A 288,358-nucleotide genomic window follows, 5' to 3' on the forward strand; every position below is an offset into this window, starting at 1 on the left:
GTAGTTAGCAGATTAAAAGAACAAACATGATCTCACATAATTTCTAAAGGCGAGAAATTCAGGAATGGCATAGTTTGGTAGTTCTGGCTCAGGAGGTTACAGTCAAGCTGTTGACCAGGGCACCAGGCATCTGGTGCTGGAGGATCTGCTTCCAAGCTCACTCTTGTGGGTGCTGGCAGGCCTGGGTTCCTCCCAGGCTATTGGAAAGAGGACCACACGGTCCTCTCCATAAGGCTCCCTCAATGTTCAAGACACATGGCTTGGAGCAAGAGATCCAAGAGGGAGAGAGGACCCAAAACAAAGTCTCCTTGTCTTTTACAACCTAATTTTAAAGATGGCATGCCACTGCTACGGCTGCATGCTGTTAATCACGCAGACCAAGCCTGGCTCAGGGTGGGAGGAGGCTGCACGAGAGCGTGGATATCACTAGGCGTGGGGATCACTGGAGGGGACTGAGTCTGGAAAGCACTAGGTAGGAGTCATTGCAGGCCGTATTGGAAGCTGGCTTCCACGCCTTCTTGGCCCTCCTACCTAGCTTTTGCAAAGAGTAAGTATCAGAACAAGGCCCTAGTCTAGCTGGCAATCAGGGAATAATTGCTTTTCAGTTCCGCTCCTGTTCCTTGTGCTTCTCTAAGGAACATTGTGAACTGGAGGAATGACTGACATTCTAGAGTCCCATGGAAATACCATCTAGTGCTATTAAACTCCTCCTCCTCTGCTTATAACACTAGCATAATCATGGCAGACCAGTGGGTACATTCACAGAATCTGGGAACCAGTCACTATGTTAGAAGGTTGTGGCCTGGTTTATGGCTGCTTCAGGATCTTAAATGAGCTTGGATCGTGTCATGGCCTGTGTTATCAATGTCTTTCCTAGGGTCAAGGGACACTCACTCTGGGACATTAAATTGTGGAAGTGGCTGCACATGTAATAAGCCTCTGCCGGCTAACCTCACTCCACATGCAGTGGGCAGGGCTGTCAGCTGGGCCAGAGCAGATGCAATTCAAAACAAGCCCTTTAATCTTTGTGGGTAGAATGGCTTCTGCTATCACAACTTCTCCTCCCTCATCTCAAAAAACTCATCCTCAGATGCGTCTCAGGACGTTTTTTGCTTCTCCAGTGGGGAACTTATGCTGCAGGAAAATCGGTAGAAGAGAAAGATTTTGGTGCTGCCTTTGGAGTAATAAAATCATCCATGACCCAGGAGATCCAAAGGCTAAAGAAAGATATTAGAGAGCATGGTCCAGGGGGCCTGATGCATTGCACTAGATTTTTGGAGCATAAGCAGGGTGGGGGGTGGTAGGGGGAGGTTTTGTTGCTCTTCAAGTGGGGCTTCTTCAAGGCTTGGAAAAAAGCAAGTGGTAGAGGTCATTGAGTTCACTAGAATTCTATGTTAAAAAATAATTTGACTCAGGATAAGCTAGATTGTACTGTAGTAACGCACAGTCCCTCCATTCTGGTGGCTCAAGGATGTATTTTTCTCTCCTACTTCATGTTCATGATGGATTTTCTCATCATAGTCACTCAGGGACCCAGGCTGGTGAAGCACCCAAAACTTTGAACTTGGTGGGTCATCACGACAGAAGAAAAGATCTCTCTGAAGTGTCTCACACCAGATAGTAAATGCTCAGCCACAGACAGACACACGTCACTTCCAGTCATTTCTACCCAAAATTCATTGGCTAAACAAGTCATGACACCCCAGCCAACCACAAGGAACCAGGAAATTAGTCCTCTTCTGTGCCTGGAATGGGGAAGATGGGTGAATATTTGGTGGACGGCATTATTGACGACTGCTCTGGCATCCAGTGAAGCTGAAACTCAGATTTTCTCTTCTCTTTTTGCTTTCTTGTCTACCTTAACTCCCCCAGATAGCACTTTGTCTGTGTTAGTGTCGACAACTGGCAGCAGCAATGGGGGCCTAGAGACCTCAATAAGCACTGTGTTCTGGAAACATCACTCTTGTTTAGGGAATGCTATTGTAACCAAATGGTAGGGGTCTAGGATTGGTGCTATGGCATCTGTATGTCCTGTTACCCTTTGGAACTTTGGAAAAGTGGGACAGATGAGACTTCAAGTTGGAATTTATTCAACAATGCAGGTGCTGCAATGATTCCATCCACTTTGGTGGAAGACATCCCGGAATCCTGCTGTTGGAGAAGGCTGGTGCCAGGTATTTAAGTATGAAGTCAAGGTCACAGCAGGAAACAGGATGCAACACCAGTGGATCAAAGGATGAGAACGTAATTGAAGGACTGTCAGAGGTATGGACAGAATTAAGGGAATCAACAGGGTGGTTGAGTCACCCAGGGCTGGCAACAGCAAAAACCTGGTAATACCCTTAAATAAGAAAGGAAAGGAAAAAAGTGTTATCTTAGTCCACTGAGAGCTGGAACTGGGGAGAAGGGGCTTCTAGACAGAATCTGTAGTTGTTCAAATACACAGCCACTGCCAGAAATGTGTCCCAAAGCAGGGAGGAGGCTGGAAGAAATATTTGAACTGCTCTTTCCACCCTCCAATCGCCTATCAATGGCTCTCATTGGCTGAACCTGATGAGAGGCCAGCACACAAGGGAGCTCCAGTGATGCAATTTCCAGGCAGCAGCCTCCCAGGGCAGAGAGAAGGGCAGAAAAGGACATGAAAAAAGTGATGGGTGGCAGGAGGGGGGTGTGCAGGGCAATAAACAGAATCAACACAGCAAGACTGTCTCTGGCTGATTGTGATTTATTAAAAAATTACAATGAGACTCTGGCCTCTAATTTCTCTGGGATTTTAATTTCCCCCAGGGAAGAGAGATTCTGTTTTCTCCATGGCAACAAAGAAAGGGAGAGTTTGTTGCTAGAACTTAAATATCTCCAAGGGAATTTAATAAAGGGTGGGGATTCAAATGGTTTCAATTTGGGACAGTTTTTATATTGCGGCCATTGTACGTGTGCTACTTAAGTGTTTACTGCTCTAGTGAACCAGATTTTTCTATAAGGCGTGTAATTACTTGGTTGAGAAATACAATAGGGGGTCAGCATTTGGTACGTCTATGATTTTGGGCTAAATGTCTTATTCTGTTCATCTGAGAAGTTTCTAGAATCAGCAGCAAACTGCTCATTTCTCTGGTCCCAGGAGTTTATAAAAATTAGTGTTCAATATTAGGGGGTAGCCTCAGAGGTTTCCCTTGATGACAGCTGGTCCCTCCCACTGAAGGGGTCGTCTCATTCCTGGTTGACCATAGATGGGAGTGAGAACCATAACCTTGAACTCACTGGGCCAACAGAACACAAAGTGGGTAAATGCAGAGGAGACAGTTCCACCCATCAGTCTACTCCTTCCTAATCCCACTCCCCATGCAGGAGGATTTGTTATCTACTCAGATCGCTGGGATGTTGATTGGGTCTCATTTACTAGTTGGGGCAGAGCTCTGATTCCTAGGGGGTTCCTAGAAGGTGCGCTGATTCTGTCAGTTGGAAGGAGAGAGCCCTTTAGGAAGCTTTGTGATCTTTATTGTGTAGGTAACTTCGCCAAATTCCTTCCTCCTTGCAGTTTGAAGCTCTGCTCTCTTTTCCTAAGCACGTTGATTACTGATCTGTGACTTTTGAGTTGACAGGGTAGGGAGCAAGTTCTACTCAAACCCAAGCCTTGTGCATAATTCAGGGCTCTGAGGGTTTCGTGTCCTTGACCTAGAAGCACTGTTAGTTTAAATCCACTTTTTGTAAATATGTCCTTTGGGTACCTGGGGAGCTGAGGAATAGAGATCCATTACTGCTTGCTCAGCATCCTTCCTCCCTCCCAAATACCACTTTTGTTTAGTAAGAACACTTTCCTTTTGAAGAATTCTCCCCCTCTACTCCAATTATGTGGTTTGAGCGGGAAGTTGTCAATCACGGGCTATGAGTGGGCACATGACACAAGACAGACCAAACAGGGCACCTGGTTCCTTGGCAACAGGAATGATTGGCCCTGCTTTGATCATATGCCCCTCTTCTGCAAGTGTCATTCCTTCTTGTTTTTTAACTAAGTCTCAGTTGAGGAGAGCCTTTTCCTTTCTGGTAGTGAAGTTGGCAAGAGATGAGTGGAGAAAGTCAGTCTTCCATAGGAGAGAATGAATTTGACACTTAAAGCAACAGAGAAGAGCAGTGAGAATGTTCTAGGGAGATCATGGAATTCCTGCTTCCAATCTTCTCCAACTGTACCTGCACCTTTCCTGAAGTCAAGAATATTTCCTTTTCATCTAGGGTAGACTTAATTGGATTTCTGTCACAACCAAGAGAGTCCTTATGCATCTAGTAGGGGATTGTTAGAAATGCTTACACATCCTCCCCTGGGTCCCTGGCCATTGTACCACCTCCAAACTACATCCTTAACAGTATAGAGTAGATACAGTAACGGCACAAAGTCAGCAGTCATCACATCTCCTCAATGGAGCAGGGGATGCTTCCCAAAGAAGCAGTTCAGGGACTGTTAATGCATAGGTTTCCGAACACAATGCTCCTTAAACTCTGCACGGTGCTGTGCAAGTAACATAAAGATGTAATAAAAGGAAGGAAATCCTGCAACGTAGGGAATATCTTACAAGCCGAACTTTATCCCATAGGCCATAGGGAGCCCCGGTGTAGCTGCCTTCTGAGACCCATGATCTCTCTATGCAAATCAAAGCAATTGATCTGCTCAGATTGGCACTTCTCGTTTGGGGAGATTAGATGTTAAAATTAACTTCTACATTTCTAGAAGCAGAACCTGGAGTCATTGCTTTGCCCCTGGAAGTCTGAGGCGAGGAGAATAGGACAGGGCTAGTCACTGGTGTTCTTGGACCAAGACACCCTGCCTCCCCATCCTCCATCTTCTCATCTGTGAAATGACATTTTCCATTGAGCCCATGCTGTTCTCCAAGAAACCTTTGCAGACTCATGTGCTGACCGACACCGCCATCTAGTGGCAACCTTTGGAAATCATCTTGCAGGCTCACCAGCCCCCCACCCCTCCGCCCCCACTCCCACCCTGGCTGCCTCTGTACCTCATCAACCTAGGAGGCAAGGACACCCCATTCTCTCTGCCTGGTCCCTCAGTGATTGTCTGTTTTTAAATTCAGGCTCTTTTCCCCTAGTCTTCCCAGTTCCGTGCACAATTCCCTACCTGAAAACAGGGGTCTACAACTTGCAAGCTATGCTCCCTTATCAGCCTCTATGGCCTTCCTCATTAATACAAACAAAGGATGGCAATACTACCAGAACATAGCATTTCTCTGGGTCCCTCACTGGCTATTTTGAATGACCTCCAGTCCCCTCATATTCCTTCTCGATGATTTTGGGGATTCTCAGTGCCAGTTGATAACTCCAGCCATCTTGGTAACAGTAATGTCTGCCATGTTTGCTTTAAAAAACAAAACAAAAAACTCTACTTTAGCTCACTGGGCTGATGTGTCCTTTTGCAGTTTGTTCATGAATATCACGCCCCTCCCCACGCTTGATGAGCTATTAAAGCCCATGTGAGATAATAGGGGCCCTGGTATCTATGTTGCAAGGGCCACCATCACCAGATATCCCATAATGCCTGATTTACAGATGCCATTGTCAAGGACACTGGCTGTGCCAAAGTTGCTGTTACCAGGACATCACCCCTCCCCAGCAGTTGTCCCCAATATCTCACACACATCCTGTGAAGACATCAAAAAACAAGGTGTCTGCTCTACAGTCCAAATTTTGGCACAATAGTTCTAATGGGAGAAACTACCCCTACTCCCAATTCTACTTGCTTATTTCTGTACCCCAGCTTTTGTTTACTTCCCTTTTCAACCTGGGGCCAGAACTGCTAGTAATACCTCTCTTCGCAGTCCTGGGCACAATTCCAGCAATGCATGTTGTGATTCTTCCATTCCCCAAAAGTTAAATCTGGAGCCTGGCCAGGCCTGAGGCTGGATGGAGAGCCCTGCCCAGTGAATCGTCTGTTCCTCACCTTGGGAAAAGTGCAGAGGATGCAGGATCTGGTGGTCTGGACTCCTGGCACTACTCTTGATGGGTTTCCAGAACCAGGAAATTCCTTGAACATTGTCCACTTCAGCCTGGACCCCAATTGGAGGGGGAAGGAAGAGAAGAGCCAGCAGCAGGGAGAAAGAGATAAGGACCAGTAGGAAGTAGTCAAAATTCCACTTAAAAAAAAGTATCCATAATTTCAGGTCATTTGTTAGTCTCTTAACATGACTCCCTGCCTTCTTTCCTGTAATGTGAAATTGAAATCATTGAAATTGACTGACTTAGAGTCTGTTCAATCTTGCCAGCAGTGAAACAGACACGCACACACACAGAACAACAAGAACACTCTTCCCTCTATTTTTGGTAATGCATTTTGCAAGGTCACTGTTGTCAGCATAAATCCCAAGGATTATGTTTATTCTCTCTTGTCAGCACAGGACTTCACCCTGCTTTCCTGAGAAGCTGGGCCTGTTTTCTCCACCCATCACTTGGGAAAGAACATGGAGGGCGGGGAGGAGAGGGGAGAGTTGAAGGGCTTTCCAGAGGTAGAACTGGGACTGGCCTGAGAGGAGGCAAATGGTCAGGTACACGGAGCAGGCTTTTAGCTCTTCTGTTGCATCACTGCCCCTGTGTCGAACACTGTTCAGTTCTATTCAGCAAGCTCTCACTGCATGCCTACTGTGTGCCAGGGTCTGTGTTGGGTGCAAGAAGTCTACAACTCAGCAGAGAGTGTCATGGTTATGAGGAAATACCTAGAAGATTGATCTGATGCAATATGCAAAACTGTAGGGTCAATGAAGGAGGAAGCTATTCAGTAGTGAGGGGAGAAGTAGCCTGGAACAGTAGAAATTGGAAGGGCAAATTCAAAAAGAAGTCCTGCAGAGGCATTTAGAACTAGTATGTGTCTGAAATCCTGCAGTGTCAGATATTGAGGAGAATTTGGGGAACACTTGTGGAATCTACTCGTTGTGTCAATAAGGTGTCTGAGTCTTGATTCATCCACCAGTTTCTGGCAAGATCAGGCAAGCTTTTCTACCTCCAACTCAGAGGACCCAATTTGCATTGCCCCAAATGCCTGTAAGAAGAAGGGAGGACTGGCAATGAGTAGAAGGAATCATTGACTCTAAGACATGAACACGGCATGAGAACAGGATGTTCTTGTTGTAGCGTTTGGAAGACACAAGGAACCAGGATAAAAATGTGCACCTGCAGAGCCTGGAAACTGGGTCTCCTCATTCACCAATGGATTGAGTGTCTTGTATGTGCTAAACTCTTTACAGAAGGTTAAAAAAAGTAGATCCTGTTGTGAAAAATTCATAATTACTCTATACGTTCACATTTTCTTTTCTCCAGATTATCTAACTTCAGCATTCCTTTTTTGACGAAGCTCCTTTCTTCCACTCTTCCCTCTGCACACACTTACTGGTCCCTGACCACCCCTACCAGTCATCACTAAGTTTATCCAGGCTCCTGACCTCTCCCCTTCATATCTGCCTTGGAATCCATGGCCAACCGTGCCAGCTATATTCTCACCAACTCCCCAATGCCCTTGACCTTTGATGTCTCTACCCTGCCACTTTCCAGTTTGGGCCCAACCATACTTCCTTCTATTATTTGAATAAATGCTCCGTAAGTACCTACCGTGGGCCAATACTTCTCTAGGTGCTGAGGCTACATCAGTGAGCAACAAATTCCTCCTGGGCTTATGTTCTGCTGGTGGTAGACAATTTTCACTGAAGCAATAAATATATAGTAAAAAGTAAACATGTAATATAATGTCATAGAGTGATTAGGGCTACGAAAAAATAATAAAATGGGGTAACAAGAGTGGTAAGGGAAAGACTCTTTGACCTGAATGAAGTAAAAGAGGCAGGAGAATATCTTGGATAAGAACAATCCAGGAAGAGACCCTGAGGTAAGAAATATGGTTGGTGTGTTTAAGGAACAGCAGAATGGGGGTCGCTGGGTGAGCTGATGGAGAGGAGGAGGAGTAGAGAATGGAACCAGGGGCAGCTCAGATGGGGCCTTGGGGGCCATATTGAGTTTCTACTCTAAATGTGATGGAAAGCCATCCCCAGAGGGAGTATTTGAGTAGGAGAGTGACATGATCACTGGAGAACAGAGTCGGGTGCTACTGCAGGAATTCTGAGGAGAAGCATTGTATTGGCTTATGCTAGGAGGTGGCCGTCATTGGGAGTGATAAGATGTGCTCAGGGGCAGAGCAGAGATTCACAGGTAAAACTGACAGGATCTGCTGATGAAGTGAATATGACTCAGAAGAGAAAGATGACAAGACAGGCTGGGAATGACTCCAAGATGAAGAGAATTGTCATTTTATGAGATGGGGAATTACAGGGGAGGAGTAGGTTAGCAGAGGATGTAGGGGGAATCAAAAGTTGTTCCTTTTATGTTTGAGCTGCCTATTGGATATCCAAGTAGAGATATTAAGTAGGCAGTTTGAGAGACACTATAAATAGGAGGTCCTCACATTACCAATGACATTTAAAGCCAAGATGCTGGAGGAGATCATCTAAGGAGTAGAAGTAAACAGAGAGGAGATCCAGGGCCTGGGCCTCGGGGGTTCCCTGACATTTAGAGGTCTAGAAGACTGGAACCACCTAACCATCTAAAGAGACTAGGTCAAAGTAGCCAGAGGGTAGAAGGAAAACCAGATGAACACGATGTCCTGGAAGGAAAGGAGAAGATGTCAGAAAGGAAACTGATTTTCTCCGCACCCGCTGGGCAGCTGCTAAGATCATCTTTCAACCCACAGAGCGAGGGAACTTGCTTCTCCCACACGTTCATCTTTTCCTGCCCCAAATGGGTTCTCCCCATAGTCCTCCCTGAGTAGTTTTCTTGGCCAAGTCCTACGGTATTTCTTCCACTTTCCCCATCTTCTGCACCTTTGTGTCTCACAAGTGGGCCTCTTCTCTCTCTCTCTCTCTCTCTCTCTCTCTCTCTCTCTGTCAGAGGAGCAGAGCGGTACTCTCCTAGTTTTCTTCTCTGGGCCATCCTGCCCCTACCACCTTGATTCTCAGGATCCCAGCCTCTCAGCTACCAAAATCCTGGACAGATCACTAACTGCTCACCCTGCCCTCACTGGCTGCCCAGGCGCTGCCTTGGAAACAGAAATAATGGTTTTCCCTCATGTGGACAGTCTCCTATCTCCCTCTCTAAATTTACCTTCCACTGGAAGCATCCTAATAAAACCCAAATATGGCAGTCATAGTGTTTCCCTGTTCAAAAACCTTCAGAGAGTTCCTTCAGGAGAAAGTCCACTTTGATTGCAGGGCATTCAGGTAAGTCCCTCGTCCCCACTGCAATCTGACTCCCCAGTCCTCCATCCCAGCCTCATCTCCTGCTATACGTGAATCCCCCTTAACATAGGGGAACATAACCCTCTCCAAAACTACTGGGTGTGGGACTTCCCTGGTGGCACTGTACTTAAGAATCTGCCTGCCAATGCAGGGGATATGAGTTCGAGCCCTGATCCGAGAAGATCCCATATGCCACGGAGCAACTAAGCCTGTGCTCCACAACTACTGAGCCCACGTGCCACAACAACTGAAGCCCATGCACCTAGAGCCTGTGCTCTGCAACAAGAGAACCCACTGCAGCAAGAAGCCCGCACACTGCTCAGAGTAGCCCTGCTCGCCACAACTAGAGAAAGCCTACGCACAGCAATGAAAACCCAATACAGCCAACAAAAAATAAATTAAAAAAAAATAAATTCATAAAAAAACTACTGGGTGCTTTCTTGAGCATGGCCAAGTTAATCCCTATGCCTGGATTCTGCAATGGAGGCTTCAAATGCCAGCTCAAACATCATCACATTTGATGTTTTCCAGACCATCTCCTCCTACAAAGAGCTCAGGCTCACTGAGTTCTGAAAAGGGGTGGGCATGAAGGCTTTCAAACACAGTGAATTTCCCCTATCACTCAATTATGTATTCTCATCTCCATAAATTTAGAAAATACAATTTGTACTGAAACAAATTCCCCCATAACCAAAAAGGGTGTGTTTCCAAGCTCACAGCCTTACCTCGTGAGAATCCAAAGCTACACACACCTGGCCTGGTATCTGCTTTCCTGTGGTTCTCTCACGGTTTCTCTCCCAGCAAATTCTGTTCTGGTTCTACAACCTGCCCTGGGCTTCTCATATTCCAAAACCAACTACCACAGTAAACAAACAAAACCCAGCTCTTTTGCCAAAACACTGAGTTCTCAGGAGTGTAAAACCAAGATGGTCTCATAGAAGTCTCAGATGAACAGAACAGAAACTGAGGGTGTGACAAGAGGAAAGGAAATTATTAAGAAAATAACAGCTAAGAACCTGTCTTTAAGTTGAAAGAGCCCGTCAAGTATTAAGCAGAAAAAAAATTATAAAATACACTAAGGTATATACTAGTGACATTTCTGTATCTGAAAAATGAGAAAATTTCAAAATATTTTTTTGCAAAGACACAAGAACAAAGACCTCATCAGCAATTCTGGATACTAACAGACAATGGAACAATGCCCTCAAAAATCAGAGAGAAAACAGCTGGGTATAGAATTCTAGGTGCCAAAACATAGATCAAATGTGAGGAGAAATAAAGATGTTATGCAAGTTCTGGTCCTGTAAAAAACATGCCAAGACAGAATTGTATGTGTAAGAGTGTATGTGGGCAAACACCTGAAGAAACAAAGAAGGCCAAGAGGTGGGTGAGGCCTCAGACCGCAATGCTAACCTGACTCCAGAGAGAGGGACTGTCTTAGACTGCAGTGCAATTTTAGAAGAGTTCAAAAAGGCTTCCAGAAAGTCCTCAAGCCCGAGTGGAGTCTGGGAAGCCTCAGCATGAACTCCCTGACGCATCTCAGAGACAGCAGTGGGGACCATGGGTCCTTTACATTCTCTGCAGCCAGAGATCCGCACACTTGTGGGCAGCCCACAGGTGATGTACAAGGACCCAGAAAGTTTGCCATCCATTAACCCTATGTGTTAAAAGTGATGGATATACAAAAGGAATCCAAAAAGGTGGAGTGAAATAAGAGACATGGCAGGAGCTGAGTACATCCCAGAACCAGCAAAGGAAGCTAACTAATTAGGAAAAGAAAGTGTCTGTAAGCTCAGTGCCTGGCCCCATCCCCTTCAAGGGGCACTGATTAAGTATTGCAGTTCCTTCTACGAAGGGTTCAATTGTTCAATCATGCTACTTGGGATTCTGTTACAAATAAAAGCTAAATAATCATAATCTTATAAATAACTTGATTGGGTTTCAACTTTCAGAATCTGTAGAAAGAATACAGAAGAAGTAATTTTCTTTAAAAGAAACAAAAATGTAAACCCTGACAAAGTGACAAGGATAATAAAGTCACACAGGGGAAGGTGAGAAGGGACGTGGAAAGAAGTATAAATTCACTCATTTTCTCACTTTTATAACACAGGTCTCTAAATGTGAGCAGTCTAGAATATTTTATTACTTAAAATGATATATTGATAAATACCAGAAATAAAGTCAGAAATTTAAGTAGTGGTTCTTGGGAAATAGGCAGGGGAAGGAGATTCTAATTTGTTTTGTCTACAGATTTTCCTCAACTTACAATGGTCTTACGTCCAGAGAAGCGCATCGTAAACTGAAAATACATGTAATACACCTAACCTACTGACCATCAGAGCTTAGCCTAACTTAACTTAAATGTGCTCAGCACGCTTCAGTTAGCCCACGTTGGGCAAAATCATCTAACATGAAGCCTATTTTATAACAAAGTGTTGAATATCTCATTCAACTTATTGAATAATGTACTGAAAGTGAAAAACAGTGGTTGTTTGTTACGGAATGGTTGTTGATAGCATGCTGACTGGGAGCAGTGGCATCACAAGAGTATCATACCACATAAGTCAAGCCCAAGAAAAGATCAAAATTCAAAATCTGAAGTTCAGTTTCTGTAGAATGCACATTACTTTCACGCCATTGTAAATTGTAAGTCAAACCATGGTTAAGTCGGAGACTGTCTGTACTCTACATGGCTTGGGCTTGTACATGGCTTAATTTTTGTCATTTTAAGATGTTAACTATATAAAAGGCCTTCTAGGAATAAAAGTATATCTATCTATCTATCTATCTATCTATCTATCTATCTATCTATCTATCCGTTTAGAAAAAGTGTAGGGTATTCCCTGGCTCTCCAGTGGTTAGGACTTGGCACTTTCACTGCCGGTGCCCAAGTTTGATCCCTGGTCAGGGAACTAAGATCCCACGTGCCACGCAGTGCAGCCAAATAAAAAAGAAAGAAAAAAATATAAAAACAGAATCTTTAATTACTCAAACATGAAACAACCCATTTATCATTCTTAGAAAAAAAATGAAGTCCCCCTTAACCTAAGTGCAGACCTTTTAGACTGAGTAAGATAAAGATGGTAAGTGGTCTGATTAGTATTGCTAAGTATGGTATTGTTGGAACTTTTTTTTGTCTGCACCTGTTAGCTTTTTGGTTTCTGGAATATTCAGCTTCAAATCTGGTATTTATGAGGCAAAAAGAAAACCCAGGAAACTACTTTGTGGTCCCTAGGTGGTCTGCCTTTTCTCAACCTTTCAGAGTTGTCTTATGTTTGTTTTATAGTTAATGTTTAGGGTTCCTAGTTGTCCTTTGAGTATAGAATAGGGAAAAGTATATTTATTCCATCATCTACTCCATCAGAAGTCTGAATTACCAGTTAATTTTAAAAGTAATTATACACTTATTCAGATCTTCCAGGTTTCCTTTCAGTTGATTTCAATAAATTGTTTTTCTAGGACATTGCCTACTTTAAGTCTCCAAATTTATTGGCGTAAAATTATTCACTGCATTCTTCATTTTAAAGCTCACGGATACATCTATAGTTGGGTCTCCTCTTTTATTTATCATTTAGTCATTTGTTTCTCTCTCTCTCCCCTCCTTCTCCTCCTCTCTGTCCCTCCGTCCCACTCCTCTCCGCCCCCCAATCCTCCATTTATATCTGACAAAGGTTTTTAATAGATGTCTTTTCAGAAGATTGAATTTTATGCTTGGTAATGCTCTACTATATATTTTCTGTTTCATGAATGAATTAGCTATTGCTGCAATACTGCCTATCAAACCACAACTCAGCATTTAAACAACAAGCATTTATTTCTTGTGAAAGGATATGTGAGTCAGCTGCATGAGCTGGGCTAGGCTGCAGTGCAGGCTCTAGACCCCAAGTTGAAGGTTGTGTTCATGCCTTATCCTTCTCAGACCAGCAGCTGTCTGAGGCTTGGTCTTCTCATTGGGAATGCTAGGCATGCAAGAAACCAAACTAAATTGCACAAACATATTTAAGTTCCCTCCTCCTATTAAATGATGAGGCCCCTTTTCAATGAGGCGAGGAAGTACATTCTGCCTGATAACCTCGCAATATCCTCCCATTGTGGGTAAAGGGTGTGGATGTGTAATCCTATTACAAAAGAATAAAGAACTGAGACCAATTATCCAATCTACCACAATTAATTGCTGATCCTATCTTTATTATCCTCTATTTAATTACTTTGAAATCCCTTCTTTCTAATTTCTTGAGTTGGATAATTAACTCATAAGTTTTCAGACGTCTTTGAGCATATGAGGATATAAATTTCTCTAAAGGTACTGCTTTAGCTGTACCCTGTGAGTTTTGATATGTAGATTTTCATTATTGTTCAGTTGAAATATTTTTTAATGTCCCTTACAATATTGTCTTTGACCCCCAAATTACTTAACAGTGTGATTTTCAAATTTCCAAATATATTTTTATATGATCTTTGTTATTGCTTTCTAGCTTAATTGTACTGTAGTCAGATAATATAATTTGTATCATATTGATTCTTTTAGTATGTGTAGGGATTTGATGTGTGGACTAATATGCAGCTAATTTTCATAAATGTTCCATTTATATTTGAGTAAAATTTATATTTCTTTGAGAGATAGGGTTCAATATATGCTCATTATATCACGACTCATGTCATTAATAGCTTCAAAACACTAATTTTTCTCTTTCTTGCTCCATCAAAACTAAGATATGTGAAAAATCCCCTTCTATTGATTTGACATTTTTCCTTGTAGCCTCTCAGTGTTTTGTATTATATGTTTTGAGGCTATGTTTGAGTGTATAATATTTAGAAATATCATATCGTCCTTTTGAATTGAAAATTTATCATTATGGAGTAACCCTCCTTAAAGCAAGAAGCATTTCTAAAGTCTGTCCCATTTCATGTTAGTTATACCAGCTTTCTTCAGTATTTGCCTGGTGTTATCTTTTTCAGTTCTTTCACATGTGACCTTTTATTTTATGCTTGAAGTATGTCTCTTATGAACACCTTACAGCTAATTTTTTTAATATAAACTAGACAATCTGATCTTCTAAATGATTTTAGCCCCTTCATATTGTGGTTGTTGAATGTTTACATTTATTTCTAAAATCTTACTTTGCACTACCAAATTTCATCAAGACACACATTTTCCCTCACATTTAAACATCTTTGAAATTACAATACCCATATACTTAAAGTCGTAATTAGCAGCCTTCTTCTTCCTTAGTGTGCAAAATTTAGGTGTATTTTACAAGTGATATCATCTTACATTCTATGAAACATGACATTGTCTCTTGTTTCTCTCCCCCTCCATTCCTTTCCTATCTTTATTGACTTAAGATTCTTTTTTTTTTTTAATTTCTCCTTTTCACCTATATTTGGAAGTTACACATTCTGTCTGTACCATTTTAGTGATTACTCTTAAAATTGTAACAAGGGTACATGAATTAAATTCTAAAACTAATCAGTGTCTTAGGCTGGATTCTCCCAAAAGCTGCCCTTAGGACCAGACCTTGAGTACAGGCATTTGAAAGTGACATCAGGAAGCACAAACAGGGGAAGGGGAGAGTGAGGCAGGGAAAAGAGAAAAGCTGGTCTGGAAAATGTCCCTAAGCAGGTTATTGTCATGGGTAACGGGGCTCAAATCCTCTGAACAACCCAGTGGAACTTGTTTCAGAGTTGTTCTATGAAGAGATAAGGAAGTTGGGGCATTTATCCGCTGACTCCCCCGTTGGTTGAAAGTTATCCCTGGAGGTGTTAACTCCTCTGCACTTCCAGATTACACCTGCTTAAGTCAGAGAAAGTTCTGTGGTGCAGGAGAAAGACATTAGGCGTAGAAGAGAGTCATATGTGCTTGAGCAGCACGTGGCCACCTGTTAAACTGTCTACCCCATCTGTAAGTGAACTTAGGTGGACAGAGAGAATATGGGTCGGGTGTCAACAGTGTCCACCACAATCAACATTCCTAAACTCCGCCTGCTCTTTGCCAAACCTTGAACTTGCTTATTCGCATCACCTATTCCACTTTACATGTTCATCAGTATATACTTTATTTACATAGTTTTTGTATTCCTCCAAAAATACTTTTTATTATTTTAAACAATCAATGATCACTTAGATTTATCTGTATGTTTATCTGTTTCCTTGCTCATCTTTCCTTCTTGAGCCTCACTTCTTTCTTTATGAATTAATTTCCTTCTTCCTTTAGTGTAAGTTTTTTTACACTATCTGAACTTTTTGGTTCCTAGATTTGGATAATGAGTTTGGATACTGAGATCAAAAAGTACACCATGTTATGCAAATCCATTTCATTCCTGAGTTTCAGATAGCAAATAGCACACAGAAGGATCTATGTAGTTTAGCAGTTTTTTCCAGTAAGTGTTTGTTAATAAATTTAGTCTTTGCCTTTCTGAAAATGACTTTTGTTTCCCCATTCCTGAATGATAGCTTGACTGGTATAGAATTGTAGATTCATTCCTATTTTCTCTCAGTGCTTCAAAGATGTTATTCAAATGTTGTTGATTAGAAGTCTGCTATCTGTCTTTATCACTCTACTTTGGTGGTATGACAATTTTTCTGTTGTTTTTTTTTTTTTAACTTAACCTCAAGATTTTATTATCATCATAACAGCAAAAGATGAAGCTTAGAACAGGATTACTTGGCCCTTCCTCTTCTTAAATCCTCCCGGTTCAAAATGTTTGCATCTCTTAATAGGCAGAATTCTTAGATCTGCAGCCTCAACAATATCTTGTTTGTAGCTTTAGCTTTTTCCCAGAAAATCAGCTTAGCCTGCCCAGCATTGCCACTCTGCTTCCTGTCATAAGGCCACTTTCCCTGGACACACGGATAATCCTTGCCCTTCTTGTACTGTGCCACTTTGTGGGGTTGGAGCTTGCCACACCTCTTACCGAAAGTCCTGCAGGTTTTACAAATGTTCACGGTGTTTGTAGGGGTGCTATTGGCACAAAAAGCTCTGGTTATTTCAAGATGTTCTCTCTGTCTTTGTTCTTCTATACTTCAGTGCATCTCAGTGTGCATCTATTTTTATTTATGCCATTCATGATTGTTGTAATCATAAAGCCAGTCAAAGATTGGCTTGATTCTGCCAAAATCTTGTGGCCCAAAGACATAGGAAAAAAATAGAGTTCAGCCAGACAGTAACGAGATGAGTGAACAAAGTCAGCTGCAACCTGGCTGGAGGCTGAAGAATTCAAATGATCAAATCAAGTCATCAAAACGGAAAGAGGTTACAAAGAGTATTGTGTGGTTGTGTAATTGAAACAGGAGGTATCAACCCCACCCAAAGGGTATGGACTTGGGGTCTCCTATAATTTCGAGATTGCTAAAACTGGACTCAGTATGTCAATCCATGATGCAGGAAGGACCACACTGGACATAGGCAGCTGCGGGTCTGGCATCCTTGTACCAAATGTGTGTGTTCAGTAAGCAACTCTAGCTTGCCTCAGGTGACAATCATATTGTCATCATGATTATTGGCTCAGGAATTTAAAGTCACAGTAAACCTTAGTGCGTTGTATCTGTTAACCCCAGAAATATGAAATTACAAAGTATGTCGAAGCCATGGCATTAATCATTTTGTGTTACAATCAAGATAATCACTGTGTTTGGCATTTAAAATACTTGTAAAATATAATTGAATTTGGCATATTAAAATGTATGACAAATTGGCCCATGACTCAAATTTAATGCTTGATTCAAAGTTGAATGGTGTAAGTGACTTAGTTTATAAACAGTGGTAGTGTGGTTAAAAGAACTTGCATTAGAGAGTTGTTTAATAATGTGGGAAGGATTAGCTTATTGGGCCATAAGTTTGTTGTTTAGACATTCCAGCGTCTTAAAGAAAATTGAATACATTAATGTACAAATATTATTGGAAGCATTTAAAGGTAATTAGTCTGTCCTATTCAAGTTTACTTAACATTACTCAAAATCAAATTCCCTTAAGTAATCAGTCCAATTTATATTAAAGTTTCCCTGAAAATTGTTTCTATTTTATATAAAATTTACTGAATTTAAAATAATAAAACTTATAAGATGAATTTAGGAATTTAAGAAAAACTAGGCTTTTTAATTTATAATTTCAATAAGTAAAGTTTTAAAAATCAAATCCAAATAAATGAAAATAACCTTCTCTGTGTACAAAAGCTGCCCCTGGACATCAAAAATATCACATGGAAACTATCCCTAAGGATTCATGCTTTTTATCAATGTAACCTCTTATTCTCTAACCTCACCTTCTGAAATTCCTATTGGGTATAGATTGGACCTTTTTACTCTTTCCTGCCTCTTTTTTGTCTCTTTATCCAGAATACAGCACAGAGGTATAACTTATCTCTTCCAATCTGCAAATTCGTCTTTATCTGATGCAATATTCTGTCTATCCATTGCAGAGATTTTCTTAATTTCAGTGACTATCTAATTTCACATCAGAAACTAACCTTGTTCCCCCTCAGAGTCAAACTGCCTCTCTATTCTCAGAGGTCTTCCAACTGCCAGTAGCTCACACTAGTATGCAGGTACTCTGCTGCCTCTGCTGAGCTCACCAGGCTGGCTGGAGGCCTGCGATTGCATTGCTTCACATTCCACATGCCAGCGCGTCTGCACCAAGTTGCTCCTCTTCTTCTGGACAGAGGATCTGGTTTCCTGAGTGGCATCAAAGGATGGACAATGCCACACTTATGGGTTAGCTCTCCATGGAGTGGAATTTGAACAACAAGAAATGAGAAACAGGAGGGAGCTGAACAGATAAATTATCCTTCCAATCAGAAGCAGTGTTCTTTTTAAAAACTTTCCAGAGAAGTCCTGGGTGCTAGGCAAAATGCCTGCTAAGTGGCCAACTGTCTCTTCATGGTTTATCAAACAGTGGCCAGCACTGTAATGCATCATACCCCTTGCTTCACATCTTTCCTTGCCCTACTTCCCCTCTTCTTCCTTGCCTTCATCTTGACAGGCTTCATCTTCTGAATAAAATCAGCATCCTAATCCTTGCCTCAGGCACTGCTTTCTAGAGAACCCCAGATAAGAGAGTCTTTAAAATTTTTGTTTGATTCTTTTTGAATCTCAATCTTCCATCATGTTTTTTAAAATTCTATTATTTAATGTGATGCCGGTATCAGCCAGAAATTATAAAATATTTAAAGTAACTATCTTAAATTGTTGGGAATCTAATCCTGCTTCTCATATTGCTAACGCTCACTCATGACGGATTATTTCCTTGTTTGTTCTATAGTTTTGGATTGTGAGTTCATCTTCAGCAGGGCTATATTGAAGAGAATCCTGGGAATCCTTAGCTGAGGGTTTGTCCTTTCAGAGAGGACTTGTATTCACTTTGTCAGAGATATTATCAACTTGGGAGTTCTCAGCTACAGAGTAGTATAAATGCCAAACTCTGCCTTCAGTGAGGGCAGGTGTCTTGAGGGATCTTTTCCCTTTATCCAGATACAAGTGAAGATGGACATGCTTCCTGATATCTCTCTCTGCTGATGGTTTGGCTTTTACTCCCCACCTTTTTTCTAAAGCTCTTTGAAAATTCTCAGCTTTATGTTCAAAGGCTTCATTAAATTCCCTGGGGACTGCTGCAGTGTGAACTCAAGACTACTGCTCTGGTTTTTAGGTCCCTCTCAATTTTTCCCCTAGGATTTATATTTTTTATAAACACAGCTATGCAGGTAGAAGACTATTTTTATATTTCATTATACTTTTATGGTATTTAATAATGGAAGGTTTTGGGGGTTATCTAATCTGCTATCTATAATATTAGAAATGTAAGATCTGGTCTGTCTTTAATAACTGAAATGGATTGAATTATTACTATCTGTCAAGCACTATTGTAAGCACAGTAAATGAATTAACTCATTTATCTTCTCAACAACTCAGTGAGAGGTAGGAACTAGTATTATCCCCACTGTGTTAGTCCAGGTCCTCCAAGAAGCAGATGCCAAGACCAGAATAAATGTGCCAAGATTTTATTAAGGAAAATGCCTGTGGAAAAGGAAATGAAGGGGATCTGGTAATGGCTGGGAGAGTCACTAGACCACAGCCCAGGTCTAACCCTGAGTGGAGAAGAAAGAGAAGGAAGGTTGGTAGAACTGTCTTAGACTGCAGAGCAGTCTTAGTGAAGCTCATCAGAGCTCAGGGAGGGGGTTGTCTTCAAGCCAAAGTTAGCTGATGGAGTCTAGTGTATTCCAGAAATGGGTCTGCCTTGGTATCCCTGCCGTATTCCATCACTGGCAGGGAGAAGCCCATAGGAGAAATTGCTCTGTCACAAATGTCACAGTGGGTTCCAAAGTGCAGAAGCCGGGGCCCTCAGCCAATATGCTCCTTGAACTAGAAGGTCTGCCAAGTGCATCCTCATGGCCACCTCACCCACTTTATGGACGAGGAAACAAACACAGAGGCTAGGTAACTCACTCAAGGACACAGTGCTGGTACATGTAGAAGCAGACTTCAGACTTAGGTAGTTTAGCTCCAGGACACAACTTCTTAACAACCATGCTATGATTTAAAAAAAGATAATATGATTTTATTTGCATTAGCTCTTTGTGTAGAAAGAATATTGTTAAACAATTGCACATATGGTTTACATGTTTTTTTTCAGAGTTAAAAAAGTCTATTTTTAATCAGATTCTACAAGAAGCTCTATAAGATGGGTAAGAGAAAGACCTTCAAAGTTTGGGACCTTCAAGGGCAGTCACCTGTGAATTTGACAGTGACCTTTAAAATGTGACTGTTACTGGAAATTCAATGATTGATGCATTGTCCCTCCATCCTCAGTCTGGTTAATTGCAAATTGATATTGTTTCTCACAGAGCATCTTTATTTTTCCCTCTAGTCCCTCCTATGATAGAACCATCTAGCTGCCTACTCAGTATCCAGCCTTCCTTCTTCATTACAAATGACCAGTCCCAAAAAAACCACCACCAACAATAAGCCTCCTGTATATCCCTACCTCCCTTCAACAGGATGGCTGTCTAACTTCTAACTACAAGTAAAAATTGTTGGGTGAAACTTTTAGGAAATTTTCTTAAAAGAAGCTGACTCAGCTAGCCTGTGATATCATTCAGAATCCCACAATGGAACAGCTGGCAGAAATTAGGATAACTTGAGGAGGTTTTATATATAATGGGACTATTGATAAAGGTGTGGGAAGAATGTATAGAAATCACGAGAAATAGAATAGTAGTACAAGATTAGCATCAGCCAAGATGTTATCTCTATTTCTGAACTGGTAAGGAGAGGGTCAGGTAGAGCAGACTGCCTTGAGAAGAGTGGCCTTCAGGTAGAAAGATACAGTCAGCCAGATGTGACTTTGTAGAAAGGGAATCGGTGGCGGTGGGGGTGAGGGGATCCTGAGCTCATTCTCTTCTCATTCCGGTGTCCTGCCATGGATCTCATTGGCTGAACCCATCAGAATGCCCAGGGCAAGAAAGCCACTGATGTAGCCCATACAGGCCAGCCTGCTAAAACAGAGAGCAGATAGAAAATCAGAAGGACAGAGAGTTGATATGATTTAGGATAAATAGGAGATAGCAAGCACATGCACTACTCTCCTTCCTTCTGTCTTTTTCCTTCTCCTTTGGTATATGGATGTGCTGGCTGGAGCACCATTGGCTGCTTTGCTACCTTGAGGCAACCTTCTAAAGATGGTAGAGCAGAAATCTAAAAGAGGCCTGAGCATTAATAACATAATCGAATGGCCACATCAGCCCTTAAATGCTCACCCGGACTTCTTTTATATGATAAAAATATAAATCTTAGCCTTAAGTCACTATTTCTCGGGTTGCTTGTGTTCATAACTAAGTGCAATTCTCAATGATATATATCCCCACTATTTGAATTTGTCTTCATTTCCTGCACCTCCACCACCAGACTATTATCACTTCTTCTTAGCTGACAAGTGGCCTTTTGTTCCTCCCACTTCTTCAGTCTCTGCCTTGTTGCCAGAGTGCTCCTTCTCAAACAGTTCAGACATCGGGGTCCCCCAACCGTGGTTCCCTCTCAAGGAGAGAACTTGGTGTCTGGGAATAAGGGATTGGAGAGAAACTTGTTTTTCACTGTATTCTCTGTTTTACAGTTTGGATTCTGTATTGTGTATACATGTTACCAAAAATAATTGAAAACATAGTTCTCTGAAAAAAAAAAAGACAAATTAAAAATATTCCACCACGTCCCTGTCTTCGACAGGATTTTGAAAGGGCCTTTGGAGTCCAGCTTCTCCATGTAGACTTCTCCCAGTGATAATATCTTGTCCGTTTGAAGATGAGCATTTTTCACATTTTAATGCCTCTGAATTGACATGCTTAGAATTGCTGTTATCCACGCGGCAGCCGCAGTGATAGCTGTCATTGCCTGCCTGTGCACAAACTTTAGACGTTAGTCCACATTCAAATTGTTTTAAAACGGTCTATTGACTAAAATGTAGAGGATTTGCAGTTGACCAATATGCCACCGGAAATACAAGTCCTGGTTGTTGTCTGCAAACCTTTTATTTGACCTCTTTTTGTAAGATCAATAAAGACCAGCATCAAAATGCACAGGATGAGCCGGATGAGCATTGGCAGCTTGAAAGAAAATCCCAGAGACAATATTGGAGCCCTCTTAATATTACCAAAGCCGCTGATTCCCCAGAAGATGATAGAGCGTGGAAAAACTCAGACATCAACTCTCATTGAAAATAATTCAGAGGACTTGGATTCCATGGGGAAAATAAATTGCAGATTCCTTAACCAGTTTTTACAAAATTAAGTCAGATTTATTGAGGTATAATTTACATATCGTAAAATACACCCTTTGTAGGTATACGGTTCTGTGAATTGATAAAAATGTATAATGGACTGGAGAACTCGAGGTATGGGAGGGGGCGGGGGGTGAAGGGGAAACTGAGACGAAGCGAGAGAGTAGTACAGACATATATATACTACCAACTGTAAAATAGTCAGTGGGAAGTTGTTGTAGAACAAAGGGAGTCCAACTCGAGGATGGAAGATGCCTTAGAGGACTGGGGCAGGGAGGGTGGGGGGGACTCGAGGCGGGGGGGAGTCAAGGAAGGGAGGGAATACGGGGATATGTGTATAAAAACAGATGATTGAACCTGGTGTACCCCCAAAAAAATAATAAAAAAAATGTATAATGTCATGTATCTGCCACTGAAATCAAGAGATAGAATATTTTAAAAATTTCTTCATGCCCCTTTGTATCCAATCCCCTCCCCACACTCCCAGCCCTTGGTAATCACTGTTTTCTATCTCTATCATTTTCTCTTTTCTATGACATCATGCAGCATTCTGTCCTGGCTTCTTTCACTTGGCATCATGTTTTTGCATTTATCAGCAGTTCATTTCTTTTTATTGTTGAGTAGTATACCGTTGTATGATTACACCAGGGTTTGTTTATCCATTCACAATAGAAGAACATTTGGATTGTTTCTCATTTTTGGCAATTATGAACAAAGCTATAAATGGTTAGGTATAGGTTTTTGTATGGATATACAGTTTTATTTCTCATGGGTAAATACTTAGGAGTAGGATTGCTGGGTTTTATGGTGAGTCTGCATTTAATTTTGGAAAACTGGCCATTTGTTATAAAATGTCTGCACCATTTTACATTCCCACCAGCAATGAATGAAAGTTCTAGGTACTCTGTTCCTCACCAGGACTTCGTATGATCAACTTTTAAAAGTATAATCATTCTCCTAGTTTGTAGTGGTATCTCACTGTGGTTTTAACTTGCATTTTTCTAATGATGTTGGGCATTTTTTTGTGGACTTATTTGTTATCTGTGTATCTCCTTAGAAGAAATATCTGCTCAAATCATTTTTAGTTGGATTATATTCTTACTGAGTTATGAGAGTTCTTTATATTCTGGGTATCCTTTATCAGATGTTACACAAATATTATCTTACTCTGTGGCCTGTCTTTTCATTTTCTTGACAGTGTTTTTCCAAAAGCAGAATATTGAATTTTCATGAAGTCCAATTTGTCAGGTTTTTTTTTTTTTTTTTTTTATGACTCATGGCTCTTTGCATCTTATCTAAGAAATCTTTGCCAAACTTAAGGTAACAAAGATTTTATCCTCTTTTTCTGTAGAAGTTTTATGGGTTTTAGGTTTTTACAATTAGGCCTATACTCCATTTCAAGTTAACTTTTGTATATGGTACAAGGTATAGGTTAATGTCCAATTGTTTCATTACTATTTTTTGAAAACCTTTTTCTCCATTTAAATGCCTTTCAAACTTTATTGAAAATCAATTGAACATGTAAGTAAGTCTATTTTCTGTTCCACTGATTTTTTTGTCTATCCTTTGGCCAGTTCCATACTATCTTGGTGACATTGCTTTATACTAAATCTCAAAATAGTTGTAAGTCCTCTAAACTCATTCTTGTTTTTCAAAATTATTTTGGCTATTCTTGTCAGTTTGCTCTTCCTTATGAATTTTAGAATCAACTTTTCCTTTTCTACAAGAAAAAACAAAACCTTCTAGAACTTTGGAATTTGGGGATTGTGTTGAACTTATAGATCAGTTTGAAGAGAATTGATATCTTGACAATACTGAGTCTTCCAATCCATGAACACAGTATTTCCATTTATTTAGGTTTTTTATTTCTCTCAGCAGTGTTTATAGTTTTAAGCATAAACCTTTCATATATTTGATTTATCTCAAGTATTTCATGGGCTTTTTTGGATGCTATTACAAATGGCATTAATCTGTAATTTATAATTGTTCATTGGTAGTATATGAAAATAAAATTGACTTTTCTATATTCACCTTGTATCGTCCAACCAAGATAAACACACTAGTAACTTTTATTTTAGATTCTTTGGAATTTTCTACATAAACAGTCATGTTGTCAGCAAACAGAGAGTTTTATTTCTTCCTTTCAAATTTTTATGCCTTTTCTTTTTTCTTACCTTATTGTACTGGCTAGACTCTCTAGTGTAATGTTGAATATGAATAGTTATTTTTCTTCCTATATATATATGTATATATATATATATATATATACAAGGTTGAGAGATGATAACTCTGTCTAAATAAGTATCAAAGAGCTCTTTCAATAAATATGCAGTAAAAAAAAGACCAAAATAAAGAGAGCATTTTTGTCATGGTTTAATTGGCAGCTTTTTTTTTTCCCCCGCAGTGGCACCTAAAATAACAATGCATTTTCCCATAGACAGTGTTAGAAACAACAAAATACTGCAATAGTTGGAGCAGCCATGTTACATATTTCTAGACTATGATGTGAATGGTGCCCTGGGGTGGCACAATGTGGAGACCTTGGTATTAGGTTACACGTGCCTATAGGGGCTTCATAGTTGATACTGTTACCACTGATGTCATTTCATTTAACTGAGCACAGGGTGTTCAACTTAAGCCTGAGTCAGGTTTGCTACTTGGGATCCCATAAGTCTAGAGAAGGTTGATGAGCTAGATTTTGACCACTATACATTTGATCAGGTAACTCTCAAAAACCGAAGGGTCTGAGATTTAACCTTACTTGCAAGCTGACAAGTTAGCCTGGCACAGTTTGATGGTTGCTTCCAGAAGACACAGAATGCCTGGCTGGAAACAAGGGACTTTATTCTTCATAGCACAGCAGGCAGCATGAGCTTCATGTTCACACTTGTGCTCCTTGCCCACCAAGTGCCATGGGTCAGTGCAGAGCTGAACCCAGGTAGATGCTGAGCACATAACAGATTCAGATTTGCATCACACCTGAGAAGCCCCAAACTTAGGAAACCTCACTCTTGAAAGGGACTGCAAGCAAATGTATCTAACCTTTGCCCCAGAAGGAGACAGTATGTTTTTAATCCTGGACATCAAATAAATGTGCCCTCTGCTCTAGACTGTTTCCATCTTCCAAGGATCTATAAGACCTCCATGAAAAGATAGCCCAGAGTGCTGCCAGTTTCTCTGCTCAGAAGATGAGACCCATAGAGAATTGTGTCCCAACAGGAACACAGACTCAATTGTCAACTGGGAAAGAAATTCTGAGTAGAGAGCAACGTCTGTCACTCAGTTTGTCCCCAGCTATCATAGTCTTCCTATATGTTTAACAGACCTCTTTCTTCTTTGTCTGGACCACAGTTTGACTACATTTCCCTACCTCCTTTGCAGCTAAGTTTGGCCATATGAATTGGCTGGCCAAGGAAACATAAATGGAAGTGATACCGCTATCTTTAGGCTTGACCCATAAGGTCTCTGTAAAAAATTCTCTATGCCCCCTTCTCCCATCCTTTTCCAGCTTTGATTGAATGCAGAGAAAGGGAAATTCCTAAAAGATGGTGGAGTCCTATGATGTAAGAAGACTGGGTCCTTGAATGACTGTGTGGAGTCATTCAAGATTTGCATCACACCTGAGAAGACCCAGTATGCATCAAACTGTGATGTCGATGAAAAATCAATGAATGACTTTTTAGTGGCTTGACAGTAAAAGTTAATTCTAGTAGCTAGCAATAAGTACTCTAATACATCAGCCTTACCCACATGCCACCCCCACATTTAATCTCTCTCCCCATTACATCACGCCTAAATGGTCACCAGTTTATGTTTTCTTTCTAATAGCCCTCTATTAGATGTTAACAACATGAGAAGCTTTCAACCCTATTTGCTATGAACATAGTGGAGTTTGTGTAGTTTTTGACAGCACTCGATGCCACCATCCGGTAGTACAGGGTTGTACTGGGCATGGGTGGGGGCTTGGCATCTAAAGGCTTAGGGTCTTTCACCTGGCAGAGCAGGCCTTAGTTACTAACAAAGTAAAGGTAGTGGTAGTGGTAGGTGGAGGGGAGATGAGCAGAGAAAAGAAGTAGTGTCAGTTGTATAAATTAGCATCTTTGGGACGGCCACTGGGCCTCCCAGAAACATCTTAGGTAAGAGGTTGGTTTAGACTACAGGGGTGATGAGTCCCCATTAGTGGCCAAAGCTAGGTCAAAGGGACCCAAGAAACAGGTTAAATGCTCCCCCATAGCCCTTTTTATACTTCAAGGAGTCAGATTCTGCCTGCTGCCTGTTTTTTTTTTTTTTAATTTTATTAAGACTTTAATTTTTTAGAGCATTTTTAGGTTCACAGCAAAATTCAGGGGAAGGTACAGCGATTTCCCCTGTGCCCACACATGCACAGCCTCCCCATCATCACTATCTCCCATCAGAGTGCTGCCTTGACCCATCATAATTACCCAGAGTCCATAGTTTACCTTAGGGTTTGTTATTGGTGTTATACGTTCCATGGGTTTGGACAAATGCACAATGACACATATCCATCATTATGGTATCAGAGTCTTTTCATTGCCCTAAAGATATCTGCGCTCCACCTGTTCATCCTTCCTCAAACCCCTGGCAACTAATTTTTTACAGTCTCCATGATTTTGCCTCTTCCAGAATGTCCTATACTTAGAATCATACAACATGTAGCCTTTGCAGGTTGGCTTCTTTCACTTTGTGACATGTACTTAGGGTTCTTCCATATCTTTCATGGCTTGATAGCTCATTTCTTTTTAGCACTGAATAATATTCCATTGTATGGATAGACCACAGTTTATTCATTCACCTACTGAAGGACATCTTGGTTGCTTCCAAGTTTTGTTGGCAATTATGAGTAAAGCTGCTAGAAATATCTGTGTGCAGGCTTTTGTGTGCACATAAGTTTTTGACTCCTTTGGTAAATGCCAAGGAGCACAATTGCTGGATCGTATAATAAGAATGTTTTTAGTTTTGTAAGGAACCAACAAACTGTCTTCCAAAGTGGCTGTACCATTTTGCATTCCTGCCATCAGTGAATGAGAATACCTGTTGCTGCACATCCTCATCAGCATTTGATGCTGTCATTGTTTTGAACTTTGGCCATTCTAATAGGTGTGGAGAGAAATCTCATTATTGTTTTCATTTTCATTTCCCTGATGACATATGATGTGGAACATCTTTTCATATGCTTATTGCCATCTGTATATCTTCTTTGATGAGGTGTCCGTTAAACTCTTTGGCCCATTTTTTAAGTTGGGTTGTGTGTGTTCTTACTGTTGAGTTTTAAAAGTTCTTTGTATATTTTGGATAACAGTCCTTTATCAGATGTGTCTTTTGCAAATATTTTCTCCCAGTCTGTGGCTGATCTTCTCATTCTCTTGACGTTGTTTTCCACAAGGCAGAAATTTTTAATTTTAACAAAGTCTGTGTTTTCATGGGTCATGTCTTTGATGTTGTATCTAAGAAGTCATCACCATACCCAAGGCCATCTAGGTTTTCTCCTATATTATCTTCTAGAGTTTTATAGTTTTGCATTTTATAATTAGTCTGCGGCTGCCTGTTTTGTAAATGGAGTCCTATTGGGACACAACCACACTTGTTGGTTGACATATTGTCTGAGGCGGCTTTCCTGCTACTGCAGCAGAGTGGGTGCAACAGAGACTGAGTGACCCACCAAACCTAAACTGTTTACTCTCTGGTCCTTTACAGAGAAAGTTTGCTGACCGCTGGTATAAAGCCATAATTAAGCTCATTGTGTATATGTAGAAACCAAGGGTCTGTATATTTAAATAATTGGATTTAATTCACAGAGAACGTCAGTGGTCAAGCCAGTCAACTAGAACTTTAGATCCTATCTAAGTCTCCTTCTTCCTGCTCATCCTATAGAAATTCTGTGCACATCTCCTTAGCCCAGAGTATGTGTTTGATTAAAAAAATAAAAAAGAACATACAATGTGTCCTATTCCTAGCATCCTTCCTTTCCATTCATTTCTATCTCAAGAGCCAAGGTGACCTGACCCATCCTGGAAGAAAAGGGCAAAATAACAATAACAACAAAACAAAACAAACTCTTCTAGAGCTCGTGGCTGAAGGAAAACCGTGAGGTGGTCTCAGAGGTATATAGACAATTTTGGAGACAGGGGATGGCTAGTAGCCCCCCAGTGGCCCTTCTGCCCAAAGACCCCAGCTGGACTGACCTTTGGGAGACAGGATACCCAGGCAGATGAAACCTTGGTGACATGTCTCAGATTCCTGAGGCTGGTGTGGGTTTTTACATGTGTACAGTGGTTCTATCAAGCCCACTATGACCTATCATATGTGTGTCATGGTGTCTTCATTGAGAAAACAGAACCCGGGAAACCGCTTCCCATCACTGTCTCCCTCTGAATTTTAAATGCCAATATTTCACACTCATCCGTTCTTGCTAGCTTTCTCTCTCTTGCTCACTGCATCTCTCTGGCTGTCTCCCAGTGGCACTTTCTCTTCCTCCCAACCCAGCCTTCTCTGAGTTCATCTGAACGTTCAGTCCCTGAACCGCTCCATTTTATCTTAATCTAGCAGCTCCCTTCCCAATTCACTGCCCCCTGCATCCATCACTTCAAGCCCACTATTACCCTCAGCTCACATCTTGCCCAGTTGTCCTTACAGGTACCTGGCAGGCCTCCAACTTTGGATCAATCTTGCTGTTCACTTTCTCCCCTCCTACCACCAGGCTGCTGCAGACAAGCATAAAACCAAGGGGCATGAAGCCACTGCAGATTTCTCTTTTCCACACACATCAGAACCCCACCTGAGCACAGCACACCTTTGAAACTGCACTCCTTCTCAGGTGGGACTCGAACCTATGGGCTGGGACTTGAACCCACCACCTCAGATTGAGACTGGAACGCACAATTCCTGACAAGGAGGGGACTAGAACACACTGTTTTTTTTTTTTTTAATTAATTTTTATTGGAGCATGGTTGCTTTACAATGTTGTGTAAGCCCCCATTGCACAACAAAATGAATCAGCCACACACATGCAGATATCCCCTCCTTTTTGGACTTCCCTCCCATTTAGGTCACCACAGTGCATTAGTTACAGTTCCCTGTGCTGTACAGTATGTGCCCATCAGTTGTCTATTTTATATATAGTATCAATAATGTATATGTGTCAATCCCAGTCTCCCAATTCCTTCCACCCCATCCCCTTCCCCCTTGGTATCCATTCATTTGTTACGTCTGTGTCTCTATTTCTGTTTTGCAAATAGGATCATCTATACCATTTTTCTAGATTCCACATATATGCATTATTATATGATATTTGTTTTTCTCTCTCTTACTTCACTCTGTATGACATTCTCTAGGTCCATCCATGTCTCTACAAATGACCCAATTTCATTCCTTTTTATGGCTGATTAATATTCCATTGTATATATGTACCACATCTTCTTTATCCATTCCTCTGTTGATGGACATTTAGGTTGCGTCCACGTCCTGGCTGTTGTGAATAGTGCCGCTATGAACACTGGGTGCATATGTTTTTTTGAATTATGGTGTTCTCTGGGTATATGCCCAGGAGTGGGATTGCTGGGTCATATGGTAGCTCTGTTTTTAGTTTTTAAGGAACCTCCATACTGTTCTCCATAGTGGCTGTACCAATTCACATGCCCACCAACAGTGCAGGAGGGTCACACCCACTGTCTGTTGATTACAGTCGCTCACCTGGTGTCAGGACTTACTGAAGCTCAGGTTCTTTTGTCCAGTCACAGAAGCGCGAGGCAAAGCAGCAGGCAAAGACTGAGTTTATTAGCATAGATGCTTGTGAGAGCTAGAAGTGAGCAGGCAAGGGAGCGCAGCCCCAAGAACAAAGAGGACTACACCTTCATAATCAAAGAAAAAGGAGGGAGGGGAGAAGACTGCCTTCTTCCTCATTCTTGGTTAGACATCAAGGCTTACATCATTTGTTCCTCCTCTGGCCCGATATGTTTTAACTGGGACTGTCAGGGTGCTATTTATTTATTTATTTCTAGAACTTTTATTGAGATACAGTTAATATACAATAAACTGCATATATTTAGAGTGTACAATTTGGTATCCCAATCTCCCAATTCATTCCCCGCCAACCCTCCCCGCTTTCCCCACTTGGTGTCCATACGTTTGTTCTCTACATCAGTGTCTCTAGGTGCTATCTATCTATTTATTTACTTATTTATTTTAGGGTGCTATTTAAATCATGTATATTAGCAAGAGGCTGGTAACATATACTAAATTATGGTAGTTCATCTCAGGTTTCAGTATAATGTCCCCTTTCACCTATAGTTCTGCTTTGGCTACATGTAGAAATGCTACTCTTCAAGGACTATTAACTCTCTGACTTCATGTAACAAGATTCGGACCCCATGTCTATTGTCCTGTATTTTAACTATCCGGGTTTGTGGCTTGAGAGTGTCTGGCGCTTGGATGCACCTGGTCTTCCTTCAAGGTAGTGCAGATTGTTGCTAGGTTACTGGATTCTTTTCTTGAGTGGTCATTAGGTTACAACAGTCTCCCAAGCTCCTTTAAAATTCCCTTTCTGTCCTTAACCCCCTAGTGGGATTTCTAAACTGACTATTTAATTATCTTACTCTATCCCTATCACCTTGACAAACGTTTCACCAGTTGCTTCTCACGTTTTTCTCAGAAACAAGCTATGTTGGACATGCTTCTTCCCTTCCCCTTCAACAATTTCCTCCCAAAAGCACCCAAATTTTCCCTTGAGGCAGTGCCCCTCCCCATCCTTAATAATCTTGTTTGGGTGGGTTTGACTTCCTTTGCATTTCCAGGGGTGGACCCGGATGGGCTTCAGCCAATCAGCTCTCCCGTTTCTCTGGCCACAGTGATTGGTTCCTCATGGATGAGCCCACCACTCAACTTGGGCCAATGAGACACCAGGAGACAATTGTAGGGGCTTCTGGGAAATAAGTTTCCCATGTCTTCTGTAGGAGCCCCAGAGGAGACCACCTCCCTCTGGGTGTTGCAGTGAAAGTGTGTCTATTACTGCTGAAACATGAGGGGCAGCAGGGACAAAAGAATCACAGGAGTCAGATGGAATCCTGAACCTCTGGGCCAAAGGATGCCTGCATCCAAGTCTGCCTTTAGACTGTCAGGTTGTATCAGTCAGTAATCTCCTCCTTGTTTTCTTAAAGCCAGTGTGTGTTGTGCTTTCCATTGTTTCACCCTAACTCATGCCCCATTCCAAAATTTACCTCTACTTTCAAATCCTCCATTTCACTCCACCTCCCCACAAATGATCTTGCCTCCTGGTTCAAGGAGGAAACAGGCCAACTAGCAAGGATGCCATCAGCGTTTTTCCCTGGCACCTGCAAGTATTTCTGACCCTGAACCTTTCTTCCTTCTTCCTTCTAGTCTTCCCTCTCTGCCTTCTCAGAAACTCAGCTTCTCCTGTATCTTTGCCACCTTTCTTTTGTTTTTTTCCATTCACCTTTCATTTTGCTTAGAGTGTTTCCCAAGGTAGAGACGATCATAACCTTGTCCACCCCACCTCTTCACACTCCTGCCCCTCTTCTACCTTCTCTGCCAAATTTCTTAGGGGGAAAATGTAGCACCACAAAGACTTCAGTCGGGGGCCTGCCTGCCTGAGGATCCATGGAACATTGAAGAGGTTCCATCCAGTAGGCAGGTTTGCATAGGAGGGGGCTCAACACAGAGGCCTGGGTGGGATGCGTGGGTGGGGGCATCGCTGGCGTTTGTTGGACTGGAAGCTGGTGACGTTGGTGGCCTCCCAGCCAGTGCAAGGAGTGAGAATAGGAGAGGCTAAGGAGGGACTTTGGGGAATGTGGATGCCTAAGTGGGAAGTAGGGGGGGGAAATGGCATCTTTGAATGAGACCATGACAGAAAGCTCAGTGGTAAAAGGAAAATAGGAGAGAAGGCTGTCCCAGAAGCCAGGAGAGGAGCTTGCTCCAAGGAGGAAATGGTCGGTTGACTGCTACCAAGAGGTCAAGTGTGATAGGACAGAATCACTGGATTTGGCAAGATCTGGAGTTTCACAGTGGCAGGGACAGAGCCCGCTCTCAGTGGGGTGGGAGAGTAAATGAGAGGTAAGTAAGAGGAGGAGAGAGCAACTGTAAATTTTTTTTTTCCTTCCCAGCTGTCTTAGCTTAGATTTCTCCAAAAACAGACCCTGGACAGCTACTTGGGTACAGGTAGTTTATTTGGGAGGTGAACCCTGGAAGCACAGTTACGTAGGGTAAGGCAGGCAGGGAAGGGAGAAAAGGCAGGACCGGGGGCACTAATGGGTAAGACCGCCATGCACAACTGCGGTGCAGTCCTTCTGGGGCCTGCCTGGGGAGCTGTGTGAACCAGGCCTCAGGATGGTTCCCCTGGTCATGGATCTACTGCCTCCTCTGCCCCACTAGGTGAAGGTTGCCTCTGGGGGTGTCCCCCTCACCCTTGCCAAGTAAGCTCCTCTGGCATCTGAGAAAAACCTCAGGATCCAGGTGGGAAGCATTTCTACACTGGGCCTGAAAATACAGCTACTGGGAACACTGGAGGCTCTTGAGAGTGTGGGCTGGGGCATCAGCCTGGTGTCTGCCACACCAAGCCGCCCACGACCCCTTCACCAAGTCACATGGCTAAGGTATTGGGGGGGGGGGGGCCTTTTGAAGTGTAATTAAAGGCAGGCGTGAGGTGGTGATTTTAGCGTAATCCAGAGGAGAAGTGCAGTGTGCCAGCAGGAGATTAGTTCTTGCAGAGTTGGGAGAGGTCTGATCTGGGTTGTAGATAAAACTTTTCCTAGCCTCACATTCTCTTCTTGGAATTGAGACAGGAGGAGGGAGAGGTGCAGATGCGATGGCAATGCTCTGCCCTTTGACCCTTTGCTGCAGAAGCACCGGAAGGGACATGGTCATTCCCACACTTCTTAGGTCATCTTCCCTCATTTTTCCTCCCTATGACTGAGCTCTGTATACTCTATGCTACAGTAGAAAACCCGATGACTTGACCTTTCTTTTCTTGCCTGTGCTGCACCATAATTGATCACGCACTGTATGCTAGGAGCTGGGGAAAAGTTTGCCCTAAAGGTGAGCAGTGAATCGAGAAATGGCTGGCTGTGCGACTGTGACAGCACAGCCTCGAAGCAAGCATGGAAGTCAGATGAACCAGCAGGCATCGGCTACTCCTCTTTCTCTCTCTACTCTCATCCCTTTCCCCAAAGGTCAAGGGTAGACGAAAAACAAGCTATGGTTGGGGAAAGAGTAAAACAGGGAGGGCTGGAAGATGCTGGCAGTGCCAAAAGCTGGTAGAGTGGTGAGTCCCGTGAACAATCTCCAGTTGCCCAGAATAAGGTCTCCCTTCCAGTATACTGCAGAGGCAGAACTGTGAGAGCACATCCATGGCTTCTGAATACACACACTCTCAGGGAGGGAAAGACAGCCAAAGGATGAAAAGCCAGACAACAAAAGGGTCATCTCTTAGGAAGAGTGATTCCTGTGGGGGTCATAGGACGTGAACTGAACGATCAGACACCTGTCATATTGGGTCTGCCCTGGATGACCTTGCCCTTGATATCTTTGCCTGATCACCAGCCCCCTCACACATTTCTGGGGGCCCTTCTTGTGTCTCAAAAAATGGACCCATGGATAACAACACACAGGGAAGAAGCATGCATATTTATGAAGTTTCAATGCTGAGAAATGGGGAAAGGAAATCATAAACATAAAGGTATAGGGAAATCCCATGGGAAAGTGCAGTATCCTGGAGCTGGTGACTCTGTGTGTGTGTGTGTGTGTGTGTTGGAAGGGGCGGTAACCTAGGCCTGAAGGAGCAAGGAGAGGGGAACAGATAATGGACCCCAGGAAGGAGAGAGCCATGTGGGAAGGACACCTTGACAGAGGCTGTGACTGCAGTTGAAGGACATGGGCATCCCAGGGCAGCCACTTAGGAGATGAGGGACTAGTACCCAACCACCACCCTTCCCCTGTCTGATCTCCTGCCAGGACTCCCTGCTGGACAAGCTTGGTCAGAAGCCAGAGAGCACAGGTTGCCTCTACAGGTCAGCCTTCTGAGGCCCAGAGCAAGGTGGAGAAGATGGAGATGGGATCTGGAGGTGCAAATAGAAGCTATCCCCACCCCCAAAAGCAAAAACTCTGATTTCTTTCTTAGGGTCAGCATTTCACAGCATAAGGACCGCCCCAGTCTACCAAACCTCAAGGGAAAAAATAAAAAATTTCTTTCATCTTGACATGGGGAGGGAACAGAGCTGAAATCTCCATCTTTCTCCCTGAGGAAGTAACTAAAACTAGAAGGGGGATGTGTATACTTCTCTCTTTGATGAAAGTTTATTAGGTTTATTACCCTTGGCCTGATTCTGTATTACCTCATGTCCACAGTCCTTTATCTCTAATTCCAAAAACCAAACTGCTTCTGAAAAATAAAGTTTTTCCATGCTTCATTTGTCAACAAAGCATGACCTACTGACATGAACTACTTATAACCATTATCTATAACACTTCGTATGAATGTCTGTTTTCTTGAAGAAAAATTGTTTGATTCCTGAAGTCTTCCCTAGACCCTGTGTTATGTAGTACATTCATACACTTTTCCATATACATACAGTGTGTATAATATACTAAATAAAATTTTTCAAAACTCTGAAAGATTCCTAAATTTCAAATTCTATCTGGCCCCTAGACTTTCAGATGAGAGATTTTGGACTTCTATTTTCATTCACATTAGCTTCATAATATTTAGAAAAGAGCTAGGGACTGATATGTTTTTCGTTTATAATTAATAGACTTTCTTTACTTGGAATTTGGCTTTGATATAACATATAAAGTTCTTTTAACTCAAAATTAGCTTCACCATTTCCCTTTTGGATCTTTTGTAAGATTGTGAAAGACAATAGACTATAGTACAGAATTATAGCAGGAAAGAGGTGAGAGCTTTATAGAGATACTCAGGGAATTAACTGAAGGGACTATTTGAGGGGTGTGGTCAGGATCAAGGCCATCAACACATAGTACTTAAGAGTGTGGATTCTAGAGCCAGACTTCCTCGGTTCAAATCCCAGCTTCACTATTTACTAGCCATGTGTTCTTTGGCTAGTTCCTTAACCTCTTTGTGCCTCATCTTATATTTAATAATCCAGCAAAATCCTATTTAATTGATTTTTCACAACTACCATCCTGCGAAGTAGATAAGATAAGCAAGTTTCCTTTTGACACGTGAGAAAACCCTAGGAGTTATTTGCCCATGGTTTGGCAGCGAACTTGCAGCAAGTGCGGACTGGCAGCCAGATCACCCTGCTGCCAAGCCAGGGCTCTTCCCAGTCAAGCACCTGCCTTGTTCACAGAGGCTTGCCCCTCCCTAACTGCTCTAGGAGGAAGTATGTCACATGCAGTGTTCTTAGCCCAGGCAATCTTGGCTGTGTCCCAAACGAGTAGGAAGACCTTCTGAGGTGTTTCCAGAAATGTCAGCCTTTGGTACTCCTTGTTTCACTTCTCCACCCTGATAATTACCCCAACTTAATTTAATAAACAGCAATCACATAATCCAGACAGTGGGACTTGATTTTGCTTGCAGAGGAATCAGGCTTGAGTAAGGGAATTTGATTGTCTTTGGGGAATTACAGGCTGTTTTCCAGTTCAAAGGAAGAACCAAGGGGTAGTTGATTTTCTTTGAAATGCATGGACCTTAACACAGTGAAATTCAACTCTGCAGGTCTGGGTAAAATAAAGTCATGCGTAATATCATCTCTTGCCTCCCTAGACTGGTGGGAAGGAAATTAGAGTAAGAAGAGTAGACGTCCAGACCTCTCTCTTGTCATGCCTTCCGCTCCCCTACCAGTGTTTTCCATGGATGGAAAACAAACAGAAGCCTGAGGGCAAGGGAGTCCGTGGAAACAACCTCTTAGAGCAGAGAGCAGGGCAAAGAGAGGTGGAAAATGATCCCAGGTAAGGGTGGGGCAAAAGGAGAACAAACAACCCAGAAGTCCATTAATACAGATATCAGAGAGCATCCCTTTCCTGTAATGGGGCCAGGCAATATCTTTAAAGAAATAGTAACATACAGGAGGAATGCACATACTGTATTAATTATCCATCGCTGTGTAACAAGTTATCCCAAATGTAGTGGCTTAAAACAAACATTTTCTCACATAGTTTCTGATGATCAGGACTCTGGCAGTGGCCAGTGGTGTGGTTCTGGCTTGGGTATACCATGAGATTGCAGTCAAGATACCCACAAGAGCTGCAGTCAGGCTTTGGCTGGGGGTGGAGGGTCCGAGCCCAAGATGGCTCACTCACATGGCTATTGGCTGGAGGCCTCCGTTTCCCACTGGCTGTCAGCAGGAGGTCTCTGTTCCTGGTCTTGTGGGCCTTTCCAAAGAGCTACTCACAACATGGTAACTGGATTCTCCCAGAGTGAGTGATTCAAGAGAGAGCGAGGAGGAAGCCACTTGTCTGTCACAAACTACCCCCCAGAAGCCTAATACCATCTCATTAGCCACATTCCATTTGCTAATTCTCCTAAATTCAGCCCACATTTAAGGGGAGGGGAACTAGGCTCCACCTTTTGAAGTGAGGAATAGTTAAGAATTTGTGGACCGATTTTAAACCACCATACACTCAGAAAGAGATTAGGAGGAGAAACAATTCAAAGTGATTTCACAATAGGGATGAAGGGCCGGTCTACGAAAGGTGTGGGAAGTCTCCGAAGAAGGTTCTCAGGGCCCTCCCATGCCCTCCTCTTCTCCCACGTGCTGAAAGTCTCAGGGCTCCCTGGTAGTCGGGGTGCTATCAGAACCCATCCTTCTTTGCAATCCCTTCTCAATCTTCCCAACTCATTATTATACTTACCTCATTTCCCGCTATTACTCTCAGTTACCTACTCTTGGAAAGTAGTTAAGCTAATTTGATTTGAGGTATTCATGGTTTATAATGGACCCACATATCCCTCATGGGGGTTACTTAATTCTAATAAAAGCTCTGCTAGAGGCTTAATGACCCCAAAGGAATCAATCTAATCTCTTTCATGTGGGGCAAGGATGGTTTTGGTGACACTCGTAAGGCATTCCTTGCTCCCAGACAGTATCATAAACACAATAGAGCACTTGCTTATGCACTATATGATTTAATCACAACAAAACTGAAGACCCGTTTATGATTTCTCACTGATGAGGAACCGGAACTAAACTAGTAGAAAGTGACTACCTGGCAGAGGTTAGACCTGAAATGTGGGGTTGGTTCCCAGTGTGGGGCTCCGGCATTGAACCTGGGCTGCTAGGGAGGACTTCCTGAAATCATCATTCCACCACAAACCCCTTAACAAAACAAGCAGGCCACCAGGAGCCCAGGGAAATAAGAGAATTGACATGAGTTTATGTTTTGTTTTATTTTATGGTTTAGGGAAGATAAAGTGATCAGAGAGCAATTATAAAGCACTATTAGGATGCCTCTGGGTCTGCAAAAGATGAGGCAGTATATATGAAGACAGCAATTCTTAAACTTTTTATTAAGAACCTTTTCTACTCTTTAAAAGTACCAACGACCCCACAGAAGTTTTGCTTGTGTGTGTCTATCTAATATATATTTACTATTTGTTAAATTTATATTTATTATATTAGAAATTGAGAAATTTTTAAATGTTTAACTCATTTAAAATTAACAAAGTCAATACCTATTAAAAACACTTTTAATAAAATAATTATATTTTCCAAAAATTAGGGAGAAAGGTGGCATTGTGTTGCATTTTCACAAATCTCTTTGATGCTGAGCTTCATAGAAGGCAGCTGGGTCCTCATATCTGCTTTTGTATTCAGTCTGTTTTGAAATCACATTCCGATAGCCTATGTAAAATTCCTCTGTACAGTCATAGGAGCATGAGAGTGGAAAAGGCAGATAGTATCTTAGTGTTATTATGAAAACATTTGACCTCGGAAACCCACACTGAGAACCACTGAATTAAAGACGTTACAAACTCTCTTCCTTCTAATTTTGCTGATGACAGACAACTGGATGCTGGAGTCAGCACTTCATGGCTCTGGGACTATGGTGACATGTGCAAACACATAAAACCACCATGGCTGGTTTCAGTATGCAGTGCATACTGAATAAAGGGATGAATAAAGGGAAGAGCCTGGATGATACATTAAAGCACAAGAGGAAGTTTGTTCCCTTGGTAAGATTTTTACTGTTCACCAATATCTGCTTCCCTTCTCTGCCAGGGGGCTAAGTTTCTCTTCCCTTTGAAATTAGATGTGGTCATGTGACTTGCTTGGAGCAGAGTGATGTGTGGCATTTCCAGAAAGAAGCTCTAAGTGCCAGTTTGCTCTTTTGCACACTCCTTTCCTCTTGGTAATCACTAACATTCTATGTGAATATTAGCTGCCCCATCATCCTGGGGCTCAGAGGAGGACAACACTGATGGGAAACAATTCCCAGCTAACCCTTCCTGGACATGTAACACACATGAGAAATATTTGTGGTTTTCAGCCATTGAGATGTTGGGGTTGTTTGTTATAACAGCACAATCTAGCCCATCCTGACTATACAGCCACCTCACTGGAAAGGCAAGTCAAGGATATAGAATGTACTATTTAATGCACATTTATTGGGAAGTTACTGTGCCTTAAACACCATGCTAGATGCTGTGATGAAAGATGACTTAAATTTGGCACCAGTCCTCAAAGGGCTTATATTGCAGAAGGCATATAGGTAAATAAACTATATCACTCTGTTGTAATTTCCACTATCGACAAGGGTGAATCTAAGGTACTACCAGAGGGAGAATCCTTAGATCCTTTATCAGTCATGGAACCAGCAAGAAACAGACAGCACACTTGGGACTTTTGAAGGGACCATTTTTGAGGCGTGGGCAGAGTTAGAGTGCCCACGGATGTTGAGGCATCCGTGAGCATCAACAGAGGAAAGCCAACCCCACCCCAGCCTGTATGGACAATGGCTAGAAATGGTGGTGTTGGACCTGGTGAGAGCCGGACTCATGGTAGAAGGGCCACGTAACAGCAAGTATAGTTGTAGAAAAGCACAGTCAGTGCCAAACAATGGCAAAACAGGCAGGAGGAATAAATACTCTGACTTCTCTCTCCTCCTGCTCTCTGATCTCCTGCCTGTGCCTCCTACTAGCCAGATCCACCTGGAAACCAGAAACAAGGGTGCCTGGGTGATGCCATCCAAGCATTTGGTAGATGTCAACGTCCCGGTCTATTCCCTGCCTCCACACATGCATATCCTTCTCCACTATCAATATCCCCCACCAGGGTGGTACATTTGTTACAACTGATGAAGCTACACACAACACAAGTACCCAAAGTTCATCGTTTACAATTGGCTTAATTCCTGGTGGTGTACATTCTATGTGTTTGGACAAATGAATACTGATCAGTACCATCATTGTGGTATTATAGAGAATAGCTTCACTGTCCTAAAAATCCTCTGTGCTCCACTTGGTCATCTGTCCTCTGGCAACCACTGATCTTTTTCTTGCCTCCATAGTTTTGCCTTTTCCAGAATGTCATATAATTGGAATCATATAGTACGTAGCCTTTTCAGTCTGTCTTCTTTCACTTAGTAGTATGCATTTAAGTTTTCTCTATGTCTTTTCATGGCTTGATAGCTCATTTCTTTTTAGCACTGAAATCACATTGCACTGTCTAGATGTGCCACAGTTTATTAACCCATTTACCTACTGAAGGACATCTTGGTTGCTTCCAAGTTTTGTCCCGGGTCCTTTGTTTGGGGGGCTGGGGTGGAAGAGGGAAGACAGGCATCAAACTTAGCTGTGGACAGAGCTTGAACAGTCCTCCATGGGTCCTCAGGCCCTTTGCAAATAGACTTCCGTCAGGCCTGTCCCACTGTTTCAAATGTATCCAGACACACCCTCACCCCCTGCACCTATTGTCTGAACTTTAACTGAAGCATACTAGCTGCCAAGTGTATACTAGGAAATAAGGATATAGTTCCTGGTCTTGAAGAATTGATAGACTAGTGGAAAGGAGAAAACAACTGACTACAACTGATTTGTACAAATGCAATGAGACTTTCAGAACAGCTGGGTGATTTTAGCTTCAAAATAAAGATGAGTTTCCCACAATGTTATTGTGCTTGGTTCTTGCAATTCCACGGTGATAGTTTTGACTACAATACATAGACCTATTTGAGCGTAAAGATTCTTAGTACATAAATTCATTACTGAGTTTGCATTTCGTGAAAAATCTTAAAGACTCTGGTTCTTTGTTTTTGAGAGAGAGAAAGGGACCCCCCCCCCCACCTCTGGCACAATTCCCGATACATACTGAATCTTGACTTTAGGAATCATATTGTCCTGGGTTTAAACCACTGTTGATAGGTGACTTTGGAAAAATTGCCTAACCTCTCTAAGCTTCTGTTTCCTAAGTTGCAACGTTGACATTCTAGTAACTGTAGGATTGCTGTAAGTATTAAGTGATGCTTAGCATGGTGTTTGGTATGTAGCAAGCATTCCAAAGGTGATGTCCACTCATTTTATGACTTATTGCTACATAGTTTTTAAAATAGAGAGGCCAAAATTGTCAGTGTCCTTTGGGGGCATGGTTGGAGAAATGTATCTTTTTTTTTTTTTTTTTGGCACACGGGTTTAGTTGCTCCGTGGCATGTGGGATCTTCCTGGAGCAGGGATCGAACCTGTGTCCCCTGCATTGGCAGGCGGATTCTTAACCACTGCGCCACCTAGGAAGCCCAGAAATGTATCTTTTTTAAAAATTAAAAAATCTTTTTGGGGGGCCACACCCCACAGCATATGGGATCTTAGTTCCCCAACCAGGGATCAAACCAGTGTCCCCTGAGGTGTAAGGGCAGAGTCTTAACCACTGGACTGCCAGGGAAGTCCCTGGAGAAGTGTATCTTGACGGAGGGAGATACAAGGAGAGAATCTATGCCCATCCTACAACCATGGCCTAGACTACAGTGAAGGGAGTTAGATAAGTCATAAACATACAGGATCAGATATTGTTTTTACATAAGATGTTGATATTTTGTTCATTATGGATTTTTTTTTTGCACTGATTCTGACTTTTTAAAATATTGCATTAAAATATTACTTCTCTTGATAACCTACTATTTTGGCACCTCCTTAATTTCATTTAGCTGTCCCTAAAGCTCTTAGGTGCTGGTGTGACTGGCGCAAAGTCCAGAGCTGCCTGTAGGAAAAGACTCAAAATCTTTGGCTGAGTCTGAACTTGTACTTTCTGAGCCCTAGAACGCTTACCCTCTAGGGAAAGGAGCAGAGGGAGAGGACTACAACTCCCAGGAGGCAGCGCGGCGCGGCAAGGCGCCCTCACCGATTGGCTGCGCGGGCCCCGCCCCCGCCCCCGCCCCGCCTCGCCCCCGCCGCGAGGACTAGGCGGTGAGTCCCGGGCTATCGTGCTGCTGAAGGTGGCTACCCAGTGGAATCTCGCCCGGGCCGACAGGCTTCATGGCGGCTCAGCCAGTGTCCCGGATGCTGCGGCTGGTCCTGAGGTCCAGCGTCCGGAGCTGCAGCTCGGGGGCTCCGGTGACGCAGCCACGTCCCGGGGAGCCCTCGCAACCTGCAGTGGAGGTGAGCAGCTCGCATTCACGCTTAACTGGGGAGGGGGTGGCCTGGCAACTGCACCTTGTGCCCAGAAGCACCCCGGCCAGTTCGCGGCTGCTGCTTCTGGGAGGGGTGTCCGCTTCTGGGATGGACTCCTCAGCGCTTAATTAGGGGTGGCGAGAGGAGTGGGATGATGTTCTCTAGATAGACTGCCCAGTCTCATCCTGTTTCCCAACGTGGGGTGGCGGGGTGGGGGCGCTCCTTGGTGTCTGGCTTAAAAACCTCCCTGCCCACCCATCCATGCAACCCCTTTCCAGGTCTGAGTGACTCCCAGAGATGGGGGAGCAGGGGGGCAGGACTCTGGGACCAGTGGGATGTTATTAGTACCCCTCTCAGCCCTGCCTCACAACCAGCCTCTTAAACATTTTTCTCCCTGTCCCCCAGGAAAGGTTGCCTGTGTGTGATCAGGTGTTTTTGTGACACCCCACTTCATAGGCTGGCACTGACTAAAAATATTGGTGCTGCCAATAGTCAGTTGTCAGTTTGTAGTCACAGGGCTGTGACCCGTCCTTCAGTGACTCTTTCTGTTTCATCTTCATTTCCCTTAGGAGGGTTCCGCCTCATTCTAGAGCAGAGTGGAGCCGAGACGTGGGCTCTTGCAGGTTAGGGACTCTGCTGTCTCTTTCGGGTTGGGATAGCTCCCCTCAGTCCTTAACAGCATCTCTTAGAGGGGTTTTCGGCATAACAAGTTTTAAATTTGTTTTGCCCATGTTGTCAGGGAATCATTTTGGGAGAAGCATCTCTTTTCATTTGGTGAAGCCTTTTCTAGGCCCATCCGGTCATTGTTTTCCCACCTCTTGGCAAGGGCTTTAAGTTCTGGCATTTATCAGATCATGTACCTGCTGTTGCTCAACCAGGGGGAGGGCCTCAGCCTAACTTGCTTCCCCCCCACCCCCCACTCCCATCCTCAGATAAGCAGATCACACTTCTGGGAGGTGAAGTTTGTCAGTATCCTTGAACTCTGAACTTCGTGGAGGGAAAAATGGGAAAGCAGAGATGGCTGAGAGATCTTTAAAGAATTTAGGAAAAGGAAAGTTTCTTCTCCCCCTTGCCCCTAATTTACTTTGTGCCTTTCATCCTGTGCTAAGTGGCTTCATTTGTGGTCTCTCTCAGTGCTCACAATAAACCATGTAGGTGAGTAGAGTTTGTATTTTCAGGTGAGGGTGCTCATGGAAGTTAACTTTCCTGGAGTCCCTGAGCTGTAAAGTAAGGGAGCAGGAGCTCAAACTCTAGCACCTGTGCCCCTGCTTCTTTTCTGTGGGGAGGATGGGAGGAGGCTGCTCCTTTCCTTTCCTTTACAGTGTGAGGGGAGGTATAATTAGCAGGACTCCAGCAGAATGCCTTGAATTGAATCCCAGCCCTACCACTTATTAGGTGTGTGAACTTCAAGTCCTTTCTCCTGTCATGCCTCAGTCTTCTCCTCTGTAAAATGGGAATAACAGTGTCTACCTCATGGGGTGGTTACAGGGCTTAAAGTAGTTAATAGTTAATATATATAATTAATATGCATATATATTTAGAACAGAGCCTGGCACATGTATGTGCTGTGTGTATTACATGTTTGTTGTAATTATTATTCTTGCCACCGTGCTGTGTCCCATAAGTCCCCTCCCACCTGGACACTCAGGATAGTCATTCTGTCAACTATTTGATCAAAGACCTCCCACCTGGACATTCCCCAGCAAGGTTTTCCTCAGCAGACAGATTGCTCCTTGGGTGCTGGGTGCTCCTCTGCTTTCCTAGGTACAGTGCTCACCTGGTGCTCTGCAGACAGTGGAGTCAGCAGATATTTTTGGCTGTTTGAAACAGATCTGGTGAGGGTGCACGTCACAGAGCAGTGGACAGGGAGCCCCAAGCTTTCACCCTAGCTCTGCCCCCAGCTTGACCTGGCTCCTGGGCCTGTCTCTTCCCCTTCTTCATGTCTTTAAAACCAGTGGGGTGGACCAACCCGTCTATACGCAGTGGGGGAGGGCACAGAATGTCCTTAGGAGAATCTCAGAGGTATGTTCAGCCCATCCACAGAGCTTGCCAGTTGGCAGGAACGGGGGTGGGGGCTTCTGGAACCCCTGTCCTCCCTTCTCTTCCTGCAGCGTGCCTTTTCCCACACCCCACACAGGGCCCTGAGGTCTGGTTTGGGTTGGGAGGTGCTTGGAGAGATGGGATGGGAGGAAAGCCACTGGGTGTTGTCTGTGTGTCAGGGTGCGATTGTGAGAGATGTGAGGTGGGGGGAGGGAGCTGGCTGTGAGGATGGTGGAAGGGGGCCTCGGGCTTGGTCCAGGGGCAGACTGAGGAGCTTCTCCAGGTGGACAGGGAAGGTGGCGGTGTGTGGGTACTCGGGGAGGTGGGAGGGGAGACACAGCTCCCTGCCAGCCCGACTGGGGCAGCCAGGACAGAGGGCTTCCACCTGTCAGGAGCACTACACCCATCTTTCTCCCTCTCAGGCTCCTTGCGGGCTTTGTTGGGGCAACAAGGGACTGGCCTCAGGGGCAGGGAAGAGGGTGACTCTGTGCCAGGCAGAGGCACCCAGCTGTTCAGGGGGCCGGAAAGAACGCATGTGGGAGAGGTTTGTGCAGGAAGGGACTGGGTACATGAGGAGGAGGGCTGGGCCTGGCCTGGGACAGTCACATGTGGAAGGAAAGGAGACCTTTCAGGGGGCTGAGTGGACTTCCAACCTGCCCAGCTCCTCAAAAGCTTTATATCAGTGAAGTGTGGCTTCTCCTTGCCCGGATCCACAGGTGTGAATACCTCACACTTGGGGTGGGGCTGGAGGGGGAGCAGAGTTCAAGGCCTAGGGCTGGACACTTCTCCAGGTCTCCTCATTTAATAGAGATTACTTTTGAGCCACTCTGGGTATACATCCACCCAAAGAGCAGGTAAATCTGGGCCACTGATACTTGGGTTTGGTCTATCTTCTTTTCCTCCTGCTCCTCTAGTGTCTACACTCCAGAGCTATTTGGGGGTTGGCCTTTATCATTCAAATCAAACTCCCAAGGTTATTGAATTAGGGAAGACTCCTTGAGGGCAGGGTCCCTCCCTTAACTAACCCCTTCTTACCACTCTTCCCCACCCCACCCCACCCCAGTCTGCATTGGGTAGGAGACAAGATATAACTAGTAGCATATGGTAGGCTGCCTAGTGCCTGGTTACTAGCACTAGTATCTGTGGTTCTTGGGAAGCTCAGACCCCACTTGTCCTGCTTTGAGTGGTGTGACAGCGAGTCTGAAACCCCAGCCTTAGACCCTCTGCCATTAAGTAGGGCCTTGCAAGACTAGGCAAGCTGACAAGAGTGGGAAAACTAGTCACAGTACACACACCTAGTGCCCCTCCATGGATACGTGATGGATATTTGTAAGTAGGAGTTAGATTAAGAGAATGGGAGCAGTCACTTCCTGAACACCTACTGTATGCCAGGAACTCCTCTGGTTGAATTAGGTAGGCTTATTGTCCACACTTTAAGGATGAGGAAGCTAAGGCTTAAAGGATGGTGGTGACTAGCTCTATAGCTAGTTGGTAACAGAGCCAGGCTTGTAATTCTGGTTTACCTACCCCCAAAGTCTATGCTCAGAACTGCAATCACCCAGATTAAAGTGGCACCGGGTCCTGGTGTGGCTGGGCCAGTGGTTCTCAGCCTGGGCTGCAGATAGAACAGGGGCGCTTCAGACAAACAAACAAAGCCAGGGCCCCATCCCAGAGCAGTTGAGTCAGAATCTTTGGGATGGGGCTCTGGCATCTGTACGTCTTAGGTCTTCAGGTGATTTTGATGTGTAACAAGAGTTGAGAACCACTGTACGAGGCTAAACTGTTTTGACAGTAGAGACCAGCCTAGAAATAAATGGCTACCCCAGTGTAACTGGGTTTTACACACACCACCTTTCCCTCTGGATTAGGGACCCGCCTGTCTGTTCATTGATACAACAGTTCGACACCTGCCACGACACCAGGACACAAGATAGGCAGGAAGGCTTCCCATCCAGGGGAAACAGCCCAGTCCAGGCTGGGTCCCAGGAAATGTAAGCAGCTAAGGGTGTTCTACTTCTGACATGTCCCAGCCCCCCGTGGGCAAGAGGCATTGCTGTCTAATCGGCCCAGTAATTCCCCCTGGACTCCGGCTCCTTTGACTAGTGCTGATGTTTTTTGCTCCAGGGGGTTTAAAGGAAAGAAAAAAATGAAGAATGAAAGTAGGACATGCACTGTTGGAGGAGAGAGGAGGCAGGCATGAGGCGTGTTAATATCCACGTGAGGAGTTTGCAATCCTGGCAGGAAGAGAGAGAGAGAGGAAGAGTATGTGCCTATGGGTTTAGGAGGCTGTGTTACGTACTGGCTGTACAGCACCTGAATCAATTTGGAGAAGGTCACTCTAGGTCTCAGAAGTGAAATCTGGCCTGCCCCTCCCATGGCCAGCACAGAGGGCCTAATTCCATTCTGGGTTGCCTGGCTCCAAACCTCCCTCTCCAGTTTCTGCTGAGTCATACTCCTTGGTCCTCTCACTTGCTGCCCATTCCTGAGTTTATTTTGGCTCCTCCCTCACCCAGCCACCTCCCCCAGGCTGTTAAGATTAGGGTGAGGAGGGCATCTTGGCAAGTGAGGAGGTGGGGCCTGGGGTGACGAGCAAATTCCTGAATTGTGAATAGCTGTTGATTCCCAGGTGTCGGAGCTCCTGGACTCTGGTGGCCGATGGGGATGGGACTCTCGATTCTGAAGTGTCCCTGCCCCTCTCCCAAGGGTACTGGTGGAAAGGCCGTGGGGTGAGTAGGGAGGGAGGAACACTGCTGTGATTATTTCAGACTGCAGTTCAGAGAAATGACAGCTACTTTCTCGTCACAGGACTGTGAGCAGGGTTTCTTAGAGGATATGGGAAACTGGTGTTGGGGTGGGCAGAGTGAGGTCAGTTTTACGGACCCAGGAAAATCATGAAGCACCCCCTGCTCTCTCTCTCATATTCCTTCTACCTCTGGAGCCAATCAGTGGCCCTTGACCCTGGCTGTCCATTAGAGTCACCTGGAGATCCGCATTCAGCTGGTCTCCAGTAGAATTTTTTTTCTTCAACTCTCCAGATGGTTCTAACATGCAGCCAGGGCTGAGGAGGTCTCTGAAGTAAGTGTTTCTTCTTCCTGGACAGGAGGCCCAGAGGCCTCCTTTCTTAGGTTACAAGATCATGATAATCCCGGGTGTTTCCCTACCAGTGTCCTGACGAGCCCCTCCTTTACAGCAAGACAACCTTAGCCCATGACCGTGTTCTTATTTTACTGCTGGGAAAGCTAGCCTGGAGGCATTAGGGAACTTTCCCAATGTGTCACCTGGCCCAGAAACCAGGGGTTCTTGTCCCCAGTCCAGACCCCTATCCATAGACCTCACAGATGGCGACCATGGTCATGATTTCCTTGTTCTAAAGATTCTAGAGAAATGAATTCTCCCCACCCTGTGTACCATCTCCTGTACCTTCTTGGACACACCCTATGTGCAACTGAGGGAAAGAATTTAGAACCTGGAAGCAGAAGACCTGGATTTGAATCCTGGTTCTGCCAGAGGTGTTCCTGGACCCCATCCAAGCGTTGGTTATAATAATCCCTTCAGGTGTAGGGATGGAATAGAGAACTTTCTTTGGAAACCTTAAGATGCCTTGCAAATGTTACTTCTGTGAAGCAGTTATCTCATCAGCATGTCGTGACCCGGGTTGTGTTCTAAAGCTGGGGCGGGGTGCAGGCTAGCTCAGACCTGGGAAAGAGTGAGGTTGGCTACCTCCTTTCACTCCCCAGGATGAGTCTGGGCCTTGCGGGCAGCCTCTGGCAATCTCCCCCGCTTCCCTGATACGCCAAACAACCGGTTCTTAATCCTTTCTTCTGGCAGTGGGTGGGTGAAGGACAAGGACCAAAGGAATCTGGCCGTGGGGCTAGTGTGGTGGCCACCCTGGCCCCTCCATTCTCCCTTCCTGGTGGCCAGTGGCCTCGCTTCCTCTGTGGGTCTCCCTGCTGTGCTGTCCTCGCCCCAAGGCCTCACCATGGGTTTACTGTCCCCAGCCAGGCGCGGCCCCCAGCTGCTCCTGGGGTGTGGCCTGTTGGGTCCTCCTGGGCAGTGGGGAGGCCCCAGAGAGCCCCCCACCCCCGGGAGGGAACAGCTTGTGTGACACCCCCTCTCCCACAGTGAGTGACTTTGTTTTGAGCTCAAGGTAAGGAATGGGAGGCTTGGGTTGCAGAAGTGGCTTCCGTGTCCCAGGCCACCATCCCTCTCAGCCAGCTCCTGCTTCCCTCCTCCTCTCCGGTGTGCTTGTCAGGTGGCATGCTGCCAGGTGCCAAGCAGCCCGTGCTCTCCCAGTGACCTGGCCAAGAGAGGCTAGAGATGACTGTGTCCGGGTGGGCTTCCTTTGAGGGAGGGGCGACAGAGGAGGAGGTGGGGGCTGGGTGGGGCTTCGTGCCCTTCCCTCTGTTTTACTGCCCCGCTGGCAGGCAGCTGCATCCCTGCAGAGTGTGGGCCCTGGGAGGGGCAGGTCCTTCCCTCCAGGCCTATTTCCCAACCTGTGAATGAGAGGAGAGTTGCAGACCCGCAGGACTGAGGAGCCCACACGGGTGGAAAGGCTAGCAGTGTGTGCGGGTGTCAGAGATGAGGGAGGGGATGGTTGATGGGGTCATGTCCCCAGCTGGGCTCTCCTCGCACCTCTCCTCCAGCCCCTGTCATCACAGGTGCCGTCCAGACGGAGGCAGTTCCTGAGGGAGCACACGGTCCCCTTCTCCGCCTTCCTCACCGACGGCTTCGGCCGACGCCACAGCTACCTGCGGATCTCCCTCACCGAGAAGTGCAACCTCCGATGTGAGTCACCCTGCTGGGCTCCTGTCCCTCTGCTGAAGTGGCCCGTGAAATCACTCTCTGTCCAGGTGCCTTCTCAATCCTCCCCGTTCCTCTTTCTAGAAAACTCCACCTGCCCTTCTTCCTTGCTTGTCAGATGGGGTTCAGGGGCAAGGTAGGGGTCAAGGGTGAGTTTTATGGTCCTGGAAGCTGGGTTCGACTTGGGATGATATTGGAGAACAGAATTGCTGTTGAGTTCAGGATTGCGGCTGGCCTGAGATCTCCCACTCTCCGGGGCGCTTTCTCCCTCCCTCCCGTTTCCCTGCAATCCCCACGGTTCAGGCCATGGGATGGGACTGCTGGGAGCTATAGACAGGTGAGACAGGCAGCAGTGCCCACGGCCAGCACTGCCAGCTAGAAGACACCCCAGCCCCATGAGACGACTTGTCTGGGGCCAGGCTGGTACACAGAGTCCTGTTTCATAACCCCCTGCAGAGTGCTCCGCGGCGAATCCACTGCTGGAGGGGCTTCCACAGTGTGTTTGTCCATCTGTCCTGCCTTCTTTCTATCCTCCCTCCCTTCCTCCCTCCCTCCTTCCTTCCTTCCTTCCTTCCTTCCTTCCTTCCTTCCTTCCTTCCTTCCTTCCTATCAGTGTAGCTCACAATAAGAAATACATTTACTTCACGGCCCAATAAATACTTGCGTATGTAGTAAATGTTTAACCAAACAACATTTATTATGTGCAGTACTGATGTTCTGATATCCTTACCTAACCTATTCTATCTTAAAGACCAATTCTGGACCCTTCACTAATTTGACTGAATGACCCCCTAGCAGATCCTGACCACTGGTACTGATAAACCTGTCCCACGGGGACTGAAGGGAGGCGGCCTCATTTATCCCCTTCTGCTACCTCACCCTGAGCAGGTGGTACCTCCGTTTTCCAACCTGTGAAATGGGACTGATGATCGCTGAGGGAGATAGACTAGGTGTGAGAACACGTGTAGCCACAGAGGAGAGTGGCTTGCCCAGGCCGGGGAGCACCTCCCAGCCTCCTGCACCTCAGGATGCACGGAGAGGGGTCACTGTTTGTCAAAACCAGATGACGCGAAGGAGATGAACGATGGCAAAAGGAGTGGGCCCAGGGCCCTGGCCTTCCAGGCAGACCCTGCCCAGCGGCCCCTGACTGAGGGGGCCCGTGTCTCCTCCTGCCCCTACCTCCAGCCAGGCTGCGCTGTCAGCCTCATTTACCATCTTTAACCTGCTGAGGGAGAGCAAGGCCAGATGGGAAAGGGGTGTTAAACTTCGTAGATGAGAATGGTGGGCCCCAAAGAGAATCTGGCCTAGGGTTTGTGGCCCCTCAGACTTGGCCGGGTCTCTCCTCATGGCTGGGACGGGGTTCAGGAGAAGCTTGTGGCCTGGCGGGGGAGCTGGGGACTGGCGACATTGCGGCCTGACCGCTGCAGTCACTTCCTTCCTGCACATCCCCTCCCTTCCCTCAGGTCAATACTGCATGCCCGAGGAGGGTGTCCCTCTGACCCCCAAGGCTGACCTGCTGACCACGGGGGAGATCCTGACCCTGGCCCGGCTCTTTGTGAAAGAAGGTGTAGACAAGATCCGGCTCACGGGTGGAGAGCCGCTCATCCGGCCGGACGTGGTGGACGTTGTGGGTGAGTTGATGAAAGTTGTCACCACCTCTCTCAGCTCGTGCCTCATCCAGCTTGACTCCAATATTAATATCAGAAGCTAACACTCCTTTCGGGCATCACGCTCGCAAAGTCCCACTGACTTCTGAGACAGGTACCCTTATTATTCCCATTTGGTTAAGAAATGAGGCACAAAGAAGTTCAATAACTTGCCCAAGGTCACACAGCTAGTAAGTGCCAGAGCCCAGTGGTTTGACGTCAGATTTGGACTAAAGTCCTCACCAGGGCTTGGAGGCCCGTGTGATCTGGTTCCCATCAACTGCAGAGACCTCCCTCCTGCCTCTCTGCCTTCATCCTCACCTCCGTGCTGCCAGGCCTTTGCACGTGCTGTTCCCTTTGCTGGGAGCATTGGGCTCCCTGCCTGTCTCATTCAGAGCTCTGCTCCAGTGTCATCTCCTTGGGGAGACCTTCTCCTTGGGGAGACCTCCTTGACTGCTGTCTAAAGTCCCTTCCCCCACACACCCCTCAGCCACTCTGTCTCCCAGGAGTTGGCACAATACAGCCCACAGGCCAAAACTGGGCCAGCACCTGTTGGTATGTGGCCTGCAAGCTAAGAATAGTTTCTGTATTTCTGAATGGTTGAAAAAAACCACAAAATACTTGTGGCACATGAAAAGTGTATGAAATTTTTTTTTCAAATTTGTTGTTTATTTTTTATTGGCTGTGTTGGGTCTTCGTTGCTGCACACAAGTTTTCTCTAGCTGCGGTGAGTGGGGGCTACTCTTCATTGAGGTGCACAGGCTCCTCATTGTGGTGGCTTCTCTTGTTGCGGAGCATGGGCTCTAGGCATGTGGGCTTCAGTAGTTGTGGCACATGGGCTCAATAGTTGTTGCTCACGGCCTCTAGAGCGCAGGCTCAATAGTTGTGGCACATGGGCTTAGTTGCTCTGTGGCATGTGGAATCTTCCCAGAGCAGGGCTCAAACCGTGTCCTCTGCATTGGCAGGTGGATTCTTAACCACTGCACCACCTAGGAAGTCCTGAAATTTTAAATCCACTGTCCATTAATAAAGTTTTATTGGCACATAGCCACACCCACTAATTTACATATCTCCCATGTTGCAGAGCTGAGGAGTTGCCACAAAGACCATATGGCTGGCAAAGCCGAAAATATTTACTCTCTGGCCTTTTAACAGAAAAAGTGTGGCAACCCTACTGTACCACATTATGTTATTTGGTTGGTTTTTGTTTTCTCGTTAACTAGCATGAAAGCTCTCAGGGAGCTGGGCAGGATCTGTTCACAGCTGTGTTTCGAGCACCTAGAAAAGCACCTGGCACACAATCAGCTCCCTGGTGTTTGCTGGGTGAATGCAGGTGGTTCAGAATACCGTCTCTGAAGTATGATGTGCCCACGTGTGAATCCCAGCTGCGCCTCATACTAGTGGAATATCTTGGGCAACTTTTAAAGTCCATCCTAAGCTTTCAGACAGAGAGGGTAGCCTATCTTATAGGGTGGACCTGGGGAGGAAATGAGAAGCAAATGCCCAGCAAGTGGCGAGTGCTATGTGCAGGGCGGCCCTCGCCATATGCTGGTTCTAAGCCCCGAGGTCAGGCAGAGACCATGAGCGTGTAATTATAGAAGATGAAATCAGAGGAAAACAAGGGTCCATGTTCTTGATTCCCAAGGCCCCTGCCCTCCGCCCCCACCCCAGCTGCTCGGGGTGGAATCTCCCAGCCCCCAGCTCTCTGACTCATTTGCTGGTTCCGCAAGCGTTCTCTGGAGCACCTTCTTATGTACCCGGCACTGTGCTGGGGTCAGAGGGGAGTGAGCGGCAGGCCCTGCCTTAGAGCACCCCCAGCCCTTTGGTGGAAGCAGCCCCTGGAGCCCACCATCTGATGAGGAGCCCAGGTGCTGTGGGAGCCCTGAGGAGGGGCCCAGGGACCCCTACCAGCTCTTTCCTCCCTCCTTCCCTGTGGCCAGCTCCCTCCAACCCCCACTGGTCACTTGATCTGGAATCCTGCCATCCTTCCAGGACTGCACATGCTGGCCCAGGGAAGCTGACCGGACGCCCTGTTCCAGGCAGCTCCTCAGAGCCTGAAAGGCAGACTGGGTTCCAGGAAAGGGCTGAACTCTGCTGGCTGCTGAGCCCAGCCCCCTCGGTCAGGCTACTGCATCTGCCCTCTGTCCAGGGCCTCGGGCAAGCTGGGGGGTGGGGAGTTACTGCTGGGCAGAGAAGGGTGACCTAGCGCGTGTGGATGAGATGACACAGAGCTCTCCAGGGGAGCCACCGCCTGGCACAGTAAGAGATCAGGGAGCCGGGAGAGGTGGCAGCCCTGTTCCTGCTCTGGGCTCTTCCACCCCTCGGCTATGTGAGCTCGTCCAGGTTCCTGCCCCACCCTGGGCCTCAGCGTCCTAATCTATGCACTGGTCACCTCAGGGGCTTTGGTCCTGCCTGATAACGTGGGGCAGGCAAGGGTTAATCCCCACATAGATGCTGGTTAGGGCAAGGAACAGGCTGCAGTGACCTGCTTTGGAGGATTTATCTCTTGCTTTAAGGGTGAGCACTGACGGGCTGGGGAGTTGGGTGGAGCTGTACTCCTTCAGCCCTCCCCCAGTGCCCCAGTGCTCCAAAACAAATGGCAACTGCTGTGCTTGCTAAGGCTCTGACATCTCAGCTTCTCTGATCTTCCCCAGAGGGACTTCTTCAGAGCAAAACTGCCCTGAGGTAGGGAAGAAGGGCTGGGGTGAGGGGAGGGCAGCAGTCAGAGCTGGGATGTTCACAGGCACTTGCCCTCCCCTCCCCAGCTGAGAGTTTCAAGGGACCCCCCCTCCCCCCGCCATGAGTGAAGGGGTTGTGGGTTTCACTGAGCGAGCTGTCCTGGTCACTCCAGGTCCCTGCCTGGGGCTCTCAGCTCCGGGACTGGTGCCGTAGATCTCCCCCGAGAAGACAGCTCAGCTCTCTATCTGCAGTCGTCTGTGATCCCCTACACCAACCCTGAGATGCTCCAGGACTCCTCCTTCCAGGCTTGTGTTGGAACAAGCTCCTCCTTCCTTTTCAAGGGGTTTAAGGCAGCGCTGTCCAATACAACTTTCTGGGGTGATGCAAATGTTCTCTCTCTGTGTTGTCTGATAAGGTAACCAGCCTTGGGCCTCACACACAGCTGTTGTGACAGAGGAACTGAATTTGTAACTTTATTGCATTTTCATTGATTTAAATGGCCCTGTGTGGTTAGCCGCTGCCATGTTGAATGGTGAAGGTTTGAGATTTTCCCAAAGAAATTTAAAAAGGGACACTATAGGCACACCTTACTTTATGGTGCTTTACTGCTCTTCACAGATACTATGGTCTTTTGTTTTGTTTTTTTTACAAATTGAAGGTTTGTGGCAACTCTGCATCTAGCAAGCCTATCGCTGCCAACAGCATTTGCTCACTTTGTCCCTGTGTCACATTTTGGTAATTCACACAATATTTCCAATTCTTTCATTATTATTATTTTTGTTATGGTGACCTGTGATCAGTTCTTTGATGTTACTACTGCAACTCCCTGAAGGCTTAGTAGTAGTAATTTTTAGCAATAATTTATTTTTTAATTAAAGTATGTACATTCTTTAGACGAATGCTATTACACACTTAATATAATGTAAACATAACTTTTCCATGCACTGGGGAACCAGAACAATCCGTGCGACTCACTTTATTGTGACGCCTGCTTGTATTACAGTGGTCTGGAACCAAGCCTACAGTATCCCCAAGGTACGCCTGTTAACACACAAGTACTCTGATCGTGTTGGCCGTGTTTGCAGAGGACTTGTATTGGCTTCTAACTTTAAGACTGACTTTCGCTGTCAGATGACAGCTTAGTTGGAGAATCATTTGGTCCTGCAGGCTTTCCCTTTCTTGTTGTTTTGTCCTTCCTTCCTCCCCTCCTTCCTTCCATTATGTTGAAGGAATGAAATATGGAGCATCCGGTTCTTACAGCTTAGAGCCCATAAGAGGCCTAATGCAATGGAGAGGCATTAAAGGTTTTCGAAATGGGGTGAAGTTTTTTGTTTTTTTGTTTTTGTTTTTTCTTTTATTGGCTGCGTTGGGTCTTCATTGCTCCACGCTGGCTTTCTCTAGTTGTGGCCAGCAGGGACTACTCTTCATTGTGGTTTGTGGGCTTCTCATTGCGGTGGCTTCTCTTGTGGAACACGGTCTCTAAGGCGCATGGGCTTCAGTAGTTGTGGCACTCGGGCTCTAGAGCGCAGGCTCAGTAGTTGTGGCGCAAGGGTTTAATTGCTCCATGGCACATGGGATCTTCCCGGACCAGGGATTGAACCCGTGTCACCTGCATTGGCAGGCGGATTCTTAATCACTGCACCACCAGGGAAGTCCCGGGGTGAAGTTTTTTTGTTTTATTTTTGTTGGGACTCTAGTTATATAGAATTAAATCATAATCCTGGGTTCATGAAATAACTCATTATTGATCTGTGCATGGCCTTTTTTTACTTCATTCATACAAATTATTTACATGTTTTAATAATGTTATGAATTCCTAAGGAAACCCACTACCTCATCAGTTGTTTTTGGAAGAATCAGAACCCTGGCAAGAACCTTTAAACACCTATGCAGACTTTCTTACCCTGTACTTCCTCCCTCCCAAGGAAACACTCCTAAATGATGTGCTTGTCATTCCCTTGCTTTTTAAAAATGAGATAGTGTTTTTTTTTGGGTTTTTTGGGGGAACTTTTTTTTTTTTTTTTTTTTAGAGATAGTGTTTTTGAACTTTATAAGTATTGTGCAGTGTGCGGTCTTTCAGGAATTACTCTTTGGACACAACTGAAATTTGTCATCCTGAGTTGCAGTTCATTCCTTTTCTCTGCGATCGCCTGTTCCATTATGTGAATACACCACACTTCCTGTTAGTGAACATTTGGGTTGTTTCCAGTTTCTTGATATTATAAACAGTGCTGCTTTAAACACTTGTATTCTCATTCAAGTGTCTTGGTGTACAGTTTCCCTAGGAGTGCAGTTGCCGGGCTATGGACTAGGTGACTGTTTAATCTTGGCAGACAGTTCAGCATTGTCTTACAGGGGTTGTGCTGCTTTACACTCTGCCCAGCAGGACGCAAGGATCCTTTGGATCCTCCCCAATATTCAGTGTTATCATTCTGGACTTTTGCCAGTGAACTGGGTATAAAATGCTATTTTATTGTGGTCTTGATTTGTACTTCCCTGTTTAGAATGAGGTCAGGCATCTTGTCACATATTTATTAGGCATATAGGTTTATTTGTCTCTTTAATACCAAATCATATCATGTGCCCATTTTTCCATTTGGTTATTTATCCTTTCATACTGGTTTGGTCCAAGTTCTTGATGTATGTTGCAAATGTTTTCTTCCCATTAGAAAAAACAAGCCATATGTTGTGTAACAATGCTTTTGATCAAACAGTAGTTCTTAAATTTATCAGTTCTGTCTTTTATGGTTATTGCTTTTTATACTTATTAATGAAACACCTTACCCAAGGTCAGAACAACTACCTATGTTTCTACTAAAATGTTTAAAGTTTTGCTTTTTGCATTTAAGTCCTTAGTTAATCTGTGGATAATTTCAGGGAATCCAATTTCATTTTTTCTAGTTCCTTTTATTGAATAGTTCCCAATTCCTCCATAAACCTACCATGTATGCATTGGTCTCTTTTGGGTTCTGTTCTATTCAGTTTGTCTATCTCTATGCCATTATCATACAGTCTTTATCTCTATAGCTTCATAATAAGTCCATTATCTGATAAGTCTTTTTTATTCTTCAACAGTGCTTTAGCTATGCTAAGTTTTGTCCATGGAAATTTTAGAATCAGCCTACCAAGTTCCCTGGAAAATTCTGTTGGGATGTTTTTTCCTTTTTCTGTTGTGTTAAAATACACATAAAACTGACCATCTTAACCATTTTTAAATGTACAGCTCAGTGTCATTAAGTGCAGTCACATTGTTGAGCAGCCATCACCACCGTCTATCCCCACTCTCCTATACATCTGAAGCTCCACACCTATTAGCAATGACTCCCCATTCTCCTCTTCCCTAGTCCCTGGAAACCACTTTGTAGCTTTATGATATTGGCTACTCTAAGAACCTTATATAAGTGGAATCATGCAGTATGTCTTTTTCTGTTTGGCTTCTTTCATTTAGCATAATGTCCTCAAGGTTCATTCATGTTGTAACATATTGAAGAATTTCTTTTTAAGGCTGAATAATATTCCAGTGTATGAATACACTGTATTTTGGTAATTCATTCATTGCTCAACTTGGATTGCTTCCATGTTTTAGCTATTGTGAATACAGTAAGTTCCCTATGTATGATCCTTCAGGTTGCAAACTTGCAAAGATGCGACCGTGCATTTGCATGTCCAATCCCGTAAGTTAGTTCACGTGTCTGGTGTACATTGTCGCATGTGTGCTTCCTCTATAAGTGGTTGTGCTTTTGTGTACTTTACAGTACTGTAGAGAGTACAGTAGTATGGTATCTTTATTTCAAGCCCAGGATGTCCGGAAGCAAGCGTAAAAGCAGCGGTGATGTAGCTGGTACTGCCAAGAAGTGCCAAGCATTAACAACAGAAACAGAAGTGAAAATAATTGAGAGAGTAGGTTGAGGCAAAAAGATGGTAGACGTCGCTCATTCTTATAACATTGGACTCCTTGCTGTGCAACACGAGGAGCTTACTAGTGAAGACCTAGTGGAACTGGAGGCCCAGAGAAAGGATGAAGAGAGACAAAAGGAAGATGAAGTAACTGCAGAACACAGGAAATAGCAAGGGGATTTTCCTTATTTGAGGAGGCACTATTAGTTTTTGAGGCACAGGACCTGAACGTAGAACGGTACATGAAGGTTGCAGCAGCTGTTCAGAATGCAATCTAGTGCTACCATGTCATCTATGACGTGAAAAAATAAAGCTACTCCCCAGACATCACTGAATCATTTTTTCACGAGGGTAGGTAGAATTGAATCCAGCAAGGAACTAGAACCTGTGCCATCAATGTCAGGTGTGAGTGAAATGGCAGCTTACCCTCCATCTCCTATTGCTGAGGATCCTTCAACTCTACCATCTGCCACCTCCTCTCCCTCCTCCAGTCACTATTTCTTCTTGCCTGTTCACTCAATGCCAGCCCCTGTATGCCAGCTGTTATTACTTTACTACTGTACTGTTCAAGGTACTGTACTGTAAAATTAAAAATGTTTTCTTTATTTGTTGTGTTTGTTTTTTTTAATGTATTATTTGTGTAAAAAAGTATTATAAACATATTATAGTACAGTACTATACAGCTGATTGTGTTAGTTGGGTACCTAGGCTAACTTTGTTGGGCTTAATGAATGTGCTCTCGGAATGGAACTTGTTCATATGTAGGGGACTTACTGTAATGCTGCTGTGAGCATGTGTGTACAAATATCTCTCTGAGACCATGCTTTCAGTTCTTTTGCGTATATACCCAGAAGTGGAATTGCTGGGTCATATGGTAATTCTGTTTTTAATTTTTTGAGGAACTTCAATACTGTTTTCCACAGTGGTGGTACCATTTTACGTTCCTACCAACAGTGCACAAGGGTTCCAGTTTCTCCACATCCTCACCAACACTTGTTGTTTTCTGGATTTTTTTTGATTGTAGCCATCCTAAGAAGTGTGAGGTAGTATTGCATTGTAGTTTTGATTTGCATTTCCTTAGTGACTAGTGATGTTGAGCATCTTCTCATATGTTTATTGGCCATTCATATATCTTCTTCAGAAAAATGTCTACTTGAGTCCTTTGCCCATTTTTGAATTGGATTGTTTCTGTTGTTGAATTTTAGGAGTTCTCTGTTGCTCTGGATATTAATCCCTTAACAGGTATATGGTTTGCAAATATTTTCCCCCATTCTGAGGGTTGCCTGTTTGCTCTTTGGATAGTGTCTCGATGTACAATTTTTTTAAAATTTCATGAAGTTCAGTTTGTTTTCTTGTTGCCTGTGTCTTTAGTGTCATTGGATTTGGCAGTGATTTCTTAGATATGTTATGAAGCTTTTGTCCTATGATTTTGTCTAAGAATTTTATTGTTTTAGGACTTACATTTAGGTCCTTGACCCATTTTTAGTTAATTTTTGTATATGGTGTTAGGAAAGGATCCAAATCCAACTTCATTCTTTTGCATATGGATATCCAGTTTTCCCAGCACCATTTGTTGAAAAGACTGTCCTTTCCCCATTGAATGATCTTTGCACCCTTGTCAAAAATCATTTGACCATATATGCGAGGATTTATTTCTGGGCTCTTTGTTCTGTTCCATTGGTCTTTATGCCTATCTTTATGACAATACCATACGTTTTAATTACTGTAGCTTTGTAGTAAGTTTTGAAATTGGAAGTGTGAGTCCTCCAGTTTTTTGTTCTTTTTTCAAGATCATTTTGGCTATTTGGGGTCCCTTGAGATTCCATATGAATTTTAGGATGGGTTTTTCTATTTATATGAAAGATATCATTGGAATTTTGTTAAGGATTGCATTGACTCTGTAGAATGCTTTGGGTAATAACTGACATTTTAACAATAGTTAGTCTTCCAGTTCATGAACATGGGATATGTTTCCATTTATTTATGTTATTTATGTCTTCTTTAATTTCTTTCAGCAGTGTTTTGTAGTTTTCATTGTACATGTTTTCACCTCTTTGGTTAACTCCTAAGTATTTTATTCTTTTTGATTCTATTGTAAATGGAATTGTTTTTATAATTCCCTTTACAGATTGTTCATTGTTCATGTATCTTTTGGGATTTTAATTGCATTAAATCTATGTATCAAATTGGGGAAAATTGACATCTTTTTTGTTCACATCCCCACCTTCCCACAGCCATCTCCCTCCTTTGCCCTCTTCTTTCCTCTAGGTAGCTGACCCCTAGGGACTACATCACCCAGGGTCCCTTACCTGTTGGGTTTCTGATGGGTTTGGCCAATGAGATCAGGTTATTTGCTTATTTATTTTACTGCTCCCTGCTCTATTTCTACACTGTTTTTGACAGTAGCTGAATTCCCTTCAGAGCTAAAATTCCCACAGGGCAGCCACTCCTCCATGGTGACCTTACTGGACTCCTAACTTAATATCCTCCCCATGTCCCTTTGGCCCTAGGCTTGATTATGGATCCCTAGTGTTGCTGGTCTGAGTGCTGTACTATCATTGTTGAGACCATTAATTCTGCCCACACCTTTGTGAGTAGTCCTATCATTAAAGTCTTTATTTTATGAATTCTCTTTTTTGCTAGGATCCTGACAGATACCGTGTCATTTTAAAAATTACATTTTCTATTATTGTTATTTTTTATATTATATTGTTATCACTCTCCTATCAATGTTATAATACATCTGTTTAGAGTCTTTCGTGTTTTCTCCACTAGCCAGCACATCATCTGCAACTAAAGACAATTTTTTCCCTATCTTTATACCTTTAATTTCCTTTATCTTCTCCTATTGCAATATCTAGGATCTCAAGTACAATGTTGACTAGTACTAGTAATAGCAGAATACTCCTAATGTTTGCCCATTTAGAATGGTGTTTCTTTTATAAGTTTCTTCACAGATAACTTTTATCAGGTAATGAAGTTCCCTTCCTAATTTACTAAGTTTTTTAAAAAAATTAAACACATTCTTAATGTATGTTAGGGTGATCTAGTGATTTTTTTTCTTTACCCTGTTACTCTGAGTGACATTTATAGCTCTTCTGATATCCTACCTGGTATACACCCAACCTAGTCATGGTCTACTATGCTTTTATTTACTATTAAGTTCAGTTTGTTAATATTTTGTTTGTTTTGCATTTATATCCATGATTAAAATGAGTGTGTAATTTTTCATTTTCATGCCCGCCTTCACTGATTTGTGGTATTAAATTTCAAAGAATGAGTTAAGTAGTATAGCAGTCCGATCAGGCTGCTATAACAAAACACTACACATTGGGTAGCTTATGAACAGCAAATGGTTTCTCACAGTTATGGAGGCTGAAAGTCTGAGATCAAGGTGAGAGCATGGTAAGGTGAGGGCTGTCTTCTGGGTCACAGACTTCTCATTTTATCTTCACAAGGTGGAAGGCGCTGGGGAGCTCTGTGGGACCTTTTTCTTTTTCTTTTTTTTTAAAATTTTTAATTTTTTTAATTTTTTTTTATAATAAACTGCATATATTTAGGGTGTACAATTTGGTATCCCAATATCCCAATTCATTTGCCCGCCCCCCCCCGCCAAACCTCCCCGCTTTCCCCACTTGCTGTCCATATGTTTGTTCTCTACATCTGTGTCTCCATTTCTGCCTTGCAAACTGGTTGATTTTTATCATTTTTCTATAGTCCACATATATGTGTTAATATACGATATTTGTTTTTCTCTTTCTGACTCACTTCACTCTGGATGACAGTCTCTAGGTCCATCCATATCTCTAAAAATGTCCCAGTTTCATTGCTTTTTACATCTAAGTAATATTCCATTGTATGTATGTACCACATCTTCTTTATCCATTCATCTGTTGATGGACATTTAGGTTGCTTCCATGTCCTGGCTATTGTAAATAGTGCTGAAATGAACATTGGAGTGCATGTGTCTTTTTGAATTATGATATTCTCTAGGTATGTGCCCAGTAGTGGGATTGCTGGGTTATATGGTAGTTCTATTTTTAGTTTTGTAAGGAACCTCCATACTGTTCTCCATGGTGGCTGTATCAATTTACATTCCCACCAGCAGTGCTAGAGCTTTCCCTTTTCTCCACACCCTCTCCAGCATTTACTGTTTGTCGATTTTCTGATGATGCCCATTCTAACCGGTGTGAGGTGATACCTCATTATCGTTTTGATTTGCATTTCACTAATAATTAGTGATGTTGAGCAGCTTTTCATGTGCCTCTTGGCCATCCGTATGTCTTCTTTGGAGAAAGGCCTATTTAGGTCTCCTCCCCATTTTTTGGTTGGGTTGTTTGTTTTTTTGATATTGAGCTGGATAAACTGTTTATATATTTTGGAGATTAATCATTTGTTGATTCATTTGCAAATATTTTCTCCCATTCTGAGAGCTGTCTTTTCATCTTGCTTATAGTTTCCTTTGCTGTGCAGAAGCTTTGATGTTTCATTAGGTCCCACTTATTTATTTTTGTTTTTATTTCCATTATTCTAGGGGGTGGATCAAAAAAGATCTTGCTGTTATTTACATCGAAGAGTGTTCTTCCTATGTTTTCCTCTAGCAGTTTTATACTGTCTGGCCTTACATTTAGGTCTTTAATTCATTTTGAGTTTATTTTTGTGTATGGTTTTAGGAAGTGTTCTAATTTCATTCTTTTCCATGTAGCTGTCCAGTTTTCCCAGCACCACTTTTTGAAGAGGCTGCCTTTTCTCCATTGTATATCCTTGCCTCCTTTGTCATAGATTAGTTGACTGAGTTTATCTCTGGGCTTTCTATCCTGTTCCATTGATCTATATTTCTGTGTTTGTGCCAGTACCATACTGTCTTGATCACTGTAGCCTTGTAGTATAGCCTGAAGTCAGGAAGCCTGATTCCACCCACTCCATCTTCTCTTCTCAAGATTGCTTTGGCTATTCAGGGTCTTTTGCATGTCCATACAAATCATAAAATTTCTTGTTCTAGTTCTGTGAAAAATGCCATTGGTAATTTGATGGGGATTGCATTGAATCTGTAAATTGCTTTCAGTAATATAGTCATTTTCACAATGTTGATTCTTCCAATCCAAGAACGTGGTATGTCCCTCCATCTGTTTGTGTCGTCTTTGATTTCTTTCATCAGTGTCTTATAGTTTTCTGAGTACAGGTCTTTTACCTCCTTAGTTAGGTTTATTCCTGGGTATTTTATTCTTTTTGTTGCAATGGTGAATGGGATTGTTTCCTTAATTTCTCTTTCTGATCTTTCATTGTTGGTGTATAGAAATGCAAGAGATTTCTGTGTGTTAATTTTGTATCCTGCAACTTTACCAAATTCATTGATTAGCTCAAGTAGTTTTCTGGTGGCATCTTTAGGATTTTCTATGTATAGTATCATGTCATCTGCAAACAGTGACAGTTTTACTTCTTTTCCAATTTGGATTCCTTTTATTTCTTTTTCTTCTCTGATTGCTGTGGCAAGGACTTCCAAAACTATGTTGAATAGTAGTGGTGAGAGTGGACATCCTTGTCTTGTTCCTGATCTTAGAGGGAATGCTTTCAGTTTTTCACCATTGAGAATGATGTTTGCTGTGGGTTTGTCATATATGGCCTTTATTGTGTTGAGGTAGGTTCCCTCTATGCCCACTTTCTGGAGAGTTTCTTATCATAAATGGGTGTTGAATTTTGTCAAAAGCTTTTTCTGCATCTATTGAGATGATCATGTGGTTTTTATCCTTCAATTTGTTAATATGGTGTATCACATTGATTGATTTGCATATATTGAAGAATCCTTGCATTCCAGGGATAAACCCCACTTGATCATGGTGTATGATCCTTTTAATGTGTTGTTGGATTCTGTTGGCTAGTATTTTGTTGAGGAGTTTTGCATCTAAATTCATCAGTGATATTGGTCTGTAGTTTTCTTTTTTTGTAGTATCTTTGTCTGGTTTTGGTATCAGGGTGATGGTAGCTTCATAAAATGAGTTTGGGAGTGTTCCTTCCTCTGCAATGTTTTGGAAGAGTTTGAGAAGGATGGGTGTTAGCTCTTCTCTAAATGTTTGATAAAATTCACCTGTGAATCCATCTGGTCCTGGACTTTTGCTTGTTGGGAGATTTTTCATCACAGTTTCAATTTCATTACTTGTGATTGGTGTGTTCATGTTTTCTATTTCTTCTTGATTCAGTCTTGGAAGGTTATATCTTTCTAAGAACCTGTCCATGTCATCCAGGTTGTCCATTTTATTGGCATAGAGTTGCTTGTAGTAATCTCTTATGATGCTTTTTTTCCTGCGGTGTCCATCATAACTTCTCCTGTTTTATTTCTAATTTTATTAATTTGAGTCCTCTCCCTCTTTTTCTTGATGAGTCTTGCTAGAGGTTTATCGATTTTATCTTCTCAAAGAACCAGCTTTTAGTTTTATTGATTTTTGCTATTGTTTTCTTTGTTTCTATTTCATTTATTTCTGCTCTGATCTTTATGATTTCTCTCCATCTACTAACTTTGGGTTTTGTTTGCTCTTCTTTCTCTAGTTTCTTTAGATGTAAGGTTAGATTGTTTACTTGGGATTTTTCTTGTTTCTTGAGGTAGGATTGTATTGCTATAAACTTTCCTCTTAGAACTGCCTTTGCTGCATCCCAAAGGTTTTGGATCGTTGCGTTTTCATTGTCATTTGTCTCTAGATATTTTTTGATTTCCTCTTTGATTTCTTCAGTGATCTCTTGGTTATTTAGTAGCATATTGTTTAGCCTTCATGTGTTTGTTTTTTTTTCCTGTAATTGATTTCTAATCTCATAGTGTTGTGGTCAGAAAAGATGCTTGATACGATTTCAATTTTCTTTTACCAAGGCTTGATTTATGACCCAAAATGTGATCTATCCTGGAGAATGTTCCATGTGCACTTGAGAAGAATGTGTAATCTGCTTTTTTTGGATGTAATGTCTTATAGATATCTATTAAATCCAGCTGATTTATTGTGTCATTTAAAGCTTGTGTTTCCTTATTAATTTTCTGTGTGGATGATCTGTCCATTGGTGTCAGTGGGGTGTTAAAGTCCCCCACTATGATTGTGTTACTGTTGATTTCCTCTTTCACAGTTGTTAGCATTTGCCTTATGTATTGAGGTGCTCCTATATTGGGTGCATATATATTTATAATTGTTATCTCCTCTTCTTGGATTGATGCCTCAATCTTTATGTAGTGTCCTTTCTTGTCTCTTGCAACATGTTTTATTTTAAAGTCTATTTTATCTGATATGAGTATCACTGCTCCAACTTTCTTTTGATTTCCATTTGCATGGAATATCTTTTTCCATCCCCTCACTTTCAGTCTGTAGGTGTCCCTAGGTCTGAAGTGGGTCTCTTGGAGACAGCATATCTTGTTTTTGTATCCATTCAGCCAGTCTGTGTCTTTTGGTTGGTGCATTTAGTCCATTTACATTCAAGGTAATTATCAATATGTATGTTCCTATTACCATTTTCTTAATTGTCTTGTTTTTGTTTCTGTAGGTCCTTTTCTTCTCTTATGTTTCCTGCTTAGAGAAGTTCCTTTAGCATTTGCTGTAGGGCTGGTTTGGTGGTGTTGAATTCTCTTAGCTGTTGCTTGTCTGTAAAGCTTTTGATTTCTCCATCGAATCTGAATAAGATCCTTGTTGGGTAGAGTATTCTTGATTGTAGCTTCTTCCCTTTCATCACTTTAAACATATCATGCCACTCCCTTCTGGCTTGCAGAGTTTCTGCTGAGAAATCAGCTGCTAACCTTATGGGATTTCCCTTGTATGTTATTTGTCATTTTTCCCTTGTTGCTTTTAATAACTTTTCTCTGTCTTTAATTTTTGTCAATTTGACTACTATATGTCTTGGCATGTTTCTCCTTGGGTTTATCCTGCCTGGGACTCTGCGCTTCCTGGACTTGGGTAGCTATTTTCTTTCCCATGTTAGGGAAGTTTTCAACTATAATCTCTTCCAGTATTTTCTCAGGTCCTTTCTCTCTCTCTTCTCCTTCTGGGACCCCTATAATGTGAATGATGGTGCGTTTAACATTGTCCCAGAGGTATCTTAGGCTGTCTTCAGTTCTTTTCATTCTTTTTTCTTTATTCTTTTCCACATCAGTGATTATCACCATTCTGTCTTCCAGCTCACTTATTCGCCCTTCTGCCTCAGTTAATCTGCTATTGGTTCCTTCTAGTGTATTTTTCATTTCAGTTATTGTGTTGCATATCTCTATTTGTTTGTTCTTTAATTCTTCTAGGTCTTTGGTAAACTTTTCTTGCAACTTTTTGATCTTTGCATCCAGTCCTTTTTCAAAGTCCTGGATCATCCTCACCATCATTATTCTGAATTCTTTTTCCGGAAGAGTGCCTATCTCCTCTTCATTTAGTTGTTTTTCTGGTGTTTTATCTTGTCACTTCATCTGGTACAAAGTCTTTTGCTTTTCATTTTCTCTGTCTTTCTGTGGCTGTGATTTTCAGTTCCACAAGATGAAGTACTGCTGATACTGCTTGATTCTGCTGTCTGCCCTCTTGTGGAGGAAGCTGTCTAGGCGGCTCGTGGGTGCTTCCTGATGGGAGGGACTGATGGTGGGTTGGGCTGGGTGAGCGGAGCTCATAAAACTTTAATCCGATTTGGTGGGTGGGGCTCAGTGACACTTTAATCTGCTTGTCTGCCAATGGGTGGGGCTGTGTTCCCACCCTGGTGGTCATTTGGCCTGAGGCGGCCCAGCACTGGAGGTTACAGGCTCTTTGGTGGGGCTAATGGTGGACTTGGGGAGGGCTCCTGCCAATGAGTACCTCCCAGAACCCCCGCCACCAGCGCCCCCGTCTCCTTGGCAAGCCACAGCCACCCCCACCTCTGCAGGCAACCCTCCAACACCAGCAGGTGGGTCTGGTTCAGTCTCCTATGGGGTCACTGCTCCTTCCCCCTGGGTCCTGGTGAGCACACTTTTTTGTGTGCCCTCCAAGAGTGGAGTCTCTGTTTCCCCCAGTCCTGTAGAGGTCCTGCAATCAAATCCCACTGGCTTTCAGAGTCTGATTCTCTGGGGATTCCTCCTCCCGTTGCTGGACCCCCAGGTTAGGAAGCCTGATGTGGGTCTCAAAACCCTCAGGACTTCTGCAGCATAACTGTTCTCCAGCTTGTGAGTCACCCACCCAGCATTTATGGGATTTGATTTTAACGCGATTGTACCCCTCCTACCGTCTCATTGCAGCTTCTCCTTTGTCTCTGGATGTGGGGTGTTTTTTTTGGTGAGTTTCAGTGTCTTTCTGTTGATGATTGTTCAGCAGTTAGTTGTAATTCCGGTGCTCTTGCAAGAGGGAGTGAGCACATGTCCTCCAACTCCACCATGTGGGACCTTTTTCTATAAGAGCACTAATCCCTCCTTCCTTATAACCTAACCACCTCCTAAAAGCTCCACCTTCTATCACCATCACAGTGGGCATTAAGATTCAACAAATGAATGGGGTCAGGGGCACAAACATTCAGATCATAGCTGATGCTATTCCTCTTATTCTTTTATCTGCAAGAGTTTGTATTAGTCTGGGGTAATCACTTCTTTAAAAGTTTTGTAGAGCTCACTTGTAAAATTGTCTGTGCCTGGTATTTTATTTGCAGGAAGGTTTTTAATAGTAGCTTCATTTCCTTTAATAGCTACTGCATTATTCGAGTTCTCTACTTCTTTTGGCGTCAGTTTTTGTAGGGTTTTTTTTTTTTTTTAGAATTTTGTCATTATTATTTCAAATATATGGTATGAAATTGTTAATATTTTCTTACTATGTTTTTATCTCAGTTTTACTTGCAATTTTGTCTTTTTATTCTTAATGTAGTTTATTTGTGCCTTTATCTCTTTTTATTGTTGTTAAGTCTTACAAGAGGTTTGTCCATTGTGCTCATCTTCAACAAACCAACTTTTGAACTTGTTGAACCTCTTACTGTGTATTTGTGTTCTATTTCATTATTTCTATTTCTTTCCTAGAGTAGCCTATTGTTTTCATAACGTTTACTTCTAAGTATTTCTTAATTTTTATTCTGATTTTTTCTTTGATATGTGAGATATTTAGAGGTAGTGTTTTTAATGTCCAGATAAGAGGATTTTAATTCATATTTTTATTAAAGTGTAATTATATGGTGGTAGAGAATCTTATCTGTATGAAACTTATCCTTTCAAATTTATTGAGGATTGCTTTATGACCTAGTATATTGTCAGTTTTTATAAATGTTTTTTGTGTACTTGAGCATGCTTATTCTTTAATTATTACATGAATAAGTCTATATTTGTTCATTGGATCCAGCGTGTTAATTTTATTGCCAAAACCTTTGGTTATGTCCGTCTTTGCTGGCTTTCTTTCTGCTTGGCCTGCCAATAATAAAAAAGTGGGTAGATTTGTTAGTTTCTCCCAGAGGTCCTATTGCTTTTTATTTTATCTACAGTTGAGGTGATTTTATTAGGTTCATATGTGGTTAGAATTGTTATGTCTTCTTCATAAATTGAATCTTTTATCACTATGTAGTAGGTCTCTCGCCATAATGATAGTTTTGGTCTTAAGGTCTATGTATTTTGCCTTAGTAAGACTGTTCTGTTTTCATCTATTCATTTTAAACCTTTCTGTGTTCTTATACTTTAGATATGTCTCTTATAATAGCACAGAGCTGTTACTTTGATCAAATTGGACAAGCTTTGACTTTTAACTGACAAGTTTATTCTAATTGCCTTTGTTGTTATTGAAATAGTTGGACTCAGTTCTACATTTTTTTTTAATCTGTTATACTTTTTTTGTGCTTCTTTTTCCTCCTTTTTGATAAATAAATGACCCTCCCCCTTTTTTCTCCCTAACAAGGCAAAAACGTTAGCACACCCTTAGGCCCTTGATTTTTTTCAACCTTCCCTCACCCTTATTTTTGGTATTTTCTAGAATTTTTCTTTCAGGTTGTTATGAATAATCTGCCCCTCTGTATCTCTTGCAAGCACACACTCTGCCTTTTAAGATAACAACAAACTTTGCCAAGGTATTTGATCATGCATAATTCCTGTAATTCTTGCAGCATCTCCTGAATTTGTTTCTCTTATTTGAATATTTCCTCTAAAAGTTTTTTGATGTGGGTCTAATGGTGACTAATTTGGATGCTGAATCTAATTAAATCTGACATACCAGGTAATTTTTTAAATGTTTTGAAGTAGTAGTTTTATAATATTTTGAATGCATATAAAATTTTCAAGGTTCATTCCTTCATTATGTTAAGAATGTCACTGCTTTGTCTCCTTACAGTCAGTCTGGCTGTTGAGAAAAGTCTGATGTAAGTCTGGTTTTTGCTCTTGGTGATATACTCTTCTTCTTTGGAAGTTATTAGAGTGTTGCCTTTGTTATCTGTTTTTCTTAAATTTTACTATAAAAATTACTTATATTTTACTTTCGTGGGCTCACAGCCAGCTTTTATAACCCCAAGACAAGGAAAGTTCCTGCTAGGAAAATGGCATTAATCAATTGGTCAGGGTGCCCTAAGATGAAAGGGGTCTTTAGGTGATAGTCTAGGGTCCTATAGGGTAAGTATCTTCCCTAATGTGGTGTCGTGTTATCAGCTAGCCCAAGTCATGAATCAAAGTTTGCTATGGGGGTCAAGTTAACTCCAGCATTAGATTGCTGTGGGGAGGTTGCTGTGGGGGCTCGGGTTAACTCCGGAACAGGTTGCTGTGACTTTGGTGTAGAGCTCCTCACTGGGAGAGCACTTTAACCTTACCTCCCAACTCATCAATTTCTCCTTCTGTGTTGATATTATCATTTTATCTTATTTCTTGTGTTCTTTATTTCACAGTACTGTTTTTAACTACCACTTTCCCTTTTTCCCTTTTTACAATGAAAAATTTTGTTTCATATTGTTAATATCCTCTGTTATTTCTTTTATTATATTTACGTTTATCTTACATTCTTGGTCTGTTTGATCATTTTTTGTCTACTGGTATATATAGAGGGTTGGGGGTTTGGGGATTTGTTTTGTTTTTGGTGTGGGAAGCACTAGTTATACTTCTCAAGGGTCTCCTTAGTTTAGCCAGTAAGTTTGTTCCCCTGAGGATGTTAGCTATTCTGTATGGCACTACCTAATGGGAAAAGGTTTAAGGCCAGATCTTAGTCTTTGATAGGCCCAGTGAGCTCAAGTTCCCAGAAGAACGCAGTTATTCACTCATGTTTGTAATCTCCCCACCAGCGACCAGCCTTGCCACATAGGACTGTGCAGGTTGTGTACCGCACAACTCCAGGAGATGCTGTTGACTTAGAATATGATGAGAATGGCACCTCCTGGAGTGACATAATATGGCAGTCCTGCAGGCCTTCTGCCCTCAGGGAGAAGCAGATTCAGAAGGAAGCAATTACCCTCTATTTTAATCCACCAGTCCAGAGGCTTTGGAGGGGGAGGGTGGAGGAATGGATACCAGAGGCGAGAGGTGAGACAGTTCCCATCTGTTGTCTTCAGCTCCCAACAGGGCTTTGACAGCTTCCTCAAGCTGACTTCCAGTGGATTCCCGAGCTAGTTCTCTGGAGCTCTTACCACCAGATTCTTCAGGAAGAGGACAAACAATAATTGTTCTGAGGTATCAGTGGATGAGGGTAAGGAGAGAGCTTGAACTGCGTTGGCTTTCCTTTAACTGCTGCCATTCTCTGCTGGTCCCTTTAACCCCAGGCTACACACCCCCCTCCCCCATACCAGCTCAGAAGGACCATCCATCTTCCTGTGAGTTTCTCGAAATTGTCTTTTTTTTAAGTTCTCAGATTCTGTGTTTCTTCAGGACTGATTTTGGTGGAGAGAGCCAACAATTACTACTAATTTTCCACATTGGCAGACCCCCAGAGTAAAGTTCTTTTCTTTGTTTTTAAAACAACTTTTATTTTTCAATGTTCATTTTCTTATTACAGAAGTAATACATGTTTATTTCAGATAAGCAAAAATAATATCACTACTGCCCAACTGTAACCACTGTCAACGTTTTGGTTTGGAGACCTGCCTGTCTTTTCTCTTCGCACCTAATTTTTAACTACTGTTTTTAACCTGCCCTCTGGCCTTAATGTAACATGTATTTCCCAACATCCTAACATTCTTTTACAGAGTCATTTTTAGTTGCATAATATTCCATCATCCAGACAAAGCATAATTTAGCCAGTTTTCTGTTGTTGGCATCTGGATGTTTTCCTGCTTCCCTTCATCATGTATTGCTCACTGATTACTGTCCTTGTAGATAAATATTGTTCACATCCATGATTATTATTTGGTTTGGTTTGCTGTTTTGGGTTTTGTGGGAGTTTTTTTGTTTGTTTGTTTGTTTTAAGCTCTTTATTGGAATATAATTGCTTTACACTGTTGTGCCAGTTTTTGCTGTACAACCAAGTGAATCAGCTGTATTTATACATATATCCCCATATCCCCTCCCTCCCTCAACTCCCTCCTACCCTTGCTATCCCACCCCGCTAAGTCATCACCCATCATCGAGTTGATCTCCCTGTTTTATGCAGAGCTTCCCACTATCTATCTGTTTTACATTTGGTAGTGTATATGTGTTGATGCTTCTCTCTCACTTTGTCCCAGCTTCCCCTTCACCCCCCACCCTGTGTTCTCAAGTCTGTTCTCTATATCTGCATTTTTATTCTTACCCTGTCACTGGGTTCATCAGTACCATTTTTTTAGATTCCATATATATGATTTAGCATACAGTATTTGTTTTTCTCTTACTGGCTTACTTCACTCTGTATGGCAGACTCTGGGTCCATCCACCTCATTACAAATAACTCAATTTCATTCCTTTTTACGGCTGAGTAATAGTCCGTTGTATATATGTGCCACATCTTTATCCATTCATCTGTTGATGGGCATTTAGGTTGCTTCCATGACCTGGCTATTGTAAATAGTGCTGCAGTGAACATTGTGATACATGTTTCTTTTTGGATTATGGTTTTCTCAGGGTATATGCCCAGAAGTGGGATTGCTGGGTCATATGGTAGTTCTGGATTTCACCTGTAAGTAAGATTATACTGTATTTGTCTCCTCTGACTTATTTCATTTAGCATAATGCCCTCAAGGGCTGTCCATGTTGTTGCAAATGGCAAGATTTCCTTCTTTTTATGGCTGAATAATATTTCATTGTGTATATATACATATACCACATTTTCTTTATCCATTCATCCTTTGACGGACAAATCTTGGTTATTATAAACAATGCTACAGTGAACATAGGGGTGCCTATATCTTTTCGAGTAAATGTTTTCACTTTTTTTGGACAAATACCCAGAAGTGGAATTGCTGATCATATGGTAGTTCTGTTTTTCATTTTTTAAGGAATCTCTGTGCTGTTTTCCATAGTGGCTGCACCAATTTACATTCCCACCAGCAGTGCACAAGGGTTCCCTCTTCTCCACATTCTTGCCAACACTTGTTATTTCTTGCCTTTTTGATCATAGCCATTCTAACAAATGTGAAGTGATATCTCGTGATTTTGATTTGCATTTCTCTGAAGATTAATGTTGAATACCTTTACATATACCTGTTGGTCATCTGTATATCTTCTTTGGAAAAATGTCTATTCAGGTCCTCTGCCTATTTTTTAATCCGGTTGTTTGTTTTTTTGATGGTGAGTTGTATGAGTTCTTTGTATATTTTGGATATTAACCCCTTATCAGATGTATCATTTGCAAATATCTTCTGCCATTCAGTAGGTGGACTTTTCATTTCCTTTGTTGTGTGGAAGCATTTTAGTTTAATATTGGTCTTGGTGATGATTTTTGGGGTTGGACACCAAAAGCAAAGGCAACAAAAACAAAAATAAATGTGGGGCTACGTCAGAGGGGCTTACTGCCTGTTTCCTCAAGATATAATAATCCATTTTGAGTTAATTTGTGTATGTAGTATAATATAGGGGTCTAGTTTCATTCCTTTGCAGTTGCCTATGCAGTTTTCCCAGCACCATTGATTGAAGAGACTGTCCTTTCCTCATTGTATATTCATGGATCCTTTGTTGTAAATTAATTGACCATATATGCATAGGTTTATTTCTGGGCTCTCTATTCTGTTCCATTGATCCATGTGTCTTTTTTTATGCCAATACCACACTGTTTTGATTGCTATAGCTTTGTAATGTAGTTTGAAATCAGGGAGTGTGATGCTTCCAGCTTTGTTCTCCTTTCTCAAGATTGCTTTGACTGTTGAGTCTTCTGTGCTTCCATACATATTTTAAGGTTGGCTATTTCTGTGAAAAATGCCATTGGAATTTTGATAGGGATTGCATTGAATCTAGAGATTGCTTTGGGTAGTATGGGACATTTTAACAGTATCAGTTTTTCTAATCCACAAGCAGAGACTATCTTCCCATTTATTTCTGTCATCTTGAATTTCTTGTGTGTTATAGTTTTCAGTGTACAAGTCATTCATCTCCTTGGTTAAATTGATCCCTAGGTATTTTATTCTTTTTGATGCAATTGTAAATTGTAAATTGTTTTCTTAATTTCTCTTTCTGATAATTTATTATTAGTGTATGAAAATGCAATAAATTTTTGCATATTAATTTTGTATCCTGAAACTTTACTGAATTTGGTGATTAGTTCTAATGACTTTTTTGGCAGAGTCTTTGCAGTTTTTGGTATATAATATCATCTGCAAATAGTGACAGTTTTACCTCCTTTCTGATTTGGGGGCCTTTTATTTTTCTTTTCCAATTGCTGTGGCTTGGACTTCCAATACTTTGTTGAATAAAAGTGGGAAGAGTGGCCATGCTTCTCTTGTTCCTGATCTTAGAGGGAAAGCTTTTAACTTTTCACTGTTGTGTAAGATGTTAGCTGTGGGCTTGTCATATACGGCCTTTATTATGCTGAGGAACATTCCTTCTGTACCCACTGTGTTGAGAGGTTTTAATCATGAATTGATGTTGAATTTTATAAAATGCTTTCTCTGGGTCTATTGAGATGATCATATGATTTTTATTCTTTAATTTGTTAATGTGGTATATCACATTGATTTGTGGATGTTGAGCCGTCCTTGCATCCCTGGAATAGGTCCCATTTGATCATGGTGTATGATCCTTTTAATGTGTTGTTGAATTTGGTTTCCTAATAATATTTTGTTGAGAACTTTTGCATTTATGTTTATCTAACTCTGATTTTTGAAAGAATCATCTTCTGTTATGTCTGTCCCTTCTTCTTCCTCTTTCACTCTTCTATTTGTGGAGTTTATCACAACATTCTTTTAAAATGTTTGCTGATTCTTAGCTGTGTACTCATTTCAGTGTCCAAGGCTTCTCTTGGCCTGGCTGTCAGTGCTATTTCTGTTTATGCTGGTTGCCCCTGAGTTTGTACAGAGGGAAGTGAAGTTCTTTTGGACTCCAGGGATCCTGTCTCCTGAGTATTTGTAGCTACTCAGGGCCGGCCTCCCCACTCCCCCGCCCCCCCCCCCCCCCCCCCTTCAACTAGCTTAAGTATTGTATGTAGCCTTGGGGTAAAAGCTGCTGCTCACAGGGATGGGAGGGAGACCAACATACCCAACTCATTCGTATATAGTTCCCCAGACAGACAACCTCCTTGACACTCCCAGGGCCCCCCTCTTGCTTCTTGTCTAGGTGACTGCTAAGCTGGATGCAGGCTAGTTACCCTCCTGCTTTGTACAGAACCTTCTCCTGTGTGCACTTTGGGCTCTGGTCTCCTTGATCGGTCTGATCACATCTGCACTCTAGCAGAGTGAGCACTTGGTATTTGAGCTTTTGGTTATTTTCTGTCATTGTTTTTATTCTTATGTTTCTTATTAAACTAAGCCTTGTTAAATCCAGAGAGCCCCTTTTCCATCCACCTTATTTAGCTCAGAATTTCTCCTTCTAGCCCTTCTTTTGGCCTCCCCAAGAGCAAGCAGGCTGATACCCCTTCCTGTTCTCTCTCCAGCCCAGCTTCACCGGCTGGAAGGGCTGAGGACCATTGGCATCACCACCAACGGCATCAACCTAGCCCGGCTGCTGCCTCAGCTTCAGAAGGCTGGTCTCAGTGCCATCAACATCAGCCTGGACACGCTGGTACCAGCCAAGTTTGAGTTCATCGTCCGCAGGAAAGGTGATCAGATGGGGTTCATGGTGGACGATGACCCTCCCAGGCCCTCGTAGCTGGGGGGCTGTGGTTGATGCAAGGGGCCTTGTCTCTTCCTCTTGGTGTCTGGGCTGTAGCTAAGCCCAGGCATTTATTCCTCACCCCTCACTTTTGCTAAATGTCCCTGTCTCTGTAGCCACACCCTTGTGGACATTTCGGGATCGGGTGCTAATGAGCTGTGGTGACCAGCCTCCCCCTACCCTGCCCCCAGTTTGCCTAGGACTGAGGTTTCCAGAACACAGGACATTCCGTTTTAAAACCAAGACAGTCCCTGGCAAACTGAGACAAGTTGGTTACACTGTAGTGAGCTCTGAGGAAGTGTGGGGTGGCCTAGGGTGGAAGCACTGCCAGGTGGGTGCCAGGGACAGGGCCAGCACTGCAGGTGTGGGTCCCCCAGCACCCAAGGGTGCTCCCTGGACCCATCCTGATGTAAGCCTCTTCCTTCACCCCCTGCAGCAAGCACACCCATGACCTCCTCCTGCCAAGCTCCATCAGAGAGGGTGGGAGTGGAGAGTGGAGGGACCTGAGCCCCAGGCCTCACTAGGCCAGGGCCCGTAGTCCATGAGCCCCAGGTTGGGGCAGGAGATTCTGCACAGGGTTGGGTGTCATTTGATTTGGGGAGGGTGGTGCAATACTGAGACCTCTGCAGAGGATCAGAGAGATGCCAGGGAGATACAGCTCTCCTTCCCTTTCTCTGGAAACAGCCTCCAGCTCTCAGCCTCACCTCCTCTTCCCCACTCCCCCAGCACGTGACTTCCTGTTTATACCAAGCGGTGTGCTGAGGAAGCCCTGGGGGAGTCTTTGCCCTCTGTAAAGGGCTGCTTCAGGCACTGTGTGTTGCTGTAATAGCGGCTCCTCTGTACACCGAGGCCTAATAGAAATACAGAGACAGAGATTTTGGAGGAGGAGAGAGATGGCTTTATTTTTCTTTGCCAGGCAAAGGGAAGACACAGCAGGCTAGCGCCTCAAGAACTGTGCCCTCCCCCCATCCCTGGGAGTCAGGGAAGATTTTATACATGGGGCTCCTGCAGTCTGGGGTATATGATAAGGATCAAGTTGGTGGGGGTCTTGCATTCTTTTTCCTTTGCATTATTTCAAAACAGTCATAGTCAGGCCACCCGGTGACTGGGGTCTGGCAGTTTGTTGATTATGATTGTCTCTGGTTTGTCGGCTGGGGACCTCCTTTCTGAAATGCAAGACAAACTAAAGGAATGATTTTGTTACAATGGTCATATGGAGCTCAGCTTCCAAGTTGTAAATAAGGTTAGCCAGTGAGAGGCAGGATGTAACTCACACAGAGTTAAGTATCAGGGAGTTAGCTTTGTGAAGTAAAAATCTAATAACTACAGATTAGTGACAGCTGAAGTAAAACAAGGAACGATTAACCCTTTCAGGCCAGGTTATCTTTCTCCTCTAGCCTTTCGACATTCTCTTTGTTTTCCTTGCTCTCAAGAGGAAAAAGAAAAGCCACTTCTGTTTGCATTGCAACATGCTGAGGGGACAGACGTGTAGGACACTGCCCTGCCTTACACGCTACTGCTTTCAGCCAGGAGGGCCGAAAGTGTGTTGCTTGGTTGTCTTGTAGTGGCAATTCGAGCACTTCAGAGAGGAAGAGCAAACTCTCTCTCTAGGGCTCACTCTAGTAGCAGGGGGAGACCAGGAGGGCTTCAAGGAGGAGGCATTCATGCAGGGCCTTGAGGAACGCGGCATTTGGATCAAGGGAGCTTACTGTAAGGCGGAATGTCCGTTGAGAGCCTGCAGGGGCTCTGAGGTGGCAAAGTAGTGGAAGGTATAATTATGCTTTACCCACAGTACCCCCCGTGCCCCCCACACACATCTCTGTATCCACTGCCTCCTTGACTCCTTTCCTGGAGTGAGGATTGGAGACAGCAGATCATAAGGTCAGATCTGCCTTCTCCCTTCTCGTTCACATCCCTGTGTCCCCTGCCTGCTTTTGGGGGAAGAGTGCTTTACAGAAGAGAGAAATTCCAGATTATCCTAACAGCATGTCGTATGAAAGCTGAACAGTGCTTCCTTTGCCTTCTCTCCCTGGACCGTCTAGAAATGCTCCAGGGAAACCTTGGGGGCCATCACAGGGCCACCTGTTCTCAACATGATGTCCCAGCTGCAAATCACATATGATCACCAGGCTGGGCCTGCTGGGGTGGGGGAGGGGCCGACACACAGATGCTTAGATTCAGGAGTGAGCTGGGGTGGGGAGGAAAAGCCAGCCTGGGATCCCATTTACTGCACTAACCACAGAGATAGGTGAGAACCACACACACGGGAATTGCTCACCAGCCCTGGCCCAGCACCTGCACACGTTAGGTGCTCCGTGAGAACATGAAGAGTGGGTGAGCAGATTGACTGGTGAGGAGGAAGCGCTGTGAGGGAGTCGGGGAAGCTGTGTTCTGAAGGATGAGCGTGAGGCCCCCAGCTGGGCACGGCCTCTCCCTGGACCTGGGCTTCCTCCTCTAGACTGTAAGAGGATTTGCCTAGATCAGGGTTCTCACACTACAGCCCACCAGCCAAGTCCAGCCCCCTGCCTGTTTTTTACAGCCTGTGAGCCAAGAATGGATTTTGAAGATAACATTTGCCGTGATATTAATGATAGGGAACATTAACCATGAGCCCCAATTAAGCAAAATATTATCCCTGCAAAAAGAATCCCATTCTTCCATTCTATATGCAGAGCTGTGTTACAAAAATGCTACTCAATTATCATGTTCTGAATTTCGTCAATAATATCTTTATGATGTATATCTACATAATATCCTCAGTTTTGCCTCTTGGCTTGCAGAGCCTAAAATATTTACTATCTGGTCCGAGGACTCGGTGGTCTCTGAGGCTTCTTATGGCTCTGGTGCTTTCCTGTGGGTGTGAGGAGGTGAGGGAGAAGGAGGCACTGGACCCTTGTTCCTTTCCCTCCCTGCAGGCTTCCACAAGGTCATGGAGGGCATCCACAAGGCCATCGAGCTGGGCTACCATCCTGTGAAGGTGAGGACGTCCTGGCCCCAAGACAGCCCCCAGCCCTGGCCAGTGCAGCTGCAGTGTACCCCCTCCCCCCAAACGCTTCCTGCCCTGCTCCATCCAGCCCTGCCCTCTGTTTCCCACAAGGGAGGGGATAAAAGCAGTGACCCCATGGAATATTCCAACCCCGGGAGAGACACAAGTAATGGGACCCTGGGTGGAGCGCCTGGGCAGGTGTCAGGTCTCCCACAAGGGTCATCCCTGGAAAAGAATGCAGTGGGCATAGCCCTCGTGGGTCCCCTTGTCCCCTGACCAGGTGAACTGTGTGGTGATGCGAGGCCTGAACGAGGACGAACTCCTGGACTTCGTGGCCTTGACCGAGGGCCTCCCCCTGGACGTGCGCTTCATAGAGTACATGCCCTTTGACGGTCAGTGCTGCAGGGTGGGGTGGGTGGGGGAAGAGGAGGCCGGGCCTGTTGGCAGAGCTAGGCCAGGGCTGCGCTGAGAGCATGCTGGGGGCACTGCTGAGAACCCCGGGGAAGGCTGAGAAGGGCAGACAAGGTTGGGCTGCCCCGAGGGTGCTGCTGACCTTGGACCCCGCCGTGTGTGTAGGAACTTCTCCAGGGATGGTGGGGAGGGGCTTGGGCAGTCCTCAGGGCTGTGCTGGGAGTCAGAGGCTTCTCAGAGTGGGCGTGGGTGTGATTCCATCCACCCACTTCGGGCAGGGCCTCGGGCCCTCCTGGCCCAGAGGCGGAGAACGACTTCTTGGGCTGTGGGAAGGTGAACTGGAAGCTCCTGGGCCCCCCGCAGTGTGCAACTCAGTAGCTCCCACCCCCGATACAGGCAACAAGTGGAACTTCAAGAAGATGGTCAGCTACAAGGAGATGCTGGACACCCTCCAGCAGCAGTGGCCGGAGCTGGAGAAGCTGCCCGAGGAGGAATCCAGCACAGCCAAGGTTGGGGGGCAGGAGGGCAGGGACGGGGCCAGGAGGAAGGGCGTGCCTCCACGCTAGGACCCCAGGACGGGAGAGCTGGCCAGGGCTGCCCTGGGGGTGGAGTCAGTGAGGCAGGACAGTGCCTTTTAGGCAGGAAGTGTTCCAGGGCCATCACAGCAGCCTCCCTGCTTCACTGACACAGCAGCCGGCCCGGTGTGGGGCAGGCTTGTCATAGGATGCACTCGAGTGGGTGGTGGAGGGGGCGCTCGTCTGGCTCTTGCACGTGGCCGTCCCTGGCCGTGCTGCCCTCAGGCTCCTGCATCTTTAGTAGCCTTCGTCTTGGGCAGGCCAGGTGCAGGCAGAGAGCTCACGGGCTTTGTAGTGGAGTCTTCTGCTGTCTGAGGGCCTTGAAGGCTGCTTTCTGGAGGGCTCTTGGCGAGAGGGCTCGGGGTGAGGGCTCCGACATCAGGGAGTGAGAGCTGGCGCTCAGCTGCCCAGCCCCGCCCCTCCACTGCTCACCCACAGGCCTTTAAAATCCCTGGCTTCCGAGGCCAGGTCAGCTTCATCACGTCCATGTCTGAGCACTTCTGTGGGACCTGCAATCGGCTGCGAATCACAGCTGACGGGAACCTCAAGGTCAGTGTCCCCTTCTCCACGGGCCCCCCCCCCCCGCCCCCTCTGTGCTCTGTATATGTCTTCCCAGTCGCAGCTCGTGATTGGAGGTGAGGTGAGCAGGGCACACGGGGTGATGGTGAAATAGGGTCAGATTTGGGAGGATCATGGTGAAGGTGAACCCATGGCTCCCATGGAAACGTCACCCTGGTTTCCTTCCTTCCTTGGGTCCCTGAAGTAGCTTCTGGTTGATCAGGAGCCACTCTTTAGGACTCAGTGCTTGGGGGGGTGGGGGGACAAATGTACCCTTTGCCCCCAGTCCCCACCCTGGTTGGCCTCTCCCACACCAGGCCAGGGGTTCATCTCTGAAACCAGCGTCCGTTACTCATATCTAATATCTCATCAGCACAAGCTGTGCGTTCAGCCCTGGGGATGGGGGGTGGAAGGGAGGTGCAGACGTGCCCATTTTCTGTGAGACCAAACCAAGAGCTAATGGATGGCAGCTCGTGATTCTTAGTCAAGTGAGTGGCCCGACAGGCCTCGGGTGGTAGACCTGGAGGGAGCCCGTAATGGACCTCGTTGAGCCGTGGAGACTGGGTGGAGGAGGGGAGGTGGGGGTGCGTGAGGGTGGATGCCTATCTGGGGTTCATCCTAACTTGGCCAGCGCAGATGAACGTCAGCTGTGGGGAGGCCACCTCGTGGAGGGCTTGAGTGACCCCGTGAAAGGTGCAGAGTGTGTCCTGTTGACAGGAGGACCCTGTGCAAGGTGTTTGTACAAGAGGGAGGCAGGATCCCCCATTCATGTTTCAAGAAGAGTAACTCCCAGGTTGAATTTAGAAAGACAGTTAGATGGCCATTTCCAGATGTGTAAGAGTTCAGGGGAAGGTGGGAAGGAAGCGTGAAAGAACTTGAAGATAGATGCAGGTGGGGGCGGAGGGAGAGGCACCCGGGTGTCCGGTCGGCTGTGGGACCTGCTTGGGATTGTGGGCGGGGGTGCTGGTGGGCAGTGTAGACCATCGCGTCGGACATCCCGTAGGAACTGTGCAGCGGGTGGTTATAAAGCGAGGGGGATTTCTGGGCTGGAGGCACAGGACTGACGGGGACTGTAGGTGGTAACTGTGAGTCCGCGCTCTGCCCCATTCACCCCCGGGTGACGGGGCAGGAAGAAGCAGTGCAGGTAAGGGGCGGGGGAGGCCAGGCTGCGTGGCCAGCGGGCCATCGTCAGCAGGGGGGAGGTCCGTAATTTTGGGCTGAGAGGATGAAGCAAAGCCTGGCAGAAGGGAAGGGAGGATCCTGAGGAGAACGTGAGGAAGTGCGGGGTTAAGGGGGCCTGTAAAGGCGTGGGCTGATTGGCCGCAAACTGCTGTCCCTGCCCCCCGCCCCAGGAGGAAGGGGCAGGGGAGGAGGTGGTGCCCCTGGGGCCCCAGGAGAGCTGGCGTGGCCGCCTGGCTGGGGCAGCGATTGTGGACGGAAGCACCCCTGCCGAGCCGTGCCTGGCCTTTCTCTCCTCTCACCCTCTGACCTCCTGCCACCCAAACCCAGGCGGCAGCCAGCAGGCGGTGGGGGTGGGCTGGTTGCAGAGACGAGCAGAGAGCAGAACCTGGGGGCGGATGGGGAGCAGGGAAGGGGGACTGACCAGCGCGGGGAAGTGGGTGTATCTTCTGCTTGGATCTCTTTTGTATCTTCTCTGATGGTCTCTGCTTGTCAAACATGCTTCTGTGCCTGTGTCCACAGTGCCTTGCACAGAGCTGGCACTCTGTACGGCTGGTGCTTTGTACGGCTTCGTGGGAGGACGTAGGTATCCCGCCTTCTGGGGCTGCCCCATCCACCCCCAGGCCCCCCAGCTCCCAGCCTCTCCCAGAAGCAGGGGAGCGCTGAGTCAAGTTCGAATGACCTCGGGATGCCCTCTCCACCACCCCTCTGCTGTTCAGCCCCCGGTCAGGGACCACAGACTGGCGTAGGGGCAGGCCGGCAGGGTCCAGGAGCAGAGGGGCTGGAGGGGAAATGGATGTGTGTGCCAGGTCCAGAGCGGACGGCCAGGACTCAGCTCCCACTGCCTGGGGTCCGTTCTCGTGGCAAGGAAGAGGCCGTTCCACGCAATGTCTCAGGAGAAGGTGTGGATCTAGATTTTGATGCGCTGTCTCTGTTGGCAGTTATTTGATTTTTTAAAGTACGCTCTACACGCTGAAGGAAACATGTCCGGAAGTCAGACGCAGGGCTTAGGACGTCTGAGTTTGCCTCCAGCCCTTCCAGCCCCTCTGACTCCTCCCTCTAGCACCTTCGGCCCCTCGTTGCAGGAAGTCCTGCTTTGAATATGACCAGCCGTGGGAGGCCCTCATGCCCAGCCCAAGGGGGACTCCAAGGATGGGGGCCAAGGCTCAGGATGAGGGGGGCGTGTTGGCCTCACCTGCAGTGTGACCCCCTCCAGGTCTGCCTCTTTGGGAACTCAGAGGTATCTCTCCGGGATCACCTGCGGGCGGGGGCCTCCGAGGAGGAGCTGCTGTGCATCATCGGGGCCGCGGTGGGCAGGAAGAAGCGGCAGCACGCAGGTAAGGGGGCGGGGAGGCCAGGCTGGGTGGCCAGTGGGCCACCGTCAGTGGGAGGGAGGTCCCTCGTTTTGGGGTGAGAGGATGAAGGAACGCCTGGCAGGCGCCAGTGGGGCTCAGTGTGGTCCATGCTCTCCATCACTCCTGTTGGACCTCTAGACGTGGGGTGTGGTGAGGCTTCTTCTCGGGAGCAGTTGGCACAGCAGAGCCTGCACAGGACAGGGGACCCCAGATTCTCTCGGGCTGTTTCATTGGTTGGTGGAGAAAAAGGGGTGTCATTGCCTCTCTCTCATCCCTGCCAGGGGAGGGCAGGGTCCTGGCATCCAAAAACCATTCTGGGCTCTGTCATGGGCGACCTTGCGATGTACGGTGGGGTGTTTTGCCGGGGTGCGTGTAGGTGAGTGCGTGTCCACGGGCTGTCATACCACTGTGTCCATTGTTTGTTTCAGTGAACTCTTTTCCCCACCCTCCTTCTCTCCCGCCTTCCCTGCTCTCCTCTCCCTCCCCATCCTTCCCTCACCCCAGGCATGTTCAGTATTTCCCAGATGAAGAACCGGCCCATGATCCTCATCGGTGGGTGACCCATCAGTACGTAACCACTCACCCTCGTCACTGGGCAGTCCTGCGGGGCGGGGCCCCTGCCATAAGGTGTTCCCCGCCCCGATCCCGCACTTCATCCTGGGGTTCTCATCCTTCATCTTTTCTTGCCCCTTCAAGCCTTTACTGCTTCTTTTCTTCCCTTCCACGGTTCCCCCTCGCTACACATGCCACAGAAGTCATCATTCCGTCTCACCAGAAATCAGGCCGGGGGGTCCTCCAGGTTTATGATTGCTCTATTAGTTGTCTCCTGAAAATGGAGCTCCTGTTAAGGCAGATACCTTGTCCTCGACTCCAGAATCTCCCAGCTTGGATACAGTCACAGGTGTCCCTTCCCTTCTGTCCTGTGGGCCAGTCCACGCGTGTGTCTGGACCATTGGTCAGCGTGTTGTTACGCTTCTCTGCCGGGCAGCACTTAGGCAGCAAGTGAAGTGCTCCTCAGCTTTCCAGGGAGGATGCAGCCAGGATCTCAACTGTCTAATTCCTTAACCTCTGGGAACTTATGTGCTCAGGGCATCTCTCATATGCAAAAGATGCTTCAGACAGAAACACCTTTTTATTGAGCCATGAATGGTCTCTAACCCTGGAGAACTAGCTGGTCTGTGAGGGGCTTTGAGGATGCTGGTACCCCCTGGCACATGCCCAGGCTAGAGCAGCAGAGGCCTCGCCCCCTTGGCCACAGCCAGATCCGGGCCCCTGAATTGTGCCCTAAGCAAGAGAAAGCCGTGAGAACAGCTAAGGAAAGGGATTCTTTTCTCCAGCGCTTGGAGCTGAGTGAGCCCAGTGGCCTGAGGCAAGCAGGCTGGAGTGGGCCAGAGACAGTCCAGGGACCACACCAGCCACCCAGAGGAAGGAAGGGCAGCTCACCACAGCGTGCCATCGGGCAGAAAACTGTATCACCTCTCTTCTGCCCTCACCTCCACCATCCTCATCCTCTTGTGTGGGGCCTTGACCCATGCTGACACACCTTGGCAAGGAATGGGGGATGTCTTGATAACCCCCCCCCCCAAGGGAGGTTGCACCTCTGACACTGACAAGGTAGGGGGGCCAGAGCGTGATGGAAAGTTGGAAGTCGGGAGACTTAATTGCTTCATTAGGAATACTATTACTCTCAAGGATGTAGAGTAACGAAAGTGGTCTGATCTCTGTAAAACCAAGAGTTGCCTAGAACAGGGCCTCTTAGACATTCATGTGCCTATGAATCCCTTAGGGATCTTGTTATTTCAGATTCGGATTTGGGAGGTCTGGGCTGCATCTCTCACAGTCCTCAGAAGGTGCTGGTGCTGCTGGTCCCTGGACCACCCTTTGCGTAACAAGAGCCTGCTAGGTTTCAAGGTCCCTGGGACCGTTTGAATCAGCCTGTTTGCTTTGTGTGCACTTCTGATGTGCTTGAGATGTTGTTTAAATAGATTAAGTATTTACCTTAGTATCTTGTCTATAAACTATATGATTACTGTTAGCCTCTTCTGGAGAATGGGAAGGTGAGAGTAACTAATTGGTAATTCAGGCTGAGCCCTCGCTGTCCTTTTAAGAAAAAGAAGGGACCGGACGGTCATCCGATCGAGGCTTCCGTCTTCAGACCTTCACTGTTTAAGAGACCTGGGGCAACAGGAAAGCTGTGAGGAGGGGAGCCCGGGTGGGAGCACCCCCACACCCCGTTGCAGGGCCGGCAGAGACCGTGGGACCCTTGCCTGTGTACCTCCTGCTGAGGAGGGCTGCACACTTGCATTGCAGGCACCTCCTCTCTGTGTACCTTCTGTGCTCTCTCTCCTTGCTGTGCTCTTTGCCTTCATTTTGCTGTCCCCAGTGTGAAAGGGAGAACTCGGGGCTTGGTGGGGAGACGGTTGGGGGAGGAGGTGGGAAAAAGACGTACCTTTTGGACTGCGTCTTTTCTCTCTTTCCTTCTTCCTTCCAGAGTGTTTTCTGATGCGCCAAGATTCCCCACCAGCCATTCCGAGCATCTCCTTCAGGGACTCCCTCCGTATTCAGGGTCTGAGACACAGAGTGAGTTTCTCCAACCAGATGGTGACTTTGTGGAAGCGGGGCCGGCTCCCCCAGACCCGTCTCCTCACCCAGCAGTGGCTGGGGTCTGGCCTCCCTCAGAGACACTACAGTTCCCACCTCGACTCAGATGCCAACCCAAAGTGCCTTAGCCCAGAGCCCCAGGCTCCTGCCACCCCCTCAGGACCTCTGCCAACCTCAGACCAACTGACCCACGTGGACACGGAGGGACGGGCAGCTATGGTAGATGTGGGCCGGAAGCCAGATACAGAGCGGGTGGCCGTGGCCTCAGCCATGGTCCTCCTGGGGCCTGTGGCCTTCAAGCTCGTCCAGGAGAACCAGCTAAAGAAGGGCGACGCCCTGGTGGTGGCCCAGCTGGCAGGCATCCAGGCGGCCAAGGTGACCAGCCAGCTGATCCCTCTGTGCCACCACGTGTCCCTGAGCCACGTGCAGGTGCAGCTGGAGCTGGATAGCACACGCCACGCCGTGGTGATCCGGGCGTCTTGCCGGGCTCGGGGCCCCACTGGGGTGGAGATGGAGGCCCTGACCTCTGCTGCCGTGGCCGCCCTCGCCCTGTACGACATGTGCAAGGCCGTCAGCAGGGATATCGTGTTGTCGGAGATCAAGCTTATTAGCAAGACCGGGGGTCAGCGGGGGGACTTCCATCGGACGTAGAGCTCCTGCTCCCTATCACCCCTGGCCCAGTGAGGTCAAGAGATGGGATGCGGTTTCAGCCGAGGGAAAGATGTCAAGTTCCTCTCACCCTGTCACCAGTTACCTTCAACCGGTAGGAACCCGAGGCACACCCCCCTCTTTACTGCTAGATGACCTGGCACTGACCTGCAAGGTTTCCTTTCTTCCGAGAGGAAACCAGCAGGCCCATCGGCCTTCCTGGACCCTAACTAAGGTCATGGCAGGGGGCTGCAGCGAGCAAGGCTAGATAACCCCCAGATCACATCACGTGACGTGTGGACGTTGAGACAGTCGGTTTCCGACCGTCGAACCCATCAGCTCCACTTCTCGCTCGGGTTTTCTCTTCTCCTCCATACCCGGGAGGGAACAAGGGCTCGTAAGCAGAGGAACCCGGTCTGAGGAGGGAGAGCAGTGCGCGCACTGAGAAGCATCAGGACTCCCCTTCAGCCGCAGCCCCAGCCCCGCCACCGTCCTTCTTCAAAAGAGCCTCCCTCCCGCTGCCTGAGTCTGTGTCCCATCAGACACGCAGGCTTTCGGCTGGACGGCTGCACCGTCCTGCAGCTACCTTTCCTCGGCCCCTCCTCCTAAGCAGGATCCACGTGGCGCAGTCCTGAGGCCTCCTGACCAAGCACACCTCCCACACCTGCCCCAGGCACGGCCGCTCCCCCCGCACCCCTTCATCCTGGGACATGCCAGGGAAGGAGGAGCGATGGAGATTGCCTTTGCCCTCACAGCGCACAAAATAAAGCCACAATGCCAGCCCTGGAGATGCAAGAATGAGGACTGTCTGTGCCGAGGGCACTGAGCTGCTATGATGTGAGGCCCACCCCTCAACCCAAAGCCCAGCCCCTGGGGGAAGAGGAACAGGAGAGATGTCGGGAAAGCAAAGGGGCATGGTCTCCATGCACCCCCGCCTTCCCTGGGGGAGGAGGTAGGAGTGGAAGGCACGGAGACGCAGCATCTCCAGTAGAACTGTCAGGTGGGGGTAGCCGAAGCTCATCCTGTCTCCGGCTGGTGGAGATCAGGGGGTGCAATTAGAGGCTCCTGGTTTTTACAGCCCCAAACACTGGACACACTGGCTGGGTTCCCTCAACGTGGGTACGTGTCTTTGGGTCTTGGTTCCACCCCACCCCTCCCCTTCCCTTTGCCCTACACCCAGGTTTAACAACCAGCTCTTGGAAAAGAAAGGGCCAGTTTCTGTGGTCCAAGTCCTCCCACCTTGACCGATTTCAAGCTACCGTACGACATGAATTGGCTTGCAGAATTCCTGAGGATGTAACAGCCGGTGCTCCCAGAGCTGGCAGGATCTGGTTCCAACACACCACGGGCTGTGCCAGCTCCCCAGCATGCCTGACCTCCCCTCGTGGGAAGAAGGCACAAGTTTCAAGGCAGGTTAGGTGGGGGTGGTACGGATTTAATATTTTTTAGTATTACAATATATTCTTATAAAAAAGGTGCAGGCAAAAAGGACGCTGCAGATTTTGTACATTAGCCTCATTTGTCATCTGAAACAGCTGGTGAGAACAGCCTTGGCGTGGATGGGGTGGAGGTGGTCATGGCTCCCCAGTGGGTGGACGGGGGTGGGGGTGGGGAAGAGCCTGGACCAGACCCTTCCCCATCCACCTGGAGAATTTCCTCCTCCCACCGCCCTAAACACACCTCCCTTCCACCACAGGGGAGGGGGAGCGGGTGCTGCTGCTGAGAAGGGGACAGGTTGCATCAGGTTAACTGAATTTTACACTGGACACAAAATGAGACGGCTGGAGAAATTAACCCAAAGGTGGCAGGAAGGGGGGTGGGAAGGGCACTGGGGAATGACCAGGGAACAAATATAATAGGCGTAAACATTTAGCGTATCAAGGACCAACTCGGCTGTCTCCAAGGCACCAGCGCTTCTTGCTGAGGCGGCCATGATGGTCTGTGGTCCAAGGCACTGTTGGTGATCTGGCTGCAGCGGCATCTGGTGTCAGAGCCACTGGCCAGATCTGGAAAATAATAAATAGAGAAGGCAAGATCTTTAGAGGTGAGAAGCCTGAGCCCTGGAACAATATACGTGTCCTCTGTAAACAGTTAAACCAAACTGTGCTTTTCTGCGGATCCAACGTGTCTTGAACAGCGTCCATAGTCCTTCTTTCCTGGTGCGTATCCAGTCTCCCATGGTGGGTGGGAATGCTGGGATTTGGACAGGCCTGTTGGAACGAAGTGGAGCCCTCCCCTGCCCCCGTGGGTGCGGCGGACCTCAGCCCGGCCGGGCTGGGGGAGGACCTTACGAGACCCCACCACGGCCTTCCCATCATCCCAACTCCAGCGTCTTCCAGTGGGGGCTCTTCCTGGAAGCCTTCACCTTGTCCTCATCTGTCCTGGCCAGGCTTACACTTGCTCAGTTCCCTCCCCGCCTCGAACCACCACACATGCTGGGCTCACCAACCCTGTGTTCCTTCCCCCGCAGCTACTGTGGTCCCACCCCAGAAAAGACAGGCAGCTGAAGCGTGGGCCCAGCCCACCCGTCTGTCCACTGGCAATAACCCTGAGCTGGAGGAGGAGGTCAGAAGGTGAGAAACGTGAAGGGAAGGGCAGGAGGAGCGAAGGGCAGGGAGCCTGCTGATGGGGGTCGGGGGGAGGGTCAGGCAGGTCTCACAGACATAGAGGATGAGAGGTTAACTCTAAACGTGTTAAAAATACGAGCCTTGATGGCGTTGAGCTCACCTCCCTCCTTTTATAAGAGAAATCTGGGTAGATACCAGCCATCATCCTGCCCCCCAAGGACAGCTCCAGGTGGACAGAATGAAGGTGCGAGTGGACAGGAGGACCAGCATGGGCCCCTCGGAAGTCAGGTGAACCAGGCTGGGTACCAGAGATGGGGGTGGGTGGGACCCCCCTCAGCTTTCCACCCTTGGCTCCTTTGGGCAGCGTACTCCCCAGCTTCCCCTGGGCCCACCCCACCTTCTGAATGCCTCTGAGTAGACCCTCCCCCTTTAGAGGTGGCATATGTGACGGCAGAGGGCAGCTCTCACCCTCGGGACCCTCTTAGGAACCAATGCCCCAGACCAGCCTCAGCCAGATATACAGTTTAAAGTGGTCTCCTGGGGGTTGGACAGAGCAGGAGGTCACTGTGCCCCCTGCTTGGAGGCACATCTTCGAGGAGTGTGGGGTCCGAGGAACGTTAAGTGGTAACCCAGGGGCTCTTTGGTGGAGCTGGCCATTCAGGTGCTGCCTTCTGGAACCCCCAGCCCGCATGTGAGGTCACCGTCTCCCTTCAAGACAACGGTCAGCTTGTGCGGGGTGGGAAAGCACAGCTTTGTTCCAGGGTCCCTGTGCCCAGCATACAGGGCGGCGTGACGATGAATGGCGTCTTTCTTGAACCCGTTCCCTTACCAGATCCGTCGCGCACCTGAGAGTGAGCGGTCGCTGTGGGAACCCAAAGGCGAGTTCTGGGATTCTGGGTTAGCAGATAGGATGGAGATGGCAGGAGGGCAGGGAGAGAGACTTAAGACATGCAAGAGAGGGGCCAGGGGACTTGTGATGTAGGAAACAGTCACGGCCACCCTGTCCTGATAACGTGGTCCCTGCATCACCCTCCTCGCATCTTTTCTTTTTTTCTGAAACACATCTAGCTAGGCTGTATAATGCTTTTCCCATTCAATAGGAAACTTCACCCCAGATCAACGTTCCGTTAAGCCTACTGTTGAGAGATGGGCACTGGATGCCCCCGCCCCGGCCCACCCTGCCGTTACGTCCCACGGCACGTGAAATCTGGACAAGGTCCGTGGACCTCTCTCCAGTCTAGATCTGGAACGCCTCTGTGCCAACATGTGGGTGCCCGTGCTGGGGGCTGGGGAGCAGGGCCCCTGCAGCCAGGGCTGGTCAGGGATGTCCAAGTCGGCCTCAGAGAGTGACCCCTGGGGCCGGGGTGCAGAAAGAATGATGGGAAGAGGAGATCAGGGGAGCCCCTTCAGGTGGGGAGACACCAGGTCCTGCCACACACAGCCCTGCCCCCCAGGACCCAGCCCAGGGCTCTAAACCCAGCACCAAATTGTGTAAGTACCGTTAGCACAGCCTCCTCCACTCCGCCCCCCAAAGCCCATCCCTGTCTCCTGGCCTCCCACTGCGGCCAGTCCCCAGGTCAATAATTTAGCCTGTTTATGGCCCGCTCCCGGGTGGCTTCCAGGGCCTGGCTCCCTGATCGCTTGCGGCTGCGTTTGAGTTTGCACAAGTCCTTGTCGAAAACTTCGCCCGAGCGCAGGGCCGACACCAAGTCATCAAACTCGCCGCCCTCCTCCAGCGCGTTGCTCGCGTGCACCTTCCGCTGGCGCTGCCACCGCTCCCGCTCCCGCTGCTCCTTCAGCTGGAGGGGCGAGGAGGGAGGGTGAGAGGCCAAGGGCCAGTGCAGCCACCACAGTCCAGTTCACAAACACCTGCTCTCTGGCCTGGGCGGGGCTTGGCTTGCCATCTGGCCCCACTCTCCTCCTTCCCAGGGCACCCTGCACCTCCCCGGTCCCACTGCACTCTCCCTCAGCCTTGCTCAGGCCCGGCCCCTGGCAGCACCCTCACCATGGCCTCCATGCGCGCCCGCCGCTCCTCCTCCTCCTTCCTCCTCCGCATGGCCTCCAGGTCCTGCCGGGCCTCCGAGAAGGCCTGCAGGAAGGTGTCAAAGATGCCAAAGAATTCATCCGGCTGCATCTTGCTGTCATGCTCCCCAAAGTGCATCAGGGCCTTGGAGAACTGTTGGAGAGAAGGGTTGATTGAGAGTCACCCCTAAGCCCAGTGGGCAGTTGGGTTCCAGCCACAGCAGAGCTCATCCAGGTGGGGGACCTTGGGCTTGGGGGGCAGGCTAGAGAGGGAAGACCCCCATTGTCATCGGGGTAAGGACAAGGCTGAAGGAAAGGCTTGAGGCTGACACCTGGGAAGGTGGGAGGGATCCAGGCTGGCTGACAGGGCCACCTCTGGGTCTGTTAGGGTGTAGGTACAGGACCAGGAGCTGTAGACCTTGGGAAGCACCACCTAAGGTCAGGACCCGCCTGGTCAGAACTCAGAAGGATGTTAGGTCATCTACTTATCGGGCTAGTTATTTAACCCCTCTGTGCCTCAGTTTCCTCATCTGTAAAATGGGGATAATAATAGGACCTACTTCATAGTGTTGTGGGGGGTTACATGAGTTAGTGCCTGGCATGTAGCTAGCACTCTACGTCACTGTTACTGAGAGCTGCCATCTAATTCAACCCACTGAAAACCCCCTAAGAAAGCTCTCGCTACTCTAAGTGTGCCCTGTGGACCAGCATCATGGGTGTTTCCCGGGAGCTGGTTAGAAAGGCTGAATCTCAGGCCCCAACCCAGACCTGAATGAGGGCCCACATCTCAATAAGACTCCTACAGTGGGGTCCAGGGGCGTGCCAGTGTGAGAAGCAGGAAGAGGCAGAATAAGTGAGACCAAAGCTGGGATCCGGAGTCAGGCTTCTAACCCAGCTCTGTCTATCACAGCTGGGCAACCTTGGGCAAGTTACTTAGCTTCTCTGGATCTCAGAGCACATTCCTGTCGAATGAGATAACAACCTTTCAGCAAACCCGTAAGGTAGGTAGTGAGACAGATGATGGAAAACACTTAATGGGGTGCCTGACATCTGATCAATGGACTGTGAAGTTTGCAACAGAGTTGCTGCTGCTTTTCTTGTAGGAGTGAGGGAACAGTTTCTCCTCAAAGCTCTGTGCCTCTGGGTGTGTCCCTTCTGGGCCATCTGTGGTAGGACCAGTGAAGGGAGAGAGGAGTGGGGGCGGAGTCAGCCTGGGGACGTGGGGCATCCTTACCTTGGCCCTGGCTTCACTGAGCTGGTCCTCCAGCTCTGAGAAGCTGAAGCTGGAGACGGTGATGAAGTCACTCATGACCGGGACGAATTTGTCATTTGGATCCCGCACCTGGCGTTTCTGATGTTCCAGCTCCTGAAGTGGTAGAGCCAAGTGCTGGTCAGACGCGTGCCAAGACCAGACTCAGGAGTTCCAGGGCTTCCCACACCCCCACCTGCCTTGCCAGGCACAGGACCCTGAGCCTTCCTTTGGAAGAGGGAATGCCCCAAGTCTCAAATTCTAGGGTGGGGAAGATGGTGAGATTTATCAACCAGGCCACCCTGCCTCTGTCCTCCCTCACCCCCACTGCCCTCTTTCTTTCTCTAGATCCTGCTACCCAATGTGTGGTCTGGGACCAGCAGCGTGAAGTTTTTTGTTTTTTATTTATTTTGGGCTGTGTCAGGTCTTCGTTGCTGCGCACGGACTTTCTCCTGTTGTGGCAAGCAGGGACTTCTCATTGAAGTGGCTGGTCTTGTTGCGGAGCATGGGCTCTAGGCATGCTGGCTTCAGTAGCTGTGGAGCATGGGCTTAGTTGCTCCGCAGCACGTGGGATCTTCCTGGACCAGGCATTGACCCTGTGTCCCCTGCATTGGCAGGCGGATTCTTAACCACTGCACCACCAGGAAAGTCCCAGCATGAAGTTATAAGAAATAGGCTCTCAGGCCCCACTGGGAATTAGAATCTGCATTTTAACAAGACACTCAGGTGATTCACGTGCAGATTAAAGTGTGAGACGCATTCCTAAATATCCCAGTTGATGTGATGTTGCTGGTCCATGGACCACATCCTGGGTAGCACTTTAAAGGGCCATAAAGTAGGAGGCAGCCCGCTCCCTGCCGCCATAGTGGCAACAAAAGGTTCTTATACTTCCTTCTCTAAGCCCATTATCCCCTTAGCCATCTCCCCACCCCTACACATGCACAGTGAAGATAAGAAGGCTCTCTAGTTCCTAGATGTGGGGAACAAAGGATTGGGGCCACCCCCATACTGGGCCAGAGACAGCATCATCTGAGAAGCCCTCAGAGCAGGAAGAGTAGAGACCAGAGATCTGGGTCTCCAGCAAAATATAGCCCCTGGGTCCTCCACTGGCCCAGCGAGGAGGCAAAGAGGCATAAGGAAAGAACTTCTGGGGACAGTGGTCCCCAATGTCACTCTAGGTACTACCTGCCCTGAGCCAGCTGCCAAGACATGCAGATCCTCTTTCCCATCGATCTGAATCAATCTTAACCATGTGGCAGATTTATCATTCACGCCACTCCACTGTACAGTGATAGGCTACAGTCTCAGATGGATGTCCCCTCTTCAAGAATCTAAATCTAAGCCTTGGATAATTCAGTTATCCTTTCCCGAGGGCTCACTCTGTGCTAGAGGCTGCACCCAGCTGTGCCAGCTGTTCTGTCACCCCAGCCGGGAGCTTTGGGTCACAGAGATGCATCAGACAGGGTCTGCATCTGGGGGTCCACCCTCTGGCCCAGTGACAGGCAGCAAACCCAGGCAGCATGGGCAGCACCCCCTCAAACCCAGGCAGGCATAGATGATGCACTCACCACCTCAACCGCTCTGAGGCCCCTCCTGAGGTTGCCCACCTCCTTCTCCAGCTCTGCCAGGCTGTGGGGGGGGACATGGGTGGGTGGAGAGGAGCTGGGGTTAGTTCAGAGCAGTACAAACCCAGTGGTCTTGGGAGTCAGCAGACCCGGGTTCCAGCCCTGCTGCGGCTGCTAACACGTGGCTCTGGCACATCCCCTCCCCTCCGGGCTGTCTGTGCGTCTCTAAAGTAACGGGTGAAACTTAGGTCCTATAGATCCTTCCAGAATAGAAATGTCATGCGGCATATTGGAAGGTTCCCAACACGTGGCCCCTGGCTTGGATTTATTTTTATGACCACCAGGTAATGCTTATAAGCGCGTAACGTGGTATCTTACGTGCAGTAAGCCTTTGATGTGTGTTAGCTATTTACCTCTGCATCTCTGCTTCTACCGGAGATGCTTCTTTTAGCCTATATATGTTTAGGTCTGACTTCTTGCCGGGAGCGGATGCCTCTGCAGCGCCGGCCCCCACCCCCAGTCTCCTTGGACCATCCATTTCAGAGCACAGCTCTGACTTCCAACCACTGAGGTTGCCCACGGAGCACTTTTTCTGGGGGCTAAAGCCCCCTCTGCCTGTACCCCTGGACAGAGTTACTGCCCGTCCCCCAGAGCTCCTCAGCCTGTGACTGACAGCAGATGGTAGAGGATGTTCATCTCCTCCACCCCTTGGGGGGATGAGTGGAGGGAGTGTCCTACACTGTCTCCCACACTCTGCAAGCGGGATGAAGCTCTGATTGCCTGCCGTGGTAACTGGCTTAATAACACTCCGGCTGTTGGCATTCTTCCCAATCCCGGGCTCACTTCCCCACTCCCCACTGCGTTTCCTGGGAGAATCTCTGAAATGAGGATTTGAGAGCAAATGGTGTCTTTTGCTGGGTTCTCCCATAGCAAGCCCTGAGACGGTGTTCATTCCAGGGCAGCCCAGCGTAGCCCAGAAGAAGGAAATTTAGATGAGGGAGTGTGTGGTCACAGGGAGACGCAGCCTCAGGGGGACCCCTCACTTGACTTTGGCGGCTTCTGGAAGATGCTGCAGCTCAGAGGGCATGTTCAGGATGTCAGGGAAATGCTTCTCCAGGATCATGATCAGGTAATGGAGCAGAGAGATGTTTCTGTGGGTGAAAGTCAGGTCAGGGGTACGGGGCCAAGGGAATTGGCAGTGAGGGTCAGGCGGAAACTAGGGTGAGGTGTTAGGGGAAAGCTGTGACATATCTTGGGAGGGTAAGGAGGAGAAGGGGGGAGACGGAAGCCGGCAGGTCCCACCTGTCGATGCTGGACTTGGTGTCGGCGATCTTGTTGAGGCTGGCCACCCGGAACCCGTAGGCGCCCCCTCGCTGCCCTTTGTTCATGAAGTTGCCGACGGCCAGGACGACCTCCAGCATCTGCGCTAGACGCTTGCTGCGGATCAGCTCCCGGGAGGCCAGCAGGATGGCTGGGGGAGGAGGGACAGGTGAGAGCCCTGCGTGCACCAGGCCCTTGAACCCTAGGCTGGTGCCACCACAAAGTCCAGAAAAGGGGCCGTCAGCTTCAGAGGGGCAGAGGCCATACCCACATCCCAGCAGACGATCTTCTCCACACCTGCCCGCCTCCAGGGGAAGCAGACAAACTCACCAAAAGCCAACTCACCAAATAACCTTTTCTCAAAATGTGCCAACTCTTCCTAAGACTGTATTAGAGAACGCATCTTTCTTTGCATATATTTAAAGACTATTAATGTATTCTTTCTGTGGATACATGCAAAAATATACTTTAACTTTTCTAAACCTAGTGATTAAAATTTTTAATTTCAGCGTTTTACATACTATAAAACTGTTTTTGACTCTTTTGAAGTGCTAAATTTTGCTTATATTTTGGGGAAGAAAAAAATCCCTGTCAATTAAATCATAACATCATCAATTGCAATATTTTCATATTTTTGTTTTGTAAGATACTGATGTACTTTGCAGTTGATGGCGTCTTAGAGTTAAGTAGGTTACTTGACAGCCTATTAAATATCATTTAAAATTTTTTTCCAACCTTTAGGCATTTAAAAATTTCCCTCTGATGCCCTAAATGATACCTTTGTTGGAAATACAAACTAAGGCTAATAGTAACCAAAACTTCAGTATTTCATTCCTGTGTGGGTGCTCTGGCCCTTCCTCAGCTATTCTGCATCTATGGTGGATATGCAGAATTGAGATACAAATCCTACAATGAAAATTTGGCTACCAGTTATAGAATGTGATTTTGGATTATTAAATGTGGTAATGAGAAGACCAAACCATCGTATTATGATCTTTGGCATCTGCTAAATTGAACATTTCCTTAAGATGCTGCTATGAAGATAAAATGAGAACCATTTGACTAAAAGTTTGCAGAACTCTTCAAAAGCAGTTAAAATAGGTAACTGTAAAAAAGCTGTAAAAAAAATGAGTAAAAAGAAAGTTTGGTCAGTGACTTCTAAACTCAAACATATGCTATGCCTACTATGTGACCTAACAGTGGCAATATTCTTGATGGATAATTGAATGGTTTCTCATTTGCTTTTTTAAAATATTACATCTAGATTGGTTAAGTAAATTATGGTATATTCATACAATGGAATAAAATGCAGCACTGAAAATAAATAACCCACCGCTCCCTGTAATGACAGGGATAACTTACAACCATCATGCCGAACAAAAGACCAGCATAAAATTATTTGTACTATATTATCCCATTTATAGAAAGCTCAAGACAGACAAAACTTCAGAGGATTTGGAGGGGGTGATGCTTGAGAGGGGGATGTGAAGAAGGGCTCTGGGGGACTGGAAACATTCCATTTCTTGACCCGCGTGCTGAGCACACAGGTGCGTTCACTTTTGGATAATTCACCACTTAGGGCTCTTAGGATCTGTGTACTTTTCTGTGTGCATAGTTCAAGAACAAGTTTTTTTTTTTTTAAGTAAACTTCTTAAGAATTTCCAGTGATGTCTATCAGTTGGGATAGTTTTTCTAAGGTTGATACGCTATTTGAAAAATCTGCAGAGGAATCCTAAAAATGCTAAAATGTTGGCAAAACAGAAAATGACAAGAGTTCAAAGGGAATTGGTGTAAATGGGAAAACTCCCATACTCAAGGCAGACATTTCAGATATATTCATGAGAATAATATATTCATGAATGTATCCATAAGAATATAATTTACACATGAAGCCAGATTCATCTTGACTGTACTCAGTGAATGCATTCATAATGAGAATCGGTAAATTTGGTATATTCAGTAACGAACACATTCATAAGAAGAATATATTCAAGAAGACTATGTTCATGAATATATTCATAGGAAAACTGGTAAATTTGTCAGATTTGATGAATTGGCTCTTGGCAGATTGACCCAGAGGCCCGGCCTGGGGATGGAAGGATGGTGGAGACGGGGGTGAGCAGCTCATCGAGCAGCCGGGATAGGCCAAACCTCAGCTCTTCCAGGAATACTTCCTGGGAGAACTGGAGGGACCCTGGAGCATGGCCCCCAACTCCTGCACAATCCTCACCTCGCCACCCGCAGTCAAGCCCACTGACCTGACTCTGTCAAATACCACTTCAGCCACCTCTTCCCGAATCTTGGACAGAAGAGACCTCCAGACCATTCTAGGACAGTAGCCACGGCCATAGCAGAGCAGCTGTTACTTTCCTCAGTAGGCTTTGCCATCCCAAATGCGTCTCACCCTGCTTAGCTCCATATTAAAGGGAAGCTTTCCTGAGCATCCACTGACTACTTCTTAGGGAGAGTTTAGGACTGAGCTCCTGGGAGCAGGAGGTTATCTGAGATTAAATCTACCCGGTGGCTAAACGCCTCTGGTTCTGCAGCTCCACATGACAGAAGACTGCTCACATTTGCTCCACTGACCCAAGACATACCGGTAGTTGAGCACATGTCTTGGGTTGAACCCCTTTATCTGTGCCTCACGCCCCAAAGGCAGTCAGCAGCAGGACCAGGAAGGTTGTGTGAGAGTCAGGACTCACCCATCACCAGGGCAGGAGGTGCCTCTGGACCTCAGACCTGCAGAGTCACTGCTGAACCCCTTTCTTCCCCCTCAGGCTCGTTATCTATGATCGCACAGCCCGCAGACCCCTTGCTGCGTGCGTGCACGTGTGTGTGTCCAGATGATAGAAAATGACTGCCTCTAGCCCTGTTGCACTCCACCTCACCCCCAAGAATCCTCCTGAAGCAGCTCGTCACATTCCAGGAAGCACCATTCTCGGGACTGGCCTCCCAGGGGGTGCAGGTGGCCTGGTGTCCAGCAGAGGGGGCCCATGCTCTGCTCTGCCCCCAGCCTGCCCCCTAGCATCCTGGACACAGGCTCGCTCACTCCCACCTGCTGATCCTGTTCTCACCACAGATGAGCCTCACAGCCTCTCCTGCTTCTCCCCTCCGGGGTCCTCAGAGCCGCCCACCCTCCTGACCACCTGCCTTTCCTCCCAGCTCCCTGCCACTCCACCTCTGCCATTCCCAGGCAGTTCCAGGGACGTGCCCTCTGGAAAGTACCACAGGACAAGAGGGAAGGGATGGATGCTGAGGGACGGCATCCGCGTTCCCATCCTGGCTCCACCACCTACCAGTAACATGGCCTCAGGCCACTAACACAGCCCCATCTTAGAGATGAGAGAACGGCCCCACAGGGTCGTGAGGACCAGATGAGACCATCCACGTGGAGCGTTTCACACAGTACTTGGCATATGGTTCTCGTTTAATTAAAAAATTCTCACCTGAAAAAGGCGGGAGGGGTTCCCCAACCAGAAAGTCAGATGCCTCTGGGGATCACGTCGCCCAATTTCCTACTTTCTGAGTCGCTCACACTTAATGTGTCCAGAGGTCTTCTCTGCGCTTAGGACCTCTCAAGCAGAACAGTCGGTGCCAAGAAGTGTTCTAGGTGCTTACTGTTATTTTTTTTAAGCATTTCTGTTCCAGGCTGGGGCAGATGTTGATAGGTCCCCCGCCTTGGAGAGCCTGCATGCTTGAGGCATAGGGAATGGGGTACATGGCCGGCACGTGTGCACATATACCCAAGTGCATACATCTACAAAAATCACAGATTGGCATCTTGTCCTTGACTTTGGGTTTTTGGGGGGAATCGAGAATAAGGAAGGAGTTTTCCTCTGTGCCTGCCCGTTGACTCCCACCCCCAGGCCTCCTGCCCAGCCCTCAGCCCTACCTTCCACTTTGGGCTTGGCCTCAGCCAGCCGCTCCTGGAACTTCTTCTTAAAGAAGAGAGCCTGCAGCCGCTGCTGGTAGTGGTCGATCCTGTGGACACGGAGAGCTGCACCGTGAGGCAGCGCCCCTCCCCCCACCCGCCCCGGCCCCAGGAGCAGCTCCAGCCCCCTCCTTGGCCTGCCCACCCCCGCCCCCTCCTGGCCACGCCTGCTGCCCCGACCTGCTCATCTCATAGAGGAAGCGGTCTGCGCGGGCCATCCGATCGATCTCATGCTTGTGCTCCTCCAGGAGGTCAATGTCACTCTTCTCCGGGATGAACTTGAGGAGCTGCCAAGAGCAGGTGAAAGTCAGACAGGAAACTGCTGAGACGCTGACACGGGGGTGGGGGGGGCAGCCCATGGAAGCCCACACACTGACCAGGCTCAAGATGGGGAGGGCCCCCCATGAAGAGAGGCGCATCTTCATAGGGGTGGTTTCTGTTTCATCTGCCCCGAGGGGATACAAGGCATCCAGATCTAGACGTCCTTTTTTTTTTTTTTTAATTTTTAAAATTGAGATATAACTTACATACAGTAAGTTCTGTATGTACTGTTCTTAAGTGTACAGCTCAATGACTTTGTTTCTTTTTAAATCAACTTTATTAAGGTATAACTTACATAAAATAAAATGCATCTGTTTTAAATGTGCAATTCAATGAATTTTGACAAAACTATCTACCCATTGAACCACCATCCAGATTAAAATACAGATTTCCATCCCCCCCAAAAGTTCTCTTGTGCTACTTCAATAAGTCAAGCCGCCCCTCCCCCAATATAGCCTTGCAACTGAATTCTATCACCTTAGATCAAATCTGGCTACTTTTGAACTTCATAGGAATGGACTCCTGCTGTGTGTTCTCTTTGGGGTCTGGCTTCTTTCAGGCAGCATAATGCCCGAGGCTCATCCACAGAGGTATTAAGTAATCCATTTCTCATTCGGTGCTGAGCACTATTCTATGGTAGGAATAGACCACAGTCTATTCACTTTCCTATGGATGGACAGTGGGGTTGTTCACAGTTTGGGGGTTTTATAAATAAATTATAAATATTCCTATAGTCAGTAATTGTACCCAGTGGAACTGCTGGACAATAAGATAGGTATGTGTACCGCCAAATCGTTTTCCAAAACGGTTCTGCCAAATGAGAGTTCCAGTTGCTTCACATCTTTGCCAATATCTAGCATTGTTGGCCTTTTCAATTTTAGCTATTTTGGTGAGTGGATGGTGCTGCTGCACTATGATTTACCATATTTCTCTGATGACTAACAGTACTGAACATCTTTTACAGTAGTTCTCCAATGACTGATAATATTGAACCCTTTGGAAATTCTCTTTCGTGAAGTACCTATTCAAGTCTTTTGCTCATTTTTAAGTTGTCTGTCATTTTCTCACTGATTTGTAAAGTTCTTTGTTCTGAATGTGAGATCTGTGTGATCTATACATAAAGCAAAGATCTCCTAAAGCTTGGCTTGGCTTTTCACTCCAGTAATAGTGCCTTTTGAGCAACAGTTCTTAATTTTAATGTCCAACTGATGGTGGGTTTGTTTGGTGTTTTCTGGGTTTCTCTCAAAAGACACAACAGACTGATGTGGAAGAGGTTTGGGGAAGATATAGCTGTGGGTCACTGCCTTTGCCCTGAGACTCATGGGGGTCACTCTTCATATCTCCTTTCTGGGGGGGCCTCAACCCACGGAAAAGATGCAGCATTTCTGGTCTCCCCTCAGAAAGGCTGACCCAGGGAAGTCTCTATAAACCTCTCCCTCACTCCTCCAGCCTCCTCTCCTTGACCTAAGAGTCTCCCTGGGGGGCTGTGAGGAAGGGGTCCAGCTGCCCCCTGGTTTCAGGGGCCTCACCTGCTCCAGCATGTCCTTAGCGAGGTCCTCCTGCTCGTCCATCTTCAAGATGGCCTGCCGGATCTCCTCGTTAGACAGCTTCAACCTAAGGCACGACCCCGCCTTGAGCAGCCCGGCCTGGCCCCTCTGCTCAGGACAGACCCCAGACCTTCTCCTTCAGAAGCCAGAGCCCAGCCTGCTCTCTCTCGCTTACATGTGATAGCACTCCCTCCTCCGCAAAGCCTTCTCAGACTAAACTCACATGGTTCACTCTACACCCCGATCCTGAGATAGTTTAGTCCCTAAATAGAGACGTGAGTCTTTGGTCTCTTGCTTGAGTCTCCATCCTAACGGTTAGGGACATTCGGGAGGAAAAGGGCCATCTTCCGTGTAGACTGAGACAGGGAGAAGAGTTTCTGATCCTTCTCGTGCCGAAAATACCCGCAGCATATCGACGGGAGGATGGGAACATGGGCCGGCCGCTAAGGGGGCAGCTTCCTGCTTCCTTCAAGACAGAACAGCTCTCAGTTTTCCACCAGCGCCTCGCTCCCACACAGCTGTTCCAGTACGTCTTGCTGTCTGGGAGAGGGAGAAGCAACCCCCACACACACACAGACATGCACACACACACACTCACGCACACAGCCGCTCCAGATGCACACCCACTGGGAGCCCTGGGGAAGCAGAAGCCTCCCTCCACCATCAAAGGGGAGAAACTGAGGCCTGGAACCTTGCCGGGAGGAAAGCGGGGATGGACGTCCGGGGGCGGCTGGGGCAGCGCTAAGAATAGTACGGGAGGCGGTGCCCTCTGACCTCGGCTTGGGCAGGGGGCCCCGCACAGAAGCTATGCTGTTAGTGCAGATACTGCACTGTTTGTTCTGCAGCCGCGGGAAATGCTTGGGGGCTGAGATCATGCCTCTCTGTGGCCTGAGCCGAGCGGGGCTTCAAGCAGCTCCGCTGCCAGACGCTGACCAGGCTGGGCAGGGGCCTCGTGATGGGGCAGTTTCCTGTCTGCACAGCCCTGCACTGGTGCTCAGTACGGGCTCCCAGGAGAGGGTTCTAGATCAGGGGCCCCCTGCCGTTCCCAGGGGACAGCCAGGAGATGGGGGGAGGCCAGAGACTGCCACCGCCCCATTCCTCTGCCAGGCACCCCTCTCCCCCAGGCATGTAGCTCCATCATATTTCTCTCTAGCCCCAACTCAGGCCCCTGCTTCCCTCCCAGCTGCAACCTGCTGTGGAGCAGGGGCCCGGAGACGCAGGGCTGGCACCTACTTGGAGAGAAGGATGATGCAGTTCTGCGCCCTCCGGCCATCAATGACAGACAGCTCCTTGACCTTGCGGGAGGCCAGGTAGATGTCCTCTGTGGAGCCCGACTCTTTCTGCAACCGACAAGCCAAGCAGAAAGGGTGAGGTGTGTGTCTTCCCCAGTCCTCTTCCTGCCCGCCCCCCACCCCAGGAGCCACCCCCGTGCCAACCAGGGAATGCTCCTGGTGTGAGCAGAAGAAAGAAAGGGAAAGAAAAAGACAGAAGAGAGAGAGGAGGGTGGTTAATACCTGACTCTGATAGGAGGCTCCCGGACTTTACCCTGGTATAGAATGGGTCGGGGGCAGTGAGAAGCCCCTTTTCCAGAGACTGCCCTCTCTGGGCAAACTAGACGGGGAGTGACTGATCCCTATGGCTGTGGGCAATGAGATTTGATCTACACCTCGTCCCAGACAATCAACCCCCACTCCCCCACCCCGCCTAGAGAGCCTCCCCAATCTTATGATGAGACGCTGGTCCCAAGTCCCCATGAGGTCACATTTCCTGGATCCCTGGGGACATCAGGCGCAGCCCAGGGTGCCCAGGGTGGAGGGCATCCACAAGTTCAGAGGTGAGGACACTGAGGCACAATTCCCTGCAAAGCTCTCTGGGATTCCAGCAGGCAGTTCCCAAGAAATCAAAGATCCCCCTGTCTTCTCCTGGCCCCTGGCGAGGTAGACAGGAGGCTGATTCTTCCTCTGGGAGGTCCTTCCAAGCACATGCTCCATGTTGGACGACTCCAGGGGCCGCCACTCGCATCACTGTCTTTGTGAGCTGTGCCCCTGGAACTGTGCGGTGCCCAGCCTGTGCAGTCTTATAGGGCAGCCTTGCCTGGGGCCTGATGGGCAAGACCACAGACCTAGAAGCTTTCTCCTCACTCCAGCAGACATTCACCTCCACTGTGGGTAGGGGTCTACTTGTATTAGCTCCCTTCCCTACATTTCTGCTTTTTCTTTGGGGACACTCCCTGACGCCACCCCGTTAAGATGGGTAATAAGGCAGAAGGTAGAATTGACAAGCCCTCTCTTTTGGCCCAGTACAGGGCAGCAGCCCAGGACCATGGTTACAAGTTGGAGTGTCCAGAGCCCCAGGAGTAACTCACCTGCTGGCAAGGATTAGTTATCAGCTCCTAGGCAGGCAGCAGCCACAGCCAATAGAGAATTAAACATGCACAACGTTAGCCAAGAGGTTTGGGGACCCAAGAACAGTAGGAAAGACATGGGGACCCCTCAGCATCTACTCTGTCTGCCCCATTCCGGTGAGACCCCATGGCTGGAGATGGAGACCTGCAAGGAGCACCAAACAGGAGCTGCTTCTAAGCAGACATGCACTCACAGAGAAGCCAGACCAAGCAGAGGACAGGCAGCCTCTCCTGCGTGCCCTGCGTGCCCGGGGGACCACCACTCCCCAGTCGGACCAGGCCCCGGGGTTCCCCACCCCGGGCCTCGGCTGCAGTTCTTCCCTCTCCTCTGCTGGGAATCTGCCCAGAGGGCAGAGGGCACTCCTGCACCCCTGCATGACTTCATCTTTCAAAACAGGGGAGGAGACACAACCACAACTGAACTTGAGCTGAAAGCACATGAAAGTTGCATTCATTGAGCAGAGGAAAGCAGGCATCCCTGAACTTTGCTCCTTGCCCTTTGCCCCTTGTCTGTCTTTTGATCAACCAAGGGAGCTGAGGGGGCAGAGCCCAACCTGGTTCTCCCTTCCTGACCCGGGTAAGGTAAAGTCACTAACTGAGGACCCACAGAGGGAAGACCACACTTATGGGACCGTCCCTCTCCCACACTCCGAAGACCCCAAGACAGAAAGAGGAGGCGACCAGGGCAACACAGCCTCTGGGTCCCCAGCTCTGCTGTTGTGAGTTCAGAGTCCAAGCGACCTGCAGAGTGACAGAGGTCTGGGTGAGCCCAGCTCTGAAACAGGGTGCTGGGCTGAGCTGGCTCAGAGAGACAAGGGGAGACATAGCAGGGTGCTGTTCATCTCTGCTGTCCTCACCTCCCCAAACAGCGAGGCCTCAGGTCCAGCTTTTCCTAAACCCCAGAGTCCCTCTTTCCCCACCGGCCCCAACCCTGGCCCTACCTCAGGGCCCTGGAGACTGGGTGGGCCAGGCTGGAACCCTGGCCCGGAGGAAGACTCTCAAAATAGGGGGAGGCGTGTGCACGCCCAGGCCTGATACCCCCAGCACACACTCCTCCCCACCCCTGGGAGGGAGGGAGCACTGATCACAGGAGCAAACGCTCCGAAGAACTCCTTCCCACTGCAGCCGGGCCACAGCTGCTGCCTGTGTCATGCCAGCCGGACGTGGGCACGAGGCTGAAAGTGCTTCCTGGAGTTAGGGGTAAAGAATGCGATGCCTAGAGCACCTGCATTTAAGTTAGACAACCATCCAGTTTTTCGAGAACCCTAAGGCAGGGCCAGGGCCCCGCCCCCACTGCACCCCTTTGGCACGTCCCCCGGAGCAGTCACAGGGGCCCTAGGTCCTGTCTGCCCTCAGGAAGGGTCATCCACAGCTCCAGGCTTGGCAGAAAGCAGTGGGGAGCCCAGCCACGACATGCAGCCACTACCCAGGGCCCAGGAGGGCACAGACCCCTCACAGGTACCTTCTCCGCTGCAGCCCTGAGATCAGCAGAGAAAACGTGGAAGAAAATAGCACAACCCCGAGAGGAAATAACCCCTGGGAGGTGGGCCAGAGAGAAAGTAAACGCTCCGAGGCCTCCAGGATGGTGATGCTCAGTGCAAACCCCCATCTCTGCAGTGCAGATTCCTGGGCCTTCACATTCACGGGAGGATGAGATCAGAGAATCGGCATTTTTGGCCATCCTGGCAGATACTGCCTCGGGAACGCCGTGCATCCTGCTGGCAGCCCCACTCCTGTCCTGCCTCGGGAGGAGCAGGCTTGCTGGTCAGCCTCTGTACAGTGTCTGCAGAGCAAAGCCCAGGGCCTCTCCTGGCCTGCTCAGCCCAGCCCAGCCCAGCCCCAGGCTCAACCCGCCCCGGCCACCCCCACCTTCCTTGAACATTAGCATCCTCTGTTCAACTCATGGGAGTGTGGGGAGTTGAGAGTATAGCGGAAAAAGTGGTTGAAAAGGTATAATGCCTGTAAGTATAGTTCCTAGGTCCCAGGGCCAGAAAAAGAGCAAGGTCAACAGTGGTCTGGCCCTGCTACGCCACCTCCAGGGCTCCAAGACCAAAGAGAGAAATGGACAACATATTATTTCATCACCTGATGTGCAAATGCAAACTCATACAATGGGATGTTTTCCCGTTTCCCCCCTGCAACCCCCTAATTCATGTCTACGTCCCCAACAGGAACATGGTACCTGGTAAAGAACAAAGTCAGGCAGTGTGTGTGGAAGGGAGGGAGGAAGAGAGGGAGGGAGGGAGGAAGAGAAGGAGGGAGGGAGGAAGAGAGGGAGGGAGGGAAGAAGAGAGGGAGGGAGGGAGGGAGGGAGCGCACAGGGTTGTGCTGAAGGGGTGCGTGTGAAGTTAAGACCGGAAGTCAAGACTCAAGATGCTAGAGGCGTCAGGGTCTTACCTGATGCCTCTGATAAGCTGAAAACATTTTTTCAAAGTCCTCAAGGTCCAGAATCCGAAACACCTGCATGTCATCAATCTCATTCCATATGGTGCCAGGGACACGTTCCTAAGATTCAGGGAAGGGAGGAGACCTCGTGGCTGACTCAGCTCCTTCATGATGGAGATGCCCGATGCCTCCCTAACCCCACCTGTCCTCCAGGTGCACATACGCCTGCAGTCAGGCTCTCAGACCTTCAGAAGGGGGTCGATTCCACCCCCCCACCTCCCCGCGCCACCACCAATACTCTGCTCCAGGGGAGAGACAAGAAGAGACAACCTCCTTCTCCTCCTTTTCTCCAGGGGCCACGTGTAAGCACGTGCCGGAAATCAACAGGAGCACTGGAGTGACGGGTGGGCAAGTATGAAAGGGTACATATGAAACTCCTTCCAAAAAAACCAAACCAAACCAGCGCTCTCAGAGCACTTTCCCCCAAGGTTAGGGTTGGCTGGAATCATGGCAGGAAGAGTGCCCACACATACTTGGGATCCTCAAATCTTCAGGGCTGACTGTATTTCCTGTATCTGAGATGGTCATTTTCTCTCCCAGGGGTCTTCCTCCCACTTTCCCAGATTCCCAGAAAGTGGACAAATGCCAAAGGCTGGGACATCCTGGCCCCTCTAGTGACTGTTCAGGCCAGCAAGGCTCTGCCACACGTTCCCATTGGTCAGAGGATGTCCCATCCCTCATGACTGGAATGGGCCCAGGGGTTACATTCCAAGGTCTCTCCACTTAGGCACTGCCCATCTCTGTGCAGGATGCTTGCACTGAACCCCACCCTGGGGGTCCAGGGAAGAGCTGTTAACCACTCCAGGAACGTGCCAGTGGTCTTGTAACACCCCAGTAATGGCTTAGAGGGCCGAGAGGAGAGTCCCCCTTCCAGGACCCCTCACCTCATCCACAGCTTTGCTGTCTTTAAATTAGAACCTCCCCACCTCCCTCTGCCTGGGGGGCAGCTAGGAATCTTCCTAATGCGGCGGACGCCTCCTCCCTCCATCACCCCTCAGGAAGGCTTGGAGAGAGAAACATACCTTTCACTCACTTGTATTTTCTTAAACTCTGGAAAGGGGAGGCAAGGCCAGAGCAGGGGGGTGGGGACATTCCTGTGGCCTTCCTAAGGCCAGGGACCCTCTCGTGGAATGCCGGGCTGGGAAGCTCGGAGCAGCAAGGGATGCGGGCAACCGGCCAAACCCAACACAGACACATTCTTTTCATGGCAGAAACAACCACTGTGTGTGGGTGTGTGTGTGCATGCGTGCGTGCACATGCGTGTACAGGAACACACGTGGGGTAGGGGACCAGGGCCAGGAGAGGGGCAGGCTCCTGGACAGGGGTATGTGGGAGGCAGAAAGAAGATGGGAAGGGGAATTGGATTGGAGAAGGCAGGGAGGGCGGGCTTCTAACTCGTCCTTCATCTAAATCTAGATCGAGGGTCGAGCGGGGTGGAGAGGGAAGGACTGCAGACATAGAGTTTCCCACTGCTCTTATTCTCGGTGAGGCCAGGATGAGAAGGAAAGGGCTGGAATGACAGAGCTGAATGGTCAACATCAGGAAGAGTTTCCCATGAGACAACAGACTGAGGACCCAGGCTCCCCATCACTCCCCCTTCTAAACACTCCCCCTTCTCCAAGGTCACCAGAAGCACCTGGGACTCTTCAAAAAGGTAGAGCTGAGGTCTGAGGACAGAGAGACATACATGTATTCCTAACATCCTCCACATCCTAAAGATACACCCACCTCCTACAATCACTCGAATTTAATTTTTACACCCCTCTGGCCAAGACCTCACCACGCCCAGTCTAGATTCCTGGGGCTTCTGTCCCTCTAGAGACATCCTTTACAGGCCAGGGGAATCTTTCTCAAAAACACATTTATGTTTCCCTCCTTGAGCGTTTGGGGTCAGATAGCTCCTAAGGGGGCTGTTGGCAAACGGAGGGGTTCTCTTCTCTTCCCGCATCCCATGAAAGGAAACTGAGTTTTAATCACATTCACCTGAGTGAGTTGGAGTAAGGATTAAGCGAGAGAACACTCTTAGAGCACACGTGGTAGTCCCACAAATAATAACGTATCTAATATTCTTATTTTAAAGGTTTTCTATGTGTCAGTCACGGTTCCAGGTACTTTGTATGTATTAATTCTCACAGCAACCCTTTGATCTGGTTATCGTAATTACCCCCATTTTACAGATTGGGAAACTGAGGCCCAAATGATGAAATAACCTGAATTTAGTCATGCAACTAAAAGACTGGGAATGGGATGAGAAGTTCACAAATATGACTCGAAGTCCCCCATCCCCCATGCCTGCTGCTACAACTCCTACAAGGGCTCCTCATCGCGTGTTCTATCAACCTGGACTTTCCAGTCTAGGAATGAGACTCTGGCCTGCTCTGGGCCCCTGAGGAATTGACATAGACTTTATTATTACTGGACCCCAGAGAAAATCCTAAGCACAAAGCTCTTTAAGATGAAAATATGACAAAAATATTAGATGCCTTGTTTGCCTGCCTTCATTGTTGAGATGCCTAATCAACCCTTCATTACATGTTTAAAACCTTAAATTATAAGTTGTAAGCACAGGAAGCAAAAACAAAATTCTTTTTTTTAAACCGCAATTCAAAAAATATCATTTCTGATCATGAGCAATGACTGTTTCCACACAGCCTACGGCCTTTGGTTCTGCAGAGCCATTTGCCTGCTCCTGTGCAGCTGGCCTTTCTGGCTGGCCTCATGACCATGGAGAATCACCCACAGGGCACAACTGGGTGATGCAGTTGTCACAAACTTTAATGATGTCAGTTCAAAATGCTGCTAACAGGTGGCTCTACAGTTTGAGTAACGCAGACTGGACACGTTATCAGAAGCCCAGGAGGCAATGAATGCGCTATAGTCAAGCTTTGTCTTTCCACTTAGATTACAAAACCAGGGGCAGAAGGAATCAGAGATCATCTCACAGGTGAGCAAACAGGTATGAAATGAGTGGTTTCTGCACATCACACAGTTAGTCAGTTAGAGCCAACCCTAATTTGGTGAGCAGTTGGACCCTCTCCTTCAACCCATCCCCCAGGATCTCAGGGCACATCCTTGGACACACTTCCTAATTGGCCAGATCCAAAGCTCTTTCAGGGCCACATTATGTCTCACCTTTTATTATTGTCCATCACAGCCCCCACCCCCAGCAGAACGCTTGACACAAAGCAGACCTCAGACTGACAGGCTGGCTGGTCTACCACCAGGAGAAGGCACCTAGCAAACAGCTGACCACCTACGTAGCAATCCAGCCTCCCCACACTTTAAGTCTCCATTTGAGCTAATTTAAGCTGACGGAGTGGTATGGTGATGAATTCCCCAGGAGTTAGCACACTGGCTCACACTACAAGGTCAGAGGGCATCTACCCGTCCTAGCCCCAAACTGTTTTTGGAGTGTGAACGTGAGTCAGGCTAACTGAGGCCAGTTCCTTTGTATCTATTTACCTCAAGGATGAAGCCACTGGTCCTTGTAAGGGGACACAATACAGAACCAGAGCAGGGCTTGGCCCAGGCTGGAACTGGCCTTCAATCACTAGGGGTCCAACGTGACCCAGGGCATCTCTACTCTACACTCATGAGAATCCAACAGAGGAACCGACTCCCACATGTGGGTCTGGGATGGGTGGTTCTTAGTGCCTCATATTCAGGAGGGCCTCTCACCACTGAGCAGTTTAGAAAAGTAGCCCGTGTGTGCACCTTCCCCTGGGAGGAGGCCAAAAGGGCTATACCTTGTATCAAACTCTTCATTCCTCCTGCCCTGCTACCCTATCACGGCCTCATCCCTTCAGTCCTCTGTACACACTGCCCTGGTCCTTCATCTCTAGACCTCGGCCCAAGATCTTCACCTATATGTTCCACCCTTTTCCTCAAATCAACCCTATCCTTCACATTCTAGCCAAGCCCTTGCCTTGTCTAGAAAGCACCCCTGCTTGGCCCTGTACTACTCCAGCAACCCTCAACACAGACATATTCCATCTGTAGGTGGCTCTGCCAATGTGAGCATCACCACATGCCAGGCCATCTCCTCCCTGTGCTCTTCCCAATAGACAGCCTGGCATCAGCAACCCCATCTTCTGCATCTACTGTGTACCCTCACCCCAACCAAAGAAAGCACCCACGGTGGAGATCTGCAAACAGCGGGCTGTCAATCCATAGGGCTAACTGCCCCAGGCTGTAGGAGAATGGATTCACTGACCTCCTCCCCTTGCTACTCACCTCATTCAGCTTGACCCAGTTGAAGGACTTGAGTGGGTGTGAAGGCTGGGGAACACACTTCTTCCTGAGAGGGACATCACTGCTGGGGAAGGGGTCTGGGGGGAGGGGCAGGCCCATGCTGAAGCAAGGGGGGGCGCCAGGGGGAGTGGGAGGCCCACCGGGGGGGAGGGGAGGTGGTGGCGGTGGAGGGCAGCAGGCGAAGGGTAGAGGGGGCGGGGGTGGAGGCAGGTCGCTGGTTGTCATCGAGGAAGACAAGATAAGTGGGCCCCCAGGGGGAGGTGGGGCAGAGACAGGTCCTGTCTGTGGGGAGACAGAGACATCGAAAAGACAAAGCCATCAACACGGATGCCTTTCAGGTCCCCCATCACTATGCCTTCCCTTACTCTTATTCTCCACCTTGACTAGACCCCAGAGCCTGCTCTCACCTCCCATACACATTTAGCCCTGTTTTCTCCCTCTGCATCCCGAACATCCAACACAGACACACACACAAGTCAAACACCGACACAGACAGTGGACAAAGACATAGCCATCACATGCAACAGCAGGATGGATACAGACAGGCCTGCACAAGGGCATCCAGCTGCAAGGGGGAGGGGAGCCAAAGCCCCACCTGCACTCTGCTTTCCATGGTGTGCTTCCTGGGCCAGCGTCAGCTGGAGGAAGGAACACTGTTTTTGTCTAATGCAAGGTGCCAACCTTGCAGCCTCAAGGGTCTCCTCTATCCTGGTCTGAGGTTCCTCTCTCTCTTCTCCTCCATCCTGGGGTCCTTGGCTCCTCCCCACACCTGCTCTTCCCCCACCGGCCCAAAGGTCTCGGCTCAACTGTGTATAAGGAGAAGAAGGGCCACGTACCGAGATTTCACTGAGTTGGGCCACCAGCTCCGCCACTTGTCCCCGGGCCTGGCGCAGCTCCTGGGACTCTCGGGCCAGCTTGTCCTTCATCTTGTTCAGCGTCCGCATCATCTCTTCCTTCTCCAACGTCTTGGTCTCGCATTCCCGCTCCTTCCTCTCCAGCCTGCTCACCAGCTCCGCGTGTTCTGGGATGGAGGTGGGACAGGAGGGCAAATGGGAAGAAAGGATGTGAATGTGTGTGTGTCCTTCTCCAAAGGAGAAGATGGGGTCCTGGGCTGGCCAGGGCAGGGGTGTGGAGCAGGTCGTCTCACCTTTCCGGAACTTCTCTGCCTGGTCTCGCCACTGTTTCACTTCATTCTCATTGATGAGCCTGGTGGGGAGTGGAGAGAAGGGTCTCTTGACTGTAGGCTCACAGCTTCCCAGAAGACATGGCATCTTCCAACTGCCCACATCGGTACCCTGATCTCCAATCTGTCTAGCCACATCAGGGAGGCTAGGATTTTGACTCTCCAGGTCCCATCCCTGACAAGTTATCATTACCTGTCTCTTCACGGTCTGAGAAAGCTGAAAGGACCCTTAGAGTTCTACCCCCTGTGATAGAGCTGAAGCTCCTAAGACCAGAAAAGGAGATGACTGCTAACTCGTGGTAAAGCTAGGACTAAATCCTAGGTTCCCTTAGCTGTACAATGATTTGTACCCCTTTGTAAAAATAGGTTCTTGCCATCTGAGAGAGATCAAAATATTGACCTTACCATGGTCCAGACTTCCAATGACCAATGTGTGAGAGCAAGAGAAATCACCCACCCCAGCAACACAGAGCGAGTGGGTGGAGGGGAAAGAGGGGAGATGTCTAAAGCATAGGAAGTCCCCTCATTCATGTCAAACTCTCATTACGTGAGGTGAAAATGAAGCTTTTATCCAGACATCAAGGTATAAGAGAGATGAAATTCCAAGGTGAGATCTCAATAATCATTTCTTCTGTAACTCTGAAAACATGGAGGAGTTAGATCGATGACTCTTGGCCTCCTCAACCAGATCAAGGATATAAAAGGGGATGAAGTATGATAGGAGAAATAATTTGCAAAGAGATTTCTTTGGAGAGAGCCACTGCCATCCTCCCTGGTCTGGGGGAGGGGCATCTAGTGAAGTGACTTCTTTGCACCCACCCAGAGAGTTTGACCCATGTTCCTTGACACTGGGAGGGAGACATGGTGGACTGGGGCTAGGCAGGTCCAGGGGTAGGCAGGGACCTGTGACACTCCAAGAATTTATTAGTATGAGAGACTGCATGAGAGTTTCTCATGAGGCAGAGAGCATCATGGAAGAACTAGGCTGAAGCTATTTTAAGTCTCATCCAAAAAGTCCATCTGGGAGAAAACTGGGCGCTTCAACAGCGTAAGTCTACGTGTATTGTCAGTGAATCAGGACCTGATGGAAGGGATGGTCCCAGGCAGGCCTGGAGGAAAAAAAGAAAAACATACGTGGGCAGCGACCAGGGTTTTGTAGTGAGAGGCAGCCAGCAAGGAACTTCTGAAGACCTCAGAATACATGTCACATCTTCATCCATGTGCCGAGAGCAGGAAGCCTATTTACTAAGTTACCTGACCAAGTAGGGCCTTTTCCTTTTCTCCTTCCTGCCCCCATGCTGCCTTTGGTGGGGGTCAGAAAATGGTTAGCTAGAGGAAAGGGAGGGTACAAAGGGCTAGAAGAGAAAAAGAACAGAGAAAAGAAGCCAACCATCTCTCTCTCTCTCTCTCTCTCTCACACACACACACTCACACACACACACACACACACACACACACACACACACACACACACACACACACACACACACACACACACACACTTGCTACTGCAGCTTCCAGTCCCAGTCCAGGGAGGAAAGAGATTAAGGCTAAATCATATCTAGAATACTGATTCACACCTAGCCCTTCTATTTGCAGATTTGAGACCACGCTGGCAGCTGAAAGTGAGCTTAGGACCCTTATTGTCCAAGAAGCAGCAAAAACCCCATTGCACCTGAGGAGCTGTCCTCCTCTGGCAGAGGAAGAGCTTCCCCACTAAATAATGTAAAGAATTAGTAGAAGATAAAAATAAGGCTGCCTCCACTATTTACAACAGTCAAGACATGGAAGCAACCTAAATGTCCATCAACAGAGGAATGGATAAAGAAGATGTGGTACATACATACAATGGAATAGTACTCTGCCATAAAAAAGAATGAAATAATGCCATTTGCAGCAACATGCATGGACCTAGAGATTATCCTACTAAGTAAAATCAGAGAAAGACAAATATCATGTGATATCACTTATATGAGGAATCTAAAAAAAAATGATACAAAGGAACTTATTTATAAAACAGACTTGCAGACTTCCAAAACAAACTTATGGTTACCAAAAGGGAAAGGTGGGGAGAGGGGTGGAAATAAGTTAGGAGTTTGGGATTAACATACACACTACTATATATAAAACAGATAATCAACAAGGACCTACTGTATAGCACAGGGAACTCTACTCAATAGTCTGTAATCATCTATATGGGAAATGTGAATCTGGAAAAGGATGGATATATGTTCACATATAACTGAATCACTTTGCTGTACACCTGAAAATAACAACATTGTAAATCAACTATAGTCCAATATAAAATAAAACAAACTTAACATTTTTTTTAAAAATTAAAAAAAATAAATAAAGCTGCCTTTTGATTACTCTGCTAGCTGTACTTGTCCAACATACCAGTTAGGATGTTGGCTATGCCAACACCCAGCTATTTGTACAAATGAAAACAGTAGCATGAGTAGTTCAGAAATCATTTTCTCCTTGGCGTCACAATGCAGTACAATGAATCACTGAAAGCCAGTTCATCTCCTTAAGGGCAGTCTGCCTTATAATGAAAGTAAAAGTTTAAAATTAAAAATCAGTATGTTAACACGAGGCCTAATTATTAACTGATGTGACCCTACATTCATTTCTCGGTGTTTCTCTTCACCCAGGGTCCATCAAAGCTGATAAGCCAGAGACCTTAGGCTCTGACGGCCTTTGCCATCAGCCTCATAATTCAATTGACACGCTCTGTTTTCAGTAGTCAGCAGACCTTCTCTACAGGGCCCGAGTAACTATTTCAGGTTTTACATACTATGTACAGGCTCTGTCATATATTCTTGTGTGTGTGTGTTTGCTTTTAACAACTCTTTTAAAGATGTAAAACTATTCTTGGCTCATGGACCACACAAAACACGCTGGCGGAGGGGGGGTTCGCCCGTAGCTACACTTCGTTGAGTCTTCCTCCACGTTAATACGTTTAGCCCTCCTCAGTCCACTCCATGCAGTGCAGCATGGGGTGCTGCGTACACCCCTCTGAACCGCTGCTATCCAACATGGTGGTTGCCAGCCATATGGCACGTGGTTACTTGAGTTCAATGAACATGCAAGAAAATGTAAAACTCAGTTCCTCAGTCACACCAGCCACGTGTCAAGCGCTCAGTAGCCACATTTGGGCAGTGCCCATGTGGAGGTGTCTGGGTTTGAGAGAGGGAGCTGCAGTTTCGCTGGTGAGACCCCACGTGGGAGAGAGATGGGGAAGGAAGGGGAAGACAGGTGAGGGGCGGCCACTGCTCACATGTTGACGATGTTCTTGACGTTGAAGTTCTCCAAGGGAGCCAGGTCAGGATCCACGCCCCTCTCATCCTGGAGGACAATCTGCTGGAGGATGCGGTCCAGGAGCTGCCACTGCTGGAAGTAGCCGCCGTTCCGCTTGTCTGAGGGACGACAGGCAGCATACCTTTACTGAGCTCTGCGGCCCCCTGGGGACCCGCCCTAGAATCACTGCCTGGGGCCAGGCTGGGGAGGCGCACCCCTCCCCTCCCTTGACAAGTTCCCAGTCTGATGGGGGAGGCAATGCAATTGCTGATAGGACTCATAAATCCTATCATTTCTTGCTGATCTGCAAATGACCTTTTATGAATGTGTCAACCCTCTAGATATATTTCTCTACTCCCTGAAATGCTTTCTGGCTGCCTTCTCCCCTGTTGGTACCCTGAGTATCCTATGCCTGGGGAATGCAAATGGCTTTCTTACAATTATCTTTAAAAAGTACATTTAAGAAAGTAAATCTGCTCTAAACATTACAAGCTGAATAATGAAGTCTCCAGGGAAATTTTTTTTTTTTAAAAAAGAAAAGGCTTTAGGTTAACAATGCTATTGTCCTACAGAAAAAGATGAATGGGAACTAATTACAGGTGTGCCGTCAAAGGGGGTCAGAACGGGCTGGAGAAGTGGTCATGGTATCCAGGCAGACTTCTTGGTGAAGGTGACCCTGAACCGTAAAGGCAAAGGCATTACGCTTGATCTCATAGGGCCCCACAGTCATCCCCTCTAATCACAGTCTGGCTAGACACGGATTTTCTTTTCACGTGCTTGACACAAGCGCCTCTTCCTTGGTTCTTGATCCAAGTACTTTGTTTCTATTGACCACCAAGGGAGCTCAAGCAGCACCATCCTGACCTCAAAGGCAAACCAGAATGCCTAGGTCAAGTTTGCACAGCCCTATTTTGAGGCAGAATAGAGGGCCCCACTCACAATGCCCTGGGAGCACTAAACACAGGCACTCATGGGAGCAGAAGTCAGAATTCCCAAGTCTTCCATGAAGACTGAGCTTTGGAGAACTGGCAGCTTTCTGGTCCAGGTCACTGTGTCTGTCCTCCTTTCCATCCATCCACCGACACACACATTGCAAAGTGATATCATTTTTCCATTTATCTTTCAGCCAGGAACACAGGGTAAAGCCTGTGTTCACAGAAGTAGAAAGTGTTTCACCTAAAGCCCTGACCCCAAAGAAACAAAATTCCTTCACATGCAGAGACTCACGGAGCCTCAGGCTCATCCCCTGTAAACTGGAGATAATAACACACACACCTTAAGCTATTCTAAGGTTTAGAGACACTATCTTAATAGACCTCCCATCACGCCCAGCCCAGAGGAGGCAACAATAAACCATTATTATCACCACTACCTGGATTCCCGACACCAACATCACCACCACGAGAGACGGTCTGTCTAGGCTGACCATTCTGTTGGGCCATGTGAGTTTCCAAATATTCTATTTTACGAAAAGCTTAAATACCAAATGGAGCAGTTACAGCTTATTTCACATTGCATGCTATTGACTATTAGTAATTATGTGTAATATATTCGGTCACTGTACACACCTGGATCTTAAGAGCTTAGTATCTGTTTCTATAGCTACTGACATTTGGTATTTGCAAAGTGAGTCAGGAACAAGGGTGGGAGGGTGGGAGGCAGCAAGGGCTAGATGGAGGTGTTGATAAAATCTTTAAAAAAAAAAAAAAAAAAGGCATGCTCATTTCACAGCTGTGCTGCTCCCCTCAAGCACAAAACTTCTTTTTGGAACACCTCGAGAAGACAGATCACAACCCTGCCACGAGCTGGCAGTCAGAGCTGTTTGATTTTGCAGGGATCAAGCTCCCCCTTGTTGGGCCAGGATGTTGAGCATCGGTCAAGGCTGAGTCCCCAGCTCCTCCACTGAGGGACAGTGGAAGTCCTGACCTCAAGGAGGAAGGGAAGAGCAGGGGCCTGAGTCCTATGGCCTGGCCTCCTGGGAACTGGGGTACAGAGGGAGACTCCCCAAGCCCAGGAGCTTCTGACACCTTATCTCAAGCTGCCCCGGGCCAGGGGCTCAGACTGGCCGAGGGGGCTACTCACAGGGCATCTGCAGGCAGTGGTGCAGGACAGACAGCAGGCAGGGGTAGGCCTCCGTGTGCTTCAGCTTCTTGTGGATCAGCTCAAACATCTGGGAAGCACTCTTGGTGTCGACGTGGACCTGAGGGTGCGGAGGGCCCAGTGAATGGGGAGAGCGGAAGGGAAGGCAGCAGAGGAAGAGAATGGGGGCGGGGGGAGAAGACCCTGCTTCTGTCCACTGAGCCCCATCCCGCAGAGCATTCCTTCCCTGCCTCTGGTCCAGGCTTAAAAAAGAGAGGGGCAGAGAAAAGGAGGCGAGAACTGTGCCAAGTACATAAACAAGGGTTTCCCAACCTCGGCACCACAGTATCTTGGACTGGATGATTCTTTGTTGTGTGTGGGGGGCGGGGGAGGGGGAGTGGTCCTGTTCACTGTGGGCTGTTTAGCAGCATCCTGGCCCAATAGCTACCAGACATCAAAGGCATCCTCCTATACCCGCTGTGACAACTGAGAATGTCTCTAAACATTACAGGTGTCCTCAAGGGAAGTAAAACCTCCCCTGGTTGAGAACCACGGATTCGAACTAAGGCAGGGCTGTGTAACGCTCCCTAAATGTATCTGAGATTGAGTTCCTGTAGGCTCTGCTAACAGAAGCCTGCAGATAAAGCGTCAGCTCCCATTAGCTGTCAGATTGCCATCAGCATTATTCCTCTACTACCCAGACGTGCCTCAAGCCCTAGCAATGGACAGAGCCCATGTTCGCTTTATAGCACATCTCACTTGTTTACTTGCTTGATTGCCGAATAGCTCTTTTTAAAAGCTCTGACCTGTTCTCTGGTTACAAACACTTAGAGCCTCGGTTTTGCTGCTAGTGAACTGTGTGATTTAGTAAAGCTGCACGTCTCTACGTGTCCGTTTTGTAATCAAAAGAAAAAACAAACAAACAAACAAACAAACAAACTAAGGCAGGGGCCTGGATGAGTCGGCATAGGTCCCCAACCTGGGTGCAGATCCCAGACCCACCCTGTGGTTCCACAACAACAAGAAGCTGCTTGTCCTCATTAACACCAGCTTCTTTCTCTTTGAACTTGGGACTTTTTAGATACAGAGGGGTGGTGCTTGGCGAGTGGAGCGCCACCCCAGGGTAGGTCTCTCCTTGGATAGGGATTTGATAAACACGATATTTAAGCAGCACATGTGTGTATTTCAAGGTTCCCAAGGCTAAAATGGAAATGATGACGTTTGCTAAGCATGATGAGGTTAGCGATGGGGAAAGGTGACCCAGGAAATTACTGGAAGAAAGGGAGAAAGTCATCCCAGGAGAAGCATTTGAGAGTAACCATGTGCAAGAACTGTCTCTCTTTCCTTCGGGGGTTGCAGCCTCCTCCAGGGAGATGTTCTCCCCGGTTAAGGCCTGCTGGTGTGGCCCGGCAGAGCCGCCTCGCTGCCAGGGCTCCAGCAGCGGACCCGCAGAGGGGCACCCGCCAGGGAACCCAGCCCACACTGGACTTTCCACAGCACGGGATGCGGGACCCACTGCACTCGCCCCACCCTTGCAGGCTCCTCACCATGTCAAACCTCCTGGCTAGCTCCAGGTCATCCTCGTTCCGGACCATCTCGAAGAAGTCCAAATGCCTAGACAGGGTGGGGGGAGGGTAGAGGAAACAGACATCACCGCCAGGTCAGCGCCGGGTGGGGGTTACAGCTCTCCGAGTCCCCCATTGGCTGAACCTGAAGACTGCATTTCGGTGAGGCCCGGGCAGAACCAGAAAGAAGCCAGCTGCCCGCACGTCAACACGCTCCTCCTTTATAGAATCCCATGCTCGTCCTTGGGGAGGCCAAGCCAGGGTCCTGTCACCTTCAATCAGGCTTTCACAACTTCAGCACTATTGACATTTGGGGCCGGATCATCCCTGGCTGTGGGAGGTGGATCTGTGAGTTATAGGATGTGTACCAGCATCTCTGACTCTACCCACCAGATGCCACCAGCATTCCCCGCTTTGAGTTATGACAACCGAACATGTCCCTAGGCACTGCCAGACATCCCCTGGGTGGGAAGTAATGTCACCCGCCATCGAGGACCACTGCCCTACATCTACCTTCCCCAGTGTTCTTGTACTGTCCCATGTCCCTACTCAAAGCCAATCTCTCATTTTCTACACCTTCATGCCACCCCAGGAGGATCCATCCTCTCTCCCTTAAGACCTAGTGTAATAGAACAGCCTGTGTGGAATGGGGTGGAACCAGAGGGCTCACTGGTGGTGCACAGGAGCCTCACTGTGCCCTTTGGTCTACAAAGGCCTTGATGGGTTGCACCTTGAGGGGGGACATTTCTTTGCTGAGCAGGAAGGAACTTCAGGACCTTTAGCATTCCTGGCTCCCTGCGACCAGTGCCAGTAGTGCCCAACCCCTGCCACCAGCCGGTTTGAAAAGCAAAGAACACCCCCACATTTTCAAATTCCCCCCAGGGGACAGTACTGCCACAGTAGAAGGACTATTGGGTCCACCTGCCTATAACATCAGAGATGAGACAGGAGGTTGGCAAAGAGGACAGGCATAGGTGATGTGGGACAAGGAGGTGGGAGAGCTGCCCACCTCCCGCCCCCCAGAGCTGCTTCTGAATCGATGCTGGGTGTGGCAGGCCACCTCCAGGGGAATAGAAGCCTCCACAAGGGTCCTGACCGTCCCCCATCGAGGCGCTGTCCCCATAGGTTTACAGTTGGGACAGGTGACTTGGGCCTTACTTGTCCAGGATGGCATTCTCGTGCTGCCGGAGTTTGTCAATCACAGGCTGTATCCCCAGCATCAGGAACTCATACCGTAGATGTAGACGGAACTCCAGATTATCCTGGGGGTCACCAAGGGAGGACCAGACTCACTGGCTGGCCTTGATTTCCACAGAAGTCCCCAGTGGCCCCATCACTGCCACTCCAGTCCCACCACATCCTCTGTAACAAACGTATTGGAACTGCTTCAAGTCCCAGAGTTGCAAGAAAGGGTGGGAGGAGATCTCCTTTGACCTTGTTATTTACTCCCTTTAGCTCTCCTGCATCACTTCCTTCAAGTCCTTCACCAGTTTTCATTAAGTTTTTAGCCTCAAAGAGCAGTGTTGAAGAGTGATACAGAGCACACACTTTGGAATCAGACAGATCTCGGTTCCAATCCCTGCTCTGTCACTTACCAGTTTTATGACTTTGCAAAAATCTTAGTTTCCTCATCAGTTAAACGCGCATGATATTACTTACCTACAGGAATGCTATTCATAAGAACTACCTGATGACATATGGTTAGCACTAATCAGAACAGATGTCAGCAAAAATAGCTGGTACTGACCCAGGTGACATCCGCATCTTAGGGACAGGTAATTCCCCCAATCCACCCCACCTAACTCAGGTCATCAGGATGGGATGCAAAAAAAGGTATGCTGGCAGAAAAGAGGGAAAAGCAGAGATCATTAAATTGCCCCTTTTGACCTTCAACAAGCTGACCTTCATGGGGGCATCTCACTGCCCTAGAATTTGGGGAATTCACCTGCTCTTCAAGTTCGTCTTCGACTGTTGCTATTTTTACGGTCTGGGAATCCCATTCTAACCCAAAAGGAGAAAAATCAGAAGTCACACATCCTAACAAAAGATGCTAGAAGAGCATGACCAGCCAACTAAGAAACCAGTCCAGAAGCAGGTCTTTAGAAAGCTCTAGAAAGAAGGGCCAACACTTGCCCTCCTCCCATAAATGATCCCCCACCATCTTAAGCCATCACCAGCCAGACAAGCTTGGGGTTTGTCCATGACACACATAACGCATGATGCCACCTATGCGGGGAGCTCCCCAGGAACCCCTCATGACAGAGAGCTTCATGACAAGCTGTGCTTTCTTGATCCCCAGTGAAGGAGGCATGAGGTGATACAGATAATATGAGGACAACGATGGTAGTGGCAGCCACACCAACCCTCTGCCACTTCCCCAGGCAGCACTCACGCCCTCTTCCCCGGGCCTGGAAAGTCAGGGCACAGCAAGGGCATGGAGAAGAGGCCTCACCTCTCCAGCGCCAGCATTGAGGACAGCGTTGATAAAGGACATGATGGCTGTTTTCAGATTCACTTCATCCCGGTATCGGCCCAGACTTCGGTCCAGCTCATTCAGCAGTGTCTGGATGGAAAGGCAGGATGGAAAGAGAGCAGGGTTCAGGATCCTACGGGTCCAGCCTCTGCGCCTTTGCTTCTGCCACTCCAACCACCAGAACGCCCCGTCCTTTTTCTCTAACCGATCTATCCAACTCATCTTGGACCTTCCCCTAAAGCTCACATTTTCCAAGAAGCATCCTTTGCCTCTTCACATCTCAGCTCCAGCCCTACCTTATCTCCTCTCCACTCAGCCTTGGGGACTTGTTTTATCTTGCTGGGCGATGCTGAAATGCTGCTTCAGCACCTTATAGCTGTGTACAGCTCCTCAGCCCTCCAAATCCGCATGTCTCGTATGTACAGATTCAACCAACCCCAGGTTGAAAAAATATATATATTTTTTAAATTTCAGAAAGTTCCAAAAAGCAAAATTTGAATTTGCTGAATACTGGCAATTATTTACGTAACATTTACATTATATTTACAGTTATTTACAGAGCATTTTCATTATATCAGGTATTATAAGTAATCCAGATATGATTTAAAGTATACACAAGGATGTGCATAGGTTATATGCAAATACTACACCATTTTATATGAGAAATTTGAGCATCCACAGATTTTGGTATCCATGAGGGTCCTGGGACCAATGCCCCGAGGATACCCAGTATTGACTGCCCAGCTTCTTGATAGCAACACTACTTTTTACCTCCTTTGCATCTTCTGCAAAGGGTCTGGGGTCACTTTGCAAACAAAGGAGGTGCTTTAAAATGTTTGATGACAGAAGAAACATATAGTCTACACTAGTGGATAAACCATGAAGTTTGGGATGACAGTCCACATCTCTTGAGACTTACTCTGAACCAAAACACTACTCTTATCATCTCTCTCTTTACTGGAGCAGGTCAGGGAGACAAAAAGAGACTAGGATGGCCTGAGCTCCCAGGACTGGTCCCAGTGTCCCCAAAGTAGGCACTGGCCCAGGCATAGGGCCTCAGATCATTTTTTTTTTTCCTCTGGCCGCACCGTGCGGCATGTGAGGTCTTAGTTCCCCAACCAGGGATTGAACCCGTGCCCCCTGCAATGTAGTCTTAACCACTGGACCGCCAGGGAAGTCCCAGGGCCTAAAATCTTGATCCCAACAACTGCATTCAATTCAATAATTCTTGCCAGAGCCCCTATATAAGCCAGGTACTGAGCTCAAAGATGTAGAGCCACAAAAATGAAGCAGACCAATATTCTAGCCTCAAGGAACCCATGGGCTAGTGAGGAGTCCATTTTTCCAGCCACCCCCCACCCCTTAACGCCCCTCGGGTCTTTTTACATAAGCTCTCTGCCAGCCCCTCACCTGGAAGCGCGTCCGCTCAGCCGCATACACCTGGTAGTGTAGCATGGCCTGCAGCACCTTCTTGTGGCCGCCGGGCACCAGGCACACGGCACCCAGGATCTCCAGCACGGCCACTTTGGTCTTGCTGTTCTCCGTGCGCAGGCTCTGAGCGATGGTGCTGATGGCCTCGGGCTGCGCCAGCACATGCGCTCGCCCCTGAGAGTTGTTCATCAGAGCCTTGATGCAGCCGATGAGGGAGGTGTGGATGCGGCTTTCGCAGGTGGCGTGGTCCATGCTCCGGAGGAAGTTCAGCAGACAGGTCAAGCCCTCCAGCTCGATGAATCGGGTCACAAACCTGCCCAGACCAGAGCCGTTGGCAAAAGAGCATTTGCATATTATTCTGCATCCATTTTGTAAATACCCTTACATGGGTACCACTGTGTCCCACTTGGTTCATTTATAAAGTTTATCTAAAGCACTAAAATCCTTATTACCTCACAAGGGACTCACATCTTATTTGCATTTTAAATACCACGCAACTGCACATCATTGATTGTCAGTTGCACAGCTACGAAGGTGTATATGTGAAAGGGATGATCTTGATAATTATTAGGACATTTATCTCAGCTGTTAAACCTGAAGACTCATCACCAGTGAGGATGGGAATTAAGAGAAGTACAATCAGACAACACGGAGGGCTTTTATACGGGGGCACCTTCAGAGTCACTGCATTAAAGGATCAAGGCCGGGGAAGGCACTCTTCAAGGGATCCCTAAGAAAACATCTGAGTTATCTTGAATGTTAGCAAAAAACATTAAAAACCCTTTAGTTCTTAACCTGGAATCTGTGTTCCCCTAAGGGGTCTATGGCTAACATTCCCATTTGGATGGGAAAAGAAAATTCCACTTTTATTTTCTGCTAACCTCTACCTGAAACTTAGCATTTCTCCAATGATGAATGTAGGCAATAAACTACAGTGGCATTGGCAGAATCTGTGACTTTGTCACCCAAAAAATTCATAGCTATTTTCCTCTCAAATTACAGTTGTTACAGGTATCTCAAAATATCATTTCCACTCATCAGCACTTCAAAATTATGGTGGTTGCTAATTCTTGTTATTTAAGTCATACAGAAGTACATTTATTGCTATCTCACAAAAAATTAAAGTTAAAAATTGGTAACTGTATTTCAATTTAATTGGTTCGTTTTTAATCTTATTTCTATTTTCCTATTTAAAAACATCATTCTGATGTCAATAGTTTTCATCTGGGTGCCAAAGTCATCCAAGGCGCGTGCACACGTACACACACACACACAGGCAGATCAGTGTGCTGGTAACAACTGGCCCTCTGGAGGAAGACAAGAAAAAGGCCTGACTGTGGTATTTGCCAATTTCAGTGGTATAAATACTCCCAGCATAGCTTATTTCAAGCTATCAATGTGATGTCATTGAACGTGGAGCTGGGAAAAGATGCACCATGCACATACCCCCACCAGGCACACACAATGGGTGGAAACTCAGTGAGCATACATAACAGCGTATGTATAAAGAGTACACATAACGGTAACATGTAGTCGAATTTTTAGGTAATGAAGGAGTGATAAGTTTCAAGTACTTAATTATCTTTGTTTTTGATATCATTTATTTACTCATGAGTTGATGTAATTTACATTTTAATCATAGCCATGTTCAACAACCAGCTTGCAAAGATGCTGAAAATTTAACATTTGGTTCTCACAAGCTGGAACGAGTTGCCAGACACAAGAGGAGCCTGTGGCTCTTGGCCCTCGGGCCCTTTCACAAGGTGGCTGGGGACTCAGGGAGAGGCTCTTTTCATCCCTTGAGACAGCCATCCCTTCTTCCTTGCCTGCTCCCCACTCCAGATGCAGAAACCTCATCCAGAGATACCACATCGCCCCCTAGTGGCTGCAGCATTTCTCACCCACTATCACCCCCGGCGGGGCCCCTCATTTGCACAGCACTTTCTTGTGCACCTGTCCATATGCACGCCCCCCCCCCCCCCATTCTGTCCTGTTTCCTGAATAAAACAAGCACCTGCCTTTAATTTCTCTTCAGGACCTGAGGTTGATCCCATCTTCTTGTGTTCATCTCCCCTCCCCAACATGCCCATCCTCTGGCAGCATCCCAGCTCCTCAGAGAGAGGGGGAGTGGGAGCCACGATGTCAAAGGAGGTGAAATGAGCTCTAGGGCAGCGGTCCCCAATCTTTTTGGCACCAGGGACTGGTTTCGAGGAAGACTATTTTTTCATGGACCAGGGGCTGGGGGGATGGTTTGGGGATGATTCAAGCGCATTACGTTTATTGTGCACTTTATTTCTATTATTATTACATCAGTTCCACTTCCGATCATCAGGCATTAGATCCCGGGGACTGGGGACCCCTGCTCTAGGGGATGCTGGAGAGTGGAGTGGGATGGGAGCAGAGCTCTGCGTGACACTTCGGGAAGCTGAGGGGACGGCTGGGTGAGGGGACATGGAAGGAAGTGAGGGAAGGGGACATCACCTCATGGGCTGTGTCCGGAGGGCAGTCTTCAGGTCTTCCACAACTTGGTTCCTCATCTCCGTCTCCTCCTCGTCAAATGCATACAGACTCTGCATCTGAGGTCGGAGAAGGGGGTAGAGGTCATGCTGGGCTGCCTGTCTCCCAGCTCCCTGCACCCCCAGCCCGCGTGTGACCCAGGGGCCGCCCTCGCCTCAGGAAATGGCTCACTAAGGCAGAGTGTCAGACTCTGAGAAGACCCAGGTTCCATTCCCGGGTTTCACTTTCCTTATCTGTAAAATGGGGATGATTTTAGGATCCACCCAGACTATTTCCCAAGCCTGTGTGATGTACACATAATTAATAAATGTTTCAATGGTTTAGGCGACTCTAAAGTCACACAGGAGAGAAACGGGATCAGGATAGAATCTTGAGAATAACTGGAAAGCTGCTGATCCCTGGAGCACGTGGGCTGTGGGATGCAGGGGAAGATGAGGACCGCGTTCCCCGGAGCCTGCCCAGGCAGGGCCGGGGCAAGACAGGGGCGAAGCTCACCGCGGCCATGGAGTTGATGCGATCGATGTAATAGTCAGGCCAGCTGGTCGCCAGCTTGTTGGGATCCTCCTGCTCCTGGAACAAGAAGAAGGGCTGTATGGACCACCGGGCAAGACAGGCCCACGGTCTGAGATCCTGAGCTGCATTCCATGTCAGCACCCAGATTCATCTCCCAGCCCTGCCTGGACGGGGTGACTTTGAGGAAGTTACAAAATGTTCCCAGGGTTCCATTTCTTCCTTGGCAAAATGTAAATCATGAATGACATGGGTAGAAACCATGCAGGCATATACACTTTCAAACAATATGTACAATTAAAAATAAATTCTTTTTCCCTGTTATATTTGTTCTGGCTCTAATAAAATACAATTTGAAGTCCGTTGAATCTAATGAAAATGTGTACTTATCTTTTGTACACCTGCTTTTTCAAATTTTTTTTTCTGATGATATCATTCTCATATTTTATGAAATTATTGGTCTGTGACAGTTTTGACCTTTAAAAACTTGGTCTTTCTCTCAGAGACTTTGGGAAGCACTGGTTGATATAAAGCATTTGGTGCAGTGCCTGGCACATAGTAGGTGCTCAATAAATTCTAACTTTTAAAATGGAGGGGGACTTCCCTGGTGGCACAGTGGTTAAGAATCCGCCTGCCAATGCAGGAGACATGGGTTCAATCCCTGGTCCAGGAAGATCCCACATGCCACGGAGCAACTAAACCCGTGGCACCACAACTACTGAGCCTGTGCTCTAGAGCCCTCAAGCCACAACTACTGAGCCCTCACGCCTGAACTACTGAAGCCCACATGCATAGAGCCCATGCTCCACAACAAGAGAATCCACCTCACTAAGTCCATGCACCGCAATGAAGAGTAGCCCCCGCTCGCCACAATTAAAGCCCATGCACAGCAATGAAGACTCAAAGCAGCCAAAAAATAAACAAATAATAAATAAATAAATGCAAATAATAATTAAGAAAGAAAAATGGAGGGAAAGAGACTCGCAAGGCCCTGGGTTTTGGAAAGAGGAGGAGTCTGTGCAGCTGAGAGGCAGAGCTCAGATCAGAGCTGACCCTCAGGTCCCAAGAGAAAGCCACAACTCCTCCCCATGTGCGGGCAGGAATGAGGGGAGTTGGATCAACACTGATGCTGATTGAAAATCCAGCCCTCTGCTCTGGCCAGTGGATCTGCTTCTGGGCATTACACACACCCTCATCCTTTCTGTCCCTGTCCCGGTCCCATTTGGATGTTCCCCCTCATCTGCTTTCTGCCAATTTCCTGCTTTCAAATTAGCATGAACATTTACCACCTCGAGAACCTTCCTGATGAACCACCTGCCTGTCAGCCGGCCTGGACTTTACCCTGCATCCCTCAGCCCCATCCGCTCAGGCTTCATGATTTTGTTTCTTCGAATCCAAATTTCAGATCAGTGAGAAACCTGCAATGATTGGGTCTTTGTGACTTCATGTGGCTTTAATGTCTGAAGCCACATGGCTTCCATGACTGAAGCCCCCAAATTTTATCTTCCGCCTTAGAGAGGGGATCACAGAACATAAAAAAATGTATCAAGAGGCACATAATTTCCTGCCTTCACTGGCTCCCCATCTGGCCATTTCATATGCCTTCAATGAACACCTACTACACACCAATCACTGCAATGAACCCTGAAAGTACTGAACAAAGTCATCCATGTAGTAGTCTGTGAGTGCCAGAGGCAGGGTGACCAGTGCTCTATGGTAGGACTGTCCATGGTGGGCCATGGAAACCCAGGATGGGAGGCATCTAACACAGAAGGTTCATGGAGTGGGGGATAGGGGGTCTGAGAGGACTGGGCTGAGTTACTCAAGATTACTGAAGCTAAGACAGGGGGAGGTGTTACAGACAGAGAAAGTGCCACGTGGAAAGAGAGGGGGGTGTGAAAGTGTGTAGGGAGATGACACACAATTTGGTCTGGAAGGTGGCGAGAGATGTCCTTACATTTTAGTGCATTTTTTATTTTAGCTGCATAAGGCACCAATGTCAGGGACCTCCAGCATAAATCAGTTTGGAAAGTGGAGAATCACGAGATAGGATGAATTACTCCCGAAACTAAATATTTTCTCTTCACTCCCTCCCTCCTTCCCTCCCTTCCATGACTTAAGCTTTTTTAAGACCTGCCTTCCTGGACTTTCCTGGTGGCACAGTGGTTAAGAATCTGCCTGCCAATGCAGGGGACATGGGTTCAATCCCTGGGCCGGGAAGATACCACATGCTGTGGAGCAACTAAGCCTGTGCACCACAACTACTGAGCCTGTGCTCTAGAGCCCTCGAGTCACAACTACTGAGCCAGCATGCTGCAACTACTGAAGCCCCCGTGCCTAGAGCCCATGCTCCGCAACAAGAGAAGCCACTGCAATGAGAAACCCATGCACTGCAATGAAGACCCAACACAGCCAAAAATAAATTAATTAATTAAAAAAAGAAAGACCTGCCTTCCTCACATGAGATTCTTGGACACAGAGCACAGTATTCTGCAGGTGCTTAATACATGCACATTGCATATACTAGACAGTGGCTTGCAGTGCATGCAGGTTCTCAGACTCCGGCAGGCCTGCATTGCAGCATCACTGCAGCCACTTGCCATGACTGGCTGGTGACTTTGGGTGAGTCCGTTGCCTCTCTGGGCCTCCCTGGGCCTCCCTTGCCTTTTATGTAGGATAAAAGACTAGATTGGGTTGGTCCTCGGTTCCTTCCAACAGCTCAGTCTGGCCCCGTATGGCACAAATATCCTGAGTGAGAAGAATTATAAAAGAGCCAGGAATGGCCTTTAAGGACCATGAAGGAGAAACAGCCCCAAACCATTCCAGACCTTCCCGTCATCCCAGGAGGGAGACTTCTGAGCCTCAGGTGCAGGAATAACCAGGTCCTAACTCCCAACACCTATACTCTGAGGTTGAGGGAATAAGCTGCAAGCCTGGGAAATGAGAAGCTGGGGGGCAGGTAGGAAGGCATGCCAAGAAAAGAAAAATAGAGTGAAAGAAACAGGCTAAAATACAAAGGAGGCAAGAGAGACACAGAGAGAAAGAGATGAAGGAAAGAGACGCAGAGATGGAGGAAGAGAGCAAGGCACAGACACTGGGAAAGCAGAGGGGAGGAGATAAAACGCAATGAAGCCCTGACTGCAGCGCGCACACCCTTCTAGGGAGGACCACAATCAGGAGACTGACATCTTTTAATGAAGGAGAGGAGGAGAGGGAGGAGAGGGCGGGGAGCACAGAGACTAATGTGTGTCCCTGATGTGCAGTCTGCCCTGGGACAGGGACAGAGCCTGGGACAGGGCGGAGGCTAAAGGTGCAGAAGAGACCACTCACTTCCTCCAAATGGAGTCCTTCCAACAGAGCTGCCCCCAGGTATGGTCCAGGGCGGCACGCCCTCCCCACATGCACAGGCACAAGAAAGGAATCTAGACTTGTCTTTTTTTTGGCTTCGCTTTAGGATCTTAGTTTCCCTGACCAGGGATCGAAGCCGGGTCCACAGCAGTGAAAGCGCAGAGTCCCAACCAGGGAACCAGGGACCACCAGGGAAGTCCCTAGACTGGTCATCTTATAGCTCCCTTACCCAGCACCACTCCTGGAACCCAGTGGGCACCTGCTTACAGGAATTTTGAAAGACAGAATCCTATTTCCCTGAATGTAAGCTCCACAAGAGCAGGGATTATTTTTGTCCTGACTTATCACTGTCACTTCTCCAACACCTAGGACAATAAATGCTTGTTAAATGAGTGAGTGAGCACAGAGGCAAGGGCTGCTGTGCCGTGCCGTGCACCCTGAGTGGCAGCAGAAGGGGTCAGAGAGGGCACCTTCTTCTTGCTGCAGTAGATCTGCCATTTCTTCTCAGGCGGCAGTGCAAACACAGCCTCCCGGTTTTTGTCGGTGAGGTCCAATTCATCCTGCAAAGACAAGAAATACGTCTGAAACCCAGGGATGGTTGACCTTAGAATACTCAGTCCTACAGGAAATTACAATTCCCTCAAATTCCCTCAAAGCCCTTGGCCTGCTGTCTTTTCTCCAAAGAGCATCAAAAATATGATAGGACAAGTCTTTTTCTACAAGTTCAGCCCCATCCTCCCATCCCCTCGTATCAAGCCCTTGAGCTTCTATCCAAGCTTCCTTCACTTCCTGTCCCCACCCCGGGCTCCTCCTCCAGACCCGGGTTCTCCCCGCTCAGTTCCTGCACTGCTTAGCTAGCTCCTAGTCCTCTTGCCTGGAGTTTCTTGTCTTCCTCCCTTGTCCTTCTTAAGCTTGTCAACAGCATGAATCAAGGCTTAACACAGAGAGAAATCAGTCTGCCGATCCCATCTTTGTCCCCATCCTTCACGTCTCTGTGCCCTTCACATGTCTCCCCCAGAAATTCTCTGGCTCCCCCAACCTCGGCACGGTTCCCAGAATGACTGAGGAGACCTGGTAAAGATGAGGAGCTGGGCAACTCTCTGGGCAAGAAGGGCACACCATGCCCCAGGAGGTATCGGTCTGCTTCCCGTGGAGGTGCGCCTGCCTGAGACAGCCCTCCAGCCGCACCACCACCAAGACAAGGCTGTGCACCAGCAGCTCGCCCACACTTCCCCGGGAGCAGGACTGGGACGTTTCTGATGTCATCAAATTTAGGGTAACTATAGGTAGTTTGGGATGATTTTATAGGCTTGGCTGTGCTGAATGGCCCCAAAAATTCTTCTCCTGTGATTCATGAGCGATGCAGGGGCTCATCAAAAAAAAACAGTTAATGGGCCATGGGAACATAAGGTGCTTTTCAACTCAATTCTTGCAAGGTTTTTTTTTTTTTTAAATAAAAGCAAAACTTACATTAAGACAAAAAAGCATAATATTACTAATCTTTAAATTTCTAAAGCAATAGTGAAAGTAATATCTAAGAAAGTACAGGGGACTTAAATATCAATATCTATACTTTTTTCCCTTTATTTTTATTCAATGAGAACATTTTAGACTTTCCTTCACATGGATCAGAACTGTCCAATAGAAATATAATGTGAGACACATGTATTTAAAAAAACATTCTGGTCACATTAAAAAATTAAGAAGAAATAGTTGAACTCAATTTTAATAATACACTGTATTTAACCCCAAATATCTAAAATATGGTCATTTCAACATGTAATCAAGGTAAAAAAAAATGATCCATGAGGTATTTTACATTCTTTTTTCCAAACTAAGTCATCAAAATCTGGTGTGGATTCCCCAGCTCATGAGTTACAGCTCATCTTGATTCAGACCAGCCACGTTTCAAGTGCTAGCATCCCACGTGACCAGTGACTGCCATCCTGAACGGAACATACAGAGAGAACTTGAAACTATGCCCATCGGGTTACCTGCCTTTGGAACTAAAGACTCTGGCAGATCTAATGCTAAAGAAAGGTTCTTCCCTAGAACCACTAGCTCTATATCCCAGGAACGTCCCCAGACCCTGCTCAAGGTTTCTGAAGCATTTCCTTTCCAAGGTCAGAATCAGAAATAAAAGATAAGAGTTCTGTGCACCTGACATTGCCCAGCACAAACTGCATCTCTTCTACTTTTGCTTATACAGTTAATTCCTCCAGGCTTGCCCTCTGGGCCCACCCATCCTGTGGACCCTGGTCTAATTCCCAAGCTCAAAGTTAGCATCCTCCAGCAAGCCTTCCACAGCCCCTCCCAGGTAAGAGCACCTCTCCCTTCCTGAACTCCAGAGCAGTGATGTTTCACCTTGTATTCTGGCTATTTACACACCTGTCTTTTCCCACCAGTGGTCTCTATCGCTAAATCAAAGGACATTTCTTGGTGACCTGGCTCGGCCCAAATAGCCTATGACGCTGCAGACCACCCACTCTTTATTAAGTCTCTCTTCCCTGGTTTCCTGGACAACCACCCTCTCGGGCAGTCCCTCCTGCTTCGCTCTATGTTCCTCTTGTGACTCCCGACTTCTCCTCCTGTCTCCTACCGTCCAACATTGAAGTTCCAGAGGGCACCAACCTGGGCCCTCTTCTCCCCTCCCACTATGCTTCCCAGGGTGAATCCTTCACAGCCATTCCCAAGGACTCAGTGATGATCTTAAATTCTCTCAGACCTGTACCTCCAGCCCACCAGAGTCCTGAGCTCCTGATCCTGGCATCCAGCTGTCTCCTGTACTGATGCACAGTGATGACCCTCAGGTACCTGCCACACTCATGTAAGTATCACGATGTGTCAGGTACTGTTCTCAGTGCTTAAGCTTTACTCATTAAATTTGCAACAACCCATTTTGCAGATGAGGAAACTGATGCACAGAGAACATATGCAAACTGAGTTCATCATCCCAGTCCCCTAAGCCTGGATCTCCGCTGGCACATCCTGCCCCGTACAGGGTCCCACCGTCCACCCACATCCTCATGTAAGAAACCTGGTGCTCCCTGGTTCCTACTCACTCATCAATCCCAACAAATCCTATTATATCTCCTTCTCAGCAGCTCTTGAATCTGTCCACTTCTCCCCATCCTCACAGCTAATACTTTAGTCCAAGCCACCATCCTCCCCAGCTTGGATTGTACCCAGAGCCTCCCAATGGTCTACACAGAACTCTTCTCCAACAGAGTACCCAGGTGGTCTTTTAGAAAAGTAGATCAGATCACCTCAAACCCCTCCTTAACCTCTTTGGTGGTTTTCTATCACCCTTAGGATTGAATCCAAAATCCTTGGTTATTCTCATCATAATGGTGTTCCCCCCAAAGGGACCCAGCTCTTTTCTGACTTGAGACTCTCACATCTGCTGCTTCTTCTAGAGGGGCTCCATGCCCTCATTCTGTACCTCCATTCACTTATCTAACCATTACTCTGCTTTCAGATCTCAGTGGAAATGTCACTGCTTCAGGGATGCCATTGTGACTCCCAGTCTAGAATAAGGCTCCCTGCTGGACACTCCCACAGCCCCCCAGACATTCCCTTTCAAAACACTCACTACATTGTCACTACTGTTCAAGGTCAGCCTTCCTGTTAGACTTCATGTTCTTGAGGGGAGGGGCTGCGCCTATTGGTTCACTGCTAAATCCCTGGCAGCCCCACGGGGCCCAGCACACAGCAGTCTCTCAAGAAATATTTTTCATTTGTTTGATCAATACCTTACGCGAGTCTCCTTACGGACGAGACATGTCTGACTCATCCTTGCTTTTTTGCCAAAGTACCTTGTTAAAAAAAAAAAAAAAAAACCCACCGCTTAAAATGCTCAATAAATACTTGGTAACTAAAAGGGCCAAAGGAAGGAACACCCCTTGTCATGTCCTTCTTTCAAAACTTGTGCACTCTGCTCAAGAAGATGTCCCTGCCTGGGATAATGTAAGAAATATATTTTTCATCTTCAGTCCCAGCTCCTATACTAGAGCTCTTAAATCCCTTGGAATTTCATGAATGATAGAAGTGATAGGAATATCTTTTGTTCTTCACCCAGAGTTCCTAAACTCCTTGGAATTTCCTGGGTGATAGGAGCCTCTTTTCTCCTAGTGAAGTGACTTGGTGGACCCTAGACAACTTCGAGGTGGAGGCTGGTGGCCAGAAGGATGAAGCCTTGATTAGAAGCCTAGAACGTTCAGCTCTACTTCCCAAACTTTGGGGAGAGAAGGGCTACAGATAGAGTTAAAAATCTATCATGTTTGAAATCGCCATAAAAGCCCCTAAAGTGGCAAGGCTCAGAGAGCTTCCAGCTGGGTGGATGCAGCCACGCGCTGGGAGGGTGGGGAAGCCCAAACTCCACAGGGACAGACGCTCCTGTGCTCAGGACAGGAGCCCCATCCTTCGGGGTCTACCCCTACATATGCCTTGATCTGGCTGTTCACTTGTATTCTTTAGAATATCCTTTATAATAAACTGGCAACAGTAAATACAGTGCTTCCCTGAGTTCTGTGAGCAGTTCCAGCAAATTATCAAGCCTGTGGAGGGGATCGTGGGAACCCCTGATTTGTAGCCACGTTGGACGGAAGTGTGGGGAACCTGGGACCCACCACCTGTGGTTGGCGTCTGACGTGGGGGTCAGTCTCTGAGCCCTTATCCTGAGGGGTCTATGCTAACTCTGGGTAGTAAGTGTCAGAACCGAGTTGAATCGTAGGACACCCAGCTGATGTCCGTGGAAAACTGGAGAACTGCCTGATGTGGAAAACCCATGTATTTGGTGTCAGCAGTATCCTGAGTAATAGATCTTAGCAGGACGGACTAACACGGGTCAGGCTCCAAACGTTATTCTACACGAGCAGGGGCTTTGTTCTCTCCCACCCCCGGCCTCACCCAGAGGAAAGGCGTAAATCTGGACAATGAGTTTTCCTGGACCTGATGTGATGAGGAAGGTGGATCACTTTTTCTCATCACGTGCATGGTTCCATCTTTTTTTTTTTAATTTTTAATTTTTTCATCTTTATTGGTGTATGATTGCTTTACAATATTGTGTTGACTTCTGCTGTAGAACAAAGTGACTCAGTTGTATGTATACATATATCCCCATATCCCCTCCCTCCCCCCCTCCCTATTCCACCCCTTTAGGTCATCACCAATCATCAAGTTAATCTCCCCGTGTAATGCAGCAACTTCCCACTAGCCACCTGTTTTACATTTGCTAGTGTATGTATGTCAATGCTACTCTCTCACTTTGTCCCAGCTTCCCCTTCCCCGCCCCCCGGGTCGTCAAGTTCATTCTCTACATCTGCATCTTTATTCTTGCCCTGCCACTGGGTTCATCAGTACCATTTTTTTAGAGTCCATATATATGTGTGTTAGAATACAGCATTTGTTTTTCTGAAGCTGCTCTTGCTGTGCTCCGCAGCAGCTTCCCACTAGCTACCTATTTTACAATTGGTCCCATCTTATAGTTGTCCTGTGACGTGAAGAGCTGGATCGCCTTAATCAGATACATCCATGACCGAATCCAAGTATGAAACCCCGTTCCCAATCACACCGCATTGTTTCTCGACGGGCCAGCCATGAGAATGAGTGACCAAGGGTTAACGGTGGATGACCTCGTGCTTATCGCTCTCTGCCAGGGTTCCGGCCCGAGTCCTGGGCACGGGTCCTGCTCCCCAGTCTGGGACTTTCTTTGGTGTGCAGGCAGGCTTTGTCTCACCACCAGACCCCCAAAGAGAGGAATCATGCTTCTTTCCTGTCCTGTCTCTTTGTGGTCAGAATGGTGTTTCACATACAGGGTGCTGCTGTGGTCTTGAGTGGGTATCAAAAAGTCAAGAAAAGCTGCCGCTAGCGTGAATGACAGAGCTTGCATCCTCCCCAGGCTAGACAGGGGATGTCATCATCCCAGACCCGACCCGGGCTCCAGGTGTGACACAGGCATCTTTACCTCCTTGGTTCCAGTTAATTATCCCCTGTTCCGAGACTTGTGGTTGTCAAGGGGGAGGGGGTTGGGGGAGGGATGGAGTGGGAGGTTGGGATGAACAGATGTAAGCTATTAGATATAAAATGGATAAGCAACAAGGTCCTACCGCATAGCACAGAGAACCACATTCAATCTCCTATGATAAACCATAACAGAAAAGAATATAAAAACATATACACATGTATGACTGAATCACTTTGCTGTACAGCAGAAATTAACACAACACTGCGAATCAACTATACTTCAGTTAAAAAAAAGAAAATCATCCCCTTTTCTGAGGTACCTAGCGTCTGCCTACAGAATTCCACCCTGTCTCTTCTTTCTGTGTTTGAGAGAAAAGAATCCCGGGGAAATTCCAAAGAGCAGAAGAGAAAAAGGCGTCAAGTGCTCTGCTGTTCTCTGGGGCCTCTCACTGCCTGACTTCACAGGAGCCCGGACCTGCTCCTCTCCTGGGGGCCTGCTGCTACCCCACGAGGTCGCTAATCCAGTGGGGATACGACAGAGGACCATTCTTCTGGGGAAACATTTCACGGTGTCCACCCCAGTGAGGGACTCTATTGCTACCCCACAGCGGAGGTGTTTCAGTAGGTGAAGACGCCCGCACGTGGACCTCGGCCCCGTCTGGCTCTGCCTGCTCCAGCCGTGGCCCTCCCCGTTGCCGACCCCATCCTTCCCCACCCCCTCACTCACCACCAGCTCTGCAAAGCGGACATTCAGCTCCTCTGGGTTGGGGATAGGACTGGAGAACTCCATGTACTGCAGAGGGTGGTTGTCCCGGAGGTTGATCTCAGGGAGGTCGCTGCCCCCAAAGCAGCACAGGAAGCCCAGGCCATGGCGGCTCCTCTTGCGGTGGGCCATGGTCACTGCAGGCCGAGGGGACAGTCCGCAGGCAGATGCCCTAGGTCCTCATGGTGATCTGGGTAGAAGAGAGAGCACGGAGTGGTCAGGCACGGCAGCCAGCTGGGCAGAGACGTGGCCACTCTGCCACCGTAACTTCTGTGCCTGACTGTCAGGAGCCTTCGACCCAATAGCCAAGGCCCCTTCCTTCTCTCACAGCCACAAACACGTGCAGATCCTCCTGTGCCCCTAGAGAAGACCAGAGGGCTGTATCACAGAATGTGACTTCCAGGAGGTCAGAGTTGGCACTCAGCCTACCCTCTCAGCGACTGTACAGATGGGACTCCTGCTCCCCGTCCCCTGGCCGACCAGTTTCCAGCAGGGCTCGCCCACTTCCTTGATTCATTCCAGGGTCTGGGGATACCTGCTTTAAAGGTGTCATCCAATGAGGAAGGAAGGGCTGAAGTTGGCCAGCAGGGGAGACACCGAGCTAATGACATGGCACGGCTCCTGGAGTGGGGGCCTCCATGGGGGCAGAAGATGGAAGGCTTGCACGGCTTTCTGCCCAGTCTGTTGTGGCCAGGCATGTTTGGATGAATGTGAAATATCAACAGGGTGTGGGTTCACCCACCCATCTAGAAGGAGGGGTGAACTGGGGGAGCCATTAGGTTGAACCCTGGGTAAGGAAATGGGGCTGGTCGTTGGAATGGTGTTCAGCCAACAGTGAAAGGAATCTGCTTTCCACACTGACCCAAGAACAGAGGAAACCACTATGGCCAAAGACCAGAACTCATAGATCAGTCAGGCGGTCATCGGAACAGAAAGGGTTTGGTTTGCCACTGGGAGAGCCTAGTTCTGTGGTGACCAGCATGAGAGTGAACACTGGTTCTAGTCATTGATGCCACATAGCTCCTAGTAGATTAAGTCCAATTATCTGCATAAGGTCTTCCTGAAAGGGCCACACGATCCTTGACCAATGGTTCCTGAACATGGTTTCCGATCTGGGTGGGTTCAGGAGAGACACCGTTGCTTTTCCACCACCCTGCTGCCCAGCCATATTCTCCTTATACTTGCATATCTTAATTTTTTGAATATAAATCAGATTCTGCCTTTATCCATATCGAATATTATATCACAGGTTTAGGGTCAAGATTTTTTTTTTATTGCGGCAAAACACCTAGAACATAAAATGGACCATTTTACCATCTTTGTGTGTACAGCTCAGCAGCGCTAAATACATTCACGTTGTTGTGCAACCAGCACCACCATCCACCTCCTGAATTGTTTCCATCTTGTAAAACAGGAACGCTGTACTCACTACACAATAATTTCCCATTTCCTTCTCCCCCCAGGCCCTGGCAACCACCATTCTACCTTCTGTGTCTATGAATCTGACTACTCTAAGTATCTCATGTGAGTAGAATCCTACAGCGTTTACCCTTTTGTGACTGGCTTAGTTCACTTGGTATAATGTCCTCACGGCTCATACAAGTTGTAGCAGAATTTTCCTTTCTTTTTAAGGCTGACTGCTATTCCCTTGTATGCATACACCACACTTTGTTTATCCACTCATCTGTTGACACTTTGATTGCTTCATCTGTTTGGCTACTGTAAATAACACTGCTAGGAACACATACAAATATCTGTGTGTGTCCCTGCTTTCAGTGTTTTGGGGTAATATGTCCAAAGGGCTTCAGGTATTTTTGAGTCGTGATGCTTAGCGGTTTTTCCTAGATTTCAGTCGTTAACAAAATGATCAGAACGTCTCCATGGTCTTTACTTTCATCGTTGCTAAAAATGTCGACCACACCAAGGACACCGACAGGCCCAGATGACGTAGCCACCTCATCTGGGAATGCCAAAGAACTAGTCATTGACACTCTCAAGGGACAGTCTTTCAACCAGCTCTGTACCCATGAAGCCCATGTACTTATCTAGCCCTCTTTTCTTAAAGACACACAGGAGATCGTTCCCTAAGTCCTTGTGGAGCTCCAAATATGCCAAATCCAGCGCACTCCCTTGAATCAAGTTCTAGAACCTCATCCAAAAAAAGATAAATGTGGTGTAACTTGTCCCTAGTGAACCCAAGGTAACTCAAGGAGAACGTTGCTTTATTTCCTAAGCCCTAACAATCCAGCTAATAAATTAGTCATCTGAGATGGCCTCTCATAACAGGCCAGATGCACTTTAATCATCATGTAGAAGTTTTACTGGCTCCACTTAATCTTTTTTTTTAATAAACCTTGTGACACTTTTTTTAAATGTTTGCTAGCATTTATTAAATGTGCTTGAACACAGAACTTTTAAAAAAAATTTTTCTTTAGAATTATTTTCCAAAGATATTTTAAAGAAATATTGCCCTATACAATCCAAAAAATTATAAATTTTTTCTATATACAGACCAGGTTATTCATGCAAAGGGATTTGATCATTCCTTCCCTTTATCTATCTACTTTTTTTTTCTTAAATTAGGAGTTTGGGATTAACATACACACACTACTGTATATAAAATAGATAACCAACATGGACCTACTGTAGAGCACAAGGAACTATACTTAATATTTTGTAATAACCTATAGAGGAAAAGAATCTGAAAAAAAATAGATACGTATGTATGTGTAACTGAATCACTTTGCTGTACACCTGAAACTAACACAACATGGTAAATCAACTATTCTTCTACTAAAAAAAAAAAAAAAGACTTTTTAATAGACCCAGGAACACCTAAAATAACACACTGCCCGACGTTGCCTTGTATTATTGGTCATCTCTTCCGGGTTTACGTACTGCCTCTCCCCAGATGTAGCGAGGGCTCCTTGAGGGCAGGGGCCACGCCTCCTGCTTCTTTGACATCCCCACCCCCTTTATGGCTAATAAAATGCCTTAATGGGTGCTCAATAAATATTTCTTGGTCAATTGGGAAACAACCTGTACTCATGGAAAAGAAGAAGAGGGATGTTTATCAATCGGTCAAGAAATATTGACTGAAATCTCTGATTCCTGGTAGTGAAGCCATCAAGAACCCTTGAGGCAAACAAGGCGACAGTCTCGAAGCTGGAGGTAGAGGAAGCAGCTGGCAGGTTAGTGCAGAATCCTGGTTTATGTTGGCAAAGACCCGGAATCGGCTGGCAGCTGAGGAATCGAGGGGGGAAGGCAGACATTGAAGCGTTCCAGGGGACTCGACAGCCAGTGGGCAAGAGTGGGTGGGGTGAAGCCCTGGCCTCCCACTGCCAGGCTAAGTAAAGCACTGATTCTGTGGGCAGGTAGGGGTGGACTCCCCTGAACCCCCTGCCCACCGTCAGTTTGGGATGATGATGCAGAGTCCAGACCAGGTCACCTTGGTTTCATCAGCCTCCAAAATGCAGCTGCGGCTGGCAGGCAAGACTGCTTTGTTGAGGGCGCAAAGCAAGGGCGGGCATGTCCTAGAGGCTAGGTGAGGCTGGGTGGACGGCACGTCGGGGTTTTGGCGGGGATGGGCTGACGTCTGGGAGGACCTGCATACTCTCTGCCTTCACCTCCTCAACGTCTCGCTCCCCCAGTCTCCCTCCTTGTCCTTCTCTCCCTTCAGCTCCGGAGCCAGGCTTTACCAGGGGGAGTCGGGGCAGGGGCAGGGCTGGCATACCCCGTTGGTCTGACACCAGCTGTTCCCAGCTGTGACTGCTCTGATTGGTTAATGCCAGGCCATACCTGTCTTTAAATATTTTTGAGGTCTCCTCTGAGTATGAGGAGGGAGGTGTAGTGGTCTCAGGAGGAGGGAAGAGGGAAGACGTAGACACAGGCCCTCCAAACAGGAAGTGCTGTCCCCACAGAGAAGGGCCTTAACGGCCCCCACCCCTTCCCAGGAGTGCTGCATATTTGCCCTTTTAAGGGCGGCCTGCTCCACAGCTCCTGGGTGTGTTTATGTTCCTGAGGGTGCCCTCCTTCCCGGGAACCCCTCTGAAGTCTGTCCCTTCCTCCCTTTCTTGGGGCCCTTTCTGAACATCCAAGACTAAAACCGCAAGTCCCCAGCTGGAAAGCATCTAGTTCCACAGTAGAGATCCAAAAATCGAGGTCCAAGGAGGAAACGTCTTACCCGAGGTCACATAGCTATGGGGACAGAGCTGAAATGGAAACCTAGGATGCCAGCCTTCAGGCTGTGGTCTGGTTACTACCTCAGAAGATCTCCTCTTCCCACATCAATGTCCTTGTCCCCCTCCCCCCTGCAGCCTTCCCCAATTAGAGAAGACCGGACTCTACAGCTCAGTCTAGAAATAGCTCCAGGGAATTCCCTGGTGGTCCAGTGGTTAGGACTCGGCGCTTTCACTGCTGGACCCCAGGTTTGATCCCTGGTCAGGGAACTAAGATCCCACAAGACTTGCAGCGCGGCCAAAAAATAATAAATAAATAACAATAAAAAAGAAAACAGTATTTTTTTTAAAAAAAGAAAACTTAAAAAAAAGAGAGAGAGAAAAAGAAATAGCTCCAGGAAACAAGGTCCCCTGTAGACCAGGAGAGCTTAAGGAGAGGGCAAAAGCCGCCTACTTCTCCAGGAGGAACTGTGTGTCTCCCACAATCTGATTTCTCTCCCACCCCTGTTCTAAGCCCTCCTTCACTCCAGCAGAGGCTCTGAAGTCAAATGGACTGAGATCTGACTCCTGGCTCTGCCTTCCCATCTGGGTGACCCTGAGCATCAGGTCTCAACCTCTGAGAACCCCAGGTTCCTCATCTGTAACACTGAGGTCATAACAGCACCTTCCTCACTGGGTTTTGCTGAAGAATAAATGAAACAATGTAAGTAAACTGTTGGGAGCTCTCCGGGCATTCACTAAAGAAGGCCAGCACTGCTGCTGTGGCTTGAATAGCGTGACCACCGGCAAGGAGAGACCTGCCCTGCCCCGAGCCTGAACCGTGGGCCCTTCTCCGGGCATGGGTGGGGCCCCAAGGCCTGGCATTGTAGAACCTGCTCAGCCAGACTCAAAAAGCCACCCATCTTTGTCTTCGGTAACTGGGATGTCTGGACCAGAGGAGCCGGGCTTTTCCTCAGGCTCTGAGCTACCTCTAATTGGAAAGGTAAACCCTGTCACTGACCCGCGGCAGGGAGTGGAAATGTGGAGGTGGCCAGAGCAATTCATTTCTGCAAAATCCTTCTACAAAGAGGAGCAGTGGAGGAGAATTGAGAAGAAGGAAAAACAGGAAGCAAAAACAGAACAAAACCCAGTGGACTTGAACTTAGGCCTGAGAAATTGATCCTAGCCACCCCCCCCCCCCCACACACACCAACCACCTTTCTCTCCATGGAAATTTCCCCAACACCAACAGCTCTAGGCCATCCGTTTCCTGTCTGCCTGCCCCCTCCCCTTCTCCCTGTGGGGACAAGGTCTTCCCAGGACTGTCAGTCCCTAAATACAGACCAACTGGCCAATGACACCAAATCATCAGGTCAGCACCCATAAGCCCTCCTGTAACTCTCTCGGGGTCTCCTCCAGTCCTCTGGGTCCAGCCAGACTTCGCCTCCTCCCTGTCACATCCTTCCATATGGTGGAAAAAACACAGCTCCTTAATTCACGGGACCAGGCTAGTCACAAGGCAGCTGTGGGTCGGAGGTCACAATGCCATCCTCTCTGGGCCTCAGTTTCCTCTCCGTGCTATGTCAGGGTTCAACTGAAGACCTCTGAGGGCCCCTTCAGCCCTGACCATCCACGCTGCCTGACTCAATCTCCTTCCCAAAGATTCCCCCAGGGGCTGTCCTCAGCCTGCACTGAGCGCTCCGCCCACATTCCACTCCAAGCCAGGAAGCGCTTCCTATTACTTGAATCCAGAACTCCCATTTGGTCTGTAAAGATGAGAATCCTAACCCCTGACCCTAAACCCCGGCCCCCAGCTCCTTCACACACCAGTTTTTATTTACATTAATTAAAGCTTCAAAATCCCAGTATCATTAGTGCTTACTCCTAAGTCTTAAGTAAAAGCAGAACAATATTAGTACTTGAGACTTCGGTATTTGCCAGACACTGGGTCACCTCTCATTCTCTGAGATGGATGGCACCATCTTAAAGAAGTCATTTAAAGGAAAACACACACACACACAAAACCAAAACAAAAAACAAACAAACAAAAAAACAAAAAACCTGTGGGGTTCAGAGAAGTTAAGTAACTTGCCTAAAGACACACAGCTAGTGATGGCAAAGTTAGGATTCAAACACATGACTATTTGACTCTAAGGCTACAAACCACTAAGCCAGAGGGCACATGTCCAAGAAACATCTGATCTGAGACCCACTCAGAGCTTTCTCAAGTGTTCTTTAGATCCAGACTCAATAATTCATGATTATTTCTCATAGGCTGGGCCAGGTGATTTCACAGCTCCACAATCTCATTTCGGTGTCACAGTGACCCTGTGAGGTGGTTGTTACTATTATCTCCCCTCACAGATGTTGAGACTGAGGATTCAGCAGCTGTTACGTGGCTTATCAATGACACCCACTAGCTAAGGGACACAGCTGGAACTGCAACGGAATATTCTGACTCCAAGTTCAGTGCTCTCGTTGCAGAACACAAGCTGACTCATAAACTCTTTCTTTAGCTGTTGGGATTGATGCTGTGACTTTGGGACGTTCAAGTTGCCTTCTCCTGTCGCCTCCCCGGAGCCCCATACATGGGGGTAACAGGACGAGGATACGCCATTGCACCTCTCCTTGGCCACTTCCCAGGTGCCAACAAGGAGTCAGGCCTGAGCTGACAACTTTGTGCTTTACCTCACGTATTGCCCCCAACCCTCCAATCGCATAACAATCCCTTCTTACAGATGATTAAGCCTCCCAAAGGTCAGGCAATTGCCCAATGACCACATCCTGTGGGTGAGGGGCTGGGTTCTGAGCATACGTGCTTTCAACCAGCTTCCAGCCCAGGTGCTGGACACTGACTTGGGTGGTGGGGACACAGGAGTAAACAAGGCCTGGTCCCTTTCCTTGAGCAGGTCCCCTTCTAGTGGGAGAGCTGAGGGAGTCAAGGCAGTGACAATACAGAAGGGTGGGGTGAGAGAGACTGAGAAAGGGGACCTGGTCCAGTTGGGGGCGGGGGGGGGGGGGTGAAGGGGAATCAGAGAAAGCTTCCAGGGGGAGGTGACATTGAGCTAGTTTTGAGAAAAGTCTTTTTTGTTTTGTTTTGTTTTGTGCTTTTGGCCATGCTGCACATGTGGTGGGATTTTCTTAGTTCCCTGACCAAGGATTGAACCCCAGCCCTCGGCAGTAAGAACATGGAATCCTAACCACTGGACCTGCCAGAGAATTCTTTCTTCTTTTTTTTTTTTAGTAATTTTTTTTTTCTTTCTTTCTTTTTTCGTTTTGGCTGCATGGCTTGTGGAATCTTCGTTCCCTGACCAGGGATTGAACCCAGGCCCTTGGCAGTGAGAGTACAGAGTCCTAACCTCTGGACTTCCAGGGAATTCTGTTTTCTTTCTTTTTTTTTAATTTTCTTTCTTTCTTTCTTTCGTTTTTTTTTTCTTTTGGCCATAGCTTATGGAAACTTAGTTCCCTGACCAGGGATCAAACCTGTGCCCCTCGTCTTGAAAGAGATAAGAGAATTAAGGAAGAGTGCAGCAGGTGGGAAAAGGCATTCCAGGCAAGGGAACAGCATCAGCAAAGGCACAGAGGGAGAACAGCACAGACTGCAAGGGACCAGGGTCCTGACCAGAGGCCTGTTAATTTGTGGCTAAACTAATAGGCAAAGGGAACTGACCAGGTATCCAAGTACCTTGACCAGGCACCCTGGGGAACCTCCTCCTTTGCCCTCCTCTCCCCGCCAGGTCCCCGGGGCCCGGGTCTGGGAATGGGGCCCAGAGCTCCCCAGAGATGCTGCATGAAACATAAAGAATGTAAACCATGTCCTGTTCCCCAGGCAGGAGATTCCTCCCTACATACTGACCCTTCATGCGCCACTGGGTGTCACTGAGAGAAGGCCCCAGGCCCAGCTTACCCAGGACCTGGTTTCCCAAGAAAGAGTCTATTCTTTTCCATCCCAGGCTCTACTTCCCAAGCCTTCTGCCCACCCATCTCCCCACTGCCCAGCTACACCACACCTGCTCCCACTTCAAGCCTCTGAAGACCCTCCCCTCAGGCTCTGTGGACAACAAAGAGGCCCGGGACCCCTCACGAGCCTACCCCTGCTTCTACCCTGAAGCTGCCTGAGTTGCTGACATCCAACTCCACCCCCACAAACTTGGCTGGGTTCCGCCCAACAGCCATCAACTCTCTGTGACTTCAGATCAGTTACTTAGCCTCACTGAGCCTCGGTTTCCTCATCTGTAAAATGGGGAAATACTAACAGTACACACTTCACAGGGTTGTCGTGAGAATTAAATTAGTTAATATTTGAAAGTACCTAGAACAGTCCCTAGTTATAATAAATACTATTAATAGCTATACAGATAAGCTACTGTTATAATTATGAAGAAACCTGAATGTTGACAGTACGTATTACAGAAAGGTTCTCTATGTGAATGAGTCTTACGTATTATTACAGGGGTTGGTAAATACCACAGGGGTCAAATCCAGCCCACAGCCTGTTTGTAAATAGTCTGATTAAAATACAGCTACACCTGTTCATCGTCTATGGCTGCTTCATACAACAGAGACTCTGGGGCCCATAAAGCCAAAAGTACTTCCCACCTGGCCCTTTACAGAAAGTTTACTGATCCCTGTGTTATTAGGCTGGATCATTTGTAGCTGACAGTGTTCAAGACTTTTCATTCTACAAAACCATCAACTTCATATGGTTCAACTTAGCATAGCATACGAGCTCCCCACGCAGCCTGTCTTACTCATTAAACCAGGAGTGCTGTGCTTTAAATCCAGTGATTCTGATCATAATAAAGTTATAATGATCATTTTTCGAGCATCTGCCATGTTCAAGGTTTATCTCAAACTTTTACCACACTCCTGCAGGGTACACACGATCACCGCCCTGCTCCCTCCCATTTATAGATAGGGAGATTTGAGGCTCAGCAAGATGCCAAGTGTGAGCCTAGGACTGAAACCAGCTCTCCAGACCCCACAGCTACCATGCTGTCCCCACTGGGCGCTGTCTAAGAGGCTGCGTCCTGATTAGGACAAAAAATGGAGACCGTGAAGCCCTCCTATCTCCTTACTTCTCTGCGGGCCCACCTCCCAGCACCTGGGCCACGCGGTGGACAGGGCCCAGTCGTGACTCCCCTGTAGGTCTCAGGACTGAAGTCAGAACAATCTGACTTGTCTTGTGAGCCTCGGGCAGGGCTGGGGAGGGGGCAGGGAGCACTTTCAAAAATAAGCATGCTCTCTTTCCAGGACGGCAGAGCTATTTTTAGCAGCCGCCTAAATTACCGTCTCCCCTCTGCTCTGGGAAAGGCAAGAAAGTAAAAGTAAACTCTTGCAGCCCCAGGGTCCCCTCTGTGCAGGCTGTAGGGTGGGAGAAGAAGGAAAGAAAGAGGTATCTTGCTGGGAAAGTGAAACTGAAAAAGTCCCCAAAGTGACATTTCTCTGACTTGGGGGCGAATGTGGAAGTTATGGATTTTCCAATTGGTTTTCTCATTTTGAGAAACGATAGAACATAGGTTTCTTTGTCTCACCAGGACAGAAAACAAGCAGATGGTAGCTCTCCAAGGCCATGGTCAAGCATGCATGCGTTCCTTCATTCACTCGTTCATTTATCCAACCATTCATCCCCTGAGTGACTGCCATGCACAAGGCAACTTCTCTGGGTGCTTTAGATGAGCCAAACATCAAATCCCACCCTTACCGGGTTTACAGTGTTACTAGAGAGGCATGTGGATAACCCACCAGGATGCAAGGGAGGGAGGGATTTCCAGGTTCTGGGACTGCAGGGAGGGGACAGTGGCTCCTGGCTGGGGTGGTCTGGAACATTCACCAGAAGAAGTGGCATTGAAGCTGGGTCTCAGAGGAAAGAGGTTAATGTGCCAGTGGGAGAGTCCAAGAAACCCATTCACGACAAAGGTGTGCCCAAGGGAGGACCTGGCATCCAGGTGAGTGAGGGGCCAAGGGAAGTCATTTTAGCAGGCTGGGACACAGGGCTCAAAGGGGTACAGTGGGACACAAGATGGGGACCAGATAAAGGCAGGCCTTGAATGGCAGGCTGAGGGGGAGGAGGCGGCGGAGGCGGCGGAGGCGGCCACTCAAGGATGGTTGGTTTATTGGCTGATTAGTTGATTGGCTTACAGTAAAAGGAGAGTCTGTGAGGCCTGATCGGAGCTGGGATTTGGATGGACAATTCTGGTGGCAATGTTATGCGGGTGGATTACAGGAGAGACAGGAGAGGCGAAGAGTCTAGAAGTAGCTCTGTCTGAGTAAGCGTTAATGAGGCCCTGAACTGCCGAGGATGAGAGGAGGGGACGGATGCCGGGGATGTGAGGGAGGGGCGTGCATGCCCGCACGTGTGTGAGCGCGTGAGGGGCTTTGGCAAGACAGGGACCGGGCACAGAAAGCAAGGACTTGGGCTGAGAAGAGGAGGGAGCAGTGGGGAGCTCTTTAGGCAACAGCTGTGATGTAAAAGAGAAGAAGGAATTTCAACACCCAAGTCTCTGCTACCCATTAGAGCCAGAGGCCCGGGGCTCCCGGCCAAAGGGAAACCACCCAACACGTGACAACCGGTCCTCAACCCCTTCAGCTTCCGGGAAGCTGAGTCCCTCCCCCACACTGATGGGGATGCTTTATTGAAGGGTTGCAGGGAAAACTGCCCCCAGCTTCCTCCTGGGCGCTCCTGCCAGGTCTCCCACCAGAGCGCCCAGTGTGCTGGGGACTCGAACCATTCTAGGCAACCCCGGGGCCTCGGAGAAGCTCCCTACTGCCTGCTCCTCCTGGGGTCCCGGACAAAGGCATTCTGTCACGCGTGAAGGCAGGACCTCGAGGTCCTTGTCAGGGCAAGCCGGCCCTGGGACCCCCGCTGGGCCTGTGCACCTGGTCACACTCTGGACCCCGGCTGAGTCTTCCCCAGACACGGTGCCATCCTCACAGCCCTCCTAGTCCTTCACAGCGTCCTGCTCTCACACCAGAAAAGGCACTGTGTGCGCCTCGGGGCCGGGCTGGACATAAATCCTGGACCGCAGGCACATTCCATCTCTCCAGGGTGGGCAGAGTGCGGAAGGGCAGGGGCTGGGGGAGGGGGAGCTGAGCTGACTCCTGGAGGCAAGGGACTAAAAACGCAGAGTCAGGGAGACCCCTCACCTGCTCCTCACTCTTGTTCATACAATGTCATCCATCCGTTCATTCACTCTAACAAATATTTGTTGAGCACCTAAGTACCCCGCTAAAAGCTGGAAAAATACAAGGGTAAACAAGAGTTCCGTTTGGCAGGAAAGGGAGACAATTAATCAAATGAACATTAAATAAAGTGTGGCTATGGTTATGACGGGGGCAGTACAGGTGTTTGGGTATGGGAATGTTTGCAGAGCTCTCTCCCAGCAGGGGTTCTATTCTACCCTGAGCTCTCTGCTCATATGAAGGGTTTAGAGGGGGCATCGCGTAGTGGAAAGGGCACTGGGAGATCATCAGAGATGCCAGCAAGGATTCAGGACCAGACATCCATCCCAGGGTCACTAATGCTAGAAAAGACTGAAAACAGCCAAAATGTTAAGACATAAGGGGACTTCACTGGTGGCGCAGGGGACAAGGGTTTGCACCCTGGTCCGGGAAGATCCCACATGCCTCAAAGCAACTAAGCCCATCTCCCACAACTACTGAGCCTGAGCTCTAGAGCCCATGAGCCACAACTACTGAGGCCATGTGCCACAACCACGGAAGCCCACACGCCTAGAGCCTGTGTCCACAAGAGAAGCCACTGCAATGAGAAGGCTGCACACCACAAGGAGTGGCCACAACTATAGAAAGCCCGCACGCAGCAATGAAGACCCAACGCAGTCAATAAATAAATAAATAAATTTTAAAAAATACATAAGGATTGGTTAGATAGATGATAGATAGATAGACACGCATGTATAACAGCTTGAAGTAATTATCTTTGGGTTGCTGGAATTTAGGGTTATTTTTCTTATCCTTTTCTGGATTTTTTCAGATTTCCTACAGTGAGCATTTATTTTCATCAGAAAAGATAATATTATTTTTAAAAGAAGAAGGTAAACACTAGACTAAAAATGAGGAGACTGTGGATGGAGTCCCATCTCTGCCCCAGCAGGCTACCTGTGCAAGACAGGAGTGACCCTGGCTAAGAGCATCCCTTCTCTGAGGCTTGTCTGTGAGTAAGGAGTAAAACCACATGCTCTCCAGAGTTGCTTCCACCCCGGATGCTGGGCTCTGTGCCACAGAGCACACAAGGTGCTAAATGATGCTGCTTGAATGGAATCCTATCCTCCCATTAGTTCACCATTCATTCAGTTGTTCGTTCATTCCATCTCCACTGTTTTCAGCACTCACGCTACGCCTGGCACTGCTCCTGATGCTGGGGGTTTAAGGGCAAGCTACACAGATATAGCTCCTGCCCTCACAAGCTCTAGTCTCCCAAGCTCCAAGTCCCCTTCCATTGCTCCTGTCCTTCCTGCCCTAATGCCCCATCCTTTTAGTGCTTCTTGCCACCTTTTCCCCAAATGTCTCAGGTGCATTTGTTTCATTTCCAATCACCAAGCTCCAGACATGGTCCAGCTCCACAGGAGCTCAGGCTGGGACCAGTGCTGACCTCTCATTTTCCCCCTCTTCCAGCATTCTGCAAACAGCCTTTTGAATGACATTTCTAGGAGCACCTGATTCTACATTCCTAGGTTCAGCATCCCTCGGGGTTCCCAGTCCAAACTGAACACCAACTGCTTCAGTTTCTAGGATTGGCCATTTGGTGGGGCTCACGAATTTCAACCCAGCGTTGAAATCAGATCTACATCCATGTGCCAGTGAGGACTGGAACTCTCCTTACTGCTGGTGGGAGTGCTAAATGACTCAGCCATAATGGAAAACAGTTGGGCTGTTTCTTAAGAAGTTAAACTTACACCTCCATGTGATCCAGTCATTCCACGCCTAGGTATTTACCCAAAACATAGAAAGTATATGCCAATACAACACCTTATTCATGAATATTCAGAGCAGCTTTGTTTGTAATAGTTCCAAACTGGAAGCAACCCAAATGTCCATCAATAGGCAAATCAATAAACAAATTGTATAGTGTATCCATAACACAGCATACTATTCAGCAATAAAAAGGAATGAGCTATTGACACATGCCACACGTGGATGGAGCTCAAAATAATTATGCTAAGTACAAGGAACCAGAAGATAAAAACCTACACATTGTATGATTCGACTTATCTAAAATTTGAGAAAATGCAAACGCATCTGTAGTGAATAAAACTGAGTAGGTGACTGCCTATGGAGGGAGTGGAGGGCAGGCAGGGAAGAGGTGGATTATAAAACGGCACAAGGGAACTTTGAGGGATGATGGTCAAACGTAATCCTAATGGTAGTGATGGATTCAAAGGTATATACATGTGCTAAAATGTATCAAATTATATACTTTATGTCAAGTTTATGGTACGCCAATTATACCTCAATAGAGTTGTTAGAAACAAACAAAACAGGTGTACTCATAACCTCACAATCTCCAACCCCCAAGGGCTTTGGCCACTGCAGCTGGCAACCCTCTAGAAGACTGCTAGTGTCATAAGCTGCTCTACAGGCTCTAGGAAAGAGCTCACAGCCCAGAGGTGTGTGTGTGTGGGGTGGGGAGGGGAACACGGAACTCCCTCCAGGCCCAGGCCTCAGCTAATCTGGCCTGGTCTTCCAGGAGGCAGGGTGGTTTACTGTAAAGACCATATGCTTTCATATTAAGCCTGTGGCTAAGTCACTTAGGACTTGTGAGCCTCACTTTCCTCATGGGCACACGGACGACAAAGCCCACCTCCCAGGGCTACTGTGGGCATCAAACAAAGAGCACGTATCAAGCAGGCAGCACAGCATCAGGCATATCACAGGCCCTCCAACCAGGTCCCTTCCCCTGTCCCGGCCCCAGGCTCCCCTCAGTGGTGACTAGGGTTCAGGGCTCTGCCCACAGAAGCATGGGAGAAGCTGAGGGGTCCCTGGGAGCCTAGTGAAGCACTAGCCTGGTTCCACCTGGATGTCTCTGGGAGTAGAGCTGAATTGAGAGCAGCCCCAAGCTTCTGGGTGGGTAAAAATAAGGCATGTTCAGCCTGGGTTACAGTCCTGGAATTTGTCAGAGGCAGATGAGATGGCAAAGGGGACTGAGCGAAGTGGCCATGACTTGGAGTTTCTAGGACATTGGGAGGGATGTGGGTTTGGGATGGGGGAGGTACCCACCCTTGCACACAGCAGAAGAAGGTATAGAGGATTCTCAGAAATGACCAAAGAAGAAAGGGAGAGAGGGAAGATATTAATGCATGTTGACATGTGAGAGGGTTTGACCCTATGGTGCAGAGGTGGATGTACAGGGTGGTGTGTATGTGTATGTTTATAGCATGATGTGTGTAGTATGCGTTTATGTGTGTATGTGGTATGGTATGGACATGTATGTATGGTGTGTGTATACATGTGTTCATCCCCAGGAAACAAACACACAAGATTCTACTGACTTTTAAATCTCTGCAGGGAGAAAACCCAGCTAGCTTCCCAAAGTACATGAGCAGAGAAAACAGGAATATCACTGATAATCAGCCCCCATGCCTATTTCAAATCAGCCCATGTTAGTTTATAAGGAGCTGCCCAAGCATAATATTCAGGAAATGTTCCTATGGGGTAGGCCTTGTCTGGTCTTCAGTTTCCCATTAACCACACTATGGCTTGGGAGCAGAGATGCACCAAAAGATGCTTATAACTGCTGTGGACCAAAGACCACGTGTTCACATTCATCATCTCAAGACGACTCAGCAAGGTCAGTATTTTTGACTGATAAGGACATTGAGGTTCAAAACCAGGAGATGACATCCACACTAGGGCTCTCTCCTGTAAAACATCATCTCATTCCAACCTAGTTTCAATTCAGTTCCAGAGCGTGTATGCACACACGCACATGTGCGTATTCCTCTGGGTGTATGTGTGTGTCCAGCAGATGCAACTGGGCTTCCTTTGGTGTATATTATAACAGGGTGTACACTCCCTCTGCCTCTGCTATTTGAAATTTTGGTGTTATATTTTAGCCACTTCCCCAATAAGCCTGAGATAGAAAAAACCAAATAGCTGACAATAATGTATCCCCAATCTATTCCATGCTCCATATTTTAGAATACAGATATTCAGCACGTTTTTAGAAAGAAGGATACTAACATTTACTAAGAGCTAGGCTGGGCTCAAACTTTCACATTTATTATTTCACTTAATTATCCCAACATCCCACAAAGATGATACTATGCATTTTTACATATAGGGAAATTAAAGTTTAGAGAAGGTAAGCAACTTGCCCAAGTTAGCAGGGTTCATAAAACATGTGAACCTTACTCTAACTGATTCCAAAACTCAGACATAGCCTTCTCATTGCACAGAAATGGCAGCATCATGGTAAACAGGCACCCCCATCCCCCCATCCCTGGAAGTCTCCCCATCCCTTCCCCATTACCCATCCCAACTCTCAGGGAAGAAGTCAGCACTAGTACAGAGAAGCTCTGTCTCCCAGCTGCAGACAGCAACCCGGTCCCATCATCTTACCGCATACACTGAGTCACAGAAAGATCCAGGCTATCCCATCTTCTGGACCAGTCCCTTGGGTGTGTGAGCTGGGTACCCTCAGAAGGGCCCCCTGCTTGGTTTAAGGCTCTGCTGTCGCTGTCTTGAAATCTTTAATAATTTTTGAACTGGGAGCCTTGCATTTCCATTTTGCACTGGGGCCTGCGAATTGCGCAGCTGGTCCTGCCCATCTTCTAAGGCAGCCAGCTAGAGCAGCCTTTCCCAGGAAGAGCAGCCCAGCTGGCCACTCCCTGTGTGTTTCCAAAAATGTTACCCACAGTCCCTGAATGGTCAGGACGGAACAGAGACAAGTGACTTTAATCTGGGGTGGCTTCCTGCCTGAAGGGCCTTGATGGGCAGCTCAGTAACTGCTGGGCTTCTCCCCACCCTCACCGCTCCTCCTTATTCCACCTCATCCCTCCGCAGTAGGCTCCCTGGTCACTCCTCCCTAAAGGCACCACTGCTCAAGGGATTAAAATTCCTCAAGGGCAGCTTTATCTCCAACTCCCCCCACTGGGCTCTTTCCGCACACACAGCAGGAACTCTATCGGATGGATTAGATACATTGCAGCACGCATTTCCTGAATTCTTGACTCTATCAGTTATAAGACCTATCATCAATGTGATGGCTTCCCATGACTCAAACACAAAGATTGTGTGTCCTTCTGCAATTGGATAAATATGAAAAGCAAAAGAATGTGCTAGCTTTGAAATAGAGTTAAAAAAAATTGGTTCTGCTTGTTCTGTTGGGTTGGCCAAGACGTTTGTTCAGGTTCTTCTGTAAGATGTTAGCAAACTTTTTGGCTAACTCAATACATTTGGGTTGGCAATATTATCCCCCAGCTCATCCCCATCCCCATCCCCACCTCTGCCTCGTCCTCCTCCTCCTCTCCCTCCCCTATGCAGGTCTCACCTTCTCCAAGCAGCCTTCCTACCCATCCTTGTCTACCTGAATTGTCCCAAATAAACTTAGAGCCCTTGCTGTCTATCCTGTTTATAGGACACTGCATCATATACGACTCTGCGGCACTTTTGTTACTTGATGTCTTGTATTATTTTATCTTTTTTATGCCAATGAGCTTTTCCCCCATCTAGACTCTGAGCCCCCTAAGAACATGACATAGCGCCATGTACGCAGCAGGTCCTCTCCCTGAATGAAAGTCATCTCCTGAGGGCGCGGGAGTTGGGTAGAGAGAGGAGAAAGCTATTAACCTTAGAAATAAATCTTCACGGCAAACCCAATGACCTCAGGTCCTTCAACGTTTTCTCAGAGTCCACTGGAGGTCAAAGGCACCCAGACTTTGGCCAGACACTGTCAAGAGGTGTCTCAAGTGGCACTCAGCGCGAGGTAAAGTCGTGCACCTTTACAAACCAACAGTTAAATGAGCTCTTGGCATTCCCGGATGAAACGCTGGACATTTGCATTTCTGTTTGTTTCCACTCTCCCCTCCTCCCAGCCCCCGCCCCTTCCAGCAAATGAAATGTATGTTGCACGTAAAAGGCATAAGATATTTTTCCTCTCCGTGCTTCCAGGAACAGGATGCTTCCTCCAAGGGACGAGAGACCTTGGCTGTAAGAATTCAGGCTACAGAAGCTGGGGTTCCCCCCCCAGAAGCCAGCCCATCCCCTCCATAGTTCCAGTCCCAGGGACAGTCTCTGCATGGACACCCCCATCCTTAAATCACCTTTCTTTGACCCTGACACCCCTACAAGCTGTGCCCCGATTCTCTCCACCAAAGGGGCTTTATTTACCCAGCAGGGCCCCTCATGTCTCCCCTCGCCTCCCTCCTCAGTGCCCACCTCCCCTGGAAACTGCACTTCTGCACATCAGTATCACCTCTTTCCATCCTGTTCACCTTCCAGGGGCCCTCTTCCCACTTCCCTCTTCGTGGTGTTTCAGAACAATGTGAAATTCCACCTGCCTGTCCCCATGCTCCTCTCGCTCTCTCCTCCTTGATTTCAACCAGCTGGTCCCCCTGTCTGGAGCACCCCCTCCTTGGCCCTCCCCCCAACCCCTGGCCACTCACCTGGCAGCCTGCATCCATCCCCACAGGTGTGGGTGAAGCACCCCTCCTTAGCATCCTGCGTTTCTCCCATCAGACAGAGCCACTGTTGCTTCCTGAATTACCGTCACTCTCACTGGGCTCTGACGTCCTTGAGGTTGGGGACAATGTCGCAGTCTCTCAGGAACTCTGCACCCAGCATGGAGCCAGGCCAGCAGCAGAGGTGCTGGGGCTTTGCCAAGGGTTCACACCTTGGGTCTCTGTCCTTCTCCCTCACCCCTTCTCCCTCCCAGGAAACCTTCCATCTCCTTATTTCAGACGAAGTTAGCAGTGGTCACTCCCAAATCCTCCCTTCCTGCATCTCCAGCTCCTTATTTCCAACTACCCACATTTCTGTTCAGAAGCGCTGGCACCACTCCCACCAGCTTCCTCTCAAACGTCTTTCATCTCCCACCCCCTTCGGACCACCCCTGCTTTTCTCTGTGAGTGACACCACAGTCCGAAGGTCAAACCACAGAATCATACTTTAACTCTTCCTCTGTCTTGAGGACGGCTACATGTCAGGCATTTACATGTATTACCTCATTTTATTCTCACATCAAACCCTGAGAGGTGGGTATTAGCATCCTGAGTTTACAGACAAGGAAACTGAGGCTCAGAGAAGCCAAGTGACCTGCCCAAGGTCACAAGCACATAGCTGACTGAGCTGGCATGAGAGGCAGGTTTTGACAGGCTGTCCAAAAGCTCACCAAGTGTGTACGCACGTGCACACACACACACACACGCTGTTCCCTCCTTTACGTTATAAATTATCCAATCAGTCTCCACACCCAGCTGATTCTACTCAGAAATGCTTCCTGTATGGGCCCTTTGATCTCCCATGTGGACGCTGAGGACGGACTCAGACAGGGCATGGCTGTGTGGTCACAGAGTGGGGTGGGGGAATGGGGAGCCTCGAGTCCTGCACGGCTGGCCGGCAGCGCTGACCTCATCTTATGCTCACTCAGGGAGCTGGTACGTGCTCTCAGCTTGGAACCATTTCTTCAAGGCCCCATCCTTTCTTACCGGTTTGGCTGACCTCCAGCCCAGGCTGAGGCTGGCCCCTTTCTGCTGGACTCCACCTGCACCCCGCTCACGGCTCCTCTTGGCCTCAGGCCAAAAGCTATCAACAAGCTACCCACCTAGAGCACAGCCTGGGTTTCCAACTCTCTTCCCTCAATTTAGCTCTTGGTCTTCCCGCTCTCAGCAGATCTCCAAGGACAGTGCCTCCTAAGGGGCTTCTCAACGATGCAGAGCCCAGGGCCCTGCTCTCTGAGTTTCCGGCTCAGCAGATCTGGGTAAGGACCCGGGAATCTGCGTTTTAACAAGTTCCCCAAGGGATTGGGATGCCCGTGGGTTCATTCACTCGTCATCCCCTTCCCTTCTCTTTCACCAGCATTTGTACCAACCTTGTTCACAATTCACCCCTTCTTTCCAGAGCTGTGATCATATCCCCCAGGTTCTCATCCCTGGCTGCATGGTAGAATCATGGGGCATTTCGAAAAATATCTGTGCCTGGATCCTAACCAGAACCAATGAAAACAAAAGCCCTGGGTGGGTGTTGGGGAGCCACTAGGGCGAGCAGCTCATCCTGTTTTGCCCAGGACTGTCCCCGTTTTAATCTTGAAAGTCCCACATCCCAGGGACGCTCTCGGTCCCCAGAAAACAGGATCAGTCGTTTGCCCTATAGGGCTCTGGAGTTTGTAAATCTCTCCAGGTGATTGTAATCTGCAGCCAACCTTGCCAAACACTGGACCCCATCCAGTCAAGAGATGCCTCTCCCTCTGGCATTCCCTCCAGCCAGCGCTCACCTGCCTTTTGTCTTCACTTAGCTCAGGTGATCTCAAAATGTGTCTCTAGACTAGCAGCATCGGTATCACCTGGGAACTTGTTAAAAAAAAAGATACAGTCAATTCTAAATGATCTGCTCTTCTCTCAGCTACAGAGATCCTTTTTCTATCCCTACCCAGAGCCACTGACATTTACTGACTTGAGTGAAGTGAGGACTAAGGAGTTAACTGGTGGTGGAGGTTTGAGGCTCGGAGCTCAGTCCTCCCCAGGGAGGTGTAGTGGTGACCAGAGTGGGCTGGGTTTTGATTCAGATGCAACGAGCCTTTGCTGACCACTAACTAACTAGCTGGCTTGTTTATACCATCTCATTAAATTCAACACTAACTCTGGCCTGCGTATGATGTTGGGGTTTTGTGGGGTCCATACATAGAATCTTCCTCTTCTGGCTCAAGTTCAGGACCAGTTGAGAAACAGATCCATGAAGCAAACAGATGGCGGTCACGGTATCAGCCACATTCCTGATAAAGCTGTGGGAGTGTGTGGCTATATCTCTCTGGCCAAATGAACGTCCTAATATTTCACACATGAGTGAGGCCAGCTGACATGTCCAGTCCTTGGCCTAGGAGGGTGAACATGGACCTTCCCGTAGGAGCGGGCTCCTGACTCCATCCCCCAGAGCTGGCCAGATATGCCCGCCCTGCAGGTGGCAGAACCCAGGGAAGGGAGGGAGTGTTGGCAGGCCCAGCTCATAACCTCCCAGAGCCTTTGGTTAGAGATGCCTCACCTCTTCCCCTGAGGAAGTGATGGGGAGGGAGAGGCCAAGGTTCTCCACCCCCACATCCATTAAAGCCACTCATGCCCTGATCCCACCTCCAGAGATGCTGGCCTGGTCCAGGGAAGGAGCCAGGCATTGATACCTTGTAAAATTCCCCAGGTGATGCTAAGGTGCCATCAGTGTTGAGTAACCACTCTGGGGAGATCCTCTCCTGGAAATGAAAAGCCAGGGACGCTCCCCTCTAAGGGTAGGGGTTGCTTCTATTTCACAACCATGGAAACGAGGTCTCGGGAACGTTGAGCATCTTGCCTTATGCCCAGAGCTATTCAACAGAATTCTAAGGATGAGTAATAGCAATGAATCAGCTTTCTCCAAATCTTGGGTGGACTTGGAGGTTTTCAGCCAGGTCAGAGCCAAATCAGCTAAATCAGTGGTTCTAGAATCTCTTGGAGGGTTTGTTGAATGCCGCTTACTGGGCCCCGCTCCCAGAGTTTCTGATTCAGCGGGAGGGCTCTGTAGCCATGAGAAGAGAAGGGCACAGTCTTCTGAGTTGGGCAGATCTTTGCCACCAACATTAAGGATGGCCTTGCCTGGGGTTCACCCAACCTCTCTGGGGCTCAGTTTCTTCATTGGTCAAATAGCAATCACGGGAATAATGACCTCATGTGTTTCTTGTGAGTTGAACCAGGACACACGAAGCACCTAGTGTGGTGCACAGCACATAGCAGGACTGGAGAAAAATTGTAGATGTTGGTTATTATTTGTAGTTGCTGTTTTTCAGGGATGGTTTCTTTGGAAAGATTGGGAGGAGGTTTTGGATGCAGGCAAGAATACCAAGAGGCAGGACACCAAAGAGAGAAAGAGCCAAGTCTGAAAGGATGCAGGAGGGGAGCCAGAAAGAGAGCAGAAGCCAGTGCACAGAAGGGACAAGCCAATTGTGTGCAGAGGGTGGGGGTCTGCTACAGATCTGGCTGGAAGAGAGGCTGGGAGTCAAAGTCACCCAAAATAGAACTCCCTCCTCTCCAAGCTCTCAATTCACTCACCCTCCCCACTCCCTATCTCTCTGGGCCATGGTCCACATGCCTCTGTCCAGACTCATTTGTTAGAACGGCCCCCCCCTGCTACTCCACCCCCACCCCTGCCCTAGGGACTCAAGGAATCTTAGCAATGTGCTCAGTTCCAAGTGCCAGAGGAAAAGGAGCAAAATAAAAGGGGGAAAACCCTCTCTCTAGGCTTGTGTCTTTGTAGAACTTCCCCCAAGTCTTTGTAGAAGACAGCCCCCAGGTCTTCCTCTCCCCCAGGATATGACCATTCTGAGTCAGCATCTGGTTAGAAGTATCCAGACCAATGGGTACCAAAGGCCTGCCTCCCCTCACCCAACCACAAAGCTCTCTCTGCCATCTCTGCCAATCTATGCCCTTTCCTCTTTCATAACTAGACTCAAAGCTCATCTCCCTGAAGTCTTCCCTGAACGTCACTTGATTGCAAGAGTTCCTTCCTCCATGTGTGCATTCGTCCATCCATCCACTCATTCCACAAATATTTACTGAACATCTGCTCTTGCAACAGAGAAGAACAAACCTGACTCCATATTGGATCTATTCGTTTAGCTCTAACCCCTGTGCGCTGCTGCCTGTGCTTAGCCATGTTGGCTCTGCACATTTGTAACATAATGTTGCCTATAGCCAGAAATATACATGATAGCTTATTCTCAAGGTTCTGACCTTTAGAGGTATAACACTTTTCCACTCATATACAGATAAAAAGTTGCAGAACAGAAAATAACAATTGTCTTGTTGGATACTTATAGGAACATGGTGACCAGACCTATGTGGATAGCTGCAAGAACAAAGGATTGCTGTACAACTACCAGCCACTCCCCCTCCCCTTTTAGCATAAAAGAAGCCCAAATTTTAACTCAGGTAAGATGGCCCTTTGGGACTCTAGTTCATCATCTTCTCAGTCTGCTGGCTCTCTGAATAAAGCCACTATTCCTTGCCCCAACAAATCGTCTCTCTCCATTTACTGGCCTGTTGTGCAGTGAGCAGAGTGAACTTGGTCTTGGTAACACTCTGTGACTAGGCACGGTGCTGGGCAGCAGGGATTTCGACACGAAAGGCACAGTCCCTGGGGCTTCCCTGGTAGCGCAGTGGTTAAGAATCCGCCTGCCATTGCAGGGGACACGGGTTTGAGCCCCGGTCTAGGAAGATCCCACATGCCACGGAACAACTAAGCCCCTGTGCCACAACTACTGAGCCTGCACCCTAGAGCCCGCAAGCCGGAACTATTGAAGCTTGCATGCCTAGGGCCATGCTCTGCAACAAGAGAAGCCACCACAATGAGAAGCTTGCCACAACTAGAGAAAGCCTAAGCGCAGCAACAAAGAACCAATGCAGCAATAAATAAATAAATAAATAAATAAATAAATAAATAAATAAATAAATAAATAAATAAATAAATCTTTTAAAAAAGTAAAATAAAAATTATTAAAAAAAAAAAAAAAGACACAGTCCCTGCCCTCCAGCAGCCTAAGGAGCAGAACACTAGAGTGGGAGCTCAGTCATAGGGCGATAACAGGGCCCCCTTCTTATGTTCTTCAAGTTCATGCTCATGTTCTTCAATCCTCTTTTTGAGCATGAGAAGAGACCTCCCAGCCACTGGTAAGACGGCACCATTTTTGTCTTGCACACACAAACCATACCGAAGAAAACACATCCGTATCAGACACGGATAACATACTTCATGGTTTCATGTTGCTTTCCATCCTATAGGCTTTAGAAATTTGTCTGAGCCTCAGTGCATGCCATCATCAGTAACTGACTCAGCCCCTGTATCTGGCATCTTAAGGACCATCTCAACCAACATTTATTGACCTGCTGGGATGTACCAGGCTCCAGAGATAAGAGATGAATAAGATACGTTCCTGAGCACCTAATGACGACAGTCTAGTGGGAGAGCCAGGCACATAAATAGATAACCATAATGCAATTTGGGATGCACACAGGTAAGGACTGTGATGTCAGTGGAGAGAGGTGTCTGATACAGCCTCGTTGTTGACCAGGAGGACACCAGGGGAGGCTTCCTGGAGGAGGCAATGAAGAGACACAGTAAGTCTGAAACTGAGCCTGTGCAGTGGCTTGGCTCCTGCCATTTCAGGTCATCTTAATCACGTCTCACTGACTTTGCTCCCTTCCCTTCCTCGCCCTATCAACTCAGAATGCCCCGGGCATTGGGAAAATGAATCCATGTGCAGGTGGTATGATTGTGGGTGGATTTTTCCCCTCCCTTTATTTAAAGTTAACATTATAATACCAATAACTGATTATGTAATGAAAACTAAATATATAAAGCAAAAGGTTATTTCCCCTGGCTATGTTTAGATGGTGCTCGGATACCCGCCTTGGCCTTTCAACTCCAGTGCAACTGGGGGCCAGAGCTGAATTTTCAAATGTTGCACCACGGTCTCTCATAGCTGGAAAACAGTTACTGGCAGACAGAAGAGGGCAGGGCTTCGGCTGACTTGTGAGCTGAGTCAGGGCTGTACCAGGCTCTGCACAAAGCAGCTACAGCTGTGAGTCAAAGGCCTCTTTAACTAGGAAAGCCAAGTGGGGAGCAGGCTGTCCCATCATACTTTTTGTCAAGCGCAGTCATCCCAAGAGGTAGTGAGAATCATGGTTCTTGTCAAGACTGAATGAGAACAGAAAGATGAAAATCTCCCATATGTAGGAATGGGAGAGAATCTGAAGACCGACAGCCCTTGCTAGCATGGAATGAGATTTCCTACGACATGAAGGGTTTGTCCTGATGTTTACCCCTGGTTGAGTCCACTGACGCCAATTCCCCTTTCTCTGGGGATATGTTATTCAAGGGGCAACATTTTATTTTCCCTGAGTGTTAAGAACTTTGACCCCAAGACTCCTTTCTGAGAGGCAAAGACCTCAGGAACAGAATGGAGTTGAGAATCTAGAATGTTAGCTTCTAAACTTGGCTCTGCTGCTAACTAGCTCTAAGACCTTTGGGAAAGTTAACTTCCTTAAGCTTCCCCTTCTTCATCTGTCATGACAGGACATATCCCGTAGTATAGTCATGAGGAGTAACTGACAATGCAGGAATAATACTGCATGTCTGATACAGAGTACTTTACAAGGAAAATATTGCAAATATTTCCCAATATATTTTGCCTTTGGGAAATCCAGGTATTTTAATTTTTTTTTCTTTCCTTTCTCCTGTACCCTTCTAATATCAGCGCTAAGACATAGCCTTATTTTCTCTGGCCAGAGAAGACTTACAACCCCCAAAACAAAAAGGTCAGTAGAGCAGGGAAGGGTCGCTAAGAGGTAAAGTTGTTTTCTCTGGACAGGAAGAGGAAATAGAAAACTTTTTTAGGACTAGGCAGGAAAGGAAGTAAATGGCCAGGATTTCACACCCTTCCACACCTGGGGGGGGGACAGCATGAGAAAGGAGCCAATGACTTTGAGAATCCCAGAACAGGGATGCACACCTGGGGAAACACCACGCCCCTCGGAGAATCCCTGCCTTCCGCTGGGCTCAGAGCAACAGAGCTCGGCCAGGGGCAGGTTAGCAAAGACTGGGGGGCTGTCCTCGGCCCACCCATCCAGGGCCCTCATACCCAGGCAACAACTGGACACTGGGGCCCCCCAGGGGCAGGTGGGTGTCCTGGGAGAGCCAGGGGGCCTGGAGAAGTCGCAGCTTCAGCAACAGGTGCCTGGTAGCTCTTCGAACACCCCGGGACAAGACCAGACCTGGCTCCTTCAGTGGATTTCAGCACAGGGGCCCAGGACACAGAGGGAGCACAGAGCATGGCAGTGGACATCAGCAGGCACCCCGCAGCCTTGAGAAACCTGGAGCCTTCCCAGCAAGCAGATCACAGAGGAGGAGGGCCCTGGAAGATGCCTCACAGGATCTCACATCAGAAGAGACTAAGGTACCTTTATTTACTAAGCTACGATTTTAACTGCAAGTTATCAGAGCAAATAATCGCTTTTTCCTGCACACATGCGTTGTAACATATATGTTTCCCAGCCATTTAAGGATGTTCAATAAATATTAGCTGCCTCCTCCTCATCACTAAATAGGTTCCTCCCAGACGGACATGGAAGCAGGGCAGCTGAGGACAAGAGCAAGAAGCAGTCCTACTTGCCTCAGATCTGAGTCCTAGGAGAGCTGAGGGAGCCTGGGGGGACCAAGAGGTGGGGCAGGGAGAGGAGGGAGGGAGGGGAGAAAAGGGGAGGGGGAGGGGTGGGGAGGGGAGGGGTGGGGAGGAGAGGGGAGGGGCAGGGTGGGGAAGGAGGGGTGGGGAAGGAGGGGAGAAATGGGGAGAGGAGGGGAGGGGTGGGGAAGCGGAGGGGTAGGTGAGGGGAGGGGTTGGGTGGGGAGGGGAGGGGTTGGGTGGGGAGGGGAGGGATGGGAAGGGGAAGGGGGAGGGGGAAGGGGGGAGGGGAGTGGGGAGGGGAGGGGGAGGGGAGGGGGGAGGGGAAGGGGGTGGGGAGGGGAGGGGAGGGGAGAGTTGCAGCCTCTGGGACTCAGGCCCTCACCTGGAGTTTCTACCCTCTCCTATTATTCTCTGCAAAAAGAGTCAAGCCCTCCCTTCTCACTCAAGTGTAACGAATGTGCCCATTGCTCCGCCCTTTCCTCACCAAGGGGGCTGCAGAGGAGGGGGCACCAGGGCACGTGCCCCCTTAGTACCAGCCTGGCCCGTCAGGATAGGGTCCTGCGGGGCCGCTCACCTGCCCACCCACTTACTGTCTGTGCAGCCTCAGCAGGACAGCACAGTAGTTACGAGCCGGAACTCAGGAGTCAGGCTGCCTGCGTGCCGAATCCAGCACCACTGATCTGCTGTGTTACCTTTGGCAGTTACTTCTCCTCCCTGTGCCTCCACTTCCCACCTGAAAATGTAATAGTAATTTGCCTCCTGAGGTAACTGCTGGGATTGAGTTAGTGGTCTCATATACGGTGATCAGGGTCGTGCCTGGCTCCCAGCATGCACTGTCTGAGTAGCAATCATCGTCCACCTTCTCAGTGAGATTATTTAAAATGACCCCTCCTCCACATGGAGAAAAGGGAACCCTCCTACACGTTGGTGGGGATGTAAATTGGTACAGCCACTAGGGAGAACAGTATGGAGGTTCCTTAAAAAACTAAGAACAGAGATACCATATGATCCAGCAATCCCACTCCTGTGCATATATTCATAGAAAAACATAATTCGAAAAGACACATGCACCCCTATGTTCATTGCAGCACTGTTTACAATAGCCAGGACATGGAAGCAACCTAAATGTCCATCAACAGGGGAATGCATAAAGATGTGGTACATACATACAATGGAATATTACTCAGCCATAAAAAAGAATGTAATGGCATCTGCAGCAACATGAGTGGATCTAGAGGTTACTATACTAAGTGAAGTCCGAAAAAGACAAATATAACACTTAAATGTGAAATCTAAAAAAAAAGATACAAATGAACTTATTTACAAAACAGAAACAGACTTACAGCATAGTTACCGTTACCAAAGCAGAAAGGTGGCAGGGGAGGGATAAATGAGGAGTTTGGGATTGACATATACACACCACTACACATAAAACAGATAATCAACAAGGACCTACTGCGTAGCGCAGGGAACTCTACTCAATATTCTGTAGTAATCTATATAGTAAAAGAATCTGAAAAAGAATGGATATATGTATATGTAGAACTGAATCACTTTTCTGTACACCTGAAACTAATACAACATTGTAACTCAACTACTCTCCAATACAAAATAAAAATTTTTTTAAAGTAAAAATAAAAAAAAAATTTAAATGACTGGAATATAGTCAATGATAAATGTGCAATAGCAGACATAATAAAAGTTTAAAATTAAAAAAAAAAACCCTCTTCCAGCACCATCCACTCCCTTCTCCCTCATTTTCCACACAGACCTACCACCATGTGAGATGCTATATCCGTTATTTATTATCTCTCCCCGAGACCTTTTTGTCCATCATTCATTGTGTATCCACGGTGCCTAGAATTACTACCTAGCACGTAGCAGACGCGGTAACACAGAATGAACACAGGAAACTTTTCTTACTAACGTTTATCCTTAGGCAGATTATGTAACTCCACATGCCTCCGTTTACTCATTAGGAAAACGGGGTTGACATGGGGATGAAATGAGATAACATTTGTGAATATGCCCCCTCCAGCTCTTGGTACATGGCGGATGGACGCCAGCTGATCTGGGAGGACCCGTCTCAGCCTGACTCAGGCAGGGCCTGCAATGGTTAAGCCCCAAATCTCCCCGCCCATGGCAAGGCAAGGCTGGACTGCAGGGCCACTGGCAACTGTCCAGGTGGCGGATAAACGTCAGAGGTGGGCGCCTGTGGAGCTGCCCTGGTCCTGATGTGGGGTCTTGACCCGGGCAGCTGGAGTCTCTCCCCACCCCCTCCTGCTGGGAGACACTGCCTGAGCCTGGAGCGTTTCGGGTGCAGGAGTGAGCGGTGGGAACCTCCGCCTGCCTGGGTCCCACGCCACATCCTGGCCTTGGGGGAGGTGGGCCCAAGGCCTGCCCTTGCTTCCCAGCCATTCCCAGGCGGCCTGCTCTCCTGCAGGCCCAGCTGGGCTGACTGAACCAGAGGCCTGTAAGGGCAGGTCCCTCAGCGCTGCCTCATCCCCACCCACAAGGAGGAAGATACAGGCCTCGGCACAAGGAGGGTCTGCATCGGAGATCAGCTCTGTTGGCTCTGAACCCTACCCGCCTTCCCAGCCAGGGAGAGGTAGCATGTTCAAAGGCAGACGAACCTCACGCGGCCAAGTCACAGAGAGGACACCCAGAAGAGCTGACTCCAACCAGGGTCTTCTCGCATGTCTCCATTTCTCCCAATCCTCCAGCTTTCCAGCAACTTCCCCAAGAGTCCATCCCTCTCCAAGACTGACCCAGAAAGAGATGAACACAGACGCACAAGCGCAGCGTAGGTGGGGAAGATGAAGAAATGCAACCCAGCGTTCACTCCACAGCTCGCCCATTCCACAGTCACATGTAGAGGCCCCCGTCTGTGCCGGGCACTGCAGGGAGGTGGCAGCGAATTAAACATAGACCAGGTCATCAAAAATGCTCTCGGTCAGTTGGTCAGGCAAGGGAAGACCACAGATAAGCTGGCTGGGGAGGGGACAGAGCTGCACAGGGCAGGCGAGAGTCTAGGGGAGGGGTCTCTAACATGGCCTGGGGAAGGAGGGAGGGCCAGGAATCTGGAAGGGTGATACCAAGGTGCCTCTGGCAATGTCTTGGGAAGAATACAGGGGCTGGTGAATGGAGAAACGATATCCCTCATCAAGGGATCAGCTCAGAATTGCCTTGAGGGGGACGCTGGCCTCAGATCCCATCCTCTCAGTTTTCAGGGACTCTCATTAGAAAGTAAGCCCCGCCAAGGGCGGGGACATGGTCAGGCTGCACCCTCAGAGCTTAGAACAATGACGGACACACGTGGGAGGCACTTGGCAAACTCCCTGAAGGTAAGCTCACTCCTGACCCCCAGGAACCCTTGCTCTCCTCTGATCCCCCTGGCATGCATGCAAGTTGATATTGCCAGTTTCCTCTTGACAGCTTGGCACACTAGAACTCTCTAACTGGCGCCAGACAAGCTATCTCCTCAGCCTCCGGCACAAGCATCCCTCACAGGCACAAGCAGTGGAGTTGTCCCCAGGTGCTGCCATAGTCACAGGCCACGGGGACAAAGGCCAGGAAGAGCAGACAGTTGTTGCACCTCGGTCTCCACAGAAGGACAGCACGGTGCTGCCACCCACACCAGCCGTGTGCTCACTGCAGGCCCATCGGAACACGCCCCCAGCCCCCCGGCATGGAAGGGATGGGGGGGGAGGGGATACTGATGAGCTCACTTTGTTCACACAGCACCGTGAAGCTGGGCGCCGGGGAAATGGCCCAAACACCAGCCACTCCTGCTGGCTTCTTCCTCAGTGGAAAACTGCAAAGAGCACTGATTTCCTTCACTTGTCATTTGGCCGCTATTTAATGAAGACCTACTACGTGCTAGACCCTGACACTGGGACTAGGAAAGCACCATCAAGCCTGTCGGAATCCTTGCCTTCTGGAAGCTCATGGTTTAGCAAGAGCCAGGCAGAACAGTGGTTTTCAAGCATCACTCTAAGCGCCACATCAGGGGTAGGTCTGCTGGGGCAGAGAGGAAGAGAACTTCACCTCCCTGAAACTCGGGGGAAGAGACTTTACAGAAGTGGTGGCATTTGAACTGAGCCTTAAAGGAGGGCTAGGTACTTCACCAGGTACCAACTTTCAGGTAGAGGGAAGGGTAAGAGTTAAGATACAGCCGGTGAGAGGCAGGGTGTGCAGAGCTGGGTGTGGCCAGACCTGAGAAGTAGCCCAGGGCTTGATCATGAGGGGACCGCCCTCTTTGGATTCTGAAACTGGGTTTGGGATTTTCCAAACTCCCCTTTGGTCCATTAAGAGAATCCATGCTCAGACCAAAGAGGTCAAGGGGAAGCACACTGCACACAGAGAGAGAGGCCCTGAACAGCAGCCCAGGTCCAAGCCCCACATCCCACCAGCCACAGGGGCGTCTCAGTGGACCCCTACTAAGAGAGCCAAGGCACGAGGGCCACCGTTCTCTGGAGTGATTAAGTGCCATTCCACAAGCTTGGGTGCAAAAATTTGACCCTGGAAAAGACTACCCTGTTCTGCTTCTGGATGGCTCTACCTCCCCCACACCACCCCAACCCCTCCTGTGTGTAAGGAACTTGACTCCTCCTTTCTCTGACTACCCTGCAGGGGGGCTCCCTCAAGGCTGTTGGAAACAACAAATGTTGGAGAGGGTGTAGAGAAAAGGGAACTCTCCTGCACTGTTGGTGGGACTGTAGGTTGGTACAGCCACTATGGAAAACAATTTGGAGGTTCCTTAAAAAATTACAAATAGAACTACCATATGATCCAGTAATCCCACTACTGGGCATATACCCAAAGAAAACCATAATCCCAAAAGAAACGTGTACCATAATGTTTATTGCAGCACTATTTACAATAGCCAGGACATGGAAGCAACCTAAATGCCCATCAACAAATGAATGGATAAAGAAGATGTGGCATATATATACAATGGAATATTACTCAGCTATAAAAAGGGATGAGATGGAGCTATATGTAATGAGGTGGATAGACCTACAGTCTGTCATACAGAGTGAAGTAAGTCAGAAAGAGAAAGACAAATATTGTATGCTAACTCACATATACGGAATCTAAAAATGGTACTGATGAACTCAGTGACAAGAACAAGGACGCAGATGCAGAGAATGGACTGGAGAACTCGAGGTTTGGGAGGGGGCGGGGGGTGAAGGGGAAGATGAGACGAAGAGAGAGAGTAGCACAGACATATATATACTACCTACTGTAAAACAGCCAGTGGGAAGTTGTTGTATAACAAAGGGAGTTCAACTCGAGGATGGAAGATGCCTTAGAGGACTGGTACGGGGAGGGTGGGGGGGACTCGAGGGAGGGTGGGGGGGGAGTTGAGGGAGGGAGGGAATACGGGGATATGTGTATAAAAACAGATGATTGAACTTGGTGTACCCCCCCCAAAAAATAATAAATAAATAAATAAAATTTTTAAAAAAGAGAGAGACAGTCTTCCCAACAGTCAGTCTAAAAGGTTCTGCTCTGCCAAGTCGATGTTATAGAAACCTGCAACTTTGTACACAGTCATCATTATTCGTCTACCATCAGTACACTTGTGCATATTCCACACCTGATTTTATGTATAGTTTCCCTAATTTTTGCATTCAAATGGCCCTAAGGTGAAGTGAGAAAAATCAGCAGCAGAAGCTGAAAGCAAACCCATCTGGTGTCCAAAGATCTGGGAGTTCCGGGAGGATCGGGTGCCATTTTGGATACGTTTTCCAGGAAAGAAGAGCTATTGGTCATACCAGCTACACGACTTAAGGATTGTGCTGGAAAGGAAGGAAGGGAGGGAGGGAAGGAAGGAGGAAGGAAGAAAGAAAAGAAGAGAGGGAGAGAGAGGGGTAAAGAGAGAAAAAAAAAGGAAAGAAAAGGAAGGAAGGAAGGAAGAAAGAAAAGGGGGAGGGGAAGAGAGGGAAGGGAAGGAAGGGGAGGAAGGGAGAAGAAGAGAAAGAGAGAGAAAGAGAGAGAGAGAAAGAAGGAAAAGAAAAAGGTTTGAAACTCTCCCCCAAACCCCAAATGACTTTTCTCCCACTTTAGAGCATCATAGGGACATTCACCTTTTCAGAGACTTGCTTTCCCCAATGACCCCACCTGCTTGCAGAATGTGGCCTTGCCCTGTGAATGATGAAGCCATGACTTGGAGGAGGCAGGGAGCCCTGAGATTCCCCAGTGGATAAAGGGAAGGCTCTCAAAAGTCAAAAGCTATCTGCCACCAGCTTCTGGTTATTTGGACAGTTAAACCAGACACCGAGAGCTGACCCGACAACCCTTTCCTCCCCAGACCCCTCCTCCCCACGCTGAGCAGAGACTAATCAAGTCTTTGTTATTTCTCCCCAGTATCTTTTCCAGGAGCCAGATACCTGGTCAGCAGGCAGGATGGACCAAGACAGACGTCCAGCGGACAAGGAAGCCAGGTTCACCAAGCCAGGCCCAGGATGCACAGGCCTCATCCAATATGTACCAACACACTTACACCTTGCGGACACACATTCTGCGTAAGCCTCATCTCCATTTCCTATCAGAAACGAGGTTCACAACGGCCAAATGATTTGCCCTGGACTGTTTAACAGTGGTTGAGCAGGACTGGGTCTCCGCTCTCCCGCACTCTGCCCAAGGGGCCCCAGGACCGCTGCGTGCCACGTCCAGGCTGTGACCTGCAAGAGAGTCCCACTTCCACGGGGATGCGGCCGCAGGGCAGGCACACCTGAGAGAGAAGGCACAGGCCAGACTCTCAGCACCAACACCTGTTGCAGCTGTGCTCCCGCACCGCCCAGAGGCCCAGTTCCGATCCCCTCCTGCCGAATGACACCCGTGTCAGGGAACGGTGCTGGTGGAGGCCCAGCATCTTCTCCTGGGTAGCACAGAGAGACTGTGGGCGAGGGAGAGGGTGGACGGGAATTCCTCTACAGCAGTATAACTACATTCCCTTAAGGAAGGACGCCCTTTTAAATCCATACCAAGGTTGTGCTTGGGTGAGCAGCACCCTGACCAGGGCTCCCGTTGGCAGGGCAGCTCCCTGGGCCCAGCTGAAGCCATCCCCGGGCCACCTCTCACCACTGTCCCCCACTAGCCAGGCAGCTGGAATAAGCTGGTTCTGGAGAAGAAGACTGGCACATTCCAGGCTCTTGAATCTTCCTCTGCTATTCTCATCCCACTGGCCTGGCTCCACACGCCATCCATTCAGAAAACAGCCTGGCAGGGTTGGGGGGGTAGGGGGTGGGAGGAGGAGCAGAAATTCACACTCTGGGCCCTGCCTGGAGCTGGCTGCCCAGGATCCGATTTCGGCCACATCTTCTCTTGCTGAGAAGGCACCCCTCTGGCTCACCCTGCCTGCGGGAGCTGGGAGGCCTCTCCTGCGTGTTGACGCACATCTTCTGTCCTGAATCTGCAGGACCATCGTGGTCAGGGATTCGGGGCTTGTTTTCTTAATTAACTGAAAATGCTAACATGGGAGCCCGGGAGAGGGGCCTGGCCTTCAACGGCTACAAGAGAAAATTCTTGCTTTGAAATCTGGATCTCTCAGGTCCCCACTCATGCCCCTCACGGGATGTCAAAACAAACAGGGCCACCTGATCACAGGGCTCAGGGATAGGCAGGCTCGGGTTACAGGGCCAGAGGTGGATTTGGCTCTAGGATGAGTCAGGGCCTGACACGTGACGAGATCTTGATTTCCCAAAATGTCTCGGCTAGACCCCCCAAAAGCCACCAGCTGTGGCAGGGGCTCTGGGAGGAGGGGGGAGGGAGAGGTCATGAGCCTTTGTGCCAACACTACTTCCTGCCCACCGACTGCCTGGCAGGCACGGAGCCAGGGATGGGGAGGTGGTGGAGATAGCCAGGTCCTGTCCTATCAGTTCCTGCCCTTGAGGAGATACGGTTAGAAACAAATTACTAAAGTGGAGCAAATGAACAGTCACTCTTGAGGCAAGAACGAAATGACAGAGTCACAGAGGAGAGGAAGAACTCGCTGTGCTGGAGAGGGTTCAGGGGTGCAGGGTCATGGCAGGGCAAAGAGGGAACACCTGACCTGGATAAGGAGGGAAAATCTTATGAGTAGATAGGATTGGGCGGGGGTGCGGGGGAGTGGGGACCGAACAGGCAAGGACTCAGAGGCAGGAAAGAGAAGAGTAAGTTCAAGGAAGGGCGGGCCAGCTGGGGTGGATGGAAAGTGGGGCTCATGGGGGCATGAGACGAACTCAGTGCAGAAGATGCACCCAGAGATGCAGAAGGGGGTGGACTCATCACGTTAAGGAGTCCAGCCAGCCACAGGGAACTAGCAAATGTTTTCAGCACAGGCTGACTCCATCTGGGGCAGGGGTTGCTAAAGCTGGCCCAGTGCCCACCAGTTTTTGTAAATAGCCAGTTTTTATAAATATGGTTTCATTGGAACACAGCCATGCCCATTCATTTTTACATACTGTCATGGGCTGCTTTGGTGCTCGAGTCAAGTGAATGTGATGGAGACCTTGTGGCCCCCAAAGCCAGACTCTGTGTCCTCAGGACCTCATATCTTGGAGATTCCTAATGGAGAAGATGGACGAGGACAGAGAGAGATCTGGAGAAAGGAAGCCCAGGATGATCGCCCAGGATCCAGGGGAGGGACAGTAACCCCAGAGTAAAGATTCACAGGACCATTACTCAAAAGGAGGTGTGACCACACAGCAAGACCCAAAACCTCAGCAGCAGGAGGAGGAGGACAAAAAGGAGAGGGACGAAGAAGAAGAGGAGGTCTGGGTCCTGGGTCTCTTGCCTCCAGCCACCTGCACTGGGGGAGTTATCTGATCCACACAGGGTGCTGGCCACCCAGCCCATCCAAGGGCCAAGGCACCAAGCCAGCACAATGTACCTGCTCATCCTCGGGGTGGCGAGGCCTGGGTCACAACCACAGTTCCCTATGTCAGGGATCCTGCTACAGCCTTCTCACCCAATGGCTGGACCTTGGAAGAGGTCTGAAGTTCTGGGTTGGCCAGAGAACATCCCTCTTTGACAGGAAATCACACAGTGCTCCCAGGAGGCCTGGCACTTTCCCTTTCCAGCCTTGGCACAAGTTGCCCCATGCAGAAAGGCTTAGAGCAGAACATCCATTTGCTAGAGGTCAGAGATGCTGTGTTGGAAGTGGGGCTCCCTACCCTTAATTCGGGGACTTTCCTCTTTCCTGATTTGCATGTTCCTCCCTGAGTCTCTGGGCTGGGTCCCACCTGATCCTGGAGACTTGGAATCTGGAAGATCAGAAACCCACGCTGCTTCACCAGGGCTGAGTCCAGTTCACTCTGCCCCGAGGAGAGGGGACGTTGAACCTCTCCCTCCTTGTAGCAGAATCAGTGTAGCCTTTCTTAATCTTTGGTATTTGGGCCTTCCAAGCATACAATGTAGAATCCGATTTAAGAAACAAAGCATTAAAAGTTAAACACTATCATTTTAGGAAACCACTTGGTGCCAATTTGCACGGAAAATAAACTCAGGGACTAAAATCTCAGGCCAGTAGTAGGTCCTATGATGGCCATTCAGCTGCTTCAGAATGAATGCATTCAAGTTTTAGATTATTATTAAAGTGAAAACAAAAGGAAACATTTCTTAAGGCAAAGAACATTCTCAAGCAGACTTCTCAACACAACTTTCCCCAAGGGTCATCTGAAAGACTCTGTCCGGGGCTGAGGACCAGGCTGTGGAGTTAGGCTGGCCAGGCCTTCCCCAGTCTAATGCCCAGCCGTGTCTTCAGTGCCCGTCAGAATGGCTGGCACATAGTAGGCCATTAGGCTCAGCTTTATTAAACTAACACGTGAATGAATGACTGAATGAATGATGAAGTTCACGTCCTGCTTCCACAGTTGACCAGCTCTGTGTCCTCAGGCAAGGTCCTTCACCTCTCTGAGCCTGTTTCTTCATCTATAAAATCTCCAAAATTATTCATGACTCAAAGAACTATTGCGAGAATTAAATGGGATGGTACCCATAAAGCCCTTGGCACCGTGATTGGCACATTCAGAGTATAGAGTAAATGGTAATTATTACCGTTACTTATCAAAGACAGCTTTAATCTCATATCCAAAACATCTTTCCAGATCTTCTCACCCTCCCAATTTCATTGTGGCATTCTTTTTTAAATCTTGGTTAAACCCCCAACCAGAGCCTGGCACCAGATGGAGCACAGGAAAGAGCTCTTGGAGCAGAATTTGGCAGACAGCATCTCTGATCTGGAGCTCAGGGCTTGGCTAAGTGGAGGGGCTGAGGCTGCTTCTGTCTCCTGCCTCCTCTGTGAAGGCTACCTCCCAGCCCTACAAACTGCACCCGGGCATTCAAAGCCAGGGAGTTCACCTGTGCCCAGGCCACAGGGCTGGGGGACCGCTTGCTCTGCAGAGGGTGGAGGTGCCAGCTCAGCCCCATTCTGCTGCTGCAGGGACCCCTCCCCCATCCCTTCTCACGCTGAGCTGGGGCAGCGTGGGCCTCCCCCCGGGGCGGTGTTCCCAGGCTTCAGAACAACAGGCCTTCCATTCTTCCCCTGCCCCGGGCAGACCTGCCTCCTCCTGCTACAGCCCTGCCTGCTGCTGCTCACAGGCAGCTGCCCTGGTCCAAGGGGCCTGGAGAAAAAGCCCAGGACATGGTCTGTCCCCTCAACCCCGAGTCCCCAGCTGAGACAGAATCGCACTGTCACTCACTGCATTTGGCCTTGGGCATCTTTGCAAACAGCCCTCACTGACCACACTTTGTTCTCCCCGAATGAGAGAAATCTCACATCTGCCTCTCCCTGATCTTCACCCCTTGGGCCAGGCTCCAGACATTTCCAGATGTCAACCCTCAGCTCCCTGCCTCAGGGGTGACAACCACGGGGAGGAGGGTTGGGGGCTATCCCCAAGTCCAAGGCTAGGGGATTTCCACCCACTGGAAATCCCAGCAGTGCCCCCACCCCCACCCCATCTCCTCCTTCCCACATTTGCCCATCAGATTCCATCCGGCAAGAATCACCAGACTTAACCCCAAAACTGCAATCCATAATCCAAGGAGGAGGAGATGATGGTTTCTTTCACTTCCCAAGTTTATCCAGCTATTTTCCAACTTTCTTTTTAGGGATCCTGAGCTCAGTCCTCAAGAATGATCCTTGTATGTCCCAGAGCCAGGGCGGAGGGGTGGGAGCCCAGGGCTGCAGTGGGGGGCTGTGGCCGGGAAGTCCTTCCTTGGGCGTGGATTCTTGATTCAAAGCAGCCTCCCTCCTCTGGAGGGTCCAGCACACAAATCCGGCCCAGGAGGGTTCCAGCTGCAGCCCAGGGAGGCACCCAGTGGGGAGGCAGGGCCAGGTGGAGTAGCATTAGCTGTGGCTGCCTTTCTTAAAGGGACAGCCTGCCTAGAGAGCCCGTGGGGAAAAAGCTACACAGGAAGGAGCTAGCGGGAATGAGCCATCCTCCTCCAGGGAGAAGCTGGGAACAAGCACCAGGGCCCTGGCTTGTTCACAAGTCTAACCCTGAGGATTTAACAGGCTTGACGGCTCTCCTGCTGTGTAGGACAATGAGACAGAAAGACTGTACTCATAGGGAATATTGTCCACCTGCAGCTCCTTCCTTGGGGCTGGACTCACCCAGAGGGCAGCACAAAAACCAGTAACAAACGTAAATCACTTACTCTGTGCAAGACCCTTTCGTATGTGCTTTGCACAAAAGAACGTCTTTGGTCTCCACACTTGAGTGTGTAGATACTGTTATTTTTGTTGTTCCCATTTCACAGATGAGGAAACTGAGGCCTAGAGAGAGGCGATTGCAAAGGTCTCACAAGCAATGAAAGGAAACGTTAGGATTTGAACATATGTGGTCCAACTCAACCACTAAGCTTTCCCTAGAGGGGTCCAGGGGAACCTCACTATATCAATCAACAATGCAGATGAAGCCCCTCCCAGGGGCAGGTTCACGCCATGAAAGAGGCAACATGTAAGACAAGGTGTCCACCCTCAAATGCTCACTGGAAGGAATCACCCAAAAGATAGCACCAAACTTGCCTGGAGGGTAGAATTACTTGTGGGGTTTTTTGTGTGTTTTTTTTCCTGTTTTTGTTTTCATCTTTACTGTTTTTTTTTTTCCTATACTTTCTAAAATAAGCAGTTACTCCTTTTATAAATAGAAAAAAAATAAAGATTCTGCCACCTATCTCCTACTTGAATATTTAAAATGATCAAGACTAGAGCAGGAAGATCTCTCTATCCTACATGGAAGTTCTAAGAGGAAGGAGAATAGCCAAGTGAACAGGATGGCATAGCAACACTGTGACAAACTCTATTTACATTTAGCCCATTATCAATCTACAGCCAGACTTTCAATAAAATTAAAGCAATAGCTTTCTTTCAGGCAAAACTGAAATTAAAAGTTTTTCCACACCTGTTAATGAAAAACAAACAAACAAAAAACTCAATTAAGACCCAACTCCTCATATGCTATTCCAGACCCTTCGTAATGTGATCATCAACCCTGTATGCTGCTTCTCCTCACTCTGTCTCACCCAGCAGCCAGGCCAGACTTCCAGAGGTTTCCCTAAGGCTAGCCAGCACGTTGACCTTTGCTCACGCAGTACCTTCTGCGTACAATGCCCTTTTCTTCTTCCTGTAAAGTCCTTGACACTGAGACCCGGCTTAATGGTCGCTGCTCCCGAGGAGGCTTCCACCCCGACGCGCGGAACGGATGGCTCCCTTCTCTGAGCTCCCGCAAGCTTCCCCAACCAGAGCACGCTTGGAGTAGACATTACACTGTATTCTAATCAGTTTCGTGTCTTTGTTCACTTTTCCATCCCCAGCACCAAAATATCTATGGAATAAGGCGGCACATGATAATAAGAAGCGTTGTTTTAAGAGCACGTATAGTTTTCCAGGTCCTTCCTCCAACATTATCTCATTCGAGCTACAAAACAGCTGGCTGGAGTGGGTCTTGAAAGTGTCAAATATGAAGACTATGGAAGCAAGCAGTGTTGGCAGCCTTGAACCTCTGCCCTTTGGGGGTTAGGTTTGCCCGGATGGCCACAAAGGGCTGCCCTGGCTCTCAGACCTCACTTTCAGGTAAGACAATGGTTCCTACCTCCTGGCCCTGCCCTCCACACTGTGCTTCCCGGGGCTCCATCTCAACACATCCTCGCCCTGGGCTCCCCCACCAGCCAGGCAAGGGGACGATGCTCCCCAACTAGGTTGCAGAATGGATTCTCTCTGGGCTCATGAACACAGCATGGTCAGGGCCCTAATGAGGTCACAGCTTCAAGTGAGAACCCAGAATGATCCTGCCAGTTTCATGGCGTGAGAACTCCGTCACGCAGCCCCCAGCTGTACCCAACCAGGCAGCCTATCTACAAACCCTGGCTCAGGGTGGTGGGGGGCGGGGGGTGGCCTCCAGGAGAGGGTGTGGACCAAAGGTGCACAGAACATTAGAGCCAGAAGGAAACTTAGAGATCCCACTGCTCAACGCCCCGCCAGACAGCTGGGAAAATTTGGCCCCGACTGGGGAGGGACTTGTCAGAAGCACAGAGTGATACAGTGGCAAAGTGAGGGCTGACACGTGAGCCTTTTCTGATCTAAGCAAGAAAAACACAACCTGAAGACTCTGTACTAACAGAAAGTCACAAAGGCCAAATTATTTTTCAGGGCATTCTTCAAGTATACAACATACAAGGATTCTTGAATGCAACACAACACACAGAAAACATTTAATAAAGAAATCAGTAAAGAAAAAACAGAGGAAGGTGTTCAGCAACAGTCTTAAAATGTAGTCCCCCAGAGGCCAGGCTGTGTTGTAAACCACTCCCTCCATAACCTCTCCTGTGAGCAAAGAAGGCAGGTAGGTCTAAATCTAAAACTATTTCCACATCAAAAAAAAAAACAAAACAAAACAACCCAATTAAAAAATAGGCAGAAGATCTAAATAGACATTTCTCCAAAGAAGACATACAGATGGCCAAAAAGCACATGAAAAGCAAACGCAAATCAAAACTACAATGAGGTATCACATCACACCAGTCAGAATGGCCATCATCAAAAAGTCTACAAGTAATAAATGCTGGACAGGGTGTGGAGAAAAGGGAACCCTCCTACACTGTTGATGGGAACGTAAATTTCTGCAGTCACTATGGAGAACAGTATGGAGGTCCCTTAAAAACCCAAAGATAGAATTACCATATGATCAAACAATCCCACTCGTGGGCATATATCCAGAGAAAATCATAATTCAAAAAGATACATACACCCCCATGTTCACTGCAGCACTATTTACAATAGCCAAGATGTGGAAGCAACCTAAATGTCCATCGACAGAAGAATGGATAAGGAAGATGTGGTACATATACACAGTGGAATATCACCCAGCCATAAAAAAGAATGAAATAATGCCATTTGCAGCAACATGGATGGACCCAGAGATTATCACACTAAGTGAAGTAAGTCAGACAAATACCATATGATATCACTCATGTGTGTAATCTAATGATACAAATGGACTTATTTACAAAACAGACTCACAGGTATCAAAAACAAACATGGTTACCAAAGGAGAAAGGTAGAGGGGGTGGAGGGATAAATTAGGAGTTTGGGATAACATGTACACACCACTATATATCACACAGATTGCCAACAAGGACCTACTATATAGCACAGGGAACTCTACTCAATATTCTGTAATAACCTATACAGGTAAAGAATCTGAAAAAGAATGAATACATGTATATGTGTAATTGAATCACTTTGCTGTACACGTGAAACTAATGCAACATTGTAAATCAACTACTCCAATAAAATAAAAAATAGAACTATTTCCACATCGACTTCGCAGAAGCATTGGAATGGGGACAACATGGTCTGATGCTTTCTTTCATCCTCAGGTAACAGAATTCATAGCTGCGATCGTTATTGGTGCTTCATCAAATATCACTGGTTCCCACTCCTCCCTCCAGGCACACAACAGAGCATATTTCCTGGACACTTGTGTCTGAGTGGGGCCGTGTGACTAATTCTGGCCCACGAGCTGAGAGTAGAAGCTGAGTGTTGTGATGGTTAATTTCATGTGTCAACTTGGTTAGACCATGGTCCCAGATATTTGGTCAAACTAGATGTTGGTGTAAAGTTATTTTTTTAGAGGAGATAAACATTTAAATCAGTAGATTTTGAGTAAAGCAGATAACCCTCCATAATGTGGGTGCACCTCATCTAATCATCTGAAGGTCTTAAAGAAAAAGCTGACATCTCCAGACGAAGAGGGAATTCTGCCTCCAGACTACCTTCGGATTTGAGCTGCAACATCAACTCTTCCCGGGGTTTCCAGCCTACAGGGCTGCCTGGCAGGTTTTGGAGTGGCCAGCTCCCACAATCACGTGAGCCCGTTCCTTAAAATAAATAAAAAATAGGTAGAAGGGGAGGGAGGGAGATATGTACAGCCTATTGATTCTGTCTCTCTGGAGAATCCTGACTAACCCAAGTGTCATTAGTGGTCTAGAGCATTTAATGGGCAGAACCAGACCCTGTTTTTCCTTTGGCCCAGGAATCATCTACATTTAGGGAGGTGCCTGTTCTGCCAGCCTGGGTTCCTGAGTGACTGTAAGAAGTACAGGTCCTGTGTCGACCCATTACAAACAGGCAGCATGAGTAAGAAAGAAGCCTCTGTTGTTTTAAGTCACTGAACTTTGGGCACGATGTGTTACCACAGCGTAATCTAACATATTGACTGAAACACTGGCTGTCCGTCTTAGATTTGAGATACTAGAGCGTAAGGAGAAGAAAACCAAAAAACTAATGGAGCCATAAAAGGATTTTGATCACAGCCTCCCACGGAGTCCCAGATACATGGCTCTTCCTCCAGTTTCCCTCACTGTCTTATCTTAGGATCCTGGGACATCTTAACGCAGAATCCAACCTCAGTCATATAAATGAATCAAAGGTATAATCTCACTGCTGAAAGAAACTTCCCTAGAAAATGTTCAGAGTTCTGCTGAAGAATCTGACCCTGTGCCTGGAATGGGAAATTCTCCAAAGAACAAAAGTTTCCACTACGGCAACAAGAATGTTAAACATGATAAAAAAAATTTTCTCAGTAAGAAAAACGAGACCATGAGTATTTATAAGCCAAAACCCAAAGGCCATTCCTAGTTCCTGTGAGGTTTCCTGTTGTAGGGGTGGGGGGAGTCGAGCGGATTAGAGGGGGTCCTGGGATGGGAGCAAGATGTCCTTGGCTCAAACACAGGTGGGTTAAGTGTGGAGGCTTAGAGGAAATGCAGTTACAAAGCGTTGATGATTCTCCTTAGGAATCAACATTGACCCAGAGGCTGCTGGGAGTCTGCATCTTTCTTCTCAATGGATAAATCCAGTCCCCTAACCATACATACACCACAGAGGTAAACTCTGGAACAGGCTAAGATGTAATGGATGTAAACTATTACAGAAGAATTTAGTTTACACCAGTCGTTCTCAGCCGGGAGGCAGTTCCGAGGACATCTGGCAACGTCTGGATACAACTTTGGATGTCACAACCAGGGAATGCTACTGGCATCTAACGGGCAGAGGCCAGGGATGCTGCCAAACGTCCTATAATGCCCAGAAGAGCACCACCCCTCCCCCAACAAAGGATTATCAAGGCTTGTACCAAGATTGCGAGACCCTGGTTGAGACTAAATCCCTAGTCGTGCAGGTGTGAAGGTTTACAACAAAGAGCAGGAAAGACATTTATGGAGCCACATGGTCCAACAGGAAAAAAAGATACAGGTAAGCAGATCCGTATCAATATTCATACACATATATAGATAAACCGAAGCTGACTGTACCACGAAAGCACATGGGAAGGGAAACACATTTCACTGCAGCTCTCTCCTCCCTGATAGGGCGGAAGCCAGCGTAAGCATCACATGGGGGACTTCCCTGGTGGCGCAGTGGTCAAGAATCCGCCTGCCAATGCAGGGGACACGGGTTCAATCCCTGGTCCAGGAAGATCCCACATGCCAAGGAGCAACTAGGCCTGTGTACCACAACTACTAAGCCTGAGCTCTAGAGCCCATAAGCCACAACTATTGAGCCCATGTGTCACAACTACTGAAGCCCGCATGCCTAAAGCAAGAAGACACCATGCAGCCAAAAATAAATAATTTTTTAAAAAAAGAATCACATGGGAAGGTCCATTATTCAGAAGTTGTCCTTAGATTTACAAGGGAGGCAAAGAGCAAAGTTTATGAGTGGGGCTGGAGAGGAAAGGCAGCTGAGCCACTCAGCACACTAAACAAGTTGGTCGAGTTGCTGGTGAGCACCCAGAAGGGAGCGAGGAAGAAGCCCAAACCATAGGACTTCTGGCCAAGCAGTCAACCTCTCAGAACAAGGTTGTCCAATCTTCAATTTCAGGTGTTTGTATTGTTGTAATGTAAATGCCATTGATTTCCTCAAACCTCCTTAAAGTTTACCATATTCACAAAGCCCTTTTGTAAGTGGTGTCTGTGTGTGCCTACATGTGTGTGCGTAAATCAGGGTATAAGGACTAAATTTCACATCTGGGTCAACACAGTCCATTAGCATGAAACGAGTGATGATAGTGGACACTGGCTGTGGGCCTACTATGTGCCAGGCACTGTTCAAGTACTTGACATGCAAACACCAAAAGCTCCCAGCTGCGCTGTGAAGAATATGATGCTTAACCTTATTAGGAATAAGAGGTCTGAAGCAGAGGGAATTTAAGCCACTCACTCAGGGAACACAGTGAGTGGAGGTAAAGGGAGAATTCAAATCCAAGCAGTCTAGTTCCAGAGCCCATGTTCTTAACTTCATGGCTACCCTGCTCATGACCAGCAGTAATTAATAATCTTAACTAATTGGGTGGAAATAGGAACTCAGAGCTGGAGGGGACAGGAAAAACTGGAGCCATCACCTCTTACTTAGGAATCTCTAGGCCAGTGGTTCTCAGACTTTGGATCACCTGGTGGGCTTGACAGAACACGAACAGCTGGGCTGCACCCCTAGCGTTTGATGGAGCAGGTCTGGGGTGGGGCCCAAGGACCTGCATTTCTAACAGGTTTCAGGGGATACTGATGCTGCTGGTCCAGAACCACTGTGAGAACCACTGCTCCTTTGGAGGGATGCCAGGCTTCCTGTGCTTGGGGCTGGATCCAGCGAATTTATTCAGAATCTCAAAGACAGGGCTGTTCAGGTGACATTTGGCCACAATATCAACTACTGAGTAGCTGGAAAGTAAAGAAGGCTAATAACCAGGAGAACAAAGGAAGGGAGGGACGAGTGTCAATTGGACTTCAACCTGGAAGACTTCCTGGAGGAAGAGCCTAGTGGTAAGAAGTAGCTACAGTGGGATTACTGATCTGATGCCCACTCCAGAGAGCAGGGCTGAGGCTTTCGGGTTCCCTTCCTAGGGAAAACAAGGTAATTCCGATTACCTGCCCTCCCTGGAACTGCTGGGAGGGGGTCCCCTTGTTCTCTGGTGAGTCCATCCAGAAAGGCTGAGCAACAAACATTTAACCAGGAAACATCCTCTATCATGGATGGGAAGCTGTTCAGGGCAGTGGTTAGAAGAAATACGAACAAATTCAAATCACAGCTCTACTGCTGTGGACCCATCGTGCTAAGGTTCTTCACTGTTCTAAGACCTGGTTTCCTTATCTGTAAAGCGGAGCAACTAACCACCTAAAACTCAGAGCTATAAAAACGAACTGCACGTGACGGGCTCGTGACAGTACTCACCCTAGAAGAAGCTTCAGTAATAGCATCAGAGCTAAATGCGTGGCCAGGTACCCAAACCTCGGTCAAAGGCTTGGGGTGCTCACAGCGCATGCAGGAGCTGCGAGGCTGAACTTGAGATCCTTGTCTCCCTCCACTGTTTAAAATGTCTTCCACCCCAGTGGGTACCCTCCAGTGGTGAAGGGCCCTTCCTCCAGTTCTGAGATTTCTCTCCACCAAACCATGCCTCAGGACCTCCTTCCACACCTAGCTGAAATTGCTCTCATGTACAAAGTCAGTGACACTGAGGGGACAAAAATCAATGCACAAGACTGTCTAACATCTGCTCCAACAGTACACACTCAACCTTGCTTTAAAAATGTGCAGAGAGGAGACTGGAATGTGAGTGACCAAATGTTCACTGGCCTGGTTGGGCGGTGGGGTGGGGGTAGGACAAGTTCTCCAAGGGTGTTTGTGGCCAGGGGTTGGGGGGGCGGGGGGCAGGGGTGGAGGCACAGAAAGGTCCAAGCCCCTTTCAGTTCCCCAGTGATGGGTTTACAGGCTAATTTTATTTTTGTCTTTCTGCTTCTATGTATTTTCTATAATAAACCTGTATTCCTTTTACGATAAAGGAGGGAAGGTTGTTGCTGGTTTGTGTGTGTGTGTGTGTCTGTGTCTGTTTTACCTTCATATCCTCCCAAAGCTTTTCTTGATTATATCCCATTCCGCACCTGCTCTGCCCTCTGCTCTCACGCTGGCTCTTGTTCTCTGTTTCTAGCCAGTGAATTTGCAGCCATGAGAGGTTCCTTGCTCAATGCTCTTAAACACCTTTCCTTGCACTGACCTGAGATGCTCTGGCAGGCGGAGCTGCCCCAAAGTAGGAGGAGGTGAGCGGCCGAGCTCATTTTCTGCCATTCTATATCCTGGGATCCACCCCCACCCAAAAAAAAGAACAAACAAACGCTCACTAGAATGTTCTTCATGAGGTGAGTGGCTCACGCCAAGAGGAACTGCACAGAAAGAGACCTGCAGGTGAGGAGAACTATGTATTCTCTCACACACACACACACACACACACACACACACACACACACCCCCTAATCTGCCTCTTCGTCCCTCCTGTATCTGGAGGAAAATGTCATCCTGTTAGTGCCCTCAGATGAACTGGGAAGGCAAATTCCCCAGATGTGGTTTTTGAGGGGGTGAGTAGCTGGGAGATGGGGTGTCAGGGAGAGCCAATCCACTTCCATCTGGCTCTGAAATCCACAGTTATTTTCCTGGACTGGCCTAGGATCTCATTTCCCAACACAAGGAATCTCGCTCTCTTGGTGACACACACTTTCCTCAAGAATGTTTGACTTTTCAATGAGGAATTCTTGTATATCTGGGATTCTTGGAAACAGGACAAAGACTAATGAATTGCTGGCTCTACCCTCGGTTGGAAACCCTCTAGAACTCACAGGAGTGGAAAGAGGAGGGAGGCAGGAAAAGAGGGTGTGGGGTATGCATGGCAGAGAGCAGGGAGGCAGGACTGAGAGGTGGGACTCAGGGGCTCAAGCCACAGGCTCTCCAGAAGCTCCCCACTGACACCCAGATTAGAAGGCACCTCCCACTCAGCGACTAGAAGGCTACCGTGGGCAGGGTGGGGAGGTAGGGATATGGAATAATGCTTATTGATGCTATAGAGTTACAGCACGGCAGAAGTCACGTAGTGGTTATTGAGCTCGTAGAAAAAGGAGATGGTTACGACATATCAGGGTGCAGTAGAGAGGCAGGAGTCTTGGAGTCGGGCTCTCTGTGCCTCTACCTATCTGTGTGGCTTCAAGCAAAGTGCCTCAACTCTCAGAACCTCGGGTTTCTCTTCTGCAAAATGGCATAACACCCACTTGGCAGGCCTGTTATGAGAATGAGGTGTATTGTGTGCAAGTGCTTGGCTCAGTGCTTGGCATGCAGTAGGCTTTCAATTGATGACAGGTATTGTTTAGCAAGTTTGAAGAGTAGGAATTTATAAAGTTCTCTGTGCAGTGGGCCAGCTGCAGGAGCCCTGACAGCCCTGGGGATGGCCAGGCAGTGAGAAGACGCAGCTCCTGGGCTCTCAGCAACTAGGCTTACCAAGCGCCCTCTTTCGTAGGCCCCTCAGGGGCGCCATGTGTTCTGGCAGGTTAGGGCCATGCCACTCCTCCCCAGGCCGCAGGGCAGACCCTCTGCAGCCCCAGCTGCTTTAATCCAAAGTGCTAATGTGTGGGTTCCGGGTCACCAGAAAGAAATGATAGACGGTCCACAGGGGTCCTGGGTCCCTCGGCTGGTCAAGAAGCACGCTGGCTTCTCCATAAAGATCAGGCAAACACCCCAACCTTGCTGTCTAGAAAGCCCCAGGAGTTCTTCATCCACCTGGAGAAAGCAAGGGCCTCAGCATTTGCCTCTCCATCCCCCAAGCTCCCCACACAGCCCCTGCCAAGAGCTCTACTAACCGGGGCAAACAGACCAGGCCCCCGGGGTGTTTTCCATCTAACCAAGAAGGCAAAACACAGACATGAAAGGCTTAAGAATACAGAAAAACAAGGGGGAAAGAAAACAGTTGTCTTTCCAAGGAGCTCATATACACAGAAGGATCATGGGGTGACCTGGGAATCCACATTCCACAAGGTTAATCCGGGGAGACTTTCTGGAGAGAGTGGTGTTGGGTGTGGCTACCACTTAGTGTCACCAACAAGCTCCCCCCAAAAGTCCCCTCTTTGGCCCTGTGGCCTGACTGGTGGAGAACCGAGGAGAAGCAGCGCGTTTGCCTGAAATAGTACATTTACATAACCTCGCCACTGCAGTGATGCTCAGCGCAGCTCTAGTTACAACAACAAGGGCTTAAGAACCGGAGAGTTTGCAATGGCAAAGGCAGTGGGGGGGAAACAAAACAAAATCCACATGAGGTTTTCATTTTCTTTAGCCACGTGAGAATGGCCCTGTAGATCCAGCTATAAATACCCCGCTGCCATTGCCACAAGATGGAAAATCGCGCGCGCACCCACCCACACACCCCCCCCACACACACACCCTCCACCACACACACACACACCCCGCACATGACAAGTCCTTTCAAACAGTTCGTGGGCTTAAGAATGCAAATCAATGTTTCTAAGAATATCTGCTTTGAGAAGATAACAGTGCTAGACTCCGCTTGCTGAGTGTCCTGCACTGAGTTCTCCCCAAACATGTTTGACAGGACTTGCAAAGATGCTGCCCCACAGCCGTCACCAGGGTGAAATGAAGAGCTGTCACCATGGCACCCAGGCCAAGTCAAGGTGGCCACAAACAGGACTGAGGGGATGGGTTTTATACCAAATCCCTTAGAAGGACATGAAGACCCCCTCCCTTCCTGCTTGACCCGGGACACCTTTGATCCAGTTCCCTGGAAGCAGAGCCTGGGACGGAGATTTGTATATATGTCATGTATTGAGGTCGTGCTCTCAGGAGAAACCAGGAAGGGAATGAGGGAAAAAGGAGAGGGCCAGGGAACGACCTGGCAAGAATGCGGTTCTAGGAGTGGTCTAGCTTCAGCCCGATCCGGTGGGGAGTTCTGGAGGAGGAAGGGCATTGCCACATGTGCCCCCCTTGGGGCAAGGGACTGGGCCTTCGTACCTTTTTCCAAGCTGGTCATTAGCCACAGAATGCAGGGGAAGGTGGGGTAAGCATGACGTAATCCCCAGGCACCTCGGGGTAAGGGGGTTCAATAACCCAAGTGCAGTCCCCACAGGTATAAGCCATTAGCTGGAACATCCACGGCAGCCGGGGGACTTGCATGGGGCACCAACAGCATCTTCCCAATAAGTCTGTGAGCCCAAGTGCCTTGTTGCCTAGAATGTGTACTTTCTCTTGATTACAAGAGATGTTTCTTCACTCGCTTTGTTTTCATTTCTTTTGCATGGGATGCTGTTCGAATTGACCCGCTGAAGAGAGAAGCAAAGATTTGATCAACGTGGCACACGATGTGAATTGCCCACCTAACACTGATTCTCTCCTTCTTCCATGCTAATTGGTCCCTGCTTTGGTCAGAGGCACCAAAACGCTCATTTAAAAAGTTTTCAGCTTCCCCTCAGACTCCCTTGCTGTTTGAAGTCTCTCCTTAACACAGTTTTAACGACATTCTAGAGGTTAAAAAAAGCTTGTTAAAAGCTTTTCAGAAAAGCTTGTTAAAGAGGAAGAATTAACTGACACGCACATTTTGTGCTTTGCCCTTCTCTTTCTTCCTGCCTGGAATGCAGATGTGAAGCTAGCGGTGATGCAACCATCTTGTAACCATGAGGCAATAAGCGCAAAGACAAAAGTCTCATTCTAAGGAAGGCTGAAGCAGAGAGATAGTGGGAGCCTAGGTCCCTCATGGCCCTGTGGTGCAACTCTCTCAACTCAGGACTGCATCTGCTGTCATGAGAATGAGAAAAATAAAGAACCCTAGTTGATTGAGCCACTCTAGTTAGGCTTCTAACCTATATAAGCCTGAAAACACTAATTTTGTGCAGTATCCCATGGAAAAATCCTCTTTAGATAAATCAAGAAAATACTAGTTTGAACACTGTGAAACCAGTTTTTGACTGCAGTGCTTCTCTGAGCATTGTCGCTCTGTGAGGGAAAGAAGAGCAAAAATGGAAGGGCTACTAAAATTTCTTTAACCACAGAACCTTCTTCCCAGGGCCACTGTGGGAATCCAGTGGTTTATCAAACTCTGTTTGGGAAATGCAAGACAAGATGACCCTTCAGACTTTCCCTCCTGAACATTTCATGATTCCCCACCTAGAGGGGACCAAGCTGATGGCCAGGTCCGCAAGCACCCACGTCACCCTTATGGGACATGAGCGGGAGTCAAAGAATCGAGGCCTGTGAGGTTGGCTGGAAAAGGGCAATGAACTAGGTCAATCAGAAGACTCAAAAGAGGTGCCAAGTCTTCTGGAATCTTGGAGTCTTCACTCCTCTTTCCAAGTGGTGACTGGCATTCACCTCCAGGAATAATAATGATGTCAAAAACAGCCAACCTTCACTGAACATTTATTGCATGCTAGGTCCTGTGCTTCACATGGATGTTCCCATGTAACCCTTGCAACTGTCTAATGAAAAAGAGACCTTTAGCTTGCCCATTTTACAGATGAGGAAACTGAGGCCTACTGAGAGATGCCAAATGTTTAGCCAAGGTCACGGGGCTCTTACTCTCTGCACTCAAAGCCCACTAATTTCAATGGTTCTATTCCCCTACCCTTCTTTACCAAGGACATATTTTGTTCGTATATTGTGAACTTCCTCGTGACATGTTGCTTCGCAGGTGTGCTTTATCTTTGGTGTGTACGTGCCAATTCATATACTGGATTGGGAATTCTCAAGGGCAGGCCCTGTAGCCCCATGCGTTCAGATATGTTATTTTCTGCTTCCTCTGTACCTTGACACAGTGTTTAGAGATCACGTCTCCATAAATTCGGGTCATCTGATCAAACCCACCTCTCTGACATTTATCACAGCCTTCACAGGTGAGATGTGCTCAGGGGAGCCTCAGGGCGAGGGTGATGAGTGATGCTGATGAAAGTGGAGACAGGAGGAAAACTCTGAGATTAACTCCAGCTAAGGGCGTCATCGGCTTCACACGCGTATCCATCAGGGCCACAGCTCCAGCTGGCACAGGGCTCTGATAACACCAGCCCCCTGCCTCACCCCTTCAGAGGTAGGAATATTAAGAGCTTCCTGCTGTTGCTGGCCCCTGGGTGCCTCACCATCTCCTTAGCCCTTTATCTCTCTGCTAATAGCCTTCTCATTACATTCTTATCAGTTCAACCCTTTTGGGAGTGTCAACTGTTTCCTGCCCACAGCCTGACTGATATAGACTACACTGTCCATTCTCAGAGCAACCACGTACCTAGGATTTGCTCCCCAAAGTCCCAGCTTTGTGCGATTTTCTCTTATTTAATGAAGGTGAATTATATGACGTATAAATAAGCCAAAGGCAGAGAGGAAAGCCATCCCCAGCTTTAGTCCCCAGTGCAAGCACCATGTGAGCCAGAGAAGGGGGTTCACTGTTGCAGAACCGAGCACGGAGGTTCATGGGCTCGGTCAAGGACAGAGGCTGCACAATACAGGACAGGGCACTCAAGGCCAACACAGTATGTGTCACTGGGATTGAGCTCAGACCAGATTCCAAGCAAGAAGGGCTGCAATAAAGAGGAAGGCACAGAAAAGAGATGAATGGACTGCATTTCAATAAGCACCTAGGGAAGAAGTCAGCAGGGCTTCATTGTGGAGTAAAAGAAAGTGAAGCAATTCCCAGTGGTGGGTGCTTTGCAAGAGGAACAGAGCCAGGGCTGTATTAGTGGAACTCAGGAGAGATGAAGAACTTCATTGAAACCAGGCAGCTATGCTGGAGAGAGGGCAATTCTTTCCCCTGCCCACCCTGGGCAATGACAAATATTTGAGAATGTTGGTCCCATGTCCTTATCAAAGGATTGTGGCCGTGGTCATTCACCAGCACTAGCAAGGAATCCCAATAACTCTCAAGGAAGAGATGGATGAGAGGAGGCTCCAGAGGTTTACTAGATGGACAATGAGCCGGAGAGCTATTGTTTGGTTTCTATCTATGGCCCTGTTTTGCAACTCTACCAACACACCAAAATGTGATCCCAGCAAACCCACAAGTCATAAAAAAAACAGGTCAAGATTTTTAGTTCAAAAAACAGTGAATACCATGTGCATATGGGGTCCAGTGTCGATGTTTGGAGAACGTTCCATTTGAAGATGGTCACATGTACCTAAAATTTCCCATATGGACCTAAAACAAATGGGGAGCAGTTTCACAGTCACTCTACAATGTGTCTATTTGGCAACAGGCAGGCGAGATGGAGCAGGAGTTTGTGTCCATTTCTAAAAATTACCTTCTTTTAAATTAGAAAATATTTTACCTATCTACAAAATGTAGATATTAAAATAAACATCCGTGTAGCCATCACAAGCAATAAAATATCGCCGAAACAAATGGAAGCCCTGCGTACCCCTCCCTGGTCTTTCTTCCTGCCTTCCTTAGAGGGAGCCACTTCTCTGAATTTGGTGGTTATTCCAAAATAATGGTTTCTTTTTTAATTACACTTTTATTACACAGGTAAATACATGTAAATAAGAGAGTATTACTTTGCATGATCTAAATTTAATAGCAACAGCATCCTTCTGCAACTTGCTTTTTCCACTTCATATTGTTTCTGAGATTATACCCCCATAGCACAGTCTACTTGTTTTCTCACTGTATTCCATAGTATTCCATTGTATGCACATATCAAATTATGTAACCAGTCTTCTGGCTGATGATAGACATGTGGGTAGTTTTCTAGTTCTTAAAAAAACATGCCATCATGAATATTCCTGAACCTGTCTTTTTTTCACATGTATTAGAGTTTCTCTAGACTTACCTAGGAATGAAATCCCTGGGTCGTAGGGTAAGTATATCTTCAATGTTACTGGACAGTGCCACATAGCTCCCCAAACTGTCCGTACCAATTTAATACCTACCATCAGTAAATGGGAGTTGTCTTTGGCTCTACATACAATGGGAGGAGTGTAATTTGGAGCGGGGGGCAATCTGATGAGTGTGAAATGGTTGTCTCCTTAAGACTTCAGTTCATGGCAATTCCCTGATTGCAAGTCAGATTGAACATTTTTCACATGTTTATCATCCTACAGCATCATTGCTGTGTTAGAATTGCATTTGCACGCTTTGAAAAACCAAAAGAATTTTTCTTTTAATTTATAAAAGTTTGAACAAGTTGGATAGTATTTCATCACTTCTTCACTAGGAAACTTGGAAAGGGAGGAGGACCTGTGGCTGGAGCCAGAGGGAAGACTTCCTTTTGCAAACTGGCTTTGAGAAAGAGATTTTTTTAAACGAGTCATGGCATTAAAGATGAAGCCCATGAAGGAGAAATGAAAACAATCCCTGGGCAATGTGAGACATGCATTTCTGTAGATCTTATCAACACTGTCTAGGAAAAGCCCTGAGTGCTTTCATTGTGCCCTTTACCTGTAAGACACACAACTATGTGGACATCACAGACACACCAAAGGCACCACAGGAACCATTTGTCCAGCCTCCTGCTGCAGGAAGCACCGTGTATTTACCATCCCATCGTCACAACAGAAACTAGGAAGGAGATTCCATAACTTCTTCACATTCCTAAACACTCTTAAATGGAATCTAAGTTTCTCAGCTTTGAGCATCTCCCATTCACGGCACTGATGACATGGGATAGTATTCTTCACTTCTAGATCCTTCCTCGACCACACTGTTAGCACTTGGAGGACTCGTCTTAACATCCCCTGTCCCTGGCACAAGGATGGATGCACCTGTATGGAAGTGCATGAGAGTGGGGAACACGTTTTTCAACTTCAAAGGTCCAGGAGACATTCAACTTATGTTTCTTAAGGAAAGGAATTTCTTCCATGCTAAATCTTCTTTTCTGAGCTTTAAGAACAGAGCAATCACAGATGTAAACTTTTTGCTCTGGGTGTAAAAGAAGTCAAACTTTGGGATGCTTCTCTTCCATGAAGCCTCCCCTTACATTCCCCATCTCTCTGCATTGCAGCAGCACCGTATAGTACCTCGTATTCCAATGGAAAACAAATTATTTGGCTAATAATAACAACATAGGCTTATGGAGTACACAGTGTGCACTAGGCACTGCTCTAAGTACTTTATAAGTCTTATTTTTGTCCTCATTTGGAGGTAGGTACTGTTACTATCACCATTGTACAGATGAGGAAACTGAGTCTCAGGGAGGATAAATACTTGCCCAAGGTTACAAGTCCAATAAAGGGTGGAATCTGAATTTGCATCCCAGCAGTTTGACCCCAGAATCTGCACAAGAAGCCACCACGCTATATCAAAGATACTGCAGGACACACTGAAGCCCTTAAATGCTTCTTGCTGTTGTTCTGGTGAAAATGCAGCTGTGAGCTTAATGAGAAATTAGTTATCCTTTGCATCCTTATCTTTGACGCCCACGTCAAATCCCTAAGACCTTGAAGAATTTGCTGATTCCTTCCTTGTGTATTAATAAAAGCTCCCAGTCACGTGGGGTTGCCACGTATGCACTGATGGCTCACCGAGACACCAGAGGCCCTGGAGGGGGTGTAGATTTTGCTCACAGGGGAGTCATTCCACAGGACCTGCCTCAGCACACAGCACCTCCCACTGGCACTTCTCAAATAGCTGTTGAACCAACACAGCCACCAACAGCTAGGAATTACACAGCACGTCACCGCATACTGGGCACGTTTCATACACCCTGCATCACAGACTCACTTCCCTCCTCTACCCTGGGCATCACTGTTGCTTCCACTCCACATACAGCTGAAACGAAGGCTCAGAAGTGCTCAACTGCCACCTCGCTGATCTAAGCCAGCGCAGCTCATTACTGGATGGTTGAAATTCAAACCTAGATCCTGACATCAAATTCCATGATGTGTTTGCTGCTCATTAAGTTGGTCCCTTTATTCTTTGTTCTTTGTGTGCGTGCACACCACCCCCGCTACACACACACACAACTGACTTTTCTTTCTGGACCAGTGGAATAGGAGTCAGAACAAAAAGAGGATAGAATGTAAACTAAGCTCTTGTTTTATGAACTATGAATGAATGAATGAACAAGCACATGGATAAATGTCATATACAGTCAAGTATTCCTGGAGTGCTAACTGTGTCTGTCACCCGGCTAAGTGCCATAGATACCACAGCGACTAAGGCATAGCCTTAGGCTTCTAGAAGCTTCTAGTCCATTGGCATATGCATCTCAATGGTGTTAAAGGAAGCTCACCTTGTCAGAGTCCCATTTGAGCAGGGAATGTTGTGTAGAGGGGGAAGAAGAAAACCAGACTTGTTTTTAATATAAACAGAGGAAACTAGAAGTACATTACATCAGGGCAGAGCCTAGACAGACAGTGTTCTGAAAGAGTTAAAAAGAACCTGTGCAGCCCCACAGACCAAGAGAGAGATGCCTGCTCAGACTTCTAGGGGGGGCGAACAAAACTGGGACAGTCCCAATTTACGCCTGCTTCCCAGTGTCCTATCCAGTTAGTGCCCTTGCACTCTTGAAAGAGTCCTGGTTTAGACAGTAAATTACATGGTTGCCCTTGCCTTCCAGGAAAGTCATGACTTTCTCCAACCATCCCTGGGCAGGAAAACAATTTAACCTCCTAAGGTCACTAAGTTGCCTTATTTCTGCTTCCTCTCACTGAAGGTCTTCTCAGAGCCGCCACCCACAGCTGGCACAGGTTCTAGGGGGTCTGTGTTTCTCTACAGTTAGCGCCAAAGCCAAAATGATTCACCGTTGGATCCCAAAATGCACACGCTTTAGATGCAGGAGCACCTCTTTTACATCCCGACTCTGACAGTTTCTTTCTGTATGATCTTAGGTATCTCATTCAACTGCTCTGAGCCTCAGTTTTCTCATCTGTAAGAGGATTGATAACACCCATCTCAGTTCATGGAATGGTTGTGAGGATTTGGTGAAGAAGTATAACTGAAACACCTAGTACAGTGCCTGGTAATGAGGACACGCCTACCACCCCCACCAACCCCCACCGGAGGCTTTCTAGAACATGTGAGCTCTCAGATACCAAAAGCTTGGAGGATATGCACATTTCAGGAAACCCAGGATATTACCAGGCCTCAAACGCCTACACTACCAAGTTGGAATGGCTCCTTCATCTTTACAGAAAATAGAAAACATGGTACAACCACGCCGTAAAGCTGTCTGGAAGTATCCCCGGAAGTTGAACACGTGCCTTCCCTGTGACCCAGCTGCTCCACTCCCAGGAACACAGCAACAGAGAAGCACTCCTATCTTCACCCGAGAACAAGCGCACAAGTGTTCACAGCAAGGCTTTCACAACAGCCCCAAACCTGGAACCCACCCAAATGCTCACCAACCGGAGAGGGGATAAAGTGTGGCTAGTCCCACAGCGGAATACTACACAACCATGAGGATGAGGCATGGACACAACATCATGCCGAGCAAAAGTAGACACACGCAAATGAGTACACACTGGACGATCCCGTTTACATGAAGTGCCAGAACAGGCAAAACGAATCTTTGCTGTTAGAAGTTAGGATTACGGAAGGGGAGTAACCAGAAGGGGACACGAGGGACTTCTCGGGGCGGCGACGGTGGCGGCTTCGGAGGTTGTGTTCCTTGATCTGGATGTTGATTACTTGGGTGTGAAAACCCACTGAGCTACATACTTTTAATAAACTGTATTTTTCTGAATCATGTCAAACTTTGGTAAAAATTTTAAATGTAAAACATTTTTTGGTAGGGAGTGGAACAGACTAAGCAGACAGTAGACACTTAGCAAAAGGCGGTGGCATATTTTACTTAATAAATGCTTGTTGGGTCCCAGCTCTGTCCCAAGCAGAATGCGGGGCCAACAGAATTAATGAGACTGGGTCCCTGTTTTCCATCATCATCTCCATCATCATCTCCATCGTCATCATCACTAACACTTCCTAGTGCTTACTATGTGACAGCCGTGCTTTCAAGTACTATTTTTTTCTTTTTACCAAATCACGCATTAACTTTATCTTCATAACAGCCCATTTTACAGATAAGGAAATTAAGGCACAGAGAGATGAAGTAACTCGTGCAAGGCCACATAGCTAGCATGAAGTGGAGCCAGAATCTGAAGCCAGTGCTTGTGCTCCGACTTACAGCTTTTTTACCAGAGGTCTGGTCTGTTTATCAGCTGTCAGTCCCAGCTTCCATTCAGGAGCCATGGATATCGATAACATCACCTCTGTTCAGGGCAGTGGTAATAGTAAATTATCAACTGAGTGTCTCGGAAAGGCACAGGCAATTCCTAACTCTCTCTGGGCAGCTGCCAGCCCACTGTCACATGATCGGGAACAGACTGATAAATATATTGATGGAGATTTTTTAAAAAATGAAAAGAAAAGAAGAGTTAAAATGGCTTGGCCTTTCTACTGCCCAAAGTCCACAGAAACTCCGAATTTGCTGTAAACAAACTTCAAAGCTGCCTCTGACACTTTGGAGATACTGATGGATTTCCCCACTGACCTGGAATCACTCCCTTCCCTCGCTGGCTGATCAGGGGAACTGGAGGCTGGGGGCTGTGGTGTCTGAGAGGAAGTGAGGCAGCGAGTATTGACACTGACCCCCCAAAATGTGCTCAGACGTTAGCTGTAAGTCTGGGTCCCTGAGTCCTGCACATCAAGAATCCATCAGGCACCTAGAGACTGTCATACAGAGTGAAGTGAGTGAGAAAGAGAAAAACAAATATCGTATATTAAACACATATATGCGGAATATAGAAAAATGGTACAGATCAACTGGTTTGCAAGGCAGAAACAGAGACACAGATGCAGAGAACAAACATATGGACACCAAGTGGGGAAAGCGGGGGGTTTGGGGTGGGATGAATTGGGAGTTTGGGATTGCCATATATACATTACTAATAAGAAAAAAATATCAAATTGTATGTTTTAAATATATGCATTTTATTGTATGTCAATTGCATCTCAATAAAAGTTCTAAAAAAAAAAAAAGGAAAAAAATAAAAGAATCCATCATGCAGTCAAGCTTTGCTTTGGCACTCGGGCAGGCAATCAGTGTACACAATCCGGAAAGTGGAACGTTCAAAAACACAGCACCAAAGACCTCCCGTGCTTGGCACAAATCAGTAAGAAACAAACACCCCCGTAAGGATGGATCAGATATGGTGAGACCCAGGCAGGCATGATGTGAATACCTATACAGGCAGGAAGGTGGCTCCCAGTGGGCCAACAGGGCCCCCTGAGACCACCCTCTTTATATAGCAGAAGCACCAGTAAGATAGAGGGGAATTCCCAAAGGTCAACTTGTCCAGCCCCCATCTCCAGGCAGGATAGCAACAAAGCCATCTGGTCACGCTTCCAAGCTGAAGGGCCCACGCCCCTCAGCCTAGCATTGGGGGTTTGGGGAAGGGAGCAGGGGCAAATGCAAATTTGGCAACAAAATCAAAACATTTGCTCAGCCTTCCCAGTTATGACACAACTCTATTTGTGGAGAAATCAGTTGGGTCTCACCCAGAAAACACACAAAATAGAGCACAAGAAAAAAATGCACTTTTTCATATGCTGACATAGCTACCGACAATTATCTGGAAAATAATGGGGCAGGTAGGAAGGGTTCTTGCAATCAAACACTCATGGGAGGGAGGTTCAGGTAGGAGGTGGCACTGGGCAAAGGGAGAAACAGAGCTGCCAGGTAGCCTCGATGAAGGCCTCAGCTAACCCCATGGGGAGCCCTGAAGCTGGGATGCCCTTTAGAATTTCCTCCCATTGGGACAGAGGGGCCCCACTGGTCATTGGATGCAGGTGACCCAGTAGGAGAGACTGCAGGCGGGGCAACTCTCTTCAGCAGAGGCAATTCCAAAGAGGGCTGAGCCCTGCCAGCACTGCCTGCCACTGGGAGTCAGTCCTGCAGGGGGGCTGGGGGGACGCAGTGAGCTGATCCAAGCAAAGGGTCCACCCACCCGACCATTATCCCGCACTGCCTGACTTGCTCCATCAGCATTGTTCTCCAATCCAACGTATCAGTCTTTGGTGTTTCCTGCTGTTCTTCCTACCTATTCAGTGACTGAAGAGACCCAAGGAGGGAAGACTGAATCTGATGTGAAGGAGGAGGCAGCCACAGGGCCTGATGCGCAATGGCTTCCCTAGGGGACAAACAAGGACCACACACAGCATGTAGCCATACCCAGGATGGTCACAGACTAGGTACCTCAATCACACAGTTTTCCTGGGTGATGGACGCGTGGTTTGTCAGGCTCAGGGACCCAAACTGGTGATCAGCAAGGATGAAACCACATTTCATAACTGACTGATAAAAAGTGAACCTCGCTACAAACATATGCAGCTGTGTGTGTCTAGGCATAAATAAAGCAGAAAAAAATAAAGAGTTCCATCCATCGCAGGGCTGATCTTGATAAATGGTCAAAGGGAAAAAAAGTGTGCCGCAGAGTAATAGACAAAGATTCCATTTCAGTGAAAAACACTCAAACAATGAGACCCCACCATACGTGTATACACACCTGTAGTATTTGTATGAACAAAGGAAAAGACAGGGAAGGATTAATCCTAGGCTATAAACATTAATTCCCAGGGTGTGGAGGAGGGGTGGAGATGCTATCCGTTTTCCACTTGTCTTTTTGTATCTCTGCATGATATCGATTCATGTGTTTAAGAAAGCAAGAATTACTGTCATACTTTGAAAAATCAAATAAAGAATACATTTTAAACAATTATTGACATGGTGCCAATGTGCATAGCAAGGACATATAAAACACTATTTCATTCCCTCTCTTCTCTTCCCTCCCCTCTTAGAAATCAGCTCCTAACTGTCCATTTGGGATTCCTCAAGGGGAATATTTAAGGCTGAGATTCTTCTATGCCTTCTCCTTAATCATTAGAAGATAATTTTAATATTATTCCATATACGGTATATATTTGCCACCAACGTAAACCTGCCACTAAAATCCATAAAAATTATGCAACACCGAATTATGTATTCAGATGGCAATGCTGTGAATTATCTGCTGTTTGCTATTATCTGTGACCATGCCTCTCTCCGTTACCGTGCTAATGAGAGCTGACCACACCAAGCCAACTCCCAGTTATCTTGGCACATGGACATGAAAAGCCCAGAGGCGCCAAAACCCAACTGCTCACCACATCTGCTGACAAGAAGCCAAAGAACTGGTTTTAAGTTTCTTCCCTCTTTGCCTGTCCCTGGCTACCCCTTAGGAGAGGTGTTCCAGAGGGCAGGAGCCACTGCAGTGCAGGGGGATGAGGACACAAAGGATCCACGTGGTCTCTAAACTGGACTCCTCTTCTCTATCTGGTTGGCTATGGGGATGTGCTCTTGCAAACCCGTCAGCACCCGGCCAAGTCCCATACGCATTCCTCAAGAGTTAACTCAGCTGTCACTGAGTTGAACCAAGGGTTTAATTGACACTGTCTGGCTACCAGGTGTGGCTTCTACACTGCAATTTGACTTTTATGGGCTCCAAACATGTAGAAGGCAAGATGGAGACTCAGTCCCGCCTTGACAGTGAGGCAACCTGTTAGATGTTATATGAGAGCTGCGTGCTAAGTTTGCTGGAGGGAGGAGGGAGGGGTGACTGGGGGCGGGGGAGCCTTGCAAAGGGAGTTTGGGAGCCAAGAGGCCACCTGAGCGAGCCTGGCAGGACAAGTAGCCCAGGAAGATGAGGACTTGGGTAGAACGAAGTACAAACAAGGGCATAGTGGTGGGACATGCTTGTGATGGACTCCGTGAAATAAAGCCTAAGCTAAACCTTGAGAGATGATGGGCATTGATGGGGGAGATGACACCCCCATCAGCCAAACAGCACCTCACTCACACGTCGGGGCCTGTGTTGTCTTGAAAAGACCCCCTTTACCTCAAAAACCCCGCATCAGTCCTTCTTCCTCACACCAGCTTACCGACTGATTATTTTCCCCTACCACACCACAGCCATTATTCTGTTTGTGATACTGGATTTAGATGTGGACTTTAGTTTTCCTTCAAGTTGGTTAGTTGCCAGGAACTACAACCACCACCATCATAGGGATAGCTAACGTCTGTTGAGTGCTTACTCTTTGCCAGGGGTAAACCTTTGCAACCATCCTGCAAGGGCGGTATTATTTATTACATCCCCATTTTTCAGATGAGAAAACTGAGGCTCAGAAAGGTGAAATAATACGCAAGTTCTTACAACTGTTAGGTGGTGGAGTCAGGATTCAAACACAGTCTGTCTAATTCTAGAATCCATACTCTTGACCACCTTGCTGTAACGACCCTCCTTAGAATACACTTGCTCTGTTCACTCTGAGAACCAGGGCAGGAGCCACCAACCTTTTTCTGTTAAAGGGCCAGACAGTAAATATTTTCAGCCCTGCAAACCACACAGCCTCTATTACAACCCTCAACTCCACCCTTTTCGCATGAAAGCAGCCACAGTCAACACATAAGCAAACGGCGTGGCGATGTTCCAATAACGTAAAAGGCTCGTTTACTTACACAACAAGGTGACAGGCTGGAGTTAGCTGTTGAAATTGTCAGCTCCTAATCTACAGTAGTCTGTTCATTCACACATTCAGCCAGCATTTACCACGTGTCTACCTCGTGCCCAACACGTTCTAGGTTCTGGGTAGAAGGAGAACCACGCAAGTCTCCACCCTCGTGGACCTTAAATCCTAGCAAAGATTTGGTTGTTTGTTTCACCTGTTCCTGATACCCTAACTCCTCACCTTGATCCTCTTCACGCTTCCCTTAGACCCGTGGCTCTCAACTTTTACTTTACATCACTTGTGGAGCTTGCACAACAATCGATTCCTGAGCCCCACGCCCCAGAGATTCTAGTTTAATTGACCTAGGGTGGGCCTAGGCACTGATAATTTTACAAGTTTCCCAGGTGATGGGTTGAGACCTGCTGCTTGCGTAGCTGTTCACCTCCTGTTTTCCACGTACTGTGAAATAGGGGAAGTCTTTTAAGCCCCCAGTTTGAGCTGTAGAATGTGGATAATACCCATCTCATGGGATTGTTACGAGGATGGAAAGAGGCCACATGCTTTTCAACCTGTAGGCTGCTATACAAATGTCAGGTACTATTGTCATACCATTATTTTTCAGCTTTAATGCTAGGTCCTACCTCAATGATTTCCCTCCCCAGTTTTGACCTTGATTCTTTGGACCAAGGCAGTGTTTGGGATTTCTAAAGCAAGCTCTATGGGTAGCTCACTAACAGCCCAGGTTCACGGGTGAGTGAACTGGTGGCCTTTCCTTTATTCTAGTAGAGCATCGCATGGGACTGCCATTTGTCTGGTATGGGGAGCAAAGATCTGTGCCCCACTTTTATAGTGAAGGTCTCCATCTCTAGGCAGTGATAGCAGACTTCTGAGTAGTGTTGTGAAGCCGTGAATAAGTGGCTTATTTACTTTGACTCACTGACAAATGCCCAAACCCATGTACTTTCATGAGCTCTGGACTAAAAAGGGAAGGACATAACCATCTTGCTGAGCACCCATCAGTGTGCTAGGTTCTTCCCGTATATTATTTCATTTCATCTTCAGAACACACCTGGGAAGTGAGAACACCTCTTGTTCTCATTTGACAGATGAAGAAGACTCACAGAGGCTGAACAGCTTCGCACCCAAAGGTTCCAGAACTCAAACCTGGGTCTTGTTGATTCTGAAGCTCTTTGCACAGACCCACGGGGCAGCCTACAAATAATCCAGCTCCTGTTCAGCCAGGATTCAAAGAGCCACCAAGTTTCTTCTTCCCAGGTTTTTTTTCTTTCCTTATTTCCTCTTTTTTTGGACAGGGAGACCCAGAAAGAACCCCTCAACACCTGCTAATGCCCGTAGTCTGACAAGTCTCACCTAGTACTAGCACGATGATCCACGGGTCAAAAGGAAAGGCATTGCCTCACTGCACAGCATTTGGATGGGGCAGTTTTATAACCTCATAATGAAACAAAAAAACAAACAAACCAAAAAAATGTGAGGAGAGAGTTTGGAGAAACAGATACTGCCAGGAGTGAGGAATTCACTGACCCCCAATCTGGGCCATCTCAAGAGAAGTTGGCCACTGGCTGAGCCTCTTAAAAGCTGAAAAGCCATCCCAGGTCATGGTTAAAGAGAGAGCTTGAACAAAACAGAAACAAATGTGATCTTCAAAGTCTTAAATGTCAACTTGAAGGATAACTTAGAAGCTGTGATATGGGCCAAGAGAACCTGCAGCTGCTTTCTCCACATCAGATGCTCTTTCCATCCTTTGGACCAGCCACACCACACCGCTAGACAGCGTGTCCATCAGGGAGGGGGCAGCCTCCCCAGCCCATGCCCACCAAGATGTTTACAGATGGCTGAAGCTTCCATTTATACGAGCCATCAGATCCTCCCCTCTCACTCTGACCTGAGCACCCTTGAGGAGTAGTGCCTGCCTCTGACCTCGGGCTTGTCCTTCAAGACTCCACTGGTCCTTGATCCTCCTGCCCCACCCCCATCTTCCCAACCCCGCCACATCCCACACCACACACATACAACCAGCTCTGCTGCCTCCTCTCTTCCAAGAGCTCAAACGCAGGATGGTTTCCAGACCAGATATTCAGGATGCCTGGTGCCCCCTCCCACGCTTCAGGATAACGGACCAGCCATGCTCCTGGATAATCCCCACTAGCCAATGTTTCTAGCGGGAGGAAAGAAACTCCACCCAAAGGCCTTCAATAGTGGAAAACATGTAGCCAGATTTGAGAAGAGGTCCTTTCCAAACCACACGGGCTCCTGATGGCTAAAAAACTGGAAAATAAAATTATGAGATTCCCTTTATTAAGGGTGTACAACATTCCTAGCTCTGTTTTAGTCCCTTTGCATAAATATCATGTTTGTGACAACCTTGTGAGGTAAATATCATCCTCGTTTTACAGGTGAGGAAGCTTAATAAGCTCAGAAAGAATAAGTAATGTATCCTAGGTTACTATTTCTCTCCCAGGGCAGACTGCTCTGATGTGTGTACTCTTCCCGTTGTGCCAGGCTGCATTTGAAGTCCAGAGCTGAAGGACACAGGATCCCTGAACACAGAGACTCTGGCTGTGGAGATTTAGAGGGTCATTTGCTGTCAAAGCCAAGGACATCCTCTAAGTGGTTCTTTCTGCCAGGTGCCTTTGCCCTTTGGACCTTCTGGAGAGCCTAAGAATGCACTTGCTCAAAGTTTCCTGATCTCAAAGATGACCAAAGAGCTGGCCAGAAGTTTGAGCTGAGAGAAGGGCCAGTGAGAAGGCTTCCATATCAGCCCAAGTGTCAGTGTCCTGAGAATCCATCCCAGGTCCGAAGTTGGTGAAATGTCCCCCAGAGCAAACCCAAAAGGGTCAGGATTCCACTGACCCTCCAGAGAGGGTGATGAAAGGGTTGAGAGCCCAGTTCTCACCCTCAGCTGTCCGCAAGAAGTCCAGTGCTGGGACAGGAGGCCACCATAGATTCCCAGATGCATCCCCTCCACCCCTGGGTACTCAGCCTTCTATTTGTAAATGGTGGGAATGAGTGGGAACACTGAAATCATTACTTCCATCAGCTGCACTGTAAGAAAGACTCCAGCCTCTGCCTCACTGATGCTCTTTGCACCCTCCTGACCACCTACACTTCACCCCACCCTCTTCTTTACCTCTGGATCCAAGCTCTTCAGTAACGGCAAAAGTTTAACCTGTTCTGTGTCAAAAAAAAAAAAAAAAAAAAACTTTGGGGACAGGGGGTTGGGAAGGAAGACTGGGGAGGGGACATTTTTCCACTGAAAGCAGTAGTCTTTCAACCTCCCTCACACTCACCAAAACTAAAAACCTCCACCTCCACGGGCCTTTCTACTGGTCTCCCCACCCCCACCCCTCCCCCACCCCCTTCTTGAACTCCTGACTCTCTCCGAAGTCCTAATGCCCAGGAGAAGTTTCTCTCCTCTTTCTGTCCTGATGGGGGCATGCGTATTCCCTCAGCATCTCAAGATCTGGAGAAAAAGCTCTGGAAACTCAGCTAGGAGTTAGGAGCTGGAGTGTGCAGCTACCAGGGAACAAGACAATAATAGTACAGTTGTTTTTTTGCTTTTTTTGTTTTCTTTTTTAAATGGAGAGATGGGTGTCGATGCAGCTCCCAGAGCAACTGAGAAATGGCCCGTTTACACTTCCAGGCCTGAGGCCACGATCATCCCTACGCAGTCACCAATGCATAAACAGGCGCCTGCACGTGCATCTCGTGGGTACCCCGCCACCCACTTACACGCACTTTTGTTTACACGGCCCTTGGTGCAATTTCCTCTTTCTGCTCTGCACTCAAGTTGAAGACATACTCCTGAAGTTAAAGAAGTCAATACCTGACATTGCTGTCTGCTCAGTCTTTTATAGCTCTTCCCTAGGGGTCAATTTATATAATTTCTAAAATCCTTCCCAAATCTTCAACTTCCTGTGGGTCCGTTTTTGTATCCAGATTTCCTCCCTGTCCCTTTATTTTATTCTCTCCTTTTTTTCTAGGACACAGGGAGAGTCCAGTAATCTTCCTCCCACCCAAACACTGTAGGTTGGTTCTAATGCAAAATATAAAACCAGCAACCCGGGCAGGATGAAGCTGAAAGGGCTCTCTTAGTGGTCACTGGTTTCCTGAACAGCTATTGACACCCAGTGTGAACACTGGGCAACCCAGGGCTGGTGGATCTACACAGCCCCGCTTCCTCCTACACTCAGTAGAGCACAACTGCCCCTCTACATCCTAGGGAAAATCCATTCCCTCCTTCAGCCAACTTTTCAGAGAAGTCCAAGAAATTGACACCAAACTTGGGGGGTGGACACAAAACTTGAAACTACTCAAAGATGGGAAGTTGCTCTGTTACCTTTGTAGGCTTTAAGGAAAATCTCCAGGGACTCTTTCCTGGGGAGGTGTGATTTTTTTCCTTCCCACCTTCCCAGGAACTTCACAAATCCACCACAGGACTGTGGAAAAGTGGCCAAGGCAGAGAGAGAAGGGTTAAGTCAGCCCAGACCTCAACAATCTGTGTTCAATTTTGATAAAAATCTCTCTCGCTCTCCCCCACCGCCCCCCTTCCTCCACCCCACAGCTCAGACATGTTTCTTTATGTTACGAGCTTGCATCTTGTTTGGGGCACCAAGGCGCTCCCAGAAAACCCCCAACGGCCCCCACCGTGGGCGCATGTGGCAGACACATCCATTCCACTCTCCGGGCAGGGCTGGACACAGAACCTCAGTCCTGGCCACCACCGCCTCCTACCCCTCCTCCTTCCCCTTTGCAATTACCTGCCTCCAGACCAGATCCTTCCTTCCCAGTTAAGTCAAAGCCGCATTGCTGGACGCTGTCAGGGCCACAGCGGGCGGATGGATGGGCAGCAGCCGCAGGTGCTGGGCTACCCACTCAGGACCCCTTTCCTGGGATGCTCTTTCCCTCTCCCAAGTCCCACTGCTTCTGAGAGCAAGAACCTCCCTGCTCTCTCTGCCCAGCCTGCTGGCCAGGAGCCAGGCTTGCAAGTGGGAGCCGGGGGCTTGTAAAGAGTTAAATCACCCCAAGAAAGGCACGAGCTGAACCGGAAAAAGCCACCACCAAAAAGTTGTCCGTCTGGGGGGCACCGGCTATGTCTGTCCACTTGTGACAAGAAGGAATCAGCTTTCAAAGCCACAAATAAGCATTATTTTTTTTTTAAAGTTTTCCAAAGACATTTCCTGTGTCCAGATGTGCCCATCCAGACAGACACAGACCCTCACGCAAATCACACCCATCGGCACAGACACGCACGCAGGCCCCGGAGCCCGCCACTCAAGTATCCTCGGCGGCTCCCGCAAGCACTTTGGAGAAACAAAACAGGCAGCCCGCGGAGCCGCTGCCTCTCCAATCCCTTTTCAGCCTTAGAAAGAAAGTAGAGGGGGAGAGAAGTGGGGAAGTGCCCCGGAACGCCTGCCGCGGTCCCCCCGCCCCCGGCCGCCCGCACTTACCCCGGGGCGCCCATGGCGCGTCCGCCGCTCCCGCAGCCCCGCGCCCGGCTGCGCGCCCGCCGCCCGCCGCCCGCCGCCCGCCGCGCCCGCTCCGCGCTGAACTGAGCTCGCTGTCTTCCGACCGAAACCGCGCCGCTCCCCCTGGGCCGGCCTCGCGCCCGCCCGCCCCGCTCTGACGTCAGGCGTCTTGGAGCGGGATATTTATGGCAAGGATACTCTGCATTTTCCCTAGGTAGAGTTCTGATTGCAGTTCCTTGGGATTTGTAATTTTCACACTTTCAGACAGAAAGCAGGGGAGGGAGGCAGGGAGAGCGCAGCCGGCAGGGCGAGGCAGACAATGAGGGTGGCTGTTTCCAGCCCTGGCAGGGAGCCTTCTCAGGGCTCCCTCTGTTTTGGAAACATGTGAGGGTCAAGGAGGCAGAAGTGGGGACCTAGGCGGTGGGTTTCTCCTTGCTCCTCCCCTGGTCGGAGCCGGCTAGGAGGTCAGGTGCTGGGGGTGGGCGGCGAGTCCTCTCCTTCGACCAAGTCCCTCCGCGGACACGAAGTCCCAAGAAGGTGCTAGGGCAAGAAAAGAAGATAAATCAGGAAGAGCAAAGCAGCTAATTAGAAGCTCTGGTCCACACCCTAACAACTTTTCCATTTCTTCTTTGGGAGTGGGTGCGTTAAAAAAAAAAAAGTTTATTTTTATTAAATTATGTTCCACACTCCCTGCCTCTGTATAGCTTTTCCAACTCAGTACCAGTCAATTCATCTTACTTCATTGCTTGCATACAGAGTTTGAGCCGTTTACAATAGCTCTTATTCATACTTTTTAAAATTGCTTTTAATTTTTTTTCTTAAATGTGATTGTGATCCATCTCCTGGTCTGAACTGGAAATTGCCTTAGTCAAGAGCGACTCCATGATTGGCACCACCCTCAGAGTAAGTCTGGATCTTTTCTGTGTTGCCCACACTCCCAGAAGTGAGCAGGCAGGTGGTGCCTCTGCTGGTGGTATGATGCTCAGGCGAACAGCTTGACAGTGACCAAAGAGCAGGGCTCTGGGCCCTCTGTGGCTTAGACAAAAACATCTTGGCTGTCCCCCACCAAACTCTACCCAGGTAGAGTTTTCTAGGTGTCTAGGTCTGGATTCTGATGGTTGTCTGTTTCTCCATCTAGCTGGAAGGGGTTTAGGGAAATGGTTTGGTTTAAGGACCGTCTTTCCAGAGTAGAGAAAGAGAGAATGTAATGCCTTATCCTACATGGTTCCCACAGATTGGAGAATGAACTGCAAAATGATATGCATGGGATGCAAATTGCTTGTACAGTTGGAGAGCATAAGTGTGTAGGTATTTAGCTCCCCATTAAGGAGAAGGAACACGGAGAACCACAAATCATCACCCGAACAACACAGCTCTAGTGAGCTTCCCGTCAGCCTAGACGGGGTAAAGGTAGGAGTGTGTTCTAACCGCAGTTACAGTGCGCCAGAGACTCAAGGACTTGGAATGTGTTTACCCTTTTGGCAGCAGATGACTGCCAGAAGGGCCTTTTGATGGGGGACAGCCAAGAGGTTTTGGTCCAGGCCACAGAGAGCCTAGAGCCCTGCTGTTTGGTCACTGTCAAGTTGTCCTCCTGTCCACTGCCACATCCCTCCATCCCCTTCCTCCCATCAAAGTTCCATTGGCAAGGTGTGCTCTGCTCTGTGGTGGACACTGCTCATTGGCTTCCAAAGCCCGTTGACAAGCCCCATTCTCCCGTGCCTTCCTCAACTAAAGAAACTGGAAATCTACAATAGTCACCATCCCAGACTCCCTTGTAGCTAGAGATAGCTGTGAAACCCAGTTCCAGCCAGGGAGGTTGGCCTGCAGAAGGCAGGGGGCAGCTTCTATAAAAACTCTCTAACAAAATGTCAGGTTCAGATGGTATGCCCCTTTGACCCTTTGACATTCCCTATTCCTTCTTCCCCCATTTCTTCTCTCTTAGGACATAGATATGATACCTGGAGATACAGCAGCCATCTTGCAACCCTGAGAACAAAAGCCACTTACTTAAGGATGGTGGAGCTCCTGGAGGAGCTGAGGCCCTAGATGACACCCACACGTGGCTGAACTTTCCTCTGACTTCTTGTCCGCTGAGAAAAATAAACTCCTATCTGTTCAAGTTATAATAAGCGAGTCGTGTTTTTTTTCAGCCAAGTATGATCTTACCTGATACACTCCCGTCAACCCACCAAAATATAATATTGTGACGATTCCTGAGCATTAGCTCATACGCACGATGATTCTTTTTAACCTTATACTGACATCATTCTTTATAGTTTTCAAAGCCTATTCACATATATCTCCTGTGACTTCACAATTTGGGGAAGCATCACTAAAACCTCCATTTTTATATAAGAAAAGAAGCCATATTTGATAAATATCCTGCCCAAGATCACACAGTCAACAAAATAAGGGGCCCTTGGACCCTAACCTAGTTCTTCTGACTCCAGTTCTGTGTATTTCCTGCAACAACTTTAATAACACAATGACAAAGTCCAGTGAAGAATCCTTATTGCTGCTCATTCGGCATGAATTCTATTTGATTCAACCAAGATGAAGGAGATTGAAAGTAAATTCTGGAACTAGAAAGTGCCTCAGTCCATTTGGGGAATTAAGTCCAGTCCATTGTCTCCCGGAATCCCCCTCATCTTCCAGCTACCCTCTGACATTCTGCCCTGAATCCCCAAAGTTGCTCTTGCTAAGGTTACGTGACCTTTTTTTTTTTAACTTTTTATTTATTTTTTATATATCTTTATTGGAGTATAATTGCTTTACAATGCTGTGTTAGTTTCTGCTATACAACAGAGTGAATCGACTATATTTATACATATATCCTCATATCCCCTCCCTCTTGAGCCTCCCTCCCACCCTCCCCATTCCACCCCATCCCACCCCATCCCACCCCTCTAGGTCGTCACAAAGCACCAAGCACATGGCCTTTTAGTTGAGTCCAGTCTTGGCACTCTTCACTGTCCGCCCTTTGAGATGCTTAGATCACCCCTTTCTTGAAGCACTACCCTCTCTCAGGGACGTCTTCCCAGCATGACAACTTCCCTGTGCAGGTTCTCTGCCTTGTCCTTCTTCCACCTGGATGTTCCCCAGGGATCTGTCAGCCACCATCCTTCTCTTACCTGTCACCGACTCTCCTCTTGTGATTTCCTCCTTTCTTTTGAGTCCCACCACAGCCTCCACGACTGTCTAGGAAAGTCAACCATTGTTTCTACGCCTGGATCTACAGTCTAACCTCCGTTTTCCTCTCAGCGTTAATCCTGCTTCCTCACCTGTTTTTGTCTATATTTGCCCAGCATATGGCAAGTAGTGGATAAATGGTATCTATTTTTAATTATTAATGTAAAAAAGATGCAGGAAAGTGACTAGAGTATGAGAGAGTTTTGTGACTGACTCATTTCTAGCGTCGGAAGCTATGGTGTGATCATCCTCCCTTAGAGATCACGCCACAGGCCGATCTACTTGTCCACAGTCGTGAGGAAATGTAGCAGAGTTAATGGAAGTTAGCAGAAACAGACACAACAGAAATGAAGAGGCAGACCTAATGAGAGATAGAACAGCCTCATTAACTCCTTTTAGAATTAAGTCCTTTTAGAATATCCTCGTTAACTTATTCCAGGCAAAGTGAGAGAAAGAAAGGGATTAAAGATGAGGTGAGAGAGGGCTGGAGACTTAGAGGTGGTGGGCAATGATGGGAACCGGGGAGTAAGGCTGTGCACCAATTCTGGGGGGGGGGGGGGGTGGTCTCCATCCCTCCCCAGGTGAGCTTACTTGGGCTCTGTTGGGAAGAGGAGTAGGTGAAGCTTATGAAATATGTGGCTCTCAATGCTAAGAGGCTGTTTTTGAGGTTGGCGAGCCCTGAAGAATCTGTAAACTGGGAGGGCCCCTTCCAAGATCATCTGATTCACCCCCTATTCCCAACACTATCACACACAGAACCCTAATGTGGGGGGTGGTAATCTATTCTCAAGACTGCCCCAGGGGTTGGGGGTGGGGCTCCATTTTTCTTCACCTGTCAGTCACCTGCATATCCCAGGAACGTCCCCTGAACACAGTGAGGCTCTCTGTAGCGCACTGCTCATCTGGAAGATTCCAGCTGCTCCCGGAGGGATCCGCAAATAGTTCAGCAAGCTTGTCCCCACTCCCAAGTCAACCACGGACTTCCAAGGCCCAGCTGACTCGTGGGAGAAGGAGGCTTCACAAAGGTCCCTCCTTGCCCTCTTCCCAGGGCCAGAGCTCCTAGTCTGTATTGCGTGGACCCAGAGCACTCAGCGAAGACCTTGTGATGCATCCATGAGAATCGCATGGGTAGCCATCTGACCAACGTGATGGTTAGCACGCACCCTTCCCCAGTTTACCGACACAGGCTAAAGAAGACGGTGAAGAGAATTTAGGTGTTGGAATCAGACCTGGTTAAATCCCCAGCCTTGCCTTTCCCTCCTCTGTGAGCTCAGCATGGCAGGTAACTTTCTGAATCTTAGTGTTTGTGATGGTTAATTTTATGTGTCAACTTGGCTGGGTTCCCAAATATTTGGTCATATATTATCCTGAATGTTTCCATGAGGGTGTTTTTTGAATGGGATTAACATTTAAATTGGGAAACCACTATCGTGGGTGGGCCTCGTGCAACCACGTGAAGGCTGTAATAGAACAAAGGCTGACCTCCAGAATTCTACCAGCAGACAACCTTCCGACTTCAACTTCAGCTCTTTCCGGGATCTCCAGCCTGCCAGCCTGCCACATTAGATGTGGAGCTCATCAAGCCCCCACAATTACGTGAGCCAGTTCCTTAAAATCTATCCATCTATCTGTCTATCTACACACACACACACACACACACACACACACATATCCTTTTGGTTCTGTTTATGTGGAGAACCTTGACTAATACAGTTTCTCAGCAATAACAGGAGATGAAGAACATTCCATCCCAAAGGATTGTTGACAAGGTTAAATGAGGCGAATGGATCGAAAGTCCCTACTTCATCGAGTTCTTTTGAGACTGGAGAGGAAGAGGAACACTCAGAATTGTAAGGTCTCTTTCATCCCACCACTGAGGCTGTCGGAAGCCACCTGCTGACCCCAGGCTCTGCTTAGGGAAGGTGCCAAACTCTGTATCAAGGCTGCTGGTAATACCTAGAGGGCAGAAGAAGCTTGTCATAAACTGGGCCCGGTTCAGCACAGACACATCACACGTCAGGTGTTTTGCTCATGGGCTGTCCTGCTTCTCTCACCTATATTAAGGGATGTAATCTTCATTGATTAGGACAGGCCTCCTATACTTCCATTAACTGACAGTAACTTCTAAGACTGCAACTAAAGAAAAAGTCAGAGGTACCACAATTTCTTCCTGGAAAAAACCTGCCAATGGGACATGAACTGCTTGAAGATGTCTTAGGAGGTTTGTAGAAAGGCCTTAGAACATGGCATCAGAAAAGCCTGGTTTCTAAGCCCAGCTCTAGCTCTTACAGCTGAGTAAGAGCATCATTTAGCTTCTCTGAAAAAAAATATGGAATAAAAGGAGGATCAACCCCATGGTGCCTGAGTGAGGGTTGAATTACAGAATGTTTATGATTACAGATGGCCATTATTCCACATGCCTCTTCCTCTCTTTGCCCTTTCCCATCTCCACATCCCCCTCTGCACACACACAGCCCTTCTGTTAGTTAATACCAAGAATGCACTTAACATTAACGTACAATTCACCAGGTTCCTGGCATCCAGCTCTCTGCAAACATCTTTTCCTGGAGTTAAGAAGCCTCCCCTGGCTCAGACATGACCACACCAAATAGGCAGCGATTGGAAAATTGCCCCCATAAAGGCCGTCTCCTTCCGAGGCGCAGGACTGCATTTTTGAGAAGCCTTCTCAGGTTGTTTGCAGCAGCTTTGAGGGTCGGTTCTGCTGCCTTGCCTGCGTCAAAACCCTAAGTGTTTAACCACAAGACACACAATCCTGGGACATTGTGGCGGCAGCCCTCCACCCCCACAGCAAGGCAGGCTGTGCGTGTGTCTAATCCGGTATGTGGCCCCCCTGGCAGAGGCCAGTAAGGCACCACACCTGGCCAGATGTGGGACGGGATATAAGCACAGTGTGCAGAGTGCTTGAGTGGGTGAGAAAGGGGGTGGAATTCCTTCCTGACCTCCACAGACAATGTGTGATCAGAACTCAGGGTCCCCAGGCTGGGGAAGGCCATGCCCACGAGTAGCCACAGCTGCTTTTGTTATTTCTGGAGCCAGAGTCTTTGCAGTCAGGGCTACATACAAACTCCTATGATGGTCCCACTTTCAGTAGCTCAAAACCCTTTGAAAAAGAATGCTCAGGACTAAGTGCTCCAGTCAGCTTCAAGGTAAAATTGTATTTTGAAATGTTTGAGAGAAAGAAATCTTCCCAGCTGACCTATACAAGGGATGAACATAGGTCATACACACACACACACACACACACACACACACACACACACACACTTTTCTCTGTCGAAAAATAATTTGAGGCTGCTTTCAACCTTCGGGTCTTTGTGACTTTGGGCTGGCATATAGGTATATATGCAACTGAGCCCAGATATTTGGAAGACTAAGGGACATCAGGAGAAGCATGACACATTTCATCATTTGGTGGTTTTGTCTTTTAAGGGAAAATATCTTAAAAATGGTAGAGTGATGATGTTAGGAATCTGTTCTTAATTATCACTCAGTAACTTGGCAATCTGTTTTATCCCATTCATTGCTTTTGGTAAGTTCTCAGCAACTCATCTCTTCAGCTGTGTGTATACAATCACACACACAGAAATAAAGAAAGAGAAAACCCACCCTAGTTGCCCTTGGAGAAAGCAAGGACATTTACACATCTAATGAATCCTCCTGCAGTTATTCATAAGCCCAGATTTTCAGACACTGGGGAGTTTCATAAACACCCAATAGGCTTGTTTGATTGATGCATATATGTGGTTTGGGACTCAAGTATAGGGACTTTTTCTTACTTTTTTTAAAAGAAAGAAGCAGTAGCAGAAGCAGCAGCAAAGACATCCTTCTCTAATGCTATTTGTTCACTCATCCTCCTAAGTCTCAGGCACTGTGGTAAGCCTTGGCGATGCAAAGTTGCATTAGATGGGGTTTCCATCAATAAGGAATTCAATCTAATGGAGGGAAAGAAAGCTCAACTACATGCAGGTTTTTAAAAAAAGGAAAAGCACATGAAATTTTCAGAATCACTGTGATTCGGATGAGGTGAATGTCGAGAGTACATTGCCTCCTTTGGATGAAGAAGAAAATACCTTCCCTTCCCACCGGTACCTTCCAGGCCAATTGCAATTCCAGGCCAAGATTCAATGTCCAAAATAGATTCTATAGAATACTAATCCCTTTAAATGGCTTGCCAAAAAAGGCAGAGGGAGTGTTCCTTATGATCAAATAAATTTGATAAAAACTATATATTCTATCCCCCTCCACACACACACCTTGGAAATTCACAGCGCCTATTAGCATATGAAAAGTTCTGAGAAGTCCCACAGCAAAAGAGACCTGCCGAACTCAGCTCAGCACAGTACTCCCCAAAGTTATTTCCTCACAGGACCCATTTCTCACATAACATCCATGAACATCCCGTAACTTTCAGAAACATTGTTTAGTCTGAAGGGGACCAGAAGAAGTCTCTAAAAATAAACATGAGTGTAATGGGATGCTGAATTGGCACTTGTAATGAGGCAGCAAGATGCAAGAGATAAGAAATTCTAAAATAGTGTTTCAGAGGGAGAAGGAGATTTTCAAAAGCAAAGATCTGGTAACTGGTTGCATGTCTCCAAAAACTCCTTCCTATGAGAAGAATTGGAAATGTGAAAGTTGAGAAGGAATGTGATGAGGTAGATTTCTCTGAGATGCTTGCACCAGAATTCCTTCTTTTCACCCCCACAGTGAGAACAGCTTGAGGGGGATGACTCAAGGACCTAACTGCTTCCTGACATTGGGAATCATGGACAGTGTCAGACCCCAGCCTGGAAATCTAGAAGGCAAAAGATGGATGGTAAATTGATTTGGTGGTGGATCCAAGGAGAGTAGTCATTTTATTGGAAAGGCTGGAACTCTCAAGGCTTGCTAGGACAAGGATTAATACATGTGTCCTGACAACCATATGTGGGTCACATGGGTGAGAAAGTGAGCCAGGAGACATATTTATATCTCATCAAAGAGGACTACCTGGAAGAATTACGGAACCAGGATATCAAGAGTTGGTACAGAGTGGGTCACTGGCAAACCAACTAAATAGGAGAAAATCAGCTGAAGGAAGATAATGCACAGTCCATATCATACAAGGTGCAGTTGGAGGGACCCAACTGAATAGTCTTTGAAGAACCCACCAAAGACTCATAGGGAAAAGAGCCTGTTACATGCAAACCATTTTACAACCATACCAGTCAAGTAAAAACTTCTAACAATGGCTGAGTAAGGAGATAAGCAAACCTTTTCCCCCCAAAGCAACCATAAATCTGGATTAGCAAAAACAACCATTTTGGCACTATGGAAATCAACTGAAGCATATAACAATCTGAGACATGTTTATACGTTACAAACTGGTGAACTTTGGGTAAGAATATTGGGAATCTTTGGTGTTTGAACTTGAGGCTGTGTGAAATCATTGACCACTATGCTAGGAAGATGCAAGCATGATCTTTAGAAAGCCAAGCTTATACATGAAAATAAAGATATCAAAACAAAACTGAAATGAGACATCACTATCCATATACTGCACATTTCACAGATTTAGCCAAGGCAAGTTACAAAACAAACAAATGAAATAGCAACAACAACATTTATGATCCAAAGTTGCTACAAAAAATTGATCTAAAATGTCCAGTTTTCAACAAAAAAATTTACAGGACACACAGAGAAATAGTAAAGAGTAACCCATAGGCAAGAAAAAAAAGCAGTTGATAGAAACTGTATGAGTGTCCTCAAATGCTAGGTTTAGCAAAGACTTACAAGCACCTACTATGAATATGTTTTAAGAACTGAAGAAAGCAATGTTTAGAGAGAGAAAAGATGGTGGCAAAGTAGAGGGATGTGGAATGCATCCCTCTCCACAGATGCATTGGGAATGCACCAAAAGATGAAATAATTCCCACAGAGAAGCAACAGAACACCAGCAGAAGACCTTGGACACCAGAAAGGACTGCAAGGATCCCGATATAACCGGACAAGCAACCCCTGAAGTTTGGACTACCATGAGAAAACAAAGAAACACCATGCAGGCAAAGGAGCAGGAAAAAAACCCACAAGACCAAATAAATGAAAAGGAAATACGAAAAATGCCTGAAAAAGAATTCAGAGTAAAGATAGTAAAAATGATACAAAATCTCAATAACAAAATACAGAAAATACAAGAAACAGTTAATAAGGACTCAGAAGAACTAAAGGACAAACAGCAATGGACAACAAAATAACTGAAATTAAAAATACTCTAGATGGTATAAACAGCAGAATAACTGAGGCAGAAGAACGAATAAGTGAGTTGGAAGATAGAATGGGGGAAATAACTGCCACTGAGCAGGAAAAAGAAAAAAGAATAAAAAGAATAGAAGACAGTCTCAGAGACCTCAGTGATAACATTAAGTGCACCAACATTCGAATCATAGGCATCCCAGAAGAAGAAGAAAACAAGAAAGGGTCTGAGAAAATATTTGAAGAGGTTATAATGGAAAACTTCCCCAACATGGGAAAGGAAATAATTAACCAAGCCCAAGAAGCACAGAGAGTCCCTTACAGAATAAACCCAAGGAGAAATACACCAAGACACATATTAATCAAGCTAACGACAATTAAACACAAAGAAAAAATATTAAAACCAGCAAGAGAAAAGCAACAAACAACATATAAGGGAAAACCCATAAGGATAACAGCTGACCTTTCTACAGAAACTCTGCAGGCCAGAAGGGAATGGCAGGATATGCTGAAAGTCCTGAAAGAGAAAAACCTACAGCCAAGAATACTCTACCCAGCAAGAATCTCATTCAGATTCGACAGAGAAATCAAAAGCTTTACACACAAGCAAAAGTTAAGAGAATTCAGCACCACCAAACCAGCCTTACAACAAGTGCTAAAGGAACTTCTCTAAGTAGGAAACATAAGAAAAGGAAAACACCTACAAATACAAACCCAAAACAATTAAGAAAATGGTCATTGGAACACACATGTCAATAATCACTTTAAATGTCAATGGATTAAATGCTCCAACCAAAAGACACAGACTGGCTGAATGGATACACAAACAAGACCCTTCTATATACTGCCTACAAGAAACCCACTTCAGACCAAGGGATACATATAGACTGAAAGTAAAGGGATGGAAAAAGATATTCCATGCAAATGGAAGTCAAAAGAAAGCTGGAGTAGCAATACTCATATCAGACAAATTAGACTTGAAAGTAAAGACTATTACAAGAGACAAGGAAGGACACTACAGAATGATCAAGGGATCCATCCAAGAAGAACATATCACAATGGTAAATATCTATGCCCCCAATATAGGAGCACCTCAATACATAAGGCAAATGCTAACAGCCATAAAAGGGGAAATCGACAGGAACACAATCATAGTGAGAGACTTGAACACCCCACTTACATTAATGGACAGATCATCCAAACAGAAAATAAATGACACACAAGCTTTAAATGACACATTAGACCATCTTGACTTCATTGATATTTATAGGACATTCCATCCAAAAATGACAGAATACACTCTCTTCTCAAGAGTACACGGAACATTTTCCAGGATAGATCACATCTTGGGTCACAAATCAAACCTCGGTAAGTTCATGAAAATTGAAATCATATCAAGCATTTTCTCTGACCACAAAGCCATGAGACTAGATATCAATTACAGGAAAAAAACTGCAAAAAATACAAACACACAGAGGCTAAACAATATACTATTAAACAACCAAGAAAACGTTAAAGAAATCAAAGAGGAAATGAAAAAATATCTAGAAACAAATGACAATGAAAACACAACAACCCAAAACCTATGGGACACAGCAAAAGCAGTTCTAAGAGGGAAATTTACATCAATACAGTCCTACCTTAAGAAACAAGAAAAATATCTAATAAACAACCTAACCTTACACCTAAAACAATTAGCAAAAGAAGAAAAAAGAAACCCCAAAGTGAGCAGAAGGAAAGAAATCATAAAGATCAGAGCAGAAATAAATGAAAAAGAAAAGACGGAAACAATAGCAAAAATTAATGAAACTAAAAGCTGGTTCTTTGAGAAGATAAACAAAATTGATAAACCATTAGCAAGACTCATCAGGAGAAAAAGGGAGAAGATGCAAATCAACAGAATTAGAAATGAAAAAGGAGAAGTAACAATGGACACCACAGAAATACAAAACATCATGAGAGACTACTACAAGCAACTCTATGCCAATAAATTGGATAACCTAGAAGAAATGGATAAATTCTTAGAAAAATACAATCTTCCAAGACTGAACCAGGAAGAAATAGAAACTATGAACAGACCAATCACAAGTATGGAAATTGAGACTGTGATTAAAAATCTCCCAACAAACAAAAGCCCAGGGCCAGATGGATTCACAGGTGAATTCTATCAAACATTTCAAGAAAAGCTAACACCTATTCTTCTCAAACTCTTCCAAAATATAGCAGAAGGAGGAACACTCCCAAACTCATTCTACAAGGCCACCAACACCCTGATACCAAAATCAGGCAAAGATGTCACAAAAAAAGAGAATTACAGACCAACATCACTGATGAATATAGATGCAAAAATCCTCAACAAAATACTAGCTAACAGAATCCAACAGCACATTAAAAACATCATACACCATGATCAAGTGGGGTTTATCCCTGGGATGCAAGGATTCTTCAATATACGCAAATCAATCAATGTGATACATCATATCAACAAATTGAAGGATAAAAACCATACGACCATCTCAATAGATGCAGAAGAAGCTTTTGACAAAATTCAATATCCATTTATGATGAAAACTCTCCAGAAAATGGGCATAGAAGGAAATTACCTCAACATAATAAAAGCCATATATGAGAAACCAAAAGCCAACATCGTTCTAAATGGGGAAAAACTGAAAGAATTCCCTCTAAGAACAGGAAAAAGACAAGGGTGTCCATGCTCACCATTATTATTCAACATAGCTATGGAAGTTTTAGCCACAGCAATCAGAGAAGAAAAAGAAATAAAAGGAATTCAAATTGGAAAAGAAGAAGTCAAATTGTCACTCTTTGCATATGACATGATATTATACATAGAAAACCCTAAAGACTCTACCAGAAAACTGCTAGCACTCATTGATGAATTTAGGAAAGTAGCAGGATACAAAATTAATGCACAGAAATCTCTTGCATTCCTATACACTAACAACAAAAGAGCAGAAAAAGATATTAAGGAAACTCTCCCATTCACCATTGCAACAAAAAGAATAAAATACCTAGGAATAAACCTGCCTAAGGAGGTAAAAGATCTATATGCAGAAAACTTTAAGACACTGATGAAAGAAATCAAAGATGACACAAACAGATGGAGGGACATACCATGTTCTTGGATTGGAAGAATCAACATTGTGAAATTGACTGTACTACCCAAAGCAATTTACAGATTCAACGCAATCCCCATCAAATTACCAATGGCATTTTTCACAGAACTAGAGCAAGAAATCTTACGATTTGTATGGAAATGCAAAAGACCCAGAATAGCCAAAGCAATCTTGAGAAGGAAAAACGGAGTTGGTGGAATTAGGCTTCCAGACTTCAAACTATACTACAAGGCCATAGTGATCAAGACAGTATGGTACTGGCACAAAATTAGAAAGGACGATCAATGGAATAGAATAGAGAACTCAGAGGTAAGCCCAAACACATATGGGCACCTTATCTTTGACAAAGGAGGCATGAATATACAATGGAAAAAAGATAGCCTCTTCAATAAGTGGTGCTGGGAAAATTGGACAGCAACATGTAAAAGAATGAAATTAGAACACTTCCTAACACAATACACAAAAATAAACTCAAAATGGATTAAAGACCTAGATGTAAGGCCAGACACTATAAAACTCCTCGAGGAAAACATAGGCAGAACACTCTATGACATATATCAAAGCAAGATCATTTTGGACATACCTCCTAGAATCATGGAAATAAAATCAAGAATAAACAAATGGGACCTCATGAGACTTAAAAGCTTTTGCACAGAGAAAGAAACCATAAACAAGACAAGAAGGCAACGCTTAGAATGGGAGAAAATACTTGCCAATGAAACAACGGACAAAGGATTACTCTCCAAAATACACAAGCAGCTCATGCAGCTTAATACCAAAAAAGCAAATAACCCAATCCACAAACAGGTGGAAGACCTAAATAGACATTTCTCCAAAGAAGACATACAGATGGCCAACAAACACATGAAAAGATGCTCAACATCACTAATCATCAGAGAAATGCAAGTCAAAGCCACAATGAGGTATCACCTCACACCAGTCAGAATGGCTATCATCAAAAAATCTAACAACAACAAGTGTAGGAGAGGGTGTGGAGAAAAGGGAACTCTCCTGCACTGTTGGTGGGACTGTAAGTTGGTACAGCCACTATGGAAAACAGTTTGGAGGGTCCTTAAAAAACTACAAATAGAACTGCCATATGATCCAGTAATCCCACTCCTGGGCATATACCCAGAGAAAACCATAATCCAAAAAGAAACATGTACCATAATGTTCATTGCAGCACTATTTACAATAGCCAGGACATGGAAGCAACCTAAATGCCCATCAACAGATGGATGGATAAAGAAGATGTGGCATATATATACAATGGAATATTACTCAGCCATAAAAAGGAATGAAATGGAGCTATATATAATGAGGTGGATAGACCTAGAGTCTGTCACAGAGAGTGAAGTAAGCCAGAAAGAGAAAAACAAATATTGTATGCTAACTCATATATACAGAATCTTAAAAAAAAAAAAAGAAAATGGTACTGATGAACCCAGTGACAAGACAAGAATACGGATGCAGAGAATGGACTGGAGGACACAAGGTTGGGTGAGGCGGGGGGTGAAGGGGAAGCTGGGATGAAGTGAGAGAGTAGCATAGGCATATATATACTACCAACTGTAAAATATGTAGCCAGTGGGAAGTTGCTGTATAACAAAGGGAGATCAACTCAGTGATGGATGATGCCTTAGAGGCCCAGGATGGGGAGGGTGGGGGGGAATCTAGGGAGGGAGGGAATATGGGGATATGTGTATAAATACAGCTGATTGACTTTGGTGTACCTCAAAAACTGGTACAAGAGTGTAAAGCAATTGTATTCCAATAAAAAAAAAGTCTACTTTATCTGATATGGAAAAAAAAAAAAAGCAATGTTTAAAGAATTAAAGGAAAGAGTGACAACAATGAACAAATAAAGAGAGATTCTCAGTTAGGACACAGATATTATATTTTTAAAATTAACCAGATGAAAATTCTGGAATTGAAAAACACATCTAAAATAAAAAATTCACTATAGGGCTCAGAAACAGATTCACCTTGGCAGAAGAATCAGTGAACTAGATGATAGATCAGTAGAAATTATCAATCTGAAGAACAGAGAGGAAAAAATGAAGAAAAAATGAATGGAGTCTCAGAGACCTCTGGAACAACATCAGCATATAATGGGCATCCCAGGAGAGAAAAAGAGAGAAATGGACAGAAGAAAATTTTTTGAAGATATAGTGGCATAAAATTTCCAAAATTTGATGAAAATCTACTGCGGTACTTAATCTACAGATCCAAGAAGCTCAAAAATCTAAGTAGAATAAATACATAGAAATTCACAACTGGACATAAAATATCCAAACTCTTAAAAGTCAAGACAAAGAGAAAAATCTTGAAAAAAATGAGAAAAAAAAAATAAAACCCCAAACCTCATTACATACAGGGAGCATCAATATGTTAATAGCTGACTTTTCATCTGAAACATTGGAATGACATGTTCAAAGTGCTGAAAGAAAAATATTCCTAACCAGTAAATTCTAAATCCAGCAAAACTATTCTTCAAAAACTTAGGCAAAATAACCCCCAAAGCACAGTTAAAATAAATACATATTAAAATGATACTTCTTGGGACTTCCCTGGTGGTCCAGTGGTTAAGAATTCACCTTCCATTGCAGGGGATGTGGGTTCAATCCCTAGTTGGGGAACTAAGATCCCACATGCCACAGGGCAACTAAGCCCTTGTGCCACAACTAGAGAGTCTGCATGCTGCAACTACAAAGCTCATGTGCTCTGGAGCTCACTCTCCACAGCTAGAGAGAAGCCCATGTGCCACAAATAAGACCCAATGCAACCAAAAATAAATAAATAAATAAATAAATAAATAAATAAATAAATAAATAAATAAATAATTTTAAAAATGATACTTTTTAAAAATTTATTATTTTTTTTATTTTTTTATTTTTTATTATTTTTTGGGGGGTACACCAAGTTCAATCATCTGTTTTTACACACATATCCCCCGTATTGCCTCCCTTCCTTGACTCTCCCCCCCTCGAGTCCCCCCCACCCTCCCCGCCCCAGTCCTCTAAGGCATCTTCCATCCTCGAGTTGGACTCCCTTTGTTATACAACAACTTCCCACTGACTATCTATTTTACAGTTGGTAGTATATATATGTCTGTGCTACTCTCTCGCTTCGTCTCAGTTTCCCCTTCACCCCCCGCCCCCTCCCATACCTCGAGTTCTCCAGTCAATTCTCTGTATCTGCATTCTTGTTCTTGTCACTGAGTTCATCAGTACCATTTTTAGATTCCGTATATGTGAGTTAACATGCAAAAAAGCAGTCAAGGAGGAACAGAAAATACATAGAAAAAATAGCAAAATGGTAAATATAAATCCAACCATAAAAATAAGCACATTAAGGAATGCACATATAGAATCAACTACATGCTGTCTGAAAGAAAAACACCTTAGATTCAAAGACACAAACAGGTTGAAAGCAAAAGTTTGGAAAAACAATATACTGTGCAAACGGCATCCACAAAAAATCCAGAGTGGCTATTAATATCAGACAACATAGACTTCAAAACCAGAAATAATATTAGAGGCAAAGAAGGATATTTTATAATTATTAAATGGTCAAATCATCAGGAAGATATAATACATAACAACATAACCTCAAAATTCATAAAGAAGTGACAGAATTGAAAGGGGAAATAGAAAATCCAATAATAGTTGGAGATTTCAATATTCCACTCTCAAGAACTGATCAAATTACTAGACAGTAAATCAGCAAGGATATAGAAGACTTGAACAACTCTATCAACCAACTTGATATAACTAACATTTTTTATGCATGTGTATGTGTGTCTTAAAGTCTATTTTGTCTGATACTATAATTTAATTTCTTTGTGGTCAAACACCATAGTTTGTATGACTTCAATCTTTTTAAAATTTTTGAGACTTGTTTTATGGCCTAGTATATGGTCTTTGCTGGAGAATGTATCAAGTGTGCTTGATAACCTGCAGCCCCTTGGGTGACCATTTTATCATTAGGAAATATCTTCCTTGTCTAAAATTCCATTTCTAGTAACACACACCTGGTACCTTCTCTATGAAAGACCATACACTGTGCCATAAAACAAGTTTTAATAAATTTTAAAGTATTGAAATCATACAAAATATGGCATCTAATCACAGATCATCTGAAGGAAATTATAAAAAAAACAACAAAAAGAGATCTGGGAAATACCCAGATACTTGGAAATTAAACAACATACTTTTAAATACTCTAGACTGGAAGACAATATTGTTAAGATAGCATTTCTTCCCAAACTGATGTATAGATTCAATGCACTCCCATCGAAAACTCAGGAGGGTTTGTTTGTTTTTGGAAAAAAAATTAAATTGGCAAGCTTATTTTAAAATTTCTGTAGAAATGCAAAGGAACTAGAAGGACCAAAACAAATTTGAAAATGGAGAAAAATTTTGGAGGATTTGTATTACCCTATTTCAAAACACTATAAATCTACAACAATCAGGACAGTGTGGTATTGACATAGAAAGGGCATATAGAATCTACATATGATCTGTATTATAGATCAATGGGACAGAATTAAAAGTCCAGAAATAAAACCTTACATTTCTGTACAAGTGATTTTCAACAATTCAATGGGGAGAGGATAATTTTTTTCAACAAATGGTGCTGAGCAATGAGAGATCCACATGAAAAAAAATTAACTTGAATCACAAATAGACTAAAATGAAAGAACTAAGCCTATAAAGCTTCTTAGAATAAAAATAGGAGAAAACATTTGTGACCTTGGGTTTAGCAAAGAGATCTTAAATATGACACTAAAAGTGTAATCTCTAACAGAAAAACATGATAAACTGGACCTTGTCAAATTTTTAAAGTTTTGCATTTCAAAAGACACTATGGAAATAAAAAGAAAATGAAAAGACAAACAGTATATGGAGAAAATATATGCAAATCATATATCTGATAAAGCACCTATATCCAAAAATATAAAGAACTCTTACAACGCAATAAGTAGACAACAAACAACCCAGTTGTTAAATGGGCAAAATATTTGAACAGACATTTTATAAGAGGAGATATACAGATGGCTAATATGTACATGAATTGATATTCAACACCATTGGTCATTAGGGAAATAAGAATTAAAATCACAATGAGATACCTCTATACATCTACTAGAGTGGCTACAGTTAAGAAGACAGACAATAGTAAGTGTTGGTCAGGATGTGGAGAAACTGAAATTTTGATACATTGCTGATGGGAATGTAAAATGGTACAGTCCCTTTGGAAGATGGTATGGATGTTTCTTAACAACTGAAATATAAATTTACCATTAGACTCAGAGTTTCCTTTTTTAGGAACTTACCCAAGAGAACCAAAAAGACATCCCCACAAAAGCATGTATGTGAATGTTCATAACAGCATTGTTCATAATGACCCCAAACTGGAAATAATCCAAATGTCCATCAGCTGGTGAATGGATAAATAAAATATGATACATCCATACAATAGAATACCAATCAGCAATAAAAAGGAAGATTTTTTAATTCATGACAAAATATGGATGACCATTAAAACTTTATACTAGTGAAAGAATCCAGACACAACATAGTACCTAGTGTATGATTCCATTTATAGGAAATATCCAGAAAAGGCAAGTTATTTATAAAGACAGAAATCAGATCAGTGATTGCTTTGGACTGGGGTAAGGAATGGGTTTGAGAGAACTTTTCAGGGTGATGGAAATGTTCTAGCAGAGTTAAAATTACGATGGTTGCACAACTATAAATCTACTAAAAATCACTGAATTATATGCTTACAATGGGTGAATTTTATGGTATATAAACTACAATATGCAAAACTGTTTAAAAAAAATCACTTTCCTGCCTCTCTCCCTTCCTCCCAATGCCAACCCTGAGGGAGGAAAGAAGGGGGTGAGAATCAGGCCAGAAAGAGAGGAGAATGTTAACCACATCCTTTCCTCAGAGGTAGGCAATTAGACTGCAACCCATTTTAGCTGGGAAAGAGGTGGGTGTGGGGGGTTCAGCAAAGAAAGGAGTCTCACTCTAAATAAATTGAAGTACTAATTAATATACAGAATTAATTCTTTTAAACCAAGTCTATGTTTTACCCTCTAACATACTTGTAGAACTTCCTATTGCCTACTAATGAACTGAAAAGTCACTTGGCCTGAGATTTTACCCAGTAGCAGGGAAAAGACACCCCACCACATTGCAGGAGTGAAAGGTCAGCAGGAGGCAAAAGTACAGTTGATTTTATAATCACCCCCACTCCCATGAAAACTAACTTTTTAGCCTCTGGTGACACAAGGATCAGAAACAGCAACAAGGACACAAATTCAGCAATATAACAAAGTGTAGATTCAAAGTGTTTGGGGAACAGAAAAATTCTGAACTCAGAATGTGTTAGACCTAGCTTTGAGTCCGGGCTTGGCTATTTAATAGCTGTGTGATTTTGGGAATGTCACTTAACCTCTCTAATTTCAAATTACTTATCTTCAAATTGATGATAGTAATATCTACCTCAAGGGGTTATGATAAGGATTAAACAGTATGATGAATATGAAATGATTTTGAGAGAGGGCTTATCAGTCTAGGTGTATCAGTCAGCATTCTCTCAGGGAAGATGAACCACTATGAATTATATAGAATAAGGGATTTATTATAGGGATGAGACCTAGCATGGAAGTGGTAATGCAGTCTATTTAAGGCTATCACTTCTGCATCTCATGTTGAGCCCAAAGTCAGCAGAGCTGGCAGTTGTGCAGGGAAGATGCATGTGAAGTGGGGAGACTAAGGTTTAGCTAGAACCTGGAAGGGCAGAATGGAACTATGTCTGTATCTCGCCACCTCTACTGTACATGACCTAAGTGGCCGGCAGGATAAGCTTCATATGGACCTGGTCCAGGATTCAGAGACGGAAGGAGGATATCAGATGGGAGCTGGTAGAGCTGTGTGCTCAGCCTCTACCCCTTACCCACACGGTGAGCCAGCAGATCAATCACAGATGCATGAGTTACAACAGTGCCTGCCCTACAACAACCTTCGGAGCATAAGAGGCCCACAGCTTCATTTATGCCTTTCAAATCTTATGCAAATTTCTCTTGTGGTCAGGCTTAACCTGGAACCATGCAGAGAAGACAATTCTGGGAAACACAGATTCAGCTTAGCTAAACTGACATAATACAATGCCACCATGGTCCAGCCCATGACAACTTGGCACCGATACATATTTATTTTCATCATATTTAACGTCCAAATAAAGGCAATAGCAAGATTGTGCTTGGCCTTACATGATGCAACTATCTCATGTACCACAAAAAACACAATAACCATCTCTGTAAGAGAGGATACAAAGTGCTTTTATCCATCTTTGCCAGATGTTCATTCCTCTTCTAGCTGAGTCAGGCTCATCTGGAGATATTTGGTAACTTAAATATTAAGATATGAAGTTAACTACTATTAACACATGTTAGGTGATAAAGAAATGAGAGAGGTAAAGAAAAATAGGTTAATATATTCGTAGTAAAATAAGGAAGAAATACTCGTAACCATTATAGTCATCATTTCTGCAACTGGTTATATGGTCGTAGCTGGTGTTTACCTTCTTCTACTATCCGTTCAATACTACTTTTGCCCTTAATAAGCATCTTCAGGTGATCAAAGTTTCTTACCTGACGAGGTGACCCAATCTTTATCCCTAAAGGGTACAGAATGCTAGCACTCCAGCCTGTACTAGGTTGCTGTCATTTACCATTGATCTTTATCACAGAACATTGGAGAACCAAGAGATGCCCCAGGATATCTTCCGCATCCAGACATAGTAGCATACTCCGCCTTACCCCCATTGTACAGCAGCCATCAACTTCCCCTTGATAAGATCAATCACGTATCTTGCACAGTAGTTTCCCTTCTTTTCCTATTGATTTCCTAGCAGGAAGAGCCCAAAGAGGTCAGGAGGTAGTTCCAACTTCCAGTTTAATGGTATCATTGCTGTGATGAACGTATTTCTTCTTTGGAAACTAAGTCCTCTAGACAAGAAGAGCCCAGAGATGCAGAAACAAACAGCAAAAGTTCCACTAGAGGTAAAAAAGAACCCATTCTCATTTCCACCCTTTGATTCAAGAACCCATGAATGCCAGCTATGAGAGAAAGAGCACTATACCTTGGTCACCGATTTAAAGCATATACCTTATCCTGTAGGACATTGTCTCAGCTCTGCAAGGTATTGATGCCCAGCTGATACCATAACTATATCTGCAAAGGGCCATTCTATAGTTCTATTAGTCAGTTGCTTCAGAGTGATGGGGAACGTGGCAAGATCAGAAAAATTCATGAGCAAGAGCCCATCACTCTATTTCATTGGCTGTAAAATGAATTCCTTGGGCAGCAGAAATACTGTATGGAATACCATGAGAGTGGATAAAGCATCCTATAAGTCCACATATAGTGGTTTTGACAAAAGCACTGTGAGCAGGAAAGGCAAGTCTATATCCAAAGAAAGTATTTCCTCAGTAAGAACAAAGTGCTGCCCCTTCCATGATGGAAGGAGTCACTGTAATCAACCTGCCACCAGGTGGTTGGCTGATTCCCCCCAAGAAATGGTGTACTATCAAGGGCTCATTGTTGGTCTCTGTTCTTGGCATATTGGGGATTCAGCAGCAGCTGTAGCAGATCAGCCTTGGTGAGTGGAAATCCATGTTGCTGAGCCCAAGCATAACCTCCATTCCTGCCATCATGGTCACTTTGTTCATAAGCCAATTGGTCAAGGAAAGGTGGCTGGGGAAAGAGGCTACCTGACTTGCAGAATGAATGCTCTTGTCCGCCAAATTATTAAGCTCTTCCTCTGCTGAAGTCATTCTTTGATGAGCAAAGATACAAATTTCTTTCCATTATGTGTCCATTCAGAGAATCTAACCATATAATTCTTCCCCAGGCCTCCTTGTCATCAATTTTCCATGTCTTTGGCTATCCATTCACTATGCATGAATCAGTATAAATCCCAACCTTTGGCCATCTCTTCTTCCAGGCAAGATGAACAAATCTGTCCACCAGAAGGATATCTATGCACCGTTGCCCTTCATGGACACCGAGGAGTAGGGCTATGGTTTTGTATTCATTTACCTTCATGTAGTGTTATTATCTTGCAGAGAATCATATGTAAACCAAGTCCAATTTTTTTTTTTACGTCAACTGATCATAGAAAAAACCCCATGCAGCTATGGAGACAGGTTGAGAGGGAGGAAGCAAGATGGCAGGAACAAAAACAGCTACATAATTTGTGGAGCCCAGAGCAAAATGAAAATGAAAGGCCCATTCCTCCGATATTATAGATTTCAACACAGTGACAGTAGAGCATTAAATCAAATGTGGGGCCCTTCTGAACACGGGCCCTGTGAGAATGCCTAGGACCCTCAGCAGGAGTATGGGCCTCAGCAGCTGGACTACTTGCTGATGCAACATACTTGTGTTTTAGGACCTGTTTGGGCCCAGTTTCACGTATGCTGCTTCAGTTTGATGATGGAGTGGTCCCTGCATGCCCAGCTTTGTGTTTTAATGTGTCAGATACCTGACACCTAATTCACGATGGGCTGCTCAAGTCACATGGTACCTCAGTGGCCCATGGTCAGGGGTTTTCAGCCTCTACTAGGACCCAGGAGCAAGACAGAGCTATTTCTCAAAGGAGAATAGTTATCCACATAGGATGGCACATCTGCTCAAAATTCTGATAGTCTGTGCTGTGATTCACCTATTAAGGCCTGCCAAAGGCCTCATAGAAGCATCCCAATCTGCCTAGACACTTGAAGCCTCATTGGATATGCTGGTCACACAGTCCAAGAGGCAAAGCAGCTTGTACCCCAGCCTGGGTCTGTTGAAGGGCCCTATCTTGTCCTGGATCCCATTCAAAACTATGCAAGCAGGAGTTGAGAACTTATACGAGCTCTACCCTTTAAACATGGGCCATAGGTGTGGCCATGAAGCATAGCATACCAGAAGCTATGAATAGATCTATGTGACTCTTTCATCATCAAAGAAAAATCACTCCAGGGATGTGGTCTATTGATGTTCGGTGAGTAGAACTAAATTCCTTGAACAGAAAAGTTAAAAATCTTTAAAGTCTAGAAAGCCATATGGTACAGTGGTTAAGACTGGGGACTCTGGGGTCAGACTGTAAGAATCCCTGAGCCCAAATCTAAGCCCCTTCACTTTCAAGCTATGTGAGTTTGGGTAAGTTGTTGATAACCTCTCTGAGCCTCAGAGGGGATAATAATAGTTATCTCTTTTTTTTTTTTTTTTCTTTTTTTTTTTGGGGGGGGGTACATCAGGTTCAATCATCTGTTTTTATACACATATCCCCGTATTCCCTCCCTTCCTTGACTCCCCCCCCCTCAAGTCCCCCCCACCCTCCCTGCCCCAGTCCTCTAAGGCATCTTCCATCCTCAAGTTGGACTCCCTTTGTTATACAACAACTTCCCACTGACTATTTTACAGTTGGTAGTATATATATGTCTGTGCTACTCTCTCGCTTCGTCTCAGCTTCCCCTTCACCCCCCGCCCCCTCCCATACCTCAAGTTCTCCAGTCCATTCTCTGTATCTGCATCCTTATTCTTGTCACTGAGTTCATCAGTACCATTTTTAGATTCCGTATATGTGAGTTAGCATACAATATTTGTCCTTCTCTTTCTGACTTACTTCACTATGTATGACAGATTGTAGTTCTATCCACCTCATTACATATAGCTCCATCTCATCCCTTTTTATAGCTGAGTAATATTCCATTGTATATATATGCCACATCTTCTGTATCCATTCATTTGTTGATGGGCATTTAGGTTGCTTCCATGTCCTGGCTATTGTAAAGAGTGCTGCAATAAACATTATGGTACAAGTTTCTTTTGGGATTATGGTTTTCTCTGGGTATATGCCCAGGAGTGGGATTACTGGATCATATGGTAGTTCTATTTGTAGTTTTTTAAGGAACCTCCAAATAGTTTTCCATAGTGGCTGTACCAACTTACATTCCCACCAACAGTGCAGGAGAGTTCCCTTTTCTCCACACCCTCTCCAACATTTGTGGTTTCCAGACTTTGTGATGATGGCCATTCTGATTGGTGTGAGGTGATACCTCATTGTGGCTTTGATTTGCATTTCTCTGATGATTAGTGATGTTGAGCATCTTTTCATGTGTTTGTTGGCCATCTGTATGTCTTCTTTGGAGAAATGTCTATTTAGGTCTTCTGCCCATTTGTGGATTGGATTATTTGCTTTTTTGGTGCTAAGCTTCATGAGCTGCTTGTATATTTTGGAGGTTAATCCTTTGTCCGTTGTTTCATAGGCAATTATTTTTTCCCATTCTGAGGGTTGCCTTTTAGTCTTCTTTATGGTTTCTTTTGCTGTGCAAAAGCTTTTAAGTTTCATGAGGTCCCATTCATTTATTCTTGATTTGATTTCCCTGATTCTAGGAGGTGGGTCAAAAAGGATGTTGCTTTGATGGATGTCATAGAGTGTTCTGCCTATGTTTTCCTCGAGGAGTTTTATAGTGTCTGGCCTTACATCTAGGTCTTTAATCCATTTTGAGTTTATTTTTGTGTATTGTGTTAGGAAGTGTTCTAATTTCATTCTTTTACATGTAGCTGTCCAATATTCCCAGCACCACTTATTGAAGAGGCTGTCTTTTTTCCATTGTATACTCGTGCCTCCTTTGTCAAAGATAAGGTGCCCATATGTGTTTGGGCTTACTTCTGAGTTCTCTATTCTATTCCATTGATCGTCCTTTCTATTTTTGTGCCAGTACCATACTGTCTTGATCACTATGGCCTTGTAGTATAGTTTGAAGTCAGGAAGCCTGATTCCACCAACTCCATTTTTCCTTCTCAAGATTGCTTTGGCTATTCGGGGTCTTTTGCGTTTCCATACAAATCGTAAGATTTCTTGCTCTAGTTCTGTGAAAAATGCCATTGGTAATCTCATCGGGATTGCATTAAATCTGTAAATTGCTTTGGGTAGTACAGACATTTTCACGATGTTGATTCTTCCAATCCAAGAACATGGTATGTCCCTCCATCTGTTTGTGTCGTCTTTGATTTCTTTCATCAATGTCTTAAAGTTTTCTGCATACAGATCTTTTGCCTCCTTAGGCAGGTTTATTCCTAGGTATTTGATTCTTTTGGTTGCAATGGTGAATGGGAGAGTTTCCTTAATTTCTCTTTCTGCTCTTCCGTTGTTAGTGTATAGGAATGCAAGAGATTTCTGTGCATTAATTTTGTATCCTGCTACTTGACTAAACTCATCAATGAGTGCTAGCAGTTTTCTGGTAGAGTCTTTAGGGTTTTCTATATATAATATCATGTCATCTGCAAAGAGTGACAATTTGACTTCTTCTTTTCCAATTTGGATTCCTTTTATTTCTTTTTCTTCTCTGATGGCTGTGGCTAAAACTTCCAAAACTATGTTGAATAATAATGGTGAGAGTGGACACCCTTGTCTTGTTCCTGTTCTTAGAGGGAATTCTTCCAGTTTTTCCTCATTGAGAACAATGTTGGCTTTTGGTTTTTCATATATGGCTTTTATTATGTTGAGGTAATTTCCTTCTATGCCCATTTTCTGGAGAGCTTTTATCATAAATGGGTGTTGAACTTTGTCAAAAGCTTTTTCTGCATCTATTGAAATGATCATATGGTTTTTATCCTTCAATTTGTTGATATGATGTATCACGTTGATTGATTTGCGTATATTGAAGAATCCTTGCATCCCAGGGATAAACCCCACTTGATCATGGTGTATGATTTTTTTAATGTGCTGTTGGAGTCTGTTTGCTAGTATTTTGTTGAGGATTTTTGCATCTATATTCATCAGTGATATTGGTCTGTAGTTTTCTTTTTTTGTGACATCTTTGCCTGATTTTGGTATCAGGGTTATGGTGGCCTCGTAGAATGAGTTTGGGAGTGCTCCGCCTTCTGCAATATTTTGGAAGAGTTTGAGAAGGATAGGTGTTAACTCTTCTCGAAATGTTTGATAGAATTCGCCCGTGAACCCATCTGGTCCTGGGCTTTTGTGTGTTGGGAGATTTTTAATCACTGCCTCAATTTCCGTACTTGTGATTGGTCTGTTCATGGTTTCTATTTCTTCCTGGTTCAGTCTTGGAAGATTGTATTTTTCTAAGAATGTATCCATTTCTTCCAGGTTATCCAATTGATTGGCATAGAGTTGCTTGTAGTAGTCTCTCATGATGTTTTGTATTTCTGAGGTGTCCGTTGTGACTTCTCCTTTTTCGTTTCTAATTCTGTTGATTTGCATCTTCTCCCTTTTTTTCTTGATGAGTCTGGCTAATGGTTTATCAATTTTGTTAATCTTCTCAAAGAACCAGCTTTTAGTTTCATTTATTTTTCTTATGGTTTCTTTCCTTTCTTTTTCATTTATTTCTGCTCTGATCTTTATGATTTCTTTCCTTCTGCTCACTTTGGGGTTTCTTTGTTCTTCTTTCTCTAGTTGTTTTAGGTGTAAGGTTAGGTTGTTTATTCGATCATTTTCTTGTTTCTTAAGGTAGGACTGTATTGCTATAAACTTCCCTCTTAGAACTGCTTTTGCTGCGTCCCATAGGTTTTGGGTTGTTGTGTTTTCGTTGTCATTTGTTTCTAGATACTTTTTGATTTCCTCTTTGATTTCTTTAGTGATTCCTTGGTTGTTTAAGAGTGAATTGTTTAGCCTCCATGTGTTTGTATTTTTTGCAGTTTTTTTCCTGTAATTGATATCTAGTCTCATGGCGTTGTGGTCTGAGAAGATGCTTGATATGATTTCAATTTTCTTGAATTTGCTGAGGTTTGATTTGTGACCCAAGATGTGATCTATCCTGGAAAATGTTCCGTGTGCACTTGAGAAGAAAGTGTAGTCTGTAGTTTTTGGATGGAATGTCCTATAAATATCAATGAAGTCAAGATGGTCTAATGTGGCATTTAAAGCTTGTGTGTCTTTGTTTATTTTTTGTTTGGATGATCTGTCCATTGATGTAAGTGGGGTGTTCAAGTCTCCCACTATTATTGTGTTCCTGTCGATGTCCCCTTTTATAGCTGTTAGCATTTGCCTTATGTATTGAGGTGCTCCTATATTGGGGGCATAGATATTTACCATTGTGATATGTTCTTCTTGAATGGATCCCTTGATCATTCTGTAGTGTCCTTCCTTGTCTCTTGTAATAGTCTTTACTTTCAAGTCTAATTTGTCTGATATGAGTATTGCTACTCCAGCTTTCTTTTGACTTCCATTTGCATGGAATATCTTTTTCCATCCCTTTACTTTCAGTCTATATGTATCCCTTGGTCTGAAGTGGGTTTCTTGTAGGCAGTATATAGAAGGGTCTTGTTTTTGGATCCATTCAGCCACTCTGTGTCTTTTGGTTGGAGCATTTAATCCATTGACATTTAAAGTGATTATTGACATGTGTGTTCCAATGACCATTTTCTTAATTGTTTTGGGTTTGTATTTGTAGGTGTTTTCCTTTTCTTATGTTTCCTACTTAGAGAAGTTCCTTTAGCACTTGTTGTAAGGCTGGTTTGGTGGTGCTGAATTCTCTTAACTTTTGCTTGTCTGGAAAGCTTTTGATTTCTCCCTCAAATCTGAATGAGATTCTTGCTGGGTAGAGTATTCTTGGCTGTAGGTTTCTCTCTTTCAGGACTTTCAGTATATCCTGCCATTCCCTTCTGGCCTGCAGAGTTTCTGTAGAAAGGTCAGCTGTTATCCTGATGGGTTTTCCCTTATATGTTGTTTGTTGCTTTTCTCTTGCTGGTTTTAATATTTTTTCTTTGTGTTGAATTGTCATTAGTTTGATTAATATGTGTCTTGGTGTATTTCTCCTTGGGTTTATTCTGTATGGGACTCTCTGTGCTTCTTGGACTTGGTGAATTATTTCCTTTCCCATGTTGGGGAAGTTTTCCACTATAACCTCTTCAAATATTTTCTCAGACCCTTTCTTGTTTTCTTCTTCTTCTGGGATACCTATAATTCGAATGTTGGTACGTTTAAGGTTATCACTGAGGTCTCTGAGACTGTCTTCTAATCTTTTTATTGTTTTTTCTTTTTCCTGCTTTGTGGCAGTTATTTCCCCCATTCTATCTTCCAACTCACTTATTCGTTCTTCTGCCTCAGTCATTCTGCTGGTTATAGCATCTAGAGTATTTTTAATTTCAGTTATTTTGTTATCCATTGCTGTTTGTTTTTCTGAGTTCTTATGAACTGTTTCTTGTACTTTCTCTATTTTGTTATCGAGATTTTGTATCATTTTTACTATCATTACTCTAAATTCTTTTTCAGGCATTTTTCCTATTTCCTCTTCATTTATTTGGTCTTGTGGGGTTTTTTCCTGCTCCTTTGCCTGCATGGTGTTTCTTTGTTTCCTCATGGTTGTCCAAACTTTTGGGGTTACTTGTCCTGACGATAGAGGTGTTTATAGAAGACTGTCCAAGCCTCAGACTAATGTCCAAGTATTGGATTAAACAAATATTAAGTCTAGGAAACACATGCATGTGTAAGACACACAATTACTGAATCCGTTAGGACATAAGGCTCTAGAAAGACCTGACAGAACCCCAGTGTGCTATCAGATATTCAAAGAGAAACCCAACAGAAATTGACAACTGAAATAGAACAAATCAGAGACAAAAGCAAAAGCAAACAAACAACAAATAACACCCTACACCTACAAACAGCAATCCAGGGAGATTTTGTAAGCTAGGATCAAATATAGAAAAGAGCTGGAGTACCACCAGAGAGAATGGAGATTCTCAGAATGTAATTAGACAACTGTACTAAGAACTAAGATAAAGACAAAAGCCTATTAAATACCAAGGCAGTGCATCTTCTGGAAAATAGAGCAAGGAGTCTGAGCAGACTGATAGTGTTGCTTATAAGTATGTTAAGATAAAATAAACTTAAAAAGGCTGGAAGAAAGGGGAACAGAAGAGCGTACTGTGGTTGGAAATATGCAAATAAAAAGAAAGGAATAGAAATGTATAAAAAATAGGGATGAAAGGAAAGTATGAGAGATATTTTGTCCGTACTACCAAAAACTTAGCTAGATATAGAAGTATATAAAAAGGCAAAAAAAAAAAAAAGAGAGAGAGAATAAAAAATATCATTAAAAAATTATGTTATAAAACTTGTAGATCCCTTAGGGCTAAGATCGTATTTAATAAATCAAAAAAAAAAAATCCAGAACTGATCCCAGAATGGACCAGTTCAATAGGTATTGATACTACTATTTCTGTTTCCTTAGCGTCTCAGCTGTAAGTATCCTTCTCCTTGCCTTGGGTTTTTTTTTGCGTTATTCTGTGACCAGCAGAGGTTCCTTTATTGTTTGTCTGCAAGCATCGGTGTGTGGGGAGGGAGAGGGTACAATAGTGGCTCCTTCTCCTGGGAGTGAGTGAGCAGTGGTGCACTGTTGTTTCAGTCAGGCTTGGAGGTGCCTGTTGCAGAGGGCTCTGGTGGCTCAGGCGTAAACAGAAAGTCTTAGAGTTGGGCCTCTCTCGGGGTTTTATTCTTATTGATGCTGTTGTTGTTTTTTTTTTTTTTTCCCTCTGGGCAGCCTCCCTGCTGCTGGCGTTGCAAGGGGTTTTAATCTAGCCCCGCCCGAGTGCCTGAGGGTGCTTGTTATCCCTGAGCACCTTAGGTGGCCTGCAGGGCGTCTCTCCACTGCCTGTTGCAGAGGCGCCGAAAGAGAGGGAGAGGCTACGCGCGCGGCTCCTCCCCCCTGCCCGTGAGCCTGCAGTCTCCAGCCGCCATCATGGCCGGGCATCTCTCAGGGGCGGGCACTCCTCTCCGCGGACCTGCTCCCTCCTGTGCTCTCGGTCCGTCACCCTACCGGCAACAATGTTTCTCACCCTGAACCAGCTCTCGGGTTCCCACGCTCCCGCTCCTGGACCCTCCGTTCAGCCGCGGATCAATGTCTCGGTCCGGGAACGCTGAGCTGCGCTGCGGACCCTCCGTATGTTTCTCACTCCCTCCCGTCTGCCACAGCTCCGCCGCTTCACCCTCTTTGAGCCCTCATAGATGCCTCCCTACCGGCTATGTCGGGCTCCCCGCAGCCCTTTCTGGTGTCCGAGGCCGTCTGCTGGTGTTCAGCTGGTTCTCTGTGGGAATGACTGCGTCCTTCCATGCATTCCCAATGCATCTGTGGAGAGGGATGCACTCCACGTCTCTCTACTTCGCCGCCATCTTTTTCCCCCAATAGTTATCTCTTATTTATAACTATTAAGAGTTATAATAGTTAACTGAGTTATATCAATCTTGTAAGGTTGTTATAAGGATCAAATGAGCAACACGTGAACACAGGGCCGAGGCACAGAGTGAGGACTCAACAAATGATTAATTTTTCTTGAAGATGAAAGGAAAATACGAGGATGACTCAAAAATTGTCCGCACTCTGGCTATAGAATTTACTTTAATTAACTTTTAGAAAAGACAAATACATCACTTTCCAACATAACCTCCTTGCTTTTCAATACACTTTGTCCATCTGTCAACAAGCTTTCATATTCCCTCATTAAAAATGTTTTAGGCTGAGCTGCAAGCCACGAACGCCCCTCTGTCTTCACTTCTTTGTCAGAAGTGAATCTTCGTCCTGATAGGGCTGCTTTCAGGGGACCAAACAGGTGAGGGTCTGATGGAGCAAGATCAGGACTATAGGGAGGATGCTTTAACACTTCAGAAGGAAGCTTTTGCAGAGTGTCGACAGTGTGGGCAGAAGTGTGTGGACGTGCACAAAAAACGAATCACTGCATGCTGCTCTTCTTTCGTGCAAATCACAAGTGGGGCATCCAGTTTTGCTCACACTGCAGTTATGAGTGAACTGATGTAACACGTTCACACCTGCATAGCAGTGACTGGGGAGACAGTATCCTTTTTAATGGAAAGCACTGATAAGGCCGTGAGGCCAACAGAAGTTTTAATATAACCAGAGTGTGGATAATTTTTGACTCACCCTTGTACTATAGAAGTCACTGGATTTGGGTAGGAAGAAATCACAGGTGTGACTCATGGGAGGACTGCCCCTTAAATGTGGAAGTTGGACTCTACATGCCTCTGATTTGAGGTGTAAAAGAGAGAGGTGAACCGAGAATGTGTTCAGGTTACTATTCTGCTTTCCAACTGTGAGACTGTGGCAAGTCCTCCCCCATCTCGGCATTGTGGTTATCTCAGGTGTAAAACAATAGGGCTGATCTTTATGATGTCCTGGTCTCTCTCATCTCTGACAGTCTATGACTATGATGACTCCTACCTTCTGTGAAATGTGGGATCTTCCCCCCTGCAGCCATGAGATCCCACCCACGATCTCAGCAGAAAGTACTTCAACCAGGTCCCTGCAGCTTTTTGCCCTAAAAGCAGATCTGGCAAAGACCAATAAGAGGTTTTCAGTATTTATTAAAGCTTTGGCAATGACTCCCACATATACAACTGAACTATTTTCAGCCCCAGCTATTTTCTTTTCCTTTTGAAGAGTGGGTGGATTTTTAAGACAAACAGACTAATTAGGTATATGTTAGCATTGCCACAAAAGCAAAACAGTCAGATTTCCCAACACAACACCACCAAGTCAGGGCTTGGAACTTGGAGGATTAGAAGGGAAGCCTAGTGGTCTTTCTATTTCTCACACCCAAGGGTCTTGTCTTTCTGACCAACTGGCCTCTCACTAGGCTGAGTAAGGGGAGCTTCTGTGATGGTCTCCATCCTGGGGGTAGAGGGGTGGGGACAGCAAGATTCCCTCCTTCCACTCTCCAGGCCCCCAAGTTAAGAGCAAAGACACCACAAACACTTAAGCAATTAGAGAATAATATAAAACAAATGTGCACTGGAGTCCACATGGAACCAAGTAGGCTTGGCTTAATGTGCAATGTGGCAAGACTTTTCCTAGGGCTTTATCTTTCACTGGGGAAAAGAGGTTCCCTCCTGCACCAAACACACTCAGGATTCTGGTGAAATCTCCCTCACCCCCCAACGCCTCCCCACCCACAAACACACACAGGCCCTACATTACTTTGCTGTTCCAAAGCAGCCTCTAGCCTAGTGGAGCTTCCCTTGAACGTAAATTCCCTGGCGTATAAACCAAATAAGTTTTGGCTGCATATGGCCGAAAATCAAAAAAAATAGTAGAGTAAATGAAATAGAAGTTTATTTCTTGTTCATGTAAGAGAAGCCCAGCGGTAGAGAGTCCAAGGCTGTGTGTGGTATGGAGGATGGGAGGAGGTACCCAGGGGTAATCAGGAATGAGGCTGCCCTGTCAGACCTTCCAAGTTCATGATTCTGACCTTGAGATTGTATCAGGCCAGGAAAGGGGAGGGCATCGCCCGCAACCTGCCTATTGTCTGCCTACTGGGCATGTATGTAGTATTTTTCATTCATTCATCCCACAAGATATTTACTAAGCAGTCACTATGTTAGGTTCCAGGTCATGGTGTGATTAAGGCAACTATGTCCATGCTCTTGTGAAGGTCACAGTCAAGTGAGGAAGACAGATAAGAAGATGTAAACAAAACAAAAAAATGCAATCTCTGGCTAAGTGGTACGTAGGAAACAGCCAGGATACTGTGATAGAGGATAGCAGGCGGGACCGACTTAATACAGGGTGGTACGGGGCACAGCTAGAACACTGCAGAAGTGGTGGGGGAGAGACATCCATGGGGAAAGTCTTTGGGCCAGCCAGGGTTCTCTAGAAGCAGATAGAAAAGATGGCAGATCTTTTGAACATGGCTCTTGCCAATCAACTAGTCACCAGCCACACTGCAAAGGAACTGAGACAGACTTAGGAGAACACACGGTATGCTCTAACCACATGCCAGACCCAGCCAGCCCTGCACAGTTCAGTTCAACCTATGTGGCTGAGGTGATGAGGCCCATTTAATGCAACCGAGATGCACTCAAGGCAGCTGCAAGTGATTGGCAGTAAAGCTGCATGCAGTTGGAACTCAGGTCCTCAGGATACAGGCCCTTTGTACACACAGCTACTCAGCTCTTAAGAGGAAACTGATGTATTTTGGCACATGCGTTTGGGTTAGGGAGAGCAAGATACTGGCCTGAAAAGCCCGGTGCTGGTGCCCACGGAGAACTAACAGACCAGACCCAGGAGGGCACAGAGGCCAGCCAGCCTGCAGCATCGTGTTACACTCCCCAGACCTAATTGCTTTACAGACTAAACAGCACAATTTGCAGTCAGCTCTGGGATCATGATGTCTGCCCATCCAGTTCTGCTCCGTTCCCGGGGATTCCAGCATTTTCCTCAGAGACATTAGACAGAGGCCCACAAGACTGAGGCTCTCCAGGCTCAAAGGCAACCATTGTGAGAGAGGCTGAGGAGGGGCCCGTGGGAGGAAGAGGGACTAAGTGCTATTGCAGGCCCGAGCACGGCGGAGGGGCCACCCCAGATAAATCTCGCCCACACTCATCTGGAGAGGACATGATGACACCGAGGTCAACCAGAAAGCCAGCAAATTAACTGCCTCGTGTTCATTCATGTTTTTAAGTAATCAAATAACTCAAACCCAGGTAGACAGTCTTAATCCCCAGAAATAGCTTGCTTTATAAATCACCCACAGAAAACCATTTCTCCTTATTTCCCCCAAGTCTCCCTTTTTAGTAGAAAGTCATTATTTTTAGATTAAAAATAAGCCTTTCAAACAAATCAGATTATCTTTCTGTGTCAGTGCTTTAAAATATAAAACCTGAACTTCATAAAATGCTCTTCCCTTCTTCCAGTGTCATCTTCATCCATTTCTAGGCCATGCCTTTTATTTATAACCAGAAGTCCAAATTTTATGAATGCCACAACCTTATGTGCAAGGACGTCAGTGTGAGAATTCTTACCGTTCTTACATAAGTGTGCACTCAGAGTGTGTGTGCTAGTGCAGGGTCACGGTCACCAGGCTTCCCTGTTCTTTTTATTCTTCTCATTTGTTTTTCAAGTTCCCTTTGAAGGTAAGAAAAAAAAATGCTTACATACCAGACAAAATTAGGGGAGAGTAAATGAGAATACAGGCTGAAGCTAAGCTAGTACCATATTTGTCTGCTCACGGAGTTCCATCAGTTGTTCTGTGTTCTGTGCTTCATTGCTCAGAGGGCCAAGGCTCTGTCCACTTTAATTCTTAAGTGTCCCTTGGGCGCCTTCTCACTTTCTTCTGGAACTAGCGAGTCCAGAATTTTGCTGGTTTGGTTTTATCAAACTTCTCGACATTTCTACGTCTGCAACAGCATGCAACATTAGACAGCAGTGTGAATGAGGAGAAGGCAAATTCAGGAGGCTGCCAGACCTGGGTTTGAATCCATTTGCTCTGCCTTAGGAGCTGTGTGGTTATGATCAAGTTACCTAACCTCTCTGTGCTTTGATTGTCTCTTCTGCAAAAGGGGAATAACAAGAGTAAAGCTAACATCATGTACGTGAGGCACAGTGCAGGGCACACAAAACACTGGCTACTGTTGTCATAATATTAATAACTGTGAGCATTATTATTAGTCTCCTCAACAGCCCTAGAATGGATAGTGCTGATGTATGTTTTTTAAACAAAATGGACTTTTTCTCTCGACAAAATCACACCTGCATAAATCATTGATACATTATTTCCTACCTTTTCATCTGATACATCTCAACAATAAATAAATCCATGAACGCAGATGAAAAATGCTTTAAACAGGTTACTGGAAAGGAGCCGTGGTGTGGGCAATCCTAACCAGCAGCTAATCAGTACACGCAAGACCTGCGGTGTAGACAGACCCAGGGCTTTCCTTGCTGGTCTCTACAGTAGCGTTAAAGGTATGGATCCCAAGAGCCGGGCAGTCATGAATACGAGCTGGGCTCCATGCCAGTCTCCTGCCTTCTGCCTCAGCGAGAGGGCTCCTTCTAGGACAGACCATCAGCACCCCGGCCCCTGGCTGAAGAACAGGATCTTCAAGTCAAAGGCTGAGTGGCTGGTTCCAAACCAAAGATTCAGGGTCTGACCAGGCCAGAGAAGCCGGCACAGAGAGAAGAATCCATCCAGGGCAGCTGGGTCACAGCAGACAATGTTGATGCTTCCAGATGGTCCCCTGAAATATCTTTTTACCGTTTCTCTGCTCACCCCCTACTTTCTTTGGTGTGATTTCAGTCTCTGCACCTGTGACTCATCTTTGGGGGCCCATCTTCTGGCTGGTGGAGCCCTTTGACCCTCAGACAGCAGGGGGCTGCTTAGGACCCCCTCTTTTACCCATGGCCATGGGTAGGAGCATAGAAGTCAGGTCATTATCCTTGGATTGGGACCACTCAGAGGCAGGACCTCTAGTCCAGAGGGCCCCTGCAGAATCAGGCTGAACCTTGCCCCCACTAAATTTCTGTCCCAGGCAGCTCCTTGCTCAACTTCCTCCCCTGTACAGCCTCCCCACTCTCTGATCGGCATCCCCATGAGCAATTTCTTAATAAACTACTCCTACACACATCATTGTCTCAGGTCTGCCCCAGGGGCATCCCCCCTAAGGCATGCGTCAAGACAACAGCCTAGAGCACAGGAAGCTGCTGAACTCCCCCTGAGATTCCCTTCCTTCCAGCCAGATACTGAATCATCATTTCACGCTCTACTTTGCCTTTTGGGATTTGATCCTTTTCCGATGAACCAAGACTTTTTCTTGAGTTTGCAGCATTCTAATGCTTGGTTCTGCTTCTTCTCCATCTCCTAACCCATAGAACATTGATAGTGACACATGAGGTCCTGGGCCTGAAAGAGCCTCTCCCAAGGGGGCGGACAAACCTCCTGATTCCAGGGCAGTGGGAGCCTTTGCAGGGTGAGACAGTGGTTACCAACCTCACCAATGAGTCCCCTTTCAGAACTCTTTCTGTGATGGGTAGTTCAACCTTGGCTGTCATTCTGCATCCCTACATAGCCTGATCTAATAACGAATGAGGTAACGAACGAGATCCCTTTGGCACTGAGGTTCCTGATTGGCCCCACAACTTGGCCCCTCACTCGAACTCCTCCCAAGGAGGCTTGGCCTATATCCAGGACCCACACGGAGGCCCCTGGAAGACAAAGTCCTATTGAATTCCCACCAACCCCCTTGCTGATGAGATGTTTAGAGAAGACAAGTGGGGAGACCAGGAAAGTTCTTATCTTATGCTCTCTCCAGTGCTCTCTCACTCATGTGTAGGGTAGTAAACCCCAGCTTGGGAAAGGACAGAATTCGGGAGCTCTGAATTCAGGAGTGAAGCAGGTGTTGTACGCATCCGAAACCTAAGCAAACAGCGAGGAACTGGGTAGGATGTACATTGGGAGAGAAGAGGAAAATAGCCTGTGCCTCTGACAACCAGATCTGAAGCCCTAAAAATGTCCTAGCGAGTCCTAAGGTGGCATCAATCACCAATCAGCACTCATGAGCAGGATGTAATAGCATCGTGACATTCTGAGTTAATGTAATGCTACCAATAAGAAAAAATCTATTCTTTAAGCAATACATGCAGTTCTACTACCAAAGAAGTAGACCTTTTAAAAAAAACCTTTTTTTTAATAAATTTACTTATTTATTTATTTAATTTATTTATTGGCTGCATTGGGTCCTCGTTGCTGCACACGGGCTTTCTCTAGTTGCTGTGAGTGGGGGCTACTCTTCATTGTGGTGCGCAGGCTCCTCATTGTAGTGGCTCCTCTTGCTGTGGAGCACGGGCCCTAGGCACGTGGGCATGAATAGTTGCGGCACATGGGCTCAGTAGTTGTGGCTCATGGGCTCTAGAGCACAGGCTCAATAGTTGTGGCACATGGGCTTAGTTGCTCCATGGCATGTGGAATCTTCCCAGAGCAGGGCTCAAACCCATGTCCCCTGCATTGGCAGGCGGATTCTCAACCACTATGCCACCTAGGAAGTTCCTAAAAAAAAAACTTCTTGAAATACTGAAAACAGTTCTAGGTATTTTCTCCATAAGCTTCTTCACTGTAAACATTTCGCTGCATTTTTGCCACAAATGTTTTTGCTGTGTAACTGGCCATAAGGCAATTCTGTCATGAAAAATAAAAGAGGGACATTAAAAAGGACATAATGGAGCATGAGAAATAAATTTTAAAAATTAAAAGACTTCATTGTGAAATACAAGATATTTGAGTACATTTTAAATGGGTGTAGATTCATGCCAATCTGCAAAGAACTGATTTTATTTTTATTTTGTGGGTTGTACCTAAGCACTTGTCTTCCAAATCTTTCATAGTATCTTCACTTTTTTTTTTTTGCTTGTTGATTTGTCTCCTTGTGTGGCATCGCACTCTTTCTTTTTTTGCTAACATTTCTTCCTTCATTAAGAGAGGTATCAGTTTCCCAACACTAGAATGCATGTTTGCAACCGAGCTTTACTGAGTTGTGAAAGCCTTTACACTGCTGTGCATTCTTGGCGTATTGTCACATTTCCATGGATAGATGTTCCAAAGTTCTAAGGAAATGTGGGTTCAACTCTGTGCCCTTGAGGCCTCTTTCTCCTCCCATGTAGTGTGTTTCAAAATTAAGATATCAATTCTTGGGGCAAATCGTTGTCATCTGTCATGAGTTTTGTATTGTATATGTCAAACTAAAATGTCAGCCAGTTATTTTATCTTTTATGATACAATTGCTTTAAGGCCAATTACTTCTGCGGTAAAAATGTTTGGGGTAAAGATGGTTGTGGCAAAGAAATGTGCCATGAAAATACTGGACACAACTGAAAACAACTCATCACTTTTGATGGACCCCTAGAGCCCAAAAACCTTAGGTAAGGAGGCACAGAGGTGGACCTTTTCAAGGTGTTTGCCATCAACGGTGATGTTCCCAGTGGAGGGCTTAGGAGCAAATCAAAATGGATAGATTTGGCTGCCCTCATTTCCCCTGAATCTCCCCTGCCAAAATATGGGCTACAGGGAGGGCGGTGGGATGGCTACAGGCAGTCTTTGGGGATCAGGGCCAGACAACCCCACCGAGGTGGCTAAAGCTTCCGATGGTTTCCAGTGGCTCAGATGGGCAGACTGCATTAGCATCCAAAATAACTTAGTCTCCCCTGTGACTCTGGCCTCACCCACTGGGACCGAGCCACTCCCCCACTGCCCAACTGCATGTCTGCTTTGGTATTTTTCTCTACCAAAAAAGGAGACAAATAAACATGGGCAAACCTACCTTTGGGCAGGCTAAGAAGCACACTCCAAAAAAAAAGAAAAAAAATCACAGGGAGGCAACAGGTAGGGGTCTTTTCCTGGTGTGTCCCAGCATCCGTCGATGGCACTTCCACAGACATCGAATGTGCGGCATTCTAGGCGTCTGGAATCCCCAGACAGCAGGCTCCGGCTGGGTAATTTGGGGCAGGGATATTCGGCTGCAGCGCAAATGGCTTCACTCCATCGTGCACTACTTGTTTCTTTTTATCCTGCCCCTAACTTTTTATGGGATCCTGCATGTAAAGCCAAAGTTACAGTGCCAGCAAGCACACAATGTTTCCATGGGGAAATCATTATTCTTGTGTGTTTGAAGCACTTGTTTGAACCGTCTTTAAATTATTTCTCTGGAAATTGGTCTGGCTTAAATGTGTTTATCCCTCTGCCTTTGTTAGTCCTTGTTTGCCTTTGCAGGGCATTGCAACAGATGAGCAGACTCATCATAAGGTATTTAGCCCTTTGAGGCACTGTAGTTGCTTCCACATTTCTAGCCTAGATAAAATCAACAAGAACTGGGAAAGGATGCGATGGCTAGATGCCCAGGGAGGGGTAAAGGAGAGTTTGACTGGGGATAAAGAACTCACTATGGAGAAGCTAGAAGAGAGATAGTCATCTATAGAATTGAGTGTGTGTGTGTACACACACACACGTTTCCCCCCTTTCTTTCTGAAATGCAGTAGATATTGCAGGAATCCCAAATCAGAAGCAAGATTAAAAAAAAAAAAGGAGCTAACGAGTGAGAATTTGTGTCCAGAGACATAAAACAAAACAGCGTGAAAGTACTGTGTTGGGCCTTGCCCTTCTCTTGTGTGATTCTTAATAGGTCACTTTCCCTCTCTGAATGGCGGAAAACTTGGCCCAGAGCCAAGGGCTCCCAATTTTGATTTTCCATGGTTCTAAAATACAGGAGAATTAATGGTGAAAAAGATCCCTCGGGTGCCCAGGCAGGGGGACTCTCCCTAACTCAGAAGGTGCCCTGTGAGGGGGTAACGCAACACAGGAGGTATGGAGTCGTACTTGATAGCGTGGGCTCTAGAGTCCCACAGCACAGGTTCAAGTCCAGGCTTTGCTTCTTCTTATCTATGCAACCTTGAGCCAGTTCTTAACTTCTCTGTGCCTTTATTTCCTCATCTATAAATTGGGGCTAATAATAATAGCTACCTCAGAGGGCTTGAGGGAGGAATAAATAATGTGTATAAGGCATTCAGAACTGTGCCTACCCACCTAAAAAGTATACTCAGTGAGTACTTCTTAATAGAAGTTTATGTCTATATACACATCGGTGTGCATATGTGTACATCGATACATCTATCACTCCAGTGGGGCTGGAAGGTCTATTAGTGAGTGTGGCAGAGGCTGCCAGATGCCTCCCAATAGCTTTTCACCCTTAGGAAAAAATAAAAACAAAATAAAACCCTTGTCTAAGATGCTAGGATTCAAATCCCAGCAAGCTGGTTCCAGGGCCTTGGAGCTCTGCAGGGTGCAGGGGTGTGAGGAGGGTTGACGGACTATGAGGTCAGAAAGTTTACATGTAGGTCAAAGTGTGAAGGACAAGTGAACCTTGTCTGTGTCCTGCAGCCAGCATGGAAGCATCTGGAGCTACAGAGCAGGAGTGAGGCTGGATCTAGATGGTTTGGGAAGGGGACTCTGGAGAGGGTGGAGAGTGGAGTCAATGACGGGCAGTGGCTGTGCTGGGGAAGCCAGCGGCAGGTGGTTACAATCTTCCATTGAGATGAGCGAGCCCTGAGCTAAGACGGTGGCTGAGAGTGGGTCTGGGCATCAGAGGGCTCGAGGATTTGGAATTCTCCTGCTTGGGAGAATCAGGAAGAGTCATGCGAACGGCCAACACGGGAAACAAAGCAGAAGCATTTTTGAAGAGGAGAAAATGGTCATCTCAGTTTGAGATGTTAAACTTGAAGTGTCTGTGGGGCCTCTGGGGAGATATGTTCAGGTGTTGTCAAAATAGGACTGTGTTGCTTAGGAGAGCAGTCCAAGCTGAGCATGGAATCCAAGCGCAGGAAGCGCGGTCTCAATCCAGGTGAAGACGGAAGCCCTGGGAAGCCTCACCGAACAGAGAGCATGGTGAGAACCCACCTTGGATGGGTCTGCTCTTTCCCCAGCACACCCGGAGTGTCAGATGCCAACGCTGGGAAGCCAACCAGCTCCCAGATCTTTGCCGCATCCTGGTACCCTTTGTGGCTTCCTCTGAACCAAGCCCGGGGCCTGCCATCTAATGCCTTGGCTCCCTTTCAAAGCCTTGTGAGTTCTGGACTGGAATTCTGTTACCAACCACTGACCAGGCTGCCCATCCCTCCCTCTGATCTCTGGCCACAGTGGGAGGCCTCCCGTTTCTGGGTTCCCATTCCCAGATGAGCCTGAGGCTCCTTCAGAAGAGACCAGACATGGGAGAGACTCTGCTTTGATCTTCGAACCACACAAGAGGCTCCTTCAAGCCGCTCACATACTCAGCCAGGTGTGTCTAACAGCCTCAGAAGTGCTGGGTAGGAGAGGTGGGCTCCCTAGTTCTCCTGGACTTTTGTGCTCCTATCAGCTTGATCTCCACAAGGTTGCTTTTCAGCAAAGAAGTTTAATCCAGTAACTGATGTTTCTATGCAACTCAACTCTGCCTTATCTCCAATTTCTCTTTCCCTATCTTTTAACTAAAGGATGGTGGGGAATAAGCTGACTGTGGGCGGCATAGGGAGAGTGGGGAGAGAGTAAAGGTGTGGAAAAGATCATTCAGAGTACTGAAGATTTATTCCAAGTTGGACTTTTAGTTGGGAGAGGCCAGGAAAGGTTAAAACCTATGCTGATTCCTACAGAGGAGATTGATTTTCTCTGGCTGTTCTGTTGTCTGGTCTAAGAGGATGAGTTCTCCCCCTCCACAGAGGGCAGGGGCCGGTGAGCAGCTATTTCACAACCCACAGGTCTGTGAGGTGGTTTTATATTAAGCTGCTTTCCCTCTACAGTAAGAGCATAGCAAGATGGAAGGCTTCAAAGTACAGCAAGAAATATTCAGGTCAGACATAAGAAGGAACTCTCCTAATGGTCAGAACCATTAGAAGAAAGTTCTAGAAACAGTATTTATCTGAAATAATTTGGGTGTAGTTTTATTGGAAAGCAAAAGAGGGGATGAGGCAAGAGTTTCCTTCCAGCCCCAGTAATGCATTCCTGAGGAGAAGGTTAAATATCCCTAAATTCCGGGGAACATTTTGTTGATGTGGAAGTAAGATGAAATAGCTGATGCCTAGGGTTCGGAGCCAGATGGACTTAATGTTTTATCCCAACTTCAACACTTGTTAACAGGGTGGTCCTGCCCAAGTGAAAATAACCACTCCGAGCTTGGTTTCCTCATCTATAAACTAGGGATAGGAGGGGTCATAATAAATGTGCAGGGTTATTTTTTACCTACTAGAGAAAATATATGTAAAGCAATCCACACATAGTGGGGACTCAATTTTTTAAAACTTGGATTGAGTTTTCCATTTATTTCTGTTTTTCTGTGCACATAATAAAGCCCCAAAGCACTTAGCTCTGGTTTCTATTACAGTTGAAAATACATTCAGATCTGACTGGGAGCAAGAGCAGATTCTCAGGGCAAAAAACAAACTCCATTGTCTGCCTGTTTATAATTAGTGACATATTACCCATTACGTCTAGGACTGGCTGTGACTGGTGAGGCAAACAAGGGCCCTGTGAAGTGTCTAGTTTGTGCTCTGGTTCAAGCTGCAGAGTTGTGATGACACCAACATCCACAGCTTATTGTCAGGGAAGCATGATCCGGGTCCCCGTTAAAACACCCAACACCCAAAGGACCCCTGGGGAATGTAAATGAGGGGATCTATCACTTCAAGTAACGTGAAAGCCAATCCTTTGTCTTTTCATCATGTCTCCAGTGTTTACCATATTCTTCTCTAAAGCACAGCCTCAATTTCCTCTCTTGGACCAGAAGCTGATTTTTAAAGTCTCTATATTGGGAGCTTCTCAAAAACCAAGGCAATGATGCTGTGTTGTATTTGTGAATTCAGGGGAGCAGGGACAGCAGGACAGCATCTCGTGATGAAGTGTATTTGGCAAATGAAAAATACCCACCACCTGCAAGCCTTTCACTGGACCATTGGGGGAACTCTACGTGTGAGACAGTTGGCAGGACTAGGTGTCCTTCATGCTTCTGAGGGATGGGAATAAGCTTTCTACACTGGCATCAGATCCTTCAGTCTTATGTCCCGTGCAGGAACCTGCCTAATCGACCTTGATACATAAGCCTCTGAGGAGCCGAGCTCTTGGGAACATTTTGAGGCACCAAATATTATGTCTTTCTGATTTTTGTTCTTATCCTATTCCAGAAAGACCTCAGAAATCCCAGGGATAAGAGCAGCAAAATTCTCTTAGATCACAGACCCCACACATAAAGTCTCCATTTCGTGTTAAAATCTCCACTATCAGTTAATAGGTTCTGGGCTATATGAGACACGTGGCTTATACACACTGATGAAACTTATTACGCTTTGTATTTCAAGAACATGTCATGACCAGGGTTACTTTCCAAAATATATAAACAGCTCATACAATTCAATATCAAAAAAACAAGCAACCTGATTAAAAATGGGCAGAAGACCTGAATAGACGTTTTTGCAAAGACATGCAGATTGCCAACAGACACGTGAAAAGATGCCCAGCATTGTTCATCATCAAAGAAATGCAAATTAAAATCAAAATGAGATATCACCTCACACCTGTCAGAATGGATATCATCAAAAAGACCATAAGTAAATGTTGGTGAAGATATGGAGAAAAGGGAACACTTGTATATTGCTGGTGGGAATGTAAATTGGTGCAGCCACTGTGGAAAACAGTATGGAGGTTTCTCAAAAAACTAAAAATAGAAATACCATATGACCCAATTCCACTCTTGGGTATATAGCCGAAAAAAATGAAAACACTAATTCAAAAAGATACATGCACCCCAATGTTCATAGCAGGATTATTTACAATAGCCAAGATGTGGGAGTAACTTGTGTCCATCAACAGATGAATGGACAAAGAAGATGTGGTACATATATACAATGGGATACTACTCAGTCATTTAAAAAAAGAATGAAATTTTGCCATAGATGTAACAATACAGATGGACTTGGAGGGTCTTATGCTAAGTGAAATAAATCAGGCAGAGAAAGACAGTACTATATGATATCACTTATATGTGGATCTAAAAAATAAAACAAACCAGTGAGTATAATAAAAGAGACTCAAAGATATAGAGAACAAACTAGTGGTTACCAACAGGGAGAAGGAAGGGGAGACAGGCAAGAAAGGAGTAGGGGATTAAGTGGTACAAACTACTGTGTATAAAATAAGCTACGAAGATATATTGTACAACCCAGAGAATATGGCCAATATTTTATAACTATAAATGGAATACAACTTGTAAAAATTCTGAATCACTATGTTGTACACCTGAAACCTATGATATTGTACATCAACTCTACATCAATTAAAAAAATGCAAACATCAAATAAAAGGAAAATAAAAAAGAACATATCACAACCACTTAGCAAATGTGTAGATGAATATCTTTAGGGCTTTTAAATAGAGTAGGGCATGTGAGTTAGGGTCTGGGTAGGAAAGAGGCAGCCATTCAAAGGGGTAACTGAAAAAAGCCTTAAACATGGTGTGAGCAGAGTTAAGGGGGCAGGAGGAGATAGTACAGCACCCAAAGACTAGCAACGATGGAAAACTGTCATCACCTGTATTCATTTTCTACTGCTGCCCTAACAAATTACCGAAAATTTAGTGGCTTGAAATGATACCTGTTTATTATTTCACAGTTATGTAGCTCAGAAGCCTGGTTATGGTGTGACTCGGCGGGGTCCTCTGCTTGGTCTCACAGGGCTGGAGCCAAGGTGTCCACAGGCACATGTTTCTTTCTGGCGGCTCTGGGGATGAATCTGCTCCCAAGCTCATGTAGGTTGCTGGGAGCATCCAGTTTCTTGCAGGTGTAGGACTGAGAGCTGTTTCCTTACTGACTGACAGCTAGGGGTAGAACCTCCTCCCCGGCCCCTCCATCTCAGAGCCAACGCTGAGTCCTTCTCACACTTGGAGCATCTCTGATTTATTCTACTGGAGCATCTATCTTATTCCAGCTGGAGAAAGTTCTCTGTTTTTTAGGGCTCGTCTGATAAGATTGGGCCCACCTGGATAATCCAGGCTACTCTCCCTATCTTCAAAGGGCCGTTACCTTAACCACACCTGCAAACTCCCATTTGGCATGTAATATAAGGTATTCACAGGTTCCAGGGATTAGGCTGTGGTCATCTTTGGGGGGCAGTTATGCCCACCACACATCCCTAGGACTAAAGGGGGGGGTACTCTTCCAGAATGCAGCAAAAGCTGTGGCCCTGCTGAGGGTGACCTTGTAGGCACTGTAACTCTATGTAAATAACTACTACCAAACTGCACCCCAGCTGGGCCGGGAGGGGAGCAAACACTCCAAGATCGCTCTCTGCTCACCCTCTCTTGTCCTGACACTGCATTCTATGGCCTGAGCCCAAATGGCACTGAGAGGGCAAGGGAGCCTGGGGGATGGAATCCATAGATGTTAGCCTTCCCGAGCACAGATTGATGCAGATGAGGGTAGAGGGTGGGTTTCTAGAGGCAAAAGTAGAATAGCCAGCAGATCAGGGTATCAAGTGAATCTAAGCTGAATGTCCCTGAGGATCCAGACATTGCTAGGCAGGTCAGGAAGAGTAAATAACAGGGCAGACCAACGGGCACTGTTTACATGAGAAATTTGATTCCTGAGAGAGAACACTTCCCAAGGGAAGGATAAATGTGGAGGTGGGAAGTTGGTTTAAGGACAAGGGGCTAGTAAACCAAAGGGACACCTGATTCTAAGATCAGTGTATTATCTCTCACTTAGACTAAACTCTGACCCATTCCACTGGGCTTATGACCAAGTCTTTGGCCAAGAGGGTTCTGATAAAAAGCAAGCAAAGATAAAGAGTATCATTTCCATGGGACACTGAGAGTGGAGGAGCAGAGAAGAGCAGTGGCAGCCAGGTTGGTGACGGCAGCCACAGTATCAACTATAGAGGTGCTTTTAGAGTGCATACCAGAGACCTGGACCCAGACACTCTACAGCAGCTAACCTAGGGGAGCCAACGGGGGCAAAGCTGGCACTGCTGTCTTTTAAGATGGTTAGAGGGACTTCCCTGGTGGCACAGTGGTTGAGAATCTGCCTGCCAATGCAGGGGACACAGGTTTGATCCCTGGTCCAGGAAGATCCCACATGCCATGGAGCATCTAAGCAAGTGCGCCATAATTACTGAGCCTGTGCTCTAGAGCCCACGTGTCACAACTACTGGGGTCATGCATCACAACTACTGAAGCCTGCTTCTAGAGCCCGTGCTCCACAACAAGAGAAGCCACCACACTGAGAGGCCCGCTCACCACAATGAAGACCCAAGGCAGCCAAAAAAAAAAAAAAAAAGATGGTTGGAGCTGTCAGCATACTGAGCTGGGCAGGAAGGGAGGAAGGCTGTGTATCCAAAGGGCCAAATCAAGGGGACTTGTTGTTAGGGCACCAAGCAACTGAAATTTCTGCAGGGAGCATGGGGGCAGGGGAACTAGAGAAATGCTCTTTTGTGTCTGTTATTATTATCCCATTCCTACCTGCAGCCTGGGATACATGGAGTTACATACAAAGAGGAGTGGGCTAAGTCTGTGTGTTCACCAGGGTTCCAGCAGGAGACAAGCCATCATTCTCACTGGGTTACTTAAGGCCAGCTTAACAACGGGGCTACTTCCAAAGTTCTGGGTAGGAAAGAGAATCCACAAAAGGTACTACAGCAACCTGGGGCTAGCCATCGCTGGAGCTATTATAATTCCTAAACCTGAAAGGATGAAAGGAGAGAGTGGTTACCAGAACCCAGAGGCAGAGTGGGCTGCCCCAAAGAAGCCATGGACTTCAATAGAGGGAAGTAGCTACCGGCTAGTTTAGGAAACAGGAGTGGGAGGGGTAAATTTCCTGATCTCCCTTTCTTTGAGTCTCCCAATGCTGTATCTCCCTTCTCTATTGGGCAAATCCAAGGTCAGCCTCCCTGGACACAGAGAAGGATGGAAGGGCGTAGGGAATGGATCTGCAGGGGCAAGTCAAAGACATCCAGAGAAGTCATTGGACAGAAATATATTCTACCACCAGCTGCCTGGCACTGTGTAGCCTGTCTACCTAATGCATTAGATAAACTCAGTAGGGTTTGGTCTGTCACACAGCTCACTCCACTGGTCTTGGGAAATAGGTCAGAAGGAACCCCATCCACTGTGATATAACAGGCATTACCACAACGGAGTTTTCTTAGGTTTTGGTGAACTTCTTAGCAAGACCCAATTTATGTATCTGGTTACCAGAGTCCAAGGCAAGCAATAGTATTAAGAGGCAGTGTCAGGTTAATGCATTCGGTGTAAAGGGTCATGGTAGCTCCTGAACTGCATTTGAATTTGCCACAGAAAGATCAGTTCTGATGTTCCATGTGCAGCAGGAGGTCCACGGGGCCAAAATCAGTGCAATGAAGTAAAAAGCCACTAAACAGTTCTCTGGTGACTGGAGTTAATCAGATTTCACCAAATACTTAACCAAGTTGTGGAAAAGAGTTTACATATGGGAAACACCGCTTGTTGCATCTACATTTAATCTCTTTCTTCTTTGAAGCAACGTATTTCCCACAGGGTAAGTTTCTAAAACTCGGACTATTTAATTTGGGGGAAGAATTTTTTTTTTTATAAAGGAAACTTCGTGTGTTTTCCTCCAGATCCCCTGACTTTCTGAGATTATGTATTTTGCTGTTGGGGAGATTTTACCTCCTCAATTATACAATAAACTCTTTGTTGTTTAACATTCTATTAACCATAACCCTCTAGTAACCAGCACATCTGTAAATCTCCAGTACAGTAATTGTTGTTCATAACCATGACCCTGGGGCTCTGCGTGGTCTCAAATGCCTTCCAAGTCATCAAAGAGAATGCACTAAAATGATTTTTGCATTCCCAGAGCACACATCAACCAACCACAGAGGGAAGGAGTCCAGATAAGTGCTAGGTAGAAGAAGAAATAAAGTGGGGATTTCAAATTTGCCACAGGTAATTCACTGTATGGATAATAAAAATCTATACTACATCTGTGAGAGCTTGCCCCTTTCAATGACTTTCTTCATGGTCAACATGCACTCAACCAAAATACTTGTGCACAATTTTCAAAAGTACACGGCTGTGAAAGCAGATGTCAATGTACCCAATTAAATCACTGCTGTTTGTGCCTAATTTGTATTATCCATTGACAAATTAGAGGCTGTTAAAAAGCTTTTAAAAGTTGAAACTTTCTGAGCTTAGGAGTGGGTGAGGCATATCCATCTGCTGACCACACAGCAGCAAACACCTAGGTCATTTCCAGACCTTGGGATGGACAATTCCAAGCTTCAGGGAATGCTTTCCTCCCTCTGAGAAAATCTCTGCATTAGTCACCACTACACAGAAGAGTAAAAGCATGAAAAGCAACAAAGAAGGAGGAATAGAAGAAAAAGATTGATGTTGGGAGAGGCAATTTTATGACCAGGCTGATCAGGATTCCCAAATTCAAGCTCACTTCTTAAATTAATCACTGCAAGAGAAAGGCTACAGAGTATGTTTCTGCAACACAAGGTAAATTTCATTCTGGAGGAAAACCTACACATTAGACCCCATGTAAGTTTGTACCTGAGTCAGTTTCCACTGCCATCAAAGAGTGGATTTGACAGACACCATAAAACTGGTTGATTGGCAGGCGGGAGGAAATCAGACTAGGGAAGAATAAAATAGGATTCTATACATGTTAGCAGAAATATCTCTTCACAGCAAAACTGAACATATTTGATTCTGAACAAGAACGACAAAAACAAGATGCCGTAATTTCCACAGAGATAAGCCAATCCCTAGAAAGAAGTTTTCACATGGTACAGTCTTATTTCTGTATAAAAAAACATAACCTTTCCTGATTCTCCATCTAACATTTCAGAATGGTTGAGATAAGTGAGGAAATGCTTGTTTCCAAAGGTGGCCTTATTTTGGGTACGCAATCTAAAGAATGTGTTTTCTATAGGCACCATACTTCCTACAGTTTAGTATCATGCCTGACTCAGTTCTTACCAGAAGACAATAGCCTGTTGTGGGATCTTGCAGTCCTTGAATCTTCCAAATTCAATATTTTCCACCCAAATACTCTATATCACCCCAATTGTCTACCTTGTGTTTCTCAACTGAGGTGCTGTTGGCATTTGGGCTGGAACAATTCTCCCCAAGTGTGTGGGGTGTTTGGATGTTTAGCATCCCTGGCCCCTATCCACTAAACACCAGCAGCATCCCTACCAGCAAAGGTCTTTAGGATGACCACATCTACAAGCACTCCCTAGGAGAGCACTTCCTTCTCCTCAATGAGAACACTGGCTACTTCCTGCGAAGGCTCCAGAGAAGCAACAGGGAAGCCAACTGCAACCCAGACAAGGTCAGGCAATTGACTGTACTTTTCTGGCCCCACTTTTCTGAGCCATTCATCTCCCTGCTCTTTACCTAAAGTCATAAGCTTGGAGTCATTAGTGATACAAAGATAATGAAAAAGACCTTGTTTTTGCATAGATATTTAACTTTAAAAAATTCCATGGTGTTGTGAGAAGCCTGATTCATGTTGGTACAACTTTCCCAGATTCCTTTTCTCATGTCCCCTAGGATTCCTCTGGATCAACTTTCCGTTGTACTATCTCTGAACTTCTACCTGAAGTTTGATGCCCAATTGCCTCAGCTTTAACGAGCTTCACACACCAGCTTTGCCTCCAGATAGGGCTCTCCCCTGCTTAGGCTGATTTCATGCTCTTCTCATGCTCAACTGCCAGACCCACTTTCTCAGACTGTGGTAGAGACTCCCCAGAGAGGGCTGTCATCCGTGCTTTTCCTCCTTGTATGTGCATGTTACTCCATCAAGATGAGGGATCCATGTCTCTTCCCTTTCAGTCTGTACTGGTCTCATGTCCTGCTTTGATCAACAGAATGTGACAAAAGCCCTGAGTGGTAACTTCTGAGACCTGGCAAAACCAGCTGCCATATAGGCAGCCAGACTACCCTGAGACCACCAGGCTGTAAGGAAGTCCATGTGGAGAGGCAACATGATAGAGCGCCAAGTCAACAGACCTGTGAGCATATCCTTCCTGGACCTGCCAGCCCAGCTACCAGCCGAATGCTTCCAAGTTCCCCAGCTGACACCTCTTGGAGAAGAAAAGTGCTCAAATGAGGGCAGAATTATGAAAAATAATAAACTGTTGTTTCAAGCCACAAGTTTTGAGATCATTTGTTATGCAGGAATACATGACTAAAATACGTGCCAAGGACTAAAGTTAAAAAATATTTCTCTGGGACTTCCCTGGTGGTGCAGTAGTTAAGAATCTGTCTGCCAATGCAGGGCACATGGGTTCGAGCCCTGGTCCGGGAAGATCCCACATGCCACACAGCAACTAAGCCCGTGTGCCGCAACTACTGAGCTCATGTGCCACAACTACGGAAGGCCGAGCACCTAGAATCTGTGCTCCACAACAAGAGAAGCCACTGCACTGAGAAGCCTGCGCACCGCAACAAAGAGTAGCCCCTGCTCACTGCAACTAGAGAAAGCCTGCGTGCAGCAACAAAGACCCAACACAGCCAAAAACAAACAAACAAATCAATTAGTTACTTAAAAAAAAATCTCTCACCAGATTGCATTGGAATGTGCTTTGAATCTCTTAATTTGGGCAAGACTCTCTTAAACATCTTAAACAGTCTCTCAACTCACACCAGGAAAGGAGGTGAGGACTTGCCTGCTGCCACTCTAGCTGTGGCACTAGCCCGCATCTACTGGAATTTCCAAAACTCTTCTGGTAGGATTCCATTTACTTGCTGCACTTTGTCAAAAAAAGGAGGTTCTTCCTGTCATCCTGGGGGAAAACCTCTTCTTTTTGTACAAAAGACACAAGGATCCACTGTGGCTCAGCTTCCTAGGAACTGGAGTTCTACCTCATGTGACTCCATCCCAGTTTTATCTAAGTAGATTCAATTATTCTTCAAGGGATGTCTTGGCAACCACATCCAGAATTTCATTCAGTTCCTCGGAAATCACTTTTCCTTGAAGTATAGACTCATGTTTGAATAAATCAATCATATAATTTGAATGATTTATTTTACCTTTGAACATGAGTTGCTTATCTAGCAAATTTTTAGAATATCCCAGAGTTTTCATTCTCAGTGCCAACAAGTTTTTGTTACTTCTCTATTTCTGTTTTATTAACTTGCAGGAGTTCACCATCATGCTTGAAAAATAGCAAAAAGTTTATGAACTACCCATTACTATCTATGCATAATCCTACCCTTCACTTCAGAAAGCTTTCAAGTACTTTCTAATCCATTTTTGGGGACTAACTTTTTCTTTAAGCTTGGAAATCTGTAAGAAGCAAATTTTGATTTGCAATCTCTGTTACATAACCTTACCCCATAGCAAATCCCTTGCAAACCAGGATGGAAAGAACAACTCTAAATTAGGCACCATTTTGGCAACTACTTTAGGAAATGTCCTATTTTTTTGAAAATAAAATTTATACCAACACATTTATACATTCCTCTGAAATTTGGACACATCAAAGTCCAAAACATATTAGCCTGTTTAAAAAGATTATTTTCCCAATGACTGCTGCTTTGGTGATATTACTGTCCTGTTCCAAAGTTTACTTTGGAAACTTTGAAAACACTTTGAAGACACGTTTACAGAGGCCACATGTGCTCAGCATCGAGGCAGAGAGCAAGAATTCGAAATCATGTTGATGAAACCAAAGCCAAAGTTTGGGGAAAGAATCAGGTTTGTTAAGCTGACATGTATTTCTATCAGTATTTTCAAATGACCCTGGAACCGCCTCTCCCAAACTGTAGGAGTAAATGACAAGATAATGCAAGCGTAAGTAGTGACAATGCCCGTGCACCACAGAGACACCACAGTGAAGATGGATTATTTGAGTCATAAGTCTGGCAGTCTGGGGAGCCTTTTGGGTCCTGAAACTCTCCTCTCACAGGGATACAGCTGGGCTCATCCAGGCTCTGAGGGTATGTTATCTCAGTGAACTAAAAACAGTCCTAATGAAATGAGGTGGGAAGTTCATTTGTTCAGCGCCCAGCATGTGCCAGGGAGCTTACATACATCATCACAGTTAAGCCTCATAACAGCCCAGAGAGGTAGGAAACATTCAGAAAATAAGGAAACAAAAGCTCAGAGAGCTTAAATAATTTGCTGAAAGTCATTCACTACTCTAATGAGATACCCTGGGATGTGAACTCTGAACTGATGATTCAGAGACTCTTTCCTGTACATCTCAGAGCCTCTCTGAAGCCCAGATCAAAGACTGTCAGCTTGTCTCGGCACCAACAACAGAGCCCACTCCTAATCCTAGCAGATAGCTACCTAATGAATGCCCTGGGTGATACAGATTAGATGGGAGAGGGTGGATGGATGAAGGAAAAACTCACCTAGCTCTGAGCAGATAGTAGCTTGCGCTCAATTCTGTATCTTAACCCTACCCCTCAAAAGCACACTCTCTCCACACTAGACCCTAGCATAATACCTGGCAAGTGCTCATGATTTTGTTGCATTCGATCTGTCTCTAATGAGACTGATAATGGTGGTAATAATAATAACAACAATAAAAAGTTCAGATTTAGTGACCAATTTACTACATGATAGACACTCTCCTACACATACCATAACCATTAACTCTTTGGGTGCTCATAGCAACCTATGCAGGATTTCACAGATGAGAAAACTAAGGAACTTGTCCAAGATTGCACAGTTAGCAAAGGTCAGCACTGAGAATCAAACTAACTCAGGCTGGCTTAGTACTTGTTTTCTTAACCTCTCTACCAGTATTTCTCAAACATCCTAAGAATTACATGGGGCACTTGTCCAAAATACTCTTCCCAGTGCCTTTCTCTGGAAAGTCTAGTCAGGACGTTTGGGTTGGCACCCAGAGCTCTGCAACTTTTTAAGAGCCCCATGAGATTCCTATGATGATAAACACTGCACATCCCCCTGCTGTCTCTCACTACTGACAAAACCCCTCCAACGGTACATTTGACCACTGTCAGAAGCATCATTTTTGCAAGGAAGAGTAAATTTATTTATGGGTACAAGGAGAATAACTCCCCGTGGGAAAAAAGGGTTTTTTCTTTCTTCCTCCAACATCCATAGCTCAAAAGAAGGCATTGGGGGTATAGATGGGGTCAAGGGCTGACTTTTCTTTGGAGCTCCTGCTCTTCTTACTCGCATAAGGCTTCCTCAGCACATTATCATAGCCTTTCTAGTATCGCAGATGAATTTTTCTTCTGCTGCCTCAGAGGTCTGAACAAAAGAGAGGAAGCTGGGATATGGCAGAAGAAGCCCTGGTTCTCCCCATAGTCATGATATTAGAAGGAGAAGACACAAGCTCACTGACAACTGAGGAGTCAGAAAGATTATAGTGGGAGTTGGATCAAGAAAGGCCCTACCTACTGGGTCCTCTGAGAAGCAGATACCAAGATACGATTAGACATGCAAAAGATTTTTGGGGGGGAAACACTGGTAAGGATAAAGGGAAAGGAAACGGGAGAAAGCTAGGAGAGCCTTCAGATTGTGATGTAGATTTGACACCTATGAAAGCAAACAGGAGAGGAGGGATTAGGTTGGGAAAGCTTCGGACTGCAGCAGATTCCTGAGAGAGGCTTGGCAAGGCTGATGAGGAGCTCCTGAGAATGGATTGCCTATTAGGAGAGTCTTGCAGGGGCCTCAGTCATTATCTTGGTGCAGTTTGGAGCAAGAATGGCCTTGGAGTGAGCGCTGTGGCAGATTTACGGATGTGGTAGCTAGAGGCTGTCAGTCACGATGCTCTCTGCCACAGGTTCTTTGGGAAGAGATGTGAGGGGCATCCCTCCATAGTTGTCACATATGGGTGGTTACAAAATTTATGTTTAGTCCTGCAAGCAAAAGGCATTTTAGAAAATCCAAAGGGGAGATAAAGAGACTAGTCAGTAGGCTACTGCAAAAATTCAGCCAAGAATGGAAAAGAACTGAACCCAAGGAAGTGGCTGTGGGAAGAGAGGTATGAACCAGATTCAAAAGAGCTAAGTTAAATGTTGGCTCTTCAAAAGACACCATGAAGAAAATGAAAAGGCAAGTCACAGACTTCGTGAAAATACTGGCAAAACACGTACCCGATAAGGGATTTGTATCCAGAAAATATAAAAGATTTTTACAACTCCGTAATAAGAGACAAACAACTCAATGAAAAAAACAACAGAAGATATTAACAGATATCTTACCAAAGAAGATAAATGAATGCAAATTTCATGAAAATATCTTCAACATCATTAGTCCTTAGGGAAATAGAAAGTAAATGATAATGAAATGCCCTGCTACTCTTATTAGGTAGGCTACTATTAAAAGACAGACAATTTCAAGTGTGGATGAGGATGTGGGAAAACTGGAACATAGATACACTGGTGGGGGAATGTAGAATAGAGCATAGTTTGTAAAACTGTGGCAGTTTCTTTTTTTATGTATTAATTCTTTTTTTTTTTTTTGCCTTGAAGAACTTTTATTGAGATATAATTGACATATAATAAACAGCATATATTTAAAGTGTACAATGTGATTTTTTTTCTTATTAGTAATGTATATATGGCACTCCCAACCTCCAAATTCATTCCACCCCAACCCCCCCTGCTTTTCCCACTTGGTGTTCGTATGTTTGTTCTCTACATCTGTGTCTCTGTTTCTGGCGGTTTCTTAAGAAGTTAAACATTCACTCACCATGTAAACCAGCAATTCCAGTCCTAGATATCTACCCAAGAGAAACAAAAACCTATAACCACACTAAAGCTCGTGTGAGAATGTTCTTAGCAATATTAGTTATGATAGCCAAAAACTGGAAAAGCAATCAAATGTCCATAAATAAGCAAAATGTGATATACCCATACAGTGGAATACTGTCAACTATAAGAAGGAACAAACTATTGACACATGCAACAGCATGGGTGAATCTCAAAAGCAGCATGGAATGTGGAAGAAGCTAGATACAAAAGCCTTCAATATTATAGGATTCCATTTATATGAAATTTCTAGAAAAGGCAGAAGTGTAGAAACAGATAGGTGGTTGTTTGAGGCCAGGGTGGGAGGGTAAAGAGGCACAGGGAACTTTTCAGTATAAGGGGAGTGTTTTAAAACTGGACTGTTGTGATGGTTGCACAACTATATATATTTATTGAGACACACTGAAGAATCTAGTTAAAGTGAGTGAATTTTATGAAATGTAAATTAAAGCTCAAAAAACTGTTAAAAAAATAAAAAGAGCTAAGAAGGCAAACAAGATGGGATATCGCAACTGATTGTATCTCTGGAGAGTGAGGTTGAAGAAAAGGTTAAGGATTATGCCCAGGTTACCGGCTAGGGTCCAGTAGGGAGGATAATGTTATAAAATAATATTTGGAATAGGAGGAAGAGCAGATTTAGAGTTCAGCTTTGCACATGTTAATTTTGAGCTGGCTGTTGAACACTCAAGTGAAGATTTCCAAGAAAGAGTTGGAATGAGTGGTCTAGAGAGCATGAAAGGGATAGGAGTTGGAAAGTGTTTTGAGAATCACCCACTTTTAGGAGGTAGCTGAAGCTGTAAGAGTGGCTGAAATCCTCCAAGGAGAATGTTCAAGTAAGGGATCCTAGTTCAGCTGAAATACATTTTCATCTAATTATGAGCAACCTAATGAAGGTTGGCTTCCCTAGAGAGTATTTAGCTATTCATGTAATGATAGGAGGGAATTTCCCTGTATTTCATTTATTTATTTATTTATTTATTTATTTATTTATTTATTTATTTATGTAGTTCAAGATCTTAGAAATTCTGCTTCTAAATGTCAGACCTATTATTTAGAGGTTATTTAATACAGCATGTGTTATCAAATATTTATCTTATGTTACATACCTGGAAGCTGAACTATGGCCAAATTAACAGTATCTGAGGACCTACCTTATGCATGATGATGTGTTAAACACTCTTAGGATTGCAAGGGAATTTCAGTCTCAGAAGCTGATTTCAAGAAGTTTACAATCTGTTCCTGGTAGATTCTGTATCTTTCAGCATATGGATTCTGGGGTGGGCAGAGAATGGTGCAAAAAGAGTAGGGAATCTGTTGCCCTACCAGGATAAGGAAAATTCCACAAGCACTGTAAGAGAGAACAAATCTGACTTTAAACTTTATATTCTGTTGCTTTTGCTTCAAGTTAAGAATGTTGCCTATAGCCTAAAGTAGACAGAATAGCCCATGACCTTTAATGGTATAACATTTTGCCTTTCATATAGAGATGAAAAGTTACAGAACAGAGAATAACATTTGTCTTGTCTGAGGTTTACAGGACCATGGTGACCTGGTCTACATGGACAACTACAAGAACAAAGGATTCTGACACCAAGAAGTTTACAACAACTTAACCACGCCCCTCCCTCACCTTGCCTTTAAAAATGCTTTGCGGTACCCCTTCAGGGAGTTTGGGGTTTGGGGGGCACAACCCAGTGGTTCTCCTTCCCTGACTCTGCAATAAACCTTTCTTTGCTCCAAAGCCTGATGTTTCAGTTTGTTTGGTCTCACTGTGCGTTGGGCACATGAACTTGCATTTGGTAACAGTATCTGTTGGGTTATTTGTCTCTATAATAATCCTTGACTAGAAATAAATTTGAGGACATTGCTCGGGCCAAAAGAGCTTCTGTTTTCTTTCAAGGAGTGAGTTCTTGTGGGTTTCTTTTTTAAGCTCACATTGGTCATTTTATTTGAAGTGGATGTTATCCTGATTTTCTAAGAGACACGGTAAGCATTATTTTCAGAAGCCATTGCTATATTGTGTAATTCTGTGCAATGGTGAGTATGTTGCAGACAATGGAGAAATGAAGCGAGCCCCTTGGCCTTTTGTAAACAGCTTCCCTACGTGCAAATATGGATGCAGGAGCTCGAGCTGGGCCTGACAAATGATTTCATAGAGAAGGGCAGCTCTATAAACTCCCTGGCCAGAAGGATGGAGCTTACTGGCTGAGGTTGGCAAATGGATAATGAAGCCTTTGAAAGCCATTGAGGAGGAGTAAAAGCAGTCGCCATTAAGAAGTGGGAACACAGAGAGACGACCTATTCTGATGATATTGGGCAGTGGGTGGTGTCCCCCTGCAGTGTGGTAAGGAGACTGCTGTGTGAACAACTGTAGTCATGTCCCAAACGACCCATTATGGCTAAGTGAGAGAGGACCAGAGTAGACCGTTGGTTCCACCATTGGACAAGGGAAGGAACCCACATAATGTGTTAGGTCCATGTTGACTATGAGTGAGCTTGAATAAAATGTCAGTCTTTAAGTTTGCTCACCAAAGAATGGCAAGCTTCTTCTGTCCTCCAATAGCGCATCAGCCAAGACCTCCAGGATGACCCAGAGGAAGGTGGAAGCCACTACATCAGCATCTGCAGCCTGCACTGCAGCAGGATCCAGACTCCATGCCTCACTAAGTTGAATATGTCTCCAAAGACACACTTTCAGAACTGTCTGGCAATTGAATACCACTATAAAGCAGCTAAATGCATAAGCATCCTTTGGAAATGTCTTTTTCCTTTTGCGGGGAAAATAAGTTTTCCCAACATCCAAGTTTTTCAGCTCAAGAGTATATATTTAAATTATTTAAAAATCACTTAGTTCCAGAGGAAGAGTTTTATAGTCATCCTCCAGGTTTTTTTTTTTTAACCCACATGTAAATTTGGATTTACTTCTGATTTACACAAGCGCTATTAAATTGTATTCACAGTATTCCTTTACTACTTACAAATCTTAAACAGACTCCTGCTACCATAAAAGAAAACCTTGACGACTTAAAAAACAGGCAAGTGATCTCTGCATACCCTTGCCAATTGCCAATGGTCAGGATAAATAACATACACACAAAAAGATACTTAAGTATTTATTATAATAATCACATCTTGCCTCAGAATTGTCTTTGTTGTTGTTCTTAAAGGTATTGCTACTAGGATGCAAGGGACCAAAAAACTTGGCATGAGATGAAGGAGCTCACATGCTCCAGAGGGCATGAGAAGTGGTCCAGCAAAGAGGTTCCACTTCTTTCTAGTCCTCCCTCTTACCGTTTTAGCTGCACATCTCCTGACGTTCCCATAAAGCGTTTGGCCCAACCCACATATCCATCTGCCCTGGATAGGACTCTGCATTCTTGTGCCTGTGTTGGGCTTTGATGCCTCTAAATTCTATAATTACAATTATTTTCTTTAAGAAAAATCTTGCTAGTAACTCAAATCTCTCAGCCTGTTTTTGCACAGGCTGAGAACTTGGATTTTATTTTAATACATATTGATTTGTTCCTGAATAGGATTTTATTGAGCCTGTTTGGTTTGAAATTTGTCCCACCTCATCTGATGCATACTGGGGTAGGGATGATCTGGAAGTGGTGTCATGGCCTTCCTAGATACAGTGGTGATGCATAGTCAGCTCTTCTAACTATTCAAGCTTTACCTTTGATCTTAAAACCAGAGTCTTAGGTAAAACCAGTGAACGCAGAACACTCTTTGATGTTTCAAGCCTTTTTGATATTCAAGAAGGCACAGTAAGTCATAATCTGTTGGTTTGTTATAGGTGTTTGTTTCATTTCATAAATAGAATGTTCAATCTGGTCTCATTGACCACATTTGTTGAAAGATTATATTTGTTATTCTTAAAATTAATCTTTTTTTGTCACTGTTGTTCAGTGACACTAAAGTAGCACTTTTTGGCCTACAAAGTGTCTGTTTGTGTCATAATTTACACTTAAGAACCAAATTGCCACCCCATATAAACTCTTGCCAGCAAAGAATATGTCTGCTTCATGTATATACTATCAAATGTAACATGGATGGCTAGTGGGAAGCTGCTACAGAGCACAGGGAGGTCAACTTGATGCTTTGTGATGACTAGAAGGGTGGAATAGGGAGGGTGGGAGAGAGGCTCAAGAGGGAAGGGATATGGGGACATATGTATAAATATACCTGATTCACTTTGTTGTACAGCAGAAACTAACACAACATTGTAAAGCAATTATACTCCAATAAAGATGTGAAAAAGAAAAGAATCTGTCTTCTCAATGGGAAGCATTGTCCCACAGCTGTACTCTAAATTTGGTTCTTGGATATAAAGATCAGTTATTATATGTGAAATCAGACTTTTTCTTCCTTCAGAAGGTGTTCTACTTTAAAATATTGGAGGTATAAATCATTCAGGGCAGATTTATAAAGATTTATAAAGATTGTTAGTTTTAAAGTCATTTGCATTTATGTAAATTAATATATCTGTTCATTCGCCGTTGGGTGAAGATGCATATTTTTCTGTTAGCTGTATTTTTAACTTAAAACAGATTGCCTAAATTACCACTCTTCTTTCTGTTGGCTTCAGTGCAACCCAGAAATGAACTTTTGTATATTCCTTCTCCAGCAAATTGTATTTGTCAATATATATCCCATTTCATATAGTTTTCTTACAATGTGACTGTCCCTCTTTTGAGCCAGGCTGGGGGTTCATGACTATGTCAACCGAGACTGTATGGTAGGAAAGATGCTATGTAATTTCCCAGCTAGGTCATAAAAGTTTCAACCTTATCCTCGCTCTCCCTTTCTCTCTCTCCATCTCGATCTCCATTTCTGTCTCTATCTCTTTTTTTCTTTCTTTGAAAGTGCTAACTCTGGACTATACCAACCCTGGCCTATGAGGAAGCTCAAGCTAGTCTCTAAGAACCTTAAAGTGCCCCCTGGAGAGGTCCTCATGGAGAGCTGCTGAGACTCCCAGCTAACGGTCATCAACAGTAGCCAGACATGTGACTGGAGGAGTCTTCAGATAATTGCATGAATTCTATCCCCAGCTTCAAGTCTTCCATCTGAGGCTCCAGACATTGTGAAGCAGAGACAAGCCTTACTCCCTCTATCCTTTCTGAACTCCTGACCCACAGAATCCATGAATGAAACAAAGTTGTTTTATGCCACTAAATCTTAGGGTGCCCTGTTACACATCCATAGTGCCTAGAACACTATCTTTTTTCTCTTCACATCTTTTCCTAGTCCTCTGAGGTCAGTACAGAATGGAGCTGGGGATGTCAAAGAAGATGTGATAACAAGAGGTATGTTGATGGAGGTACATTTCATGTTACTCTTGTTTTGTTTTCTTTTTGTTTCTTGTTTCCTTTTCTTTTTTTCATAAATCAATAGTTAAGAAAGTGATTTCTGGAGCCAAACTGCTTGTGTTAGAATCCTGGCCATGCCCCTTACTAACTGTGTGACCATGGACAGTTATTTAACCCTTTGGTGCCTCAACTTTCTCATCTGTAAAATAAGAATAACAATCATACCTCTCAAAGAGGGTGCTGGGAGATGATTAAATGAGCTAATACATGTGAAGTGCCTAGACTAGGGCTGGTACATAGTAAGTGCTCATTAAAATATAAAATATTACTATTTTAGCTTTAAGGAACTTCATTTTACTTTTTATGATTTACATTCACTGCACAAACATATTTCAGTATAAAGAATGGAAAATTTAAACACACACAATCCAAATACCCTATCAACTTACTTAATTTTTCCATGTTTTCTTCAAGACCCCACCTACTCATAAACATTATTTTAAAATCATAATCCTTGCAAAGATACATATGGACGGAAATAATTACTTAGGGTCTACTATGTGAGATTCATTATTATGAGCCAGGCAGCTACCCTGAGAAGTGGGAATATCCCCATCTTATAGATGAGGAAATTATCATTCCTTTGATCAACAGAATATTATTCAGATATCAAAAATATAAGAAAGGAGACTGAGTAACATTATGTGAACAATATAATGTGAAGTGAAAAGAGTAGGACATAGGACTCCAGATACTAAAATTATTAGAGACAGATCACAAAAAACTATGTTTAGTATATTCAATGAGCTAAAAAGAAAAGCTGAAAATTATAGCATGGAACTGGAAAACATAAAAAGTGGCCTGGCTTTTTTGAAAACAAACCAAATAAAACATTGCAGAATTGAAAAATAGAATTGCCAAAATAAGACCTCAATGGAGAGGTTTAATAACACCGGGAGAGAGACTCAGAGAATTGGAAGATGGCTCAAAAATATTTAAACTGAAGCATGGAGAAACAAACAAAAACCCTAGAAAATGCAGAAGTGAAATAAGGGGCATAGAGTATATAATAAGGAATTCTAAAATGTTTAGTTGAATTCAGGAAGAAAAAGCAAAAGATAAAGGATAAGAAGCAATATCTGAAGATTGATGAGTGAGAATTTTCCAGAACTGATGAAAACCAGCAATTCAAGGAGCATAATGAATCATAACAAGATAAATAAAGGAAATTCACACCTGGGTGCATTAGAGGGCACCTGCAGGACACCAAAGACAAAAAGGAAATCATACAAGCAGCCAGAGAGCAAAGAGAACACCTTCAAATGAGCTGCAGTTAAACTGAGAGCTGACTTCTCGACAGCATCAATGGAAGCCAGAAGCTAGTCTTTGCTGTGCTGAGCAAAATAAATAAATAATGACTGCTAATCCAGCATTCTGCACCAGGAACAATATTCTTTAGGAATGACATGTTCTTTCAAACAGTTCTTCACTAATTGATCACAGTGAAGGATTTTCTAAAGGTTATACATAGATAGAAGAAAATAATCTCAAACTAAAGTCTCAAATATAGTTTTTTAATCTGACCTTTGGTTTTTTAAGAAGGGAAGAAGGAAGAATTTTCACTATATACCATTTTTGTTCCTTTTGAATTGTACTCCTGATTTTAAAAGTCTACATAGGAAATGTTTCTCTTAGTAAACTCTATATGTTAATATAACTACTTTAAAAGAAAGCTAACCCCAAAGTTGTGGTCAGAAACTAGAAAATGGAGTAACAAGCTCCTTTCAGGACTACTATGGGAGATAGTAAATTAACATGATCTCAGCCATAAAGACACACATATTTATGTTTTTAGACAGTGGAGATCAGGCTGTGGATATTAAAACAAAAACAGAAACAAAAAAACCAAACTAACCAGCAGAATACAAAGAAATGGAATGCTTTCTATCTTGCTATGTAAGATATTTCAATTTGGAATCCACAGAAGCCAAGACTGTTCAGAAGGACTTTACTGGATTCAAGACTACAAATTCTGCTTGGCTTTTCCATTTAATCACAGAATCATAAAAATGGTATGAACCATGTTACCCCACACTGCACAAACACTCATATTGATAAACTATAGAGAATCAAATAGATCAAATCATAATATTTTAGAGTTGGAAGGTACTCAGAGATGTAGGAATTACGTGTCTATTATGCCTGAGAAGCTTGAACACATTCACTGACAGGGGCTCACTGCTTTTTATTCTATGACTGGACATTACCAATTGCTTGAAAGATTTTAATTGAGCCCAATTTCTTTTCTATGACTTGTTCTTACTCGTCTAGCTCTATTCTTTCCATGGCAACACGGGACAAGCATACTCCCTCTTTCTTTTTTCTTTTTCTTTCTTTTTCTTTTTCTTTTCTTTTTTTTGTTTCTAACATATTGCCTTTTTTACATGATGGACCATCAAATGTTAAAAGGTGACTATAATGTCCCCCGCTTAGTGTTTGCTCTTGTAGGCTAAAGATCTCTCATACCGTTAAGCCTTGCTCAAACTGCCTGTGTTTGGCTAGTCAGAAGAGAAACAATCTGATTTAAGGAAGAAAGGAATAGCCGGATGAGAAGTAGACAAAGTCAAGGCAGAAAAGGGGAGGTGAGCTTTGAGAAAATGAACAGAGCCAGCACATGTTTTATAAGGTTAAGTACGACTTTTATGTACTTGGTGATTATTTTTAAATATTCAGGGCTCGTATGATGCATTAAAACTAGGAAGACTCTTTGATTCTGCTGTAAAGATACAAATCTGAGGCTCAAGATGGCCTAGGAACTTTCTACTGGTAAGATGATGGCATCTTATTCTGAGAAATGCTTGGAAAAGGAAATATCAAGCTATGTCTTTAGATTTTGAAACAGCACACTGTAATAAAAGATTCCAATTAAAATTATCTAGCTAAAAATCTAGGTGTAAGAAAATATACTCGTGAGGTCTGGCCAACCCCAGTAATGTAACTGCAAAATGCACCTATATTCATGGAGCAAAGAATGTAAGACATTGTGTTCATTTGGGGATATTGGGAAGACAAAGGACAGCCTGTCATTTCCTGCTGATAACACGCTGAGCATGGCAATGGACATTAACGGCTAACGATCAGAGTTTGTTAATATTCTTGGGTAAAGGCTGAATTTTAATGGTTATTTCTATTGCCAAGAAATCTGGCTCCTACAGCTTGGAAGCTGTACCATTGCTCATGTATAAATCATAACATAACAACTTGATAGAGGCTTCAGTTGTTGGGATCCAGCATTTATGAAGACAACTAGGAAATGACAGCCTTCTCATTCTGTAATTCTACACTGACTGATCCGACTAAAAGAATACTCAGAAAATCTGCTCAGGGCAGATTCTTAAAGAATGGGCTAGGTTGGAGAAAAATCCCTGAGAAGATGGTAACCTATCTGATTCATGGCTGCAATATTCACTTGTTTCTCCTAGCAAGTAACAATTTATGCTGGGTTTCACATGGACTTGACTGTCTGTGGGAAACACGACTGAGAGATAGGTAAGTGTATTAGTCAGCTATTGCTGGAATAATGCTAAGTAACAAAACTCAGTGGCTTATAAACAACAAGCATTTTACTTTTCTTACTCACTGGTCTGTGTGTTGCCCAGGGCAGCTCTGCTTCAGGCTGCAGTTTGGCTAGTTTAGGTCCAGGTGGCAGACCAGGCTTGGGTCAGCTTTTTGTGTTTCATTCTGGACCCAAACCGAAGGGATAGAAGCCAGCAGAGCCATGTTCTTCCTATGGTGATCACAGGGGAGCAGGAGGGCAAGCCAAACCATGGAAGGCATACACAAACCTTCTGTTCATGCCATTTCCCCAGCATTCCATTGGCCAAGCCAACTGCCAACAAAGTGGAGTTTGGGGGGGGAAGTAAATTCCTCCCACAGTCCCATTGTCCTCTGGGGATACAGTGCCACGCTACAAGGGGAAGGGTATAGATGTACAACCCTATTGCAGGGGAGTGAAGCGTTGAAACAAATAACCCAATCTTTTACAGTAAGTATTCTGTGTTTTTTGGTAAAGGCTGGCCTAGATAACCGCTTTTTTTTTTTAAATTCAAGGATAATATTTTAGGCTATAGCCTGACAGTGTTATGTTAAGTGGACCCATAAACACTGAAGAATTGATACCAGAGAAAGTCATTAATCCTAAATTCAAGAAATTTAAAAGGCTCCCAGCTCTGTGTGAAGGTGTCATCGTGCAAAGTGGTGATGGGGATGCCTCAGGCCTCAAGCTCAGTGGGCTTGGCAAAGAAGCCACTCCGCCATTCTGGCTGATTCAGGGTAAGGCAATGTACTCAAGCTTCTTGACGTTGCCAACAGTGCCAAAAGGGATGTGCTGGTTGCCAGCAAAAGGGCCATTAAAACATGAAAATGAAATAGAAAAAAAGTAAAAGTTGGGATAAAGTGTCTAAGTGTGTTTATGGAAAGGCCTATCCATTTCTAAATGATGTAATGGAAAATCCATCTTTGGTCTACCCAAGTCAAGGCCATTTTATAAACTGAAGAATGTGACAGTTTGTGACAAACTCTAAAGCCACTAACCAAAATCTGCCTCTGGGAAAAGGGTAGCTGGAATTTTTGAACAAGTAAAATTATGGTTAAAAGCTCTAGGGAAAGGCAATAACTCAGAAATATTTAAGAGTCTATAGATGTGTGTGTGTGTGTGTGTGTGTGTATGAATGAACAGATACATACATACACACACACACATACTGTATGTTGACTTTGCCAACCAATACTTGTCAAAGAAAAGACCAGATATTTTCGTACCCGCACTATTTATTCTTTATTAATACTCATTGCTGTCAACTTGTCTGATTAAAATTAAGCGTTTCTTCAGTTCAAATCTGCCCAGCCTCAAAGATTCTCACTAGAGTTATAAACATGGCATAAGAAAATGGGGCATCTTAAGTCTTGCAGTGGTTGAGTTGGAAGCAGGGTGTTCTAAAGGCGAAATGTCTCCAAAGACGTTCAATTCAATTCCATGTACCTCACACCTTATAAAAAAATTAATTTAAAATGTATCAGAATGCATCATAAGCCTAAATGTAAGACTACTGATGTCAAGCTATAAAACTTTTAGAAAAAAATAGGAGAAAAATCTTTACGACCATGAATTAGACAGAGTTCTTAGACCTAACAGCAAAAGCACGAGCCATAAGAAAAGATAACTTAGACTTCATTAACATTTTAAAAACTTTTGCTCTATGAAAGACACTACTCAGAATGAAAAGATAAACTACAGACCTGGAGAAAATACTCATAAATCATATATAATATTTGTATCGACTCAACAAAAAGCAAATAACTCAATTAAAAAGTGGCCAAAAGGTTTGCACTTCATCAAAGATATATAGATGCCAAATAAGCCCCTAAAGAGAGGCTCACTGTCATTTGTCACTAGGAGAATGAAAATTACAACCACGTGAGATAGCAGTACTCAGCAAATGTCTAGGAAGTGTTTTAAGAGTGTCCATACCAAGTGTTGGTGAGGCTAGAAAGATGTAAGAATTCTCAAATATTGCTGCTCAGAGGGCATTATGGTAATTTTAGGGGTTATTATAAACAGATTTTAAGGGTTATTATAACTTTAATCATACGCTAACCACATGACCCAACAATCCTATTGCTAGGCATTAACCCTTGAGAAATGAAGACATGTCCTACCCTGGATGAATGAATAAACAAACCATGGCACACCTAAAGCATGGACTACTACTCAGCGAATCCAAAGAACAGGCTATTGACGCACACAACAAAACGGTTGAATCTCAGCCATGGTGAGTGAGTAGTATCTGTTACAAGTAACAATGACAGTGTGGAGTAAGGATACAGGATGCTAAGGGCACCCGGAGCTAGACCGCTGTATGGCGTCTGAGAGGATCAGGAGAGGCTTCTCAGAGAAGGTGATGTTTCACCTGGGCCTGAACACTGAGCCAGAGCTGAGAAAAGGGGAGGGAGAAGAGGGCAAGAGGCTGTGTACTTTAGGAAAGATTCCTTCGGTGTTTGGGGGAGTAAAACTCATGGGAGAGAAGGAAGAGCAGTTTACTGAAGTGCCAATGACTGCCTGTGTCAAACTTTCAAACAAACCCTTTTTAACGTGAAACAAAAGAAGGTGAATAAACACTTAATTGGTCGTTTGTAAACAGTGCATTCTTTTTAAAATTAAAAACAAGTTTATTCCGAGATTCATTAAGTGCTTCCCAGACATCCTGGATGAAACTCACTGGCTTCACAATGGGACTGCTTTGCTTTTGTACTTATCACTGTTTCTGTTCTCTTCCACTGACACAAATGTTAATGTGCTCTCTTTATCACCCTGGGAAATTGCTAACTGTCTTTTTGTGCCTGAAGAAAGAGGGTTCAGAAATGGAAATGGTGATGCTGTATTTGCTTCTAACTCTTTCTCCAGTTCGGCATCTACTCAGTCTATAGGTTGCCTTTGTTCTCTGGGGCTGGAGAGGAGGAGCAGGAGGACTTTCACCATGGAAATATGAACCTCAGATAAAAATTTTAAATTGTAGGGGTTTTATTTTATTGATTCCTTGCAATGAGTTATGCATGCACTCATTCATTCATGAGGCATGTAGAAATCTCTGGCATGTGCATAAAGACTTATTAGTCACTCGGAATACAGAGACAGAAACAGGAAACACTTGAAGTTTTAAATAATCCCTGGCACCAAGAGGGGACAGATACATACAGGCAATGTTGACATAAGTGCTTTTACAAAGGGGTGTATAAGATGCAGCTGCACAGAAGAGGGTCACTAACTGCCGAGGAGAGATGGGGGTGATGGCCTTTACAGAGCAGGTGGCATTTGAGCTGGCTCTTGAAAAGTGAGTTGAGTATTCCTAATGGACAAGGTGGAAAGGGCACTGGAAACAGTAGGAACAGTACAGACAAAGGCACAGAGACATGCAAAAGTATGGCATGTTTGGGAACTGCAGAAAATCAGTGGCTGAAGGGACTTCCCTGGTGGTCCAGTGGGTAACTCCATGTTCCCAATGCAGGGGGCCCAGGTTGGATCCCTGGTCAGGGAACTGGATCCCACATGCATGCCATAACTAAGAAGTCTGCATGCCGCAACTAAAAGATCCCACATGCTGCAACTAAGACCTGGCACAGCCTAAATAAATAAATAAATAAAAATCTTTCCAAAAGAAGTCAGTGGCTGGAGTTGAGGAGCAGGGAAGTAGAGGTGGAGGATACGATAAGGGCTGTGAGGTTGATGTAAAGACAGTTTGGGGCCAGGTTATGAAAGATCTTTGAACTCAATTCTATTTGTAACAGGGAAGGATTGGTAGTTTTCAAACAAGGAGTGACAGGAACTGATTTGCATTGTATAAAGATAATCCAGTAGCAGGTGTAGACTATGAAATAAAGGAGGAACAACATTAAAGGCACAAAAAGCAGTTGGGAGATCTTTGCTAATGCTGGCAGGGGACGAAAAGCCACATTAGGGCAATAAGCAGCAAACATGGAGTGGACCAGAAAGAGACAAAAGATATTTAGGAGGCAAGATCACCAGGGCTTGGAAATTGTCTGGATAGAGCTATCTCAGAGGGAGGAAGCAGCAAGGAGCAACTATGAGGTCAAATATGGGCAACTGGGTCTATCATGATGTTATTCCAGGATGTACACGCAAAAAAGGTATCACTCTGGAGGTGCAAAGTTTAAACAGGTTCTGTGGAGTGTGGGAGATGAAAGGCAGACTGCAGGGGTTGAGAAGCAAATAGGAGAGGAGGACGTAGAGATCTAGGCAGATGAGATTGCTAAATAGCTAGATCCAGGATGGGTAAGATGTTGTTGGACTTTGTGGCAATAATAATGTATTAGATAAAGGAACTCTGCTATGTGAGCCATTTTCTTTTATGTCTTAAGTTATGCTATGTGTTGGTAAGAATTTCTTGAATTCTGAAATATGCAGGGAAACATGTTAAAGTAAACACCCGGAGGAGATAGGACAGGGTGGGTAATTTACTTAGAAGAGAGGCATTCTGGAGCTATTTTTAACTCAGCCCATCCCTGGCTTCATTGGGATGTTGGTGAAACATTCAGGTTGTTTATGAGGAGCCTGTGTATAAATACACAAACAGTCATATTTTCCATTCAGAATGGAGGCTTTACCAGCCTTTCCTCTGCGCCATGGCACTGTCATTTGGTTCATATGCTACACTCTGTAATCCGGAGAGAGCCTGGGCTGTAATTCCATATGGCTGGCCACCAGCTTCCAGCCATAAATGACTTTGATGTTGCTGTTCAGGGAGAGCCCCAGGAGAGCTGCAGGAAGAGGATCAGACAAAGCACGAGGAAAGGGGCCTCTGCTTCTCAGCCAGAGAGGGATGAACCTGAGAGAGGGCCCAGGATAATATCAAAAATCTGCATCTAATGTCTGATAGGGAAAGGGAGGTAGTGCCCGTTTACCAGACCCAGTGATTCGGACTGTGATCCTTTAAATCTAAGTGCTGGTAAAGTTTTATGAATTCCACTCTGTGTGCAAAGAGGGTTATGTTAATGAAATTATGCTTTAAATTAACTGAACACATTCACAAAAGAAAATTCTTTGCTGAAATTATATATTACAGATTTTGTGGTACTCTTGCTCTGCAATTTAACAGCGTGTTGTTATTATTCTGCATTTAATGAGTACCAGAAAATGCTCTATGTAATCTCCACTTGATTCAGAAACAGTGGAATATGTGGCTTTTTTTATTCTGCCAGGTATGACGGGATCCCTCTGATACCGACCATCTGTAGGACTGGTGGACAGGAGCTCAGCTGACAAGGGCATTTCTAATGAAAGCATCCACTATGGAAAATATGCTTTCTTCCTCAGCTTTCAATTCCTTTCCATGGGATTCTCAGTCAGGGACCCTTGGGAATCATGAAGGAATCATGCCTGATGTCCTATCCATCACCCCGAACATATTCTTGAGTTCTTATTATGGACAAGAGCAGCTTTCAAGAGAGTAGAGGGACAATTTACATCGGTTGACTTTTATTCTATTAATAATGCTATTCACTAATAAACAGCAAAATTCTGGTTCCTTGTCTTGTCCTTTGGAGTAAGTTAATAGGAGAAGACCCCAATCAAACAGGACCCAATCTGTCCTGCTCATGGCAGCCCCACCACTCCTGTCTGAACATGATTTTCCTCATCTAATGATAAAGGGGGATTCTGTGGCAGTGAAAGATTTTTGAACAATCATAAATCCCCCAAAGCCACAGAATAAAATAGAGGGAGGGGAAGTTTACTGCAATTAGGTAATTTTATGTACATATTCTATAATATCAAAATTACCAGCCCATAAAATTTTAACTGGTCCCTCTTCAGACCTACAAAGGAGATTAATGCATTTTATAGTTGTAGTATCAACAGCTAAAGAGCTAGCTGAAAACTAGTACTGGATCACAGTTTCAATCTTTCTTAAAAAACATGCAATCAAACAAACAAAACCCAACTAACTTGCTTATAGACTAATTCACTTCAGGCACAGCTTAATTCCTTTCAGATTTGAGGCTTATAAACCCTGGCTAATTTTCCTGGGGCAATTATATGTCATTTTGGCAACTGCAGAGCTCAAGAATCTTTTAAACAATTTGAAGGCATCTTAATTCCCACATTTAAGCAAGTGGATAAGGTGCAAATAATAATACTGAATATCGATCTATTAATAGTCATGCGAAAGACACTGTAACTTGGAGATTTAATCTCAAAACTTATTTGATACCCATTAGAGCCATCTGTTTGAGATTTAGGTAAACCTGTCAGAGGCACTAGGCCTGGGAGTTACTGAAGTCAGCTATACCAGGAACAGAAACAGAGGTTGTAAGCCGGGGTTCACAGTCGTGCTTTAATTAGGAAGCCTTGTGCTTTAACTATTTTGAATGTAAGTGTTTTTTAGTTAGGGACACCTAGTCTCCAGTTCACATGAGCACTGCCTATCGTCATATACCTGTCTGTTTGACATGCTTATTCCATCAGTCTGGCCCCAGAAGATGTGAGTCTGTAATCCCTGGTATGTCTTCTATACATATATATGTCGAAGTTTCCACTCCTTAGGAGGTGTTTACAATCAAAGGAATCCAGTCCAGAGGTCAGAACCCTTTGGGTACTGAGCATTTTCTATTCACCTGAGAGAAACATTTTTGCATGCATATCCACATGTGATCTTCCCAATTCAGTGACGTAGCTGTTTATTATCTATCCCCATTTGTTGGATGAGATAACTGAGACTTAAAAGACATAAATAACTTGCCCAATGTCACACAGGTATGACAGAAGCAGGATTTGAACCCACACTTCCTCCCGATCAATGCATTTGATCACGTGGCCTGGAGCTCAAGACAAGAAGTGTAAATTTCCCATATGCTGGACCCATAGATATCCCTCCAAACCTCACAACACTCCTCCATGTCAAAGGTCACTGGCACCTCTAAGCAACCTAGACTCCATGATTCAACACTTAAAATGATCTCTTTTGAATACCCTTGCCTTCCTTGCCTCTTCCATTACACCGTCTTGGTATAATGCCAGTTACTCACGTTATCTTCTCTCTTCCCATACCTCCAACCTCCCCTTCCTTATTGGCTTCACCCTCTTAGGTACAAACAAAAGACCCGTCCTTACCCTGGGTTCCTCGAGCTTCCACCCTGTGTTTTGCTTCTTTGCAACCCTTCAGCAGCAAGCTTCTGGAAAGGTAGCCTCCCCGCTGCCTCCACTTCCTAGCCTCCCCTTTACTCCTGGACCTCCTGTAATCTGACTTCTGAGTTCATCACTCCCCTGAAGTCACTGTCTAGGTTACCAATGACCTCCTAGTTGCTAAATCGCATGGACATTTTTCAGTGCAACCTCTTTAGTATCTGACACTGTTGGACAGTTTCTTCTTCTTAAGTGCCCTCTCCCCTCGGCTTCCATGCTACAACATCCCCCTTTCTCCCTCAGTTCATCACTCCAGCTGCTCCTCCAGCCTCCTCTGCAGCCCTGCTTACACCTACAACCATCAGCATTAGGACTGCAGCCTCCATCCTTGTGAGTGACTTGATCGCTTTCTGGAAAAAAAAAAAAAAAAAACAACCCTGTGATGACTCCCCAGTCCGCATTTTCAGCCATAGCCTTCTCCTAAACTTTATCCAAATGGGATTGAAGTCCCACAGGCACTTGAAATTGAGCACATCCCCAACTCCTTATACTCCTTTCCTGCTCTGATCTATTTTACCTTTCCAGGTGAGTACCTGCACCACACACCCAATCGTCCAATCTTTTCCCCCCAGCTTTATTTAGGTATAATTGAAAACAAAAACTGTATATATTTAAAGTGTACAGTGGGATGATTTAATATAGGTATACAATGTGGAATATTCACCACAAGTTAATTAACACACCTATCACCTCACATAGTTACTTTAAATTTTTCGTGTGTGTGGTGAGATCACTTAAGATCTATTCTCTTAGCAAATTCCAAGTACGCAATACAGTACTGTTAACTATAGTCACCATGATGTACATTAGGTCCTCAGAACTTATTTATCTTATAGCTGAAACTTTCACCAGCAACTCCCCACTTCCTGTACCTTCCAATCCCTGGTAATAACCATTCTACTCTGTGTTTCTATAAGTCTGACTTAAAAAAAAAAATCCACTTATAAGTGATACTATGCAGTGTTTGGCCTTCTCTGTCTGACTTATTTCACTTACCTTCATTTATGTTATCACAAATTACAAATTTTCATGGTTGAATAAAACTCCGTTGTATATGTATACATACCACACCTTCTTTATGCATTCATTTATTGATGGACACAGGTTGTCACACTTCTGGGTATATATCTGAAAGAAATGAGACTTGTATCTTGAAGAGATACGTGCACTCCCATGTTCCCTGCAGCATGATTCACAAGAGCCAACATATGAAAACAACCCAACTGACCAATCTTGAGTCATTTCTTCCTTTCCACCCAGCACCAGGCAAAAAAGTCCTTAAAATCTATTTCATAAACAGCTGGTTCTCTCTTCTCCATCCCCACTACTGCCACACCTGTTTATTCCCCATCCTCTTTTTTTTTTCTTTTGCTTTTCTTATAATAGTACAATTTACATACAGTATAATTTACCCCTTTAAGTGTATAGATAGATTTACCCCTTTAAGTGTATTGACAAAAGAGCATAGTCATGTAACCACAACTAAAATCAAGATATGAAACCATTCCACTCCTGCCCCCCCCCCAGAAAAAAAACCTCTCCCATGTTCATTTGCAGTCAACCTCTTTCTCTACCCCCAGCCCTTGGCAACCACTGATCTGGTCAGTGGTTCTATCCCTATAGTTTTGCTTTTTCCAGAGTGTCATAAAAATGGAATTTTAAAGTGTGTAACTTTGAGTCTGGCATCCTTCACTCCGCATAATAAATCTGAGATGCCTCTGCTATGTTGCTTCAGGCATCGGCACTCCACTCCTGTTTATTGTGTGGACGTACCAGTTTGTTTCTCCATTCAGCAGTTGAAGAACTGCTTTGTTTCTAGCTTTTGGCAATTGTGAATAAAACCACAATAATCATTCCTGTTTACCTTTCTGTGTGAACATCAGTTTTCAATTCACTTAGGTAAACACCTGGGGGTAGGATTGCTGGGTCACATGGTAAGTATACATAGAATTTTATATGTAAGAAAGCAGCAAACTGTTTTGCAAAGTAGCTGGTCCATCTTGCATTCTCTCTGGCAGTGTTTGAGAGTTCCAGGTGCTTTGCATCCATGCCAGCTCTTGCTAATGCCAGCTTATTTTCTTCTTTTTAGCCATTCTAAAAGGTGTGTAATCGTATCTTATTGCGGTTTTAATTTTCATTTCGTTAACAATGAATTATGTTGAACATCTTTTCATGTGCTTGCCACCCTTATAGTGGAAAGGGTCTTTTTAAATCTTCGACATCCCTCTTTAAAAAAATAAATTGGGTAGTTTGTTTTCCTATTTATTACTAAGTTTTCAGAATTTTTAAGTATTTCATATGCAAGTCCTTTATCAGGTATGTGTTTTGCAAAAATGTTCTCTCAGTTTGTGGTTTATCTTTTCATTCTCTGTTTCTTTTTAAACCCTTTTCATTTTGAGATAATTGTAAATTCACATGCGATTGTAAGAACTAATGCAGAGAGATCTTGCATCCTCTTCCCCCAGTTTCTCCCGCTGGTAACATCTTGCATAACTATAGTACAATATCACAACCAAGGAATGAACATTGATACAATCCATCCATTTTATCTAATCTTATTAAACTTCCATCAGTTTTATATGCTCGTGTGGGTGTATATGCGTCCGTGTGTGTGTTTTCTTCTATGTGGTTTTATCACATATGTAGATTTCTGTGACCACCACCACAGTCAAGATACAGAACAGTCCATCACAAAGATCCTTTTATAGCCATAGCCACCTCACCCCTTCCCTGCCTCCCTAACCCCTGGCAACCACTAATCTGCTCTCCATCTCTATAATTTTGTCATTTTGAGAATGTTATATAAATGGAATCATACAGTATTTAACTTTTGAGTTTGTCTTCTTTCACTCAGCTTAATTCCCTGGAAACTCATCCAAGTTGTTTTATGTATTAGTAGTTTCTTCATTTTTACTGCTGAATAGTATTCCACAGTTTGACCATTCAGTGGCTGAAGGATATCTGGGTTGTTTCCAGTTTTGAGCTATTATGAATAAAGCTGCCATAAACACACATGTATAGATTTTTGTGTGAACACAAGTTTTCATTTCTCTGGGATTAATGCCCATGAGAATAATTGCTGGATCTTATAGTAGTTGCATCTTTAGTTTTGTAAGAAACTACCTAACTGTTTTCCAGAGTGGCTGTACAATTATCCATGATATGTTTTACATTATATATTCCCATCAGTAATGTATGAGTGAGTCAGTTTCTCTGTATCTTTGGCAACATCTGGTTTTGTGACTATTTTTAATTTTAGCCATTCTGATAGGTGTGTAGTGATATCCCATTGTGGTCTTTGTGTATTGTTCTGGTGGATAGTGATGTGGAACAACTTCCCATGTGTCAAGTGTCTTTTTGAGGAGCCCATCTTTTCTTTTTATTATTTACTTATTTACTTACTTATTTTCCAGCTTTACTGAGATATAATTGACAGATAAGTTAGAGGTACACAATGTGATAATTTGATACACACATATATTGTGAAATGATCATCACAGTAAGGCTAGTTAACAATTCTATCACCTCACATAATTACCTTTTTTTACCTGATAAGATCATTTAGGATTTATTCTTTTGGCAAATATATAACATGATATTGTTAACTCTAGTTACCATGCTGTATGTTAAGCCCCTAGAACTTATAACGGGAAGTTTTTACCCTTTGGCCAAAATCTCCCTGTTTCCACCAACGCCAGCCCCTGGAAACCACCATTCTACTCTCTGTTTCTATGAATTCAACTTTTTTAGATTCCACATATATACAGTATCTGTCTTTTCCAACATATTTCACTAAGCATAATGCCCTCCAGTTCCATCCATGTTGCTGCAAATGCCAGGATTTCCTTCCTTTTTGGTAGACTAATATTCATATATATCCCCATTATAAATATAAAACATAATATATAAAAAATAATATCCCATTATATACATATCTTATTTTCTTTATCCATTCCTCCATTAGTGGGCAATTAGGTTGGCTCCATATCTTGGCTAATATTGCTGTGCATATGGGAGTGCAAATATCCCTCTGATTTCAGTTCTTTTGGATATATACTCAGAAGTGGAAATGCTAGATCACACCACAGTTCCATTTTTAATTTCTTAAGGAACATGCATACTGTTTTCCATAGTGACTGTACCAACTCACATTCCCACCAGCAGTGCACACCAGAGCCCATCCTTTCATGACAGGACAACTGCATGGAAAACAGTCCCCCTTCCTCCAGTTTTGGCCTCTTCCAAAACAGAAGTAGATGAAATGCCCTTCCACAGAACCCCGCGCTTACCCTGAGGTAACCTGTAATTTCCTATTAAAACTCTGTCTCCATCAAACCCTAACCTCCAAGCGGGCCCAGGAAGTTTTCTTCAGCTTAGGATCTCCGGCCAGTATATCGCTGTCACAGATCAAGTGCCATTTCTTCAACGAATGAATAATAAAAACCAGAATGACTTCAATGCTAAAAAGAGGTGTTGGCAGAGAGAGAGTATGGATTAAAGAACGGGCAAGGCGTGGCGGCTGTCACCCCATTAACCACTCTCCAGGCCAGCTCTGTCTGTAAGCCAGGTGCCAGCCCTGACCACAGGCGCATGCGCAGCTCCATCCGCTAGGCCCCGCCCCGCCCCGCCCCGCCCCGCCCCGCCCCGCCCTCAGTGTCTTCCTTCGGGCCTCCCCACCCCGTCAGCAACCAATTAGGGAGAGGAGGCGGTCCCGGTTGGCGCGGTGCTCCTTGGGTAGTGTCCCTAGTTACTGTTGCTAAGGCTGCGGCTCGCCTGAGGCGGCGGGGTCGACAGTTTTGGGAGCCAGGGCCTGAGAGAGGTCAAGAGTCAGTTCAAGAGTCGGGGAGGAGATGGTGAAGCAGACGATCCAAATTTTCGCCAGGGTGAAGCCCACTGTCCGGAAGCAGCGACAAGGGGTACGGGCTGGAGCAGCACAGGCGCCGGCGCGGCGGGGCCTCCCAGGCCGGGGGAGGGGCGGCACGCGAGGGGCCTGGGCCGGGGTGAGGGGTTCGGCGCCAGGCGCGGGATTCTGTCTGGGGTCCAGCACACTCGGACCCGGCGCCCCGGCAGCCTCGCAGACTCTGGCGCGCTGCGGTCAGCGGCGCGGACAGACAGGCACCCAGTCCACTCCCACCCAGCACAGCCCTGTGGGCCCAGGCTAACCTGCACAGAGCCGCCTCCGTACTCCCGGACACACGTGTTCAGGCAGCAGCAGACACGTGCACGTGCATGCACGTCTGCGTGTACACTCACATAGCCTGCGCCCCAGCTGTTCACCCTTACTGCACCCCTTCTGGAAAACAGTCACGCAGCTCTGCCCACCCAGGTACCCTCAAGCTTCTGTCTCGTCCTCAGGCAGAACGTGCAAGCAAGAGAAACGCGTCTATACACGTCTGAGATGATAGGGTGATAGATACAAAGAGAGATGCACAAAGCACACACGGGACTCTGCACACAGTGGGCCCTTAAACTTTGCTGGCTCGCTACATTGTTATTAGGAACAGACACAGGCGCGTTGGCATACACTCACTGCAGACAAGGATAGGTATCTCTGCGTCCTGACACTGAGAATATACGTATACTTTTTATTCCGAAAACATTAACTGAACATTTACTAGGTGCTGCTTCCTCTAGGGTGCTAAACTCGAAAGGGTACAAAGACGGTTAAGACATGACCCTTAGGCTGAGCAGAGATATTGTACTTTGAATGTTTCTCAAATGTTTCAAACCATTCTTTTCTTGCCCTGGGAAGGAGCATAGTCATCCTCACCGCTTAGGTGCTTTGTCTGCATTATCCCTGAGTCTCATGAGAACCCTGCAAGGTTGATGTCATCTTCTTCATTTTATAGATGAGGAAGCTGAGTCTCAGACAAGTTAAATAATTTGGCCAAGCCACCCACTTAGTGAGTGGCAGAACCCTGATTTTAATTAAGTTTTTATTCCAAAACTCTTGGCTCTTGGGACAAAACCTTTTTGCCTCGCAAAAGAAGGCTATAGGCAAGGGCAATCTGAGGCTTATTCACGAGCTTCTGGAATGGGCATATTATTAATAACATTGTATCTCCACCCCGTATCTACACAGCGTGTATGTATATATGTAACATCACAGCAGCTCATAATTTAGCATTTGCCTCGTGTAATTTATGTACTTAAAACAAGGAGAATATAGTGTCTTGTCTTTTCATGCGTGGAATTCATTTCGGAAAAGATGCATGAAAAGATTCTCGTGGAATTCATTTAGGAAAAGATGCATGAAAAAACTCCAAAGAAAATACTGGCTATGTTGTTTTTTTTAATTTTAAGGAATAAAGAGTATAGAACCATGGGTATCACTGTCCCATTTTCTCTCCTCTCACATTCATTTTCAAGAAGGTTTTTAAAGGTGCATCACTTATAAAAATTATATGTAACATTTCCCTCCAGCCCCCCTCAGATTCTTAGCTAAAAATATTGAATGTGTCTGTACTGATTCAGCAGTCAGAAACAGTTGCTTTGATATGGTAATATGGGAGGATGGATAGAGGTGGGACTGGGGGTGGTGGTGAGTTGATAGATAACGTTTGATTTATTTTGAACTTCCTCTTTCCTTAAAATTCAGTGTTTGAATATTTCAGTGTGCTTCCTTTTGCATTTCTTGGGTGAGATTCTGTGGAGTGGCTTGTTTGCTACTCCAGGAAGTATTTTTAGGTCTCATACTGTGTTTTAATAATGTCAGATTTTTACCAAGATGCAACATAAAAAGTAAGAGAACACAGATGGACGAATTTTGAGTTAGTGTAGCCCTGCTCTTCTTTAGAAATTCTACTTTTAGCGCCCCAAAGATAGTGTGGTTGTTTCTCTGACTAGAAATGCCGCTTGTAGCATTAAACCAAGAGTGATTCAAAGGTATTTTTTTTTCCTCTTCATTTTGTGGCCCCATTACTTCATTAAATGTATTCTGTAAGGCACTATAAATTAAATTATGATAATTTATAGTTTAATACATTAAAAGATACATAAAATGAGCCTCTGTGATAATTTTAACAATGGCAGTGCTTTTCATTTGCATAGTGCTTTGTGTATTTTGAACTATTTTCATCTTCATCCTTGCATTTGATCTAATTGTCTCCTATTAAAAAAAACTACTTTATCTCAAATATTTTTATGACTAATGGTAGAAAGCCAGTTTATTAGACTAAATGAGTTTTCTTATTAGGGACTTTTCTTAATGCCTCAAAGAATGGCTTAATGAGAGGGGTCGAGGGTCACTGTTCCTACTCTAATTATTGGTCCTTTTTTGTCTTCTGAGTCCTGAGTGTTGCAGATTTTTAAAAAATGTATGGCACCCCTCACTCCTGTATGTTTTATGTCTTACATACCCCTTTCAGTCACCTGTCTAGCCATTAACCTTTTTTAAAAAGAATTATGTAGTGCCCTATAGGATATAATTTTTAAATGTCTCTTAAGAAAACCTAGCCAGAAAGCCTTGGACCTGATGCCATTACTTTCTACAAATAATTTTATTTTACAGCATGACTTTTCTTACATGAATTCCTCACATTTTAAATGAGAGGGCTCAATAAAAATCTGCTTAGGAAAATTATTCAGACTTTCTGGAGATTTAGGTAGGCTTTTACTTATTTAAGAATATGACTTTTCCCCCATAATCAAGCATCTAAATGGGTCTTAAACAGGAAGTATTGCCTGTTAGAAAGAATTTTATTTCTTGGTGAAAGACAAGAAGTCTTTTTTAAAAACCTCTAAATCTAATGACTAACATTTTTTATGGTGCATTACAAAATGCTTCCATTTCCATGACATCATTTGATCCCCACAGCAATCTTGTAACGGAGGCAATCCTGTTTTCTTTATTTTATGTGTAAGGTACCGAGATTCTGAAAGTGGCGGCTGGTCACACAGCTGGTAAATTGCGATCAGCGTTAGGCCCAGGTCTTTGGACATTGAATCGTGGACTTTTCTTTATAGGCTTGACTCTTGCTTTTCCTGACTAATAAATAAAGGAGTAGATAACCGAGAAGAGAATCAGAGACTATTACACTTGTAGAGGGGGTTGTTTAAGACCCTTCATTTCCATATCAGCTTAAGGAGGTTAAGTGATTTCTCTCAGGTCATTTTCTAATTAGTGGCTGAGCTGGGAAGAGAATCTTGAAAATGACATAAAAGACATGAATTACATGTGTCTTTTGTCAGATGTCTTTTATCAGATACTTGAATATGTCTCGTGTTAACGTGGGCTTCTTTGAACATAACTTGAATTAGGGCATTCATGTGAGCTCTCTGAGAAGGCTCAGACCCAGTCCTTTCATCTCTGTGTCTAGCATTGTGTAAATGCTCAGAAATGCTTATTGGTTGTAGTAAAATGTTAATTTCTGGTACATAATTCCAAAGTAATAGTTAGATAATATGTTGTTGTCAGAGCTATTAGTTTCCCTTTTTCTTTCTTTCTTTTTTTTTTATGGTTTGGAAAGAGGACAGATTAATACAAGAGTAACATTATTGAATGTCATCGAACTCCCCTTAGCTCTGCAAAGGCATGTTCCTAACAGAGAAGTCAGAAATCAATCACTGAGATAAACTTCAAGGTCATATCTAAATGGCAATATAAACACACTACAGGGACTTCCTAGTTGGCACAGTGGGTAAGAATCCACCTGCCAATGCAGGGGACATGGGTTTGATCCCTGCCACAGGAAGATACCACATGCTGCGGAGCAACTAGGCCCGTGCGCCACAACTATTGAGCCTGCGCTCTAGAGCCTGTGAGCCACAACTGTTGAGCCCATGTGCTGCAACTACTGAAGCCCACACGCCTAGAGCCTGTGCTCTACAAGAGAGGCCACCGCAAGGAAAAGCCCGCGCACCACAATGAAGAGTAGCCCCCACTTGCTGCAACTAGAGAAAGCCCCTGTGCAGTAACAAAGACCCAACACAGCCAATAAAATAAATAAATAAATAAATACATTTATTAAAAAACAAAAAGAACACACTGCAGAAAAAGATGTTTTTATTTTCATAAGCATTTACCTGCAAAATGTCTCAGAGCACTAAAGGTTTAGGAATAAAAAAGATCAATCCTGTTTTCTCATTCAGCCCAAGAAGGAGACAGTGCTTTCATCCTGGGTCCATTTGCCTGGTGGTATCCCTCTGTTATTGTCAATACCTAACTTCTGATGGAGCGTGGCTGTGCCATATACGTATAAGTTATTACTTATGGCCATTTTACACCTATGAAAACCAAGCCCAAAGATGAGAATTGTACATTACCAACTAGAATAATTAGTAGTAACAGTGACAAACATTCTCATTCCTCTTGGCGCTGTTAGTTTCTCAGCAATGGAGACAGACACTCAGATACTCAAATTTGAATATTACATCATTCAAAGAGCATCTGAGCTTTGATCAGGCATTGATTTAGGTTTGACTTCTTGTTCAGTTCCATATATTTGTTTGAGTGTGAACAGAGTTTAAACAGAAAAATGATCCAAATGGTGCTGTGTTATGACTTTTTGTCTGAAAAGTACAGTTTTTTAAACACCATAATAACATGGTCATTGTTCAAGCCATAATTTTACCATTTTGTATTCACTTGTTGTCTTCATATTTGCAGATTTATTCCATCAGTGAAGATGAAAAATTAACACCTAGCTTGGAAATCATCTTACCTCGTGATTTGGCAGATGGATTTGTGAATAATAAGCGAGAAAGCTACAGATTTAAGTAAGCCTTCCCTTTTTCACCTTCATTTCTATTTTACTGTTGAACTAACTCTTGTACTGCATTAATATCTGCTGTAAAATCATTGGCACCATTTCTTGGGGGAGAATGTAGTACAATTCTCTATTTTATCTAGTGGATAGAATTCAAGTTGTCTTTTCACTGCCGTGCCCAAAGTTAAAAAGGGGGTATATTCCTGTATCCAACAGGATATATACCAAGATCCCAGCCTTTCTTTACTATATCTGTTTATCAAGTGTTATCTTTTTCCTTCTTGGCCCACTATAGTTTAGCAGTTATGGGAAGTTCAATGCATGACTAAACTTTATTAAAAGATGGCAACTTAAAGAACAATCTGTGTGCTGTATAGGTGAGCCTTCTTAATAAGGTAAATGATATACTGACCTCCTGTATACATATGTACACTCTGTATCTGTTCTGTCCAGTGTACCAGCCACCAGCCACATGTAGCTCTTAAGGACTTGAAATGTAGCCGGTCGGAATTGAGATGTGCTGTAAGGATGAGATATAGCAAGGGTGTTTGAAGGTTTGGTATGAAAAAAAAAGAATATAAAATAGCTCAAGAATTTTTTTCACATTGATTACATATTAAAATGACAAAATGTTGGATATATTGTGTTAAAATATATTAAAATTAATTTTACCTGTTTCATTTCACTTAAAAAATGTGGCTACTAGAAAACTTTAAATTACATATATACTCATATTTATGGGTTGCATTTTATTTCTCTCACACAGTATTGAACTGTATCATTCCAGTGAAAAGTAGCAAACAGCCACCCCCAGATTGTCATCAGTGCCTTTGCTCTGAATACTATTCTAGTAGCCAGGCCTTGAATTTGCAGATTATGGCTGTTTCACAGTCCTTTATTCTCCAGTTTCAGATGACATCATTTCCTTTAATTCCCACTTTTGATTTCTGGGGAAGTTTGAGCCTATATTTAGTCTCTGGCCTAAATTTAGGTAGTAGATTCCTGGGTCCTGATGAAGGAATCCTAATTGCTCTCTTGTATTCGTCTCTAGGCTGTTTTACGTAGGCCTTATTTTGAGACTATTCCTGCCCTGGCCCTTTGGATAAAACCATCTCAAATATTTTTTTGTGTTTTTCTCTCTGTCTCTCTCTCTACTTCTTTTTTCTCTTCCCCATTCCTCCTCCTTCTCCTCCTCCTCACTATTATTATTATTACTTTGTCTCATAAAGATTCTCTTTGGTCTTCACAACTCACCTCTTTGTCTATCACATGTATATCTCGCCCACTGCCTCCACCCCATCTTCTTCTTTTGTCTCCTTTTACAGTGAGTACAAGCAGGATGGCTAGCACATGGTTGCATAGTGAGACGGTCCTAACCTTGTCTTTTTGGCTCCTCATTGCCTTTCATTCTGTCCTTTACAGAATAGCCTTACGTGACTTACTTTTCTGAAGGCAGCATTCTCCCACTGGGATAAGCATGCTGCATACCTCAGTAGCTATGACTTAATGACAGCTGGCCTAGGCCTGTCTCCACAAAGCCACAATTTGCTAAAACATTTTATTCGGCATGATTCTGTTTGATTGCTAAGATTCTGTTTGATTGGCCATGTCTCTGTTGGTCCTTTCCAAAGTACTCTGTATGTTACGTAGATGCAGAGTGCATCTAAACATATGCTTATTGAAAAAGTGCTATTTGCTTATTTTTAAATCTCTTAATCATTCTTTCTAAATCTCTGAATTAAAAATATTGTTTTCAGTATCTTAAATAAAGGAATTAGTAAAATACATATGTTCAGAGACAAATATTTTAAGCTTTTTAAAGGCTGTTTTCTCTCAAGAAAATTCATGCAATCAATAAGTCTTTATTAACCATCCATCGTGTGCTGTTTTAATGACTAGGAATACAGCAGGGAGTGCCACCAAGCTTCTGCTCTTAGGTGCTTACGTTTTAGTGGGCAGAGATGGATAGGCAATGTGTGTGTGTCAGAAAGTGTTGAGCGCTATGGAGGAAAATGAGGCAAGGAAAGGAAATAAGGAGTGCTGGGATGAAGAGCAGCAGAGTGGAGGGGTGGCTGCAATCACAGGGGCTGCAGGGAAGGTGTGCATTTTTAAAAATGAATGAATGAATTAATTGATTGGCTACGTTGGGTCTTTGTTGAGATGCATGGGCTTCTCATTGCAGTGGCTTCTCTTGCTGCAGAGCATAGGCTTTAGGTGTGAGGGCTTCAGTTGTTGTGGCCTACAGGCTCAGTAGTTGTTGCTGGTGGGCTCTAGAATGCAGGCTCAGTAGTTGTGGTGCACAGGCTTAGTTGCTTTGTGGCACGTGGGATCTTCCTGGCAGGGACTGAACCCGTGTCCCTTGCATTGCCAGGCAGATTCTTAACCACCATGACACCAGAGAAGTCCCAAGATGTACATTTTAACAAAAACTTGAAGGAGGTAAGGAAACCAGATGTTCAAATATCTGAGGGATGGGAATTCCAGGCTGAGGATATAGCAAGAGCAAAGTTCCTGGGATGGGAGAGTGCCTGGCACATTTGAAGAAGAGTGAGGGAACTGTGTGGCTGGAGGAGAGTAAACAAGGGGGCTGGGGAGGGGGAAGAAGGTTAAAGTGGCAGGAGAGTGGCCAGAACATATGGAGCTTTTCCCAAAGTGCCCAGAGAAGGCAATGGAGGGTTGTGAGCAGAAGAATGGAATAATCTCACTTATATTTTAGTAGGATCGTTCTTGCTAATGTGTGGGAAGTAGACTGTGAGGGGGCAAGGGAGACCAGGCAAGAAATTACGGCAGCTTGGGCCACAGTAGTAGGAAGTGGAAATGTTGAGGTATAGTTGGGTTCTGGATGTATTTTGAAGGTCAGAGATGACAGAGTTTGCTGATGGCTTGCATATAGAGTGTAATGGAAAGAGAGGAATCAAGGATATACTCTAAGGGTTTTGGACTGAACTTTTAAAAGGGTGGAGTTGTCATTTACCAGGATGAGGAAGACCGGGAGGAACAGATTTGAGGTGGGACGAGATCAGCATTTACCACACAGCCTCCTAATAAATGAAAGGACCTGCTAGGAATCAGGAAACCTAAGTTATGTCTCAAGGCACATTGTAGATTAACTCCACGGCCATGAGTAAATTGCTTTATCTCTCTGGGCCTCAATTTCTTCCTCTGTAAAGGATTAGATTGAATTTGTTAAACTCTGTGATTCTATTTTGCTCTTAAGTGGCTTTCAGAAGATAGCTGATTGTAATGACTTTCCAGATGACTATACAGCTATGTTATATGAAATAAAATGTTTGGGGGTGATAATATTTTGTGTTTAATGCACAATGTGTGATTTATTGAAACTCCTGCCATCTCTTTGGTTTACGTGGTCGTAGATGTCATTCCTCTTAAGGATGTGGGGTTGGGAATGGCTAATTCATTCACTCAGTCATCACCAACCTGGTAAAAGAAGCAAAACAGCCTTAGCATCATCACTTAAAAGCACCACTGGGTCTGTGCTCAGACATCACAGTGGACAGTGCTCTGAAGAACACTTGAGCAGCCATGTTATCTCAACATTCCTATCTGAAGCCCTCATACACCTGTAGGGTTTTGAGGAGTCTTCTGGGCACACTCAGTAAATATTGCTAACATATAATCTGGCCTGCTAAATGAGTACCTGGAGTGCCTTACAATCTCTCTTTGTATACAGTTTCGTTATTTGCTTCTTCAAAAGGGTGGTTGATATGCTATAGGAATCTCTTGAAATTAATGTTGATTAAAGACAATGAATTTCTTTCCATTTTATATTTCCAACCCAGCTCCAGACATCCGTCTGAACTCCTGAGTAATGAAAACAAATGTACGTTTCATGTAGACTCTACTTGAACATGTGCCCAACTGACTTGTGTGGGCAGACACACACCAAACGTTCCTAAGCCACTTTGAAAGCTGCTTAGGACGTGTGTGTTTCAAAGGTTTTGCTTTAAAGTACCCCCTCTCCCAGTTTTTATTCTGCACACTTTTAATATGCAGAAGAGGTGAAGGAGTGATGCAATCAAATCTCCTCTACCCTTTGTGGGAGATTTACCAGTTGTTAACATTTTGCCCTATGGGCTTATGTGCTCTCTCTCTGTCTCTCTCTATCTCTGTCTCTCTCTGTCTCTTTCTCTTTTCCCCTTCTCCTGCTCTTTCCCTCTTTTTCCATTTCTTTCCTGTTTGTCTTGCTCCCTGTCTCTCTCTTCAAGATGTTTGAATGGGGGCTATACTTGCGGGTTGTGAGTTAACACACTGCATAAGGATAGGTTGTGAGTCTCCCCCCAGGTATCCGGCTGTGCTTGTGATCCTGTACTAAGCTAAGTCAGGGTGCCATTGCAAGAAGGGTGCAATGGACACCATCCCACATTGCCAGGCCTCTAGCCTTGCCAGCTGAATCAAGATTTCCTTTACAGGGCAGGTCTATCTTCATTTACTGTTTGACTTTTGGCTCATGATCAACAAAATGAAACAAACGGTCCTGAGAATTAAGTAGCTAATACTAGGAGGCAGTACCTAATTAATGGAAAATAAACTTCACTTTAAAACTTTAAAACTAAGTTCAAAAGTCATACATTTCACAGCTGCGTTCCTTCCTTACAGATCAGACATCAGAAGTTCTTTGGCTGTTTACATCCTGTTCTTGGGTTTCCATTTCATGCACTTATCTAGATTTGAACTTGATGCCAATTGCAGACACTGTCCCTCTTGAGAGCTAAAAAACACACAGTTTATTATTTGGTTCAAAGCTGCTGCAGTTTTTCAGAGGGATTTATTGTGCAGATCTTGTCAAAGCAATACTGTTTACCCACCATTTGTATACAGGGGTACAAGAGCGCAGTGTGTTTGGGGCTTACAGGGCAAACATTGTGTTAGGTTAGGTAAGCCCAGTGATGTAAATATGGGGTAATTTACAAAGCTTTCAGGAGAAAAAAAATGTATTAATCCAATAGTGTTTGAAGGCTCAGCTTTTAAATAATTACTGTTTTCACATTTGCAGATTTCAAAGGGTTTTTGATCAGGATGCAAAGCAAGAGACCATTTTCGAAAACATTGCCAAACCAGTTGCTGAGAGGTAGGACTTCCTATATTTTATTCAGTGGGTTAGTGGTTTTTCATCTTGCCTTCAATTCTCAGATAATTGTGGTAATGTGCTTCAGTATATCAATTATATACTCAGGCTGCAGGGCATGTGATGATGGTAGCACTAATACCTTCTATTCTTACAGCTTGTTTGTTTTAGATTTAGATTCTGAGCCTCAAAACAAACCAATGAGATAGACAGAATAGCTGTTATTATTCCCATTTTGAAAGATATGTAAATCTCTGAGGACTGGAGAGATTAAGTAGCACTGCTCAGGGTTGGTGGCTAGTGGTAGCAGAGTCCTAGACGGTTGTCTAACTGTTAAGTCCAGTGCTATTTCCTCAGTACAATGTTTCAAACATATGGTTAGATGGATGAAGGACTGTGATACCTGGGAGGCCTAATTCTGGTTGGCCCAACTCTACCTCACTATAAAACCTCTATTTCAAAGCTCGACTCTTAGCTTAGGTCCCTTTTGCTTTTGTATACCCAGGTAGTTCCAGGCTGCTGACTACTAGAACCAAACTCACATGAGAATAAGTATTCAGAATAAATTGGCATGCCATTTTATTAATATATGTTGGCAAAGTCTCCTTGGGACTAGACCCCCAAGCCCTTAGATAAGCACACTCTCCTTCTGTAGGGAGTCTATATGGGAAACCACTACTCATAAGATTGCTTTCTGATCCTGAAATCATTTGGGTGATTTTAATGATGTCATTATCCCCAAATATATCTATCTTTATGATTAGAATGAAAAAATATATCTGCTAAATAAACCCATTTTTCAAGTCCACTAATCAGTACACCCTCAACGATGACATTCCTGAAAATATATTGACACATATTGTCTCTCAAACTCCTGTTTCATGGATCCTGCTCAAAGCACACGATCTTGCTTTTCTTCCAGCTTTATTGAGATATAATTGACACATGATACTGTGTAAGTTTAAGGTGTATGTGTTGGTTTGATATATTTACAAGTTGCAAAATGAGTATCACCATAGTATCAGCTATCGCCTCCATCTCGTCATATAGTTCCTATTTCTTTTTTGTGGTAAGAACATTTAAGATTTGCTCTCTTAGCAACACTTAAGTATATGGTATATATTATTATTATAAGTATTATTAGCTATAGTCGCCTTCCTGTCCATTAGGTCCCTAAACTTGTTAATCAAGCCCTTCTCTTTTTATACTATCTTCCATCACAGTGGGTAAAGTATAATTGAGTAGGTTTAAGCTGTTTTAGTTGTAGTCACAATCCAATAGCATCTCTTTAGACTAAATCCAGATGTCCTAGACTGGATGTCACACATTTCTAAAATTCTCTTCTTTTTAGTAATGCTTCGGGTTATGTCATTTTTCAGGTAGCTCATGTCATGTGTTTTATTTTGAGACTTCCTAAAATCATTCAGGGAGGAGACCTTAGTTTGTGTTTCATGGATGTCTGTTCCCCCACACCCCCACTACTGACTGCCTCTCCCATCTCAAGCCCACTTTCCCCTTCAGCCCTTGCTGAGCCCTCTGCCTGAAATTTTCTTCCTTCAGAAACATGCAGAGTTGCTTCCTTAGCTCTTTTGAAGTCTGTGCTCATGCATCCCCTTCTCAGGAAGGCCTTCCTTTATTAGTGCCCTTTATTAGATCTGAAACTACATTCCCTGTCACCCTTCCCTATTTTATTTTGTTTTAGCATTTATCACCATCTGATGTACTATATATTCTACTTACTAGTTTTTTTGTCAGCCTTCTACTAGAACAAAAGCTCCATGAAGGCTGGGGATTAATTTGTTTTGTTCACTGACTTGACAAAGATTCCCCACCTGATGATGACAAGATTTCAAAAATGACAGGCAAGAGCATTTTTATCCAGGCCATTGAGGTTGGTCCTAGAGAATCATATCTTGCATCAGTAGGAAACATTCCTCATTGTCCTTTTTAATACTTTTCTTCTTGTATCCCATTTTTCCTGAAACTATTTTTTGCTGTTTTTTTTTTTCCTGTTAACCTTTATCTGGTTTATCTTTCTCAGTCTCTTAACTCAACTGCCCTGTGTCATTTTATTTTTAAGTATAGATCTGGTAAATAAAATATAGCTGACTTTTGCCTTTGTAGCCAAACTCAGAGTCCTTGATATTTAATTGGTTACCTTAACCTGTTTATATTTATTATAGTTACGGTAATAGTGTCTGGAGCTATTCTTCCTCTCAATTTATTTTTTTCCATTTATCATTCTATTTTTTTTTTCCTTTCTTGCTGTTTGTTGATTTGACTGCACTCTTTATTGTTGTATTCGCTGCTTTCCATTTTCTCTCTCAAGGTGTACACACATCTGTGTGGTTTACATCCAGATATTTAAACTTACCTGTGCTTTTTCTTAACATCTGAACTTCTTCCCTCAGCTTGCCTGTCTGCATCTCTTCTCCCCCGGCAGGGACCTTGGCACACTTTTGCTTTGCCTTTCCTCCTCTCCCAGCACTTTAATTGCTGAGACCTTCCTATAATTTCGTTCTGGATTGTTATTAATCATTTCTATCATCAGCGTTTACTTATATTCATCTCTAAGTTGTATTTGTTTCTTTACTTATCACTGTTTATGTCTGTTTCTTGGATCCCCTTTTAGCTTTGCTGGTAATCATCTTCTAATAATGTTTTTAGAGAGAGTTCAAGACTGGGGAGCTTTCTGAAGCTTTCCATTCCCCATCACAGCTAAATGGCAGTTTGACCAGGTGTAGAATTCTGGGTCAAAAATTCCATTCTCTCATAACTGTGCAGATTTTGCTCCATTGTCTCTTTGTATGCAGTGTTGCTGAATAGATGTCAGTGTCAATCTGCATCTTATTTCTTCTTAGGAAATACCATTTTTCTCCTGGATGTTTTTAGGGTTTTTTTTTTCTCTTTGTTTTTATGAAATTTTATATCAGTGATATGAGTCTGTTGAAACATTCAGCCACTTCAATCCGAAAACCCTTATATTCAAGCTCAAGGGTCATCACATTGCTAATTTCTTTGATAACTAAAAAATTAATTTCCTCCTCTCCAACTTATTTATTCTTTCTTTCTGGAACTTCTGGATCCAGAACTACCAGTTCTATCCTTCAGATATTATAACTATCCATTCATAGTTCCTACCTCTTTGTATTTTGGTTCTGAAACCATTAGCTCAATCTTGCAGGATGGTGATTTGCTTTTCAGACATGTGTATTCTCTATTGCTTGCCTCTGAAGTCTTTAATTTTACAATCTTATTTTTCATTTGTAGAAAATGAAAAAAGTCTATTCTTGTTTATTGTTGTGATATCCTCCCTTCTGTTTCTGAAAAAAATTATTATCTTTTTTGGAAACACTGGCTTTTTTTTTCTATGTACTTTTTCTTTATGTAAATGTTCTTCTACTGTTGAGTTTGGTGCCTTGCATTTCTGGTACAGATTTTCCTCAGACATTTGGAGTGTCTTAGTGGTGGGCTCACCTCTGTCATTTGAGAGTGCCATTGTCTGTTTGAAAATGCTGTTTCTGTTCACTGTGGCTCCCCTGGTGCCTGTGATGAAGGAAAGTGTGGGCCGTGGGCAGGGTATGCCCTGAGCTTGTCTGCTGTGTGTGAGAACACTCTTTCCTCCTGGTGTTGCTTACCACCAGGGGCTCTGGTCACTGTCACTAATCCAGGTTCCTACTCTGCAGGAACGTGTTCTTCAATACATGGATGGACAGATGGAGCAGACTCACATCTCCCTCTAATTCATCTGCAGAGGAGAGGGTTATCAAGCAAATTAACACTAACCTAAGAGCCCAGGGGAATCACTATTTTCACTGCCTATAAATATGTCATGTATAGTATGCTCACACTTCATGAAAACTTGAATTGTGTGACTTTGAAATGGTAAAATATGAAGTATCAATAAAGTCTCATTTATACACAATATTTGAAGTAGTATTTATCCCCATAAATTGAAAAATGTTTTCTTAAGAATTATATAATTTGGCAGGCCTGGTGAATGGAAACCGTGCCACTTTAGATGTTAAGTGGAAGTGCCTGCTGTTCCTGATGAAGATTGGTCTCCAGGAACACATGCTCAGCATAAATACAGCTCATCTACACCATCCCTTTGAAGCTACTCTATTGGGTTAACCTATTGTAGCTTAATTCTGGTTACTGTATACAATTAAAGCTAAATAAAATTAATCACATTTCTTTCCAAAATTCTGCACTTCAGGAATCTTACTAATTTAGATGCATCTTTTCCTACTTAATTCAAATCAATGACATGACTCCATGACTGTAGAATTGCAGGACTGGTGGTGAGAATTTATAAAGCTCTAAATTTGTATCATTGGAAATTAAGTAAAAGAATCTTTGTGGTTATTTTTTGTTTAGCATATCTCGACTAGGAAGTACATTCCGCTTCTTCTGAACTTTGATGTTTCTGAAATATACCTTATGTTGTTTAGTGACAGGCAAAAACTGCCTTCTATCATATTAATTTTGCTCACTGGTTTTGAAATAATTTTTTGGAAAGATAAAACTTATTAGGTCCACAGATATGTTTAGTATATGGTAGTGTACCATATAAGAGTTTGTAGCTTTATTTGATGCTTTATCCGGTGTTATGCTTCTCAGACTGGAGTGCATTGATCTTAGAAGTGTATGATACTCTATCAGGGGGTACCTGAAGCCACAAACTGAACATAGCACATCACTCTGGAGTATGAATTTTACTTAAAGATTTAGGGAGAAAACTTTGAAGTCTAGACTTTTCAGAGATTTTATCACATGCACTTGTAAATCTGCAGTATCCGAGTCCAGCCAATCTTATGTTTTACCTAAAAGCTTGGGATATAAGAAATTTATTTTAGGTACAGCGAGTGCTTTTGGAAAAATTTGGAAGTTTAGTGTTAGAGAAGAACATGATTTGATCAAAATGAATAGGGTGCACACTGCCAGGAGGACCAGTTGTGCCAAAGATATAGGTCCCCATAGCTGGCACTGGACAGCTAAAGCCTCTGCACTGCAACAAGGCCAACCAGGCTGGGTTTTGGAAACTTATTGTGAACCATCGCTTTTTCACCTTTGATTTTATGAATGATGAACAATATCAAGGGCAGCCTTTCAATTTTTGAGAAGAAGAGAATGAAGGGGAAAAGAAAGCTC

The 288,358-nt window shown here is 45.6% G+C and overlaps 3 protein-coding genes and 1 pseudogene across 18 annotated transcripts in view; 2 read left to right on the plus strand and 2 right to left on the minus strand.

The window, feature by feature from the left end:
- Positions 1-15,927: 15,927 nt before the first annotated feature.
- Positions 15,928-19,798, minus strand: LOC130830881 (60S ribosomal protein L36a-like; annotated as a pseudogene).
- A 21,587-nt stretch (positions 19,799-41,385) lies between these two features.
- MOCS1 (molybdenum cofactor synthesis 1) lies at positions 41,386-96,970 on the plus strand. 14 transcript variants are annotated; one of them, XM_057699598.1, is made up of 13 exons: positions 41,386-41,614; positions 48,310-48,451; positions 49,930-50,097; positions 73,599-73,763; positions 76,732-76,793; positions 77,083-77,194; positions 77,610-77,722; positions 78,227-78,337; positions 80,742-80,862; positions 81,385-81,432; positions 83,372-83,460; positions 86,600-86,702; positions 87,797-95,623. In XM_057699598.1, the coding sequence occupies exons 1-13, from the start codon at positions 41,492-41,494 to the stop codon at positions 87,898-87,900; spliced, it is 1,461 nt and encodes a 486-aa protein (XP_057555581.1). In that variant the 5' UTR covers positions 41,386-41,491; the 3' UTR covers positions 87,901-95,623. The 14 variants fall into 14 exon arrangements, 12 of the variants coding, with proteins under 12 accessions (XP_057555581.1, XP_057555583.1, XP_057555584.1 ...); XR_009048056.1 differs by having other exon boundaries at positions 41,387-41,614; positions 86,600-86,984; positions 87,797-87,916; XM_057699600.1 differs by lacking the exon at positions 81,385-81,432.
- Positions 88,274-198,737, minus strand: DAAM2 (dishevelled associated activator of morphogenesis 2). Of its 3 annotated transcripts, none has more exons than XM_057699589.1 (25): positions 198,655-198,737; positions 132,849-133,074; positions 126,628-126,717; positions 122,795-122,869; positions 122,264-122,358; positions 119,762-120,095; positions 118,331-118,441; positions 117,037-117,140; positions 115,861-115,927; positions 114,317-114,434; positions 112,215-112,353; positions 108,899-108,957; positions 108,588-108,772; positions 107,734-108,033; positions 103,453-103,560; positions 99,885-99,991; positions 98,634-98,718; positions 96,964-97,070; positions 96,745-96,833; positions 92,835-93,003; positions 92,576-92,683; positions 91,536-91,596; positions 89,953-90,084; positions 88,702-88,872; positions 88,274-88,495 (listed from the first exon to the last, which is right to left on the minus strand). In XM_057699589.1, exons 2-25 carry the CDS (start codon positions 133,014-133,016, stop codon positions 88,274-88,276), a joined length of 3,204 nt encoding a protein of 1,067 aa, XP_057555572.1. In that variant the 5' UTR covers positions 133,017-133,074; positions 198,655-198,737. The 3 variants fall into 3 exon arrangements, with proteins under 3 accessions (XP_057555572.1, XP_057555574.1, XP_057555573.1); XM_057699591.1 differs by lacking the exon at positions 198,655-198,737 and adding an exon at positions 197,965-198,001; XM_057699590.1 differs by lacking the exon at positions 198,655-198,737 and adding an exon at positions 150,664-150,787.
- Positions 198,738-273,229: 74,492 nt separating this feature from the next.
- KIF6 (kinesin family member 6) overlaps positions 273,230-288,358 on the plus strand; it is a 363,044-nt gene continuing 347,915 nt past the window's right edge. Inside the window, exons 1-3 of the mRNA XM_057698188.1 lie at positions 273,230-273,327; positions 278,019-278,128; positions 283,133-283,207. Coding sequence (XP_057554171.1) covers positions 273,262-273,327; positions 278,019-278,128; positions 283,133-283,207 — 251 coding nt within the window. The 5' untranslated portion in view covers positions 273,230-273,261. The remainder of the gene's footprint in view (positions 273,328-278,018; positions 278,129-283,132; positions 283,208-288,358) is intronic.

The sequence above is a fragment of the Hippopotamus amphibius genome, chromosome 11, assembly GCF_030028045.1.
Source record: "Hippopotamus amphibius kiboko isolate mHipAmp2 chromosome 11, mHipAmp2.hap2, whole genome shotgun sequence".
In the NCBI taxonomy this organism is placed as follows: Eukaryota; Metazoa; Chordata; class Mammalia; order Artiodactyla; family Hippopotamidae; genus Hippopotamus; species Hippopotamus amphibius.

Bases quoted from the DNA above. Each gene is read 5' to 3' on its own strand.
- MOCS1 (XM_057699592.1), top strand. From the start codon at position 41,492: ATGGCGGCTCAGCCAGTGTCCCGGATGCTGCGGCTGGTCCTGAGGTCC. The intron at 73,764-76,731 runs GTGATCAGATGG...CCCTCCCTGCAG, and splicing joins GTTCATCGTCCGCAGGAAAG to GCTTCCACAAGGTCATGGAG. The intron at 77,723-78,226 runs GTTGGGGGGCAG...GCTCACCCACAG, and splicing joins AGGAATCCAGCACAGCCAAG to GCCTTTAAAATCCCTGGCTT.
- DAAM2 (XM_057699589.1), bottom strand. From the start codon at position 133,016: ATGGCCCACCGCAAGAGGAGCCGCCATGGCCTGGGCTTCCTGTGCTGC. The intron at 108,773-108,898 runs GTGAGACGACCT...CCTCCATCCCAG, and splicing joins GGCAGAGAAGTTCCGGAAAG to AACACGCGGAGCTGGTGAGC. The intron at 108,034-108,587 runs GTACGTGGCCCT...GTCTCCCCACAG, and splicing joins CCCAACTCAGTGAAATCTCG to ACAGGACCTGTCTCTGCCCC.